Consider the following 288,358-nt stretch of genomic DNA (forward strand, 5'->3'; position numbering starts at 1 on the left):
TGAAAATCAATCAGTACTCCTAGAAATTAAACACACTCCGAAGTAATTCTTGGGGGAAAAAAAGGTACCAGTACTTGGAAAGTTGCCTTAGTAGTAATAATTAAGAAAGTTTATAGCATAAAACATGCTGGTTTTAAAAATGACAAAACCAGGGCTTCCCTGGTGGCACAGTGGTTGAGAATCTGCCTGCCAATGCAGGGGACACGGGTTCGAGCCCTGGTCTGGGAGGATCCCACATGCCGTGGAGCAACTGGGCCCGTGAGCCACAATTACTGAGCCTGTGCTCTGCAACAAGAGAGGCCGCAATAGTGAGAGGCCCGCGCACCGCGATGAGGAGTGGCCCCTACTCGCCGCAACTGGAGAAAGCCCTCTCACGGAAAGGAAGACCCAACACAACCATAAATAAATAAATTAAAAAAAAAAATGACAAAACCAAATTTCTGGCTCATTGAAAAGGCGAATACAATAAAAAGACAGCCTAGGGCAGTATTAAATAGCAGAACTGAAAAGGAGGCCTTAAGTACAGATACTGACAAGACGTTTTAAATTACAAGAAAACACTATGAATACAGCAGCTTGAAAGTTTGAGGACTATATATTTTTCATTTTAGAAAGTTAGAATTTTGTATCAGAGCTATGCTAACACACATTGCAAAAGAAAATCTCATTTTTGAACACAGATGATAAAAAGCTTTAAAGTATTGGCAAATGAAATTCAGCAGTGCTTAAAGAATCAGGTATTGCGACCAGACAGCATTCATCCAAGAAATCAAAGGTGATTCAACAACTGAAAATATACTAATGGGTAATTTATCATATTAACCAATTAAATGTGAAAAAACATCTTCTGAAAGGAAGCAGAAAAAGCAAAACACTCCTAATAAACACTCTTTGTAAGCTAAGAATAGAAGTAAACATTCCTTATCAAGTAATCCACAGAAAATAACATATAATGATGAAAAAGTCCCTTCAAGTCAAGAACCAGATGCATGCTGTTACCACTACTTTTTAAAACATTATTCTGAAGGTTCTAGACAATGCAAGATGACAAGAAAAAGCAGTATAAGATTTCAAAAGGAAAAGACAAACCTGTTATTACTTGTAAATGCTGTCTTTCTAAAAAAGCAAGAGAATCAAATAATCAACTATTAGAACTAGAGCATTTAGCAAGTTGGCTGGAATAAGGATCATTTGGAGAAAATCTATCTGCAGTGTTTAAGTTTTTCCAAGGAGAACATACTTCTATATTACATGTGTAATTAAAAGCCAATTTATTTTATTTTATTTATTTATTTATTTTTTTCCGGTACACAGGCGTCTCAACTGTTGTGGCCTCTTCCGTTGCGGAGCACAGGCTCAGTGGCCATGGCTCACAGGCCCAGCCGCTCCGCGGCACGTGGGATCTTCCCAGACCGGGGCACGAACCCATGTCCCCTGCATCGGCAGGCGAACTCTCAACCACTGCGCCACCAGGGAAGCCCAAGCCAATTTATTTTAAAAGAAAGAAAAAGGGTTGGCTGGGAAAAGATCACTTAAGGCTATCTTGTTAGGAATTCCCTCTGCCGCTACTGGGACCCCAAAAGGGTTGAACTCTTCACACCTTCACTAGAAAAGGTTAAGTTTCAAGGGCTGGGACCTAAAAATAGAAACAGTAAAGCCTTTGATATGTAAGCCCAGGGACCACAGTTTTGTGGGGGGGTTTTTAAGTCCAATTCAAATGGGACATCAAAACGTCAGCCCTGAACCAGACAAAAAGCCTACACTATGAAACGATTAAACTGCTGTTAATATAAAGGCAAGGGGTTCATGTAAATTCAGACATCACCTATCAGCACCTGCCAGGTGGGCATGTGACCCTGCTCTGATGTCACCTTCTGCCAAGGCAAAAGCAGTAATAGGAATGAAAATATCCCTTGAACGCAAATGACTGTCATACACAGTGCTCGGCACACAGGACTTTTTAACGTCTAACAGAACCATGGTGATGACCTTTCAAGTACTTTTCTTGCACCAGAAATCCTAAAGTTCTTAAAGCTAAGCAATACTTAAACCAAGGTAGCCTTGAATGTTTGCCTATAAAACATCACATTAAGGTATTTACTTTAAAAATAAAAACTGTGATAAAGTATTTGGATTTAAATCAGAGATCTACAAAGGCTTCTACCAAAAACCCAACTCCCAAACACGACCACCCAGGGGGATAATTGATTCCTAAATACTGTGGGGTAAGGAAATATCCGGCTCACCAAAAAAATATTCCAACTAAGCCTCTTTGCCATTTACGTACAAAAACTCCTGTTAAATAAATAACCAACATTACTTCTTGAAATATTCCTTTCAAAACGAGGTCTAAAAAAAACCCCTAAAACCAAGCAGCATAAGATCTACGCCTAAAAAAACAAAACTCCTCCAAGTTTCTTTGTTCTATATTGAGTTTAAGAATTCTACTCCTTTTTGCCCCCAAAGGGCAGAGTAAGACAAGCACTCAAGAAACACCCCACAATTAACCCTCCTAAGTAAAGGCTGAGAAGCCCCTCGAAAGGAATGCTGCCCAGTTCCCAGGCCCAGCTCACGTGGCCCCTCGAGACCAGGGCCGTTTGCACACTCAGCGCCCCCCCCCCCAACCAAGGGCAAACAGCTGGTTAATCAGTCACCTTGCAGTGTGGGGCCTTTCCAACTCCCACACGCAGATCCAGTCACCAAAACAAGTCACAAATGCCACTCAAGCCCCTTTTCAAACTAAGAATGAATCCATCTGGGACATCTTAGGAGAAAGATGTGTTTAAAGGTCCACCCTTTGTCTATCTTGAAATACCATCACGTCAGGGGTCCGAGTGACACTCTCATCACTGCCTTCTGTTGGGCATGACTGTCCCAGCAACGTTCTACTTAGCATCTGTTGTGGGAAAAGTGAGCTTCAAACAGGCCATCAAAAGTCTCCAGGTTCCTCTGTTCCTCCTCAGGGGAAAGGTGGCAGATGACACCAGCTCAGCAGCGCTCAACTAGGTCAGCAAAGTAAGTACTTACACTTGAAGAATTTTCAACATCCTCGTTAGGGGGGAAATCCGCTGCTACTGTGTCCCTAGGCAGCACCGTCTGCAGCCAGGCCCGCTCTTCTCCCTGGGTCAGGAGAGTGGGCAGGAGGGTTCTGGACAGGGCTGAAGGCAGACACGCAAAGGACCCCACGAGACAGGATGCTCCGCTGAGGGCAGGCCCCCTTTCAGCGCCCAGGAGACCCAGGCCTTCTTGGTAGCAGCTGGGAGGGGGGCAGCTGCTGCCCTTCTGCAGGCTCTCGGCTGGGGCCACGTGCCTTGGGGGCGTCTCCTCTCAGGGCCCCTGGGAAAGAAGTGAACTTTGAGGACACGAGGAGTGAGTCCTCTTCTCAACCAACTAGCTGCCCCACGGGCCCCATCATGCCTTGCTCTTACTCCGTAAGCCAAGGAAGAGGTGCCCCTCACATCACGCCTGGTATCAGGAAGCCCACCTCTACCAGTGCCTGAGAACCCAGGGCTCCAATGGGAATCATCCTCTGGCTGCCGCTGCTGTTCTAACTTTAAATTCATGAACAGCGGCCACAGGTGGGCCAGAGTGCTGCCCTACAATCATTCTCTGCGTCCTCACTCTGGTCCCCTTCTCTCTAGACAGTTACTAGTTCTCTTCCCTCCTCAACCTCCATGTCTCCCCATCCTCACTCTCAGCTGAGCAAACAAACGCTCGCAACTCCCACCGACTTCCACCGCCACGTCTACCCACCCACCTGTCCCCATGCCACAGCCTCTGCCTGCCTTCCAGTTACTCTGGGTCCACTTGCTCCGAGGCCCAGTCATCAATTTTCATCAATCAGAGTGTGTGCTCAGCACCATCTAATACACTTCGTGCTGTACTTATTTGCTGTCTCCCTCACTAGAATGGAAGCTCCACGAGGGCAGAGATCCTCTCTGTCCTGCCTCCTACTCTGTTCCCCGCACCTAGAATGGCACCTGGGATGTAGGAGGCACCCACTGAATGTCTCCTGCATGAACGAACAAACGACTGATTCCTTCCACTGATGCCCTAGAGCCTCCTTTGGCTGTGGCCCTGGGGCTCAGGACTCAGAACAGCACCCCAGCTCCCAAGTGCACGCAGGCGTCCCACTCACGGCTCTCGCAGTGCGGGCCGTCCCGGCCGTCGCGGCACTTGCAGCGGTAGCTCCCGTTGTACAGGACGCAGGTGCCCTCGCTCGTGCACGGGCTGGGTGTGCAGAGGTTCACTGGCCGCTTGGCTTCTGCAACGGAGCACGTGCCAGCAGACCCAGCCTGGGCTGGCCCCGAAGACCCCGCTCTAAGGAAGCCCAGTACAGAGTTGAGGCCTCCAGAGCAGCGTCTTACACATCTTAGTGGCACCATGGGCCTCTGAGCCACAGGTTAGTTGGGCCCCATACTGCATGGCCGGTCAAAGACCCGACTTCCACCCAGCTTTCCTACACGTGTACAGAGACTCCCTCTCTCGGACGGGCGGTACACACAGCAGTGCTTATTGTTATTATTATGGCCACATGCTTTTTAAAAAGTGGAAAGGATGTCACTGGCAAAAGGAAGGCTTGGAGTCCCGCTGTGCTGGCTGTGTCTGCCCCTACCAAGGTCAGTGCCAAGCCGGGGTCCTATGCATATCCTAATGACGTTTTCTTTTTAAGTGGGGTGCATACATTCTCAAGTTTGGGAAGAGGTGCCTGTGCTAAATTATCTGCACCTTAAATGTCAGGTGAGTGACATTCGTGTGAGTGTGGCACTCAGCATAAAGCCCGGCATGTGGAAAGTGCCCGGCAGTTGGGAGGAGTTGCTGTCCCTGTAATGATGTACATGAAGGCTCGGGCTGAGGTCCTCCCTTGGAAGCGGCCCTGAGGGTGTGGATCGCCCCCCACTCACCTCTGCATATCCACTCGATAAGCGTGTCCTGGTGGTGCCTCAGGTCTGTGTAGGCTGCCATGTGGATCAGGGAGTCCCGGGGACCTGTGAGCCTCCGCAGTGCCTCCCTCAGGACGGGCCCCACGCCCATCACCAAGACAGAGATGCCGTTGTCCCTCAGCTTCTGGGCAGGGACGGCCACGTCCTCTGGCCCCTCCCACCCGTGACCACCACCGCAGCCTTGGGGCACCAGGCCGGGCGCCCCTCCGGACCGTCATCACCTTGTCATAGGTGTGCAGCAAGGCCGTGCCTGCCGAGCCCACCCCACCCAGGTAGGGGGCCTGGCTCCTGGCCCGCAGCGCTGCAGCGCCGGTGAGGTGGGGGTCCAGCCCAAAGGCTGTCTGGACCTGGCCGCCATACACCACCAGGCCAATCTGTGTCACGTCAGGGTTCACGTCAAACCGGAGGGCACAGCTTCTCACGAAGCTCCGCATCTGGGCGAAGTCCTCGGGCCCCACAGAGGCCGAGGCATCCAACATGAAGACCAGGTCCAGCGACTGGGCCTGGCAGCCTGCAGAACAAGCAGAGTGGACCTCAGGGGGCAGCAAAGTGGGGACTGCTCTGGCGTGAGCAGAGCCCAGGTCAGCCGGTCTGCTGTCCACTGCAGTATCCGTCCTCCACCCTCTCCTAGAATGGTAGCAGGACATGTGAACGCTCAGCTAGACCACATTCCTAGCCTCCCTGGCAGCCGGGTGTGGCCACGTGACAAGTTCTATATAATGGGTTGTGATTGCAAGTAATTGTGCAATTTCCAAGTTATGTCCTCAGAAGGAAGCTGCTTGCCTTCCACTTCCCCTTTGCCCTCTTCTTTCTGTCTGAGAAACAGTGACCCTGGAGTTAGAGGTGGAACCACAAGATAACTGAGCCACCCTGCTGGCCCTGGCCACTCACCTCTGAACTGTCATGTGAGAGGAATAAACGTCCACTGTGCGTAAGCCATGGAGCTCCGGGGCCTCATCTATGCCATCACGGAGTGCCCTCCACGTGCCGTGCACTGTATACAAGGCACTAATTATACCATGTGGACCAAACTGCCAATGCCTGTCCTTGATCAGCTGACAAACATGAAACCAACAAAGAATTACAAACTATGTGAGCAGCCATGGGGGAAAGGAGCAGGGTGCTATGAGAGGGACCAGCAGGGGCGACATGGGTGGGTAAGGATGGGGTCGGGGCTCCTCTGAGGAGCGACATTTCAGCTAAAGACTGAAGATTCAGAACTCCTTAGCAACAATAAATAACAATAATAAATAGCAATACCTACAGTTCTGAGCATATACTCTGAGCTTACTGTGTACTAGTGTGTATGGTGCTTGCCTTACTTAATCCTCACAAAAGCCCCTCTGGAGGTACTAGGTACTACTATTAGTCCAATTTTACTGACCAGTAAACTGAGAAGTTACTCATCACAAGGTTAGCATACAGAACAGTCGGGCTGTGCTTGCGGCCCCCAGTACAGGCCCTGGTTAACTCGCTACCAAAGGGAGGAAGGGCCTGCCACTGGCCAGCCGGTGCCCGGGTCGGGCGAGGCCGGCCCGCAGCTGGCGCCGGTGCAGGACTGGTCCTTACCTGGGCGCTGCTGGCTGCACAGCTTTCCCCGCAGCTTCAGGATTTGGCCGCACAGGTCCTGCGGGCCGGCGTAGATCATGACGCACGCCAGGCTGCCCGTGACCTCCTCCAGGTCCGCCCGCACGGCCTCGCTGCCCACGCCCAGCAGGAGCAGCTCCCGGGCCCTGGCGAAAGGCGCCAGGCCGGCCACCTGGTCCTGAGAGCGCGCCTCGGTCATCAGGACCACGGCCCTGCGGGGCCGGTCCAGGCCCGTTCCGGCAGCGCTCCCGAAGCCGTGCTCCGCCGCCTGCCGCGGGGCCTGGCCTGTCAGGGTGGCGCCGCCACCGAAGGGCAGGTCGTCGAGGCTCCTGACCAGGTCCGTAGGTCCCGGTACTCGCCCACGGGCACGGCCATGGCCACGGCCAGCTCCACGCCGTAGCGGGCCACGCCCATGCGCGCCCGGGAGCCCTCGCTCAGCGCCGCCGGCACGAACCGCTTCCCAGAGGCCTTGGCCCGCAGGAAGCCCTCCGGGGTGGCAGCCGCCGAGCCGGCCAGCGGGAAGACGACGTCGGCTCTGCACTCCAGGCTCAGCTTCGGGGCTGCCAGGATCACAGCGGCCGTCACACTGTGGAGCACGCAGACCACTGTCCCACCCGGGACCCCCAGCCGCCACGTGGGGCCGGAGCCGCCTCCCTCCCAGGAGGGAGATGGGACACTGACACAGAAGCTTCAGGGCCTAGTGACCAGTGCAGGTCACAGGGTTAGACACGGCCGGACACAGAGCTCCCTGGCTCCTACCAAGTGTCTCCATCTCACCACTCTTTCAAAAGAAAATTTTTTTTCTCTTTTTCCCATTATGGTTAGTGCTTCTTGTGTCCTGTTGGAGAAATCTTTGTCTACCCCCAAGGTCATGATACGCTCCTATGTTTTCTTCCAGAAGCTTCACAACTTTGCCTTTTACATTTAAATCTATGATCCATCTGGACTTGATTTTTTGTGTAGCTTGTGAGGTAGGGAGTCAACATATATATATTTTTTCCCATATAAGTCTCCAATTGATCCAGCACTACAGTTTTTAAAAAGTGACTATTTAACAAGTCCCGTCCTATGTGTCGAGCATTGTGCTAAGAAGCTTATTTCAAACTCCCATAACCGTAGGGGGTAAAGCCAGTTATAATCTTCATTTCACAGTTTTAAAACCAAAAGGGGTTGAAGCTTCTCACTCCTCCTCTTCTTGGAAGAGGGGAGAAGAGACTCAGCCCAGAACCAGGACCCAGTTCGGCCAGCTCCAGCCTGCAGCTGGGCTCCATGATGCTCACAGATCAAGCAGTAGCCATTCTAAAGCTAAGAAGCCAGGAGCCGTGTCCTACCCAGAGCTCCACCACCTGAGTTACTTCTTCATGGAACCCTCAGTGTATCATTTGAGACATCAGATCAGTGGTGTACTAGAAAAGCAGGTGGCCCTAACTCCAGGGCTAGTTCCTACCTAGTAGCTAAAAGGGTGGCAGGTGAGAAGCAGGAACCCCGGCTCCACTGCTCCCCAACAGAGTCTGGGAAGTCCTGTGCACACGTACCGCAGTCAGCCTCCCCTCCAAAGGCTGGCGGGCAGAGGCAGTGGTACCTGTCCAGTCCTTCTGGAACACACGTGCCTCCATTCTGGCAGGGCTGTGAGTCACAGGGGCCTATCAGAGAGATGCCTGTTAACAGCCTGGTACATCAGCCCAGATATGTGAAGAGGTTTGGCTACCCTGCCCCACCAGGGCCCAGCCCCTTCCTTTCCCCAGATGCACTAGGAAATTAGTCTCAACACCTGTAGCGAAGAGGAAAGTAAATGAGGTACGTAAGGCGGGGTGAGGGTGTAGGTGGTACCAGACAATGGTGGGCTCAGTAAGGCCCTGTGTGAATTACAGGCTCACTTGGGGATCTGCCAGTGGGATCTGGCTCCTGGCTCTGATACTGGGAACACATGTTATGGACTGAATTTCTCCCCCCACCGCCCCGACCTCCAAATTTATATGTAGGAGTCCAAACCCCCAATACCTTAAAAATGTTAATCTACTACTTGGTGGTCACATGATTGTAATTAAAGTATACACTTCTGGAAGGTAGGAATTATCGAGGGTAACTCTGGGCTCCTAGGCCAGCAGTTCTGTCCGTTGGAGTTTCATGCAAACAACTGAGGGCTCATTAACAGCACCAACAGTGGCCTTTAACTGAGCAGCTACTATGGGCCAGGTATTGTGCTAAGCGCTACACATGTATGATCTCACTTCACTGATACAACTGGATGAAGCAGGTACTGTGAACCGCCACGTCACAGATGAGGAAGCTGAAACTTGACGAACAGAAGTCTCGTGCTGAAGCTCAGCTACTTGGAAAGTGGCAGAGCTGGGACTCGAACACAGGCCACTCTGGTTCCAAAACCGTAAGTCCTTGAGCTTTAATTTCTGAGCAGAAACAACCCCACTTTCAGTTCCTCCCATGTGTCAGAGACCAGCCAAGTTGGAACTTTAAAATAAGATGCCCGAAGGATCACCTAACCCCAGGCAGGAAGCACCATCCTGCCTGCACACAAAGCCTCTGGCTCTGCTTTCGAGGGACGGACTCCCAACCTCATCAGGAGTCGCATATCTACACAAGCACTGACGCCAAGACACTTCAGTGTGATTTCTGTGCTCCTGGGTCAGTGAGATGCACGAGACCCCGGCGTGAGGAGGAGTGAGGGCCCGTTGGGAAGCCAGGCTGCATGATCTTAATGATACTGAAAAGTCCTCCTGTTTGCTTGGGACTTGGTAGCTGATGAAGCACTTTAGTGGACATCACCTACTGAATCTTCCCCAGGATCCCCTGTATGGTACCCCCTATCATCCAGAGCAGGGAAATGGGGAGTCCAGACACGGGGCAAACATTGCCCCCATTTCACAGAGGAGGAAAGCGAGGCTCAGGTATCTTGCCCGAGTTTGGTGCTAGATGTGAGGCTTTCTGTCTGCACAGCTGGGGCTCAGGGCACGCCCTGCTCTACCTCTTGTCACCGCAAGGGGCCCTGGTTAAGGAAGTAATTCCAAAACCTTCACTCCCTTTCTCAGTGAAAATATACCACTGACCAAGGGAGGCGTGAGTATGGCATGAGCATGTTCCTCTGCCTCTGAAATGCCTGTCCCTGGGCCCTGGAGCTCAGTCCAACCCCACTTGCTGCCCCAGGAGTATAAATGCCCCTTTGGGAGCCAGCCTAGTCCCAGGGCCAGAAAGAAGAGGAGAATCCAAGAGGCAGACTGTATCTGGGCGGGTGGTCCTGTACCAGGTGGCAGGGTGGGTTAAGAACACTCTCTTCCAGCTACAACCCAAGGAAACAAATGGTAGAGATCAAAGTTTTAACAGGAGAGGGTATTTAAAACACTAAAAGCTGACACAAGATGCCAATGCAGACGCAAGTCAAGAAAGACTTGGTTCTTTTTTTTTGTCCTGATTCTACCCAATTTTTGTCTGCACATAGAGTAGGAAATGTTTCAAACTACTCAGACAATTAAAAAAAAAAAGATAATGGAAGCTGGCTATCATGTCAGAAATTAGAGATATCTGTGTTCCATACTCTGAACTACGGCAACAGCTTTCTATTACGAGTTACTTTCTGGGGCCAGCACAATGAGTCGGGGGTGGGAAATACTGGGATTAGGCGACTGGATTCTGGTTATGTGACCCCAGACAAGTTACTTTCCTTCTCTGGTCTTCCGTTCCCTCTTCTATATAGCAACTCTGTAGTTTTCAACTGTGTTCCTCAGAGCCTCAGTGGAGAGGGAAGGGGACTGTCCAGGGCTCCCCCAGTGCCCCTGCCCCACGCCCCCACGCCCCCACCCCAAATGTGCTTTTTCTGGTCTGCATAACAAGTGTCCATACAAGGCTCTGTAGCTCAGGAGGATTTGCAAACCACTGGCTGGTCTCAATGACCTCTGAGGTCGGTTTGAGTGACAACCTTCTGTGACAACACAAGGGCCACCATTCCTGTGCTGGCTTCCATGCCCCAGCCGTCCCCCATCGTTACTTCAAGTCCTCGGCTACTTGAAGAGACGGCAGTCTCCTCTTCCAGATGGGGAGATGGGTTCAGGGCTGAATAATGTTGCCCAAAGTCACACGGTTACCAGAACACAGCAGAGCTGAGATCTGAACTCCACCTCCCACTCCAAAGCCCATGCATCCTGCCCTCTGGGCCTCGCCCCCTGGCTCTCCTGAGTCTGTGGGGCGATGGGCCGACCACAGAGGAGTGGGTCCTCGTCCCTCAGGCAGAAAGCCCTCCTCTTGGCTGGCAGCAGCTCCCTGGATGGCCTCATCTAAGGAGATTCTCCTGGGGCCTTCGCGACAAAGTTCTCTAAAACTTGCCAAAGAGCACTTCTCCCGGGGAGATCCCACCCAGGGCTGCTCACCTAGTGGGCAGGCTAATTGGGCTCACCTCTAGGGCGGGGGCTTTCCTGAGGCAAAACATCCACTTGGGATAAAAGCCAAGTCAACTACGAACTCAAGGGGTTGCTGAAATCAAAACTGTGCCAAGCTGCCAGCTCATTAAAGAGAACTCTTCTCCCCCTCCATGTCTACTCCTCGTGCCCTCATAAAACCACCCGTCCTAGCCCAGAAAGCTCCACGGGCCCTGCCCTCCCTACCCAGGCCTACAGGAGCCAGCGTTGTTGAGCAGACACTATCCACAGGGCTTCGCCTGGGCCTGCACTCAGCTAGTCCCCCACCTCCCTCAGGTCTGGTCCCTGCCCACTCTAATTAAAACCGCAACCCTACCCTCTACTTACCCGTCCCGTCCCACCCCGCATCCTTTCCCCTACTGCACTTACCACCACCTAACAGTCATTTAGGTATTCACTTTGTTCACTGCTACCTCTTGCTCATGAGAGCAGATTTGTTTCCGAGACGCTCATGCTGATTCCCCAGGACCTGGGGCAGCGCTGGGAACTTAGGAGAGCCTCCGTGAGTATTTCTTCAATGAGGGGATTGATGAAAAGCCTCCTATATGCATTATGCTAGGAGCCTGCAATGTCAGTGCATTCTACGAATTACCTCGCTGCCTGCAATGTCACAGTGCATTCTACGAATTACCTCGCTGCGTGCTCCTGGCAATCCTCTGGGGGCAGGTCCCGTTATCACCCCCTTGCTGAATGTGGAAACAGACAGCGGGAGGTTCCCAGCTCACTAGTGGTGATGCCCCCAGAGTCTGAGCACATAGCCATGAAGTGTACTCTACCCACCAGCCTCTCCCAGGGCTCCCGGCTCTGGATTGCGTCTGTCCCCTGCTACCCAGTTCCCACATCTTTCGAGACTGCTCAAGCAACCCCTCCTCCACGATGTGTGGGGAGGACAGGCCCCATCCCAGCACTTGGGAGCCTCTCTCTGGACCACGAGCCTCTTGGGGCCGCGACTGTGCCTGCCTCCTCGCTGGACCCTGCCTGGCTCAGAGTGAGTCCTTAAACATGTTCACCAGGGAATGAAGAACTACCTCCTTTCACTCAAAAGTGCAGGTTCAGAAGAGAGCCTCTAGTGGCCTCTGACATGGCACGAGGCCCCACTTCCTTTGATCCACATGGGGGGCACCGCCCTTCCCTGCCGAGATGGCGTTTGGACTCTGCATCGACCCGACACGGCCCTCACGGCTTCTCAGCCGCTGCATCTCACTGCTGTGCGCGCGCTCTGATCTCATCGCTGAGGCCAGGCCAAGGGGCCAAGGTGCAGCTGGTTCAAACGCTACCCTGGCCCTCCAGAAAGGACTAGAGGGTGAGATCATGAGCTCCTGACGAGGTGCCATACTGAAGGTGGTCCAGATAAAGGGGGACGATCTGGGGGTCTGCGGGGCAGTGGCTGAGAGCCAGGCGGCGGGTGCTCTTGAATGCCTGAGCTCCGGTCCTGAAGAATCCAGCATTCTTCATGGCCTCCACATCCGGAATTCATCAAAGCATCTTAAGCCTCTTGCCTTGCTCAGCCCCCATACATATGGAAACTGGTGATCAGAGGGACCAAATTAGTAGACCACTACCCAAGTCCAGACCACTGCCCTGTCAGACCAGCTTTTGGCTGATTTACCAGCCTTCAGAATGGCTGTGACCCAGGCCCTGGGCTCCTGGGCGATGTGTCTAAAAGACTCTGACACTTGTATGGAAACACAAAAGACCCCAAATAGCCAAAGCAATCTTGAGAATGAAAGACGGAGCTGGAGGAATCAGGCTCCCTGACTTCAGACTATACTACAAAGCTACAGTCATCACGACAGTATGGTACTGGCACAAAAACAGAAAGATAGATCAATGGAACAGGATAGAAAGCCCAGAGATAAAACCCACGCACATATGGTCACCTTATCTTTGATAAAGGAGGCAGGAATGTACAGTGGAGAAAGGACAGCCTCTTCAATAAGTGGTGCTGGGAAAACTGGACAGGTACATGTAAAAGTTTGAGATTAGATCACTCCCTAACACCATACACAAAAATAAGCTCAAAATGGATTAAAGACCTAAATTTAAGGCCAGAAACTCTCAAACTCTTAGAGGAAAACGTAGGCAGAACACTCTATGACATAAATCACAGCAAGATCCCTTTTGACCCACCTCCTAGAGAAATGGAAATAAAACCAAAAATAAACAAATGGGACCTAATGAAACTTCAAAGCTTTTGCACAGCAAAGGAAACCATAAACAAGACCAAAAGACAACCCTCAGAATGGGAGAAAATACTTGCAAATAAAGCAACTGACAACGGATTAATCTCCAAAATTTATAAGCAGCTCATGCAGCTCAATAACAAAAAAACAAACAACCCAATCCAAAAATGGGCAGAAGACCTAAATAGACATTTCTCCACAGAAGATATACTGACTGCCAACAAACACATGAAAGGATGCTCAACATCTTTGCTCATTAGAGAAATGCAAATCAAAACTACAATGAGATATCATCTCACACCAGTCAGAATGGCCATCATCAAAAAATCTAGAAACAATAAATGCTGGAGAGGATGTGGAGAAAAGGGAACACTCTTGTACTGCTCGTGGGAATGTGAATTGGTACAGCCACTATGGAGAACAGTAGGGAGGTTCCTTAAAAAACTACAAATAGAACTACCATATGACCCAGCAATCCCACTACTGGGCATATACCCTGAGAAAACCATAATTCAAAAAGAGACATGTACCATAATGTTCATTGCAGCTCTATTCACAATAGCCCAGAGATGGAAACAACCTAAGTGTCCATCATCGGATGAATGGATAAAGAAGATGTGGCACATATATACAATGGAATAGTACTCAGCCATAAAAAGAAACCAAATTGAACTATCTGTAATGAGGTGGATGGAATTAGAGTCTGTCATACAGAGTGAAGTAAGTCAGAAAGAGAAAGACAAATACCGTATGCTAACACATATATATGGAATTTAAGGGAAAAAAACGTTATGAAGAACCTAGGGGTAAGACAGGAATAAAGACACAGACCTACTAGAGAATGGACTTGAGGATATGTGGGGGGGAGGGGTAAGCTGGGACAAAGTGAGAGAGAGGCATGGACATATATACACCACCAAACGTAAGGTAGATAGATAGTGGGAAGCAGCCGCAGAGCACAGGGAGATCAGCTCGGTGCTTTGTGACCACCTAGAGGGGTGGGATAGGGAGGGTGGGAGGGAGGGAGACGCAAGAGGGCGGAGATATGGGGACACATGTATTTGTATAACTGATTCACTTTGTTATAAAGCAGAAACTATCACACCATTGGGGAAAAAAATACAATGTTAAACACACACACACACACACAACTCTGACACTGAGTAGCTGGGCCGCTGCCTGGGTTCCCGGAGCTCTGTCCCTGCCTCCCTCCCAGGTCTTCTCCGATCCCTGTCACACACTCCACAGCCAAGGCCCTGGAGAGCCGTTCTCCCTGCAGCCCATGAGCACTTGGCCATCCCCGCCCAGGCCCTGCCCACAGGCTCTGACCCCACACCTTGTGGACGAACCTGGAAGAGGGACAGAGTGCAGCCAGCACGGCCTTGGTCCCCCGAGATCCCCTCCAGCACGGGGCCTGGCCGACAAGCTGCCTGACCATCTCTAGCGTCTTGCGCTCACAGGGGTGAGGCTGGACCTCGCAGTCTGTGTCCACCGTGCATACCCGAGGCAGGGAAGACAGGGTTACGCCTCCTTCCTCTGCCCGTGGGCCCACCACCGTCAGCCCTGGCTCTTTCCCGGCAGAGTACATGGGGGAGGGGCGGCCGGTCTCCGAGCATCTCCTCTGCACAAGCCCCGCCCCACACCGCTCTTCCATCCTGTGCACACGTGTACCTTTTTTTTTTTTTTTTTTTTACAATGTACTTCACTCTATCTCCCGGATGGAGCCTGACAAAGATGACCGGGAATACAGGGATCTCATCCCCAGATGAGGTCTCCCTGTGCTGACAGCAGGGGAGGGGACCCCACCGGATCTGAGCCTCTCTACCCCGTGTGACAAGTTCGGAATTCCCAGCCTAGAACCCCACAGGGCCTGACACAGGGCGGTAGGACAGAGCAGAGCGCCCCAGGGCCGAGGCTGTTGGGCTCCGTTTCTCTTCCCTCCCTCTCAGGGGGACCTCCGGCCTTGGGGAACCCTCCTCACCCCCATCCCACTTCCATATAGGCGAGGCCACTCCTTTCCACACGGAAAGGCCTTACTCACCCGGAGAGGCAATGGTGCACGTGGCAGAGCCGCCGAGGGTGCTGGAGAGGCCGTGGGCGGCGTCCTCCACCTGCTCGGCCATCAGCACAGGCTGCTCCCTGGCTCGCTGGCCAGTGTGCGCAGCCCCTCCCACCTGTGCCCCAAGCCCCTGGCCGAGAAGTTACAATGGCTCATCGCCCCGCCCTCACCCACCTCCTATCCACCCGTCTCCTAGACGCTGGGTTCCTTGTGGACAGCCCCGCCACCCACTGATGCAGGAGCCACAGAGCTGCAACCTCATCCACCTAGGATGCAGGTAAGGTCTAGAAGCGAAGCACAGAAGGACCTCGAGGATGCTCAGCCATGGGTCATAACGTGCACATGCTCCAGTCCCCGAACTTCCTCAGAGGAGAGCCTCGCACTCAAACCGTCAGCTCTTATTTGAGACAGGGTCCTAAGAGATTTAGTCGTCTGGTTTTGCAACCCATAGCTGATGAGAAAAATTTAACCCGAGGGCTTCCCTGGGGGCACCATGGTTAAGAATCCGCCTGCCAAGGCAGGGGACACGGGTTTGAGCCCTGGTCCAGGAAGACCCCACACGCCGCAGAGCAACTAAGCCCGTGCGCCACAACTACTGAGCCCGAGTGCCACAACTACTGAAGCCTGCGTGCCTAGAGCCCGTGCTCTGCAACAAGAGAAGCCACCCAATGGGAAGCCCGCACACTGCAACGAAGAGTAGCCCCTGCTTGCCGCAACTAGAGAAAAGCCCGCGTGCAGCAACGAAGACCCAACGCAGCCAAAAATGAAAAAAAAAAATTAACTAGAAAGGAAATGAAGGAAAGTGGTTCTAGGTGACAGCAAGAGAAGAACAAACGGCGACAGCTAGTAACAGAAAAAAAAAATCCTGCAGCATTATAAATAGTGGCAATAAGAACTCAAAGGCCAGCAACACGAGGCCGTGTAGAGGCAGGAGCTGGCATAGTTCGACAACCAGAGGGCACTGTTAGTGTCCAGAACAGATATGATGTGGGGGATGATGACCGTAGGGCATGAAGAAAGGGTTAAATTATGTTGAGAAACCTGTTTTTAAGAAGACAAGGCAGGGGCTTCCCTGGTGTTGCAGTGGTTGAAAATCCGCCTGCCGATGCAGGGGACACGGGTTCGTGCCCTGGCCCGGGAATATCCCACATGCCATGGAGCGGCTGGGCCCGTGAGCCATGGCCGCTGAGCCTGCGCGTCCGGAGCCTGTGCTCCGCAACGGGAGAGGCCACAGCAGTGAGAGGCCGCGTACTGCAAAAAAAAAAAAGGTAGTCAGTGACACATTTAGAATCCTGCCTATCAAAAATTCATCAAAATAGACCATGGGGCTTCCCTGGTGGCGCAGTGGTTGAGAGTCCGCCTGCCGATGCAGAGGACACGGGGTTCGTGCCCCGGTCCGGGAAAGTCCCACATGCCACGGAGCGGCTGGGCCCGTGTGCCATGGCCGCAGAGCCCGCGCGTCCGGAGCCTGTGCTCCGCAACGGGAGAGGCCACAACAGTCAGAGGCCCGCGTACCGCAAAAAAAAAAAAAAAAAAAAAAAAAATAGACCATGGCTTGGCAATACAGCAAAACCTTCATGTATGTCTAAACCTCCTAATGGAAAGCTCCCCATTCTCCTCTGAAGCCACAGAAACCAGACACTTTGCCCAGCACCTAGGACAGCGCCTGGCACACAGAGGGGCTTCTCAGTTCTGGACTCACATTAGCAGAGTGGGCAGCTCTGCCAGGCCACACCCTTAGCTCTCCCGGCCCCCAAACAGACCTTCTTAAAAGCTCCCTGGGTAATTCAGATGCTCAGCCAGAGTTGAGAACCATCAGAGAAGGGGCTCAATATACACTAAAAGGGGGAAAGAGTTTGAACAGGCAACAGTCTTTAGTCTGAACCACCTGCAGTGGTTCTCAGACTTTGGCAGCATCAGAATCACTGAGGGGCCAGAAAAGCCACAGATTGAGACTCCTTGCCCCAGAGTTTTGGATCCAATGCAGTGGGGCCTGAGTGTGTGCATTTCTAGCAAGCTCCCAGGTGATGCTGACACTGCTGGTCCAAGGAACACACCTGGAGAACCACTGGTCAACAGTGAGCTGGCCTCTTACTAGGAGTGGGGAGGGGTCAGGTAGGCCTGGAAGTCCAACAGGCTTTCTCAGAGGCTTCCTGTGTCTGCAGCTCAGGCCTTCATATCTGAGCTGTGCCCCCTCTTCTGAGCAATGGCTTCTTGATTTCCCTGCACTAGGGATGCTCAAAGTGTGGTCTGTGGGCCAATGAAGAGCCCCAAACTGTTTCACCCTGATTCAGAATCCGATAAGTATAGACACCAAGCATTTAGAAACTAATCACACAGCAACTTGACAGTCATTTTATGTCTGTTGGGTCAAATAATAAATATCTGAGTTTCTATTTTGTTTTTATTTCCTCTTTCTAGTAACTCATTTTTATTGTATTTTTTTAAAAGTATCAGTTTATGATGGATTAGGAAAAAGAAAAACAAACTGGACCTTCACCACAGATAGTTTGAGAAGTGCTACTCCAGCCAGCAGCCGGAGAAGAAAGCCCCAGAACGGGCCAGTATTTCTACCCATGGGAGATCCTATCCTCAGTGACAAACCTTTGGGCAAATACTACGTGCAAGGCACTCTATTCGGCCCTGTGCGGGGATGAGGGTGGGCAGGGAGCCATGAAGTAACGCCCACTCTCCTCTCTCAAAGGGTTTATACTCCTTATATCTGAGGACACAGAAAGAGCCAGCCATAAGGCAGCTTGTGTTTAATACCAACTTATTGGCAATGACGACAACCATCACGGTGGTGGTAGCTGTCATCACTGTCACCAGGACACAGCCCAATCGGGGCAGCCCCATGGTACCTACAACCTCAGTCCCCTTCTATCTTCCTCCTCTTTCTGCACTTGCTGGTCCCCTCGGCACTCAGCTCCAGGTGATCTTATTTAGGCTTTAAATACCATCCTCGGTTTCAATCTCGATGCCTGTCCTTTCTCCTATGCTCCAGACTCTCATATCCAACTCTCTACTCAGCTTCTCTACTTAGATGGCTAATACGCATCTCAAACTTGACTTGTCTGAAACAGAATTCAATTTCCTTTGTTCCTTTCCCACTCTTTCTCTTTTCAGTAAATAGCACCACCATTCACACTGGAGCTCAGGCCAAAATCTTTGATTCTTCTCTCACACACCCACGTCCAATACGCCAGTCACTCCATTGCTCTGTCTTCCAAACACATCCTAAATCCAGCCATCCCTCAGCAGGGTCACAGCTGCTTCCCTACTGCAAACCATCATTATCTTGCATGTGAGCTGCTCCAAAGGCCTCCTGACTAGATTCCCCACTGCCCCTATTATTGCTTCTCCCTCTGCCTCACCCACCAGTCTATTCTCTCTACCTTGCAGTCAGTGTGATTTATCTAAAAATGTAAGCCAATTCATGTAATTTTCCTGCTCAAACCCCCCACCCCAAAGACTTCTCAGACTACTCATTACAAACTTTATTCTCTACAATAACCCACAAAAGCTCTAGACCTAACTCCTGCCCACCTCTTCTACCTTATTTCTTATCATTCACCCCTTGCTTGCTGGGCTCCAGCCGCTCCTGGCTATCTCACTGTTTCTATCACACACCGAGCTAGCTACTGCCTCAGGGCCTTTGCACTTTCCATCTGCCTGCCTTGCCTGCTCTTTTCCCTGTTATTTGGAAGGCTTGTTCCTCACTCAAGTTTCTGCTCAAAAACCAGCTCTTCAAAGGAGCCTCGCCAGACCCCCCATCTAAAATAGCTGTCCACTCTATTCCCATCACTCTGTAACCTCTTCCCTACTTTATTTTTCTCCTTTGAATTTTATTTCCACCTGAAACTGTTACTTATTTATTCTCTCACTTTTTTTTTTTTTTTTTTTAAATCTAGTTCCTTTCCTAGAACAGAAGCTCCACCAGGGCAGGGACTTTGTATTGCTGTCTGTGCATCCTGAGAACCTAGAATAGTGTCTGGCATGAGGAAGACAACATATATTTATTGATTGAGAGAATAAATAATGTACAGTTGGTCCTCTATATCTGTGGGTTCCACATCCATGGATATGGGTGGCCAACTAAGGGACTTAAGCATCCATGGGTTTTGGTATCCACAGGGGTCCTAGAACCAACCCCCTGCAGATACCAAGGAACAACTATACTAAAATTAATAAAGAGATTTCTATGTATAGGCACAGTGCCCAGACAAGAGTCATTTCACTTGATACCCACAAATGACAACAGCCCCATTGAGGTCACCTCCATTTTCAGGGTTGAGAGCATTGAGGAACTGTGCCCCCCTCTCCTCTAGGAAGGCATATTCCTGCATCTGGCTCCTGACCCTGTTTACCCCGAGGGACCCCTGACCCACCCTGTGCAGTTGGATGAGTCCATGAATTTCCATTTCTGCCCAGATGAATTGGAGTCAAGTTCCTGACACTTGAAATCAAGTGTTCAGACTAAATTACAGACGATGCAAACTCTCAGACTTCCAAAGACTTGGCAGCCCCCTTGTGCCCGCAACAATACAGTAAAGTGAGGAAAAAATGGATCCAGAAAGGATCAGGATGGTTTTCCCAGCTCCCCTCTCTTCCCATGGCTGTGACATCCCCAGGCTGACCCAGAGGGCTGACCCCGCGTGACCAAATCTCTTACCCTGGGAAGCAGACCCCCACAGCAAACACAGGTGACGCCTCTTTGCTTCAGCTGCCTGGCTGGCAGGGCCACATGCCCTTGGGACCCCCTGTCGGTGACAATGATGAGGACCTGGGGCACAGAGGCATTTCTGCCCCCAGGGAATTCTTTATGCAGAAGGCATTTCAGAGCAAGGCCCGTCTCTGTATGTCCTCCTCTGAGCTCACCCAGAAGGAAAAAAACAAAGAAGAAAGAGTCAGCGGTCCAGAGGTGAAGTTGGAATGAGAGCCTGAAATCATGGCCACCTTCTTCCAGCAGAGACTCAAAGGGACAATTCCAGCATGAGATACACACTCTCTCACCATCTAAACCACAAGAATGATGAAGAGAAATGAACTTTCCCCCTGGACTTAACACTCCCCCTACACATCTCTGCTGTGTTAGGTAACAATGACATTCTTTGTGTATGTGTTTGCTGTCTCTCCCCATGGTGTCTCCGGGGCACAATTCTCCTCATTTGTCTAACACCCACCTCCCATCTCCCCATCCCCATCCCATTCCCTTCTTGTTACAGCTCAACATCTCCTTGGGGTGGGAAAGCAGATAAGTGAGCTTCGTAAGAATTTATGAGCGTCAAGGACGGGGCTTTGATGCAAGGGTCTGATGAGGCCTCTCATCAGAGGCTTTGATGCAAGGGTCCATGATCAGGCCTCTCTGTCCCACTTCCAAGTTCAGGGTTGGGCGCTGGAAGGCTGAACCGTCTGACTTTCAGATCAGGGCAGGTTACGGTGGTCCCATCTCATCAGGATGCTAAGATTCTCTAATCCTCACAGCCTAGTTACAGGGACTGTCGACTGAGCTTGGAGTCGCAGCGCAGAATCCCTACTAAAGCTTGCCATAGGAGGCTCGTGCAAACGTCCTCAGAGGGTGGACTGCCAGCTCTGTCAACTGGGAAGAAAATAATGACTCACTACAATAGATTTGGGGCAAAACCTTTCAGTGCATGGTAATAGATGAGGAATCCCCTGCTCAGAGACCAGGAATACTAACTTAATATTTACTGTGCACTTACCACATGCCAGGCACCACTGTGCTAAGAGAGAGAGAGAGAAAGAGAGAGAGAGAAAGAGAGAGAGAGAGAGTGTGTGTGTGTGTGTGTGTGTGTGTGTAAAGGTGCTTGGCTCATATAATTCTCACCACAGCTCTGAGACAGGGGAGTTCAGAGAAGAGAAGGGCCTTAGCTAAGATGACACAGCTCATGGGTGGTGGAGGTAGGACTTGAACCCTCCACTTCCAGAGCCCAAGTTCTTAACCATCAGGCTACACAGCCTGCCTCTCCCCAGCTAGTGGAGGTCAGAACTGCAGTTGAAACCCAGTCCAGCTAATTCCAAAGCCAATGGTCATTCCTCTGAAGACTTGGGCCTAATGGGCATGGAAAACGGGCGCCCATTCATTTATGTACTATCTAAGCAGAGACCACGCAGCCGGCAAAGCTTTAAAATATTTAATCCATGGCTCTTTGCTGAAAAGGTTTGCTGACCGCTACTCTGTACTGTTCTAAATGGTTTCAAAACACTTTTTGCCAAAAGCCAGGAGCTCCCTGTGCCTTCCCGCTGGCAGGGTTCCCCACAAGCCTCTGACTGTGGCCCTGCATCCTTAGCTTCTCAGCCAGACCTTGCTTTCTCTCCTCAAAACACCCCCGCACCCCTCGCCCATCTAATCATCACTTCTTTCCATATGGATTCAAAGCTTCAGGACCAGGAAAAAAAACGCTTGTTCTCCGCAGCTCTGTTCTTGTTTCTCATACAGGTCTACCCTCGGCCCCTCCAGAGTTAACCTCTGTTTTCCCTTTTCAATCCAGATTTTCTGAGTGGGTCTGGGCCCCCCTCCTCATAGCTACTAGCCTGTGGCTAGAGAGAAATTAAATTTCAAGGCCATGAGGGCCCAGACTACAACTCCACGGACCTGTGGGGTGTCCGCTTCCACATCGCTTAGCGCACAAATGCCCGTGCCCGCCACCCTCTCCACCTCTGCACCTGACCTGCTGGTTTCTGACCGACCGAGCACAGGTGAGATTCCTAACAGCATCTGAACCCAGGGAAATGAGAAGCAACCCTGCTACCTTCACTTTTCTTATTCCACGGAGTGTTTCTCACAAAGTCTGTTCTGAGCTCAGCGTTTGGCTCCAGACAGGAAGGTCTGAGGCCAGAATCTAAGGTTTTTCTAATTTCTCTCCAACGGGACTGAACTAGGTAGAAAGTGAAGGTTCACAGATGGACTGCTGTTTATGATAGAAACGCATGGACTGATTAAGAACAAGGGCGCAGATACTAGTCCCGTGAGATACTGGCCTGCTAAACTTGGCAACGTTACTTGGCCTGAGACTCCTGTTAAACCTGCTAAAGTAGAAAAAGTAACAGTATTGTTTGAGGATTAAATGCTGTATCCAGTGCCTGCTAGTACCTAGTAAGCACTCCATCAGTGGTCATTATAATGAACTACCTAGCAGCCTCTTCTAAGAAGTTTACCTTTTGAGTTAGTCTCAAATTCTAGTCAGCATTTAAGTCCCTTAGGAGATTTACTAATGTGGATTTTCAGATTCCATCCTCCCAGAGTCCAAACTGGTGGGTGTGTGACCAGGCCCGAGAATCTATCAATACATTTTAGACCCGCCTCCCCTTTCCCACCCCCAGTGATTCTGATGCAGGTAGTTCATGGAATAGACTTTGAAAAATAATTCATAAGAACACTCACTGTAGGTACAGGGATGTTGATTACAGGAGTTTTTGTTGCTGTTGGTTTCAGCAATGGACAAAAATCCTGGAATCAAGCTAAATGTGTCCTTTTAGGGGTCTGATTTACTATATTGTAAGAGCTCAATTCATTGATTACATAACCATTAAAAAGGATTAACATGAAAAATAAGGCAGCTTTATGCAAAAATACACACCAAATAATATTAAGTAAAAAAAAAAAAAAAAAAGAGCAAAGTGCTTTGTAAAGTATTCTAAAAACTATGTTTAAATGTTAATGCAGCTTGAAAGAGGCCAGAGCTGGCTATAAAAGGCTTTGTGCTAAAGAAAGGGGTCATTGCTATTTCTGCAGAGCTACTCAAACACAGTACAACTTTGATAAAGCTACAGATGGGGTCCAAAAAAAAAATCAATCACAGAAAATTCAGTCATGTTATGTGAAATTAATCAGATGATGGAACAGACGTGCACAGCCCCCTGGCCAGACTTCTAGGCATTCGGAAGCCAACTGCTGGCCGTGTTTTATCTGATTTTAGGTTATCATGGGGTACAACACTGTAAGGTTTGACTGTAGTATTTTTTAAACTTATTACAAAGTAGCAATAAGATGACTGTCACAGTGTCTTCTTAGTCATTTCAAAACATGCTTTTAGGGGACTGAATTGATCTGGAAAGGCAAGTGTTCTGGGTTTTGGGGAGAGCTGTGCTCTTCAGTCGAGAATTTAAAACTCCACTGAAGAAAAAGGGTGAAGAGCCCTGGGCAGGTCATCACTCCCATTCGGCCAATGTTCCTCTGTTCTGATTAGTAAGAGTGTCTTAGCGTTCAATGTCCTCAATGACCCTGCAACCGTGGCCAAAAAACCAGGAACTGCCTCCTTTTCTTGTTTGTTGTCTTACAGCCAACCTGGGATACACAAATGCTAACCATTCTCATCCCCAAAAGAAGAGCTGACCTTGTTCAGACACGTAAAGAGGCATCTTTCTCCACCCCCCAGTGTCCTCATCTGGTGCATCCTCAATGCATCTCCACATGTCATGGGTTATGAATAACAGCCCTTAGTTACGACTTTCAACACAGCTGACAAGAGGCTCCACTAATTACTTAGGGGGCAGGGGTGGAGGGGGAGGTCGGGGAGAGGTGGGAAAGGACAGCTCCATGGGGCCTACTGGACGTGCAGTGCGACCCTGTGGTCCCGACCAAGTCACCTGCTCCTTCTCAACCTCATATCCTCTTCCATAAAATAAGGGGTTGGAAGAGGTACTGGGTGAACTCTATAAAGTACCTTTTGGTACCAATTCACTTAAATTGGCTTAGTTTTTCACAAGAGAGCAGGGCTGAGTCATTTGAGTCAAAGTCCCCCAAACGTTTTTGACTTTCAGTCCTAAATTTAAAACATTAGGTTACGTTTTCTTCTGCAAATATTTGTGTGTATATAATGGGTACAAAAGTTTTTTTAACAATAAAATATTATATCAATAATGATACAATTCACATACCACAGAATTCACCATTTTAAAGTATAAATGTGGTTTTTAGTATAATTCAGAGTTGTACAACCATCACCACTACCTAAGTCCAAACTATTTTCATCACCCCAAAAAGAAGCTTTATACCTATTAGCAGTCATATCCTGCCTCCCCACATCCCCTGGAAATGACTAATCTACTTTCTGTCTCCACAGATTTGCCCATTTTAGACTATTTCATATAAATGAAATCATACAATACATGACCTTTTATGTCTGGCTTGTTTCACTTGGCATTTTAGTTAAGCATCTTGCCTCTTGGCCATTTTGATGTCCTCTTTGGAAAAATGTCTATTTAGTTCTTCTGCCTATTTTTTAACCAGATTGTTGGGTTTTTTGTTATTGCTTGTATGAGTTCTTTATATATTTTGGATAATAACACCTTACCTGATCTGTGGTTTGCAAAATTTTTCTCCAATTCTGTAGGCTGCCTTTTCATTTTGTTGTTTCTTTTGCTGTGCATAAGCTTTTGAGTTTTATGTAGTCCCATCTGTTCATTTTTGCTTTTATGAATAAATTACATTTTGTGTACCCATTCGCCCATTGGATTTTTGGCTATCATAAATAATACTGCTGTGAACATCACTGTACATGTTTTTGTGCAGGCATATGTCTTTGATTCTCTTGGAGTGGAATTCCTAGGACATGTGGTAACTCTATGTTTAACATTTTGAGGAACTGCTGTACTGTTTTCCAAAGTTGCTGCACCACTTTACAATCCTACCAGCAGCATATGAGGGCTCCAATTTCTCCACATCTCTGTCAACACTTATTATTGTCTGTCTTTCATTTTATCCCTCCTAGTGGGTGTGAAGTGGTATCTCATTATGATTTTGATTTGCATTTCCTTAATGACTAATGATTTTGAGCACCTTTTCATGTGCTTATTGGCCATTTATATATCTTTTCTGGAGAGAAGTCTATTTACAAGGTTTCTTATTCAGGTGATGAAAATATTCTAAAATTAGATGATGGTAATGGTTGGATAACCCTGAAAATATACTAAAAACCACTGAACTGTACACATTAAAGGTGTGAACTTTACAGTATTTTAATTAAATCTCAATAAAGCTGCTTTAAATAAATTAGTGTGTATAACACTCCTAGGCCAGGGGGCAGTGGGAAGAGACCTTTTAAAAGTGTCGATTCGAGGTATCACTGCCCAGAGTGATTTAGCAGGTCTGGAAACAGCCCAGGCACCTGCACTTTAACATACTGCCTAACCAATTCTGACTCAGACCATCTGACCAAAGACCTCACTTTGACAAGTACTGCTCAGTGTGTCTGGGCCCAAGATACAGAAGTGAGGATGCCACTGTTCTCTACGGGAACCATTCGTGGAGGCCCCAAGGGTAGAAGGCTCCAAGGGAACATGGAAAGGTCAATGTACACTAATATCACTTTTAAAAAACATATTAACGTGCTTTTTCCTTTGAACTTTCTTGTATTTGACTTGCTGCTCATTCTGCACCCAAGGTCAGAGGAAAGGGCTGGGATAAACAACCTAAGATGAAGTCACTGGGGGTGGGGGCAGTAACAAGATGGCTGGGTAGAAGGACGTGAGCTCACCCCCTCATGAAAACACCAAAATTACAACTAACTGCTGAACAACCATCGACAAAAAACTGCTGGAACTTACCGAAAAAGATATCCTACATGCAAAGACAAAGAAGAAGCCACAACAAGATGGTAGGAGGGGCACAACTGTGATAAAATCAAATCCCATACCCGCTGGGTGGGCAACCCACAAACTGGAAAATAATTATATCTCAGAGGTTCTCCTATAGGAGTGAAGGTTCTGAGCCCCACATCAGGCTCCCCGGCCTGCAGGTCTGGCATCAGGAGGAGGAGCTCCCAGAGCATCTGGCTTTGAAGGCCAGCAGGGTTTGATCACAGGAGCTCCACAGGACTGGGGTAACAGAAACTCCACTCTTGGAGGACACACACAAGGTCTTGTGCACACCAGGACCCAGGGGAAAAAGCAGTGACCTCATAAGAGCCTGGGCCAGACCTACCTGCTGGTATCGGAGGTGGGGGTAATTACCTTAAACATAAACAGATTAAATGCTCCAAACAAAAGACACAGACTGGCTGAAATGGATACAAAAACAAGACCCATGTATAGGCTGTCTACAACAGACCCACTTAAGATCTAGGGATACATACAGGCTGAAAGTGAGTAAATGGAAAAAGGTATTCCATGCAAATGGAAATCAAAAGACAGTTAGATTAGCAATACTCAGATCAGACAAAACAGTCTTTAAAATAGACTGTTACAAGAGATAAAGAAGGATACTACATAATGATCAAGGGATCAATCCAAGAAGAAGATATAACAATTGTAAATATATATGCACCCAACACAGGAGCACCTCAATATATAAGGCAAATACTAACAGCCATAAAAGGAGAAATCAACAGTAACACAATAATGGGGGGGGGCTTTAACACACCACTTTCATCAATGGGCAGATCATCCAGACAGAAAATCAATAAGGAGACACGGGCCTTAAATAACACATTAGACCAGACGGACTTAACTGATATTTATAGAGCATCCTGTCCAAAAGCAGCAGAATACACATTCGTTTCAAGTGCACATGGAACATTTTCCAGGGCTGATCACATGCTAGGCTACAAAGCAAACTTCGGTAAATTTAAGAAAACTGAAATCATGTCAAGCATCTTTTCCGACCACAACACGATGAGAATAGAAATAAACTACAAGAAAAAAACTGTAAAAAACACAAACACGTGGAGGTTAAACAATACGCTACTAAACAACCAATGGATCAATGAAGAGATCAAAGAGGAAATCCAAAAATACCTAGAGACAAATGAAAATGAAAGTATGATGATCCAAAACCTATGGGATGCAGCAAAAGCAGTTCTAAGAGGGAAGTTTATAGCAATACAATCTTACCTCAGGAAACAAGAAAAATCCCCAATAAATAACCTAACCTTACACCTAAAGCAATTAGAGAAAGAAGAACAAACAAAACCCAAAGTCATTAGAAGGAAAGAAATAATCATAAAGATTAGAGCAGAAATAAATGAAATTGAGACAAAGAAAGTGATAGAAAAGATCAATGAAACAAAATGCTGGTTCTTTGCAAAGATAAGCAAAATTGATAAACCTTTAGCCAGACTCATCAAGAAAAAAAGGGAGCAGGCTCAAATCAATAAAATTAGAAATGAAGAAGTTACAACTGACACCAAAGAAATACAAAGGATCATAAGAGACTACTACAAGCAACTCTATGCCAATAAAATGGACAACCTAGAAGAATTGGACAAATTTTAGAAAGATACAATCTCCCAAGACTGAACCAGGAAGAAATAAAAAATATGAACAGACCAATCACAAGTACTGAAATTGAAACTGTGATTAAAAAACTCCCAACAAACAAAAGTCCAGGACCAAACGGCTTCACAGGTGAATTCTATCAAACATTTAGAGAAGAGTTAACATCTATCCTTCTGAAACTCTTCCAAAAGATTGCAGAGGAAGGAACACTCCCAAACTCATTCTATGAGGCCACCATCACCTTGATACCAAAACCAGAGAAAGATACCACAAAAAAAGAAAATTACAGGCCAATATCACTGATGAACACAGACACAAAAATCCTCTACAAAATACTAGCAAACCGAATCCAACAATATACTAAAAGGATCATATACCATGATGCAAGGATTGTGGTATATCTCAGGGATGCAAGGTATATCCCAGAGATGCAAGGATTTTTCGATATCTGCAAATCAAGCACTGTGATATACCACATTAACAAACTGAAGAATAAAAACCATATGATCATCTAAATAGATGCAGAAAAAGCTTCTGACAAAATTCAATACCCATTTATGATGGAAACTCTCCAGAAAGTGGGCATAGAGGGAACTTAACTCAACATAATGAAGGCCATATATGACAAAACTACAGCCAACATCATACTCAATGGTGAAAATCTGAAAGCATTTCCTCTAAGATCAGGAACAAGACAAGGATGTCCACTCTCGCCACTTTTATTCAACATAGTTTTGGAAGTCCTAGCCATGGCAATCAGAGAAGAAGAAGAAATAAAATGAATTCAAATTGGAAAAGAAGTAAAACTGTCACCATTTTCAGATGACATGATACTATACATAGAAAATCCTAAAAGAAAACTACTAGAGCTCATCAATGAATTCAGTAAAGTTGCAGGATACAAAATTAATACACAGAAATCTGTTGTATTTCTATACACTAACAACAAAAGATCAGAAAGAGAAATTAAAGAAACAATCCCATTTATCATTGCATCAAAAAGAATAAAATACCTAGGTAAACCTACCTAAGGAGGCAAAAGACCTGTACTCCAAAAACTATGTGACGCTGATGAAAGAAATTGAAGCTGACACAAACAGATGGAAATATATACCATGTTCTTGGATTCGAAGAATCAATATTGTCAAAATGTCTGTACTATCACAAGCATGCTACAGATTCAATGCAATCCCTATCAAATTACCAATGGCATTTTTCACAGAACTAGAACAAAAAATATTTTTAATTTGTATGGACCCCAAATAGCCAAAGCAATCTTAAGAAACAAAAATGACACTGGACGAATCAGGTTCCCTGACTTCAGGCTATACTACAAAGCTACAGTAATTAAAACAGTGTGATACTGGCACAAAAACAGAGATATCGATCAATGGAACAGGATAGAAAGCCCAGAAATAAACCTATGGTCAATTAATCTATGACAAAGGAGGAAGACTATACAATGAAGAAAATACAGTCTCTTCAATAAATGGTGCTGGGAAAACTGGACAGCTACATGTAAAACAATGAAATTAGAACATTCTCTAACACCATACACAAAAATAAATTCAAAATGGATTACAGACCTAAATGTAAGACTGGATACTATAAAACTCTTAGAGGAAAACAAAGGCAGAACACCCTTTGACATGAATCACAGCAATACCTTTTTTGAGCCATCTCTTAGAGTAATGGAAATAAAAACAAAAATAAACAAATGGGACCTAATTAAACTCAAAAGCTTTTGTGCAGCAAAGGAAATCATAAACAAGGCGAAAATACAGCCCACAGAATGAGAGAAAATATTTGCAAATGATGCAAGCAACAAGGGATTAACCTTCAAAATTTACAAAAAGCTGACGCAGCTCAATATCAGAAAAACAAACAACCCAATCAAAAAATGGACAGAAGACCTAAATAGACATTTCTCCAAAGAAGACATACAGATGGCCAACAGGCACAAGAAAAGATGTTCAACATTGCCAATTATTAGAGAAATGCAAATCGAAAGTACAATGAGATATCACCTCACACCAGTCAGAATGGCCATCATCAAAAAGTCTACAAACAGAGGCTAAAAGCGTGGACCCCAGAGACGGGCATGAGACGCTAAGGCTGCTGCTGCCGCTACCAAGAAGCCTGTGTGCGAGCACAGGTCACTATCCACACCTCCCCTCCCGGAAGCCTGTGCAGCCCGCCACTGCCAGGGTCCCGGGATCCAGGGACAACTTCTCCGGGAGAGCGCACGGCGTGCCTCAGGCTGGTGCAACATAACGCTGGCCTCTGCCACCGCAGGCTCCCCCACACTCCGTACCCCTCCCCGGCCTGAGTGAGTCCGGGTCGCTGAAGCAGCTGCTCCTTTAACCCCATCCTGTCTGAGCAAAGAACAGACGCCCTCTAGCGACCTACACGCAGAGGTGGGGCCAAATCCAAAGCTGAGACCCGGGAGCTGTGAGAACAAAGAAGAGAAAGGGAAATCCCTCCCAGCAGCCTCAGAAGCAGGGGATTAAAGCTCCACAATCAACCAACTTGATGTACCCTGCATCTGTGAAATACATGAATAGACAACGAATCATCCCAAATTGAGGAGGTGGACTTTGAGAGCAAGATTTATGGTTTTTTTCCCTTTTCCTCTTTTTGTGAGTGTGTATGTGTATGCTTCTGTGTGAGTATTTGTCTGTATAGCTTTCCTTCCACCATTTGTCTTAGGGTTCTATCCATCCGTTTTTTTGTTTTTTGTTTTGTTTTTCTTTTTTAAAAATGTTTTTTCTTAATAATTATTTTTATTTTAATAACTTTATTTTATTTTATCTTACTTTATTTTACTTTATCTTCTTTCTTGCCTTCTTTCCTTCCTTCCTTCTTTCCTCCCTCCCTCCCTCCCTCCCTCTCTCTCTCTCTCTTTCTTTCTTTTTCTTTTATTCTGAGCCGTGTGCATGAAAGGCTCTTGGTGCTCCAGCCAGGAGTCAGTGCTGTGCCTCTGAGGTGGGAGAGCCAACTTCAAGCCACTGGTCCACAAGAGACCTCCCAGCTCCACATAATATCAAATGGCGAAAATCTCCCAGAGATCTCCATCTCAACACCAGCACCCAACTTCACTCAACGACCAGCAAGCTACAGTGCTGGACACCCTGTGCCAAACAACTAGCAAGACAGGAACACAACCCCACCCATTAGCAGAGAGGCTGCCTAAAATCATAATAAGTCCACAGACACCCCCAAACACACCACCAGACGTGGACCTACCCACCAGAAAGACAAGATCCAGCCTCATCCACCAGAACACAGGCACTAGTCCCCTACACCAGGAAGCCTACACAACCTACTGAACCAACTTTAGCCACTGGGGACAGACACCAAAAACGACGGAAACTACTAACCTGCAGCCTGCAAAAAGGAGACCCCAAACACAGTAATGTAAGCAAAATGAGAAAACAGAAAAACACATAGCAGATAAGCAAGATAAAAACCCACCAGACCTAACAAATGAAGAGGAAAAAGGCAGTCTACCTGAAAAAGAATTCAGAATAATGATAGTAAAGATGATCCAAAATCTTGGAAATAGAATAGACAAAATGCAAGAAACATTTAACAAGGAGCTAGAAGAACTAAAGATGAAACAAACAACGATGAATAACACAATAAATGAAATTTAAAATACTCTAGATGGGATCAATAGCAGAATAACTGAGGCAGAAGAACGGATAAGTGACATGGAAGAAAAAATAGTGGAAATAACTGCTGCAGAGCAAAATAAAGAAAAAAGAATGAAAAGAACTGATGACAGTCTCAGAGACCTCTGGGACAACACTAAATGCACCAACATTCGAATTAGAGGGGTTCCAGAAGAAGAAGAGAAAAAGAAAGGGACTGAGAAAATATTTGAAGAGATTATAGTTGAAAACTTCCTTAATATGGGAAAGGAAATAGTTAATCAAGTCCAGGAAGCACAGAGAGTCCCATACAGGATAAATCCAAGGAGAAATACGCCAAGACACATATTAATCAAACTGTCAAAAATTAAATACAAAGAAAACATATTAAAAGCAGCAAGGGAAAAACAACAAATAACACACAAGGGAATCCCCCCCATAAGGTTAACAGCTGATCTTTCAGCAGAAACTCTGCAAGCTAGAAGGGACTGGCAGGACATATTTAAAGTGATGAAGGAGAAAAACCTGCAACCAAGATTACTCTACCCAGCAAGGATCTCATTCAGATTTGATGGAGAAATTAAAACCTTTACAGACAAGCAAAAGCTGAGAGAGTTCAGCACCACCAAACCAGCTTTACGACAAATGCTAAAGGAACTTCTCTAGGCAAAAAACACAACAGAAGGAAAAGACCTACAATAACGAACCCAAAACAATTAAGAAAATGGGAATAGTAACATACATATCGATAATTACCTTAAATGTAAGTGGACTAAATGCTCCCACCAAAAGACACAGATTGGCTGAATGGATACAAAAACAAGACCCATATATATGCTGTCTACAAGAGACCCACTTCAGACCTAGAGACACATACAGACTGAAAGTAAGGGGATGGAAAAAGATATTCCATGCAAATGGAAACCAAAAGAAAGCTGGAGTAGCAATTCTCATATCAGACAAAATAGACTTTAAAATAAAGACTATTAGAAGAGACAAAGAAGGACACTACATAATGATCAAGGGGTCAATCCAAGAAGAAGATATAACAATTGTAAATATTTATGCACCCAACATAGGAGCACCTCAATACATAAGGCAAATACTAACAGCCATAAAAGGGGAAATCGACAGTAACACAATCATAGTAGGGGACTTTAACACCCCACTTTCACCAATGGACAGATCATCCAAAATGAAAATAAATAAGGAAACACAAGCTTTAAATAATACATTAAACAAGATGGACTTAATTGATATTATAGGACATTCCCTCCAAAAACAACAGAATACACATTTTTCTCAAGTACTCATGGAACATTATCCAGGATAGATCATATCTTGGGTCACAAATCAAGCCTTGGTAAATTTAAGAAAATTGAAATTGTATCAAGTATCTTTTCCGACCACAACACTATGAGACTAGATACCAATTACAGGAAAAGATCTGTAAAAAATACAAACACATGGAAGCTAAACAATACACTACTTAATAACGAAGTGATCACTGAAGAAATCAAAGAGGAAATAAAAAAATACCTAGAGGGCTTCCCTGGTGGCGCAGTGGTTGAGAGACCGCCTGCCGATGCAGGGGACACGGGTTCGTGCCCCGGTCTGGGAAGATCCCACATGCCGCGGAGCGGCTAGGCCCGTGAGCCATGGCTGCTGGGCCTGCGCGTCCAGAGCCTGTGCTCCGCAACGGGAGAGGCCACAGCAGTGAGAAGCCCACGTAATGCAAAAAAAAAAAAAAAAAAAAAAAAAAAAAAAAAAAAAACCTAGAAACAAATGACAATGGAGACACGACAACTCAAAACCTATGGGATGCAGCAAAAGCAGTTCTAAGAGGGAAGTTTATAGCATTACAATCCTACCTTAAGAAACAGGATACATCTCGAATAAACAACCTAACCTTGCACCTAAAGCAATTAGAGAAAGAAGAACAAAAAACCCCCAAAGTTAGCAGAAGGAAAGAAATCATAAAAATCAGATCAGAAATAATTGAAAAAGAAATGAAGGAAACGATAGCAAAGATCAATAAAACTAAAAGCTGGTTCTTTGAGAAGATAAACAAAATTTATAAACCATTAGCCAGACTCATCAAGAAAAAAAAGGAGAAGACTCAAATCAATAGAATTACAAATGAAAAAGGAGAAGTAACAACTGACACTGCAGAAATACAAAAGATCATGAGAGATTACTACAAGCAACTCTATGCCAATAAAATGGACAACCTGGAAGAAATGGACAAATTCTTAGAAATGCACAACCTGCCAAGACTGAATCAGGAAGAAATAGAAAATATGAATAGATCAATCACAAGCACTGAAATTGAAACTGTGATTAAAAATCTTCCAACAAACAAAAGCCCAGGACCAGATGGCTTCACAGGCGAATTCTATCAAACATTTAGAGAAGAGCTAACACCTATCCTTCTCAAACTCTTCCAAAATATAGCAGAGGGAGGAGCACTCCCAAACTCATTCTACGAGGCCACCATCACCTTGATACCAAAACCAGGCAAGGATGTCACAAAGAAAGAAAACTACAGGCCAATATCACTGATGAACATAGATGCAAAAATCCTCAACAAAATACTAGCAAACAGAATCCAACAGCACATTAAAAGGATCATACACCATGATCAAGTGGGGTTTATTCCAGGAATGCATGGATTCTTCAATATACGCAAATCAATCAACGTGATACACCATATTAACAAATTGAAGGAGAAAAACCATATGATCATCTCAATAGATGCAGAGAAAGCTTTCGACAAAATTCAACACCCATTTATGATAAAAACCCTGCAGAAAGTAGGCGTAGAGGGAACCTTCCTCAACATAATAAAGGCCATATATGACAAACCCACAGCCAACATCGTCCTCAGTGGTGAAAAACTGAAACCATTTCCACTAAGATCAGGAACAAGACAAGGATGCCCACTCTCACCACTCTTATTCAACATAGTTTTGCAAGTTTCAGCCACAGCAATCAGAGAAGAAAAGGAAATAAAAGGAATCCTAATCGGAAAAGAAGAAGTAAAGGTGTCACTGTTTGCAGATGACATGATACTATACATAGAGAATCCTAAAGATGCTACCAGAAAACTATTAGAGCTAATCAATGAATTTGGTAAAGTAGCAGGATACAAAATTAATGCACAGAAATCTCTGGCATTCCTATACACTAATGATGAAAAATCTGAAAGTGAAATCAAGAAAACACTCCCATTTACCACTGCAACAAGAAGAATAAAATATCTAGAAATAAACCTACCTAAGGAGACAAAAGAGCTGTATGCAGTAAATTATAAGACACTGATGAAAGAAATTAAACATGATACAAATAGATGGAGAGATATACCATGTTCTTGGATTGGAAGAATCAACATTGTGAAAATGATTCTACTACCCAAAGCAATCTACAGATTCAATGCAATCCCTATCAAACTACCACTGGCATTTTTCACAGAACTAGAACAAAAAATTTCACAATTTGTATGGAAACACAAAAGACCTCGAATAGCCAAAGCAATCTTGAGAACGAAAAACGGAGCTGGAGAAATCAGGCTCTTTGACTTCAGACTATACTACAAAGCTACAGTAATCAAGACAGTATGGTACTGGCACAAAACCAGAAATATAGATCAATGGAACAGGATAGAAAGCCCAGAGATAAACCCATGCACAGATGGACACCTTATCTTTGATAAAGGAGGCAGGAACGTACAGTGGAGAAAGGACAGCCTCTTCAATAAGTGGCGCTGGGAAAACTGGACAGCTACATGTAAAAGTATAAGATTAGATCACTCCCTAACACCATACACAAAAATAAGCTCAAAATGGATTAAAGACCTAAATGTAAGGCCAGAAACTCTCAAACTCTTAGAGGAAAACATAGGCAGAACACTCTATGACATAAATCACAGCAAGATCCTTTTGGACCCACCTCCTAGAGAAATGGAAATAAAAACAAAAATAAACAAATGGGACCTAATGAAACTTCAAAGCTTTTGCACAGCAAAGGAAACCATAAAGAAGACCAAAAGACAACCCTCAGAATGGGAGAAAACATTTGCAAATGAAGCAACTGACAAAGGATTAATCTCCAAAACTTATAAGCAGCTCATGCAGCTCAATAACAAAAAAACAACCCAATCCAAAAATGGGCAGAAGACCTAAATAGACATTTCTCCTAAGAAGATATACAGACTGCCAACAAACACATGAAAGAATGCTCAACATCATTAATCATTAGAGAAATGCAAATCAAAACTACAATGAGATATCATCTCACACCAGTCAGAACGGCCATCATCAAAAAATCTAGAAACAATAAATGCTGGAGAGGGTGTGGAGAAAAGGGAACACTCTTGCACTGCTCGTGGGAATGTGAATTGGTACAGCCACTGTGGAGAATAGTATGGAGGTTCCTTAAAAAACTACAAATAGAACTACCATATGACCCAGCAATCCCACTACTGGGCATATACCCTGAGAAAACCATAATTCAAAGAGTCATGTACCAAAATGTTCATTGCAGCTCTATTTACAATAGCCCGGAGATGGAAACAACCTAAGTGTCCACCATCGGATGAATGGATGAAGAAGATGTGACACATATATACAATGGAATATCACTCAGCCATAAAAAGAAATGAAATTGAGCTATTTGTAATGAGGTGGATGGACGTAGAGTCTGTCATACAGACTGAAGTAAGTCAGAAAGAGAAAGACAAATACCGTATGCTAACACATATATATGGAATTTAAGAAAAAAAAATGTCATGAAGAACCTAGGGGTAAGACAGGAATAAAGACACAGACCTACTAGAGAATGGACTTGAGGATATGGGGAGGGGAAAGGGTAAGCTGTGACAAAGCAAGAGAGTGGCATGGACATATATACACTATCAAACGTAAAACACATAGCCAGTGGGAAGCAGCCTCATAGCACAGGGAGATCAGCTCGGTGGTTTGTGACCACCTAGAGGGTGGGATAGGGAGGGTGGGAGGGAGGGAGACGCAAGAGGGAAGAGATATGGGAACATATGTATAACTGATTCACTTTGTTATAAAGCAGAAACTAACACACCATTGTAAAGCAATTATACTCCAATAAAGATGTAAAAAAAAAAAAGTCTACAAACAATAAATGTTGGAGTGTGGAGAAAAGGGAACCCTCCAACACTGTTGGTGGGAACGTAAATTGGTACAGCCACTAAGGAAAACAGAATGGAGGTTCCTTAAAAAAACTAAAAATAGAGCTCCCATATGATCCAGCAATGCCACTCCTGGGCATATTTCAGGAGAAAACCATGGTTCGAAAGGATACATGTTCCCCAATGTTCACTGCAGTGCTGTTTACAATAGCCAAGACATGGAAACAACCTAAATGTCCATTGACAGAGGAATGAATAAAGATGATATGATATGCACAATGGAATGTTACTCTGCCATAAAAGAATGAAATAGTGCCATCTGTAGCAACATGGATGGACTTAGAGATTATCATACTAAGTGAAGTAAGTCAGACAAAAAGAAATATATGATATCACTTATTTGGAAGTGGAAATGATGATATAAATGAACTTATGCATAAAACAGAAACAGACTCAGACGTGGAAAACAAACTTATGGTTACTAAAGGGGAAAGGTGGGGATAGGGATAAATTGGGAGTTTGGGATTGACATATACACACTACTTTATTTAAAATAGATAACCAACAAGGACCTACTGTATAGCATGGGAACTGTGCTCAGTATTCTGTAATAACCTAAATGAGAAAAGAATCTAAGGAAGAATAGATATATGTATATGTATAACTGAATCACTTTTCTGCACACCAGAAACTAACACAACACTTTAAATCAACTATGGTCCAATATAAAATAAAAATTTTAAGAAAAGTCACTGGGGGTCTCTGGGACCTGTAGGACACCCAGAGTTCCTGCTGTGTCCAGTGTGGGGATTCTGGCTTATTGTGAGCACTGGGGACCTACAGAGGCCCGAGGCCTATTAAAGGACCTCAGAGCCTTTGCAAGCGGAGGTGATGGCTGTACACGGCTGGGACCATGGACTTGAGTGGAACTTCAGGTCCGCTAGGGCAAGAGGCAGCAGGGGGCAAAGAAGATCCAGAGATCACAGTGGCAGGTGACAAATAAAGGCATTCCTCTGTGAGGGCTTATGAAGAACACTGTGTGTGTGTGTATGTACATGTATATACATGCATGTGTATAACACACATTTATATCCATGTAGCTGTATATATGTATATAATACACATATATAAATTATTTATACATAAAATATATGTATACACATACATGTATGTGCATATACACACATCAGCTGACTTGTGAGTAAAATTATGACTCATTACATATATATATATATTTATAGGATGTATATGTGTATGAGCACACAAACAGAAATTCATCATTTTTAAAGTGCTCTCAGTAACAGAGGACCACTTACTCTTTTTAGATCACAAAAATGAGGCTCCAAGAAGCATGGTGAGGGCTTCCCTGGTGGCGCAGTGGTTGAGAGTCCGCCTACCGATACAGAGGACACGGGTTCGTGCCCTGGACCGGGAGGATCCCACATGCTGCGGAGCAGCTGGGCCCATGAGCCATGGCCGCTGAGCCTGCGTGTCCGGAGCCTGTGCTCCGCAACAGGAGAGGCCACAACAGTGAGAGGCCCGCGTACTGCAAAAAAAAAAAAAAGAAGCATGGTGAATTCTCCCGGCTGTGTGGTCACCAGGGACAGAACTGGGAGAAGGACCCAGGGTTCTCCCTACCACCTCATGCTCTTAACCTGTCTCCACCATCACTAGCCCTTTCTCCCAGCTGACAACCACACACCGTAACAGCAAATCTTTTTTTTTTTTTTAACTTGCATTTAAGTTCCCACCTGGGACATTATCATGTAATAAGGGGCAGCTTTGAGAAGGGAATTCTTATCACCCGCTGCGCTCTGGCTGGGCTTTTGGAAGGCGGGCCACAGCCTCTCTCTGTCTGTGAGGTCAAGAGCAGGCCCAACCCTTCAAGGGACGATTCTGAGAGCAGCTAGCTTCATCCTAACCACGGCAGTATCTGATCGTACTAACTTGAAAACCATCCTCTTGATCCTTGCCTTCACTTCCTGTTGGGTTGAAGATGCATCCATGGGGAATTCCAGACGAGGGGCAGAACTAAACTGGACCGCTCCCACCCTGACCTGCAGTGGGAGACAGAGGGCCCAGGGGCCCGAGAGCAGGGTCAAGTCACAAACATCCCTATGAGGAAAGAAGGGACGAGAAAGGTTAATGACCCTGCCTCCTGCCCACTCACAAATACCAGTGCTGGCCTTTCTCTCATCTCCTTAAAAGAAGGTTCCAAAGACTGAGAGGACAAGCTAGAAGGAGACGGTCACATGTGCCCGTGCTCCACACTGGCCACCACCAATTCGACGCCCATTCCGACAGCTCTCTGGGCGGAGCTGTGAGCTTTAGCGTCCCTGCTCACACTTCCTGCCTCCCAGGTGTAAGCACTGTTTTAAGCCTTCTCAAGTCTTTATTACATTTAACCCACAGAGGTGCTATTCCCACCCACATTACTGCTGGAGAAACTAAAATAGAGGATACAGGTCTGGCCCAGGGCTCGTGAGACAGGAGCGCGGCCTTGGACTTGGTGCCTGTGATCTTCACTAAGCCCGTCATGCCGATCACCTTCTCAGCCAGCACACGACTTCAGCGAAACCCTCAACCAGGGGTGTCACAGAAGCTATCCACGGCCACCACACACCCATCCTTGGTTGGGGGGCCCGCTCTTCCAGGCCTCCTCCTGCCACGCTAGGGAAAGGCCAGATCTCCAAGCCAGAGTCAGACTGGGGGGACAAGCAGCTCCCTAATTGGAGACGAGCGCTATTGGAGCTGAAGTTCCTCTGTAGCGGAGGTTGTGAGAGCCACAGGTGAGTCCTGATTTGGCATCCTCATTCAGAAGGCCGTGGGAGAAAATCCAATGCGTTGCAAAACTGGAGAAGGGAAACCAAGTAAAGTCACTCCCTGGATCCTTAAGATTCGTGTGTGTCAAGTAGAGAAGGGTTTAAACATTTAAGCTTCCTCTTGAGGGCCTAACCCCTGCACCTAAGTCACTGGCTCTCTAAACTCCTGGAGAAACTACACTCTCAGTTACTATTCTCACAATTAACCCCGATTCTGGCCAAGATTGCAAATGGGCCAAGTGATTCATATTTAAACAACGACGCTGATTTTCTCCTGCTCTGTGAGTTCCTTCACTGCTGATCCCTTAACAGGCCTGGCGCTTGGGAGCCGATCAAAGCACTTGGCCACACCAGGCCGGCTGCACCTGCTCCCAGGGAGCACAGCCCATTGGAGCTTCCTCCCACAGGAAGTTCTGAGGAGGAGCTGTTGGGAATCTTAAGTGGGAAGAAATTTAAGTCTTGGGTGGGCATGTGAGGGAGAGGGACACCGGAAAGCAGAGTAGTAGAGAACCTCAGGAAGGAGTTTCTGAAAAGCGCCCCGTTTAAAATCTCCCCTGGATTTAGCATGGGATAAAGGGAGCATCTCAAACCATTGGGAAAAGATGGTACAGTCAGTAAGTGATATTGGGACAACTGGATAGCCATCTGCAAAATAATAAAGGATAAACTGCAAATGGATTCAAGATTTAAATGTCAAAAATATAACCATAAAAGTTCTAGAAAACTTGGGAGAATTCCTTCGTAACTTCAAAGTAGAAAAGACTTGCAATCCAGAAGTCGTAAAGGAAAACTGATAAATCTGAGTACATGAAGAAAACTTCTACAGGGCAAAACATATCATAACACAACCAAAGAATTAAGACAAAATGAAAAGTTATTTGCAACTCACGTCAGAGACAAAAGGTTAGTTTCCCCAATATATAGAGAGTGTCTAGGAATTGATATGTGTAAAGACCAACAATCCAACAGAAAAATGGGCCAAGACTATGAACAGAGATCACAGAACAGGAAATACAAAATGGCTCTTTAATAAGAAAAGATGCTTGATTGTGTTGCACTGAGATGTAGCAAAAAGCCAGATACAATGTTTGCAGGGGGAAACCAGTATTCTCAAACACTGCTATAAGAACATAAATGTGATGGCATCCATAGAGAGCAATTTGTCAATATTTATTGAAAATTACTAATGCACGGGGCTATCGGGAATTTATCCTACAGCTATATACTTCTACATGTGTGAAATGACATATTTACAAGCTCACAATATATTTGTAATAGTGGATGTCCATCAGTAAGGGCTGGTTAACTAAACCTTGGTAAATCCTTACAATGGAACGTTAATCAGCTATAAAAAATGATACCGTGTATATGCCTATATTAAGACCTATATTACCTGTCTACCTAGATATGGAAAGACTTCCAAGATAATGTGAAGAGAAAAAGGCAAGGGATAAAACTGTGTGTATAGCATGCTACCCTTTGTGTTAAAAGGGCAAAAATTAGAATATATATTCATATTGCTTATATTTGCATGAAGCGATTCTGTAAGGATGCTCAAGACAGCAGGGGGACGGGGCCGGGCAAATAGAAAATGTGTGACTGGGAGGGATATTTTTCATTGAATGTCTTCTTTTTTTTTGAACCATGTTAATGAATTAGTTTAAAAACTCCCTTGAGACCAACAGCTGGGTGTATTTATTTAAATTAAACAGGAAGGAGCCAACTTCAAAACAAAACAAGATGGAAACAGCTTGAGTCAGTAGTCAAGGCATTTAATTTAATTGGTGGTTTGGGAGCAAAATAGTTACCTTTTATCTTCAGTTTACTGTATGCTCAGAAGCAAGCCCGACCAGATTTCTCACCACACTGTAATCACTCTGCTGCAATCATTATATTAGAGCCAGGAAGTGAACTTCTCAGCTTAAGGGTTGAGAGAGAGACTTTTTAAAAAAACACCTTAAATCCACCTCAAAACAGAGCCTCCATAAAAAGCCTTAATTTATAGCTACTTAAAAATTTCTTCCTGGGGCTTCCCTGGTGGCGCAGTGGTTGAGCGTCCACCTGCCGATGCAGGGGACACGGGTTCGTGCCCCGGTCTGGGAGGATCCCACATGCCGCGGAGCGGCTGGGCCCGTGAGCCATGGCCGCTGAGCCTGCGCGTCCGGAGCCCATGCTCCGCAACGGGAGAGACCACAGCAGTGAGAGGCCCATGTACCAAAAAAAAAAAAAAAAAAAAAAATTTCTTCCTGGAAAGTAAAATTAGGTGCAAATCAAATCCCTTGTACATGGAGATAAGACGATGACACCAAAATGCAGCAGCAAACACACAAAACCTGAAGCCACAAGTCAGACTGAAGCATCTGAAATCACCCTAATGCAAAAACCCTTCGCTAGCAATTCCATCGAGTCTGAGCAGCTTGGAGGTTGAGGTTCTCCTTTGCTCGTGAAATAGACACCCAACTCCTTTGCTCAACAGGTCTTGCTGTGAGAAAGTTTTCTCAGGACAAGCCAAATACAGTTCCCTCAACACCCAGACTATGTCCTCTTAATAAAAGAGAGCCGCTAGGCACCCTCTTTCCCATGAAAATGATAATCAGGTTCCCTCACATGGAAGAGTCCAGGCCTCTCACTGTTCCGTCTTCTTGTTGTGGGCACCGTCTGGTTTGCCAATATCTAACCTAAAAAATGCCACATTCTAGACGTGGTTTGGCAACACTGAGATTAAATTCCCTGAAATCTGGGGATCTGTGTGTTGAGGTAGTTGCTCCCAACAGCACCACCCATCAAGTTTCTCTGTCATAGTTTTCTTACCCTCTCTTTGAGGATGCTGAATTCCATCAGCACCCACCACTTCCACATACACAGATACACATACACACAACACCATGTTGCCTGCTGTCCACGTGCTACGTGGTTGTGACAGCAGAATGTGAGGTCCTGGGCTGAGAGTCAAGAGCACCAGTTCTTCCAAGCTTAGCTCTCTTCTAAGATTGCTGTGTGACCCTAGGCAGTCACTTAGCCTCTCTGAGCCTGTTTCTTCAGTTGTAAAACATTCTCTAATAATCCATACAACTCTTCCCTTCCAACTTGCCATCCGCTGGGGTCTCCAGGCCACCCATTTCAGGACATACTATATCCATGCCAAGGTCAACAGTGTTTGATCTTTATGGCTCTTCCTCCATGAAAAAATTAGTGAAACTTCATAGAGAATCACTTCCTTTTAAAATCAGGGCTCTGTGTGTAGGAGGGTAGAGATTCAGCTGCCCTTGGCCCTGACCCTCTGAGGGTCTGTGATGGGTTGACTTCACGGTTGGAACTTCCAGGCTGTTCATGCCTCGAAGGAATGATGTCAGCTATAACCATGCAAGACGGCCTGAGGTCCACGGTAATGTGCTCACTCTCCGCAAACGACATGTCATTCTGGAGAAAATCTGGCCCTCGTTAAAAGCCATTATTTTGCTCCTAAATCCTAGAGCTTTTTCTAGGATTAACCCAGGAATGTCATCTTGGAAAACCACTTCCTCCCTCGACCTGTATGTGACTAGCCCCTAATTCAAGTAATTATAGCTTTCCAGACCAAAATGCCCTCCTTAAATTTACTTGATTTTTGAGTCAGTTCACGTGGTTCAAAATCCATAAAGTATAAAGACGTTTATACCAATGGGCCTCCCGCTGGACTTGTGCCCCATCTGCTCAGTTCCCACCCTCTCCCTCAATGGGAAACTGCTGCTCTTAGCCTCTTACAAATCCCTCCAGAGTTTCTTCATGCACATACAGACGAATACAAATATAGACTCTTTTCATCTTCATTTTTCATAAAAGGTAACACATTATACATACCATTTGCACCTTATTTTTTTATTTTTTATTTTTGCGGTACATGGGCCTCTCACTGTTGTGGCCTCTCCCATTGCGGAGCACAGGCTCCGGACGCGCAGGCTCAGCGGCCATGGCTCACGGGCCCAGCCGCTCTGCGGCATGTGGGATCTTCCCGGACCGGGGCACGAACCCGTGTCCCCTGCATCGGCAGGCAGACTCTCAACCACTGCGCCACCAGGGAAGCCCTGCACCTTATTTTTACACTCAATTTGTTTTGGTGTCTTTCCGCATCAGCGATTTTCCTCATTCACTTTCTAAAGCTGCCCTGTGTTTCATTATATGAAGACACCATAATAGATTTACCTGTCCCCTGTGAGCAGGCCTTTGGGTTACCTGAAATCTTCTACAATTACAAACAACACTGCAATGAATAACTTCGTATGTGCATTATTTTGCACCTGTGGGAGTATCTGTAGAATAAAATACTGAGTCAAAGGGTCCCAGCCTTTGTAATTTTGATAGACACTGTTATTACAGATTCCTCTATAGAGAGGTTGCACATTCCCACCAGCAGTGCATGAGCACACCGGTTTCCTACAGACTTGCCAATGGAGCATGACACCAAACTTTGGAGTTTTGCTAATCTAGTTAAGTGAAAAATGGTATATCGGTCAGAGATTTGCTATTACATTGAGTGAGGTTGGGCATCTTTTCCTATGTCAAAGGGCCATCTATGTTTCATTTTCTGGGAACTATCTGTGTTCATTGCCTGTTTTTCTGTTGAGTTGTTCCAAAATGCCCCTTTAGCAACAAGAGCCACAGCTAGCACACTGCTGACATTTAAGACTTGCTATTTGAAACAAGGAAGAACAAGAAATGAAGATACTGGGTGGATTGATTAGGCAGGAGCTGTTCCTTTCAAGTGAACAGAGAGGGTAGGAGCTGTGTTTCATATTATGACTCTAGTCTTCAGAGGCAGTTATAGTTTTTGTCTGCCAGCATACTTTCCCTTTCCCACTGTTCTGCCAACACAACCTCTCTTTCTAGTGGGAAATCCAAGTGTTCATCCCCACCGCAAGAATGAGGATAAGCACATGACTCAGGTTTGGCCAGACAAGCTCTTCCCTTTGACTTCTGTGATTGGTCAAGGGACTGTCATGTGACCTATGCCTGTCCAATCAGAGCCCTCCCCGGGACTTCTGCCAGCTCTACAGGGTAAGAAGTCTACTTTCTTTTTCCTGGGTGACTACCTTGAGGGACAATGTAGGGCAATTTTGCTATGTAAGGAAAACCTGCCTGGGAAGGAAGCCAACAGAGGGAAGCAAAATGGAGAGGAGGAGAAAAAGAGAGGGATTGAGTCCCTGGATCCCATCGTGCCTAGAACCAGGATTCACCTCCTCAGTCTTCCTGGTTCCACAAGCCAGTAAATGCCCTCTTTTGCTTAAGATAGAATTTCTGTCACTTGCAGCCAAAGACGCCCTCATACAAAGACAACGAGACTTGCACTCACCCTCCTGGGGTTGTTGTCCAGAGCATCACAGACCGTGATGGCAAAGTGCTTGGACCTTTCAAAGCTCCCTTTCCCAATGCTGTGAGAGCCATCGATCAGAAACAGGACGTCCGCCGCAGCCGAGCACCACATCACTAGGGGAGAGGGGGACAGAATGGGTGACAATCAGCTTCCCTACAGTCTGGTCCCCAAAAGATCTTACTCCCAAAGCAGAGTGGAGGCGGAAACAACCTTGTGGTGGGTCAAGCTCCTCTAAGCCCAATGGGGGAAATAACACTGGAGATATTCTGGGCCAGAGGCAGCCCTCCTCTGCAGCAGGGAGCACCCACCTACCATGAGCACAACTCATGAAAGTCTGTATAATAATGGAAGAGTCTAATTCAACAACACTAACTGAGCCGTATGAGAGGAGGGGCTACTGGGCCAGTGAGGGATACCCAAGAGCCTTGGTTCCTGCCCTCAGGGGTCACAATCTTGTCTGGGACACAGCCAGGAACCCTGGTTCGTAAGGCTGCATTACCCAAGAGTCTACGTAATGATAACCAGCACTGACTGCATCTTTCCTATATGCCAGGTGATGCTTTAAACACTTTATATGTACTAATTTATTTAATTCTCATAACCACCTTGATATACTATTTCTTTATTTTTCAACAGTTATATTGAGATAATATTCACATACCATACCAGTCACCCATTTCAAGTATATACTTCAATGGTTTTTAGTATATTCACAGATATATTTATCACCAGCACAATCAATTTTAGAACATTTTCCATCTCCTCAAAAGGAAACCCTGTACTCTTTAGCTATCAGCTCTCTAGCCCCCTACCCCCACCCCTAAACAGATTTACAATCTGCATTACCATTGGAGAGATAAGGAGAGCAGGGCACAGGGCAATTCAGGAATTTCCTAAGGGCAAAGTACCAGAAAGTGGTGGAGCCGGTAATCAAACTGAGGCTGTCCACAGGTGTGGCTCCAGAGTCCACACCCTATCACCTCACCAGGAAGATGCAAGAGAGCAGAACTCAGAGAAGCACCAGTGAGAAGGCGCCACCTAGTAGCAGCATGCAAGGGGGATTTCACCAGAGAGGGAGGGAAGGGACTGCAGGCTCCCTAGGAGTAGGCGGGTGTGGCTTGAGCACGTGGAGGGGAAGACGAGCAGGGAGGAAGAGAAGGAATATGGCAGCAGACGAGGCTGGTTGCGTAGATGGTGGTCACACAACAGAAGACCTTGAAGCATGGGCCAAGAAATTCGGCAACAGGGATCTTCCTAGGGTTTTTACCCAGGAGAGCAAATTGGTCAGGCCCCTGTTTGGGGAAAATGACTCTGGCCACAGCATGAAAGAAGACAGGAGTGGGGCAGAAACTGTCCAGAGTAACATGGCTTCTCTTGAGTCCATCCCACAGAGGCTGAAGTAGGTGTTTGGAGGGTTAAGTAAAACGTGGGCTTACTTTTGCTGGCAACTGAAATCTTCCCAATGGTCTCCTTGCTCACGTGGACTTCCTGAAGAGGGAGGGATGGGGGCACTAGGAGAGAAAACACCAGAAGCAGTCACTACAAGGCAGAGAGGGGAGGAGTCTTAGTCTCCGCGTTATATGACCAGAACAAACGCGTCACAAGAGAGAAGACAGGAATGTGAAAGAGTTTAATGATACTGTATCTTAAAAATTACCAGATGGATAACATAAATAATTCCCTCCGCCCCCACCAACAGCCGCACTTCTATCAGGTATCTTTGCATTTAAATTTGGGTATTTTGAAGAGAAAAATAAAAAATATAAATGGGGGGATATAGAGAGCCTGTGATTCTGATGAGTTTCGTCCCTGGGTAGGCATGATAACTGAGTGCCCTTCTGGGGTGTAGCATCTTGCCATAAACATTAACCTTGGACGTGAAGAGACAATTCATAGAAGAAAGAGAATTCACAGAAAAGCACAAGGAAATTTTTCAAACAGGTGACAAAACACTTTAACTCAAACAATGGAATACCCTTTTAAATGTGAAATTTAGATGATCAAGTTTTACATTTAAATGTAACTGGGGAAAGATTAAATCAGGAAAAGCTTTTCCAGTGGTGGCACTGTAAATTGGTCCAACCCTTTTGGAAAACAATTTAGCCAAATGAATTAAGAGTCATCAGAGTGCTTAGGCTCCATAGTATCGCACCTGGGAATTGATCCAAAGGAAAAACAACTTTAGAGAAGGGAAAATGTGCACCAAGACACTCCCTTCAATGTTACTTGTTTCAGAGGAATGATGGTGATAACAAATATCCAAAGAGATAGAACCCTCAGTAAACACTGATACATTCATTCAATGCAATTAATATGAACAAGGGCTAAAAAGTTTGGGGGTAGAAAGCTTGTGGATACATTTTTTTCCTTCTGTGTGATACCCAGTAAAATTGTACTAATGGCATATGAGAAGCCAACAACAATTTTCAAAATGAACTTTGAGGGCAGGTAACATGCCAGGTGCTGAACAGCAAGCCAACCCCGATGAGAATTCTGAAGACAGTGAGGTGCCACTTAGAGGGATTATTTGAAAAGCCAACTGTGCATGGCCACTGTCAGAAGAAGCAGACACGTAGATGCTTATAAACTTCCATGTGCGCTGGGTAAGCACCGTGGGCACAAAGTGAGGGTGGGCAAAGCCCAGGAGCCAGACAGGCCAGGAGCGGGGCAGATGAAGGAATGTGAGATGGGGTGGGGGGCACTGCCGAGGAAAGAGGTAAAGGAGAGGGAGCCAGGCGGGGGTGGGGGGTAGGGTAGGAATCACACAACACAGGGAAGTTGGGCTCAGGGGGATTTGCCCCCGCCAGTAAGGTGACCAGGAGGAGGACACCAAAAAATGATGTCAGGTTCTGGGGGGCATGCTTCTCGTTGGCAGCACCCCCTGGAGTTCATCAGGCCAGGGGTCCCCAACCCCCAGGCCATGGACCGGTACTGGTCCATGACCGGTTAGGAACCGGACTGCACAGCGGGAGGTGAGCGGGAGGTGAGCGGCAGGCAGGCAAGTGAGTGAAGCTTCATCTGTATTTAGAGCTGCTCCCCATTGCTCGCATTACCGCCCGAGCTCCGCCTCCTGTCGGCATTATGGTGAGTTGTACAATTATTTCATTATATATTACAATGTAATAATAATAGAAATAAGGTGCATAATAAATGTAACGCTCTTGAATCACCCTGAAACCATCCCCCTCCGTGCGGGTCCGTGGAAAAACTGTCTTCCACAAAACCAGTCTCTGGTGCCGAAAAGGTTGGGGACCGCTGCATTAAGCAACTACCCCCTTGGCTGGTCCCAGCTCCACCTTCTGTGGCTCCTCTACATTCACTAGTCCCTGAAAAACAAACTAAACCAGTGTCTACTTCTCCCCTGACCATATCTTTGAGTTCCTGCTCAACTGATATGCCCTCCCCTTAATCTCTACTCGAGTAGAAGATGGTTCTAGGCCAAAATGCTGAACCAGCCATTAGCTCCACAGTCAAAAGCTGTCAGACAAGTAAGTAGATGTCCTGAAGTCCAAGAAAGTCCGCCACGGCCATTTTGCCACCAGAGGCAGAAACAAGACATAAACTACAATACAGACAGTAGACTGAATTAAAGAAAAAAAAAATCCTGCACTTCCATAAAACACATGGCAGACGCCGGGACAGAAGCAGAGGCAACACTTACCCCCCAAAGTCCAAAAACAAAAGATCACAAAAATCACTCAGTAAGTCAGCAAATCGGTCCTCCAGAAAATGGAGGCTTTCTGTGTCAGTGCATTCGACATCATCAAGATCTTGTCAACTTGGGAGGTTCCTGCTGCAGCCCATCCCATGATGCGGTGCAGCTCCCGTGAGCCCTGCACCCCCGGAAGTTCTCCGAGGGCAGGAACACCTCCACCTGTCCTCCACAGAGCCCAGCCCAGCTCTCTGCACACAGTTTGGCCAAATGAATTAAGAACTATAAAAATGCTCACATCCTTTGACCCTGTAGTCAAAGCCAGTAGGCACTAAGCTTTCCTGAATGAGCCCATGAATTACTGGCAAAGGGTCCAGGAGCTAAGGAATCCCCCAAGGTCCTGTTCCTTTTTAAATGTCTTACCAGCAAATTCTCCAGCTGGAGACAGACGGGCCATCGCCCCGGATGGGAGGGAGGAGGCGCTCCGTGACCAGAGACCGCTCACCACAGATGTGGCTCAGCCAATGTAACTCTGCATCACGTGGCCAGCTGTCCTGGTGGGTGCCAGGCTTCAGGTGAGGCCTCCTTCAGGGGAGCGGGTACCAGGGTGATGTCCCCACTGTGCCCCTGTGAAGCTACCTCAGGACTCTGCAGAAGTCCCCCTTGGAACAGGGAGCTGATGAACGTGTGACTGTTGCTTCCTCTCTCAACCAAGTCAGCCCACACCTCTGAGGACCACATACCTGGGGAGGGCGGGGGTAATGGGTGGTGCTAAGGAGCTGGATGGGGACGGGGTGGAGTGGGTGGCGGGTTTTCATCTCAGCCCTGCTACTGACAGCTGTGAAGCCCCAGGCAAATCACAGAACCTCTCTGGGCCTCCCCTGCCTCATCTGTACAACCTAGGGGTGGTCAGATCAAGTGCTCTATAAACTGGACAGGCTACGGAGGGTAAAGTTCCACGACGAGCTAGAACAGAACCTTTACTGTGCCTGGGCCCCCAGGGACCGCATTCGGGCCCTGTCCCCAAACACATCTCATTTCTCCCCGATTCCTTGGCCATGCAGCTACTGTGTTACATTCAGCACCCACATGACTTCAAGAAAGGGGACAGGCAGGCTGGGCAAGCACACCCTTCTTCCAGCCTCTCTTCTCTCCCTGAGGCTCCGGAGAACAGGCAGGTGGCGACAGCAGCCAATGAGCAGAGAGTACCCCCACTCACAGAAACACAGGCCAGGGAGGAACTGGAAGAGAGCCTCAGAGACCGCGAGAGGACCCTGGGCTAGCCTCAGACAGCCACCCAGCCCACTGGTTCTTACTCGTTGGACGACAATCCACAAAACACACTACTCCTTTCTACCATCTCATATTTCAAAGGGGCTAGAACTTGGGAGGGCCAAAGTGGGAAGTAAACAGAAAATTGATTTGCTCCATTATTCATTCATTAATCTGCTTCTTGAGCACCAGCTATGTGCCAAGCTCAGTGCTAGGAGCCAAGATCACACAGTAAGTGGTGAATGAAGAATAGGCAGTCTCTTTCTCATGCAGCTTATGTCCAGTGGAGAAGATGGACATTATTTTTTAAAAATTCACACAGAAATAAACTCATATCCGTGTTAAGCGCTACACAGCAGAGGAACTCAACACTACAGGAGGTTTTAATAGGGGGATCTGACCTGATCTGGGGGTCCAGGAGGAACTGTGCTGGGTGCTGGAAGGTGAATAGGAGTTTACCAGAATAGCAGTGTTGGGGTGAGGCGATGATCCAGGCAGAGAGGCCACCATAACTGAGAACCCCTAGGGTGGGAAGGAGCAAGGGTGCCGGGCAGGCCTGGAAGGAATGTGGGCTGCAACACAAAGGGTGGACAGAGGGGGCTCCAGCGGGGACACCAGGTGGCACAGGATCAGATCAGGCAGGGCCTCATTTTTTTTTTTTAATTTCTTTTTTTGATGTGGACCATTTTTTGAAGTCTTTATTGAATTTGTTACAATATTGATTCCTTCTCTGTGTGTGTGTGTGTGTGTGTGTGTGTGGTATGCGGGCCTCTCACCGCTGTGGAGCACAGGCTCCGGACGCGCAGGCTCAGCAGCCACGGCTCATGGGCCCAGCCGCTCCGCGGCATGTGGGATCCTCCTGGACCGGGGCACGAACCCACGTCCCCCGCATCGGCAGGTGGACTCCCAACCACTGTGCCACCAGGGAAGCCCCCTTTTTTTTTATGTTTTTTTTTTTTGTCCCCAGGGCATGGGGGATCTTAGCTCCCCGATCAGGGATCGAACCCACACCCCCTGTATTGGAAGTTGAAGTCTTAACCACTGGACTGCCAGGGAAGTCCCAGGCAGGGCCTCTTAAGAGCAACAGGACATCACTTAAAAGTTTCAGGTAGGGGATGGGAGTGGAGAGGGGTCCAGACATGATTAGATTTGCATTTTGAAATGGCTGATGTGTGAAAAACAGGATGGACGGGAACCAGGTGAACCCAAAGAGACCAGTCAGGAGGCTACTGCAGTGGTCCAAGCACCAGATGATGGGGCTGAGAGTAGGCAGGTGGCCGTGGAGTGGAGAAACACAAATGCACTCGAGAACTTTAGAAGTTAAAATCAACAGGATGTGAGGCAAACCAAACCCCTCAACACCTTAACCCTTGCCTCACAACCAAGAAGACTTAGCTTCGGCAAATAGGAAAATGCAGATGGCTTCCAGCAACAGGCAAGAGGGCATGTTGATATAACTATAGGGCCAGGACAAGAAAATAAAGCATCGGCAATCAGCTCCGTGAGCTCCTCAAGTCACACCTCCAAACAACCGCTCGGCCTTTCCCAGGGCACAGATATGACCCTAGAGGCTGCTCCTTGCCATGACAACTACAGCAGCCTGGAGAAGACTCAAATCCCAAAAAGCCAGGGAAGACTACTCCAGTGACTCTGATTTTAAAGGACAGCCTAACATCTTCCCCAGACACCTAGCTCCAAAGCCCCCAGCTCCTTCACAGACTCTGGCAAGGTGCCCTGTGTCCAGAGTTAAGAGACCCGGGGCCCTGCTCAGCCTCGACCCTGACCAGCCATGTGACCCTGGGGAAAGCCCCTCCCTCTCAGCAGCTCCATTTCTTCACAAGGAGTTAGATTCTGATAGACTGAAGATCTGATTTCAAAGTCTTCATTTTCTGAAACCAAGCAAGGTCTCCCAGCCCGCACTTTCTAAATTACTTAAAAACAGTAACATGGCTGAGGAAGAAACAAAAGTATTTTTGTAAAGTTTTTTTGTTGCCTAATGCTTATAGTATGCATAAAATTCAGTTCCATGGAGCCTGATTACTTATCGATTTTTGAGGGAGATATTAAGGATGGAAAGTGAAGTGGGAGCTTTTCTTGAGAAACCACAGACCATAACTTTGATTCCATAAGGGCACATATCTGAGGTTTACTTCTAATTTTAGCTGTGAGGCCCGGAAATGCAATATTATCATTTCAATCACAAAGATATGATGCACAATTTAGACAGACTTATATTTTGGTAAGTATACATGTAGCATAAGAACTGAAAGGGATCATATAGATGAAATTTAGACTTTTTCCCCCAGCATAATTCAGCAGGGAAAAAAATCTAAAAATACCTTAACAATAGGTTCTAGAAATTCTATTTTTTGTCCTTTGGGATGCAATACATTCAAGATCTCACCCTACAGTTTTTCTGCATTAAACATAAATCACAGCAAGATCTTCTTTGATCCCCCTCCTAAAGTAATGAAAATAAAAACAAAAATAAACAAATGGGATCTAATTAAACTTAAAAGCTTTTGCACAGCAAAGGAAACCATAAACAAAACAAAAAGACAACCCTCAGAATGGGAGAAAATATTTGCCAACGAAGCAACTGACAAGGGATTAATCTCCAAAATATACAAACAGCCCATGTAGCTCAATATTAAAAAAACAAATAACCCAATCAAAAAATGGGCAAAGGGCCTCCCTGGCGGCGCAGTGGTTGAGAGTCCGCCTGCCGATGCAGGGGACACGGGTTCATGCCCCAGTCCGGGAAGATCCCACATGCTGCGGAGCAGCTAGGCCTGTGAGCCATGGCCGCTGAGCCTGCGCGTCCGGAGCCTGTGCTCCGCAACGGGAGAGGCCACAACAGTGAGAGGCCCGCGTACCGCAAAAAAAAAATGGGCAGAAGATCTAAATAGACATTTCTCCAAAGAAGACATATAGATGGCCAAAAAGCACAAGAAAAGATGCTCAACATCACTAATTATTAGAGAAATGCAAATCAAAACTACAATGAGGTATCACCTCACTCGGGTCAGAATGGCCATCATCAAAAAATCTACAAACAATAAATTCTGGAGAGGGTGTGGAGAAAAGGGAACCCTCTTGACTGTTGGTGGGAATGTAAACTGATACAGCCACTATGGAGAACAGTATGGAGGTTCCTTAAAAAATAAAAAATAGAGCTACCATATGACCCACCAATCCCACTCCTGGGAATATACCCGGAGAAAACCATGGTTCAAAAGGATACATGCACCCCAACGTTCACTGCAGCACTATTTACAATAGCCAGGACATGGAAGCAACCTAAATGTCCATCAACAGAGGAGCGGATAAAGAAGATGTGGTACATATATACAATGGAATATTACTCAGCCATTAAAAAAGAACAAAGTAATGCCATTTGCAGCAACATGGATGGATCTAGAGACTGTCATACTGAGTGAAGTCAGACACAGAAAGACAAATATATACCACTTATATGTGGAATCTAAAAAAAAAGGTACAAATGAACTTATTTACAAAACAGAAGTAGAGCCACAAATATAGAAAACAAACTTATGGTGACCAGGGGAGAAGGGGGGAGGGATAAATTGGGAGACTGGGACTGACATGTACACACTACTAGACATAAAATAGATAACTAATAAGGACCTGGTGTATAGCACAAGGAACTCTACTCTATACTATGTAATGGCCTACATGGGAAAAGAATCTAAAAAAAAGTGGATATATGTATGTGTACAACTAATTCACTTTGCTGTACACCTGAAACTAACACAACACTGTAAATCCACCATACTAGGAAGAGCCAGGCAATGCACATGTTTCTTTCCACTAAACAAATAACACAGATGCTCAATCAGGAGATAATTCCAAAGAGAAAATCCTAAGCAGAGATGTGGAAAGGGAAACACTGCAGGATTCCAGGAGAATCCCAGTCTATAGAGATGAGGGCAGAGAGAGAAGCGGTCAGTCTCTGCGGGGGCACAGAAGCATGCAACATGCAGCGGGGAAACTCACTTCAACCTGACACTCTCCAAAAGTCCCTTTAACATCCTCAGTAAGGGCCACTCTCCTGCATCTAAGAACGTGGAGAGCAAGGCAGAAGCCCCAAGTCTTCATTTATGGATCCTGGCCTTTCGGATCCCTCACCTCCACTAGGGACGCCAGTTCTCCAAAACACCTAGCAGGAGTCTCCTGGTCATCTTCGGTGACTCAGCCATGTGACTTTTGTCTCACCCGTCTGCTGCACCCCATCCACCTCTGCCTGGGCACTGAAAACACACCTGCCAGCTGCAGGAACACAACAGAACTCCACTCTGAATTCAGAGGATCTGCCGACCAGTCTGAGAGCAATGGCTGCCTTGAAAATCAAAGTCACCCAGGAAATGTATATTCTTGTGAACTGTAGAAGAGTTAAAAAGGACCCAACTCGGGGCTTCCCTGGTGGCGCAGTGGTTGAGAGTCCGCCTGCCGATGCAGGGGACAAGGGTTCGTGCCCCGGTCCGGGAAGATCCCGGATGCCGCGGAGCGGCTGGGCCTGTGAGCCATGGCCGCTGAGCCTGCGCGTCCAGAGCCTGCCTGTGCTCCGCCACGGGAGAGGCCGCAACAGTGAGAAAAAAAAAAAAAAAAGACCCAACTCGTGTTCATGAAGAGACCTCACTGGAATTGCAGGAAATATGAATAACCAGTGGTGGTGGGTGTGCTTTCCTGGCCCGTGCTTACCCCCTGGGCCTGCACTCCTACCCGCAGGTGGTGCGCTCTGGTGTCAAAAGTAAAAAGGAGACTCAGTGAATGAATGGACACACCCCAGAGATGACTGGAAGGCGTCACTGATGCTCAGAAGGGCAGGGGTCAGAAGGGAAGGGGTCCTGGGTTTTCACACAGCTCAAGTCTCTGGCTCCTAATCCAACAGGCTTTCCTCTAACCATGCTACTCCTGGAGCCGAAGTCAGCTCAGAGTCCTAGAGCCACAGCCCTGAACTCCATCCACACTGAGCTGGCACACTGTAAGTCACTCCCGGACAGGCAGGAGCCACGCCCACCGCATGGTGGTAGAGTCTGCATCCTGGATCCAGGGGCCCTACTTCTCACCCGATGCTGTGCGACCCTGAGAGGGGGCTACAGTTCCTCACCTGCAAAATGAGGAGGTTGGACCAGATGCTACCAAGGTGTCTTCTGGTTTAAAAAAAAAAAAATCTCTTTTTGATCTCCCCTCCATCGTGGACCTACGATGCTCGGACCTTACTCCCCTGTCTATTCAGCTTGCTGGATTTCAAAACATTTCTGAAGCAAACCAAATCGAATATCCTAACCAGCTGAGGGTCTCTGTGCTTCAAATAACTCAGAGGCTTCACATCCTCACCTAATCTAAGTGAAAATTGGACACGCAATACTGCAAGCGGGAGGAAGGCAGGAGCTTCCCAGACACAATCAAAGGGAGAAAGGTAGACCGAGAGGATACCGGCTCGTGGAGGGGCTGTCATGCCTCCTGCCCCGCTCATGCCAGCAAGACAGACTTTCCTTTTCCCCAAGGACCTGTTTTCTTTCCTCTTACTTCAGACAACAGCCACAGGACAAGTCCCCACCTGGCGCCTGGAAGCCAGGCAGGGGCGAGGCCTGGAGACAAGGGCCAGTGCAGGGCAGAGGGAAAGGGCTTCTCCACGCCGTCGAGTCCTGAGGTTCAGGATGATTTTCTGGGATCACAGCTTCTGACCTTGGGCGCGCGCGGGACTCTGAGGCTCAGGCCTGTTAATTTTTTTACAAAACTAGGATTCTAGCAGCCTCCGCAGGCTGCCGTGAGGACAAGGTAAAAGGGAGTGCAGAAGGTTCCCGACGCAGAGCAAGGCGTTCAGTGAACACGGGCCCCTCCCTCTACTAGGTGACAAACCTAAGCAGATCCGGGCTTCCCTGGTGGCGCAGTGGTTGAGAGTCTGCCTGCCAATGCAGGGGACACGGGTTTGAGCCCTGGTCTGGGAAGATCCCACATGCCGCGGAGCAACTAGCCCCGTGAACCACAACTACTGAGCCTGTGCGTCTGGAGCCTGTGCTCCGCAACAAGAGAGGCCGCGATAGTGAGAGGCCTGCGCACCGCGATGAAGAGTGGCCCCCGCTTGCCACAACTAGAGAAAGCCCTCACACAGAAACGAAGACTCAACACGGCCAAAAGTAAATTAAAAAAAAAAAAAAAAGGAATCTTAAAAAAAAACCAAAACCTAAACAGATCCATCGTGCTCTATCATGCGCCTCTGCTTGCCCAGATGAATGTCTTGCCAGAGCCTCCTAAGGCTCTGCTCATTAAAACAAAATTTGTGGTGGCAATCTGGAAACCAATATAAGAAATCAAACGCCTCCTCATTAAGTGCTCGGCTGAGATGGTGCTGACTCTGGGACCCCAGCAGCATCTCCCTCCCCTGTCCTCCCACACCCACTGCAATCCCCACTGTCACACAGCCCACACTGAGCCTGCCTGCTGGTATATCCGTCCTGCCTGCCAGATGGCAAATGGCTCAGGGACTAGGGATTGTGTCTCAGTCTCTGCTGGAGCCCCAGCAAGCTGCACGTGTCTGGCACATAGTAGGTGAGACACGTGCTTACTGAAACTCAGCACGGCAGGTCGGCTGGAAGGATACTTCCTGATGAATCTTTGTATTCTTTTTTATACCAAGATAAATGAAACTGTTATTTCGATGCTGGTGCAAGGTTAATAGCACTCTTTACTATCTATTCCCACCCAATCATCTCAAAAATTCAGTTCATTCCCCCCAACTCACGTAGCAAAACTTTCTTGCAATACTAATTCAACATTCTAAATGCAACCCTACATCTGAAAAATGTTTTAAAGGATGAATTCCACAGTAAAAACGAACAGCTGCTCCCACCTAGTGAGCTCTTAACTCACTAAAGCGCCCAGTACCAGGCTCCATACTTCTGTATCTTCTCTCTCCTAATCCTCCCAGCCAGCTCGTGACAGCGTGTTACCCCCATTTTACAGATGAGAAAACTGAGACATGGAGAAGTGAAGTGTTTCGCCCCAGGTTAGACAGCTAGTAAGTGCATCGGACTCCTTTCTGGCCTCCCGGGGATCTGTTCCATCTGTCACCTTCCTGGTTCTGGGGGATCAGGATAGAGGAACAGAAGCATAATTCAAAATCTGTCCCCCTGAATCCCACCCATTGGCAGTCTTCCATGAGCTAATACCTACCAGCAACTCCCACACTCGAGCACAAAACTTGAGAAGACTTCCAGAACTCTATGCATTCTTGTACAAAGCAGCTGGGAGTGGTCTGCAACCCAGGGGCAGAAACAGATCCTTCGTTCCCAGGTACAAGTTGTCAAACCTCTTCCATTACAAAATGCCCAACTCATCACATTTGTTCCTTTCTGTTCCATTCGTTACTCATGCTAATCCCACACATTATTCCTAGCTTCTGGGGTTCTCACGCTTGGACTTAGACACCCCCCCACACCCTGCCTTCTTATCTGATTCTTATTTTCCAACCCTGATTCCATGCAGCAGCAGCAGCACTTGGGACAGCGGGTGAGTGAGGGCTGCTGCAGGACGCTGCAAAACATCACACTCTGTGCTGCCCCGGGAATACATTTCCCATGAGACAGGAAGAAAGGAAGGCCAAACAAGGCTACTTTTGAAAGAGAAGGGCCAGACTGAGCAATAGCTAAAGGCAGTTTTGCAGGACAACGCCCGCCTTCTCCTCTATGATGGGAAATGAAATGAGGGCAGGGTGGAAAAGGAGAACACTCCACCTCCTTACAAAATGCAACTCCAACCCTGAATATTAGATTAGCCCTTGGCAGCCTCCTCTCCATCAGTAGGATGGAAATCTGAACGCTTTACAAAAACGGTCCACACCTGAACAGAAAGACTTTAAAATCGGAGGCAAAAGTCTCCAGCCTGGAAGCCCATGGTCTTCCACTGTAACATCTTCCTTGTTCATTTGGCAAAATACTTGGCTCAGACCCAGAAAGTCAAGGGAACTGGATGACACATTTCTAGTCTGATAAGGCAAGAAGAGCATTTTAAAAGTTGCTCTGGACCCGCCATGCTCCCTCTAACAAAATCACAATTTTCAGAACCTAACAGTCTGGCAACCAGAAATCAGCCCCAAGGGTCAAACAATGTGCCCTCTGGATCTCTGGATGGTTGGGGAGAATAGGCAGATTGGGCATAAATCACAGGTTTCCCACACTCACTGTACCCGCTAAGGGACATTTTTAGCCAAAAGAGATTTTGATATTTGTTTTGGTAGTATTTGAAAATCCTTTATTGAAACTGTACAGGACCCAAATTCACTGCCATGGGACTCTGGAAAGACACACACAGGACTGGAAGTCCAGGGATGAAATTCCAGACTAGTTCTGCTTCTAACCAGACGGGTGACTCTGCAAACAACTCCTCACACACCCCCGCCCCTGCCCACCTCAGTTCATTCATCTGTTTCATAAACTGACAGTGTTGTAAAGATCCAGGGGAATAGTGTGTGAAAGTCCCCCTAAGGGTAAAAGACTTTCTAAACGTATGATGTTAAGAGATTATCACTGCATTTAATATATTAACTTCATTTAACTACTCATACCCTATAGGGTAGACATGATCATTTCCACTTTTATACTTGTGGAAATGGTCTTGGAGAAGTTAGGGTCCAAGGTCAAAGAGCTGGTAAATCAGAAGTTTGGTGTCAGGCCCAGGTCTTCTGATGCTGGCAGCCTGGACATGCCAAGAAGCAGGCCATACACAGCTGGCGTGCAAAGAGCACCAGTCTGACATCAGGAGACCTGAGCGCTGACCTCTTAGGTAAATTCCTTCACTTCAGTCACTCAGTTTTCTTCTTTCAAAAATGGGGGTGACATTACCTGTCCTATTTACCTGGAAAGGTTGTTGCCAGCATCACATGAGACTACAGTGCAAAAGTCCTCTGGCAAGGGCAAAGGTGACTAATGGAGATCAGGGAAATCCAGTTAAGAGAAGGGACCCAGGATCAGGAAAGGAAGTGAGGGATGGAGGATCATAATCACATTCATGGAAACCCAGCAGGTAGTTTTCTGGGTGGAAGAGGAAGAGTAAGCAGGCTGGAGCTGTTTAGAAGATAAAAGCATGAACTAAAAGAAGGGCCTTCAAGTGTATTCAGCTGTCCCAGGTTGCTGGCTTGGGGAGACACTGAAGCAGGGGTGTTGCACAGGATAGACCCTCCCTTGTGCAGGGTTCCCAAGAGACCTCCAATAGCTTTGTAGATGATGGGAGGGATGTGTCTTTTTTTTTGTTTTTAATATCCTTGTGGGATAAAATTAAAAGTGAGCAATTCTGTTACAGCCCTTTCAATTAAAAGAGTTTTCTTTCTTTTTTTTTTTTTTTTTTTTTACTGATCTGTGAAGTACCCAAGTGTGAAGACCAGTCTTCATCACTTATTGTGGTGCTCACCCTTCCACTGATATAATTATATGAAATTTAAATTATTCAATAAAAACTAGTAAGCATCTGCCCTGTGCCCAGCACCCTCCCCAGGTGGTGGGGATGCAGTGAATATGCTCTGTAAGATGCGCGCCTGGTGGGCACATTCTTAACAAGGGGCTTTTACATTTTCACCAGTAGTTTATCCTCAATGTCATCACTTGCCAATTAGTGACTGTGATGCTCAAGAAGCTCATTTAAAACCCAGGAGTCAGGGTTCCTGGAAGGCTCTCCCATTCTCCCTCGGGCAGTCTTCCACCCTTTCTGGGTCTTAGTCTCCTCATCTGTAAAAACACGGGCATCTGACTATAATTCATTCCAAGAACTCGAGCCTATCGAGGGGGCGGGGAAAGAGCTACACTAAGCTCTGGACAATAGACCAAAAACCAGATTTAAAGAAAAAAATGTCAGACTTCCCTGGTGGCACAGTGGTTGACAATCCGCCTGCCAATGCAGGGGACACGGGTTCGAGCTCTGGTCTGGGAAGATCCCACATGCCTTGCAGCAACTAAGCCCGTGTGCCACAACTACTGAAACCTGTGCACCTAGAGCTCGTGAGCCACTACTACTGAAGCCCATGCGCCTAGAGCCCACGCTCTGCAACAAGAGAAGCCACCGCAGTGAGAAGCCCGCGCACCGCAATGAAGACCTAAAGCAGCCAATAGATAAATAATAAAATTAAAAAATAAAATTGTTTAAAAAAAATAAAGAAAAACGCCATTGATGGTTTTCAAAGACACAGGTATGATGAGTGAAGGAATCTCCATGACCCTCCGGGATTTGCCTGGGGACCCTGGCTGGGAAATTCTTATACATCAAGAGGTGGTTCTGAGCTGGATTTCTACAAAGCAGAGGAAGGGCGACATGTCCCATGCAAGGGACTATCTAGTCGAGCTTTTTGCCCCATCAGCCACAGGAAGAGAAGGGCTGCAGGCTACCGAAAGCCAGCAGCATTTACAAATGAACTTCCACGGCCTTTGCCAACTACAGTCGAACCTCCCTTGGTTTTCTGTTTCCTCTTTTCTGACTCTTCTCTCAATAACTGCACATTTCTTAATATAATGTCACACTGGAAGCAGAACAGACCTTCAATTTTTAGACCTCAATTTATAAAACACTTAGAGGTTCTAGGGGTTTTGTTTTTAAATTAAGGGACCGCATAGTTTGAAAACTGTACAGGTTCTAATCATTCAGTTCCAAGACACCAAACACACTGCATAGCGTCACCATGGAAAGGTCCCTCTCAGCGGGAAAGCCACTGATTCCACAATGAAAGGGCAGCAAGGTGCCCTCCTCCCTTCTCTTACGCCTGGGTGTCCACCCTGTTTTTAAATCCGTGCCCCCTGGCGAGTTTCTAAGGTGCAATTCTGAGACCCTCCCCTTTCCCACCCAGAAGGTGGCCAAGAGCCGGCCCTGAACTGGAGAAGTGCAGGAAGCAAGGCTGGTCCAGCTGGCCAGAGTGGGGTTGGGCGGGGGAGGGGGTCCCAGCAGGTGAAAACACCATGGAGGATAAATCCCTTGAACTTCCCACAGGCCAAGGGCGAGTCTCTCAGGGCAGCGGGCCCCTCTCAGGCTCTGCTTGCAGAGACCTCGCTGGGGCCACTGGGCTGCTTGGGAAAACCAAGCGGGCACCTGCATCAGTTCTGTAAAATGGAGTGCGGGGGAGGCTTGGGCTTGTCCCCAAAGCCTTTATTCGGAAGGCGAGCCAGGTTAGGGGGCTCCACGACCGCGCCAAGCCTGTCGGGTGTTATTATGAGGTTCCCTCCTCCACCCACATTCACCGAGCCCCCATCCCCTTACCTGCGGTCCGCGCCCCTCCGCTCGGTGCTCCGCTGCCGGGGACCCATGAGAGGGGCCGTTCCCGGGCCCGCCGCGCGCTGCCTCCCAAGAACCTCGCCGGCTCGCCCGGGGCCGAGAGCGGGGAGCCCGGAGGAGGCGCGCGCCAGGTGTGCTTTGCCCGGGACGCCGACTTCCCGGAGAGGCGCCCGGGCCCCACGGCCGCACTCTGGTGGAGCGCAGACATTGCCGAACAAAACCTGCCGCCCCGACGCCGCGTTCGCGCGGGGCCACGTCGTCTCGGCACTCCGGGTACATTCACCCGGGAGCCGGGCGTCTCCTCTCCTGCGAGCGCGAGGAAGGAAGCGGCGCTTCTCCGACGCCGCTAACCACGCCCCGGAGCACGGGCTCCGGCGGCGCGTAGACCACTCGGGCTGGGCTCTCCGCTACGAGCGCGGCGAGGAGCGCGCGCCGGGACACGCTCGGGCCAGGGGGCGCTGCAGGCCCGGGGAGGGCGCCCGGGTGGGAGCCACGTGGGACACCTGCGTTCCTCACGGAGGAGAGGCGCGGAGTACGGCGCCGGCCGAGCCCGCTCTCCCAAGGGCGGTGCATTGCGCTTCTGGGAACACGGCCCGCAGCGCCTCTCGCGTTTTTAAACAACGCGTTGGCCAAGGCTGGCAAATAAACAAAGGTACTTACTTCTGCTCTGGTCTCCCAGCCTCCGAGCGGTGCAGCAGGGAGCACTGTGTCATCTGCCTTCGACTCCGCAGGATTTATTGCTTCGACCCTTGCGAAAATGTTGACTTTGGCATCGTTTCTATTTGTCATGGCAATTGCCCTTTGTTTACCTGTCTGTCGCGTTCTTGCAGTTGGGCGGTAGTAAGCGGGCCTTTTGGCCAGTATCCTCGTTTAAGTCTAGTAGGTGCCTTGATTTTTTTAAAAGAATCAAACACCACAAAGCGAAAAGAGCCCAATGCCTGGCACAATGCCTTGTGCGTAGTAAGCACTCAAAAAAAAAAAAAAAAGCTATTACTGCATAATCTGTAGTTTTCATACTTCATCAAAAATAAGTGTCATTGCATAACGGGTGCTCATTACCAAAAAAAAAAAAAAAAAAAAAAAAAAGCAAAGCACACCTACCCCACCGCCCAGAGATAGTCACTGTTAACATTATGGTGTTCCTTCTTCCAGCATCATTCTACTCATATTAAATTTTATTGTTAGCTCATTCCACGCATAGTGTATCATAACCAGTTTTATGTCTTTTTGAACTTCTGTGGCTTTTCTTCACCTCCACTGCATTTTATTTTTCAAGTCAGTCACAAAATTGTCCAATTTCGAGGAAAGGGGAGAAGATTCTGAGGGGGGAGTAACAAGATTCTGTAAGATATGGTACCAGAACTTCTGCAGTGACTATTTTTGGAAACACACTGCCACAATTCTAGCAGTATTTTGGTAGATTCCTTACTATTGTCTAGATAAACATTCATGTTACCTGCAAGTGGAGATATTTTTTCATTAAAAAAATCTTTTTATTAAAAAAAAATTTTTAACATCTTTATTGGAGTATAATTGCTTTACAATGGTGTGTTAGTTTCTGTTTCTTTCTGTGGCTTTTAGCCACTTTTAATGTTCTAGTGTGCTTAACCAGTCCACTACTTTAATGTTAATCATTAGATATTTGTGCTTTTGCCCAGTTACTCCCTTCGAGTAAACTGCAAGATGGTAAAGTTCTAGGCTATAGGGTATATATACAATTTAAGGCTTTTGATGTGTATTATCAAGTTGCCCTCCAGGAAGACTGACCTGTTTCCTTTTTTCCAAGCCCCTCCCCCATTATTCTTATAAACGTCAATCTGATAGACTAATAACAATTCTGTTTTTACATCTTTCCTTTTCAAAAAATTCTAAAAATGTCACATTTCCCTCTGTGGTTCTCAGTTGGTTTCCAATCCTCCCAATATTGACAACCTCCAGTGAAAGTGGCCCATGGTAATGTTGACTGTTGCAAACTTCACTGAAGAGGGGGAAAAAAAGAGGCCTCATTTTTTCACCTCGTTTCATTCCTCCCAATAATATTTACTGAGCACCCAAATGTAAAAACAGTCAACCAGAGCAGCATAAGTAATGCCTAAGCACCTCTGCAGGAGAACTTGTCTGCGGGTCTAAATGCTCAGTGGGGGAGGCATGGTCTCTGCCCCTAGATGGGCACTGTCCCATAGAAATGCAATGCACACCACACAGGTGATTTCAAATGCTCTAGTAGCCATACTAAAGTGAAAAGGAGCAGGTGAACTTAATTTACTAACCCAGTAGATCCCAAATATTATCTCAACATGTAATCAGAGTGAGATATTTTAAGCTAAGTCTTTGAAATTCAGTTGTATTTTACACTTACAGCACATCTCCTTTTGGATTAGCTGTATTTTAAGTGTTCAATAGCCACAAGTGTCGAGTTGCCCATGCCGCTCTAGATAGAGCAGGGGTTTGAGGAGAGCAGACCAAGTCCTGGCCAAAGTGGGAATTTCACAGCTGACAACCCTCTCCCCAACCTGTTCTGATTGATTGTTGACAGTGAACCAGCACACCTTTGCCTAAGCAGGTTTACCTGAGAGAAGCTACATTTCAATTCTGGATGCTCCTGACAGTTTTACATCTGTAGGTGGGGGCATTTCACATTTTCATTCCATGATTAAGAAGTAAAAAGGCTGAAACTATAAATACTGGTGGAGATATTGAAACCGAGTAGGACCCTATACAGTCCTTGCCCCCCCCCACCATGTCCTCAGCCTGCCTTTTGTCTGTGAAAAAACCTTAGCCAAAGAATAAGTTTAATCAGAGAAGTGAGAGAGTGCAGAAACAGGAAGACAGTCCAACAAAATAATAATAGTTTAGTCATTAAGCAAATCAAGGACTTCTAGATCCTCTTCAAGGACTATAGATAATACTCGGAGCCACATCCTGCGAGCTGTCTTATAGATACTGAAACCCCCGCCAGGTGGAAGAAGTGAACTACATGATGACAAGACTGTAGCCACGACATAAGCTGCCACAATTCCGAGGGCTGGCCTCAAAGAAATGGGAACCAACCAACCCTGGAACTAAAGATTAACTGTACTTAAAACAGTCAAGGTGACACTGATCAGACCACCGCACGACCAAATTCAAGATGACAGAGCTGACTGTGCTGTTTCTGCATGTAGCCCCCTCCCTCCGCCTATAAAAGCTCTTGCCCTCTGACAGCTCATGGGAGTTGGCCTTTGGACAGGCGTCCGCCCTCCCCCCAGGTTGCCAGCCTCCAAAATAAAGCAAACTCTCCTTTCCACCAACCTTGCCTCTCTATTGGCTTTAGAGTGGCAAGTAGATGGACCCCTTCTTTTGGTAACAGCATTAGTTGCTTCAAACTCCCTCACATCAAAAGTTAATCACCTGTGCCTTTCTTCCACATATGCGTGGGCAGGGGAAGCAGATGGCCCAGGCTATGCCGTGTGCTGAGTGGCTGACTAGCAGCGGTAGAGGATTTTAATACAGGGAGAAGCTGGGCAACTACTTTTGTCATCCATGGCAACCCCTCCCTTGTGAAGATTTGTGGAAATTTAAAAAATAGGCACCAAGGGCCTCCCTGGTGGCGCAGTGGTTGAGAGTCCGCCTGCCGATGCAGGGGATACGGGTTCGTGCCCCGGTCCGGGAGGATCCCTCGTGCCGTGGAGCGGCTGGGCCCGTGAGCCTTGGCCGCTGGGCCTGCGCGTCCGGAGCCTGTGCTCCGCAGCGGGAGAGGCCACAACAGTGAGAGGCCCGCATACCGCAAAAAGAAAAAAAAAAAAAAAAAAAAAAAATAGGCACCATGAAGGCCCTTCATCCCAAAGGGCTTGTGAGCCCCTTGCTTCCAAGGACTTGCCATATTCATCTTTGTGGCCTCAATGCCCTGTAACTCTACATAATAAGTGCCCTTTTAGAATGTGAGTTAATTCATGAACTGCCCTATACAGCATGTGTCAGTTGTAAACACAAGGTATAGACAACTTTGAAATTCCATGAAGAGATAAAGGGGGACTTTAGCTCCCACCAATGTGCAGAGGCAGACACCCAGTGTAGTGGAATGACCACCGCTTTGGAGATGAGGTGGTTTGGGGTTCCCCACCCAGCTCTCTTCCCTACTGGCTTTCTGACAAGAGATAAGATGCTTAATTTTTGACTGTTCAGTTTGCTGGACTATAGAAGTTGATGGGTACAGTGGTTCCCAAACCTATGGAAGCCCAATTCAAATTCTTTGCATCCACTCCCCCACATGATAAAGGTGAAGCACATATTAAAAAACCCAGAGAAGTTTTCATAATAGAGCCACAAAAGTTGTAGTTTTCCCAGAACCCACAAGGCAGCCACTAACCAGAACCCTCTTGTTGAAAAATGAAAGAACAGGAAACAACGCATGTTTAACGGTGAAGAAACCACCCCAGAGGAAACAAAGGGCCTGGTTCTCAAGTACTCCACAGGCAACACATTAAGCCAGAGCAAAAACCGTGGCACTAACAGCAGCAAGAGAGAATAAAGGCGTGGCAGGGGGACATAAGGAACAGAAATACTGCCATCTTGAAGCTAAAGACCCTTAGGTTTGGGGCAGGCACCAATTGTTCTAAGGGTTAAAGCCTCTCAACTCCTTAAGACAGTGAGAAAAATTATGCACAAGGTTTTACTGGATTTGCTTTTAGGAAATGTGATGCTTTCTAGCTACATGAGTAAACATGGAATGTCTACAAAGGCAAAGGCTTGGGTAACATTGTCATTCAATCAACATCCAAAACCACGTAGGCACTAGACTTCAAACTGTCAGTACTTCCAAATTTTGTGTCTTTAGTTTTCACATATATGGCATGCCTTAATGTAAGTATTCATTGAGTGCATTTTGAGAGGAATCTGGGCGCACCCTTGGAGGCAGCGGACTAGGCTCTGCCTGACGTATGATCAACCTCCCAGTCGGGTCTCATTTCCTGGAAGGTTCACGTAACAGGGGGTGGGCACCTGATCATCAAAAGGTTATCGCAAGTCTTTAAATACGACATCACCTCAGGGTCTCAAGGTAAAAGGAAAGCATAGGAAAATGGCTGAGGCTGGGCAGCTAAAGCCTTAAATGAAACCAATGTTAGGTTATCTGAAAGCTACTGCCAAGATTTGAGAACCTTCCTAGGGAAGTTAGACTGCAGTGCCTGAACGGTAACTTGAACAATGTTCAGGCATAGAAGAAGTGTGAGCAGTTCCCAGGGTGAGCCTCCCACAACTCCTGCCCCAGGCAAATGGGCAGAAGTCTGAGCGTATCTGAACCTCTCTTTAATTTCAGCAAACAAAACCATCCTACGACTCCTAACTGCACGTTTGGAACCACAGGCTGCCCTCTAATTCATATGGAAAAACAGAGCAAACAACAAGCACCCTTGAGATTCTTCTGTTTAACAAGTAAAGCACTCCTTGGGTGCAAGTCTGGCTACAGAAACACCCACAGCATTGAGGAGCCCAGGTGTCACTCTTTGGCTAATCCCAGAAGAGCTCGATTTGCCAAATCCAGGCAGCAGCCATGTGGTGATGAGCCCACTCGTCACTCTATCGGTTTACTGCTCTGGTCTGGCAGCCTCAGGGTGGTGGGCATCACAATGACTTTATTCCTCACCTAGAATGTGGCCGTTTAAGGCCCTGCTGAGAAGGATCCTCAGGTTTTCTGGAGCAAGAGAGCTCGAGTTCAGACTATCACTCACCCTTGTTCACAATTTTGAAACTTTTTCATTTCTAGCGGCCCTAGCAAACAATATTCTACCAAAAGAAAAAGGCGTATCAAGTATGTCCTCTTCCCACACTGCCCCCCACCACCCCTGCTCACTGCTTAATCCATGGTTAAGAGTCTCTTCCCTTGCACAATGGATCTGATTTGTCTCAACATTTGCATGCCCTATGCCAAGGAATATAACTATTTGTTTGATTATATGGTCTCAGGTGTAAGTACTTATCTATGACTGAACTAGGTATTTTGAGGGAACCCCAAGACTGGGATTGGCAGGTGTTGATGGACCCCACATGGCCCTACTGAACAAAAAATACGTCACTTACCTCAGTGTCAGGCACACAGCTGGAGCTCAGTAAATATGTGAATGTGAAAGATCAAATATAAGATCTGGTGGTCCAGTACGAGAATATGAGAATATGCTGCATTAATCCAGAAGACATTTAACCCTTCTCTCTACTTGTGAGACTGGCATTAGAGATTACGTTCGTTTCTCTTTGGGAACAAGGCAAATAGCTCAACCACCAAATATTATTAAACTCCATTTAATTTAAACTGTTTCTATTCAAACTTCCAGTATGTACCATATGATAAAACCTTGGAAGCTGATGAACTTAGATTTTTTTTTAATGTGTTCCTTGACTTGCTTCCCTAATTTTCCTTAATAAAAAGGACAATTCTGCGATTCCAGTTTTCATTTGCATTTTCATTGTGATTGGAACTGAACAGAGTATGAACAAACTAAACGTCCAGTGCTCCTAGTATGTGCCAACAAGAAAAGGAAATTAGCAAAATGCTGCTGGCAATAAGAACACAAGGGAAATCTGGCTGTGAAGGAAAAGGATTTTACTGGGCAGCTTAAATTTTTATCTAATAGAAGCACATCAATGTTTGAACAACTTTTAACATGAGGAAAAACTCCACTTAATCTAAGCTGACACACATTACCAGGAAAAGAAAAAAAAAAAAGTCAAGTTTCTTCTTTGAGTCGGTGACAACATCTTCTTAGGCTGTCACAGTCTGATACTTAAATCATGGAAAAATTCCCAAATAGAGACTTACAGGCTGGCAGGAAAGTCAGCTGGCCCATAATTCTGCATATGTGAGTTTAGAGTTTAAGATGACTGTATGTGCTTCCAGAAAAATATATACTCTAACTTAGCTTCTTAACTTAAATTGTTAAATATATTTGTGCTTCAGAAAATGTAAATTCTATCTACATTAACAATCTAAGTGGCTACAGATTGGAAAAAGGTACCTATGGATGGCAGGAGCAGAGAGAGGAAGTGCCTTCCACCCACCTAGTGGGTGAGAGCCCAAGGGCAGACTGTGCCCAAAGGCTGAGGGAAACGTCATCTGAATCAAGATGGAGAGAAAGAAGCTGATAACCTCAGAGAGAACACGGTAAGAAGGGCAGAGACCCAAGCAACAACAAACCAAAGAACATTTATTACGTGGAAGAGGCAGATTGTGACAGGGAGAGCAGGGCGTATTTTACCATGAACTATATCAAACATACAGAAAAATCCAAAAAATAAAACTCTTGTGTCTATCAACTAAGTTGATCCAGTATTAACCCAGAGCCATATTTTCTTCAGTACCTTTAAGTAATAAAAAGTTATATACACACTAGACAGCCCCTATGTATCCCTTCCCATATTCCCACGCACTTGGTATGAATCTTTTATGCAAGACTTATTTGGGGGGAAGAAGTTCGAGGGAAAAAAATACAACTACCCCACCTCGACAGAAGAGTGGTAAGCAGACAAAAATTAAGGCATAAAATGTCATTAAAGAAAAAGTTTCCAAGAAACAAAAACACAAGATGCTGTACTTTCTCTCGTAAGTCTAGCCTTCGCTGTTTCCTTTCTCCTAAGTGTTGATCTCCAAGAGAGAGTGTTTCTGCAAGAGAAAAATCAACTATCATTATGCCTTATATAAAAACTCAATTACCATGGTTCTTAATTTCTAGCTTAAGTAAAAGTCAACCAAATATTCACTTTTAACTGAAATCACTTTAAGTCAAATCTGCCAGTTAAAAAAAATTCACCGCCACAGTAACAGTGCTTTATGTCCAATACAGCTGTCTGTAATCCCCTTCACAGATAAAATATATAGCTGTTTGCTCTCCTCCAAATATAAAAAATATTTTTATTAACTTGTATGCTGAAATACTTACCACTTTTGAATAATAGATTAGAGAGTTTTATGTTCTCATCACATCACTCCTAGTTTAGCAATTTTACAATAAAATTACTAACAAATTAAAACAAATTTCTCCAGAGATGATGAAACAGTGAAACTTTAAGCACATTTTATCTTTCTCTAAGAAGAATAATTTAAGCAATTATCCAACTATATTTTCACCACAATGAAGGAAGTATGCTTAAGGAAACATGTATGTAATTTTTTTCTAGTCATATAACCCCTTAGTTTCTTGCCCTCCAGAACTGATCTAATCTAACATGATATTGTAGCACAGCTACAGGTAAGCAGCAAACGGCGGTACGGAGAACTCAGCTTGCATCATAAGACCTACTTCCCAGTGTGTGTGTGTGGTTTTGGGGCAGCCATTTAACCTCCTGGAGCCTTCACCTCCTCATCTATAAAATGAGGCCTACCTTCTTTTAATCTTCTGGGCACTGTGAAGATTAAATATGTGCCTATTACACCACTGTAAAGCAATTATACTCCAATAAAGATGTAAAAAAAATGTGACTATTAAATAATGCACGACTCAAATATAAGGTATTACACTGTATTCAAAGGTAGACAAACTATGTATTTATTTCTGCAGTAGGGGTAAAGCCAGTTCAACCACTACGCTTTTAAATCAAGTGTTTTGGTTTTTTTAAAAGTAGTGTCTTCAATCTATTTAGAAACAATAGAAAATACAGGTTTCATCTGAAGTTGTGTACCCAAACACACTCAATATTCTTATGGGAAAAAAAAAGCTTATTGCACAGATACAAAGAATAAAGCACATACAGTTAATCAACTTGATTAGAAATATGATGATTTGGCACTAGGACTAAACTCCAGAAGTCCACATCACTGCATGCTCCTCAATCTATGAATTTAAATTATCATTAAATTTAAGATTTTAAACTCAAGTATGGTACACATAACAGCAGTCAGTATTAAAACTTAATGTATTAGAAAGGACTGAAAGTTGTAACTGCAAGTCAGCATTTATTAAAAATAACCCAGAACTTGTGAAGTAAAATAAATCATCTCAAAATAAATCATGAGAATCAAAACTCTTGATCTTGCATGAATGATATTTAGCTTAGAACTTAGCCACACTTTCTTAGAAACAGAAACAGAACAACTGTCCATTATCATGTGGAGAATAGGTTTGACCCCAGTAGGCACCTCCTTGAGAGGTGCTACACCCACAGAGCCCTAGAGAGCAGGAGGACCTCGGGAGCTACTTGCAAATGGTCAGATATAAACTGCATGTTAGCCAGCAAGAGTGCACATACTGAGTAAGTCAAAGATCCTTTGCTTTCAGCTAGAATTCTATCAATTCAAAGTGACGAGAAGGACAATTTCATTTTGATGAGAAGTTCTAATTGGCTACTGATCACAAAACAATTTCCAAGGGCCACCTTAGAACAAAGGATCTCAGGCAATATAAAAAAGCAGGGGAACCACTATTCAAAATCCACCAATGTAGTCTTTAACCACTAGAGTCACCGCAGCCAAAAATGGAAGAGTATGTTTTGTTTTGAAACAGCCCATTTTCTGTTCTTGGCCTCTTAGAACCTCTTCACAAAAAGTGCTAAATGTTTTTATAGAAGTACATACAAGGGAGGGTTAATTTCACTCTAGACACAATTTCAGGCTAAGCTTGCCCTCACGACAATTTTTACAAGTCCCTGCAAATATCATCAAGAGCTGTCTCTATGTCAAACACAGTATGGAAAGGACGCTGCAACCTGGACAGCCCTGGACTCAGTCCCACTAGCAGCGTCAAAGGGAGCTTACCAAACAAAACCTACAAAGACAGCAGAAACACTACAGCCAGACCTCAGATCATTAGACCACAGAATAAAGTACAGCCTCAAAACGGGTGTCACCCCATTAGCTCTGCCATGACAACATGACTGGAGATGTCCTACTGGGGGTTACACAAGTGCAAAAACATCAAATTTAACTTACTTAACTTTTAAACAATTTTTTCATTTCAGTAAGTTTGTTTTGATGGGTTGGATTGTTTAAGAGGAAGAGAAGAATCTGTTCATGTTTTTCAACCTAAGGGTGAGAAGAAATGGTGTTATTTCATTCCTAAAAATGCTGGGAGTATACTTTCACTTAAAGGAGATTTAACCCACTTGTTTCTGTAGCTCTGTGCAGCAGCAGTTCATCCTGTTCACCTTTTCTAAAAGCAAATGCAAAAAGCCATTAGACAACGAGCACTATAAATAACAGGAAAAACAAAACAAAACCAAACCTGCAGCCTGCACATGTACAGATCTGCCCCTCAGGGCAGATCCTTCCCAACTACAAAGGACTTGATCAATTAGTTTTTCACTTGGGCTTTATGTTATCTACTCCTGTCCTGGGTTTTACCAGATGAGTGCCCTTACCTCCGAGGTTTCAGGTCTTTTGCCTGTCACACACAGGATATCTCTTTTTGGTTGCGGGCAGGCCTGCCAAAGCATCATCTTATGAAATAACTAGTAAGATCCATTCTCAGATATGTGAGTTCTTCTCACTTTGATCAGGATCGAAAGGAAGTTGGAAGCTACTCTGAATGCTTGACATTTCTAAAGCTCTCAGCATCAATTCTATCAACAGTGTTGCTGAGCCTGCTCTAAGGAAAATCTGGACTGGGAGGCCTGCTTCCTTCCAGGTGGCTCCTCTGAGGTGGCAACGTGAGTCAGCACCCGGCCGCTGGATTTGCGGAGGATGAGGACAGAGGGAACGTGGCCACGGAGAATAAGGAAAGATCAGGTCAACTAAATTGAGGACATCTGTTCTTGGCTACACTTACACCTGCTACTAATTAAACTTGAAAAAAGTATCTTTATTTAAAGCACTCTGCTTTCTAGATGGGATGTTTTTCGCCAGACCATACATCACCAGCTTACCAGCTATATTGATAGTACCATTCTCAGAACACTTCTCAACCGACACCGTGTGGACATTCTTGATAAGTCCTTTTACAGAAAGCATTACATTCTGATTCAACATGAATTTTTTCAGTAGCTCTATTATTAATTGAGAACAGCTTCCATTCAATTCCATTGGTCCTGGAAAAAAATTGAATATTAGAGTTAATCTTCAAGTTCCTGAAAAATGATATCGAGATAAATTATCTAAGGATAATAAGCAAAAGGCTCACTGATTTTAGCTAGGTTTAGGTATGCTTTGATGTACTACCGCTGTTGCATTCAAAAAAATCAAACTTAATAAATATTCCTCAATCCCTACTATGTCAAGCACTAATTTAGGTCTAGAAGCCACAAAACAGACAAACGTCTGCCTTTGTGGACTTACATTCTAACGGTAGAAGCAAACAATAATAAAGATAATTTTCCAACTCTCTGAGTCAAAACCAAAGCAGACTGTGAGGAAATCAGTGCGTTGTTATCTACTGGGACCTCTGGGTAAAGAAATCAGGAGTAAGAATAAAACTCTACTTTAGCATTTTAGTTCCTTTTATTCAAACTCCAACTGAAGGGCTGAATAAATACACAGATACGGTATGAATAGGAAGGTAGCCCAAAATGGTGCCATTTAAATGTCTCTAGCCTCTGTGACAAAGCAGAAAGACCCCCGCACAAGAGGTCAGATGACTGACCCCAGTTCACCCTGGCCCTGCCACTTAACTAGCTTTGCAACCTGAGGCAAACCAGAATCTCTGAGCCTTGACTCTCCGAAACTAATCTGTAAAACAAAGATGGAACAAATGAACATAATTTCTATGAGAATGAAAGAATAATAAATGGTATGAGATTTTTTTGGTAAACTCTGCTTGATATTTAGAAATCTGGGCTGTTGCTTAAGATATGTTTTTTAAAAAATTTTAATTTTATTTTTGGCTGCGTTGGGTCTTCATCGCTGCGCACGGGCTTTCTCTAGTTGCGGTGAGCGGGGGCTACTCTTCGTTGTGGTGTGCGGGCTTCTCATTGCGGTGGCTTCTCTTGCTGTGGAGCAGGGGCTCTAGGTGTGCAGGCTTCAGTAGTTGTGGCACGTGGGTCCAGTAGTTGTGGCTCGCGGGCTCTAGAGCTCAGGCTCCGTAGTTGTGGCGCACGTGCTTAGGTGCTCCGCAGCATGTGGGATCTTCCCGGACCAGGGCTCGAACCTGTGTCCCCGGCACTGGCAGGCGGATTCTTAACCACCGCGCCACCAGGGAAGTCCTAAAACACCCATTTGTTTCAGACTTAGTGCTATAAAAGAAAGAAAAAAAATCCCACAGACACCCAAATTGGAAAGTGACTTAATTGTCTACCTTCAAGGGAACATTTAATAATTTGGAAAGGAAGCTCCAGGTGGCTGGCAGAGATTGGCTGCACTCTGCAAAGGGGCAGAGCTTCAATGTTTCCATAGTCTGCATAGAGCACTTTCACATCAGCGTCTGAAGTCTCCAGAACAACGGCACGGTACCAGAAATCATCACCTGAAAATACAGAGGGATCTCGGGTGAGACGTTACATTCAATGATGCCCTCCTCCTTTAAGGTGGTTACTCACAGTTACATTTACATCACTGAGAAAGTCACACCAAGATTTCTGACTTCACGCCAAGGGGTCTAGATTAAATACAAGCATCACATCTACTCCTTGCAGATTCTACTCCAAAGACAGGACTAAATAGAAAAAGGCCTAAAACCACGAGGATAGAGAACAAGAGGGAAGACAGTGTAATAGTGGGAGGTGGAAAGCAAATATGTGAGTGGAAATGATTTAGCAGAGCTCAACTGAAGCTGGGTGTAAAGAAGCCAAGAAGCATCTCAGTTTGCATCTCAAATCCCCAAGCAATCAAGGCTCAAAAACTGATGCCACTCATTCGAAAGTTGGAGCAAAGATGGAGATGACATGGGGATTGGATAACGGAAGCCGAGTTGCTTCCCCAAAGTTTATGTGAATAAACTTTAGTTTATAAACACATTGACATGTAATATCTATTTTAAAAGTTGCTAAAGAGAATGATCAGTTTGATGTTGACGTGTTTTAATAACGCTTAGAAAATTCCCCCTTTTCAGGTAACTGCTCCTAACCATGGGCAGAAGCCGAGTTTCCTCTCCAAAGAGGACGAACCAGAAAGACTACGGACTGGGGGACGTGAGGCGGACCAGAGGAGGGAGTTTACAAGAACCCTGTCAGGCAAGCTCTGCACTCCAGGCAGGAGACGACCATCTCCAAGCAAAAGCACTTCAAGACACAGGCATCAGGAGTTCCCAGTGAAACGGCAGAGCCAGGTCACCCTACAGGAAAGTCCACTAAGCAGACGAGCTCTGCCTGCGCACAAAGGAACTTCCAGTTAGCTTCTTAGTGCTTCACCTTACATAAACGAACAGCGAAGGATGACCAGATAGTAGAAAAAGTCTCTGACATGAAAGAGAAGACCAAAACAAACAGGAACTCAAGGAAACAGAGACCCAAAGACGGAGAAGACCATGAAAATTAAAAGAATGATATTAACATCCTCGGAGAAACGACCTTCCATCCTTGAAGCAAGTACAAGACAGTTATTAAAAACCACACACTTGAGAAACAAAAAAAGCTACTGAAACCAAAAATGTGATATTAAAAATGAAATACGGAAGGCTGGAAGAGAAAACTGAGGAAATCTCCTGGGAAAAAAAAACAACAGCAAAGGAAATTCAGCAGCAGACTTTAAGTCCAACATGAGAATACTTGGAGTTCGTAAAGGAGCAGAAAATAAAAGAAAGGAATAAAAAAATTCAGGAAAAATTTTCAAAACTGCAACTCATGAATTTCTAAAGGGCCCACCCACTGGGTGCTCAGTACAATGGTGAAAAGAAAACCAGTGCTGAGTCACATCATAAAATTCAAAACTTGGGATGAAGAGATTACCAAAAGTTCCAGAAAGGAGGAAAAAATTACGTACAAAGTTTGGAGAACCTGAATGACATCTACCTCTCCACCAGCAACATCCACAATGCCTTCAAAATTTTAAGAGAAAGATGATTTCCAACCTAGAATTTTATCTACAGGTAAGCTATCAAGTAACTATTAGGGTAGAATAAAGACTTTTTCAAACATGAAAGGTAACAAAATTTCTTACATGTACCTTTTCTCAGCTTCTAGAGGATGAGATAGATATACCAAAATATTAAATCAAAAGTAAAGGATCCAGAAAACAAGTTGAGACGAGGGAGGGAGAAATCTAGCCAACAAGGTGGGGTGGGAGAGAAATCCAAGAAACATAGGGGGTTTGTGCTGAAACAATCTCCAGCATGATGGTGAAAGGAAAATTTCAGGATGACAGCTCAGGTCTGGAGGACAAGCAGTCTGGATAGGAGTGTGTCAGAAGGCTGGAGCTGCCTACAATATGATAAAAGTTGATAAAGTACAGGCAGTATTCATGGAGAGAATTTATACCAATGCAGAGAACTGGAGATCATTAGTGAAAGTATATAGAACACTAGTAACAAAAAAGGCTGCAAAAGAAAAATGTAATTATAGTAACTACATGGGTAGGCTGTGAATACTGTTTATGCAAACCTAATAACATAATACAGAATACTTACCTAAACAAAAATTATGACACATTTCTACTGGGAAGAAAGAGAGGGAAATTGTAGACCTAGTTGTCATACAAAAGAAGAGGGAAACGAAATACATTTTTAAACTGTAAATCTAAATTTTAAAGTGAACACTGTTTGGGGAATAGAAAAGAATCTTACCTGTGTATCTGGCACAGCACACATCTCCAATTTTTGGTCTATAGGCCGATCGACTTTTCTGAGCACTGCAATCTTCTGACAATTTGGCTGTCAATACACACAGTTTTTCCTGATCTTCTAAAATATATATAGAAGATGTTTTGTGAAGAAATTTTCAATGCTACTATTTATAATAAAGTATTTATATAAAAAGGAAAGTCAAATCTAATCACTCAAAAAAGACCCCATATATATTAAAATATACATTTATATTTTAAAAATAGATAAAGCCAAAAAAAGATAAAACCACTACTGGTTACCTTGTGGGGAAGGGGTGCAAGACTGGGAGCGGGCAAGAAGGAAGCCACCGGGGGGCTAATTTCTTGATTAGGGTGGCTATTCTAGTGTGTTCATTCTACAAAAACTTGTTTTATTAAGTTGCAGTTTTACTACTGTTCAGTATACTTTTCAGTAAGTGTGTTATAGTTAATTAAATGAAGCAAAGTACTTCCAATCCATCATACCATATGTTATGGTCAGGATGCAATAATCCTAAGACCCTGCTTTCCACTACACAGTTTAAAGTTGATTATTCCTAATACTGGAGGATAAATTTAAGAGCAATTATTGTTATCACCACAATTCTTGGTTTGACCATTTGAAAAAAATTATTTTCATTTTTTTCAGCTTTCAAATACCTGCAAATTATTTTGAATAGCAAACTTGCACTAACTCAGCCTCTGATACTGCAAGAATAAACTTAAATACACTGGGGCTTCCTTGGTGGCGCAGGGGTTAAGAATCTGCCTGCCAATGCAGGGGACATGGGTTCGAGACCTGGTCCAGGAAGATCCCACATGCCATGGAACAACAAAGCCCGTGCACCACAACTACTGGGCCTGAGCTCTAGAGCCCGCGAGCCACAACTACTGAAGCCCGCAGGCCTAGAGCCTGTGCTCCGCAACAAGAGAAGCCACCGCAGTGAGAAGCCCGCGCACCGGAACGAAGAGTAGCCCCCGCTCACCTCAACTAGAGAAAGCCCACGTGCAGCCATGAAGACCCAATGCAGCCAAAAATAAGTAAATAAAATAAATGAATTAAAAAAAAACAAAACTAAAATACACTGAAGAGATGCCTTAATTGTAATCTTTCACGAAATAAAAAAGGAAAAAGAAAGTCAACATTTATATGCTACTTTTCTTCATGATTAGGGCCAGTGTAAAACATTTCTCTAAGCTTCTAAGATACAGTAACACTGTGATTATAGACTGATTAGGAAGTACTCTTCCAACGTATCTAAAACTGTTTTGGTTCAAATTCTCGTAATGCTTGTAGAAGGTTAGCTTAGTAAGTACAATTCAATGCAGACAGTACCTATTTTTAAACAAGAAATTATACAGTAATTAAGGACGTTGCTTTGTTATAAAAAGCTGTAGATGATCAAGACCAGGTGGAGTAGGTGCTGAATGCACGGCATGTTCACATTCATGTTTTTATAATTAAATTTTCCTTAAGTGTTATTATGATCAATTAAAACACTGAGTGAAACAGAAATCATCACCTTCTTCTCCCCATCACTTCCTAAGGAATTCAGGTAAGTTCATTCTACAGTTTAAAAGACCAGCATAGATGTGTCTCAAACTTTGTTTGGTTTCTTACCTGGCATTTCATTTGGTAGAGCATAAAACAAGTTTGGGTTTACGATTTCTAATATGCTTGCCTGTACAGTTTTATTAACTGGCAATTCTATTGTCCTCCACTGCTCAGCTGGAGAGCTGGCTGAAAACATACGAAATACAGGTCTCTCATGAAAAAGATAAAATTTAGTATTCTACTGAATACCAACATTCCCAAATTCCCAAAATGAAAATCTGTATTTTCATAAAACAATCTGTTTAATTTGAGGGATTTTGGTGTGCCTCACAAAAAAGTTCAATCTATAATAAGAATCGTGAAACTATTATGCTCCTATAGTATATTTCAGTAGTATATTTCCATTTCTGTAGTATATTTAATTCTTAAAAATTTACTCAAACTTTAAAGGATACATAGCTATATGATACACATCTGCCTGACAAGTAATTACATTAAAAATGAGTACAGTGTTTAATTAAAAAAACATGTTTCAATAAATATCAAACTAACTTTACCTATTACTAACCTATTTCCACAAAGCATATTTCTACAGGAAAATCATGTCACTTGGAATAGAAAAATTTTCATAGCCTATAAAAGCAAAGGATAACATAAATTTAAGTAGCAGTTTAAAAATGTTACCTTGAAGCCATGGGGCATCAATTTGAAGACCATGTTTATTAACAGGACTGTTTTTCACTAAGTCTTTACATGGTGAACTAGCTTTTAAAACCAGATGTTCATCAATCAGAACATCAGTAATTATCCTGGGATAAGAAGTGGTAAAATCGGTGAGTTCAATTCCCACTCCATTTTCAGTGATTTCAACCACTCGGGCTTGGAGTTTTATCCCTGTGACACACGTCTGAAATCTTGCTATGGCTTCTCTGGTCCAGTGTTTGTTTCTAGGCTGTATATCTAACAAATAAAACAGCATTAAGAAGAATTCTGCCCTCAATATGTTTTCTTTGTATTTAATTTTTGATAGTTTGATTAACATGTGCCTTGGTGTGTTTCTCCTTGGATTTATCCTGTATGGGACTCTCTGTGCTTCCTGGACTTGATTAACTATTTCCTTTCCCATATTAAGGAAATTTTCAACCATAATTCAAAAAGAGTCATGTACCAAAATGTTCATTGCAGCTCTATTTACAATAGCCAGGACATGGAAGCAACCTAAGTGTCCATCAACAGATGAATGGATAAAGAAGATGTGGCACATATATACAACAGAGTATTACTCAGCCATAAGAAGAAACGAAATTGAGTTATTTGTAGTGAGGTGGATGGACCCAGAGTCTGTCATACAGAGTGAAGTAAGTCAGAAAGAGAAAAACAAATACCGTATGGTAGCACATATATATGGACTCTAAGAAACAAAAAAGGTCATGAAGAACCTAAGGGTAAGACGGGAATAAAGACACAGACCTACTGGAGAATGGACTTAAGGATATGGGGAGGGGGAAGGGTAAGCTGTGACAAAGCGAGAGAGTGGCATGGACATATATATACACTACCAAACGTAAAACAGATAGCTAGTGGGAAGCAGCCGCATAGCACAGGGAGATCAGCTCGGTGCTTTGTGACCACCTAGAGGGGTGGGATAAGGGAGGGTGGGAAGGAGGGAGACGCAAGAGGGAAGAGATATGGGAACAGATGTATATGTATAATTGATTCACTTTGTTATAAGGCAGAAACTAACACACCATTGTAAAGCAATTATACTCCAATAAAGAGGTGGAGTATAAAAAATAATAAAAATAAATAAAGATGTGGAGTATAAAAAAAAAAAAGAATTCTGTGCCCCAAAGCTGCATTTTTTGCCTCAGTAATATCCAGGACTGGACTCTTCCCACGTTTACCATTCAGGTCAAGTGATTTTGAGTATCTTTGCTCAATAATCAATTATGTATCTACATCATCCTCAGTGCTGAGTTGCAGATAATGCACCTACAAATATACTACTGTTTTAGGAGGCTCAGGATCCGTCTTTACCTTCCTCACTAACTTATCTTCACCTGGCATTTTTCCCAATAGGCAAAAATAGAATTATTATTTCTTTTAGAAGCCACTATGGTTACATACACAATGATGAGTTATCAACTATTCTGGTAAAAGATGTTAAACATACACTTGCACCTTTGTGGACAGTTTTCCAATGATAATTTCAAAAAATCATTTTAAATTATTTAACCAAAAATTATCTTTCTGGGATAACTTTGGCTTATACCCTTACTTTCATAACAGTGGTTCTCAAATGTGAGTGTGCATCTGTATTACGTAGAGGGCTTGTGAAAACAGATTTGGGGGCCCCACCCGAGAGTTTCCAATTTAGTAGTAGGTCTTGGGTGGGGACTAAGAATCTGCATTTTTAACAAGTTCTCATGTTGATACTACTGGCTGTGGGGTGGAGGGATCATATTTTAAGAAACACTGACAGAAAACATGGTTATTAAAAACAATAATCCAAAGCATACTTAGTGTAAAATAAGTAGAAAGAAAACAGGCAAAAGGAAAAATAAAAAGCATCTAGTGCTTCTAGACATGACCACTATTAACATTTTGGTATCCAGCCTTTCATAATCTTTTATGTGCATATGGAAATACACACATGCACATATATACTCATAATTCTTTTATAAAGAAATTTTTATAATAATAAAAATAGTTACACTGTTAGGCACTATTCAGTGCTGTATGCCTGTATCTCTTGTCCTTCATGCCTTTTTGAGGAAGGTACCATTATTGTCCAGATGAGGAAAAGGAAGCACAGAGTTTAAACAGTTTACCTAAGGTCTCACAGCTAGTAGGCAGCAGAGCTGCTTCTAATCCGTCCTCTTAATCACAATGCCATCCTGCCATCTCTTTCATAACTTGCTTCCTTCACTTAAATCATGAATCAGTCTTCACATCAACACATGTTTAACATTTTAATGACTGTGTAATAAGAACTAACACTTAATAGAGCTTTGAGTGCCAGACCCTGATCTAAACATTCATTTAATCATCTGCACAACAAACCTATGAAATAGGTACTACCACTACCCATTATATGGATCCTCATTTAACCAAGCCTCTACTATTGGCTATTTAGGTTGTTTTGCTATTACTAACAGCAGTGTAATGAATTTCCATGTAGGTGAACTTTGTGAAATCACATGATCATTTCTTTAGGATGAATTATTAGAAGTAAACTTGCTAAGACAAAAGGTTAGAATATCTGAGGCTCTTAAGGAATCCTGCAAAATGTCTTCAAAAGAAAGTATCGGTTTTCACTCCTATCATAAGTATAGAAAAGTAGCTGCTTCCTTACTTTGACATCAACACTGAACATTTTGGCCAGTATCTTTAAATATGTTTCTAAATTTTATAATATGAAACAGAAAATAACTTACACAAAATATTAAAATTATAAATATATTAATACTGAGAAATTTATGTACTCTTAAGTATTAGAAGACAGTTGAGAAAATTTCTTACTCTGCACCATACCTACTAGCCAGCACTGTATCCCCTGAAATGGAAGTTTTAACAATTTGGATGGGATCATTTGGAGTTCATCTGCAGTAACTTCTTCCATGTTTCCATAATCCACAAACTGTACTTTAACGTTTCCATTTGGTAAGATTTCCTTGACTAAAGCACGATACCAATTACCATCACCTAGATTTAACACAAAATTTGTAACATGGAATATTTCCCTTCTATTAAGGTTTGAAATTTTTATCTTGAAAAAGACCATTCTTTGTCTAAAGTACCTAATAATATATTTCTCTTCCCAGATAACACCTTTAGTTTTTAATCAGAAATCCCTAGGAGGATAATTCTCAAAATTCATTCTTAGAATATCACCGAAGTTTTTATAGCATCACACTTTTACATCTACTATAAAGATTTCATTCATAACCTAACCAATAAGCAGAATATTAAGTGAAATAGACTTAATAAACTTGATATTTGTCAAACTGGAAGACTTATAATATTCTCACCGCTAATGAGATTGTTTCACTTGTTACTTGGTAAATAATAGAAAAAATAAACCGAAAAACATGCAATGAAATTAAGGTGTTTCATCAAACATATTTTCAAAATAAACATGCACAGGGTGACCAGAAGAAACAATGAATCTGCAGTGAACAGGTTTCCCATTCTCTAGCTTTTAATATTACCAGAAATTCTGGAAAGAAAAGCACTTGACAAAGTTAGGTAAGAATGTATCATTTGGAGGCTCCTTGTTACAAAGAGAGAAGAAAAAAAAATGGTATCTTAAGCATTCATTTAATTTTGATTATGAAAAATATCTGCTTAAACATCAGGAAGAAAATACACTAAAAATGAGGTTTGAATGTCAAGAAATAAAAGATTCTAATATAGTCAATATTGTGCCAACTGCAACTTACCTACAAAAAAAGCACAACAAGGTTGCCCTACCTCTGCCTTAAAATTATTAGGCAACTTCTGCTGGCAATATTCTGCTACCAATTTGTTCAAGTCACTGAGTTTCTTTAGAGCTGAAAACACAATACACATAGCGTTTAATATTTAAAAAACATGCAGAGTAACAGATTTTCACTTAAAGTTGGAAAGTGCTTTGATCATAAAAACCCAGGCACATCCCCAAGCAACTATAAAGTACACCAAATACCTTTCCCTTCTCCTTATTAAGAAATTGGGCAAATAAGTCATTATTTAGTTAATACTCTCAGTAAACCCCATACCAACAATTTACTGGGCACAGAGCCATGATGATGGCATTGTTGTCAGTATGCTACTAGAGCATGAGCTTTGCCTGTGGACCAGGAAACAGTGCACAAGCCTGCACAGAAAGGAAGTTACATATAAGCTGTCCTGAAGGAGTATATGTAATTACTAAATGGTTGGCACAGATAGTGTCTGCTAAGGACTTTCAGAGAGGTGAGCTCTGTGCACTAAAGGCTTCATAGAGAAATCTGAAGTATGACTTGTTTGCTAGAAAAGGAGAGGGTATTCCAGAAAAAGAAACGGCTCTGAGGCAAAGTCACCAAATTAAGCAGCCAAAAAACACTTGCTGGGAGAAGTCTGGCAGAGAAGAGGAATGGAAAGGTGAATCACTGAAGAAAAACACCAGAGATGTGCTTGGAAAGATACAGACCGTGGAGAGCTTTAAAATGCCAAGTAAAGGGATCTGAACACTATAGAAGTAAAAGAAAAATATCTTTTAAATATGTGGCAAAGACCCATTCACAGAAACGGAAATTAAGTTGTATCGAGTTAGAATTGTCACCTTTCAGATTAGTCAAAATAAGAAAGTTTAAGGACACACTGCAGGAAATGGTGTGGGAGAGGGCACTTTCATACACTGACGGTGGAAATCAGCCTGGATGACCTCTTGAGGGCAGTCTCTCAAGAGCACAAGCACACATATCCTTTGACTTAATAACTATTGTACCATTTTAGGAATCTGTCTCAAGGATATAGTCTCAGAATAAAATCACAGATTACAAAAATTGTTTTCAGTAATAAATGCTTGTACACAGGAATCCTTTAGCTATCCGTACCTAGGTTAACTAAACTGGGGTAAACCCACCCAGGGGAATACCATGTAACCATGAAAAGGAATGAGGACGTACAGTGATGTGGTACCCTGGAACAGAAAAAGGACATTACCAGAAATGGAAAAGACATCTAGCGAAACCCAGATAAAGTCTGGAGTAGTTCATAGATATTTACCAATGTGGGTCTCTTAAGTTGTAACAAATGTTAACATCTTACATAATTGTGGTACTACAGAGAAAACTAGGGGTATACAGGAACTCTCTGTACTATCTTGGCAACTTTTCTGTAAATCTAAAATTATTCCAAAATTAAAAGTATATTTTAAAAAGAATGGAGGAAACACTATGTGAACTGATATCCAAGACAGAGTGCGAGAAAAAGGCAAAGTGCAAATATTATTTATTTTACCATTTATGCCTACATAAAAAGGAATATATATATTCATACAAGCATATGTATAGAGTACGTTTGGAAAGATATTAAGAACATTGAGAAAAGGAACTGGAAGGATATTTAGAAATCTGAGAAGAGGAACTGGGAAACTTACTTTTCACTATATTCTCTTTTGTAACTTTAAAATTTGTACCATATGCTTGTACAATCACTTATGAAAATAAGAAAGTGGCAAATATTTTAAAATAGTAGCCTATCTACCAGATGATTCTGTATGAAGGGATGACAAATCTCACAAATTGGGAGACAGGCAGGAACTTCGTTATCTAAGGTAACATCCTTATCTGACAGAGAGAAAACCCAAAACCTAGAGAGGTTAAAATCAATGATGCTCACCAGAATGGCTCAAGGGAAAAAGACGGAAAATACAAAGTGTTTGTGAGGATGTGGAGCAACTAGAATTCTCAAACCAACAACTGCCATGATCACTTTGGAAACTTTTTAGCATTCATTGATCAGAGCTGAAAACACACATACCCTTTAAGATTTGGCCAGTAATTTCATTCCTAGGTACATGTTCAATGGAAATGCATGTGCATGTGCGTTAAATTTGTATGAGGATATTCTTACCAACATTTTATAGCTCAGAACTAGAAATAAGCCAAATGTCCAAGAGTAGAAAGGAACAGTAAATTGCAGTACATTCATACAACGGATCACTATGCAGCAACAAAAAACGAGCTACAGCCACACGTGAAAATGATGGTCCAAACTCACCAACGTGGAAAAAAAAAAGCAACAAGGCACAGAAGAGTACCTATTGTATGATTCCATTTATATAAAGTTCATAAATGGGAAAAACTAATCTATGCTATTATTAGAAGGCACGATCATATTTACTTCTGAAAGAAGTGGCAGTGATTGTCAGCAGACATGAAGGAAACTTCCGGGTTACTGGTAACCAGATGTTGGTTATACAAGGTTTTGACTTTGTGATAATTTGTTATGCTGCACTCGTATTTGTGCACTTATCTGTATGTATGTCGTACGTCAATGAGATCAACAATTAAAATTTTTCAAAAATGAATTTAGGAGACATTCTGTGAAATCTAAGCTGGTTTAAACAGAGACTATTGAAAACAGAAAATAATGTCTTACAGTGGAATAAAAGGCAACCAAGTAAACCCAAATCTTTCTTGGAAGTACAAATACCCACTTGGCCTTTACTGGAAAGAGAACAGTTTCACCACCCATTAACAAACTTATCTTGACCTATTATCTATGCCAGTGTACCGTAAAGAGAAATAAGTAAGAGTCAACTTACCATCCTCTGTAAGCACATGGCAGTAAAATTCTCCAGGGCTGTACATCATACAGACCACAACATCTACTGTCTGATCAACAGCAAGTTCAACCCACGTCCACTCCAACAGACTGATTTCTGCTTCTACACCCAAGGGAACTGTGAAAATAAATGGACGATTTGCAAAACAAATGGCCAGAGCAGGGAGTTGGAGGCAGGGCTGCTAAAGAGTCTGCTTTTGAAGAACTGAATGTCCAATGACTTTCTTAGTGACTTTGCAGGAAAGTTAATCAGTGTAAGAATTAACCATTACTACCTCACTGAATTCCAAATTTCAAATTCCCATTTCTGAACGATCTTCAGCTGCCGGTGACCCAAACACACTCTTTAGATGAATGCTTGATTTAAAAGGACAAAAGGTACTCAACATCAATTCTTGTTTAAAGTATGAGAACCCATACATTCACAAAGCCACCTGAATTCCAGCATGGACATTATCTGGTGGACAATTTACTTACCACTGGCTTCTTTCATGTCACCAGGCTTATCTGTCATTACCCCCTTGTCCCCCACGGCAAAGCCTGCATCGATGAGCACTTTGGTGACACTGATGTGGGGCATCACAGACCTATCCATAAGTTCCACCAGGGAACTGGTTTCCAACTTGTCCACCACTTTCACTGTGATCACTTTGTTCTGTACAATTTTCCTCATCAGACAAATAGCTTCTGAAGTCCAAATTCCTAATGATGGCTTTACTCCTAACAAAGAATTTTTAAAAGAATGTTAAAATATTTCTTATTGCAAGCCTTTACAAATTTAGCTCCTAATTTCCACAAACTTAAAAGGACTCTATGACAAACACTGGAACCAGAAAGTCCCATCTGAGAAGGATTTTCTAAACACGAAAATGAAGGCAAAATTATAAAGAAAAAGTCTGTAAAACGATTCTATATTTCTATGTAAACAAACCATCATAAATCTATTGATACGAAATGTCCAAAGAAGCAAATCTAGAAGACCGAAAGTAGATTAATGGTTGCCTATGAAGCTAGGATTAACTACTATATATAAATGGGCACAAGAGATCTCAGTGGGGTGATGGAAATATTCCAAAACTGGATTATGGTGATGGCTGTACAACTTGGTAAATTACTAAAAATCACTGAATTGTATACCTAAAACACTGATTTTTTTTTTTGGCTGTGCTGCACGGCTTGCAGGATCTTAGTTCCCCGACCAGGGATCAAACCCACGTCCTTGGCAGTGAAAGAGAGGAGTCTTAACCACTGGACTGCCAGAGAATTCCCTAAAACAGTGATTTTTATGGTATATAAATTGTATGTCAATAAGGTTGCTAAGAAAATCACAAACAGGGGCTCCCCTGGTGGCGCAGTGGTTGAGAGTCTGCCTGCCGATGCAGGGGACACCGGTTCGTGCCCCGGTCTGGGAAGATCCCACATGCCTTGGAGCGGCTGGGCCCGTGAGCCATGGCTGCTGAGCCTGCGCGTCCGGAGCCTGTGCTCCGCAACGGGAGAGGCCACACCAGTGAGAGGCCCGCGTACTGCAAAAAAAATAAATAAATAAAAAAAAAGAAAATCACAAACAAAAGTATAAAACAATCCAGGAAGAAACACCGGTCACGAATACTGACGTCTGAAACATCTGTAGCATTTACTGAAAGGGCACTTACAAATCAACAACCCCAATGTTATACCAAGTCATTTCATAAAATTAAGAGCCAAGTAACTTATGAAAAAACATCCAGTCTCACTGGTAATGAAGCAAATTAAAATGATTTAGTTTTTAGCTTATCAAAATTGGCCAAGATGAAATAATACAGAAATATCTATTGGGCAGGACAAAAGTACCTTCAGTTTTTTTAATAAAAGACATTTTTCATATTCACTTAAGACCTTTATTGAACAACATATTCACCCTTTTGTTCCACACCTTCTGTCATTTTTCAGGCAACTTCATAATTCCATCTTCCCAAAACTTTTTATCTTTTTGAGCAAAGAACTGTTCCAGGTACCTTTTACAGTCTTCCAGGGAATTGACATTTTTTCCATTAAGAGAATTTTGTAAAGACCAAAATAAATGGAAATCTGAAGGTGCAATATCTGGTGAATACAGCAGATGAATCAGAACTTCCCAGGCAAGCTGTAACAGTTTTTAACTGGTCATCAAAGAAACATGTGGTCTTGAGTTATCCTGATGGAAGATTATGCGTTTTCCGTTGAGTAATTCTGGATGCTTTTCATCGTGTGCTGCTTTCAGTTGGTCTAACTGGGAGCAGTACTTGTTGGAATTAATCATTTGGTTTTCCAGAAGGAGCTCCTGATAGAGGACTCCCTTCCAATCCCACCACATACACAACATCACCTCCTTTGGATGAAGACCGGCCTTTGGTGTGGTTAGTGGTGGTTCATTTCGCTTGCCCCATGATCTCTTCTGTTCCACATTATTGTACAGTATCCACTTTTCATCGCCCGTCACAATTTGTTTTAAAAACAGAACGTTTTCATTACATTTCAGTAAAGAATTGCACGTGGAAATATGGTCAAGAAGGTTTTTTTCGCTTAACTTATGTGGAACCCAAACACCAAAGCGATTCACATAACCAAGCTGGTGCAAATGATTTTCAGCTCTCAATTTGGGTATTTTGAGTATGTCAGCTCTCTCCCACATGGTATAACGTTGATTGTTCTCAATTATTGTTTTTTGATTTGACCACTATCAACTTCAACTGGTCTACCCAACCGTGGAGCATCGTCCAGAGAGAAATCTCCAGCACGAAACTTCACTAACCACTTTTGACACATTTAATCAGTCACAGCACCTTCTCCATAAATCTTTTTGTGCATTTCAGTTGCATTTTTACCTTTCTTGAAAGAATAAAGCATAGTATGCCAAAAATGTTGCTTTTCTTCCACCTTCAATATTAAAACGGCTACACAAAAATTCACCAATTTTGATAAGTCTTTTTTTAAAATGCATGCTGGTATGACAGCTGTCACATACAATCTAACAAAATTGCTTCGAGTGAAGTTAAAGACAACTAAGTGCTACTAGAGCCATCTTACGGAAAAAAACGAACGAACCTTTTGGCCCACCCAATATTTGGTACACCAATGTGTCAAGGAATTGACTCCCTACTACGTTTCTGGGAGGTGTGTAAACTAGTTCTACCTTTTCTAGGGAACAATCATAATATGTATCACAAACATGAAAAGCATACCCACTGACATCTCCATTCCACCTAAGGTGGTATTTTTGCAAATGTAAGTACGTTTTGCAACCTATCCCAAGGAAATGATCTTTTTTAAAAAATTAGTTTTCTAAAAAAGATCATTAATTTTTAATTGAAGTATATTTGATTTATGATACTGTATTAGTTTCAGGTGTACAACGCAGTGATTCAGTATTTTTATAGATTATAGATTATGCTCCACTTAAAGTTATTATAAAATATTGGTTATATTCCCTGTGCTGTACTATACATCCCTATAGCTTACTTATTTTATACACAGTAGTTTGTACCTCTTCCTAAGGAAATGATCTTGGATAGTTGAAAAAATGTAGTTAAAAGAACACTGCTAGTAGCAGAAACTTGGAAATATCCTTCTGATAACTGGATACTAGTTAAATTATGGTGCATGTGAAAGAAAAGTTGTAGAAGATAATCTTTTACGCTGGAAAGAAGCTCCTGCTACTAGCGGGACATGTTACATATACAGTGATTTCTAAGCATATGATCGTTAATGTTCCTGCTTTTAAAAGCAGTTTCCCCCTAATTCATGCAACTGACAGGCTTCTGTGATATGTATTGATAATGCAGGATCTATAAATAACAAAAAAGAAGACTCAATTTCATAAACACAGGTACATTCAACTTCATTTTACTACAGATAGCAAAATAGTCATCTGTATTTCCTAAATGTTCCATTAAGGATTGTTTCTGTACTGAGGTAAGTTATAGCTAAATACATTCCCTGATCTACTCACTATTTTAATTTCAATTCTAATGCTCTTAACTTTAGGTTTCAATATTTTAAGAATACAGGAACTATAAAAATTACATACCTGCCAGCACACACTTAATAGCTTGCATTGGCAATTCCAACAACTTCGGAGTTATGGGGCAAAGTCTTGTCAAACTAAGGATTTCAAAGTTTCCATAGTCTACATATCCGACCAGTACAGATTCCGTAGAAGCATAAGCCAAAACAGAGGCACGGTACCACTGGTCATCCTCTAAAAATAGAAGAGACTCAATTTGAAATGATTTTCCAATGTAGATATAAACAAAAATTTTTCCTCCTCAATTTAGATGGTCATCTGTAGATTCTACTTTCATGTAACATCAAGCTTTACTGAACTATGCATGCTTATTCACCATTCCTACTTTTCCTTATCAGAAGCTTTCAACTCCTGAAATGTCACCTTTATTCATCCCTTTCTAGGTAACTCATGTTGTATGCTTGTCATTATTTGTTTACATGCTTAATCCCTCTAGTGGACAGTTAACTCATTAGGACAAGGGAACATGTCCTGGTCATGTGAGTGAATCCATTAGGTCTTGATCAATTTTAGAATACCTGGCAGTATGAGTCAACCAGACTCCACTAACCAAGCCATAGATTTACCGGAGGCCCACCTGTCTCTCCCCTCCTGTGAGCAGAGAGCTGAACCTGGTAATCACAGGGTCATCATCTGTGCAGCTACAGAGGCCGGGCCACAACAGCTATGTGCCTCCAGACACTCTCGCTGTTCCAAAGAGAACTAGCCAAGACATGACCCTGGGAGGTTCCACATTCCCACACTGATATAAACAAATGTCTGTATCAGTCTCCAGAACTAAAGGGCTGATAAAATAAAAACCTCCATCACCCCCCCTCAAGCATTTACAGGTCCTCCTCCTCCCTTACACACTTTGATTCAGTTTAATTGGGTATACTTAAAAACATAATTGGTGCACTACTCAAACTTCAAATGCAGCCATCCAATGCAAAACGAAGATTGTTTCATTTCTTGGTACTTAATTGTAAGTAAAAAATTCAGTAATACTCTCTTTTCCTTACCAGAGAACTGAGCACAGCAGATATCACCAATGGTTGGATAAAAATCAGAGCATGGAGACACCTGACTGCAGTACGCGCTAAGTGACGCCTGAAGTTCAGCGAGCTTATCTGTGGATACAGATCACATCTTAAACTAAAGAAATACAAGTTTACACATTATCTGCATATCTGCACGCTAAGTCTCTTGATGTATGTTATATTGATAGCACAAATCAAGATTTACTTACACTCACTTTGTAGTTCTTGACAAAAGAAGTCTTCTGGAGTCTGAATGTGGACGACCACACCGCAAAACTCATCACCTACATTCAAAGTCAACACTTTGGGGATTAGGTCACTGCTGTCTACAACAATTTTGTTTTCAGCTGTGATTTTCCCGACATCTTCAAGATCACCTTATCAAAAAAGCAGAAATATAAGCCTTTTTGGTTTCATTAATCCAATTTTCCAGTTTTCCAGGCCTAACTGTGCTCTTTCACACTTCTAGGCCTTAATACATGCTGGTCTTTTTTCCCAGAACATACTCCCAAATCTCCCAGCAACTTGAGTATTTCTTGCTCAGTATGATGTCACTGTGAAAGGCTTTCCTCCAAATCTGGGTCAGGTGCCCTTCGCAGGGCCCCCACTGCACTCCGCGATTCTGCCACCAACTGTTTTATAATCTCTTCTCTATGGGGGCGTATACTGCCCACAGAATATGCTCCCTGAAGGCACCTCCACAGTGCCTTAGTGAAGCAGATACTGCTGGGGGGATTTTGTTCCTTCCACTGGACCCCTTTGCAGCATTTATTATTGCTGATGACTCCTTCCCAGAACATTTACTCTTCTGTTATTCTGGCAACATTTTCCCTGTTCTCTTTCCACCTCTCCCATCACAGCTTCTCCCTTGGTACTGTAAGCTCAGGTTCACTTCTCTCACTTTACACTCTCCCTAGGACTCCACCTTCATTTACAATTTCAACCGTGATAACTTTTAGACCAGTAAGTATTGAGTTTTCTCCTCCAGATGGCAAAAAAAAACTCCTGAGAACTGTTCAGCAGAGCTGTCTCACCCAAGATTGATGTTTCAGGGATTTCATATAGGCAGTACTCTAGGAATACAGACAAGAGACAATACTTCTTCAATAACTAAAATCACTACACCATTCAATATTAATCTGTATACTCACTTGAACCTGCACTTTGCTTCCTAGAATTTTGTCCCTTGGGTTTCAAGCCATATCCCATTTCTATGAGCACATGGTCTAAGAGTTTTCCTAAAAGTGATTAAGAGAACATATTTCCATTGAGATATTATACTAAGTATTAGAGGAAAAGAAAAAATACAAAAGAAATGAATCAATCACATGATTTAAAGATTATAGCTATTGGCACACTGGCATATTTTTTACTAGTTCAGTTTCTATGTACAAAATATAGTTTATTAATCTTCGGCTTTAAAAATTGAGTCAAGGGGCTTCCCCGGTGGTGCAGTGGTTTAGAATCTGCCTGCCAATGCAGGGGACACGGGTTCGTGCCCTGGTCCAGGAAGATCCCACATGCCGCGGAGCAACTAAGCCCATGCACCACAACTACTGAGCCTGCACTCTAGAGCCCTCGAGCCACAACTACTGAGCCCGTGTGCCACAACTACTGAAGCCCGTGCACCACAACTACTGAAGCCCGTGCACCTAGAGCCTGCGCTCTGCAATGAGAAGCCACCGCAATGAGAAGCCCATGCACTGCAACGAAGAGTAGCCCCCACTCGCTGCAACTACAGGAAGCCCGCCTGCAGCAACAAAGACCCAATGCAGCCAAAAATAAATAAAAATAAATAAATTTACTAGAAAAAACTTGAGTCAAAATCCCCATCATCACTTAACAAAAAATTTAATAAAAATATTTCACTTAAAAATTATGAATAACATGGAAGATTAGTTACCACCTCACTGGCATGCTTAGAATGACCACCATTTGTAAGAAAAAATAAATTTAAGACATAAGACTACTTCATCTCAGATATAAAGTATGGCTGAAACAAGTGTCAACCAGCAGCCACATAAACTTCAAGTTCCCTCAAACAGTATCCAAAAGCTCAAGTCATAACATGGAACATACATAGCAAAGAAACAAAACACAGAGATTTTATACTTAATTTCACAACAGGATTAACTGAATTTTCTACTAAGTAATCAACCAATGATGGGTCTCAAGCAACAGAGGAGTAATAATACCTTGGAAACCAAGAGGCAATTATAAGCACACTGTCAGAAGTCACTTTTTAAATAAGTACAAAGCCATAAAGAAAGAACAGGATTCCAAACTGCTTCTATTTCCACAACTTAAATATTATGTGCTTATGGGCTTAATGCTAACCAAATGCAGTTCTGTGAAGGTTGTTCAAAGAAAAAGCACTGATGGTAAATCACAGAAAAATTCCTGAATTTTCCCAGTAAATGAGTAGAAATCAGGGATATTATAATGGCTGTATTAAAAAGATAACTAGAGTTTTCCCATACTAAGTCTAGATCTAGCCTTTTAATGTACCCAATTCTATAAACCTGTGCCTTGTCTTTGATAAACTGCCAGCTGCAAGAGCAGAGCCAAGGCCATAGTTCCCGTCACAATCTGAATGACTCCAGAGTGGGGCTTACTTGGTCTCACTTCATGTTTCTATTTCTTTTCTGAGTAACAGGTGGGCACTCAATAACATATTAAGTGCTCCATTTAAAAAGAAAGATTCAGATCTTACCTGAACTTGTCAGCGTAACATCCACAGCAAAGGAAACCACTTCTTCTTTTAAGATGTCCACAATCTTTACAGAGCAGTACTGCTCCATTAACAGTGATTTAATAGTTTTGATACAGTCATTGCTCCAATGCCCCTCTGCTGGGATAACATTGGCTACAAAGCATTTTATGGCCTGAAAGATTTTACACAAGTTACTAAAAATTAGTATTTGAAAGTGACTTTTTTCTAATTAATTATGCAAATATTTTTAAGACAATATATTTCATGCTGAATATTCATCAAAAATCTTCAAGTACTAATCCGATAAACAATTTTATGAATAATTACTTGTCTCTCTTGATATTCTATCAACAATGCTTTTCCTTTTGGGACTTGAAGCTTGAGAAATTAATCAAAGGATGGTCATTATCCCTCAATTACACATAAATTCAAGTCGCTTCCAAATAATGTAATAAATATAAAAATGATTGTTTTTAAAGAGCAGATTGATAAGATGTCCCTAAAAATGCTAAGTTTCTTACCTGAGGCAGTACTTCTAAGTAATGCCTAATGAAATGGAGCCAAGAAAGTCCATGATTGTTTCCCTACATAGTAAAAGATACACCAATAGGTCCTTTCTCATAATAACCATGGCAACAAACACGCAAATATTGTGTCCATCAAAACATTAAAAACAGCTCCTCTGGGATGCTATTAGGAATTCAGAAAGTAAAAGAGACTTACACAAGGAGGAAACAAGTCCATTTTTCTGTTTAGTTGGTGAATTTCATTTACTGGAATTATTTCTTCATTTCCATAATCAATATATAAGACTTGTGTCTTCTTCTGCAGCACATCAACGTCTTGTATTATTACTCTGTTCCAGGTCTGAAAGTGAAATATAACGGTATTCTGCTTCAAAACAGCATTTCACAATCTTAGGTTTAAAAACTCTCAATCTACAGAACATGCAAAGGAAAAGTTACTGTTCTGTTCTGAGATACTCTATTAACAAGTTACCTTAATTTCCTAAGAATCTGGCTCAGAAATCCCCAAATTTGTCCATTTTAGATGCTTTAATATACACAACAATTCCCAGGTTACTCTAGCCCAGTGGACTCTGTGACACACTAATGCCTCAGCTACACTAATAAACACAAGCTCTAGGACTAGCAATCACTCTGTACCCAGCAACTGAGGAGCCTACATGCAGAGCTGGAGAGGCCTCAGGCAGGGAGGAAGTAAGCAAATAGACATGGACTCCTGACTGAGGAAGAGAAACAGCAGCGTGACCAGAGTCTCACCTCAAGCCATCTAATGCATCATTAAAAGCTCTGGTGTCAAGCTGATAGGACCAAAGTAAATTAAAATGTCTTGTTAAATATTTCATTAGGGGTTACCTGATCGCCAGTGTACTTGGCAACACAAACTTCCCCCTTTACAGGAATATAATCTTCTTCATGTGCCTTATTTGCATATGTTTCCTTTAAGCTCGCAGAGAGTTGGTTCATGTATTCTAAAACTTCTGAAGAATGTAACTGCACGTAAAAGTCACCTGGGTGTTTGAATTCAGTAACTATACCCTTTCAAAGACAAAAAAGATGCAATAATTCACTGAGAACAGAGCAAATCTTAATTTTGCAAAGCTTTATAACAAGATACAAAAAGTACTGTAGACAAGTTTTTGTAATCTTTATCAATTTCAGTTGTATTTTGGAGCTATCTTATAAACTCAAACACAGGAAACAAGGCGATAAAAATCTATAGTTCTTTGGATCTCTGTCTATGGAAATTAAACAACAAATACCTTTACTTCCATGGTTTTCCTGAGTTGTAGGCTTCTCAAATCAGAAAACATTATTGTATCAGCACAAATGGCTATTTCTTTAGTAACTCCAAGAGGACAGTCACTCTGGTTTGAAAAAACACATTAAGTGAGTTACTTACAAGCACATGTTTAAATGATACCATGGCCGGACTTCCCTGGTCGTGCAGTGGTTAAGAATCCGCCTGCCAATGCAGGGGACACAGGTTTGATCCCTGATCCGGGAAGATCCCACCTGCTGCAGAGCAACTAAGCTCATGGGCCACAACTACTGAGACCACGCTCTAGAGCCTGTGAGCCACAACTACTGAGCCCGTGCATCTAGAGCCCATGCTCTGCAACAAGAGAAGCCACTGCAATGAGAAGCCCGTGCACCACAACTAAGAGTAGCCCACAATCGCCGCAACTAGAGAAAGCCCACGTGTAGCAACGAAAAGCCAATGCAGTCAAAAATAAATAAATAAATAATAAATAATTTAAAATAAAATAAAATAAAATAAATGATACCATGGCCACTATTTGCTAGAACCGAGGTCAAAACAGCCTGACTCCCAGGTTTGAATGAGGGTGTAGAGAAATAACATACGTCTTCGAGAGTCACTAAAATGTACCGTCCATAGGCAGTGTGCATAGCACTGGGATCACCTGAGAATGAGGCCATGATGGTGATGGCAATGTTGAGTTTATTTTTTAAAAAAGGGGGAGGGGAGGTAGTGTTTTAAGTTTTCACTTGTTAACATTTTTATAGGAATGGGTTTTTTGTTTTCAAAGTAGAAGCTAGGACCAGCTAGAGAAAGCTAAAATTTACCTATAAAATATGAGTTGGACATCACTGATATTTTCCAGATTGCAAATGATTTATCCCATACAGTTATCTAAACCGAAGAAAGGTATAACAGGAAAAAGTGCTCCTTAGATAACAGGACCCAGTAGAATCCAGTACACAAAGCTAGAGAGCATATGCACGCAGGGACTACAAAGAGAGGACTTTCTCAGTAGTCCACCTACAGCGAGACACGGCCATCTCAAGTCTTCTTTAGAAAAAAGCTGGGCATAAACAGTTCTCATAGACCCCCAACGCTCACCAAATCCATCACTAGGGTGTACAGATTTATTCAAAAGGAATAAACAAACACTGGTGAAATGGAGAAATAAGTCATAAATATTTTATTTAGCTTAAGTCCTCTTATTCCAAAATAAAGGGAGTCATTAAAAATTTGCTCTAAAGGCAAAGAGAAAGTAAGTGTATCATACCTCTTTTTTCACTTCCATGTTCTTTGTTTCAAAAGGTGATTTATTATCTTCAAGTTTGTGGAAACTGAAATAAAGCAACCAATTATAATACTTACAGCACAGAACCAATTAAGAGTAAGGGCCACAATAATGTTAAATTCTCAACGAAATCCAGAAAGAGCAAAACAGCTTCTTCCAGAAAGAATCACAGTAGTAAAACAACCCCATGCTGGCTATGCAAGGGTCTGCCCTGTGCACAGGTGTGCTTCTTCCAAAAGCCACCTAATGAAAGGGAGATAGCCACAATCTCCAAGCCTCAGTTTCCCTATCTGCAAAATGGAGATAATACCTACATTACTTAAAACAGAGTTTTGGGGATCAAAAACTGTAGAGCTGTTCACTTCAGATTTGTATACTTTATGTTATACTTAAATAAAAAAGTAAAAAGCAGGAACTTTTACATACTTATGGCCTGCTTACCTGATTTGATGCTTATACTACCAAAAAAAAAACACCGTATTTTAAAATATTCTCTAATGAATGTAAAAAAAAATCACACTTACTTCTGCTGAACAGGTTTGCACACGATGCTGTGGGCTGCCCAGTCCCTTCTCTGGCACGCGACAGAGCAGTAGTATATCTGCTTGCACCGTGAGCACCTCAGAGACGCTACAGAACACAGCCCATGACACCACCAGTGTTTTATTGCAAATATTTGTTGGCAGGAACAAGAACGTTTCAAAGATGTCATTCTATTAATCATATCAAGGAGAGTATGTGAAGAGGATTATGCTGCTTATGATTAGGTGTTAAAACTGAATTTATAAAGCTCCCTTGAACTGCAGAGAAAGGGGAGTGCCAAGATGAAAAAGAGAAGGAGGACATGAGACAGGCTGGGACCTGGGCCCATTTGCCGCAGTGCTTGCACCTGGACACACCTCTCCTCGAGCCACAAAATACAAAGAAATTGTATGGGACTCAAGATAACTGCATGCATGTGCAGTTGGGGCAAATTCTGGACAAAAGATACCAAGAGGCCAGAAAAATCCAACTGCCACTTTTGAAGAGCCAGGAACAAAACCAGGAGGTTGGGAGGAAAAGCAGGGTACTGCGCATGCCCCCTGCACACCATACCATCTTAGGTGGGCAAACAGCCTAAAGGCACCCCGCCGGCCTCACCCCTGGACACACTCCTACCCTCACCCCATATAAGCAACAAGCTCACCACCCCCTCAGGGAATGAGCAAGCAAGAGAACCTGCTGTTTGTTCTCACTCCCCCCTGCTGCCCCAGTAAAGCCTTGCCTGAATTTCTTGTCTGGTCTCTGATCAATTTCTATTGATTGGGGAAGGCCAAGAACCCTGGTTGTTATCAGACAGACTGGAAACACAACTGACTTTCCTAAAGCAGAACCCAGAACACATGATATAAAAGGAACAATCAAAGGGAACAGAAAATCTGCGGTGGTGAAAACAGACGTGTGCAAGCAGAGTCTGATGAGGTTCACCTCAGGCCATTTAAAAATAACAAGACAAAAACCAACAAGGAGAATCACACCTAGAAAAACCCAGGAAGTTTTTGAAATGAAGTTAAAAAAAAATCCTATCAGTTTCCAGGCAGAGGAAAACAAGCTATCTGAAAAACAAAACAAAAAACACATAAAGAAACAACGAAATCAGGCTGGCCTCAAATACCTCCACTCTAAAAGAAATTGGAAAAAAGAAGCGAAATATCCAAATAGCCAGTGAGCACAGGAAAACTGCTCAAGATCACTGATCATGAGGGACATGCAAATTAAAACCACAGGGAGGGCTTCCCTGGTGGCACAGTGGTTGAGAGTCTGCCTGCCGATGCATGGGACACGGGTTCGTGCCCCGGTCCGGGAGGGTCCCACATGCCGCGGAGTGGCTGGGCCCGTGAGCCATGGCCACTCAGCCTGCGCATCCGGAGCCTGTGCTCCGCAACGGGAGAGGCCACAGCACTGAGAGGCCTGCGTACCGCAAAAAAAAAAACCAAAAAAACAAAAAGAGAGAGTAGAAAACCATAGGGAGACACCACTACACAGCCATGAGAAGGGCTAAAATTAAAAGGACTGAAAACACCGAATGTTGACAAAGATGTGGAGCAACCAGAACTCACTCCCAGTGGGAATACAAAATGGGACAACTACTTTGGAAAACGGTTTGGCTTTTTCTTATAAAGTTAAGCACATACTTACCTTTTGACTCAGCAATCCTACCCCAAGGTTTGTACCCAAAAGAAACAAGAACATATGTCCACACAAAGACTTATGCAAAAATGTGCAGAGAGCTCTACTCATAATAGCCAAAAGGTGGACACAAGCGAAATGTTCAACAGAACAGATGTACACATTGTGATATCATGCAATGAAATGCTACTCAGCAACAAACAAAAAAATTAATGCATGCAAAAACATGGATTAAACTCAGAAATATTTTCTGAACAGGGAAAGCTTCACACAGAGTCTATATTGTATGATTCCATTTACAAGAAATTCTGTAACTGGTAAAATTAATTTATGGTGAAACAACAACAGTGGTTGCCTCTGGGGGGTATAGTGACTGGGAAGGGACATGAGGGAACTTTCTGAGAAGATGGAAGTATTCTTCATCTTTTTTTTTTTTTTTTTTGTGGCACGCGGGCCAGCCTCTCACTGCCGCGGCCTCTCCCGCTGCGCAGCACAGGCTCCGGACGCGCAGGTCCAGCGGCCATGGCTCACGGGCCCAGCCACTCTGTGGCATGTGGGATCTTCCCGGACCAGGGCACGAACCCGTGTCCCCTGCATCGGCAGGTGGGCCCCCAACCACTGTGCCACCAGGGAAGCCCAGTATTCTTCATCTTGACTGGGCTATGAGTTTGTGCCTTTCAGTGCAAGTACGTCTTATCTCAAACAAAGTATAAAAAATAATCAAGTAAAGAAGCATGGACGAACAAGAATGGTAGGATGTTGGCAGCTGTTGAAGCTGGGAAATGGGTATTGATTTATATATACTCTTCTGTTTATACTTAATGTTTTACATAATAAAAATATTTTTCAAATGTGTAAAGGAAGAATCCAACAGGCATCTGAGAGCAATATGCTTACCAAACAGACCGCAGCAATGGCAAGTTGTCGACCGAAGAGGAGGTCCTAATGAGCTGAAGAGTGCTGGATTACTTATGGACAAGGGGCTCTCAACCAACTTGTGTACTTTTTTTGATTTTGCAGGAGACGCATTATTGCAAGTCTTCTATTAAGAAAAGAGAATAGCAATGTTAAAACTTGGTACTAATGTTTTGTTTGTTAAATATTAGATTGGGGATTTCCTCTGCTGAGAAGACAAGATAGATGTGCTTTCCCTTACTCCTACCATTCAGTACCACTAAAAACCTTGGACTTATATATGAAATAAACATACAGTGACACTGAAGGAAGGCAGCAGACAGGCTAGGAACTTGGCACCTGGAGAAGGACATGGCAGGGAGTCCCCAGAGTTTTTATTCTGCCTCATATATCCCAGATGCGGTGCTGGAGAAGTCAGAAACGCCCGAAGGCACAGACAATAAAAGCCCCAACAAAAAGCCTGCTCGCTTGCTCTCTCCAGCCAGAAGACCAGGAGAGGGATGGCCCAGCAGGACAGAAAAACGTTACCAGTAACCACTCTACTCCAGACAGTTGCCGCAGAGAAAACTGTGGCCCCATCCCACCAGCCAAGGTAGATTGGGGAGCCTAGACCTCCACCTTCACCAGGCTACACTGAGGTGCCCCTCTCTCCCACTTGGGTGGTATCAGAGAAGGCCAACAGAGTAGGGAGCCAGCACTTCATCCTTGTGGGGTCTCCCTGTGGACACTGCATGGGGAGCATGGACTTCTGCCTGGCAGTAAAGAGTGCCCCCCATGCCCCCCAACTACCAGCACCATTGGGGTGGTGTTAAGAGGAAACCTAGTGGACAGTCAGGATTTTCCACCACCATTCAATAGTAATGAGTGGAGTGTCTCCAAACGCTTCCACCTCCAATCCTCCCTCCACCTCGTGTTAAGTAGAGAGGATATGGCGGGGGTGGGGGGGAGCAGTAATGATGCTGGGAAGATGAACTCCCACCCTTGTCCAGCCAAGAACATCCTGGGCCATAGAACAAACTTCAACCAATTTAAAAGAACTTAAATCATACAGATGGTGTTATTCAACCACAGTGGACTTACACTAGAAATCAGTAACAGAACGAGAACAGATAATCTCCAAACATTTGGAAACTAGACAATACACTTCTAAATAACGTATGAGTCAAAGAGGATGTCTCAGGGAAATGTTTTAAAAATACACTGAACTAAAAGAAAATAAAAATACAACATATCACATTTGTGGGACACAAAGTGTCGCCAAGACAGAAATTTATAGCTCTAAAGTCACATACTAGAAAAGAGGAAAAGTCTCAAATTAATAATGTAAGTTCTCATCTCAAAAACCTAAACAATAAGAACAAAACATGCCCAAGGCAAGCAGAGGAAGGAAACGATAGAGATAAAAGCAGAAATCAATGAAATTAAAAATAAAAACTTGGAGGAAAAAAATCAGTGAAACAAGACCTGGTCCTTTGAAAAGATGAGCAAAATTGATAAATCTCTAGCAAGACTAACAATGAAGTAATCAGAGGAGGCAGAAATGACCGATATCAGGAATGAAATAAGAGATATATTACTACAGACCATGAAGATATAAAAATGATAATGGAATACTTCGAACAACTCTATGTAGACTTCACAATGTAAGCAAAATGGACCAATTCCTGAAAAATCATGAATTATCACATTAGGAAATAATTTGAATAGCCTTATAAATATTAAGGAAACTGAATCATAATTTTAAAACTCCCAAAAAATAAATCCCCAAGCCCATATGCTTTTTACCACCAGAGAGTACTACCAAATGTTTAAAGAAGAATTATTTAACACCGACTCTATACAATCTCTATTCCAGAAAACTAATATTACCTTGATACCTAAACTATACAAAGACAATAAAAAAGAGAAAATCACAGACCAAGCTCTCTCATGAAAATGGATGTAAAAAATCCTCATCAAAACAATATCAGATATAATTCAGCAACTTATAAAAAATAATTATACACCATGACCAAGTGGGGCTTATTCCAGGGATGCAAGACTGGTTAAATTTAAAAAAATATATCAATGCAATCCACCAAACTAACAGGCTAAAGGAGGAAAAAAAATCACAACAATATCAATGGATGAAGAAAAAGCATCTCAAAGATTTCAATACCTACTCATGATATAAAGTCTCAGAAAAAAAGTAGGAATAGAGAAAACTTCATCGACTTGATAAAGATTGTCTGCAAAAATTCTATAGCTAACATTATACTCAACAGTGAAAAGACTCAGTGCTTTCCCCCTAGGTTTGGAAACAAATATATCCACTGTCACCACTCTTAACATAATGCTAGAAGTTCTAGTCAGTGCAATAAAGCAAGAAAGGGAAATTAAAACCATATATTTTTAAAAGGAAGAAATAAAACTGTCTTTTATTGGCAGATGATAAAATTGTCTATGTAGAAAACTGCAAGCAGTCTACAAAAAAATTCATAGAATAAATGACTCCTGGAAGGTCACAGGATACAAGATAAACATGTGAAATCAACCATATTTTTATATATTAGCAATGAACGTGAGGACACATGGAAATAAAATATATAACAGCATTTACAATCACTCAAAAAACAATACTTAGGTGTAAATCTAACAAAACGTGCACAGCTGGTAATCTGCAAACCACAAAGTGAAAGAAATAAAAGAATATCTAAATAAATTGGGAGACAGATTGTGTTAATTGGAAGAGTCACCACAGCAAAGATGTCAACAATTTTCAAATTGATATACAGGCTTAATGCAATTCCTATCAAAATTCCAGCAAGATTTTTTGTAGATACAAACAAGATTGTTCTAAAATGTATACTGGAAAGGAAGGAAACTAGATTAAATGATTTTGAAAAAAGAAACGGAAAGTGGGAGGAATCGCTGTACCCAACTTCAAGACTGACCATCATAGCTCCAGTACTGTGTGGTATTGGTGAAGGGAAAGACCCATAGATCAGTGGAAAAGAAAAGAGAATCCAGACTAGACCCACACGAATTAGCGCAGCTAACTTCTGACAAAAGTGCAAAAGCAATTCAGTGGAGGAAAGATAGCATTTTCAACAAATGGTCCTGGAGCAATTGGACATCCCTAGCCAAAAAAAAAATTAACCTCAACCTAAGTCTCACAACTTACAGTGGACCACAAATTTAAATATAAAACTACAAACTTTTGGGGGAAAAAACCCCAAAACTTTCTGCATCTATAGCAGCAAAAAGTGCTTGGACTTGACACCAAAAGTATAATATATGAAAGGAAAAATTGACCAGGACCTAGCTAAAAACTTTTGCCCTGCTAAACATCTTGTTAAGAGAATAAAAAGACAAGCCAGGTCTTCCCTGGCAGGGAAGGTTGAGAGTCCGCCTGCCAATGCAGGGGACATGGGTTCGTGCCCCGGTCCGGAAAGATCCCACATGCTGCGGAGCGGCTGGGCCCGCAAGCCATGGCTGCTGAGCCTGCGCGTCCAGAGCCTGTGCTCTGCAACGGGAGAGGCCACAACAGTGAGAGGCCTGCGTATAGCAAAAAAAAAAAAAAAAAGACAAGCCGGAAACTGGGAGGAAATATTTGTAAATCACATATTTGACAAAGCACTAGAATCTGTACTATATAAAGAACTTTCAAAACTTGGCAGTAAAAAAATAAACATCCAAATTAGAAAATGGACAAAGACATGGAGAACATTTCACCGAAAAGGATACACAGATGGCAAATAAGCACATGAAAAGATGTTTATCATTAGCCACTAGTCAAACAAAACCACAATGAACTATCACTACACAAATGTGACAATAGGGAAACTAAAAATACTACTACCACCAAATGCTGGTGAGGATGCTGGGTGCAGAGAATCTGGATCACTCATACATTCTCTATGGGAATGTAAAACGGTATAGCCACTCTGGAAAACACTTTGGCAGCTTCTTAAAAAACTAAATATGCAACTACTATATGACCCCAAAATGCACTCCTGGGCATTTATCCTAGAGCAAAAACAAAAACCTCATGTTCACATAAAACCTTACACATGAATGTTTATAGCAGTTTTAGTTATAATAGCCAGAAACTGGGAAAAATCCAGATGTATTTCAATGGGAGAATGTTTAAATAAGCCACAGAATACTACTCAGCAGTAAAAAGCATTGAACTATTGATACATACAGCAGTCTAGGTGAATCTCCAGAGAATTACGCTGAATGAAAAAAATCCAATCCCAAAAGGTACATACTCTATGATTTCATTTATATAACATCCTTGAAATGACAACATTTTGGAAATATGGATTAGATTAATGGTTGCCAGGGGTTAAGAAGGGGGTAGGGGCAGGAGGGAAGTGGATGTGACCATAAAAAGGTGCAGAAGGGATCCTTCGAGTGATGGAAATGTTCTGTATCTTGCCTGTATTATGTCAAATAGCCTGATTGTAATATTATACTATAGCTCTTCAGCTTGTTACCACAGGAAACAACTGGGTAAAGGCTACAAAGAATCTCTATTATTTCTTCCAACTGTATGTCAATCTATTATTACCTAAATAGAAAAAGTTGAATTTTATTTTTAAAAATATACTAGGCTAGAGATAAGACAGTCTTACCTTGAACAATACCTGCAAATTGAGTAATTCTTCATTAACACAATATAAAAACATGTTTAGAATCTTTTATCCAAAAACACAAAATAGAAAAAATAAATAACTTACACTATTTACTTCTTTGGGTGGTGAATGATTTCCAACATTTAATGGTGACACAGAGTTACCTGGGATGTAAAACATAATGCCTAATAAAAGTCAAATATTACTTTATTCCTGAAAATGTACAGTAACATCATTAGGTAACATTCAGATAATAAAGCTATACCATAATAACCTTAAAGCTACACTATAAATAAGTAACATCCTACTTTTCCTAATGAAGAAAAAGGATTTGTTTGAAATTTCCTTGACTACTGTACACCTCACTGTGAACTTTTCTCCATTCACAAAGGCAACAGTTACCAAGCTTTTTGAACTCCAGACTCATCTACACGCTTAGAAATTACTGAGGACCTCAAAGAGTTTTTGTTTACATGGCTTGTAACTATCAATATTTAGCATTATTAGAAATTAAAACTAAGTATTAGAAATTTCAAATACTAGTATTTGAAATTAAAACTAAACATTTAAATATATTTACTTAAAAATAATAAGTGCATTACATGTTGACATGGTTTTTTAAAAACTATTTTCCAAAGTAAAAAAAAAAAAAATTGTGTGAAGAGTGGCACTGTTTTACATTTTTGCACATCTCTTTAATGTTTGGCTTAACCAATGATAGTTGGATTCTCATATCTGCTTTTGAATCCAATTTGTTATGATATGTTGTTTTAATTGTGAAGTAAATCTGGCCTCACACACATACGTGGTTGCAAATAGGAGTAGTATTTTATGGCCTTCTCGGGTAACTGTGGATATTCTCTTTAATTCACACCAAAACTCAAGTGGTAGTTTAAGGGTTAGCTGCAATGTGGAATCTAAAACCGTTATCAATAAACTTTTCATACTGTTATATTAGAATCCATTGATTTATCTTGCACTTTAAATGGATTTTTACCCATGCAGGACTATAGAGCATCATGCATTGGTCTTCAGGAAAAGACTGAGAAACTCCTGAGTTATGCAGATCTTCCAAATGTTGACACATTTCATAAGATAGTACCAAAAACCTTATGTGTTAATATCACCATGCATCTCACCAGAAAAGTCTTTTAAGTATTGGGAAGCTGTCAAGCTCAGACTGGCAGATACACATTTCCTGAAATTCTCATTTTTGCTTGAAAGCTTGTACTTTTTCATTATCAACAAAATACTATCAGCTGTTTTCTTTGACGTGACAGGCTCACTTTATCCATTTTTGAGAAAATGACTGCCAGATACCTAAGCCCGAATGACCCGTGTGTCATTCTTTTCAATTAAAAATGATGTTCCAAGAAAAAAAGTTTCCATTCAGCTCAAACTCAATCACACACATGCTTTTCATACTTCAGTAAGCAGCAAAAGTTAGGAGTAATTCCCATTTTGTTAAACAAAATACTAAAAATACCTGTACACAAGGCTCAAGACTTATTAATAAATTTGTACTGCTTTATCAAGGGCATTCTTAAGTAAAACTGACACTTCTGGCTTGTTTTGTCTTAACTGCAAGGGCATGAAAATGAAAAACAATGACCATTAGCCCAGGCTGGTACCCCTGCTAAAGGCAAGTTAACGAGGTGCCAGAGTCTACTCACCTTTGCTTTTGCACCACCAGCATAAAGTCAGCAGAATGAAAAAGAGCAAATAATGTTTTAATAGTATTAGGAAAATAGTTGTGACTCCAGAGGCCCAAGGGCCATACTGTGAGAACTACATCACCATAATATTAAAAGATCATATCTCAAACACATTCACAGAGGGTAAATTCCACCAGGCCCCAGTCTCCTTAAAAAGCAGATTTTTAGAATTAAGATGAAAGGAATGATTTTTTTAAAAATCAAATGAAACAAGTTAATGTCTTAGACATACCTTTGTGAGCTATTACATGCATAAAATCTGCACAGTATTTTTAGAATATGGCCAATCTTTAGAACATCCATAAAAAGCCAGTGTTTCCTTTCTACATTCCCAGTATGTCTCTGGATTGGGGCGGGTGGGGAGGAGGGAGGCTTGTCTGTAGACACTTTCTCCTCAGGAATCCTTCTGTGATGAATGTAGCCAAAGGTAGCTACTTGGCATCTGGTTTTTCCTTCTAAACTAATATGTATATGCAAATCCTGTAAGTTAGCCATTTGGCTGTTAATAGCGCACTGGTGTACAGTTACACATACTTTCGATAAGTCGAAGAAACCATCAGAATCAAGTAGTAATAAGCCTACAGGTTTTACTCACCTGTTGGCAGCATCTTCCTGTCTCCTTTGGATCCAGCCACTTCTCCACTGATGCCGTCAGAGTTTGAAGATACTGAATTGTCTTCGTCACTAGCCAGATACTGTTTGATTTGCTCACAAAGCAAAAAATTTTTCTTTCCAGTCTCTGGGCTTTTCAACCTGAAATTAGGATGGTTAGGATGTCCTCCGGGACTTCTTAAAGACTCATGCGGTGGAAGCTTGCTTTCACTTTTCGCAAAATTAAATGGCTCTGTCATTTTACAGCTAGATGCCTCCAAATTATTTCTTGACATCATATTAAGTGGCAATTTAACATTCACAGAAGTCTAAGGGAAGAAATGTATTTAAAAGGCAACTTTTAATTCCAAAAGTAGAAGCACTGCAGGGCCAGGTGATTTCTCTTTATGTAACAGCTCTTTCCCATCAATGATTCCAAAGCAGATGTAACTGTAACCATGATATCAAAGCCTGTTCTACAGGCACAAGAAAAGAACCCTTCTTTAAGTACAACCTCCAAGTTTAATAGAATTCGACAATGGGCAAATCAAGAGACATCAAAAGAGTCATCTCTGGATTCAACACTATTCCTTCCTTTAAAAAGCTTCTGGAAACAACATGAATAGAAAAGGACCATCAAGTTTTAAGCGAAGTATTTCCGACCTAAAGCCTACAACTTAATGGTGACATACAACAGTGGGTAGTGTTTAGATCAGGTCATCCCCTACCTGTCTAGCCTCTCAGAATCCCTCTATCCTCCCCTACCTGTTGCTCTGCTACGTCTCTGACTGTGCTGAACCGGGTCCCCAGAACGTCCTCGCTCTCTCATCCACCCGGTCAACCCTTCCCTTCCTAGTCATCCTGCACAATTTGCCTCAGCTGATTCCGGGTTGGTCTGTTTTTCCCAAGTCCTGTGCTTCATCATCTCCAGCTGGGCTTCCATAAATTGTAACTTGTATCTACTGCTTTTAAGGACTTATCTGTGTGTGCCCTTCACTGAAAATAAGGTACACATACTGTTGCAAAGCGCCTCTGAGAAACCTCTAATCAGACATTATGCGGGCTTGTTGTTTTCCTATTACTCCTTGAAAATACTGTTTGCGCAGGGGAAGTAATATAAGTGGACAAACAACTCTTATTTTTAAGTAGTGACCTATAGCTTTGTCTTTAGCCTGAAGACAAAACTTCTGCCTATCTTCCCAAAACAGCTCAGGAAAAAAAAAAAGGCAACAGATAGCCGAAACTGGTATGAGTAATAGCTAAATATTATTTGACCTTATTTTAAATAGAAGATAAAGAAAGAGCAGAAAAATCCTCCCTCGTGGTGTCCTAAAACTTCTATCTCTGCTCTAAATCGGGCCCAGCCTAATTCAATGACAGTACAGAAAAGATAATGAAATTTTTAAAAAGAAAGAAAAGAAATACACAAGCAGACTTACAGGTGGGGAACTCTCAGGGGACCAGATCCTGGGAAGATCCCTAATAGAAGGCCGGCAGATGGGCAGCTGTGGTGGGAGATACTGTAGCTGTCAGGGAAAGCATATCTGTAGCAGGTATGTTCAGGTATACCTAAACTGAAGGATCAGATTGAGAACTACTATGAAGGATGCAGTAAGACAGAAATACTGTGAAATTACAAAAGGAAAATAACTTCCAGGGGATGCTGGGTGGGGACGTGAATATTGAGTAACGCTAGACTCTGTACAAGAAATATAAAGAACATGCATTTAAATTATTAGGGCAGGCTTCCCTGGTGGCACAGTGGTTGAGAATCCACCTGCCAATGCAGGGGACATGGGTTCGATCCCTGGTCCGGGAGGATCCCACATGCCGTGGAGCAACTAAGCCCGTGTGTCACATCTACTGAGCCTGTGCTCTAAAGCCCACGTGCCCCAACTGCTGAAGCCCGCACGCCTAGAGCCCGTGCTCTGCAACGAGAGGCCACCGCAGTGAGGGGCCCACGCACTGCAATGAAGAGTGGCCCCCGCTCGTTGAAACTAGGGAAAGGCCACATGCAGCAACGAGGACCCAACGAAGCCATAAATAAATACATACATAAAATTAAAAAATAATTATTAGGGCAACTACCTCAAGGACAAAAACAAAGCATAACTTTAAAATCACAATCCAACAGGGAAAAAAAAAATTCAAGTATGGTAAACAGAAAACATCAAATAAGATGACAGACCCAAGCCCAGGTAATCTAAATATCAATGATTCAGTCTCAAAATAGAAAAAGAGATGGACCCAGGGAGAAAAATATTCAGATACATACTGTGCACAAAAGGCACATATTAAACAAAATACACGGTAAGCTTGAAAATAAAAGGACTAAAATATGTGCTATGCAAATAACCAAAATAAAGTTGGGCTGCTAATATTAACACCATTAATAGCAGATAAAATAGAACTCAAGATAGAAAATATTGGTATAAAGAGAGGTATTTTACATTGGTAAAAAAAAAACCTCCCAGGAGAGAGAGCGGCCAGAAATCTCTGACTCACAATGACATCGCCTTGAGATGTATAAAGTAAAAACTGATTAGAAGAGAAATTCAGTCACCATAAGGACACACCTGCTTTAGACACGTACTAGTCAACAGTTAGAAAACAAGCAGTGATATATATTTTACTAACACAATAAACTTGATCTAATAGGGACCAATACAGCCAAGAACATTCATTTTTCCAACACTGAGACATAATGGACTATGAAGTCCACTTCAACTAACTCCAAAAGAAACTAGTACCAAACAGGCCATGTTCACTCATCACACTACACAAACCTCCATCTCAGATTTTGCTTCCCAGAGAATCAGTCTGTAACACCCACACTGGAGGATAAGGAGTTTGGGTTTTATTTATTTTTTTATTTTGGGGGATCTTAGTTCCCCAACCAGGGATCAAACCCGTGCCCCTTGCATTGGGAGCTCCAAGCCTTAACCACTGGACCACCAGGGAAGTCCCTGTTTTAAAGTGGTAAAATACCATAAGCGAAATGATAGCAAACATGATTAAATGAACAAAAAACAGCAAAGAGGTCGGAAAATAAGTACTAACACAAAGATGACACATTTGATACCTTTTAAAAAGTGGAATAGTAAAAACATCCAGACACTGCAGCACACACTGTGGGTAACCGACCCAAACATCACCTTCTACTTCTGATTTGCCAGCTTGAGTTAGAGACAATACTGGCCATAATCAGAGTTCTGAGTGGAGCTTCTCAGAAAGCTCTGTCCTTTCCTGATGGACAGGGACAGATTTGGCTAGCAGGGTCTTTCACTTCTTTCTTCCTGCAACACGGACCTGAGGCCTGAAGATATATCACCCACAATGCAATGAGAAAGCAATAAGCATGAGAAAGCAGCACATCCTCAGGACAGTGGAGAGGAGAAGGCAGAGTCTGGTGTCCCTGGCAGAAGCCCTGACTCCAGCCCTGATCTGCCTAGGCACAGACTTGCTGTGGCATCAGAAAAATACACCTTTGGGTTTTCTGTTATTTGCAGCCCAATGGACACAGATACGGATTAAAAAAAATGAGCAAAAGGCATGAAAGGATACACAGAGGATGAAGAGTCACTGATAAACATAAGGGGGAAAACATTCAATCTCATTTGTAACAAAAAAATTCAAATTGAAATAACTATATATTATTTTCTATACAGCATAGGTGCAAGTAAAACACTCATTACTGAAGGGAATATAAATTAATATGTTCTGCCTGAGAAATAAGTTGGAGATTTATATATGTACATGTGTATTATACATAATATAGTTATATAATATATATGTGCATATTATACATATATAACATATAATATATATTCTTAAAAATATCCATAGCCACTCACAAGTCTATTCTAGAAATCATCCCACTGAAATAATCTTAAATATCAAAAAATATGGCATGTACAGATATCCATTTAAAATAGAAAAAAAAGGAAAAAAGAAAGTTAACAGTGATGCTTCTACTACATAGAATATTACACTACCATTTAAAATCATAGTTTTCAAAAACGTTGTAAAATGTCTATTAGAATGGCAAATGAAAAGTCAGAAAAACACTGTATGTTCAGTATAATAACTGCAAAATAAAAAAGAACAAAACTCCATGTACAAAAAGGTGACTGAGATACATTAAATTTTAAATAACAGTGTTCTGGGGTAGGTAAGTTGAGGAAATCTTTTTCACTGTCTTTTTCATTTTCCAAATTATATTTAAGGATGAATTACTTTTATATAAAAAAGCATGTTAAAGATTAAAATATCACTGCATGTTCAATCAAACTTTTTTTCATAAACTGTGGTTAAATTTAAACCAAGTAAAAGATCACAGTAATATTTAAACCACAAAACCAGGGTACAGACACTGTCTCAAGACACCATTGGGACCCTCAATACACAGCCTTTAACTCCTGAAATAGCTTTCCTAACTTTGTCCTTATTAATAAGGCTGACAGTCAATCCGTAACTCCTTACTACCCTGTAGAGTTACCTATAGACAATTATTTTAAGTTGCTTGAGTGCAGGAACCATGTCTTACTAAAACAATTAAAAAACCCTCTGATTTCCCACAGTGCCTACCATGGCTTCTGGTACAAAGTGGCATTCAAAAGATACTCGTATGATAAAACTATCTAAAATGTACTATTGCACTGTTTTCCTGACAACCTGGACAGGGAAAGTTAAATTCACTGTCTGAAATTTCATCTAGCAATCTTAAAGGAAGAATTACACTATGCTATGAGGTTTACTGAAATTTAATAGCAATACTTCATGTCTTACCTCAACTCTTCCAAAGTCCAAAAATTAATAAAGTTATTTGACTTTAGGAAGGATAACAGAATCAGTTTTAGACCCAATGTAAAGTGTAAGCAGCAAACAAAAAGGATTTAAGCTTAAAAGAAGCTCCACCTATGGTGGAATATTTAAGTTAGAATTTAGGTTATCTCACTTGCCTCACCCAATTTAGGAATTTTCATTACAACGCCCAGGGCAAATAGACATCTAGCCCTGTCCTATAACTAGAAGCTTCTAACTTCCTTTCATTTTGGACGGCCAATTGTACTGCATGCTTCTTTATAAAGTGGTTCTCTTTCCAACTGATTCCTGTTGCTGCCCCGTGACCCCAACCGTTCAAACATCTGAAATGGCCACCATGTCCACTTTCCTCCAGGTCCTTAGCCTTCTAGACTTCTCACAATTCAGCACCTTCTCTAGTTCATCCGAAACCCTCATACAGACAGGACTCTCCTAACAGCACAGGATTCTAGATGTGGGCCGACAAAGGGTCAAAAGGAGAATCACACTATCCCTGACTCTGAAAGTTACTTCCGCCTATGCACTAGCTTTTGGAGGGAAGCCTGGACTACTGTGAGTACCCATAAAACTTGCAGTCATCTAAAATCTTTTGGAATTTAATTTTTTTTAAATGTGTAATTATCATACCATGCAATTGTCTTTTTTCTTTTGATTTATAGTTCTGTGAATTTTAACACATATATAGATTTATGTAACCACCACAATTGGGATACAAAATACACTGTTAAAGCTGAATTTGAATATTAAAAAAAACTAAGAATGTGCGTTTATCCTTACTTGGCTTCATCGTGTGTCAATCACTGGGGCATATTTGAATCTGGAGAGGGCAGGCCTTATACCATAGTTCTGTGTTTCCCACCCTTGGGTTGCAAACTTCTGGAATATACAGATACAGAGGTGTGACAGATACTGCTTTGGGGGTCATACCTTGAGGACAGGCTAACCTCACACAGTTTTAAAATAAGCAGTTCCCCCATATACAATCCACTATTTTTTACACGCTACTAGTGATGAATGAAATATATTTATGATCATCCTCAAATCTATAGTAATTAGTTTTGTGTTTCCTTAGCCAACAGTAAAGATTAATTAGAAGGGTTCACAAATTTCTTTAAGGAATCATTGATGCAATGAAAGAGCAGTGGAATGAAAGTAACTAACTTCTGCAGTTCTACAGGCAAAAATAAGGCCTTGGTTTTGTGTTGTCCTTTTGTTCTGTACTTCATGAATTGATCTCAGTAAGACTTGATGCTCCCCAAGGGGAAAAACCTTTCTTTTACTCCCTTGGAATCCAGCTACCCTTCCCCTATGAAGCCCAGAGCATCCAGGATACACTGTAAACAGGGACATAAGGCCTCTCCTGTCTTTCCAAGAGACCACAACCTAGAGGCCAGAGTAAACCCACAGTGAGTTAATTCCTTTAATACCAAAAGTGCATGCAGCAGAACCAAAAGTGCATGCAGCAGATACTTAACTAATACTTTTTCTTCTCTGTTTGCTTTTGTCCTCCTGGTAACCCCCTGCATTCAGAGAGAATGGCTATTCAAAGGACACAGTCAGTTTTAAAGCTATGAAACTCAATGGTTCCACAGAACATGAGCTTTAAAGTCAGTCAGACCCAAGTCTGAGCAGTCTCATCTTCCTCATTTAGCTATGCTACCTCAGGCAAATCACTTCATCTTTCTAGGATTCAGTGGCTGTGAAGTGTGGCCAGCAGTAGTAACTTCCTCACAACACCTAATCATGAGGATAAAATGTGACACTGCATGTAAACTACCCAGCACAGTGGCAGGTCCTTACTAAATCCTTAAAAGGCAGCCATTATTTTTACTTTACTTCTATACCACTCCCACACACAAAGAATTTCTTCCACTCAGGTGGAATTAGTTTGCACACTGAAGACGAAAATAATTTGAGGATTAAAGTATTCCTATTTCTTTATTCCTACAGACAAGGAAGGGAGACCTGAGAAGGTTTAGTAATTTGCCAAACCCACGAGGACCAGCGCCCTTACACAGCTAAGATGAACACTCAGGTCACATTACTAGGCCATGCAATTGCGCATTCAATAACCGGACGGCTCAATAAGGGAACCAGAGGCCACAGCAGACATGCTATAAATACGTGTTAAATGAACCAGTGTTGCCTCACCTACATGTAAGCGAATGCTGCGACATATCTTCCTTTCTACAGTAGATAAGTAGGGGGAAAAAGTCTAAAAAGTACTGTCTGCACTGTAGCTTTGAGTTAAATGAAGACATTGAATCCATGAACCAAAATTGTTTTAGAGTGAAGGGGAAAGAGGTCCTCCAATAGGATGCAAGTGGATGTTCACACTTAGAGGAGAATCATGCCTGCAAGTACTATTTTTCAAATCTGCTGCAAGGTCCCCATTTGCCCAAAGCTCAACTCCCACGTCTCAACTCCCACGTCTCTCGCCCCTCCTCCCAGTACAGGATCCTCCCCACCAAAACCTCCCACCCAAGACCTGCCTTCCCAGCCAAAGCTCCCAGGGCTTCTCCAACCTTCCGTACTCTCTCCACTTCCAGGCCCCTGGTACCCGCTCAACGTACGACCTCAACGCCCGACCTCAACGTTCAGTGCCCAACATCCGGCCCCCAACGACTGAAGCTCCATAACCCTCAGGCAGTCCCTTTCGCTTCCCCATGCACCTGGGAATCCTGACCTGGAAAGAGGCAAAAGGGCCACTGACCCAGACCAGTCTCTGAAGCCTGGCGGTGGTGGCACCTGCCCGTGTCCCGGAGCCCAGCCGCCAGGTGCGCTCCCTGCGGCTGCCTCGCTCTGGACGCCCAGCCCGCTCTCCCGCGGCAGCGGGCGCCTGCGCAGTCCGCATCCACGTGCTGCCGCTGCGCCTACGTGCTGCCGCTGCGCCCACGTGAGCTCTCTGCGCGTTGGGAGGTGCGCGCTGAGCCCGGGGCCGCCATCTCTATGCTCTAGCGTCGGTACAAAAGCTTCAGGGTCAGAGGGAGGTGCACTGCGGAAACTTAGGGTAGTCGTTCTTGCTTCTTCTAGAAAGGAGTCCCTGGAATCTCCAAGGGCAAAAATGCAGACCTTGTCTCCGCAAGGGTCACCTGAGTTATATTAATCACTTAAAGTCTTAAAAAGTTTTCTCAAATCAATTCACTGCTTCTGCCTGCACGCGGAAACCAGGTACATGTGATCACACTGTTTGCTCTGAGAGCACGTCATTATAGGTTGATGTTGCTCAAAGAAAAAATATTTTAAACTATTTTTTAACTATGACCTTTAAAAAATTCAGAAGAAAAAGGGTACCCTTATGTAACCATCACCCAGTTCAATATTATCAATTTACGGTCAATCTTGTCTGCAGCTGTACCCCACATACTCTCCATCCATTGTTTTGAGGCAAATTCCGACTTGTATATTGTTTTCTTTTTAATAGATAATATTTTTAGAACAGTTTTAGAAATAAATATAGATTGAGAAGACAGTATGGAGAATTCCCACATAAGCCACACCCAGTTTCCCTTATTAGTAACATATTAGTAGGATAAGTCAGTTACAATTAAGGAACCAATATTGATACATTATTACTGAAGTCCATATTTTATTTAGATTTTCGTAGTGTTTACCTATTGTCCTTCTTCTGAGCCAGGATCCCATTCAGGATAACACACTTATTTAGTTGTCATGTCTCCTTAGGCTCTCGGCTGTGGCAGTTTTTCAGACTATCCATGTTTTGATGGCCTTCCCGGCTTCCAGGAGTAATGGTGAGGCATTTTTGTACGATGCCCCATTGATGGAATTTGTCTGATGTTTTTCTCATGTTAAGAGAGTAGTTATGGCTTATTAGGAGGAAGACTACAGAGGTAAAGTGTCATTCCTATAGCATCATATGAAGGGTACATTCTATGAGCATGATTTATGACAGTTGATATTTTCCATGATACCTGGCTAGTACTTGTCAGGTTTCCCCACTATACAGTTACTTTTTTCCCCTCCCTTTACATACTATACACTTTGGAAGAAGTCATTATGTGCAGCCTACACCTAAGGAAAGGGGGTTATGCTTCACTTCCTTAAGGGCAGAGTACTTACAGAAATTATTTAGAATTTTTTTAATATAAATTTATTTATTTTATTTATTTTTGGCTGCACTGGGTCTGCATTGCTGCGCATGGGCTTTCTCTAGTTGCGCCGAGCAGGGGCTACTCTTCGTTGTGGTGTGTGGGCTTCTCATTGTGGTGGCTTCTCTTGTTGCAGAGCACAGGCTCTAGGCATGCGGGCTTCAGTAGTTGTGACACATGGGCTCAGTAGTTGTGGCTCGCGGGCTCTCAAGCGCAGGCTCAGTAGTTGGGGTGCACGGGCTTAGTTGTTCTGCGGCATGTGGGATGTTCCCAGAGCAGGGCTCGAACCCATGTCCCCTGCATTGGCAGGTGAATTCTCAACCACTGTACCACCAGGGAAGTCCCTATTTAAACTTCTTTTGCATGGGAGATTTGTCTCTCCTCTTCTATTTATTAATATATTCAATCATCTCTCTCTCTATCAGTAGGAACTCATAGATATTTATTTTATACTTTGAGTTATAATCCAATACTACTTTATTTCCTTGCTCAAATTCCAACTTTGGCCATTGGGAGCTCCTTCAGTTCTTTTTTTATAAATTTATTTATTTTATTTATTTATTTTGGGCTGCATTGGGTCTTTGTGCCGCGCATGGGCTTTCTCTAGTTGCGGCGAGCGGGGGCTACTCTTTGTTGTGGTGCACGGGCTTCTCATTGCGGTGGCTTCTCTTGTTGCGGAGCCCCGGCTCTAGGCGCTTGGGCTTCAGTAGTTGTGGTGTGCAGGCTCAGTAGTTGTGGCTCGTGGGCTCTAGAGAGCAGGCTCAGGAGTTGTGGCCCATGGGCTTAGTTGCTCCGTGGCATGTGGGATCTTCCTAGCCCAGGGATCGAACCCGTGTCCGCTGAGCTGGCAGGTGGATTCTTAACCACTGTGCCACCAGGGAAGTCCCTTCAGTTCTTTTTTTTTTTTTTTGCCGTACGCGGGCCTCTCACTGTTGTGGCCTCTCCCGTTGCGGAGCACAGGCTCCCGATGCACAGGCTCAGCAGCCATGGCTCACGGGCCCAGCTGCTCCGCGGCATGTGGGATCTTCCCGGACCGGGGCACGAACCCGCGTCCCCTGCATCGGCAGGCGGACTCTCAACCACTGCGCCACCAGGGAAGCCCCCTTCAGTTCTTTTTTGTTCTCCTTTGACATACTCCCATCAATATGGGGTTGTTTTTATTTTTTTGAGCACGTTCTTGCTTTCTGGGATATTGAATCTTTACATCCATATATATTTAAGGATGTATTTTTAAAAGATTATGACTGTTAAAAAACATCACCAAAATGTATCACACCTTTAAAAATAATTTCCTAATGTCATCAAATTAGTATTGAAAATTTCCAGATAGTCTCAAATGATTTTTAACAGTTGGTATGGTCAAATCAGATCCTACATTTGCATTCAGTGATGTATTTTAAAAAGAGATTTCTCGCAGCTTATGTATTGAAGTAACTGCAGTTTTTCTCACAATTTTCTTGATTACATCCTCTCTAGCAAGAATACTTCACAGGTGGTGTTGTGTTCCTCTATTGCTCCACATCAGAAGACACTTAATATCTAGTCCTTTCTCTTTGGGGGATATTAAAATTAACTTAGCAGGTTCTAATGTTGTCAGATCTATCCATGCACTGTAAAGTTTCCCGTCAGCTTTTCATCTAATGATTCTGGATTCACTGATGATCATTACCTGGATACGTTATTTCACTAGGGTTTCCAAAATGGTGATAGTCTATCTGTTCCTCTGCATTTGTCACGTGAAATTCTATAAAGAACTTTCTCACATCAACTACTTGACTGAGATTCAGTTTGTAACAGAAAAGGTAGGATGCTTTATTCTTTTATCAGTTTTCAGAATGTGATGATTCCTTGGCATCCTCCAAAGGTGACTAATGACATTTAAAAAAATCAACACTCAGGGCTTCCCTGGTGGCGCAGTGGTTGGGAGTCCGCCTGCCGATGCAGGGGGCGCGGGTTCGTGCCCCGGTCTGGGAGGATCCCTCGTGCTGCGGAGCGGCTGGGCCCGTGGGCCATGGCCGCTGGGCCTGCGCGTCTGGAGCCTGTGCTCCGCGACGGGAGAGGCCGCAGCGGTGAGAGGCCCGCGTACCGCAAAAAAAAGAAAAAAAAATCAACACTCATTGATTTTTAACCTGGTAGATGTATCTCTATTGCTGTTATTTTTGAATGCTAAAATTGTCCTATCTTTGACCAGTGGGAACACCTTTGAATTGGCTCCTGAATCTTTTTGACACAACTCCTATGATCTTTGCTTTCTTCTTTGCTTTCTGATACAACCAAAATGTCCTGGGTTTTCTTGTACATTTCTTGCCCCAGATGTAGGTTTAGCCCTTGAGCTCTGAGGATCCCAGGTGACTTTTAGTGGGAAATTATATTTAGAGATGATAGGAGGATAGGGGTGTGCATTGGGTTGATCATTGTTCTAGGCCTTTCCAGTGGACAGCATTTTTTTTAATGGAAATGAAATGTGCCATGAGTTCACACTGATATTTCTAAATTCAAATTTAGGGTTGAAGTGTTTTTACTTAATTTCTTTGATTTTTATATGTGTATTTCCTTTCTCCAATACTGAAAATCTTGGTTCCCAAGGATCACATATACGCTTTATACTAACATATTTCAGAAATAACAGTATGAATGTTATTACTGACAATATGCACACTGAAAAAGCTTAAAGTTTCTTTTTTTACTTTTCCCCCTTGGAATAACATCTCAGTAGGAATATTTGGTCAATTTATTGTTTAAAAGTCAAATCATTTCTTGGGACTTCCCTGGTGGCACAGTGGTTAAGAATCCCCCTGCCAATGCAGGGGACACGGGTTCGAGCCCTGGTCCAGGAAGATCCCACATAGCCCATGTGCTGCAACCACTGAGCCTGTGCTCTAGAGCCCGTGAGCCACAACTACTGAGCCCACGTGCCACAACTACTGAAGCCTGCACGCCTAGAGACTGTGCTCCACAAGAGAAGCCACCATAATGAGAAGTCCACGTGCGGCAAGGAAGAGCAGCCCCCTCTCTCAGCAACTAGAGAAAACCCACGCGCAGCAACAAAGACCCAACACAGCCAACAACAACAAAAAAAGCCAAATAATTTCTTTACTGTCACACTTTCACTGCATAATGTGCTTTAATCAGTATCTTCTTTTAAGGTGAGAGGTGCCATTTCCTGTTGAAAGGAAAGAGGAACAGAGTTACAAAATGTTGAATTTTTTAAAGTGGGGTTTGTTTTTTGGTTTTGTTTTTTGGGTTTTTTTGTTTTTGGGGTGTGTGTGTGTGTGTGTGTGTGTGTGTGTGTTTGCCAGCAGTTAGTATCAAAGAAGTTTAACTGAAAAAGAAGTTTTGCTTTATAAACTCTTGAATTGACTTGTCAGAATCAACTATATTCACTCAGTTGTACATAAGATATCTTAAAGAACAGCACTTAGCCGGACAGAGTAGGTTTGCAAACCCTCCAGACTGAAACTGCTCACCTTACTTCTCAGGACGCGATTAGGCAACTATATTGAATACACAACCTCCACCCAGCCACCCACCCCCGCCCCCAGTACACTTTTTAAAGTTTTTTGCTAATTATTGAGCAGCTCCAGCATGTCAACCCCCACGCTGCGTGCTGGGATGAGGACACTTCCAGCGCTCAAGGCTCACAGTGCAGTACAGGAGACGAGGCACCAACAGTTTATTATTAAACAATGGCAGTAGGGGCCACGTGGTGTTCTGGAAACCCCCAGAACCTCTCCCAGAGATGAACTGTCTGACGGGCAGGTAGGCTGCTCCTGCTGACGCCGCCCACGTCAGGTGCAAGAATTACACATCAAAGCTTGTAAGTCACAATTTTGAATTCTCATTTTTATAACTTTATGTCCCTGACTATGATAAGGGCCAAAGGGTTCAGAGGGATCATGTCCAAGGAGCGCGTTCTACAGGAAGCAATAATCTGCTTGGGCCGGGAAGGGGCGTGAGGAAGGACGGGACTAGAGGCGGGAGAGCCGGTTCGCCGGGTCGGCCGGGGATTGGGAGGGGGCTGCCCAGCAAGCCTAACTGTCCTGCCAGGCGCTCCCGGGGTAGGAGACAGCGCTGCGCCGGCCCCGCCCACTGCAGACAGGTTACCCAAGCACCAAGAGGCGTTGCGTCACGCCGCCCGCGCCGCGCTGATTGGCTCCTCCAGGTAGCCCCGCCCCCTCAGCTGTAGCGGGGCCGGCTTCAGGGTCGCCGCCATCTTTGTTGATGTGTCAGCTCCGCGGGGGCTTGGGGAAGTCGCGGCGGAGGGAGCGTGGTGTCGGCCCTGTTCCTCACCGCTGCCCCCCTCCCCCCCCCCACTTCCTGTTCTGCTGGACCCCGTTATGGAGAAGTTGGCCCCTACGCGGGAATTCCAATGGCCTCTTTAGGGGTGTGGCCTAAGGCTCGAAGAAGTGGGGTAAGTGCGTGAGGGATGCCAGGGGCGGGCCGGGGAGTCGCGGTGGCGGCGCGGCGGTTGCCCACCTTCCGCGCAGTCCTGCAGGTCCCGGGGCGGCTCCCTGCCTGGCTTCTCGAGGGGGCGAGGCGAGCGCTGGGGGAAGGAGTTCGGAATCCCCTCCTCTCCCTGCCTCCCTCCCTCAGTCCCGAGCGCCGGGGCAGGAGGCGACCGAGGGGTCGCCGGGGGCCGTGAGGGCCGCGCCTCCAGAGCGGTGCCTAAAGAGCGGCGGAACTTGGGCCGCTTGCCCCGTCTCCTAATGCGAACTGTAGCTAAGCCCTACCTGCTCGGCCATCCCTCATAGACTCAGTCGCCTATTTCTCCTTTCCTCTCCAAGTTCACTGTGTTCGTGTTTTATGTTGACTGTTAGCGACTTTTTAAACTCTCTTCCAAACACTTCCATTACTGTGATTTTAAGTAATTTAGAGACGACTCTTTGGGATTGTGGATATGAGAGAAATCGTTCTTGGTGTTTATGTTGCCTTTTTTCCAAGGACATCAAGGCATTTGATAAACCTTGGTTGGTAAGGATCATGTTTCAAATTTGAGCCTCTGTCAAACTTGTAAAATGGTAAAATCCCCTTCTACATGTTCCCTAGTAGCAGTCTTGGGGAACAGGTGTAATTATTGCTTGGCTGTTAACAGTTTAATAACTTGAGCTAATATTTACATTTTGATATTGTTTAGAGGAAAGAGGCCTGGATTTGGAACATTTGGATTACCTTTGACATGATAATCTTGTTACCTAGGAGCGTTGTTTAGAAGGCCATGCAGCCCCAGGCATTTGGCAGTTTTCTCCGTGTATGCGTGTGTAACGAACGTACTTTTGATGCCTAGCTTTGTTATTTCTTCCGAAATGATAGGTTGGGAGTTTTTCTAAGGAAATTGTGCGGCAAATCAGTGGAAGTGCTTCAAGAGGTGTGTTGGTAGTCACTCAAAAAGAAAAATCTATTAAGTGTTTAGGTATGGTAGTAGGTAGTAGTGGGTGTAGCCTTCCCAACTACTAACTACACCGTCATATTTGCAGTATGTGGAAAAGGTTAAGGTTCCAGAGATTATTGATAGTAAAACTGAACTATCTGCTTGTGTATAAAGTCTGCTCGTCTCTGTACAGCTACTTTCCAATTCTTTATCCATCATTACAGAAATAGAAAACAGTGATGATTGGCCTCGTTCTTTTTTTTTTTTTTCTTTTTGGTCTTTTCCTTTTATTTTAAATTCAGTGACAGTATTGAGTGATTAACAAATCTTGCAGTATAAAGAATTAAAACTCCATATTACATTGTAATAGGCAAGCATGCATAATTACTGAAGATTCTACCTGGAAATGCCTGGATTGTGTTTATATTGGTTTTATTCTTTTTAAGACCTTGTCTAATTCCTAATACCTGGATATAAACTCAGGTTTCCTTAAACAGTGGAGATTCCTTATAGTTTCATTGGTATTTCAGAGTCTTGTTTGTTGCTCACAGGAAAGGAGTGGTGTAGCACAGTAACCACTCTTTAACCTTTTAGTTCCTTCAACCATAAACTAAAGAGTTGTTCTTTGATGCTGTACAGTAACAGCATAGCTGATAATGATTACTTATTATATTCATTTTAAAACCATCTATTTACAGCTACATGCTGACATCCTGGAATGAAGGTAAAACAGTGAAGTATACTTACTCTTTAGGAAGAGATGATAGGTTGAAGCAGCCTTTATTAAGAGATGTAGAAAAATCATCTTTCCCTTTGAAGGGAATCATCTTTCCCTAATTTGTGCTAGTTTTTCAAATTCATTTAACAGTTTCATGTTAAATTAAGACTCCTTAACCTGAAGTTCTGTTTCTTTTCTTTCAGTAAAATTTAAGTCTTTCTTTTATCCCTTATCTCTAGCTTTAAATAATTAAAGCTGATTCTTGAATTTCTCATAAACATGTCACATGGCTTGCAGTGTTGGGAATGTTATGCTCAGTGTCGTTTCAGGGCAACCTTGGGAGCATAGATAATTTAAATTTGCAAATTAACCCTGTAATCTTATCATATTATTGCAAATGTCACCTTTGAACTTTATTTCTCAGCTACTGAGATTTTAAAAATCTATTTGGGCTAAGAAGTAAACAAAAGAAAAAGTATTGGCATGCAGGGGCAATAGACACAAAGTGGAAATCAAACCCAGCAAAGTATTGATTGGATTGTGAGTATAGTTGTCATTCATTAAGGCACATGAACTGTTAGTCTACTTCAGGGATGATTATGTCGTAGCTGATGAGTAATTTAATTTTTTGGTAAACTACACTGTACCAAATTAAGCAAGCCCATGAACTGTTAGTCTACTTCAGGGATGATTATGTAATAGCTGATGAATAATTTAATTTTTTGGTAAACTGCATTGTACCAAATTAACCAAGCCCAGGCCAAAGGTGGCTTCAAAATTTAAACACTAACCAGAACTTCTTAATATAAGGCAGACTTAAAACTTAATTTTTTTTTAAGTTATTAGCCTTCCTTTTTGAAAAGGGAGCTATAGGTCAATTACCCCCCCCCTTTTTTTTTAGCTTTCAGATTTGGGGGGGAAATTAGCTGAAAATACTTTTCATATTTTCTTAGACTCATTAAAGTTCATTTGGTGAGCTCTGTACAAGTAGCTTCAAACTGAGATTTCTGTATTAAAAGTTTTTCTGTCTTTAAACTTACTATTAGAGATATATAAAATTGCATGGATCTAAGTTGCCAAACTGGTAATATGACATATACTTGATAATGTGATGTATGATGTGGCTACTTATTCTCTTTTTCCTGGAATCCTGATGGACTGTAATGTCTTCTGTTTTCGTGTCACAGGATTTAGTACTATTTGGAGTGGGGGTGGGGTATCCTGCTGCATCTATTGCCCTGAGTCTTTTCAACATCTTTTTTTTTTTTTTTTTTGGTGATATAGTGTACACACTGTAAAATTCACAATGCCCTAACCCTTGGTTGCAAAACTAAACAAATCCCTACAGGGATAATTGACCTTGGCCTCATATAATATACTTTTTAACCTAGTGGACTGAAGACAACTTTTAAGAGCAAGTAATAATGTTTCACATAAAGGAAACTCGGTATATTAAATTTTACCCAAAAGCTTAGTTACAATGTGACTACTTTACAAATATATCTTCCTTTTGATAAAACTAGAGTTCTTTGAAATAACCAGCTCAGTTTTTAATTGCTTCTGATTTTAATTGCCATTTTAGAACCTTGTTACAACTGGTCAGAAAGATAGGTCATTATTTTGTTTATGCTGCTTTCAGAGTGTATTCGGGGAGTGTGTAAAAGACCTTTGGATGTACTTACTTTTCCTTCAAAGGACAGTCAACCATTATATTGAAGAACAGGAGTGCCCTCACAGGCTCAACTTGCTTATCTTAATGGACATTATTTGAGAAGCTATAGCTGGTATTATTTGAGACTTGGTACAGTTTGTAAGTTTAAAATTTGTAGTTTGTTGTAAGTAACATGCTGAACTGAGTCACATGTTTCTGTTGGGCTTAAACACTCATGCATATCTTATATAGCTTCTGATGGAACGCTGACAGACCTTCAAATTAAAATACTGTAAACACAAGAGCAAAAGATTTAACATAGATTTTATATGTTGGTCCACTGCACCAGAGAGATATCTCCAGAAGAGATATCTGTTTTATTCACTGCTGTGTTCCCAACACATAGAACAGTGCCTGAACATAATACATGCTCAATACATATTTGGTGAATGAATGAATTAATATCTAGTTTAGAAATGTATTTCTGGCTTGGTACTTTTGTATGAGGCTTGTATGTTTCTATTACCAAGTATCTGTGGATTGGATTCATTTGTATGTGCATTTATTGAATAAGCTTAAGTTATTTTGTTGTTGTTTTTTATACTGCTATTTACTGAGAAACAAGAAATAGTACTAAAAGCTGTTAAAGACAGTGTTTTCATTTATAAAGCTTTTGCTTGGAAATAATTTTGTAGAATTGCTAGTTCTTTGATTAAGAATAAAATCCAAGGTGGATAATGGTTGGCTTAAAGGCAAATAAATGTTTCTCGATCAGTTGCCTACAGCTGACGAGCTCCAGGAAGAGCGAAACCACTTCTCACTCCACTGAAACAATTTTGAAGTGTGAATTGGTCCTGTAGTACTGTGTCAGAAACAGAAACAACTCTCGGGGGGAACAAAGTGCTTGAATTAAAAGGAATTTTGTGACTGCTAAATTTAAATACAGTATTTTCCCCTAATGAGTAAGAGTTGCTAAAAAGTCAAATAACCTGTGTTACTTCTTACCTCAAAAAAGCAACAGATATTGTACTCTATAATTGTAGTCTCTATATCTATATACATGGGTGTGAATTTGATTTTAAGCACTTCTTAATTAAAACAATCTTGTAAACAAATGTCTAGTTTTACGTCCTACCCCTTTAATCAACTTCTAGGCTATTCCATCCTCAGTAGCTTTAATGATAACTACCCCCTTTACCCCCACCCCCAAGAAAAAACTTGGACAGCAGCCAAATTGGCCTACATCACCATTGCCAACTGGAGGCCCACAAGAGGAGTCAGCTGACTCTTTTTTCCCCTGGTTAATCGTGGAGAATCAAGCTCATCATGGCTCCCCTCCCCGCACCATTCTTGTACAGTTATTTACTCTTTAGTGATGGCTTTTTACATATATACACATAAATCTTCTTTAACTTCTCTCCTTTTCCTTTTGCCTCCAATCAGTATTCGTTTGAGCATCAGAAAACTATGTTTGCAAGTTAAGTGATTCTCAGATACGAGTTCATCTGAAGAGTTTTTTCAAAGGTCATGGGCATATTACTGAGCAACAGTATAGAAAGTGCTTGTCTTTTGAGGTTGAACTAAGCCTTCTTTAATTTACAGGAGGATAATACGTAAAACAGTCGAAGCTGAGGTAATTATAAAAACAGTTTTGTTTTTTTTTACCTAGATGAATATCCAGCAGAATGAGACCTTTTTGTTGTTCTGTACTGTCTTACACATGACAAGTCTTCTTACAACCTGGTTCCCACCCTCTAAATGCCCTTCAACACCCCCCCACCCCAGCTCCTTGTGTAAACCCAGTCCCACCCTCACCGAGAACCACTGAACACCCTTTGCAAGAATGACTGTAAAGGTAGTAGAGAATATATTTGTTAGATTTATTTATCTATTTATTATTACTGTTATATTGCTTGAGATTTAAGAAGTTTGATTCAGTTCAGAGTGTGGTTCCTCTTCTTTGCAAGAGATCATTTAAAGGGCTGTTCAGAAATGTCACAAGGAAAAACAAAAACAAAACAAAACCAAAAAACAGACAAAAAAAAAGAAATGTCACAAGGAAGGCTGCCACTATGTACCTGATGAGTATAAATGAAGTATGTTTTCATTTACATGAGATATTATTTTTGTACTTCCCATGAGGGAAAATTTGAAGGAAGATGTGGCCTTAGAATATGTCCTTCAAATATAATTAGGCTCTGGATAGACTGAAGGGAAGAACGTTCTAGATTAGAGCAAAGCCATGGAAATGTTAATGTGCACATTGTTTGGAGGAATCTTGAGTAGACTGGTCAGGGCCTGGCGAAGTGTAATACTATAGCTAAGTACTAGGATTTTAGGAATGTGTTGAGAGAGAAGATTGGAAAAATACTACAACTGGTTTATTGAGGAATTGCAACTCTGAGGTATAAACATGAAATGCTCACATCCCCTCCACTTCCCTCTGAGGTGCAATCCTTCAACAATGTCTTGGTTTGATGTCATAACTCTTCTGCTGCCACTTTTGATAACCAGAAAAAACTTATTCCAGAAATTAAGACAGGTTTCAATCGCTTACAAAACACAAGCAACAAAAAATGTTAATCATAAACTCTATCATCTCCCTAAAGAAGTGTTGAAGCTGTTAGTTCCCAGCTGCTTGGATTAAAGAAGAAGAGGTGTAATTTGGCTCTAAAATATGTTCCCTCTCCTTTCTCTAACTAGCCCTTTTGGAGTTGGGGGACGAAAACCAGCCAGTGGAGGCAGAGTTCTCACTCTCTGAAACTTTAAAGAGGGAAGAGATAGGTCTGCCCTTACTCTGGTCCATCTGGTTGTATTTGATGGTGGTCTCTGGAGGTGGTATATGTGGATTTGGTGGGGGGCAGTGTTGTAGCTCCCTGGACCCTTGTGCCATTGAGGACTTGCTTCATAGGGCAGCTCCTGTTCCCCTTTGGCAGAGCCAATGTGGTATACTCTTCAACCCCTTCTCTGGGTTGGGTGACACAGGAGGGAGGAATGGAGTGAGACTGAGAAACCAACAATTCAGTGTTCCAGGTAGGAAGTTATCAGGCCTGGGTTGGGTTGCAGGCTGGGGACAGTGACAGTAGAAAGGAGGGTATAATTGCAGGAGACATGAAATTAGTAAAAGAATATGAGGCTAAAGGAAAGGAAGGAGTCATGACTAAGAAAAATGATAACCATTGACAGAAATAAAAAAAGATTATCTGGGGGTACTCAATTTTAGGAGCTATTGTTATGATTTTGGATTTAGCCATTTTTGAGTTGAGCCATTGGAAGTGCTTGTATTCATTTGAGATTTTATTTTATGTAGAGATAGAGTGAAGACAGAGATAATTCATTATCTGTAACTCAAGAGCACAGGAATGAAAATAATTAAAGTGGGCATCAACTATGAGTTTTTGGTTTAAGTTATCAAAGTGGATGAATTCTGGGAAGGAAAATAAAATTGAGGACTGAACCCTGGGGAATATGAAAGCTGGATGAGAAGATAACTATTGTTCGCGTAATGCTTTTCTGTTGGCAAAGCATGGTACACAGGCAAGAGCCTTAAGAGTTCTCAAATGAGAGGTTTTTTTTTTCACTTGCTATCTATGCTGGAGAGTCACAATGCCTTGTAGACTCATTCTCTTTTAAATAGATTCTTTATCTGCTTTCCATTACATTTGGTCAGCTCTGAATTTGACTTCAGTAGATATCACATAGCATTGACTAGTTATGATGTTTCTAAATTAAGATTTCAAATTCAGCAGCAACACATTCACAAGTTGTATCTTAAAATTAGTTACTTTGAGGAAGGTAACGTAGGCAGCTAATGTCCCTGTTTGAGAATTATTTTATTTTGTCCTAGATTTGGAATACAGCAGACTCACAAGGCTTTTTGTTACTGCTTTTATTTGTATTGCCTAAACCAAACCTTTATTGCTAGTGTGGACTTTGTCTTAGTATGCAATATATGCAGCAAGATAATAATGATAATTTGATTGTTTGGAAATATGTTTTACAGGTAGGTAATTTATAGTATTAAGGCCAACGTCTGTATTAGTCGATGCCAGAGTATTTAACAAACAAGCTGGTCTTCTTTTCCTTTCTTAGAATTATTCTTCCCATTTTTTGCGTTCCTAGTCCTCAAATACTGCTTTTCTCATATTACTTCTTTGCTTTAATTCCACAAATATTTGAAAACCTAGTAAGTGCTAGAAATTCTATAGTATAATCAGGTATACAAGTCTGTCATGATTTATCGTCCTTCTTAACAACCTTCACTCCTGCATATCATTCTGAGGATTCTACCTGACCATCTTCTCTAACCCTTTTTCACCATCCTCTGACCACCACCTCCACCACAGACCAACGTAAACATGTATCTTTCTTTTATTCAAATATCAATCTTTCTGTTTTCCATTTACACCTTACATCTGGAAGTATTTCTTCCCTAGTTTCTTTCAAAACTGTGATCTGCCCACTTTTTTATCCAACCTCACGTGACTCCAGTACATGCTTGGTTGATGTCTGACAAAAGAAGTTGACAATTCTTCTTCATCAAGATTGCTGGAATGTTTTATATTTTTCTGTCTCAGGATAATTTTTAAAGTTGACTAATTTTCAGAAAATGGCTAGATTAGTAACCCTCATAAATGGCATAAAATATATTTTAACATTGTTGAATTAGTTTTGTAAATGTTTCTTTTATGACCTAAGCAATGCATATGAGGTCCATTTGAGTTGTACTGAACATCGTGTGTTCTTGATGAGAATGTTTGGAAATCGCCATGATACTTCCTGCATCCCTGGGTGAAAAATGAATTCCTGTCAGGGATCCTTTACACCCTGACTTCTTTCAGCACAGCTCTAGGTGTCTGGGCTATAGGTAGCTGTGTTTTGTTATTGTTTAGTTTTCCTTTTGAAGTAAATATTTATCATTGTTAATGTACATTGTTTTATTATCTTGATTTGTAATTCCTTGCCTAGTGTTTTCATTGCTATCTTATTTCCCCAATAGTTTCTTACAAATTCTTTAGATAGTCTTTTTCCCTTTGTGGGGCTGAAGGAATTCTAAACAATTCTTGGGCACTAATCTTCCTGTTATTAGTATCATTCCATACCCAATGTCTTATGGGGGTGATTGGAGAATGCCAAACTGCAGCTGAAGTGAAGTTGTAGGACTGGACTGAAGGAGGAAAGAGAATGAGCCTTTGTAGCACCTGACTGGTTGTGGCTCACGTGGGTCAGCTGTTTTGTTCTTTCCCCCCCTCACCCAAGGAAAGAATTTTTAAAGAATTATTAGTGGTAAAATGTGCAGCCTTAGTTTTTCCACATCATGGAATGTGTGCAAATATGTATGGGGTCTTGGTTTAAAAAAACTTTTTAAAAAAAAGTTTGTTTTGACTTTCTCAGATGTAAAACGAAGATCAGGAACAGCTTTGAAGAGGTGCAAAGTGAATTGGTGCCAGTCAGCATGTCAGAAACAGAGCACATAGCCTCCATTTCCTCTGATCAAAATATTGAGAAAACATCTGAAATAAAGGAAGACTCATGCAATTCGTTTTCTGGTGATGAAAACAGCAGCTTAGAAAATGAGTCCAAACTGTTGTCATTAAACTTTGATAAAACTTTATGTCAGCCTAGTGAACACAATAATCAAATTGAAACACAGGAAAATTATATTCCAGATCATGGTGGAGGTGAGGATTCTTGTGCTAAAACAGACATATGCCCAGAAAATTCTGAACAAATAGCTAATTTTCCTGGTGGAGATTTTACAAAGCAAGTTTTGAAAACAAATGAAGCAGAACAAACAGTAACACAAATATTGGCAGAATTAAGGTCATCTACATTTACAGAAGCAGCTAATCAAAAGACTTATTCAGAAAGTCCTTATGATACAGACTGCACCAAGAAACTTATTTCAAAAATGAAGAATGTTTCAACATCAGAGGATTTGTTGGAAGAAATAGAATCTGAGCTCTTATCTACTGAGTTTGCAAAAGAACACCGACTACCAAATGGAATGAATAAGGGAGAAAATGCATTAGTTGTGTTTGAAAAGTGTGTGCAAGACAAACATTTGCAGCAGGAGCATACCATAAAGAAGTAAGTGTTTTATTCTTTCAGGATATTTTTTTTCCACAGGGATTAAAGATTGAATTCTTTAAAGGAAGGTATCATTTTATCTACTTTTATTTCCACAATAGAGCCATGCACGTGGTAGTTGAGCAGATGTCAAGTTTGCCTAGTTATTTAATATATAACTGTATTTTCTTAGAATGTGGTATTTCATTTTCATTATTTTAGAAATAATAGGTAAACAGCGTTTTATGAGAGTTATATATAACATACCTATGTCAAGTACGTTAGCATATATAGAAACATGTATGTGTGTATAAAGGCACTGTTTTGAATATGATTCAAAATTTCTATTTTACATGTCTTAGTGTATAAGTTTAAAAGAATAAATGTTTTATTAAAGTAAGTTTATTAAAGATCTAGAAAGATTTATAAAGACAAATTTATATTCTTTCGAATTTTTCAGTTTTGAAAGAATGTAAAGCATAATGTCAGAACTAAGATACATTCAAAAGGAATGACAGGTTATAAAATTCAAAAAATTTTCTTAAAATTCCCACTGTAAATTCATTGGTTTAAAAAATTAAAATTAGGAGAACAGAAGAATTGGTTTAGTGTCATTCAGTAGATAAGAACATAATTATTTTTAGACTTCTCTTGGATTTATGGAGTTAATTTCTATTTTAATAACAGTTTAATTTCATTTTATCTTTTCCTAATAATGTTATATATATATAATATATATATAATATATTATATATATAATATATCACCTTTTGTTTTAAATTTATATATGTGAGTGATGCATATGTTTAGGTATTCCTATAACTTTTAATAAAGGAAAATAAAACTTGCTAGCCTTCACTAAAATACAGACGGATTCTCTTTTTAAAAAAGTGATACTTTAAAAAAATTTTTGGAATGGTAAAAAAATTTTTGGAGTGCGAGGGGTGTGTGTAGAGAAAGGGGAGGAGGAAATCTACACACTAGAGGAGGATGACAGAGGAAAATATACCATAATCCAAATATTGCTTGATATGCAATTGGCTTTTAATGATCTCCTTGCTTCTAGTATTTACTCTCCCAGATTTTCAGTAGATCAGTCTTCCCCAAGCCAGCTCACCCTTCATTAGTTTACCCAATGAATTTTAATCTCAGCATCCAGAGCCCTTCTTTTTTCTATTTTTTTATTTTTCAATTGTGATAAAATACACATAACATAAAATTTACCATCTTAACCATTTTTAAATGTGTGCAGTTTGGTAGTGTTAAGTATATTCACATTATTGTACAACTGATCTCCATAGCTTTTTCATCTTACAAATCTGAAATTCTGTACCTATTAAACAACAACTCCCTGTTTCCCCCTGCCCCAGCCCCTGGTAACCACCATTCTACTTTGTTTCTAAGAGTTTAACTGCTTTTGATACTATTTGCCGTTTTGTGACTGGCTTATTTCACTTAGCAGATGTCCTCAAGGTTCATCCATATTGCAGCCTGTGTCAGAGCTTCCTTCCTCTTTAGGGTTGAATAATATTCCATTGTATGTATACATACCACATTTTGTTATCTGTTCATCCATCAGTGGACATTTGGGTTGCTTCTACCTTTTGGCTAGTGTGAATAATGCTGCTGTTAACATGAGTGTACAAATATCTCTTGAGAATCCAATACCTTTCTTAATACTATCCAAAAACCAATGTCAGCTACTCCTGCTCATACCTTTACTGGAATGCTGCTGTTATTGAAAAAACTGATTTTATACTTGAACCATCAGTATTTCTGCCATTCTTGCTTTTTAGGGTAACTTCCTCATTTTCCTGCTATCTGTACTTACCTCTTAGACCTGCCCTTTGAGATCATCCTTGATGCCTCTTTCTACCTCCTTAGATTTGGAGACTTAACCACTTTCAAGCTTCTCTTGTAAATTATAAAATGTTACAGATTTAGGGCTTCCCTGGTGGTGCAGTGGTTGAGAATCTGCCTGCCATTGCAGGGGACATGGGTTCGAGCCCTGGTCTGGGAAGATCCCACATGCCACGGAGCGGCTGGCCCCGTGAGCCACAATTACTGAGCCTGTGCGTCTGGAGCCTGTGCTCTGCAACAAGAGAGGCTGCGATAATGAGAGGCCCGCACACCGCGATGAGGAGTGGCCCCCACTTGCCGCAACTAGAGAAAGCCCTTGCACAGAAACGAAGACCCAACACAGACATAAATAAATAAATAAAATTTAAAAAAAACCACTCTTAAAAACAAACAAACAAAAAAAGATGTTACAGATTTAATAGTAGTAGCAGGAACACTTAAATGCTGTTAATTATGTGCCTGGCACTTTACATGTATTAACTCATGGAATCCTCACAACAACCTTATGTGGTATGAACTATTATTATTCCCATTTTACAGATGAGATACTTGAAGCACAGAGAGGTTAAGTAACTTGCTTCAGGACACATGCTAGTAAATGGCAAAGTTAAAATCTGAACCCAATTAGTCTGGCTTCAGTGGATTTTTTTAATGTGGTTATCTGAAATGAACAAGTTACATGTTATTAAATTTATCTAAAAACATTAGGAATACAGTAGAAAATTAATTCCTCTTGTTCTGTCATGTCAGAACAGTGGCCACATGGTAGACTCGGGTAAGCACAGTTCTGGTCAGAAGCCCAGAGTTGGAAGATTCCCACTGCCACTTGCACGCTCTGTTTCCTTAGTTAAATCAACCTCTCCAAGACGAAGATTTTTTCATCTTTATGAGGGGACAATACTTACCTGATGGGATTGTTTTGAGGACATTAAAGCATTATAAAAATGTCAAATACTATTTTAAATTTAAGTTAATTTTTTGTTATACATGTAATATTTTATTTTATTATTATTATTATTTTTTGGCGGTACGCGGGCCTCTCACTGTTGTGGCCTCTTCCATTGCGGAGCACAGGCTCCAGACGCGCAGGCTCAGTGGCCATGGCTCACGGGCCCAGCCGCTCTGCGGCACATGGGATCTTCCCGGACCGGGGCACGAAGCCGTGTCCCCTGCATTGGCAGGCGGACTCTCAATCACTGCGCCACCAGGAAAGCCCATACATGTAATATTTTAAATTTCAAATAAAATGCTTTGTGATTAAGGTTAGCTCTAAAACAACTCATTTTTTTTCTTTCGCCTTCATTTAATTTTCTGTAAAGAAAACTAACTTTCAGTTCCTTTGGCTTTAAATTTTCATGGATGCATCTATTTCCAAATGGCTTTGTTTACACATCCATTCCTCTATTTTCTAACATCAATATTATTGTCCAGGGTCCCAACCAGAATTTTTTTTTTTTTTTTTTTTTTTGCGGTACGTGGGCCTCTCACCATTGTGGCCTCTCCCGTTGTGGAGTACAGGCTCCAGACGCGCAGGCTCAGCGGCCATGGCTCACGGGCCCAGCCGCTCTGCGGCATGTGGGATCTTCCCAGACCGGGGAACGAGCCGTGTCCCCTGCATCGGCAGGCGGACTCTCAACCACTGGACCACCAGGGAATCCCTCAACCAGAATTCTTAATTAAGAACAGTTATTTGTGTATAGGATGTGCATTTGGCATGTACGAATAACAATTTCAGGGCTTGCTGTTCTTCACTTCTCCCTCCCTAAATTGTTTACTTTCGAGGTATAGTCAGGATTCTTGTGTTTCAGGTTGTTTTTTGCAACAAATTGAGTGTACACCTTAATCATGTACATAATCAAAGTTAAACCCCTGTGCCATAAAAGGCTTGAAGAAACTTGCATGCTACACATTTTTCTCTTTTCCCAAACATTTTCATGACTTTCCTCCTCACTGCATTCCTGTCCTCCTCAGAGGGGTCTGTCCTGATTACCTTATGTACAATCACAGCTAAAGTCACTCTCCCTGTCCTCTTGCCCTCCTTTAGTTTTCTTAATAGAACTTAATCACAACTTGGTATTTCATTATATATCTATTTATTGTTTAGTTTCTTTGTTAGATTGTAAGCATCATGAGGGCAGGGACAGTTTGCTGATGTATGCCCAACATATAGACTAATATAGGTACATAGTAGGTACCCAGTGAGCATTTGTTGAGTAAATGAGGGATCTTCAAAGGAGAAGATGGGGGCTTCCCTGGTGGCGCAGTGGTTGAGAGTCCGCCTGCCGATGCAGGGGACACGGGTTCGTGCCCTGGTCTGGGAAGATCCCACATGCCGCGGAGCGGCTGGGCCCGTGAGCCATGGCCGCTGAGCCTGCGCGTCTGGAGCCTGTACTCCGCAACGGGAGAGGCCACAACAGTGAGAGGCCCGCGTACCGCAAAAAAAAAAAAAAAAAAAAAAAAAGGAGAAGATGGCAAGGAATTAGACCTGGGTCCAAATTTCAGTTCAACCGCTTACTAGCTATATAACCTGGAATAAGTTCTAGGCTTCAGTTTTGGTTTGTTTTCAAATTCATAAAGCATAATACTAATAATTTCATAGACTTATTAATTTATAGACCTGAGTGTTAAATAATGCATTTAAAGCTAAACTTAGTAAATAGTAATTGTACAATAAATGTCAAATAATAGCTGTTGCTAGTAATCCTAAAATATTAGCTGTTAACCCTCTTAGGTATCTTACTTTATAGTTCTGAGTACTTTTACAGGTAATTTTTAAGGTTTTATTTATATTTTTCTAGGGAACTCAAAATGAAATTTCTGCTTAAACTTTATTATTTTACATTGACTACTTTTGTAACTATAAGAATATCATTAAAATATTTTAAAAATCTAAAGCAAGATTTCTCAACCACAGCACTATTGATATATGGGGGCAGACATTTTTTGTTGATGCTGGGGCTATCCTGTGCATTTTAGGATGTTTAGCAGCATCCCTGCCTCTGTGCACAAGAAGGCAGTAGCAACCCTCACCACTGTAGTGGCTACCAAAAAATTTCTCCAGACAGATGCCTGGAGGGGAAAAATTGCCCCTGGTTGCCACTGACTGACCTGAAGGGATTCCAGTGCTGAAGGGATGAACTACATAATTCATATGCCTGTAGACATAAACTTAAAAGTGTGTGGTTTTCTTTATCTGATTATATTTCTCTTAATTTGAAATATACAAATTTCTAGGAAAAAGTTAATAGCCTGACTGGCCAGGAATGTTTTGTAAAGTATAATATATCATTACGAAAGGACTACTTGGGAATTTTCATTTCTTAATCATAGGTATCTACACCCTAGTCTGCAAACAGATTATATTACACATTGTCATTTTTAATTATGTTTTACTGATACTGCCCTTTTTATATTTAGGTTAATTAAAGAAAATAAGAAGCATCAGGAACTTATCTTAGACATTTGTTCAGAAAAAGACAATTTAAGAGAAGAACTAAAAAAAAGAACAGAAACAGAGAAGCAGCATATGAACACAATTAAACAGGTAAAAAGACAAAAATCTTTAAAGTCTGTTCTTCAATATATGAAATAAATACATTCCTGAATATTTGTTTGTAAATTGAAGTTCTGTAAGTTAAATCATACTTTAAATGCAGAAGATTGCTTGGTATGTGAAGCATTCTCTTTTATGAACTGGGAATCATAGTCTGATCTTTTTGTTTTATATAAATTAATATTTCTCTGTGATATGTGTGACTGTATTCTATATATAATAGAAATCTGAGTGGGAAAGACTGTTTGTTTGGCAGTCAAATAGATGATTTGGAAGAAGCAGTATATACTTAAAAGTTTATATCTGGCATTAGAATGTTTTCAAGCTTATAGTTTAATATGTTTCCATTCTCAGTATTTTGTGAACTATACTGAAGACTGGCTCTCTTCAGATTTTATCTGGTGAGCTGGCTTCCCCAGCCTTTCGTTTTCTTTCTTTGTTTCTTTTTTTTTTTTTTTTTTCTTTTTTTAATGTACTGTGATGCTTGGACTGACAAAGTTCATCTTTGTTTTCTTTGTTTCTTTTTTTTCTTTCTCTGTTTCTTTCTTTCTTTCTTTTTTTAAATGTACTGTGATGCTTGGATTGACAAAGTTCATATTCAAGACTGGTAGCAAAACTCAGCTGCTCTTTATCTTTCTGAGCTGCTTTTTCTTCTGTGGGAAGGATTAGAAACATTGTAGCCTTAAAAGTCTTTCTTTTTGCCTCATCTTTCACAGAAAGCTATATAATGAAAATAAAAGTAAACAGCTGATAGTAATATAATAAAAAACCAAGTTTCACTTACCTATGCCTTGATATACTTAATGAACCTTTACATAGTTGGAAGGTGACCATATTTGTAAAATTTTACATATTTAATCCTGATTTTTCTGTGGAAAGGGCTACTACATGCAGACCAAACTTAGAATTTTAAAGTGTGAGGGTGCCTTAATAGTAGCCTGAATCTGTATTTTGGTAGGCAAGTCACTGCTCATGACCAGAAACTTCAGACTAAATAGATGGAGGTGAACCAGAGCTGTTCTTTTCATGAGCTTGTTAGTGGTTGTGCCTTTTTAAAAGAGAAAATTTGATTCACCATTCTCTTGCTAGCCAGTATAGCAGAGTTTTCTTTCCTAATTTTATCTCTGAATCTGCACCACTTAATATGGCAGCCCCTAGCCATAGTGCTATTGAGCACTAAAAGGTGGCTAGTCCAAATTAAGAGGTGATGTAAGTGTGAAATACACACTTAATTTCAAAGACTTAGTACAAAAAAAGATAAAATGGCTCAGTTTTTCATGTTGATTACATGTTGAAATGATATTTATAGGGTTTAATAAAACATTTATTTCACCTGTTTCTTTTTGCTTTTTAAAATGTGCCTACTAAAAAATTGTGGCTTATATTTCTATTGGACAGTGTTGCTCTAAATAATTTTGTCATAAGGAAAATTAGTACACATGTACTATATGTAAACTAATATTTAGGGTTTTTTATAACAGCTTTATTGAGATATAATTCACGTACCATATAATTCACTTATTTCAGTATACAGTTCAGTGGTTTTTAGTTGTGCAGGGTTTGTCACAATTTTAGAAAATTTTATCATACAAAAAACTCTGAACCAATTAGTAGTCACTCCTCATTTCCCTCCAACCCGTCTCAGCTATCTCCCCCCAGCCCTAGGGAACAACTAATCTACTTTCTGTCTCTCTATATATTTGCCAATTCTGAACATTTCATATAAATGGAATCCTATAATATGTGTCCTTTTCCTTCATATAAATGGAGTCATATAATATCTGGCTTCTTTCACTTAGTGTAATGTTTTCAAGGTTTCAATCAAATTGTAGCTTGTATCAGTACTTAAATTAATGGTCAAGTGATATTCTGTTGTATAGGTATACAACATTTTATTTATCCTTTCATCATCTGATGGATATTTGGGTTGTTTGCACTTTCTGGCTCTTATTAATAATGCTGCAATGTAGAAGTTTTTGTGTGGACATATGCTTTCATTTCTTTTGGATGTCTACCTAGGAGTGGAATTGTTGGGTCAAATGATAACTCTATGTTTAACTTACTGAGGAGCTGGCAGACTGTTTTCCAAAGTGGCTGCACCATTTTATATTCCTACCAGCAGTGTATGAGGGTTTCATTTTCTCCACATCCTTGCCAATGCTTGTTATTATTGGACTTCTTTATTATAGCCATCCTAATGGTTGTGAAATTGTATCTCGTGATTTTGATATGCATTTCCTTAATCACCAATGAAATTACACATATTTTCCTGTGCTTCTTGGCCATTTGTATATCTTAAATAGATACTTCTAGGGAAGTATTTTCTCTACCCATTTTTAAACTTTTTTATTGTTGAGTAGTGACAGTTCTTTTTATATTCTGGATTATAAACCTTTATCAGATACATGATTTGCAAATATTTGCTCCCATTCTGTGGATTTGTTTTCACTTTCTTGATAGTGTACTTAGAAGGACAAAAGTTTTAAATTTTGATGATGTCCAGTTTTATCTATTTTTCTTTTAGTTGCTTGTGCAGTTGGTGTCATATTAAGACTCCATTGCCAAATCCACGATCATGAAGATTTACTCCTATGTTTTCCTGTAAGAGTTTTATAATTAGGCTTTTATATTTAGGTCTTGATTCTTTCTGAATTAATTTTTTTTATATTGTATGATATACAACTTCATTCTTTTGTATATGGCTATCCAGTTGTCCCAGAACCATTTATTAAAAAGACTATTCTTCCTCTATTGAATGGTCTTGGCATCCCTGTTGAAAACCAATTGATACATCAACTTATTTCTAGACTCTCAGTTCTGTTTTATTGATCTATTTGTCTTTCATTATGCTAATACCACACTATCTTGATTTCTTTTGTTTTGCAGTAAGTTTTGACATTGGGAAGTGTGAGTTCTCAAATTTTATTCTTCTTTTCCAAGATAGTCTCTTCTCAGTTTCTTGTATTTCCATATGAATCTTACTATCAACTTGTCATTCTACAGTGAAGCCAACTGGGTTTGTTAGGGATTGCATTGAATCTGTAGACTTCATTTGGAGAGTATTGCCATTTTAACAATAGTATGTTTTTTAATTCACAAACAAGGGATATCCTCCCATTTATTTAGATCTTTAATTTCTTTCTAAAGTGTTCTGTAGTTTTTGGAGTAAATTTTGCAATTCCTTCATTAAATTTATTCCTAGGTAGTTTATTCTTTTTGATGCTATTGTAAATGGAGTTGCTTTCTTAATTTCATTTTCAGATTGTTAATTACAAGTGTATAGAAACCTTTTATTTATTTATTTATTTTGCTGCATTGAGTCTTCATTGCTGCACTCAGGCTTTCTCTAGTTGTGGCAGGCGGGGGGGGCTACTCTTCGTTGTGGTGCATGGGCTTCTCATTGCGGTGGCTTCTCGTTGTGGAGCATGGGCTCTAGGTGTGCAGGCTTCAGTAGTTGTGGGTCGTGGGCTCTAGAGCACAGGCTCAGAAGTTGTGGCGCATGGGCTTAGTTGTTCCGCAGCATGTGGGATCTTCCCGGATCAGGGCTTGAACCCGTGTCCCCTGCATTGGCAGGTGGATTCTTAACCACTTCACCACCAGGGAAGTCCCAACAATTTTTTTATATTATATTCTGTAACTTGGCTGCACTTGTTTATTAGTTCTAAAATTTTTTGGCAAATTTCTTAGGATTTTCCATATATAAAATCATGTCATCTGCATGTAGAGAGTTTTACTTCTTCCTTTCTCATCTGAGTGCTTTTTATTTCATCTCCTGCCTGATTGCCCTGGCTGGACCCTCCAATACAGTGTTGAGTAGAAGTGGCAAGAGTGGATATCCTTCTCTCATTTCTGAAGCATTGTCTTTCACCACTAAGTACGGTGTTAGCTGTTGGCTTTTCACAGATGCTATCAGGTTGAAGAAGTTCCTTTTTATTCCTAGTCCTAGTTTGTGAGTATTTTTATCATGAAAGAGTGTTGAATTCTACCAAATGCTTTTTCTACATCTGTTGAGATGATTATGTGTTTTTTGTTCTGTTGGTATGGTGTATTACATTAATTGATTTTTGGATATTAAACCAACCTAGCTTTACTGTGATAAATCCCTTTTGGTCATGGAGTATAATTCTTCTTATATATTGCAGAATTCTTTTGCTAGTATTTTGTTGAGAATTTTTCTACCTATATTCATAAGAGCTGTTGCTCTTGTAGCTTTCTTTTCTTGTGATGTCTTTGTTTGGTTTTGGTGCAGCGTAGTACCGACTTCATAGATTGAGTTGGGAAGTGTTCCTTTTTTTGTGGGGGGGACAATTTGTGAAGAATTAGTATTAATTATTTAATATTTGGTAGAATATACCTATGTAGTCACCTGGACCTGAATTTTTTTTTGTGGGTAGTTAAAATTTTTTTGTTGTTACTCATTTAATCTCTTATTACAGGCATGCCTTTTTTTAAATTGCACTTCACTTTATTGCACTTCATAAGATATTGTGGTTTTTACAAATTGAAGATTTGTGGCAACCTGTGTTGTCAGATGGTGGTTAGCATTTTTTAGCAATAAAGTATTTTTTAATTAAGGTATGTGCAGTTTTTTTTAGACATAATGCTATTGCACACTTAAAAGACTACAATATAGTGTATACATAACTTTAATATGCACTGGGAAACCAAAAAATTTGTGTGACTTGCTTTATTGCAGTACTTGCTTTATTACAGTGGTTTGGACTGAACCTGCAACATCTCTTGAGATATGCCTGTGTAGGTCTATACAGATTTTCTGTTTCTTCTTGAGCCAGTTTTGGTAGTTTGTGTCTTTCTAGGAATTGTGCATTTAATCTAAGTTAAATTGTTCATAACATTCATTCATAATTCTTTTTATTTCTGTAAGGTCAGTATGTCCCTCTTTCATTTTGATTCTTGTGATCAATCTAGCTAAAGGTTTGTCAGTTCTGTTGATTGTTTCAAAGAAACATTTTTTGTTTTGTTGATTTTTCTCCATTTTCCTATTCTCTATTTCATTACTTTCCTCTCTAATCTTCATTATTTCCTTTTTCTTACTGGCTTTAGATTTAGTTTGCTCTTTTTTTTTCCCCAGTGTCTTAAGATGAAAGTTTAGTTTTGATTTGAGACCTTTCTTGTTTTTCAATATTAATGTTTATAACTACAAATTTCCCTCTAAACACTGCTTTAGCTGCATTCCATAAATATGTTGTATCTTTGTTTTTATTTGTCACCTTATTTTCTAATTTCTCTTTGATTTCTCTCTTGGTTATTTAGATGTTGTTTAATTTTTACATGTTTATGAATTATCAAGTTTCTCTCTGTGTTACTGAGTTCTAATTTCATTCCATTATGGTTGTCAAAGGAAGATACTTTGTACGATTTCAGTGTTTTAAATTTATTGAGATTTGCTTTAAGACCTAGCATAGGTTCTGTCCTGAAGAATATTTCATGTGCACTTGAGGAGTAGGTGTATTCTGCTGTTGCTGAATGGAATGTTGTATAGATGTGTTAGATTTAGTTGTTATATAGTTGTGTTCAAGTCTCCTATTTCGTTGTTAATCTTCTTTCTAGTTCTGTTCATTACTAAAAGTGAGGTATTGAAGTCTCCAACTATTATTATTGAATTGTCCACTTCCTTCTTCATTTCTGTCAGTTATTGATTCATGTATTTTGGTGCTATATTACTAGGTGCATGTATATTTATAATTATCATACCTTTCTGCTGGATTGACCCTTTTATCATTATGAGATGAATCTAAAGTACCTTTTTTTTTTTTTGTCTGTGCCATGTGACTTGTGGGATCTTAGTTCTTCAACCAGGGATTGAACCCGTGCCCTTGGCAGTGAAAGCACAGAGTCCTAACCACTGGACTGCCAGGGAATTCCCTAAAGTACCTTTGTAAACAGCATTTTGTTTTTTATTCCAGTCTGAAAATCTCTGCCTTTTGATATGATTATTTACTCTCATTTAATGTTACTGTTGACAGTTGGATTTTTGTCTACCATTTTTTAATTTTCTATGTATCTGTATTTTCTGTATGTCTTTCTGTATGTTTCTGTTTTGTTTCCCTGTGTCTCATTTACTGCTTTATTTTGCATTAAGTAAATATGTAACATTAAAATTTTTTCATGATATTTTCTGAGTTATTTCATTGGTAATTACTCTAGAGCTTATCATCCATCTTATCAGAATCTGCTTCAGATTTATTCTGACTTAATCCTATTGATATATCAGAACATTGCTAACATTTACTTTTGATTTCTATGGCTGAAGTATATTCATTGCCATCTTTATGCTTGTTTACATTGTTTATATTTATTTGAAATATTGGTGGTCTGTTTGTTATAACTATAAAAATAATCTGGAAATAATTTTCTTTACAGTTAGAATCAAGAATAGAGGAACTTAATAAAGAAGTTCAAGCTTCCAAAGATAAAGTACTAGCTCAAGACATTGCAACTAAAAATGCAATTCAGCAATTACACAAAGAGATGGCCCATCGGATGGAACAGGTATTTTTCAAGTCATTATTATTATTAACTTTCTGATGATTCTTTGTTTATTAAGTAACCGTTTTAGACAATTTTGGACATTAGTGTGTATTAGGATTAGGATTTTAAAAATGCTAAAGCAATACATAAATGCATGCTAACTACAAAAAACTTCAACCTTTATTCCTGTGATTCTTTACGATATGCTGACCCTGAGCATTAGGAATGTTATATATTTAAAACTTACACTATCAGTTCTCAAACCTTTTATACTAATTAAAGAGAAATGTAGAAGATAAGACATTAAGAAGTTGTTGGTTTTAGTGGACCCAAGCATAGCTTCATTAGAATAACTTAGTGAGCTTTAAAAATATATATATTCTTGGGGACTTCCCTGGTGGCACAGTGATTAAGAATCCGCCTGCCAACGCAGGGGACACGGGTTCGATCCCTGGTCCGGGAAGATCCCCCATGCCGCAGAGCAAATAAGCCCATACACCACAACTACTGAGCCTGCGCTCTAGGGCCTCGGAGCCACAACTACTGAAGCCTGTGCACCCAGATCCTGTGCTCTGCAACAAGAGAAGCCACCACAATGAGAAGCCCAGGCACTGCAACAAAGAGTAGCCCCCACTCTCTGCAACTAGAGAAAAGCCCGCACACAGCAACGAAGATCCAGTGCAGCCAAAAATAAATAAATAAATAAATAAAATTTATAAGAGAAAAAATGTGTGTGTGTGTATATGTGTGTGTGTGTGTGTGTGTGTGTGTGTGTGTGTGTGTGTGTGTGTATTCATATTCTTGGGGACTTCCCTGGTGGCACAGTGGTTAAGAATCCACTTGCCAATGCAGGAGACACAGGTTCGAGCCCTGGTCCGGGAAGATCCCACATGCCACAGAGCAACTAAGCCCATGCGCCACAACTACTGAGCCTGTGCTCTAGAGCCCATGAGCCACAACTACTGAGCCCATGTGCCACAACTACTGAAGCCTGCACACCTAGAGCCCATGCTCCACAACAAGAGAAGCCACCGCAATGAGAAGCCTGCGCACCGCAACGAAGAGTAGCCCCCGTTCGTCGCGTCTAAAGTCCGCACGCAACAACAAAGACCCAACGCAGCCATAAATAAATAAATAAATTTAAATACTTATATATATTCTTTGGAATTATATTTTAAAATAGAAACAAAGTGATAGTAAAATGTGCACAATAACAATTAAAACAGTAAAACATGTCTTCTTCCAAACTTTTTCTCCCACTCCGTGACCTTCCCAGAGGCAACCATTGATGCCAGTTTCCTGTATATCCTTCTCAGAATATTTGTTCCATGGGCAAGCATGTATATATTTCCTTTCTTCCTCCCATCCTCCCCCCTGTTTTTAAACAAATGGCAACATACTACACTCAGTACTCTGTATCTATTTCCTCTCTAATGATGAGTGTAGGTGAGGTTAATAATAGTAGCTGAAAACGGTTTACAAGTATTCACTTATTTAATATTCAGGATAACCCTAGAGGTGGGTATTATTATGTAGATTTTGGAGATTGTTCCATTCAGTTGTTTCTAGATTGGCTTCATTCCTTTTCTCCCCTAACTTTTCCTCTCAACTTTTTTTTTTTTTTTTCTCGGTACGCGGGCCTCTCACTGTTGTGGCCTCTCCCGTTGCAGAGCACAGGCTCCGGACACGCAGGCTCAGTGGCCATGGCTCACGGGCCCAGCTGCTCTGTGGCATGTGAGATCTTCCCGGACTGGGGCATGAACCCGTGTCCCCTGCATCAGCAGGTGGACTCTCAACCACTGTGCCACCAGGGAAGCCCTCCTCTCAACTTTTTGATTTGAGAATTTTTAAGCCTGTAGAAAAGGTAAAAGAATAGTAAAATGAACACTTGTTTACCCTTCACCTAGAGTCACCAAACCTGGTGAGTTTTATTTAGAAATAGCTTCCTAGCATGAGTGTGCACATGTGTACACTCCCCAGTTTAATTTTCCAGTTTGAGGTTTCTCCATTTCTCAGAACAGATATGTAGAATGTATCTGAACCTCAAATTTACAGGAGGGTAGAGTTAGTTATAAATTCTTAGGGACTTTATAGCATGTCTCCCTCAGCCCCACATGACCTCATATTGGTACGTATTCAGCCTTAATGAAGTATTCTAGATTCCTGCTGCTGCTTAGATTTTTTGGCCCTGAAATTTCCCATACTTTCTTTTTTTTGCAGTATGTGGGCCTCTCACTGTTGTGGCTTCTCCCGTTGTGGAGCACAGGCTCCAGACGCACAGGCTCAGCAGCCATGGCTCACAGGCCCAGCCACTCTGCGGCATGTGGGATCCTCCCAGACCAGGGCACAAACCCGCGTCCCCTGCATCGGCAGGTGGACTCTCAACCACTGCGCCACCAGGGAAGCGCTCCCATACTTTCTTGTGAGCTCAACTGTGCATTAAAAAAACATTTGTTGTATTTCATATAAATTTTTGGTGTTTTGAATGGGGAGGGTTCATCTTCCATACTTGGAGAAGCAGAACTACTTCTACAGTTTATCTTAATTTTAGTTGACTATTGAATCCTATCAATTATGTTACTCATATCTTCATCCAAGTCAGTGATAAACATCTTAAACTAGTCAAATCCGAAGACTTTTACTGACTCCTCTTTCTCTATCTGTGCCATAATGGACTGACTTTCAGTAGAAGCTTAAAGAGTAGTCAGTTATCTCATTTAATACTCCCAACAATCTATGAAGTAGGTGCTGCCATTATTTGGGGTGGGATATAGAAATGTGAACTTTTAGCACCCCAGGTTATTATTATTTTTAAATAAATCCATTTGTTTTATTTATTTATTTAAATTAAAATTAATTTATTTATTTTTGGCTCTGTTGTGTCTTAGTTGCGACACCCGGGCTCTTCATTGCACTGTGTGGGCTCCTCTCTAGTTGTGGTACACAGGCTTCTCTAGTTGTGGCACGAGGGCTCCAGAGTGCATGGGCTGTGTAGTTTGCGGCACGCGGGCTCTCTAGTTGAGGTAAGCGGGCTCAGTAGTTGTGGCGCACGGGCTTAGTTGCCCTGCGGCATGTGGGATCTTAGTTCCCCAACCAGGGATCGAACCTGCGTCACCTGCATTGGAAGGCAGATTCTTTACCACTGGATCACCAGGGAACTCCCACCCCAGGTTATTCTTTTGCACCTGATTCAGGGATGACTGAGTAACAGGACATTCTGGTGCACATTCCCTGCTGTAGTTAAAAACCTTATAATATGTTATCTCATGTATTATAATTATCTTTTTTCTGCTTCTTATCTCTTAACTTCAATGAAGTTTCCATGTTGCTACCAGGTATCTTTTTTTTTTTTTTTTTTTTCTTTTTGCGGTATGTGGGCCTCTCACTGCTGTGGCCTCTCCCGTTGCGGAGCACAGGCTCCGGACGCGCAGGCCCAGCGGCCATGGCTCACGGGCCCAGCCGCTCCGCGGCATGTGGGATCCTCCCAGACCGGGGCACGAACCCGCATCCCCTGCATCGGCAGGCGGACTCTCAACCACTGCGCCACCAGGGAGGCCCCAGGTATCTTTTTAAAACACAATTTAACTTAATAAAATTTAAAACACCTTTTACTAAATCCTTCTTTGGCTTCTCTTTGCCTGTAGGATAAAATCTCAAATCATTAGCATGACAAGAAGAGAAGTCCTTCTTCCTTTCAGGATCTGATCTCTACCTCTTTTTCTGTTTTATAACTACTTCCTCTCCACTGTAATCAACACACCAAATTTAATCACTACAGAATAATTTAATGTCCTCTAAATATATCATGCTATTTTATACTTTTAGACATTTGCGCATGATAACCACTCTAGCTTGAATTCCTTTCCTTGACTGATCCCTTTACTGAATCCTTCAGTGTCTAGCTCAAGTATAGCACCTAGTTCAAGTACAAATAGCATCTTTCACCCTTCATGCCAACCCTTCCCAGGGACTGTTAGTATTTTTGTATTTTCAAAGAACTTTGTACATTCATCCACTAGAAATTATTTGTTTTGTAATCTTCGTTTATGTGTTGTTCTTACTAGGTAGTGAGCTCTTCTAGGACTTACCATGGCTTATTCATTGTGTTCCCAAAAGCTAATCCATTATCTACGCATTAAGTTATCATGGAACTGGACTTATTTTAAAGTTGATATTACCATTAATTGACTTTTTCTAAGTACAGTTATTCAGTTATCTAAAAATCTAGCTAATTCTGTCAGCCAATACCGTCACGGTTTTGTCAATCATTTGTCCACAAGCACATCATCAAATCCTCAGGGATCTCTGCCATCCCTATTCCGGTGTTTTCTTTAATTTCTCTTGAAAATTAGTAGGCTATTTCAATGGGGAAAAAAATCCCAATTGGATGATTTTTTAAAGTACTTATATGTGTAGTATTTTGAGTGGTTACTAAATGTGCTTATCAGCTGTAGCAGAACTTCATGAAACATTTTTTGTCAGTCACTTTCATCAGAGCATAGGAGGTTTCCCCACATTATCTTAACACTAAACCTACTTCAATTCAGTTATAGTATTAGTTGGAGTTTACCACTAGATGCCATTGAAGATCCTTAAAGTTTAAGGATCCATCTTCTGTAAAATAAGTATGTGAATTTACTTAAATGAAGGGCTATCTGTAGAAGTTTTCATTGTATGAAATTTCACAGTATGGAGTACCAGCTTATAGTTACAGAGAATTTTAAGTTAGTATATAGATAGATGTCACACCTAATCCAATTAGGTATTTCTTATTAAAATGCCGAATACTTTTCATACAGAGGAACTCAGCAATCACTAATTAGCATATTACTTACTTTTTTGTGAGGGAGCTACGATTATAGATTTTAGAAATTGTCAGCCATAGAGTCAGGATCCTGACAGAAAACAGAAACTGGTGATTTTGGGAGAATTTCATAAAAGGACTCTTTACAAAGGTATGGGTGAGATTTAGGGAGTCCAACCTGGGAAAATGCAGGATCCTGGGGCTGCTGGAGGAGCCATTATCACTCTTCGGGCTAAAGGAATAAGGAGATGGTGCAGGTAGTACAACCCAGAGAAGGTAGTTGCATAGAGAGGTCACCTGACAGGAACAGTGTATGATTCTGGAGGAGCCAGATCTCATTCTCTGCCTACCCTCCTAATCTTCTGCTTAGTGCCTCGTGTTGGCCAAACCCAACTGGAAGTATGAGGGCAAAGAAACTTGTTGATATGGTCCCTGATGGTCACTTTCCCAGAGCACAGGGTGGGCTAGGAAAGAGTGGAAAAGTGATCTGAAGGAGTAAACGGAAAATAGCAACCATATTAGCTAAAGGAAAAGGAATAGGAAAGGGAAGAAGCAAATATTAGTGATACTAATTTCTTTATTGTATCATTTCTCTTTTTTAAAATTTCATGACACAGGTCCTGAAAATCTTGTGTAAAAGACCAAAAAATACATTGGTGATATTATAGGAAAATATTATTTGTTTTAATTAATTTTTATTTGAAAAATATGTTTTATTAATGCTAGATATTTTTTTCAAGGCCAACAAGAAATGTGAAGAGGCACGCCAGGAAAAAGAAGCAATGGTAATGAAGTATGTAAGAGGCGAGAAGGAATCTTTAGACCTTCGAAAGGAAAAAGAGATACTTGAAAAAAAACTTAGAGATGCAAATAAAGAATATGAGAAAAACACTAACAAAATTAAGCAACTTTCTCAGGAGAAAGGACGGCTGCACCAGCTGTACGAAACAAAGGTATAACTTTTGATATTGTATCTTATTTGAAACTTATTTTCTTTGCTTTTCCTTATTTAATCAAATAATCATAACTTAACATGGTTAAACCACTGTTAAACATAAAGTTGTTTTTCTTAGTTTACCTTCAAAGAATGTGAATGCTTTAATAATTCCAATATCTTGTTACTTAGCTGCAAAAAGTTTTTCCTATGAAAAGATGAGAAACTGACACGTTGTTTATTAGACAGATCTTTTTAAAAACTTGCTTTTAAAATCTGCATGTTGAAGAAATGACTTTGTGCTTCAAAGGAAGATTTTATTTTGGTAAAAGATATACATGGTTGTCAAAATGTGAGTAGTTTTTGAGCCAGAAGTATACTTTGACCAGAATCTTAATGTAACACTTACACATCATAGAATAGAATTTATATTTCACTTGTAGAAAAACATGTTATTACATGCTGTCCAAGGAGATCTAATTACTGTGCTATTTAGAGTCCTTGCTATTAACTAGCATCCTCATGGCATGGTCTTGTGTCCAGTAGGTTTTCATTTCTTGGTAATCAATGTTATTTTTTATTAATTAACTTTTAGTTCAGGAATGTTGTCATTGTTCTCAAGAATTCTGGCAAAACCAATTTAATTCATATTTCACCTTAAAGTCAGCCAGTTGAGAAGAATCAGAAAGGTATGCTTATACTCACAGCGTACTAGTTGGTTAAAATATAAATGTTAATCATCTTACGTCTGTTAATTGGTTTTAGGCTTTTACTGTCCTCTTATGATTTGAACTTTAAGTCAGTTTATAGGCCGTAATGTGCTAGCCCTGAATTATAGTGTTATTGCATTGATTATCTTGAGATATAAAAGATACGCAAATGATTGGTTGGTTGTTTAAATGAAGAATATGACCTAGTGATATTATTTTAGGAAGGTGAAACTACTAGACTCGTCAGAGAAATAGACAAATTAAAGGAAGATATCAACTCTCACATCATTAAAGTAAAATGGGCACAAAACAAATTAAAAGCAGAAATGGATTCACACAAGGTGAGTACTGTAGTACAGTGGAAAAATTATTAGAATCAGTTTTAAGAGCACATGCAGTAATAGTTATTAATGAGGCATAAAGCTTAGTGACTCCTGTAGGATAGCTTGGGCCTGAATATTTGGTAATTGTAAAAAGACATCTCCTTGCATGATTTACATATTAAATTGGATAGAATGTTGTTTTATCATTCATTGTTTTTAACCCCCCAATGACTTTATTCTTTAAGCATTTTTAGTGTTCTATATTTTATATTAAACATTGCCAGGTTCGGGGGAAGAGGAGAATATGTAGGTTATCAAAATTGAAAGTAAACTCTGGAAATTCTTAAAAAAATGTTAGTGATGATACAATTCTTATAATCAAGAAATATGAATTTTTATTTAAATATAAACATAATAAAGAAAAGTTTCCTTATCTGTTTATTATGAATATAATTCTATTGGTATTGTGTATAATGAATATCATATTGTTAAACAATATAATAAAAAGTGGTGATAAAGGCTGGTACCTGATGCCACAATTTTAAGCACTAACTGAACTGGTATAAGCAGTAATAAAAATCTGAAGATGATAGAGTATGAAGTAAAAAAAAAACTTTGAAATATGATTTAAACAAAAGAGCCATATTATTTATAACAGTTACCACATTTTCAAAAATAGGCTTAATGATACTGTTTAGATTATCACTGGCATCTCTTTAAATAATCCTAAGTTGGTAGAACTGTTAACCTTTGGATATTTGTATACTATAATATCAGAGAAAACTGTAGGGAGAGGTGTCTGTGTTGACAGTGGTCAAAGATAGGTTAGAGAATGGTAGGTTTCTGAGCTAATTGCTGATCAGCAAATGAGTGTTAGGAAACTATATGGGCAGAGAAAGAACTGCCAGAAGGAGTAGGAGCAACAATCCTTAGGGCTCACACAGGGCTACAAACCATTTAAAATTGTATTTGACACAGGAATCTCTCAATTGGTATGTTTTGAATAAATGAAGTGAGTACCTACTGTGTATCAGGCTCTGTTTTAGTTATTGATGATATATAAGTGGGGGGGAAAACAGATAAAGTTCTGTTCTCTATCTCTCTCTCCTTCTTGTTGAGCTAATATTCTTATATTTTAAAAAACAATATCTGAAAAAGCCTTCAAATATTTAAATTTTAAAAGTAACACAGTTTTAGTATGTCAAATTATTTTTAAAAGACCTGCAACCGAAAGTATGTAAGTAGGCACTTAATTGTATGGTAGGTTTATCCAAAAACAAAATGATGTATAAGAAGCGGTGTGTGAAGGATAGATGCAATTTACATTAAGAGATGGCAGGAAAGGCATTCCAAGTGGAGGAACAGCAAGATAAGGGAGAAAAGGGAGATGAATATTTGGTGTTTGAGAAAACCAACCTAACTAGAACAGAAGGTTTATGTTAGGTATTCCTTCGTTAATTCAACATTTATTACGTGAACAATTAATATGTGGCAACTACTGAGCTAGGTGTTATCCAGAAGCGGTATCCTCAGTGGGGGAAGCATGTAAGCTGCTGTACGATGTATCAAGTGTTACAATCTAGGGATTCCCTGGATTCTATCTATGGGAAGGCAGAATAGCAGCTTCTACCCCTTTCTGAAGGGAAGCTACTAGGAGGAGATGATACCTAAACTCTCATTTGAAATCCACATGATAGCCCAAATTATGGGACTGGATGGGTACTCTGAAGGAGAACATTGGAGCTACAGGGTAGGGCTGTACTGGGACAGTCACCACAGGAAGTCTAGCTAGTCAAGGACACAGCAAAGGCAATGATGAAGTGGGCAAAAACAGGAGTATGTTGTCTTGTAAACAGAGGAAGGCTATTCAGAGTCAGGAGTGATCAGAACTGGAACAGGTAAGTCAAGAATAAGAAATGAGAAAAAGCAATTGGATTTGATGAGAAAGTAGTCCCTGCAGACCTTCGGAATTGTTATTTTAGGAGAGTAGTCAGGAACAGAAACCAAATTGCAGCATGAATCTGTAAAAAAGTTTTGGATACCTTGGCCATAAACCAAAGAATTGTCTTTTATGTGGGTCTACAAAGAACTACTTAAACACTTTGCTCTTTTTGTCTTTTCAGGTTAGTAACTTCTAGTGATTTGATGAAAACTCTATCAAATTTAACTTTATTTAATGACTATCAATTAACTGTTCAGGCCACATTTAGTTTTTTGTCAGAAGCATAAAATGTCATTACTAGAATAGTATCTGACTCCAGTGGCAGTGCTAAGACAAGAACTTTTTCTGCTGTCTGGTCATTGTTCTCTCATCATTCATCACATCACTATGCCAACCTTGTTGCTGTCTGTAAAGGAAAAACCCAGTTTTCCTTCAGTGAAGGGAAAAATCCAGTTCTCCCTACTGTGGGTTTCTTCCCTTTGTGTGTCTTTTACACAGAACACTTCACTTCTGTCACTTCTGGTTACCCATGTGTGAAGGCTTTTCCCCACAACAAGCAATTCTCTGTGATACCAGCTGAGTGGCCTACAACTTAACTCAGTTTTGACACTATCGATCCAGAGATAGTGTCAGATCCCACAGGTTAAAGGCTCAGTCCCACAAGACCTCCCCCACCTCCCACTTCAGGCACCAGTCCCAAGCCCAGGTTATCACCTGTTCTTCTGATCAACTGGCTATAGATTAGAGGTTCTAACAACCCCCCCCACCTTGGGTTCAAAAATTTGCTACGGTACCACACAGAACTTGGGGAATGAGTACAGTTACGTACCTTACCAGTTTATTGAAGGACATTATAAAGGGTCAGATGAACAGTCAGATAAAGAGATACATAAGGTGAGGTCTGGGAAGGTCCCAAGTGCAGGAGCTTCTGTCCCGCTGGAGTTAGGGTGTGTCACCTTCCCGATATTGGATGTGTGCACCATCTGGAAGCTCCCCAAGCCTCATACTTTTGGTTTTTTGTGGAGGCTGCATCACATAAGCTTGAGATTGATCATTAACTCCATTTTTACCCTTCTGCCTTCTCAGGGGAATGGGGGACAGGGTTGAAAATTCCAAGCTTCTAACCATGGCTTGCTCTTTCTGGGAACCAGCTGTCATCCAGAAGTCCAATCAGAGTCACCTCATTAGAACAAAACACACTCCTATCACTTGGGAAATTATGAGGATTCCAGGAGCTCTGTGACAGGAACAGAGGTTCAAGACCAGTATTAGAACAAGAGATGCTCCTAATGGTTTTATCACTTAAAAAATTACAAGGGTTTTAGGAGCTCTGTGCCAGGAACTGGGGACAGAGACCAATATATATTTTCTATCATCTCACATTGTCTTTTTGTCAATGCAGGAAACCAAAGATAAACTCAAAGAGACAACAACAAAGTTAACTCAAGCAAAGGAAGAAGCAGATCAAATTCGGAAAAATTGTCAGGATATGATAAAAACATATCAGGTATACTTAAATTTTTGAATAAATTAGTAACAAATTATGCCAGATATCAGTACTCTTGTTTCATAAATTTTTGTATCTACGATATTCGAAGTGTGGAATAGATTTGGTAGGGCAGCTAAATTAAATACAGGCTATTTCCTATGTTAAAGTACTTGCAGCTTAAATAGAGATCTTACTAGAGAAGTTTTTAACCAAATAAAAACTAGAAAACATTAGAAGAATGAAGAGTACAAGAAAATGTATAACTTTAAAAAAAAAAGCCCACTCTATTATGTTATATATATTAAGTATGCTCTTCTAGTTGGTGCAAAATTGATGTATTTAAAATCTTTGAATACAGTCATCAATTTTACATACATGAGCTATGTATTTCATGATGAGGAAACTTAATTGCAAAAGCCTTCTTCACATTTCAAAGCATAAAACTTTAAAAATTGTCATACTTTTGTCATTTCTTTCCCATTAGGAATCAGAAGAAATTAAATCAAATGAGCTTGATGCCAAGCTTAGAGTGACAAAAGGAGAACTTGAAAAACAAATGCAAGAAAAATCTGACCAGCTAGAAGTGAGTAGCTTTGTTCTTTGTATACCTTGGATGGTATAATATAGAGGAGAGAAACAACAAGTACTTATTGCCAGCTACTTTTAAGGCCTTCTGGAAGGAGCAGGTAATAAATTTTAGATCTGGTTTAGCATATAATGATTTGTGGTTTCTTTTAAACTTTCTTAAAGATGCATCATGCCAAAATAAAGGAACTAGAAGATCTGAAGAGGACATTTAAGGAGGGCATGGATGAGCTACGAACACTGAGAACAAAGGTAATTCAGTCTTTAATCATGACTCCAGAGGAAGGGTAAATATCTTTAATTTTGTACTTATTCTGATTTTTAAATCTTGGGGAAAGGATATTTATATAGAAATATTCCAGAATCAAATAGTAGCATGTCAATTCCCTAGCAACAAAATTGACTCTTAGAGAAATAAAAGTGTCTTCCATTTCAGTCCCTTTAAAGTGTTTTCCAAACATTCCTGTTTCACAGCACATTTGCTTTATCTGTAAGTTATCCTTGGTCCTCTGTTACATGGGCTTTAGAGCTGTGTCAGAAAATAATAGAAAGGGACTGCCCTGGTGGCGCAGCGGTTAAGAATCTGCCTGCCAATGCAGGGGACACAGATTCGAGCCCTGGACTGGGAAGATCCCACATGCCACGGAGCAACTAAGCCCGTGCGCCACAACTGCTGAGCCTGTGCTCTAGAGCCCATGAGCCACAACTACTGAGCCTGTGTGCCTAGAGCCTGTGCTCTGCAACAAAGAGAAGCCACCACAATGAGAAGCCTGCATACCGCAACGAAGAGTAACCCCACTTGCTGCAACTAGAGAAAGTAGAGAAAGCCTGCACGCAGCAATGAAGACCCAATGCAGCCAAAAATAAATAAATAAATTAATTAATTAATTAACGAAAAAAGAAAAGAAGAAAGAAAATAATAGAAAACCTTTACATTTCTCCTAGGTATATTTAATAGTCTTGTATACAGTTTTTTAAAAAAATGTTTGCTTGCTTGCTTGCTCATTTATTTATTTATTTATTTGACTGCGTTGGGTCTTAGTTGCGGCACACAGGATCTTCGTTGCATCATGCGGGATCTTTCGTTGTGGCATGTGGGCTCTTCATTGCGGCGTGCAGGCGTCTCTCTAGTTGTGGCACACGGGCTCAGTAGTTGCAGCATGCGGGCTCCCTTAGTTGCGGGCTCTCACGTGGGCACGCAGGCTAAGTAGTTGCGGTGTACGGGCTTAGTTGCCCTGCGGCATGGGGGACCTTAGTTTCCCGACCAGGGATCGAACCCACATCCCCTGCATTTGAAGGCGGATTCTTAACCACTGGACCACCAAGGAAGTCCCTCGTATACAGTTTTAATTTCTAACAACCTCTTAAATCTTTTCCAGTGTTATGGTTCTCATTGTAAGAATATTTGCCCTTTTAATATAAGTGTGAAATATGTTATCATTATATATCTTTCATTTATTTAGAAATAGGCTTTTAGGTAACCACCTTGAATTTGCGATCACTTAATAATTTTTAAAGTGTCTTTCATGTACCTTTCTATTTGTTCGTCATGCCAGTACTTTGAGGCAGATAGGGAAGGTACATCCTCTTTTCAGATGAGAAAATGGAGATTCAGCCAGAATGAAGTGGCATGTTAAAAATCCCATGACTAAATCATGAGAAATCTGAGACTGAAACCCAAGACTGTTAACTTCCTATTATATTTTCTTCATGTTAATTAATATTGCTTCAGAATTTAGCTTAGATTATTAATATATAACCATTGTCTGAAATAGCTAATAAAGAACAAGAAAATATTGTTTGTAGTTTAACTCGATTATGATTATTTGATAGGTAAAATGTCTAGAAGATGAACGATTGAGAACAGAAGATGAATTATCAAAATATAAAGAAATTATTAATCGCCAAAAAGCTGAAATTCAGAATTTATTGGACAAAGTGAAAATTGCAGGTCAGATACAGGAGCAGCATCAAAGGTATAAAATGAGCAACTTCTGTTTATGCTAATCAACAGGCTTTTTGATTCTATCTCGTTTCTGCTTTTAAGTGCAATTGTTGCACTAAATAAGAGTAATTTTATATTTTACTAGATAAAAAAAATTTTTAAATCCTGTCTTCATTTGAACTTATTTTGGGTTATCTTTGTAGTTCCCATATCACGGCTTCTAAAAATCAAAGTTTATATTCCCTAAACATTGGCAGTAGTTTTTTTTTTTTTTTTTTTGGCAGTAGTTATTTATAAGACAGAATGGCACGGGTTCATGCCCCAGTCCGGGAAGATCCCACATGCCGTGGAGCGGCTGGGCCCGTGAGCCATGGCCACTGAGCCTGCGCATCCGGAGCCTGCACATCCGGAGCCTGTGCTCCGCAATGGGAGAGGCCACAACAGTGAGAGGCCCGCGTACCACAGAAAAAAAAAAAAAAAGCAAAGACAGAATGGATTGTAGTTTTTTATCCGTTCCTTAGCTTTCAAATTCTATTACTTATACACAGTAGTTTTTCTTCTAAAAGGTAGATATGTATCTATGTCTATATCTTTGCATGTATGTAGCTCAAGGTCAGGAGGTAACATTATTCCTTGGCTTCTTTTCTTTTTTTTTTATAAATTTATTTTATTTATTTTTGGGGGGCTGCTTTGGGTCTTTGTTGCTACGCACGGGCTTTCTCTAGCTGCGGTGAGCGGGAGCTACTCTTTGTTGCGGTGCGCATGCTTCTCATTGTGGTGGCTTCTCTTGTTGCAGAGCACAGGCTCTAGGCACGTGGACTTCAGTAGTTGTGGTGCAGGGACTCAGTGGTTGTGGCTCGTGGGCTCTAGAGTGCAAGCTCAGTAGTTGTGGTGCACGGGCTTAGTTGCTCCGTGGCATGTGGGATCTTCCTGGAGCAGGGCTTGAACCTGTGTCCCCTGCATTGGCAGGTAGATTCTTAACCACTGTGCCACCAGGGAAGTCCTTTTCCTTGGCTTCTTATAAAACCATTTAGCTAAATTCTACTTACGACATTACCTGAGAGAGCCTGGATTCAGGCTGGATCCAGATACCTTCTTTTTTATACCCTACCAGCACCCAGGCTGCTGAGTGTTGCTGAAGAAATCCTCAAGATCATCCAGATTGATGCTGCTATAAATTCATGGTTAGCAACCTCAACTGGGAATACTAATGCACCTCCAGTCCTACCATATGTCCTTAGTCAGAGCCTTCTCCCCATCCTCTTAGCATTATTCCAAACCTTACTGCTTTCTTCACACTTCTGATCTTCCCTCTCACCTTGCTCTTTACTCTTGTCAGGCGATTACCTCTTACTTCACAGAAAAAAAGAGAGCTGTCAGGTGACAGTTCTCTCAACCTCTTGCTATCAGTCCTATGAACTTGCCTGCATCTGCAGTCATTTTTCTTTTCCTTCTGTTTTTATGGAAGAAATGTTCCTATTCTTTCTGAATCAAATTGTGGTCCCTACTCCTACTGTGGATCCCATGCTCTTCTGCCTTCTCAGGGTCTTTCTTGATTATTCCTTCTTTATCCTTTATCTCTTACCTCCCTTTTTTTTTTTTACTGACTTTTCTTCTTTCTACATTTAAATATTATATCTTAAAAACATCAAAACTCCTATGATCTCCTTTCTCCCTTTCTTCACAACCATAACTGTCTTTATAGAATCATCTGTGCTTGTTCTCCATTTCTTCACATGCTTTGTTCTGTTCCTCTCCATTTATTCTAATTCCCCAGCATTCCATTACAAACTGCTAATGCATCCTTAAATATAGTAGATACTTCCCAGATTAAGCCTTGCTTGAATTTTTAGTATGGACACACTAAGCCCATTACCTTTCTTGACATGCTCCGTTCTTTTGGCTTCATTTCCTTGTACTTTCCTGGTGTTCCTCCCCACTTTCTGGCCAATCTTTTCTGTCTCCTTGGCAGCCTTCTCTTTATGTCATAAAGCTGTTTTTTGTTCTTATTTTATTATAACCCTGGGTGATCCTAACTCTTCCAGTAGTGTGCTGCAGGACCTTCAAATTAATTATCATCAACCCTTTTTGCTGAGCTCCAGATACACAAGTATCAAAGACACCTCAAACTTATAATATGTACAATACTGATTCATATATCTTGCCCACAGATATGCTTCTCTGATGTTCCTGAGATGAATGATGAGTGTGACATCCACATGATTTTCCAATCCAGGAACCTGGGGGTTACCCTTGGCTCTTCTTTCCTTTCCCTCACACATGTAACCAGTCACAAAATATTTGTGATGCTAACTCTTCAGTATCTTTCAAGGCCATTTACTGTTTACATCCCCACTGCTGCTACCATTGTCCAAGCCATTATCAGCTCTCACCTGGCAAACTGCCACGGCTTCTAAACTGTTTTGTTTTGCTTTTTTGCTTACTTCCCTTTTAGTCTGTTTCCTACACTGTGGTTAGCATAATCTTTTTTACAAAGGAAATCTCAAACCTCTGAATGATTTCCCATTGCCTCAAGGATTGCCTAGTGAGTTCAGATGGCTTAACATGGCTTGGAAGGTCGTTAGTAACCTTGCTTCTCCCTCTGTGCCTTCTTCTTTATTCTGTATTTCAGCAATAGTCGGTTAACAAATGTTAATTAATTGTCTCCTAGGTGCCGAGCCCTGTGTTAAGTGCTAGGATATAGTACTGTCCTTATCCTCATCAGTATTGAACGTCTGTTTGTTAGTACCAACAAGAAGTCATTCTCTTGTTCCCTTCCCAGCTTTGCACATACTGTTTCCTCTACCTGGAACATACTTTGTTTTCCCACTCACTGTTACTTTCCCTCTAGCTCAGGAATTAGCAAACTATGGCCCAGAAGCCAAATCCAGCTCACTGCCTCTTTTGTCAATAAACTTTTTTGGGGGAACACAGTCACTCTCATTCCTTTATGTATTATGTGTGGCTGCTTTCACACTACAGTGGCAGAGTTAAACAGTTGTAACAAAGGCCATATGCTCCAGAAGCCTACATTGTTTACTGTGTGGGCCTTTTATAGGAAAAGTTTGCTAACTCTTTAAATATTAGTTTACTCATCACTTACACTAGATTAGGTGACCCACTCTGTGCTTTCATCATCAAAAATGTTTTTTCACACTACTTGACTAAAAGCTCTTTGAAAACAGGGGCCATGTCGGTCTTGCTTATGTATATTCCCAGCTCTTAGTTCCTAGCATATATTAGGCATTCATAGTAATCCAAATAAATATTTGGATGAATGAGTAAAAGTACGTTCATAAAGAATGTCATTTGATGAAAATTCTCAAACCATTAATGTCTTTTAATAGTTTAATTTTTTTCTTAAATATAAACTTTGTTTTTTAGAGGTAAACAAGAAATTGAAAATTTGAAGGAAGAAGTGGAAAGTCTTAATTCTTTGATTAATGACCTACAAAAAGACATCGAAGGCAGTAGGAAAAGAGAATCTGAGCTACTACTGTTTACAGAAAAGCTCACTAGTAAGAATGCACAACTTCAATCTGAATCCAATTCTTTGCAGTCACAGTTTGATAAACTTTCTTGTAGTGAAAGTCAGTTACAAAGCCAGTGTGAACACATGAAACAGACAAATATTAATTTGGTAAGTATAAGTGTACATTTAACTTTTAAAGCAACATAGCAAGTAGCACAAATTAAATTTCCCTAAAAGCATAAACTTAATGGTAGTTGATTGAACTTTTTGTTTTTTGGCACTGACTTTCTGATCATTTCAAATGCTATGAGAAATGTCAATTTTTCCTTTCAACTTATGTAGTTTATAATAAAAATTTTTCCCTAACATCATTAGGAAGAAATATTTCACTTTTGAAAGTAAGAAAACCAGGGTTTTTGTCATTCCTAACTGGATTTATTATATATTTCTTAAAAGGACTTTAAATTTCTATATTTTTATAGCTTAAAAATGGTTTAATATTTCCAGGTAGTGAGAGTATCTTCAGGTTACTCATAAAAATAATCTGAGACTTTAAACCAGAAACAGAGACCTGAAAAAAAAATACAGAGACCTGTATCACATGTTGTTTTACATGTATAGAATGCCATATGCATTAATGTAGCCCCCTGCATTACTGTATAAAGAATTTGAGGAGCTCAGTAAACAAAACCTGATAATGAGTGATGACAGAAGAATTTACTGTGAAAGACCTTGTATTTTTAAGGTTTTAAACTGTGAGCAGTAATTGAAACAGATATTAAAGTTGGTATTTTTTATCTTATTTAATATTTAGGAAAGTAGATGGTTAAAAGAAGAAGAACTGCGAAAAGAGGAAGTCCAGACTCTGCAAGCTGAACTCACTTGTAGACAAACTGAAGTTAAAGCATTGAGTACCCAGGTCGAAGAATTAAAAGATGAATTAGTAACTCACAGACGTAAACATGCCTCTAGTGTCAAGGATCTTACCAAACAACTTCAGCAAGGTACAAAATTCTTCTACACTTAGACCTTGAATGTTTTTGTTTCTTTTCATTGTTAAGGATTTATAGAAAAAACATATTTTACATCAGTTTCTCCCACATTGATTAGAGCTGTTTGTTCTTTTTAATGTATTAATGTTAATAAACCACATGGCTGACCTTCTTGTAGTTCCATGAGTAGTTTATAGCATGTTCTATGTTAAAAGACATTTATTCACAGAACCACAAAATGTAAGAATTGAGAAAGTACCTTACCAAGGCAGTAGTGTCTAGACTTTGTTGATCACATACTGCTGTCAGTAAAAAAGTATTTAAGTATTTGTTCTCCAATTTGTATCTAGTTATTTGTAAATTTTAAACATGTATTACTCTAGTTTATGCACATTAGAAAAACATGAAAAATACAAATTTAAAAAGATTAGATTAAATATAAGTATAAATAGAGTTCTGATATTTTCTCCCTACCCTTGTCTGTGAGTTGTTTTGTGCAGCATCTAGGGTACCTGCCCCCACCTTGTAGACCTCTCACTTAGAGATCATTGAACCCTAACCCTTAATCTTAGGGGAAACTGAGACCCAGAAAGGTTATAAATTACCTGGACACAACAATTAACATCTAGAACTGGAACCCAGATTTCTTACATTTAAAAATTCATACAAATTGGGAGTCTGTGCTATGTGATTGGTTACAAACATGAATAAGAGATGTATTCTGACATCCTATTCTCTACTATTCCCCACTGCTTTATTTGTATTAAAATAGGGTGAAATATAGTAATATGGTAAAAGAGACTTAACATTTACTTAATATAAATATATTCAGATACTTGCCGTAAGAATTTAGTTTGTTTTCATAGATGTGATTGAAGGGAAATTTGGGAGAAATTTGTGGTACTGTAGAGCTCTTCGAAATCTTTCAGGACTCCAAAAGTTAGGTTCTGTGTACCTAAGTGATGCCAGTATCAGTTGTTATCATAATGTTTCCATATATTTTGTATATGACCTGTACATTTCTAGATGTCATTTTATATGAATGACCCTACAGCCCTCCTTTTGAAAGTACATATTCAAGAAATTTCTCTTGCTGTTTATGCCATTTTGGCCTAAGTGATTTTAGCGATTAAAATCAGAGATAGTGGGGACCAATGGTCATGACAGTTGTCACAAGTAATCCATTTCTTTTTCCTGCAGCACGAAGAAAGTTAGATCAGGTTGAGAATGGAAGCTATGATAAAGAAGTCAGCAGCATGGGAAGTCGTTCTAGTTCATCAGGTGAAAAACTAATGGTTTTACAGTTGTTTTTTTAGTGATTGATTATAAAAAGAAATAACATTTTTCGGGAATTCCCTGGTGGTCCAGTGCTTAGGGCTCTGTGCTTTCACTACCGGGGGTGCGGGTTCAATCCCTGGTCAGGGAACTAAGATCCCATGAGCTGCGGCACGGCCAAAAAAAGGAAAAGAAATAGGATTTTTTTGTTTAAAAAATATCGATATGCTTTTCTTTAATTTTGAATTATAAAAAGCAGTAGTTGTACATAATTATGTTGTAAAACATATTTCCAGTTAAATGTTTAAGTTTAATCATTAGACAGGGTTTCAAGTTTGTCATGGGGTTCTATACCATCTGTCTCCTTACCTCCTTTTCCTTACCTGCTTCTTTATTCTGTGCAACAGTTTACTCTTAAATTTTTAAATTCAGATTTATATCCATCTATAGAGAGATTTGGTGTAGTATGTTCTTTCTTTTTCTTTTAATTTTATATTACTTTTAACACCTGAGAGCTAATGAAATGGTCATCATTATATATCAGATTTTATAGATATATATATATGTGTGTGTGTGTATATTTTTAAATCTTTTTGCTCTTCTCATGGTAAATATACCTATAGTCTAAAACAAAAATTAAGTCTGTAAAATTATGATCAGTATCACTGTGAAAATGATAATTGGCAAAATATCAGCATATTTACCATTTTTGGAATGCCAGGAACCATGCTAAATGTTCTTAACGTATCATTTACTCACAGAACAGCCATGTGAAATAAGTGTTGTATTCCCATTTTACAGATGGGGAAACTTAAGATTCATAGTGGTTGCATGACTTTCCCAAAATCCACAGTAACAGAACTCTCAGGCTCTGGAGTCTGCATGCCACTACATACACTGCCTGCACATTAGGGGAAAAAAACATCATCAACTGTTACAATAGTGGGAAAATTGTGTAGTAGAAAGAACATGGGTTTGAGATTACACATTGGGTATTTAGATCCCAGCTCTACCATTTATTTGTGCATGACTTTGGATAAGATATATTACTTGTCTTAAATCTACATAATAGGGTTGGGAAAAAAATGTGTCTTTGTAGGATAAAAAGGATTAGAAATTCTTCTCAAATGATATTGGTAAAAATAATAGCTAACATTTACTTAGTGCATACTATATATGCTGTTCATGCACTTCAGACATGTTAACTAATATAAATGAGGATAACAGTCCTACGAGGCAAATCATATTATTCACATTTTGAGATGAAGTGACCTTGATACAGAGAGTTAACTTGTCCAAAGTCACACAGCTAGAAAGTGGAGAAGTAAGATTTGAACCTAGGAAGACTGGCTCCAGAGCTTAACCCACTGGCTATATTCTGTCTTCTGTCTTTATCTGTGTCTGTCTCAGTTTAATTTTGGTGTCACTTCAGACTTGTTTTTCTGACTTTTCTGGAGTTTCTCATTTCTCTATTGCACTTACTCATTCTGTTCCTGAAAGACATACTAGACCCTTCTTCCTTCCTTCCTTCCTCCCTCCCTCCCTCCCTCCCTCCCTTCCTTATTTATGGCTGCATTGGGTCTTCATTGCTGTGCACAGGCTTTCTCTAGTTGTGGTGAGTAGGGGCTACTCATTGTTGCGGTGCATGGGCTTCTCATTGTGGTGTCTTCTCTTGTTGCGGAGCACAGTTTCTAGGCGTGTGGGCTTCAGTAGTTTTGGCGCATGGGCTTAGTTGCTCCGTGGCATGTGGGATCTTCCCGGACCAGGGATTGAACCCATGTCCCCTGCATTGGCAGGCAGATTCTTAACCACTGTGCCACCAGGGAAGCCCTAGAGCCTTTTTTCTATCATCAATGTATTCAGAAACAAGAACTCAGGTCAAGTATGACTTGTGCTCTGTACCCAACTCTGTTAAATTGAATATGTGAAAATGATACTAGAAGAAATAATATATGAGATTAGAGTTGACTCCAGACTAAGTACAATAAGTGGATTTTTTTGTCTTCAGGGTCCCTCAATGCTCGAAGCAGTGCAGAAGATCGATCTCCAGAAAATACTGGGTCGTCAGTAGCTGTGGATCACTTTCCAGAAGTAGACAAGGCCATGCTGATTGAGAGGATAGTAAGGCTGCAGAAGGCACATGCTCGGAAAAATGAAAAGATAGAATTTATGGAGGATCACATCAAACAATTGGTGGAAGAAATTAGGAAAAAAACAAAGTATGTATTATTATGGTACTGTAATCTGTGGTCAAAATACCATTATTCACATGGTAAAGTTATTGTGTTCAAAATTAATCATATCAAGAGCTTTTCTTCCAAAAAATAGTTCTTAAAACTATAGTCACTCAGTTCCTAATCTTTTACTGATCACTTATTTACGTTCTAGGTTTTGGGACTACAGACATGAAAGAAAACACAGGTCTTTAAGGTGATACAGAGTTCAGGAGACACTAATTTTTTAAGATACTAAAATACCTTTGGACTTAAAAACAGATAGCGCTCTACTTAGCTTTTTATTTTCAAGACGGTGGTTTTAAGAGATACCGGGGTTGTGGATTATCATTCCTGTTGGGCAGGACATAGTGAGATATTATTGTGCATCTACTAAATATAGTAGAGAAATATAAATATAAGGCACTGTGCCTGTAACTTAACAGTATCTCATTGATTTCTTAAAACTACCCAGGGAGAGAATGAGTCCTCTAGTTCAGGGGTCCCCAACTCCCGGCAATGCAAGCTCCCCATCGCTCGCATTACTGCCTGAAGTAGCCCACCCCACACCTCAGGCCGTGGAAGAATTGTCTTCCACGAAACTGGTCCCTGGTGCCAGAAAGGTTGGAGACCACTGTGTCTAATTTGACAGGTTAATTAACTGGGGCTCAGGTCAAATTACTAAATGTTCCAGAGTCACCACTCATCCTGTAAGTGACAGACCGAGAGTTGGAAATCCAAACCCAGCTCTGACTGGCTCCAGAGCCTGTGCTGGGCCAAATTCCTCTCACAGATACCATATTCATTGAAGTAATATTGTGGGTCTTTACCCATGACTTAAAATTTTTTATTTTGAAATAATTTTAGACTTAGAGAAAAATTTGCCCATGACTTTTAAACAAAAAAGAGTAAAACACAGTTTTAAGTTTAATGACAGGAAAATAGAAAATATTAACTGAAACTGGAACAATAAATTGCTTACATATTTTGATTTAAAGTAATAAGGAAAAAAATAGAAAAGCAATGTTTATGTATCTTTAATCTAAATACCGTGTTAGAACAAAATGGGATTGTTTAAGAAACCATCTGAATAAGGAAAACCCCTTTATTTTCTAATATAGTTCTGTTATTAACAGATAATTATTTTGTGCTAATCATCTTTAAGCTTATGATTAGTCGACTCTTGCAAATTACAGTGTTTGTAATTCTGCAAGGCCATAACTGATAGTGTCGTTTTATTTTGCAGAATAATTCAGAGTTACGTTTTACGAGAAGAATCAGGCACACTTTCTTCAGAGGCATCTGATTTTAACAAAGTCCATTTGAGTAGACGGGGTGGCATCATGGCATCTTTATACACATCCCATCCAGCTGATAGTGGATTAACATTGGAACTCTCTTTGGAGATCAACCGAAAACTACAGGCTGTTTTGGAGGATACGTTATTGAAAAATATTACTTTGAAGGTATTTGTGTTTCTCATTCACTTACCAACCAATAAACATGACAAAAATGGTGCCTCTTTCATAGATCGATCCAACACATGGATGGACAATTTCTGTAATGCAGGGTAGCCATTTTTTCCATAGATAAAATTTTGTGTTTTTCTCTTTTTGAAAAGTACAGTTTTTAAAATTAGCAGGAAAGAAAGAAATAGCAAAAAAATCAGTTTAGCTGTTGGATAGACGCTAAGATGAGTCATTTACTGAGTCATTTACTTTGCAATGGGTGGCCTTTGACATATATTACAATTAGTTATAATTGATTACTGAGACTTTAAGATTGAGGCATTTATTTTCTAATGTATTCCAGCTTTATTTTATTTTTTGCAGCTGTTATCTGACCCAGCTATTCTATCTGTGCTGTTTGGGCCTTGATGGTTAGTAATGGATTTTAAAAATAATTCTTTTAATCTGGTAATATTTTTAGGCACTAAAATTTGCTATAGCTTCAGTAAAAAGAGTGTCTGACTCTGAAGTGTACAGGATTACTTTACTGAAAACAGCCGTGTGCCTAGTTTATCTCACATGGCATTTAAGACTGTCACTGTTTCAGTTCAGAATTTAGGCAAAAATAGTTCAAACTGAAATCTTTTTACTTATTATACTTAGTAGTTCTGTTTTCTTTTCCCTCTTTTTCCAATTGTTAAAGGAAAATCTGCAAACACTTGGAACAGAAATAGAACGTCTTATTAAACACCAGCATGACCTAGAACAGAGGACGAAGAAAACCTAACACAAAGTTCTTCCTCAGTAAACAGACAAAAGCTACACAAGGAGCAGGTGCCATTGCCCAGTATTGTTGGAAACTTTTCCCTGCTTTGTGTGTCAGCCAATAAAAAATTTGTTTTGCTTCATCTGTATAAAAAAGTACCTTTTTACAATACAAATGCATTGCTGTGTATACTGTAAGAATGTAAGCTTTGATGAAACTTGTTTTTATGTGGTGACAGCCTGTCATTGAATCAGAACAACTTATTTAATTTGCTGATAGTCATATGAAGTGCTGAACATTATGACAAGGGCTTTTGAAAACCCCTTCTCCATTTTTCTTCCCTTTAAAATATATAATGTCAAAAATGATTTCACTTTTTAAAATTATGCATGAAAGGACAGGTGTTAATCATTCAGTAATATGATATTTCTCCAACATGAAGAAAACTAAAGAAGTGATAAAAACTTGTTTTGACATTCTAATATAACATTTGCTTGTGTGTTAGGGATGCCAGTGAGTTCTTAAACCATTTGATTTTAATGGAAGCTAATAGGAAAGCTGGCTTTTGGTAACTAGCAATGATCAGGCATTGTATGCCCCTGTCAGGTTTCCTTATTTGTGCTAGGTACATTTTTTTCAGATTCGAATTGAGTTAATAGTTGAGTTTTTTAAATCTCCAGTTACATAAAATATGATTTAAATAATCTGCTTATTTAGAGAATTCCTATGGACTTCAGGTATATTTTAAAATGTAAAATGGATTAGTCTCATTAGAACAGAGAAATGAATAATGAATTCTTTGAAACTGAAGTACTTTAGTTTTACTGACATCAAGTATAAAGATAAATTTAAGATATTTATAAAGAACCAGTTCCGAAGAAAATCCAGCATATGGCACTATTAACCATTTTATCTGTGTACCATTCTTTACTGTTAGTATAATTATATATTATAGTGGGGTGATCTTACAGTGCCCAGATATGATGTGTTTGGTATATTTATTTAAAATACAAAATAATTACATCTCTGTAACCAAAAGAATTTTAGAACCAAATTTATGTATCCTGTTGGATTTTTACAATATTTATGATGTACACTTAAATGTTGACAGTCATAGTATCAGTATTTCTGTCATTGAATTTTTTTCTCACCTCTTGTAATTTCTCACTTATTTTAATTTTTGTGTGTGGTTTTTCACATTTCATTATATTCAGATAATTTCTGTAGTAGATACCTTGGCACATACACAGATGTTGCAGCAAGCCTCATTTTCGTTTTGGATTTTCGCCAACTGCTTTCTCCCCTTAAGAAAGTAAGCTTTGCGGTGGATTAAAAGCCTTTAAAGAATTGTGTGGCTTTAACAGTTGGGCTGGGCTTATGGTGGCAATTTCCCTTTAATGTGTTTTAAGTTTTTTTTTAAATCAACATTGCTTAAAAAGATCAGTTACTAAGGATTAGATAATTCAATGCAGCATTTTTTCTGTATATTGAGTTACATGTTGTCATCCAAAAACAACATCTTTTCACTTCAGAATGGAAATACAAGTTCAGAAACATTTTATATTTGACATAGCTATAAACGTTTTAGCCTTGCCGTAATGTATCTTGTTCTTTTTACCAGTAATAATTCATCAAAATAAAGAAAGAAGAGGGTAAGTGCAACCACATCTGAATTACTTTCCTAGTTGTTTCTGACAATACTGTCGATCCTCTCAAAGACTATTTAGAGCAGTCAACAGAACTAAACTTTTACCGCTTCTTATGTGATATAGATTCATACACTACAATACTTGTTTTTTTCCTCCCAAGACATAAAATGTATTAATGGAGACCAAATAGTGGTCAGAACCATAGTATTCTGTCTATACACCTTAAAAATATATATACATTTTTTTGCATACATATATTACATATGAAAATGAAACCTTCCAATATTAACATTTGTGCCAGCCTTCACTTAGAGAAGTTTAATGGTTAAACAGTTTTAGAAGAATGTAATTATAAACCATATTTTGACTTATTATTACTTTTCCCACCCATAAATGTACGGAACTGTGGAAAACTTGAAGAAAATGCTTTATTTTCCTTTTGCTCCTTAGTTTCTACTATATCCTTTTGTATATGGATCAGGACTGAGCAAAGTGTGTACAAAAATGTGCATTTATCAGCTCCCTGTCTCTAAACTGATGCACAAACAGATTCTGATGTAAGCATTTAGAGGGCCTTCTACCCTTACTGTACTTACTGAATATATGGAGAGAAGAATGGGGTGTCTAGAATAGGAAAATGGTCTGGATAAACTTGAGATCTTGGAGAAATTTTGTTTTATGTGTTTATTAATTGAACACATCAAATGCTGTTTTTGTTAGCAGTATTTTGGTTTCTTTGAGCAGCAAATGATTTTTGTGTGTGTGTATATATATGTATACACTTCCCTAGGTTTAATTTTAAAGTGAATACTTGCTGTGACTCCCTTTTTCCCATACCACTTCAAACGTTAGCCTGATAAGTTTTAAGGATTGAAAATGGTGGGTTTGGACAGAAGAATGAGTTTAAACTTTAGTGGGTTTTTTTTTTAAACTTTCTATCCATAACCATTTAAAGCAGATTATCTTGAAATTAAATTTTGTCAGGCTACCACCATGTTATTTATTCATGTAATAAACACAGTTATTAGAAACCTCTTATTGCCAGGCACCATACAGGGTATCATCATTATACTGGTAGACAGACCAGACAGGGCAATTCCTGTCCTTACGGAACTTACGGTCTAGTGAAGACAGCTGGGAGGCAGCAGGAGCAGCTCTTTAAGCCTCTGCAGCTCACAACCAGCCCCTGTTGGAAGAGGGTTAATTCACTTGTGCAAGTAGGTGACCCAGAAGTCTCACTCTGGCGTGAAGCTTTGGGAAATGACTCCTTGCTGAGGTACACTGAGAGCAGATTGCTGTTTTCATGGTGGTTCTGCACATTCCTAAGTTGTTTTCACAGTTAATAGTTGAGTTTTTTTAATTGTTTAAAAATTCTTTAATTATGTTTAATTATTCTTTAAGAAGAAGGAAAAAAATCCAAAGACTATAAAATGGTATTTGATTTTTGCCATTTTAGTAAATTATTAATGTCTACTTGATGCTTATAAAGATGAATCTAATCACATTGTCATGCATATTTCCAAACTTTGTTTTGCAGTATACTCTAAAGACTTTTACATATAATTTTAGACCCAAGATTTACCAGTAGAAGGAAAAAAGCACTAGAAACCATTAATATTGTAAATGTTATATATGCTACCGTGGTGAAAATATTTTTATCAATCATGTTATTCCCTATCATTAATTTGCCTTATGGATGCTGAGTCCAGTGGTCTATCTTCCAGTAACCTTTTTAAAACAAAACAATTCTTTTTTGACACTAAGATTGTTAATTTTTAACACCAGTTGGTGGCACTAGAAACCTGAAATTTTCAAGGCTGAACAAGAGAAGATAATCCAAACAAAGAATTTTCAGGAAAATAAATGAAAAATATAATTGTATATTAAAGATGTATTTTTCTTCTGGAATGAAATTCTTTTTTAAAATGCATATGGCTGTCCATTTTGACTATGATGAAACTTGTTTACCTTCCAAAGTTCATATATATATATGTGTGCATTGTACAGATAATCTTTAGTTTGATTACACTGTTCATTTTGTAAATATGTTTCTGTATAAAATGAAGCTTTTCAAGAGAATTTTATGTATATATTGTACTTATTAAATAGGTAATGCCTATTTACCAAGTTGTATTTTACTGGCATCTTTGATTATTTATTTACGCACACCACTTGCTAACAGACTGATTCTCCAACCTGATTCAGATTGCTTGAATTTTCTTTTTTAAACCAGATTAAGAATTTTTGCTTTCCATTTTTGTCTTTACTGATTACCATTAAAAGTCAGTGAACAATAGTAAGCAAATTGAATGGCACGTATATTTTAAATTTTTGTTTAAATTATTGATAGCAAAATTTGGCCTTTTATAAAAGGCCTTTTATACATGCCTATGTGAAAATTCCTCATTGAACTTGACAAGCCAGTAATAAATTCAGATTTTCCACAAAATTATGGAATTTACTTGCCCAAATTATCCAGCTTTAACAATAAAGAACTAATACGTTCAATAAAAAGATATTGAAATGGCATTAATTTCATGAAGGTAACGTGCATGGTGGATATTTCACATCACAATGTGTTGTTTTCCATTTCTCTTAACAGTTCAAGTACACAGATTATGCAACATTCCTTAAAGAGTTTACTATTGGAAAGAATCCCCTGAAATCAGGATCCTTGGAATAAAGGTAAAATTAATAGAATAGAGGAAGCTTTCCTGACATTCTTAATAGTCTGCGTTTGGCAACTTGTAGATTTGTTTGCAAGAGAAAGGAATATGTAAAAGAAGAGGGTGAGTTATTGGAAGAGTATCGGCTTATGGTTCTTAACTTCAGTGTGACCCGCAGTCGTAAAAGACCGTTCCAACAAACTGAAATCCAAGTCTGTTTTTTCTTAATAAAGTCTGCTTCAATCAATGAGTGTAGAATGAATGCACAGTTCTTCAGGACCAGCAACTTGGGAGAATGCCTCTGGCTGACCAATGCTAATGCTGTTTTAATGATTCTGAGAACAGTGTGACCAGACTTGATGTCCCTGCCCCTGCAGAGATGCACCATTAATTCCTAAGTTACATTTAAGAGACTCGATTCTTATTTTTTAAAAGAAGCATCCACTTAAGTAGTTTTCTATTTCTGAGGAATTTTCAGCCTTTATATTTTCCAAAGGCCATGCTTCTTGCCAGTCAGAAGACTTGCCAGTCTGCCCCCTAATTGTACTTCAAAAAAAAGGATAGGATGTTAGACCCGAGAGGAAAATCTCTACCATTTAACCCAGTGCAAAAAGAGTTCTATTGAAAGTTTAGGATTCACTGAAATAAGAAAACTTAACTTGCTGATAGTCAACTTCTAGTTACATTTACTTGGGAACTATATTAAATACTAGAATGGCTTTCCACATCATCCACTTCACTGTGTAGTTTTTGCTTTTAATAACTAATTAAAGGCCCAAGGGCAGGAAATTGTGTGTATGTGTTTTCAGCATCCTTATGCTTTATGTGTCCCAAGAAATAGCAGTTAAACCTGCCACAGTAGCTATTGTTTCTTCGGCAGTTTCTTCTTTATGAAGTCTGACCAGGGAAGATACCCCCAGATGCCCACTACTTCTGATGCCCTTGATCTAGTCTGCCTGCCCACATGAAACACTTTCAGCTCTATTCCCACCAGAGCCCCCATAGATCCCATCTCCCCCCAAAAAACAGGTCCCTAGGAGTCCATGCTAAAGGAGGCTGTTGCTTTGGGCTCTGAACTGGCTTCTTCCTGGATTTTGTGTTTTGTTTTTGGGTTAATTTGGGGCAAGCCTGGAGGGATTGGAGGGAGACCCTGGTGGGACTTGCCGGCCAGGAAGAGTCTGTTCCTGGCTTTCCTAATTGAAATTCAGAACCCACTTTCTTATAGAAATCGTAGTTTGAAACAGTGACTGACTAAGTCTTATCAAAATTTATGAGTAAAAAGACTTTGTGTGCTTGCCTGTAACATTTATTACCTTTTTTCTTTATGTGGTTAAATGCCTTCTAAGCTCCAAGGCACCAACTTTCAAAAAAAGTTAAAGCAGAGGCTTGGAAGCATAACTTCATGGTAGAATGGTGCTCCACATGCTCAAGCCCCCAGGTGCCTTCTGAGAGATTGGATGATACAATATCACAGTCTCACAAAGGTGTTCTGAAGTTTAAGCAGTCTATCTGAGTAACTTGTTTGCAAAGTGCATACTCTGAAGCACAAATGTTGCTGATGGTTTTTAAAGATCACAATCTACCTGCAGGCATGACGTCGTTCCATTTCAGTAACAGCTTTGGGATAAAGCGGAAGAGGACCCTTCCTTTTGTCTTTGCCCACACCCGCTGCCTCCCCCATCACACAACTTATCACACCTAAAACAACAACCAGAACTCTACCTGTGCAGAGCTGGTTTGGCTGTCTCTGAGTTTCCAGCCTTCATCAATTCCTTCAGCATCCTGCTTGGATGGGCTTTTATTTACCAAGTCAGTCAAGTGAGAGATTAAAGGGAAAAGAGAAAGTCCAGCGACATTCCTTGTCACGTTCAGTGCCTTGTCAAATTACTATTTCGCTGGTGGAAGTGCTCCATGTCACAGACGGGCTTGCCTGTTCTGTGGACGATATACCGCAGGAGGCAAGACCCATGTAACGTGGCTGTTTAGAGAGGATGTTCCATGGTGATTCCTGATCTCACTTTGTACCTTTTTGAAATTGTAAGTCGAACTAGAGATGTACCAGCTTAGCATATGTCTATGTATTTTTTGTTTTTGAAGGAGGAGATGCCAGAGAGTTAAACACTGAAGTCCTAGTAGAAATTAACCTTGTGTGATTGTGTGTTGGCATGGAGTAGGGGTGCAGGGTTAAAGGACTGTTTCAGTTTTTAAAAGAATGTATTCATATATTATGTAATTTAAAGTTGACTTCTATTAAAGCTTCCAAGAAAAGAAAAAAAGCCAGTCAATCCTAGGAAACAGAGTATACTGAAATGTTTTTCTAGATTAACCTCTGTCTTAAATGCTCATTAACAGGTAAACAGGTGTCATATTGTATTGCAGCCTGTGGAGATGAGAGGCAGAGACCTTAGCAGGTTTGGGGGGATGGGTAGAGTTGGGGTAAGGACCAAGTTCAAGTAAAGGTGAGGTCTGTGGTGATGGCCTGAGGGCCATGGAGCTCATGGTCTGATACAGCCGGCTACATGATCCATCCTCCAATGAAGTTAAAAGGCCCTCTGATTGGTTCTGGACACTTGTCAGTATAAGAAAAGTAGCTACATATATGAACATGGTTTGTCCTTTGAGGTGCTCTAATGTGTTTTAGGAGTTTACCCAATGCTGTATTTACTTAACGCAGTAGCATTTAGAACCTAGTCTCTCTGGTCAGAACTAAATCAAATACAATGTACTGTGTTGCTTTTGCATTTTAAGAATGTTTTCCCTTTGAAATGATAAGGAACACAGTTAAAGGACAAACATATCAAGGCAGGGGCAGGGAACAAATACTAATGAACTGCTTTGAGGGAGGCTCTGACAACCGTATGAGGTAGGAAACAGGTGCACAGTAGTTCTGAGGATCTTCTTGCTAGGGATCTGTTGAGCTGGAATTTGAACCTGGTTTTGGGTTCAAATTTGCCTTTCACTATCCTCTGTTGCCTCCCAAAAGTCAAAAGTACTAATACTTCAGTGAGTGGGTTGAAGTCATTTAGATTCTTTGTCTTTGCACTAATATGGTTTAAACAAAAGACCAATAATCTATTAAAGAAGATGGATGTACAAGTTTGTGTGATTTAGCAGACTCTTAGTTGGAGACTTGGTGCCCCTCTTTTCTTCCTCTTTCTGATTGTCTTTTGACTAAGCTCTTCCTCTAACTGCAGTCAGAGAAGAACAGAAATAAAATCAGTCATTTTGTTCCCTTTTAAACTCAGTAAAGATTTGCACGGTACTCACAGTTCATAGATGATATTATAATTTTCTTGACAGTCTGGGCAATGAATAGGTGTTCCTTAAGCTTCTGAATTACCTATGGGTATACCTTTTCATGCTGCCCTGTTGGTGACTGTAACGGAGCCTCCCTTTCCTGCCCCATCTCCATCTAAGGAACCGGAGAATGCTGAGAGCTGTAAAATGATCCGGACATGGACTTGGACAACCCTGCCTCGCCACTGATTGTGAAACCTTAAACATGTCACTTTACCACTTCGAGCTTCAGTTTTCTCACCTGTAAAATGGGGATGATAAAACCTATTTTTCTGAGGACTAAATAGGATACTGAATGTGGAAGAACTTTGTAAACTGCAAAGCTCTGAGATGTGGACATATAAGCTAAGTCTTTAAAAATAAAGGGGTAATTCCTGTTTTTTTAAAAAAAACTATTCAAAATGTTGAAGGATGCATATATATGTATATTATAAAATTTGTTGCTTTAATAGAATAACCTTTACAACAAAGTGAAAAAATACTGTTATATATAAACTATGTCTATATGTAAAGGAGAAGTCCTGACTGGATACATAGACTCAACAGTGGCTTCCCCTGAGGAGTGGTATACTTTCATATTTCACTTTAAATTCTTGTTTCCAAAATATTTTTCAATGAGTATGTACTCTTTTTTGCTATAGTTGACTTTTAAAAGTGTATTCTAAGAATCATATCACATGCTGGTACCATAGGAGTGCATAGTAAGAGAAAGGGAGGAGGGAGGGGTGGAGATTATACACACACACACACACACATAGTTACTATCTGGAAAGATCCTATTGTTCAATTTTCTTATTCTCTTGAAAAAGATTGAGTTTGGAAAGAGGTAGGGGAAGGTGATGTATTGCCAATGTTCATTTGAGCAGCATTCCCTGAGAAGATCTATAATTCAATTCTTGCTTCAGACCTTTGTGCAACCTAGAGACACCTGCAGCCTGATGCCATTTCTGAAGGTGGGACGGCGGGTTCGGCGGCTGCATGATGAAAATAAGTAACGAGAAGAATGCAAGTTACTCATTTTCGAGCCAACCCCATCCTCTTGTGCACAGCCACTGAGGTGTCAGCAGGGGGAGTGTTTAGATGGCTGGAGCTTTAAAATTAATACTTGTTTGACATTGTCACATAGACTTTGTCCTGAGGGCCTGATTCTACTGTGAACATACTGTGGGTGTTTCACCCTTTTGTAGGAAGGAGGAAGGAAAGGGGGAAATAGCACTATGGGGCTTAGAATTTTACTAATACCAGCCAAAGGGAGGTGTTCACATGACTTGCCTCCTGTAGCCCCTGGAGGTCAGGAGGTCTAACCCGGGTTCCAATTCCAGCCACCCCCTAGCTAACACACAAGCACTGGTGGGCTGTTGAAGATAGGAAGGCAGACGGTTAGCTGGCACCTAACCACGTGCCACCCCTGCCACGTGGTTGTCACTCATTTTCTTAGTTTAAGAAAGCTCCATTGTCAGTATTTCGTTTAGGTTCTGTGGTGCTTTCAAAGCAATATAGATAACTCAAGCACTGCCCCTGACTCAATGTGTGTTTTGATAGAACTCAGGCTCTGTTTGCTGCCACTAAGACTCAGTCATTATGCTAAGCAAGATACACATGTAAAATAAATTTTCCATCCTTTTCTAGAATTTCTGCCTGCTTTTGGATTAATTCATTTGTATGATTCAATTATATCTCCAGTACTGGCTTAGGAGTTAACCCTTTTTAAAAAAATGTCTTGGTGGTTGCCCTGGGGTTTACAAAATATCTTAAAAATATGAAATGCTTCACTTATTAGTGAGTCATCACTGTGCAGGGGCCATGTGAATGGATGCACATGGATCTCTGTGATGGATGCAAATTATTGATGAGTCATCACTGTGCAGGGGCCATGTGAATGGATGCACATGGATCTCTGTGATGGATGCAAATTTACAACATGTGCTGCTGAAGCAAGCACCTCTTCTAGATTTTCTTCTGCCTGCTTTAGAGTTGGATGATGAGAAACAAAGACCACAGGGCTCTGTGGAACCGCAGGTCTGAGAGATGAAAGAAGGCTCGAGAGAGAGCATCCAGGCCCAAGTGACCAGACTTCCAGGTCCTACAGGCTAGTAAAATTTCAAAAACAAAATTCTGAGCTTGTGGACTTTTATTTTGCTAATTGAGAATCAAAAAGAACTGCAATTTATCACCATAATTTCATGAAAGACAGGATGTTTTCACACTTCTCAAAAAAGGCTGAAGGATTCCACTTTTCAACTGCATGAGTTTAGTTCTGCAAAATGCTCTGTTTGTTTTCTTCCTTCAGTGGAGCCTGGTATTTGAAAACCACTGATTCACTTCAGTCATTCATTATAAGATGAGGGGAAAGGCTCATAGGAGGAAGTGATCTGCCTGAGGTCACACCTCATCAGGCTTTTCTTTGCTCCAGAGGCACTGATGACCCTGATAGTGCCCGAAACAGTTAATACCAATACGTTATGGTTCTACAGGTCCTTGGAACCAAATGAGTTAAGGAAGCTCTGAAGATGGAAGTTGTGTGGGTTATTGACTTATTGCCTCTCAGGTCCAAATGCACTCCGAAATATCTGCCCCATGATCAACAAGAGAATTCCTTTAACCATCTCTCCTTTAACCTTCCTCAGCAGAGAGCAATAGAAGCAAATTACAGGAGGAAGAAGTTTCTGGAAGTTGCTGGCAGGGGCCGGGTGTCAGCCTTGTGCATGAGAGGACATTCAGTGGAGCCTGCCCCAGGCATCCCTCTGCAACTTTGCAGCACTTTATGGTAACCTTTCCATGGCCTTCTCAACATGGAAACCAAAGCCCCTGCATGGCTACACAAAGTTACATGTGGTCCAGAGAGTTACACACAAAATAGCCCGTGCAGGTCCACACCACTGGTTGCTGACCACCTGCTCCCCAGCTGGCACTCCTACCTATTGTTTGCCAAGAAGCTCCAGACCAGCTCCATCCTGGCCAAACCTGCTAACACCTCTGCTACCCAACTGGCTGAACCACACCTTCTCCAGTGCAGTCTGAACCCCTTCCAACTTTGTGCTTCCTTGGGTTCTCTCCCTCAGCCAAAGGTATCGTATAGAATTTCCTTATATCTTATAGTAACTCTTTATCACAGTAATTCTTTGTATTAAGCTTTTGCTTAGCATACTGTATTGTTTCTGTGTCTTGACTGGACCCAGGCTGCTACTGAAAGTGAGAGTGAAATACATTGTATGACCTTCTGAAAAGGATTTCCTTCTTTTTTAAGGCTGAATAATATCCCGTTGAATATATATATATACTACATTTTCTTTATCCATTCGTCTATTGATGGATATTTAGGTTATTTCCATATCTTGGCTTTGTGAATAATGATGCATTGAACGTGGGATGCCGATTTCATTTCCTTTGGATATATACTCAGAAATGGGATTGCTGGATTCTATGGTAGGTCTATTTTTAATTTTCTGAGGAACCTCCATACTGTTTTCCATAGTAGCTGCACCAACTTACATTCCCACCAACAGTGCACAAGTGTTCCCCTTCATCCAATCCTTGATAATACTTTTGTCCTTTTATTTTTAAAAATTTTTTTAAAGATTTATTTATTATTTTACTTTATTTTTTATTTTTGGCTGCATCGGGTCTTGTTGTGGCACCCGGGATCTTCGTTGAGTCATGCGGGATCTTTTTGTTGTGGCGTGCGGGCTCTTCGTTGTGGTGCCCGGGCTTCTCTCTAGTTGTGGAACGTGGGTTTTCTCTCTCTAGTTGTGGCTCGCAGGCTCCAGAGCACGTGGACTCTGTAGTTTGCGGCACGCAGGCTCTCTATTGAGGCATGTGAGCTCAGTAGTTGTGGCGCGAGGGCTTAGTTGCCCCACAGCATGGGATCTTAGTTCCCTGACCAGGGATCGAACCCGGTCCCCTGCATTGTAAAGTGGATTCTTTACCACTGGACCAGCAGGGAAGTCCCTTTTGTCCTTTTAATAAAAGCCATTCTAACAAGTGTGAGTTGATAGCTCATTGTGGTTTTGATTTGCATTTCCCTGGTGATCAGTGATGTTGAGCACCTTTTCACGTACCCATTGGCCTTTGGCATGGCTTCTCAAAGCCCATGATCTTTCAGCACACCTGGTTCCTAAAAGTCTGAGGAGGTACCTAACACACTACATACGTATGCTTTAGCTAATAAACATTTCAGCTGGGAAAATAAGTCTGGAAATTGTTATAAATTACTTTAGAGGAAACTGGTGGTATTCAGAAGGCAGTGTGGCACCTCTGCAAGGACTCTGGAGTCCATTTATTCACCCATCAAACAAATATTTCCCCAGTGCCCATGAATGCCTGGCCTGATCTAGACACAGGGATAGTACAATGAAAGAGCAGGTTTTGTCTGCCGATGCGTAGATCTTACAAACTACTTGTGAGTAGGAGTGAGGAAGAAAGAGGGCAGAAAGTAAATAAGGGAACGAGATGATTTCCAAATATGCAAAAATTTTGAATTCAGAGCTGGGTTCAAATTCTTAACATTGTGACTTTGGGTTTTGGACCTATATCTATATCTGCTCTCTCTGAGCCTCAGTTTTTATACCTGTAAGAACACTTACAACATACATTTGTTGTGAGGATGAAAGGGGTTTATTTTATAAAGCATATAACATGGGCCTTTTAGAATAAGTAATAAGGTGTTATTACTATGAAAAAATCTTACACATTTCTTGCAAAATATCCATAGAAATCTACACACCTCTTTTTGTTCAGACTCTATTTCTAGGATATGATTATTCAGCCCTATAGAGAGGAAATATTAGCTAAATTAGTTACTGTGTATAAATCACTTATAATAGTGCCTGGCAAATACCAAGTACCATGTATATTTATTAAATGAATAAATGAATAAATTCTACTCTGGATATAGTTCACTGAATCTTCTTCATATCATGAGACCCATCATATAATTTTCCAAACAATCTTATATTGATAATCATGCCTGTCGTACTTCAATCCATTCAGCAAAATTTACAAAGCACATGTCCAGTGCTGTTTTAGGTGCTGAGGATACCAGCAGTAAACATTTTTAGTACAGATTAAAATATTAGCAAAAAAGCAAGTAACTTCAGATTAAGGGTACCTTCAAAACAGTTTGAGAAATTATTTCAAAATATTATGCCCTGAAGAGAGGAGCTTTTTTCTTTTAAATTTAGTTGGCAAACTAGTTGTCATCCTAAGTCAAGTGGAGTGCTTCCTTGAGCTGCTTTCAGTTGCTAATGGCAGTACCAAGAAACTGTGAGCTGTAAATACTCAGTGCTTTTCTACAATTTAAGTGGCACATAGTTGGAAGTGGGGATGAGGAAAAACGAGGACAGAATATAAATAAACTAACAAACAAGATGACAACAAATTGGCCCCAGCCTGTGCTCCAGGGACCTACAGAGCGGTAAGATACTCACCAGGGCCTGGTTAGCACATCCAAACTCTTCTGGCAATCTCTCTGAGCATCATTTGGTCTCATAGTTTTCTCAAAACCATGAGAGCCAATTATGAGAATTCAGGTAATTCCAGGAAGCAAGCAAGTTAATTGGAGACCTGTTTTGAGAGATTACGGTGGTGAGCAATTGCTGTGTCTCAAAGACACTGCAAGGAGTGGGGGTAAGAGGACAAGGAGCATTTCATGGCTTTTTTTTTTTTTTTTTTTTTTTTAGCATTTTGGGAACACAAGAGCTTTAATTGTTCTGCTTTGTGTTTGTGGGAGAGGATTTGAATATTTATTCATTTATTTATTTATTTGGCTGCGCCGGGTCTTAGTTGTGGCAGCATGTGGGATCTTCGTTGTGGCGGCATGTGGGATCTTCATTGCAGCATGCGGGCTCTTTAGTTGCGACGTGCGGGATCTAGTTCCCTGACCAGGGATCGAACCTGGGCCCCCTGCATTGGCAGCATGGAGTCTTAACCACTGGACCACCAGGGAAGTGGTGGTCCTTCATGGCATTTTGAGAAGACACCTATTATATCAGGCAGAGCAAACAATGGTCGATTCAATGGATGCATCACCCCAGGGCACATGGACTATTCTGAGATCAGAGTTTCAGTGGTATTGATTGTGGCCTTGAGCAGGTAAATTTTAATAAAATCAATAAATCTGACAACACTAGCAAACAAATGCCTCTCTGACAAGGACTGGGAGCAACTTCACACCTAACTTTTCTGGAATGCCTCCTCTCTGCCTGTGCTAATCCATTGCTGTGTTAATGAAAATGGCAGATGCCTACTATAAACCAGGTAGTGTTTTGTTAACTCGTTTGATTCTTGCCAAAAAATCAATTTTAGAGATGAATAAGATAAGTAAGTTTAAGCAGCATGCTTGAGGTCACCTGGCTAGTAAGTAGCTGAGTCAGAATCTGCACCCAGGCCAGCTGACTGTAGAGCTTTTGCTCTCAGCAAGGACACCAAATTCCTAGTCACCCGAATCCTCAGCTCTAGCATAGTCCAGCACCTAGAGAATGCACAATCACCACTCATCAAATAAGTGAATGAATTATAGATTATTCAGTGTTCTCTTAACTACTATTTACCTAAGCAGTTGCAAGACCAAATTATACAATGCCAAGGAAAAATTAACACAGGCATATAAACAATATCACAATAGATCTCTGTACTGGTCACATTTTTCCTGGGTAATTCAGATTAATTTGTACAGCCCAAGGTACAATTTGCTGTGCAGGTCATTGAAAAAGAATATACCATTCCTGGATTATTACAGTATACAAAAATGGCATGTATTTCTTGCTAGAGAAATGGTAGAGTCTCTAGGAAAGATTCTTGCTTTTTGCTGGTTTTTGCTCTAGCAGGATATGGGAGAAGACATTGACTTCAACAAACACAAAGAGCTGTCCAGGCAGTGGACTGCCCTTTGGTATCTGGGCACATTTTAGTTGAAAGGAAACAGAGCTTTGTCATTGCATTTTTTTTAACTACATTTCTTTTTTTTAATATTTATTTATTTGGTTGCACATGGTCTTAGTTGCAGCAGGCGGGCTCTTTATTTGTGGCTCACCGACTCCTTAGTTGTGGCATGCGAACTCTTAGTTGCGGCATGCATGTGGGATCTGGTTCCCTGACCAGGGATCGAACCTGGGCCCCCTGCTTTGGGAGCACGGAGTCTTCTCCACTGCGCCACCAGGGAAGTCCCTGTCATTGCATTTTAATGTGTAATGGAAAACAATATTATTTTAGGACCGCTTCAAATTATATTTTAAAACATATCTTCTATTTACAAATGTATTTTTATATTTTAAAAATATTTGTTTTCTGTACTGAAAAGCTCCTTTGGCAGACATTTTGCTAACAATCCAACAATATATTAAAATTTTTTTGTATTAACTACGTTGGTTGATTGATTTGCCAACAGCCAAGGTAAAAGCTCTTTGAGCTTCAACATTTATTGGATGGGAAAGGATTACAACATGTAAAATTCCATCACATATTGTAAAATAAAGATATGGCCCAGATAGACCCAAGATTTCAAGGCCAAGTACAGTTAGTTTGCCAGTCGCTGACTTATTGACATTTCTTATTCTGATCTAATTAATCGACATGAATCAAACGTCTATTGTAAAAGATATGGAGAAGATAGAAATATTCAAGTAGAGATCTATAGAATTAATCATATGGGTGCAATCAATTACTGTCTTGTACATCATTATTAAAAAGGAAAATTGAAAAAGAAACTTTAAGCAACCTCAAATGACATGAGTATAAGTTTTTATGGAGTATGTTCCCTTTAATATTATTAATTTTGACCATTCTCATTACTCTATCCTCAGCAGAATGTCCTTTCTCTGAATGAAAACTAATTTTAAATGATTTAGGAGCACCCTGAGGTGACAAGAACATCTAACAGAGTTAGCAACACTCGGCCTTAAAACCTCAAGTGGCTTTAAAAATTGAAAGGCACAAAACTGAATGATTTTATTCATGTCAAAGCACTAAAAGACCATGTTATGTTTGCCTGAAAATGTGTAAATTGGAGTATTTTTATGCTGTCACATTTTGCTTAAGATTTTAAATTTCAATGTTTATTTTACTTTTTAGCTTTGTTGAAAGAATGATTTTTAGCGATTAATAAAATTAGTTTCCCAATTCATGTGACTGCATATGAGGGGCTCAGGTGCCTGACTTTGGATCTGGGCTCATTTCACTCCTTCACACCATCTATAAGTTCTTCCTTTGGAATGGTTCTGGGAAATACTCACTGAGATTTGCTAGTCTGAAATATGCTACAAATCTTTCACATGTGTAATTCACTTCCAGGCCTCTGCTTCTGTGCTAAGAAGTCCTCGACATAATGTGACATGCAATGCCAATATGACATCCACCTCCTGGAATAAGACTGGGTTTTTTATGCTGAGAGACCTTATATTTGTGCGTAGTGATGAGCTTGGACTATTAATCAAGCAATTTGATCAGCTTGAAAAATTTGATAAGTTTCATACCATCAAAAAGTCCAATAGTGGGGATATGATATGAACTTGAAGGAAGCTGTGGCAAAATAGCTAAAGAGTATACATTCTGGAATCTGACCACCTGGGTCTGATCACTTGATCAAACCTTTTTGTGCTTCAGTTTCTTCGTAGGTACAATGATGATGAGAGTAGGTACCTTGCTCATAGTATTGTCTTGAGATTCAAATGAGATAACAAGCCTATACCATCTACTCTTTCATGCAGTGTGAGCACTGAATAAAAACAAGCTGTTGTGGTAGAGTTCAGAACACCAGCACTGAACATGGCTCTTCCAGGCAAGGAAGAACAGTGCAAGGTCATAGATACCAGGCAAAAGACTACAGTCATGCAAATTGGCATGATGTCATTAAAGACTGGCCTTATCCTTATAAAAGAATCCCCAAAGCGGTACATACAGTAGAGGCCAGTCAGGGAGTTATGGTGGAACTCCTTGTGTCTAGTGATAAAGAGAGCAAGGAGTGTGTGTGTGTGTGTGTGTGTGTGTGTGTGTGTGTGTGTAGTTTTTGTGCTGTGACCTGCTACAAGTTCTTAGGCAAAGTGTCCCTGTAAAGTGGTCATCACCCCACACCAGCATAGACCCGAAGTCAGTTTTCATTGATCTCTCTGGTGAACCTCAGGAAGGGTGTTTTGAAAAGCGTTTGTGTAAAACATAAAGTTAATTCTTAAAAGTCTTGTAGATAATCCTCCCTGACATAGGAACTCCTAGAAGGTTCCTTGGGACTTACGTGTAGGCTCTAGCTGCCACTAGGTGGCAGAGGAACGTTATGAAACCAGCCAATCCTCACACATTAGGAAGCATGCATCTCCCTTTCTTTGTCATCACCTGGCGGGAGCCCAGTCTGAAGGATCCTGAGAGATCTTTCCTGTAACTTGGGCTTTTAGTCCCTGTCTTTGGGTATACTCAGCCCCCAGAGAAGTCTGTGACCCTGGATGGCTGGTACTAGCATAACCTAGTGTGTGGTTCTACTGTTGCCCAAATCCCTAAACAGAAAATATCAAAAGCTTTCCAACCTTTGAAGAATTTTCAGGTCTCCTAGAGCTGGACATTTGGAAGAAAGGCAACATTCCTGCAGCACTTTGCAGATGTTTGTTAGAGAGAATGAGCCCAATGCGCTGTCCTGCCGAGCCATCTCGTTTCCGGCTGGTGGATCCACTTCTCAAACTGCCCACTCCCAGGAGGGGCCAACAACACTACTGTTATCTAAATCTTTAACTTCTTAATCTCAGAAATCATTCTTTTTGGATATTGAGCATAGTTTCTAACACTCCAAAGTTTGGGAGGCTAATTTGGATTAAACTTGAGCGACTTAATCAATGGGTCTTACTTTTCTTTCTTTCTTTCTTTCTTTCCTTTCTCTCAAGATAAGTTTCCAAGTCTGAGCTAGAAAGCACTATTTTTATTTCTGAGCTCTGTCTCAGCTATCTGGAGAGAGTTCAGGATGGGGTTGATCAAGCAGCATTGCAAGCAGAGAGGAAATGCCCTCCAGGAAAAAGAGCTGCTTTAATGTCATATCACCACCACATGAAGAAGAAATCCAGCAGGCTCTGCTTAATGACTCTGAATTTTATTACATTCACTATAGATTGCTAAAAATAACAAAACTTTCTCCTATCGTTTATAACCATCCAATTAATTGTTCCAATTTCTGGAGAAAAACTAAAGGTAGCTAACTGAGGCCCTTGGTTTAAGAATCAAGTCCTCCTCTTCTATTTCCACATGACAGATGTGACTGAGGATTGGAACAGGGCCGGCTGGGATGACAGCAAGGCATGCAATTCATATAAAAAGGATGAGGACCTTACAGTCTGAAAAGACACCTTATCGAGGTGACAGGAAGCTGGCTTCAGAGCAGGCAACTGCGCGTGTGTCCTCTGGTGCAGTCCCCTCTCTCCTACCAGTGCCCTAAGCCACTGTCAGTTAAAGCCTCAGTGTGTCTGGGATCTGTTCACGGCCTCCATCTCCGGCATAGGCAGTGCTCTCTTACTGATGAGCTACTAGCCTTTGGTGTCAACTGAGCTGTTGCCAGACCATTTTTCTGCCCATCCAGCCCTCCCTTCTGCAAGTGACAGTGGCCATATGCTCCCTCTGGGGCTGGAGCTTTCCAGCAAAGGATCTGTTTCTCAGGTTAGGAAGAAAGTGGGAGAGAAAATCCAGCTTTCAAATTAAGGGCACATGAAATTCGGGGCTTCCAAATTAAGTCAACACAATCATTTCCTTCTTTGAAGGAACCCTAGGCCCACGCAAGCCTGGGCTGGAGGTTCAGCCCCTCCTGCTTCCTATAGGGTTGTTGGAAGCCATCTATGAATCAAAGGAAGCCTGCGAGCGGCCGCCTGCCCGCGATCGGGGGCGGGGCGGAGGCGGACAGGAAGGCAGACGAGGAGCTGAACCCGCCTTTCTGAGTCCGGCTCATCTCTTTGTCCAGGTGTCTAGGCAGGGCTTTGAAAGGCGCCCTGGGAGTGGGGAGCGAGCTGGGAACAGCTCCCCTTAGGAGCTTCCAGCCACTTTACCCGACCCGCGGCTGTGAGTCCCTTTTCACTTCCTAAATCATCTCTTGAGGATTTCCCACGGCTTGAACCACGGCTCTGCCCTTCTTTTCCTTCTAGAGCCTCACCTCCATCTGCGCCCCTGCCGTCCCCCGCCTCCCTGGGTGTAGAGCCCCGTCTCAACTCCTCCTTTGGCCCAGGGCCCCTCTCAGCCCACGGGGACACTGATCAGGCTTCCCTGCCGGAAACCTCGTCTCCTCTAAGTGGTTTTCTCTCTGGAAAGGAAAACCTCACTCATTTCTGTCTTTCTCATTCTAGACGGTTTAACCCTGGCTTGACATGTAGGGAATTTTTCTCAGGGAGCCGTTTCCATTTACTGTAGGATAATATTTGCTTTAGTAGCTGGGTATGTTGCTGGAGCTTTGGTAATAAAACTGAGGTGTATCTAGAAATTTGCAAACTTGCTTTAGTGGGGAGTGAAAAATATGGTTTTCCTTAATAAAATCTTTGATAAAGGACTTGTGCTGCATTGGGAATGCACCAGTAGTGCATCCTCTGTGGTGGCTGTTTAGATGGGCAATCAGCCACTGCCCCAGGGTCCTTACACCTCATTTTATGATGCTTGGGGATCAGCAGACTTAAATTTGCCTTTACTTCAAAGGCCACTGGAAGAGAGGGAAAAGCTGCATCACTTAGAGCTTAACATGTCTAAGATTCACACATCTCCCAAGCCCCCATATCACCCCCATGTCACAGTCTGGGTGGGATGACAACTTCCCCAGTCCGCATGAAGAATAGAGATTTTGAGATTGTTCTTTATTGGCATGATTGGAATCTTTGCCAGGTGTGCATATATTGATAAGAATCTAATGATCATCCTGAAAACTGCAAAGATGATGATAATGAAGACACAGAGGCATGTTTTTAAGGAATCCAGTTAAAGTACAGTACTTACATTAGTAGACAGGAATGCAAATTCCCAAAACGCTTAGGTTTTGGTCCTGGAGCTGGGCAGGGTACAGAATCACCCAGGTTGGTCTTCAGCCAGAGCATGGCTGGAGAACCCCGATTGTGACTGCTGCACGCATGGCTTATGTCGCTGTCACTTTCAGCAGTTACTATTTTAACCAGGTCAGTGCCTGATCTCTGCCTGCTGGGAAAGTCAGCTGTGTCCTTCCTCCAGCCTCCCTCCCACCCCAGTGGTAACCAAGGCATCTCTAGCCGTTTCAGCAGGGGGCGTGCTCTGCGCAGAATACAGCTTGGCTCCTAGGCCGCCTGTTCCGGAGCTGTCTTTGGGACTGAGGGGCCTTCTCTCTGCTTCAAAAAGGCAGACCCCAGGCATCAGGCCCACCTGGGACTTAGTGAACGTCCCTGGGGAAGCAGAGAGGAAAAGGGGAAATGGGCTCATAATGCAAATCATTGCTCACGCCCCCAAGTTTCAGTCCGGCCTCGGAATGCAAATGAGCTCTGCCGCCACCTCCCAGACAGTAAACTGGCAGGGGAAGCCTAGACTTAGAAGTAAAACGGTGACCCCTTTGCAGTGCCTGGTCACTTTTGGCCTGAGCAGGGGAGGAGTGCACTTCAGTTTTCCCCAAAGGAGACAAGTCAGGATCCAAGGGCTGTTTTAATTGGAATTATGTCTACCTGAAGAAGTCTAAATTTTTCTCAGGATCTTTGTCATTCTCTGCATGTTGCTCAAATAAGAAATGTGAGTATTAGACAAATAAGGGCAGATGAGAAGGGCCGTTTTAGCTTTTCTTTGGGGGAATAGCGGGTGTGGACCCTGAATTATTTTCCAGTGCTGCCCTGCCTAGGATCAAATGAACATTTTGCTCTAAATACTAATTGAACTAAAAGTCACCTGAACTGAAAGGAACGTTGGAATTTGTGTTTGTGTGTGTATAAGCCCTAGGGCAATTAAACAGTGAGGAAGCAATAAGTAAATCAGAGATCCATTACAAGGTAACAGCCACAAGGCAGGGCGTTTTCACCTAAGTCAATTGTTTTATTTGATAAAGAAGTTTCCAACTGGGGCATGAGGACTAAAGTTCACTCTATTTCTTACAGGGTGTTAACATCTTTGAGCCTGTGCTAGGCTGTTAGGGCCGCCATAGCAAAAGACCACAGACTGGGTGGCTTAAACAACAGACATTTCTTTTCTCACATTTCTGGAGGCTAGAAGTCAGAGATCAAGGTGTTGGTAGGGTTTTTGTTTTGTTTTGTTTTGCTTTTTTCCTGAGGCCTCTCTCCTGGGCTTGCAGAGGGCTGCCTCCTTGCTGTGTTCTCCCTTGGTCATCTCTCTGTGCTCCCACAGATGATGTTCTGATGTCCGCTCTGTGTCCTAATATCCTTTTCTTATAAGGACACCAATCTCATTGGCTTAGGGCCACCCTAATGACCCCATTTTAGCCTAATTACCTCTTTAATGACACTGTCTCCAATAGAGTCACATTCTGAGGACCTGGGGGGTAAGGCTTCCACACATGAATTTGGGGGGATGCAATTCAGCCCATAACACAGCCCCAGTTTCCTCACTGGGAAAACTGGAATAAAACTTCCTATCCTTTCTTATGTTTAGGCTCAAATGAGATAGGGGTGGGATAGGCAGCTGAGGACAATGTGTCTTATGGGCCAATGTGAAAGTTGCATCCTCAGTATACACCCCAGGTTTGGAGGCCAAGTTTGCCATGAAAAGATGAATTTGCCAAGGTGCTACTAAATATCACGCTTTCTTAGCTATTTGAGCTTAAATGCAAATCATGTTTTCATTTATTTATTCATCACCATTGATTTCAGACCTACTCTGCTGGGCACTGGGTCAGTGTAATCCATTATCTACAGATGATGCAGAATGGTGAGTTGGCTGGATGAATTTTGTAGGAAATTTCATTAAGCAGGAGAAGACTTCTAATTTGTCTTCCTGTGCAGCTTATGGGGAGCTTCACAGAAAATATCTCTTGCCTTCAACAACTTCCCCTGACTCTTCCTTCCTCAATCACAGGAGGCTACTCAGGATCTGGAGATTCAGAAGAGCTCGGAGGTCACCCTGGGTTGGGGGCTGGAACCACACAGGTTAAATTCCGGGTGGAAAAATTCAGATTCTGTCACTCTTAGAGACTGAATATCTGATATAGTGAGGCAAAGCTGGGTTCTATGAAAAACAAGGGTCAGTTACACACACATACACACACACACACACACACACACGGAGGAGTGTACAGAGGCCAGAAGAGTTTGCATGTGTCCTTGAGTAAAGTACGTAGCACTGGTATTTTCAACGGTTAGGGAGTCCCAAGCTGTGCTGAAGTGTGCCCCAAGTTCACAGAGGGTAAAATGACATCATCATGCACCCTCGATCTCTCTCTCAAATTTTGAAACTTCAAAGCTGAATGAGGAGCATAAAATCCAAGCTCTGATGTCAGCTCGGGAACTCCTTCTCTGTTGGGTTCTAGTCACATGACAGGGTGTGGGCAAGATGGGAAGTTTAGCCACACTGTCCTTGGGAATCCAAGGGCAAAGTGGTGACACCTTGATTTCTTTCTGGTGCCCAGTCCTGAGTCTGAAGCCTCACGGTCCAGGAGGAGTCCCAAGAAGAGATAAGAAGTCCACAGCCCCGAAATAGATTCTGCGATAACGGAGGCAGAAACGAGCCTGCAGTGAGTACTAAGGAGGAAGGAACTGAAGAGTATTGGAAAGTCCACTTGCTACACGACAAAAGCAACCTCGAGAAAATGGGAAGAAGAGGGACCTCAGGAATTTAACTTTTTACCTTGGGCCAACAGACCACTTTGTAGTTCTGAAACTCCCCTGGACTTCAATATTGCCTTATTTCCAAAATGGGACTGGAAATGGGAATGACAAAGCCAAAAATATCAAACAGCCTTGGATCCTTGGTAAAAAAAAAAAAAGACTAGCAGCAACACATGGCAGAGCTCACCTCCCCCATGCTGCACATTTCATTGTAGGAGGAAAACCACAAGCTGAACCCTGCAAAGGCTATCGTAATTAACTCACAAGTCCTCCTGTGCTTCCTAGTGGTTTTTGAGTCTCTGAGGTGCAGAAGTAATGTGAGATGGGGTTACTTAACATGTGTTATGGGAGGAGGAAACAAAAGCGCATTTTTAGTCTTGTTTGCTGAAAGAGTCCATTATGTCCATTTAATTTACTGTTCCCAGGGTCAAGGGAATCATCTCCACGTGACATTTATCTACGTTAATTTGGGATAAGAGGTGCTAACGTGTGGCAATCAAGGTTTTAATGGCAAATAACAGAGACCAAGTCTGGACCCTTGAAGCAGAAAAAACATTGATTTAAGTGTATCAGATGCTGTCCTAGAACCCAGGAGGTTGGAGAATAAAGCTTGGAGTCTGTATAATCAGCCACAATCCCTGACGTCAATTCTGAGGCTGTCCTAAGTGACACTTCACTGCCTTTGCTTCGGGCAAGAGACTACAGCTTGGACCACGTCTCACATTGAACAAACTTCTGGGTCCTCTATAAACTGGCTGTAGTGGCCACCATCCCAGCACACCCCCAAATCCTAAGCAAGGTTCTCCTGGTCCTCGCTCTCCAATGATCTTTATGAGGCTCTCCCCCACCTCTTTTGGGAAACCCAACCTGAGCCGATGGAAGGGGGCTCATGCTCTTGAATTATGCCTCCCCCTTGCGGTACCCCCATTGCTTTTGCTCAGGTTGGAGTTGTTCTGTCTGGAGTGACACTTGGGGCTTCAGCTTGATGGTCAGTGATGTTTGAAGAGGTGGTCCAGACCCCTTGGTAACTGAGCCCTCTAGGCTGGGTCCCCTTGTTCTGCTGTGGGCATGGTAGGCACTCCTGATTCTTTGAGTACTTGGTCTGTTAGAGCAGGCTCATGCATGTCTGAAGGAGGGACAAGTATGAAGCCTCAAGGGGCAGTGTAATCTAGACTCATATCAGGAAAGAAAATTCTCACATACACTGCAAGGCTCTTTTCCTGCAGGGACAGCCAGATTTATTTTTTATGCAGAGTGGTCACCTTGGGGGCCCACCAGATAGTAAAGGACCCCCATACTACCCTCTAGTGGCTGCTCCTGTTGGCATTCTCCACAAGTGCTCCTGGCTGACCATTTATGGAAAGGACTCTTCCATCCTTTTGTTCTTCTCCGTCCCCCTCTGGGGGGTGGAGGGTGGTACAGGGCCTGGTGCTACTTCTTCCCATGACAGGGTTATGTGTCACCCTCTACAGGTTGGTGGTACGAGGCCATATGTTGAACATTTAACGTGGTGAAATAACCAGCTTGAGAATTAACTATGCCTATTTTTTTCTCAGCTGTACGCTCATCAGGAAAGAATGAGAGGTATTTTTTCCTTCTTCTTCCAAAAGAGGAGCCAGGTTCTGTGTCCTGGATGTCTGGACGTCTCCTGTCTCAGGCGAGCTTTAGATGCCTGTGTTTTCAACAGTCTAGGTTCCTGCAGGAGATAGGACTTAACCCACTGGAAGGACAAGGGCTCTGTGGGTTGAAGGGGAGGAGCCCCAAGGCTGGCCAGATGCAAGGAGTGAGACTCTGAAATGGTGAAGACCCACCTTAGCTTGCAGGCAATACCTTGTGAAAGGGGACACCTTGGACAAGGGCTGGTTACCTGCAGGCCAGTGAAGGATCAGGTACTGATCCCTGAGGCTCTAACAGCCAAGGCACGTGTCCCCTGATACCCAGCCTGGCAGGTGAGGAGTGGAGCCCTCACCATTAACTGCCTGCCAGCACCTGGGCCAGGCTGGCCTGGGCTCACGGAGCTAGTGAGGCTGGCATCCGATGGATCCACAGCACCGAACAGGTGGCCGTGGACTGCACCCATAAGGGGATGTAAGGTGAACCAGCTGAGCACTGATCCCATGCTTAGAGGGGCTCTACTATGGCCCTACTAAGTTCCCAGGGTTCCTTATAGCCCAAGACTGGAGGTGGGAGCCCCAAAGAATCAAATGGATACTGGACTTCTCCCTGACCCTTAAGAAACCTGATTTTGGAAAAATTTAAATTTACAGAAATGTTACAGAGATAGTACAGAGAGTTCATGTCTACTGCTCACTCAATTTGCCCCAAACTGAGGCAAATTGAGTGAGGGGTAGACATTGGGAACAAGTTACTTTTCCATGGTATGTTGTCAAAACTCAGAAACCATCATTGGTACACTATATTAACTAAACCCCAACTTTATTTTGATGTAACTAGTTTTTCCACTAATGTCCTCTTTCTGTTCTAGGGTCTAATCCAGGGTACCGTGTTGTATTTAATCACCATGTCTCCTGAGTCTCCTCTGATCTGTGACAGTTTCTCAGTCTTCTCCTGTTTCTCATGACCTTGACAGTCTTAAGGAGGGCTGGCCAGCTATCCTGTAGAATGTCTCCCAGATTGGGTTTGTCAGATATTTTTCTCATATTAGACTGGAGCTATGAGAGCTGGGGACTTGCCCTTCTCATCACATCACGTCACATCAGAGGGTACGTGCATGACACCCACATGACATCACTGATCGGGTCAGCCCTCGTCACTCGGTGAAGGAGGTATCTGCAAGGTTTCGCTGCTGTTAAGTCACTATTTCCAATTCCCTATTCCTATTCTTTATAAGCCATCTGACCCTGTTTTATTTGCAATAGAAAAATAAAGAAATGAGATGCTCCGTGCAACTGAGTACTGTGGAACAATTCTTGCCTGGTATATGTATATTTGAACAAGGGTTTTCTTGAAGCCCTCTGCCTCAACCAAAAGTAGCAACTCTAATGGTAGGAATTTCAGGCTCTGTGACAGTTGGGTGTGGGCGTGTGGGCTTGGGTGATAAATGTAAGCAGCATTCTCAATCCTACCACTCAGGCAGTACCCTGCTCCTCTGTCTATATATAGAGCCAGAGCATGGAGTATCCTGTTCATAAAATCTTAGTACAGATTTGAAAACTTAACACACCTACATACGTATCAGGGACCATCCTTCCACTTATTTTCTAACACAGGGTGTGAGCACAGATTTAGAAGGGGTGATGATTGTTTACCCAAGACAAATGAAGCATCTTTGGTTGAGGATGTAATTAGAGAGGAACATGGCTCCCCTTCTATTTCTAGCCCAAAGTGTTCCCAATGAGACAGTCATTCCATTTCAAAAGCAAGACCTTCCCTACATCTTTGAAACTGGAAGGTACATAAGGATGAAGACAAGTATACAACCCTCATCTGTGTTCCCGTTCATCAAGTAGAAAGATGCTGCTTTCAAAGTCTTGTTGTGGCCACTTTCAGCTCCAGGTATCACTTTCAGCACCTCTTATTTTCCCAACTGTTCTGATGACCCTGAGAGTTATGGATTTTCAGGTTTAATGCTTTAGACAGAAAGTACTTCTGTGGTTGGAATCAGCAGGAAGACTCTATGAATCATTCAGAATATCCGAAACGACAGTCAAAGTAGTTATTGGAACATTGCAGAAGTTGTTTATTGGGCTTCTGACTCGTAGAGAAGCAAGGAATTTAGCAACAGATTTAGAGCAATAAAGCATGGTAATGTTTATTCACACTTTGTGCTGCCAACATTAAAATTCAGCTCCATAAGTCTCTGACTTGGGTCCTGAGCCGAAATCATCTCATAATATCCCTCCGACGTGGGTTGTGTGGCAGCATTTCTGCAGAAGGTTGGAGTGGGGCATAGATTTCAGAGAAGCCTTTTGAAGAGACTGGAGATCAGGAAGGGCCTGGAGGCGGTTCTGAGATCAGGAAGACCCAGCTGAGCATCCTGAGGCCTCCTCAAGATCGAGGCTGAAGCTCACCTCACACATTCACCCCTACCCGGCTCTTATTTCGAGCTTTCCTTTTATTTAACACCTTTTGCCGGAAGCTGGACTGCTGGGCAGAGGAAGAGAGCAAGATTCTGCCTCTGTTCCTAAGCAGCTCACAGTTTAGTGGGGGTGGAGACAGGGGGAGGGTGACATGAGACAGACAGATGAACAGCTGGGCAGTTAAACCAGTGGCCAGAGTTACCCAGGTGACGAGGTGGGGTGGGGGACGGGGAAGGGGTTCTCGGCAAAGACAGAGCAAGGCTGCGAGAGCTGCGCGTAACTAACCCAGCCAACCTCCATGGAAACAATATGTTGTTGCTCTTTTAAGAAATGACATGGTGGGCTTCCCTGGTGGCCAGTGGTTAAGAATCCGCCTGCCAATGCAGGGGACACGGGTTCGAGCCCTGGTCCGGGAAGATCCCACATGCCGCGGAGCAACTAAGCCCATGCGCCACAACTACTGAGCTTCCGCTCTAGAGCCCGCGAGCCACAGCTACTGAGCCCGAGCACCACAGCGACTGAAACCCACGTACCTAGAGCCTGTGCTCTGCAACAAGAGAAGCCACTGCCATGAGAAGCCAGTGCACCGCAACCAAGAGTAACCCCCACTCGCTGAAACTAGAGAAAGCCTGCGTGCAGCAACGAGGACCCAACACAGCCAAAAATAAATAAATAAACAAACAAATAAATAAATAAATTTATTAAAAAATAATGACATGGTGATTAAACTTTGTTTGGAAAAATAAACATACCAGCAGAGTTAAGAACGTTTTGAGAAAGCATAATGAGGAGAGGAGGAGCCTTAAATATTAAAGGAGATGTGAAAGCTACTTTGAAACACTGCGCTCTGGGCATAAGAATTGATAAGTGGCTAGACAGACAGAACAGTCAACCTAAGAGAGACCCCAAACATTTAAATACTTAGTAGATCATAAAGGAACCAACGGAGAAAGATTGGGATTATTCAAACAATGATGGAAAATTTAGTTATTTGTAAAAGATGAAAATTACAGCCTCACCTGATAGATTAAAGTACATTACAGTGGATTAGCATAAAAGTAAAACATGAAGCCTTTTAAAATCAGAAGAAAATATCAAAATTGAGCACTTTCTAAGGGCCACATCAATACAATTAATTATTATGAAAAAGAATGAGATTTTCCAACAAAATAAAGGAAGTTCTTAAGTGTCTAAAGAAACAATAAGCACCCAAAAACGCAAATGACAAACTGGCAAAAATATTTTAACACTGTGATAAAGGGTTAATGTCCTTATTTTACAAGCAAGCCTTACAAAATATTAAGAAAAAAACTGCACCAGAAAAATAGACAAAGGATATGAACAGAAGTGCAGATACCCAATAAACATGAAAGAATGTTGAATCTTAGAGATAAAGAAAGAATGCACAATAAAATTAAAAGATAGCATATTTTCGGCTATCAAAATAGCAAAGATTTTAAAATAAGGGACTTAGGCAATAGGTACCATGAGCCTCGAGAATATGTTTATTACCTTTGACCCTAAATTCCACCTTTAGGAATCTGTCTGAAAACTTGAATTTTGAAAATAACCGTCCCGTATTTTAACTTAATTGTTTTATTTTTTTAAATTTTTATATTTTTAGTCATATTAATAATGTAAGTTCACATGTATATTTTATTTGTTTTATTAGGTCCTATTTGTCAAGATGGAAAGCTATAATATATTTTAGTTAATAGGTTAACACTGATTTATAACTTTAAGTAGCTGGACATTACTAATTAGCTATGTTATTTATGAAATAGCTTTTCAATATTATCACATTAAATATTATATTTGCTATGCAAAGGAAGCACAAGGTAATCCCTTTGGAAAATGTTTAACTCATCAAGTATTGTAGAAGTAACCCCATTTTTAAAAAAGCAAACTCTCCTTCCATAAACGTATGCTAACTGTGGCCAAAACCCACAAAATTATATCTGATTAGTCTCCTCTTTTACGTCATTTTACAACATTGTAAAGACAAAGGGTTTGCAGTCAACTTGTTGAGTTGCTAATACTGTGACAACAGGCAAGTCATTTAACCTCTGTGAAACTCAGTTTCTTTTTTTAAACTTAAAAATTTTTTTTAAGTTTTAATTTCTTAATTTTAATTAAAAATTTTTTAAATTTTATATTGGAGTATAGTTGATTAACAATGTTGTGTTAATTTCAGGTGTACAGCAGAGTGATAAGTTAGACATATACATGTATCTATTCTTTTTCAAATTCTTCTCCCATTTAGGTTATCACAGAGTACTGAGCAGGGTTTCCTACGCTATGCAGTAGAACCTCAGTTTCTTAATCTTTAAAATGGGATTTTGCTGTTAGTTAATTCCCTAAAGTATCAGAGGGCAAATAATAATTGCTCAGTAAATGGTAGTGTTATGGTTTCCATGTTTCCATGAGATCATTCTGTTCCAACTCCTCAACATGTGTTTGCTGATTTGATTTGAATTAACAGGCAAACCACCATTCTGTGTTTAGGAATCTGGTAGAGAATAGGAATCTGGTAGACAGAAGGAAAGCATTTTGGAAACTTCTAAGGATCTTGGTGTTTGCAGATGAAAAGCCGGTGGGCACCATACAGAATAAATTAGTCCAAGCGCTCAGATGGAAGAAGGAAGCAGGGGCTCGTGGGAAATGGTGAAGTGTCGATCAGCCTAGACAAAAAATTAAAAAAAAAAAAAAAAAAAGGCAAGCAGTTGGCCACACCAGTTTTCAGGACATATCTATCCTGAAGGAAGTCACCAAAAATATTGCTCCACTTGAGCTTGAAAAAAACCGTCCTGAGGTTTTAGGATGTACCTGTCGTAGATACATGTCTTCCTGTGAGAGACACTCATCATTTGTGTCAAGATAAACTTGCCCACTGGTGCTTCTGCGTGATGCAGGAGACTTAAAACTGGTGCGGAGACTCGGTTAACAGGACAGCTTCTGGGTGAGATGACCTCTAGCTGGCTCCCAGATTCCCACTAAAGAAAGGGGAACAGCCTGTCTTAGAGCTGGAAACTAAGGGTGACTGACTGACACGTGACAGGAACAGGGAGGGATTTCTGTCATCTACAGCTTAAACCCGACCTGATTCAAGGAAGGTGTGATCTAATCTGGAACTGACTCTGTAATGCAGACATCAAGCAAACTCCCTGCCCCCAGAGACCACAGCTCGTAAAACTTCAAAGCCCGACCCACCATATCTGTGAATTCCTGGGGCTTATATTCTCGTGATCCCTTCTGCCTCTGGCCCCTCTGTTCCTCATGCAGCCCCTGCTTGACCTTCTATCAGCCTGGCCAGGAACTCAAACCCTTCAACACTTTCCACAAAGAATTCACTCAGCCCAGGCACTTCATGGGTTTAGTTGTCTTAACTCAGTTGTTCTCCACTGGGGGCAATTTTGCCCCCCCGGGTGACATTTGGTAGTGTCCAGAGACATCTCTGGCTGTCACCTCTGGGGGATGTGTGCTAGTGGCATCTACTGGGTAGAGGCCAGGGATGCTACAGGGCATAGGAAAGCCCCCATGACAAAGAATTATCAAGCCCCCAATGTCAATAATGTGACATTGAGAAAGTCTACCTTAACTGAAGGTGTGAAGGTCGTGGGGCTGGTGGCCTCTCACAGTGCATGTGTTTCTGCCATCTCTATGACTTCCTTTTCTCATTTTCCTCTCTCTCCCTCTTTCTCTCTCTCTCTCTGTTGCTTCTCAGGAGCAAAACCAATTCCTCTCCCTGTCTCATGGTCTGCAATTCAGCAATCATCTTTAGTAGTAAAAATATGCCTTTGGAGTCTCATCCCCTCTACCAAGCAGCTGGTCAAGTTATTTCTTCCAAATACCACACTCTCCTTAAGAGGAATTCTGGTAAATACGATTCCACTATCTTATTAAATACACATGTAAAGGGACTACTTACCTGGGAAGTGGAAGAGGCTTCGACCCTCACCAATATCCACCAAATTTGAGGGTGAGGGCTGTGTGGGACAGCGGGGACAGGGAAGGGAGGGAGAGAAACACCAAGCTTCAGCCAGCCCTTTAGAATCTTTGGGGAGCAGTCAAGTCCAGCCCCAGCTCTTGGAATGGACAGCGGGTCTCAGGCAGAGTCAGGGGACGCGGTGCCGCTGGCTCAGAGCACAGCTGCATCAGGCAGAGTGTGTATGTCGCTGTGAACGCGAGCAGGGGTCTCTGGCATGTAGGTGAAACCCACTGCCCAAGGACCTATGGAGCTGCCTTTCTTCCTTCTTCTCTCCCAGCCCCCTCCATGCTCTCTGACGAAGCTGCTGGACCTTCGACCTAGCAAAGTGAAACTAGAGTCAATCTCTTTACTTGCGTAAAAAATTCAAACAGGTGACCCAATCATTTTGAATGATTGCACCTCAGCTCCCAACCCTCCTCTCTCTCTGGAAGGCTCAACTCAGACAGAATGCATGAAACACAGTGGGACTCCACACTTCTAAAGAAGGGGACCCATCCCAGGAATCAAGCAAATATGCAAAATAAACTATGAAATCAACTCAGTGCAAAAAAAAAAAAAAAAGCTAATTTGCATTCTCAGTAAGATCCAGGAGGACATGGCTGCTGGGAAAACATTCAAAGCAAATTCGAGGAGGAGATATCTGAGAGCAGAAGAGGCAGCCTGGAGATGAAAACTGTGATTTTGCCATATTACAAACCCCAGTGGAGGCACTGGGTACCACAGAAATGTAAACCAGGGCAGCAGAAGATAAGGTTAGGAAAGTCTCCCAGAGCCCAGAGGAAGAATAAAAAAGAGATTATGGGGCAAGTTTAAGAGCAATAAATATTATTTCAAAAAATGATTGGGGGGCTTCCCTGGTGGCGCAGTGGTTGAGAATCTGCCTGCCAATGCAGGGGACACGGGTTCGAGCCCTGGTCTGGGAGGATCCCACATGACGCAGAGCAACTAGGCCCGTGAGCCAGAATTACCGAGCCTGCGTGTCTGGAGCCTGTGCTCCGCAACAAAAGAGGCTGCAACAGTGAGAGGCCCACGCGCCGCGATGAAGAGTGGCCCCCACTTGCCGCAACTAGAGAAAGCCCTTGCACAGAAATGAAGACCCAACACAACCATAAATAAATACAACTTAAAAAAAAATTTATAAAAAAAAAAGATTGGGGAATAGAAGAAGGTGGAATGGAAGCAAAAGGCGGGGAAGGATACTCTGAAAAGAGGGGACCAGAGAGAACGAAGATCTTAGAAAGAGTGAATACAGATCTTACGAGGAAATACGACGTATCCCGAGAACAGGCAGAGGTAAGCCTTCTAAAAGCAAGATTCAGTGAAGAGTGAGACTTGTCTGGGCCCTGCCCACCCTGGCCACCAGCATCTTGACAGCAATATTTAGACAGTGTCTGCACAGCCCACACATTCTCCTCTAACCTACAAGATTTGTCTAATCTGGAGCTTTAGGTAGGCAATAAAAAAGATCTGATAAGAAGAACTAGAAACCACTTATTAAATGAGAATTGCAGTTTACTGCGATTAACTGAAGAATAATTTATATTGTGCATAAGCATTTCATGGACATATGTAACCTGCTCTTCTGATGTAGATGATTCGTGTATTAATTCCCTGGGTGTGGGGGGTTGGTAAAAAACCTGGGAAGGGGTGGCTGAGAAAACAGTGCTTATTTTTTTCTGGTCTGGGTTCCTCTTCTGCCTGTGTCCAGGCACTGCTGCTCCCTTGCTAGTCTGAGAACCCGGGTTGTCATTACTAGTCTTGTTTCGCCGATGCTTTTGTTCACCATTTTTTTTTCTGTTTTTTTAAGTACAGTCTTCTCACCAAGGCCGGTGCTGAGTCTGCCCGCCTGTTCTTGCTGCCTCTCACCCGTGTGTGATCTCGGCTCTCTGTCCCTTGTCTGCCTGCTATAAGGTGCAATGTTGAGCTCTTTAGAGTGTGCGTACACTATGCCAGTGGAAGGGGCTAACTGCTTTATTTGATGGGCAAAATCCACTCGTAATTGGAATGTGAGATGAAGACGTACCCACAGAGAGCTGGACTCCGTGACACACCCCATGTAACACCTTGAAACACCCTCCAGGCTGCTGCTCAGGGTTTCCCACCAAGTAACTCGTGCCTGCTCTCATCTGGGCACAGGAGCATCGCTCAGTGCTGTACCAGCATCCAAGGTTTGTCACCAGCCCCTGGAGAATAAGCTCCAGGGTAGTGGAGGTGACCCCTAGCTCAACAGCTCTGAAGTTAACAAAGGGGAACTTAACAGCCAATCGGGAGAAATTGACCAGGAGATTGCATATCCTCTGCGGAGGCTGAAAAACCCACTCAATTCCTGCCCACTTTGGCGGACCCAGAAAATTCCTGTGGCTTTGAAGTCATGAGTGGGAAATGAAATGGACTTGGGAGTCAAATAGTGCTGGAATGCCTTCAGAAGAACAATCGAGAAGAATAGATTATGGAGATAGGGTTGAAGGACTCCTACTTTTCATTTTTATTCTTATGTACTATTTAGTTTATTTTACCAGGTACATATTTTATTTTTACTATATATTTAAGTGAGTTAAAACAAAACAAAATAAAACAAAGAGGAATTGCTGGCCAGGATGGAAGTGGTGGCAGGCTCAAAGCCTAGGAGACGGGGTCTCTAAGTCATGTAGATTCCTGAGTCCACCGAAGCCTGACGTGGATGGTACGTTAACCAGGAAGTAGGAGCTAGCCTGGAGCCTTGAGAAGCCCAAGAAGCCTTGACTGTGGTTTTGATGTCAACGCGTACAGCCCATGTCCTTACAAGACCGAGTGTGGTAGATTATCATGGCAGGTGTCCTTAGTGAATTCCACCTCCACACCCTTGGGAGACTCCTCCCACAGTGATTCTGGCTTTGGCCAAATGACTTGCTTTGGCCAATGGGATATCTGCAAACATGGTATGGGATGCTTAAAAGTTTTTATTGAGGTTTGCCTTATCAGAATGTTGCCTGCCTGTTAGAGACACGTGACCCAGTTGACAGCCAACACCAACCTCCAGACATGTGTGTGAGGCCATATTAGACCCCCCAGCCCCAGGTGAGTTGCCAGATAGATGACTTCAATTGCACAAGGGCCTCTAGACAAGACCGGCACAAGAACCACTAGCTAAGACCAGACCAGACTGCTGACCCACAGAATAAATAGAACGGTTGTTGTTTTAAGCCTCTAAGTTGTGGGTGGTTTGTTATGCGTTAGTATTTAACTGATATACCTGTGAAATGTCTCCTTAGTTTGCACCTAGTACCTTGCTCTACGCATACTATATGATCAATAAATGAATCCTCCTACGGCTTTTATTTAAGGGGGTACAGAATGAGAGAATGAAAAATAGTATAGAATAGTGAGGCTTGGGCCTCTCATCTCCTGGTGACTCCAATTTATCTCTAGATTAGAGATCTTGTCTTATCTCACTAGGTTTAGGTAAAAATAGATGATATTGATGAGTTCTGTTTTTCCTCTAATTGTATTAGGAGGTTAGAAATGTGTTTTCAACAATCGAAGGAGAGAAGTTTACCTGTTCCCTACCTGCATTCTCCCCTCCAATAAGATGGTCTGAGGGCTTTGGAGAGAAGCCTGGGTAAAGGATCCATGGCACAGGATCCCCCAGACTACTGGGCTGAGTCCCTCCTTGGGAACCCAGCAGGCAGTGCTGGCATGAGGCACTGAGCAAAGCACATGCCTAGATGCCACTGACGAACTGGCAGTGCTTTCCTCCCTTTCCAAGGAGAGGGAAGGAGGAAGATCACGCTTACTGCACGGCACTGCAACTGAATTTCATGAGGAAAAACATGGCTTTGTCATTTCAAAGTAGAATCTTTGGTACTCCCAAACAAGTAGCTTGTCTTTTGTCCTCGTGTTTGCATGGCCAATTATTTAAATAATTTGTTAATGATTACGTTTATAATGATTGCTAAGTATAATTGGAAAATGAAACAAGCAGACTCTATGTTAACTAGAGCCTTTTTTCTCAGAATGATTTATTTAATGAATCATATCTTTCTTATCTCTTCTGTATGGAGAGGCCAACCTGGCTGCAATTCAGCTTTCTCAAATATGGTTGCCCTATTTGCCCCCAAAGAAATGCAATGCATGCACAGATCTGTCTTAACCTCTGAGGAAGGTTAACCTGTTCTTCTTTCCTGCCTTGCCCACAGCGGAAGAAGCAGCAGTCACGTGAGGAAGTTTACTGTGCAGGTGCTACTTCTAAAAATCTTTCAATAGCCGCTACGACATCAGGGACAAACCCCAGGACAGTTTTTGCCCACGTTACCATTGAATGGCATCCCAGATGGAGTACTTTCCTTTGGGGCATCCTAGGGCTGCCATCTGGGTTTATGTCCTTGGTTAGCTTGAGACTTTTTGGGGCACATCACACTTTGCTATGATTGGACATCAAAGACTTGAGCTTACAGGACCTTTGGATGTTCAGCTGAAAACCTCCTTAATAATGGGTATCTCTGATCGTTACACACAATTTCCAACTTTTTACTTATTCAGTAGTGAATCAATCAAAAAACAACAGCCCCTTTTGAATGATCCAGTTTGCTAGGTGTAGTAAGCTACCAAAGAAAAGTAAAGTTTCCAGTCAAGCACACAAGTGTTCTACATATTAGAAACATAAAGTCGAACCAAGAAAGGTAAGAGGAAAAAAACCCAAACTGAATGCAATTAGAAACAAATGAGCTCCACTGTACTGCAGAGGAATAACACAACCATGCTGAATAGGCATGGGAGAGGGGAGAACAAATCCGGGTGATTTTGAACATAGTGACTGTGTACCCTCAGTCCGGGAGGAACAAGACCTGCCAATAGATCTTGAACTCCCTTCAGTAGGTTTGTTTTGTGAAGTGACATGGGTGTGGCAACAAGTGTCATAGAATTGAGCAAATGAGTAAATGTGCCAATATTGGGGGATCTGGAGTCCTTACTGTGGAGGAAGGGATGTGCAAATATCAAATGGAGGAAAGCAAGGAAACACCGTATGAGACTGGTCTGGAATCAGGTGCCAATGAAACTCATGATTTCTACTCTTCACTCCTGAGCTTGTTTTGAGTCTTTGATCTCTTGCCTCTGTATCTCGGTCGATCCCATTCCCATCACAGAGAACTTCCTTCCTATCACTGCAATGTATTCAAACCATTCCTCTTCTCCACCATGTCTTCTATCTTCTCTCTCCCTGGATGGGAGCAATTTCTTCTTCTCTGAACTTCCATGGTTCCATAACTGAAATTCATGAAAAAGCACATTCATGTCTGTCTACCTTAGAATAAATTATTTGTGGGTGTATAATCTTACCTACTCTAAGCACTTTTTGATGAAGGACCAATGTCTGATTCTTTTTTGCTTCTCACAGGTGCCAAGGAATTCAATAATGACTTCCTCCATGAAAGAAGAAAGGAATTATTTTAAGGAGAATAAATGCAACGTTCTGCAACAATCTGAAAATCTAATTGCACTTGGACTAGAGAGGGAAGATGTGCTCTGATGATAAACCTTGTTTTTAACAAGCTCATCTTGGGTCCACAGTGTGATACAGCATTCAGAAAGCTAGTGAGGTTACAGGACCCAATGGCAGAGGCGTAGGTTTAGAACAAGGGAGGTGATTGGGCCAGTAGCAGACTATGTTCTGACGTTGGATTGTGTGGTGTTGTGTTCAAATATGTTTTAATCATAATTTAAGAGCACTGTGAACAGCATGGTCAAAGCCATGTCACGGGCAGAATAGGATGAATAAATTGTTTGGACTGGGAGGGGGCCAAGGAAAGGGAAGAGGCATGAAAATTGTCTTTAAATATCTGAAAAGAAGCTCTATGGCAGAGGGATTCAATTTATTTTGGGTCATCCCGGGGAACAGCTATAAGGTCAATTTTGGTGGAGATTGGTGTGAGGGAGATTTTTGTCTTGGCAAAAGGAAGGACTTTCTGACAAATAGGGTTATCTAACTAGGAATGGGCAGGTTGGGTCAGGTATTAATTTTCCCCCTCTTGGCAGTGGTTTGGGAGAGCTAGACAGCAATGGGGTACAGGTTGGGGTCAAACTGGATGACTTGTAGATACCGTCCACCTCTAATTTCCTATGACTCTATGATGCTAATGAAGAAGAAACCCAAGAAACACTGAAGGAACAAGACAGTATGTGACTGAATGCTCAAACACAATGTATAGCCAGCCAATGAATAGGAGAGGAACCAGGAAAGGAGCAGTACGGTCCTCGGGCTGGGTGTCATGGAGAAATTTTGTGGAGTATAGGGAAGAAGCGGTGGGACCTTCTGGCTGAAGGTCTGGCAGAAACAAAGGGGGAGGGCTGTGCACAGTGGTGAGGTGGAGCTGGGGACTTGGGGTCAAGAAGTGACGTTCTATTGGAATGTGGGGTCGAACTGTACTTTGAACGTTTATCAGAGGAATTAAGGCAAAAAAAAAAAAAAAAAAAGAAAGAAAAAGAAAAAATACAACCATGCCTTGGATTTGGAGCTCTAGCTTCTTATTTCTGTCCATTACTAGCTGAGCAACCATGAGTCAGTCACCTTCTCTGGACCCTCACTTCATCACTTTGCAAATAAGGTTGAGTCCAGATGAAATGGCTGAGATTCCTTCTGCTCTACAAGGTAGTGACTCTGAGATACATTATTGGCTGCCATTGTAGATTCATGACTAAAGGAGGGCTGTGAGAGGAGTATTTTAGGAAGATTAATGTAATATGCAGGAGAGATGGAAGGCGGAAGAGACTGAGGTGGAAAGAACAGCTGAGAGGCAAATCCAGTCACTGTTTCTCAAAATAATATCATTCAACTTTAATATTGTTTACTCAGTTTTATGTCAAAATGCCAGGAAGCACGAAGTTTGGTTCCTCTATATGACCTGACAACATGGTTTCTGGGTCAAATTAATTTCCTGTCCTCCTGAGTAATTAAAAAAAAAATGCAGTGCTGGTACAATGCCTCTAAACACTGCATCAGGGACCTGAAAATTCTGCGAGTATCTCTTTTTCCTATTCTTTCAAGAGCACGGTTTCAACAATGGCTCACTTAGCAGAGTGTTTCTCTGTTACCACATCCTGCAAAATATTCAGCACCATCCACAAAAGTATTGAGGCAGACAGAGGAATTTTAGCACGTCATTTTTTCTCAGCAGTTCAGCAGAGATGGCCTAATCCAAACCTGGCTGGCCATCAAGCTAAGAATACTGAATTCTTCTCCCTGTCCTTTTTCCAGCAGGCACTTTGTTTGGGGATGAAGTTTCATCCTGAGTTATTGAAGAGTTATGGTCATGACACTTCGCTCTGGTTCTTAAAATAAAATGCTTTCCACAGGGAGCTGAATGCCCGGGGCTGCTCACTGGAGATGGAGATTCCTCTCAGGGTCGCTGGCTTGCAGTTGGACAGACTGAGAGGGAAGGAAAGTCACGGCCACCTTACAGTGACTGTGGCTGGCAGGGGGCGTGGGTGGGATAGAAGGGGAGGAGAAGAGTCTTTGATTGCTGTGACTGGACGCTTCAGTGAGCTAGAAACACTAATGAGAGAACCATTAGGTTGTAGGTCAGTGGCTGGAATGTCTTCACAGCGGGGCCTGACCATGATGTTACATGATGGGTGCCGCCCAGGGACTCACCAGGGAGGTGTGGGAAGCCCAAGGTGACCTAATGAGCTGAAGAGGAGAGCATGGGGGTGGGGCGCTGGGAACACCCTCTGTCAACCACTCTGGATGGGGAGCAGCCACTCCAGTCTCACATCTGCCTTTCTTCCTTTTCCATCTTGGTTTCTTCCCCCATCCAATGCTTGAACGGAAAACAGATTTGGGAGAAGGAGGATTTGGGAAACAAAGTCAAGTCCGGGTGGGGTTTGAGGTCTTTCTGATTGTTTCAATTTCTTACTTGCATCAAGCCCCAGACTTGGTGGGTGAAATCAGAGTGAATTGTGGGTTCATGCACTGTTATCACTTTAGGCACAAAGTATCCTCTTTTTTATTTTTCTCTTATTGACGAAGTGTGGTCCATGGACCAGTGCTGATCTGTGGGTGTTTTTGATTTTTGTTTGTTATTTTACTACTCTACAATGAGATAACCACAGAAATTAGGATAAAGCTTCTAGAAATGTATACGAGAATTTGGCATTGCTATGACATCTACACACACTTTTATTGTGTTCTACCAATGCATTGGCCACCAATGGATTGGAAATTTTAAAAAAGGTCCTCTACCGCAGATAATGTGAGAAGCACTGCTTGCTGCTCTATTACTTCATCAATAAAATGTTTCCTGAGGGCCTATTACATGCAGGTGTCAGTTCTAGGGGCACAAACCCCCAAGAAGTTCACAGTCCTGGCTTTGTATGGCTGGCTAATGATTTGAGGGTGATGGTCTAGTCCTTCCCTGTGTCAAGGTACATTCTGGAAGGAAATGTGCCACATCTTGATCTTCTTTGGTGTCTACCTAAGTCTCTGGCACAGTGCTGAGAACAGAGTAGACACACACATGTACTTGTTGAATGAAGTTATTGCTCTGCGTTAGTGGGAAGAAAAATGAGATGAAAATTTCAGAGCAGTATTTGGCTACAGCAGGTAGGTGATCTCTTGCCTTTCTGCCTCCCTGCTCTTTCTTTTTTCTCTTTTATTTAAAAAAATTTTTTTGGTTGCTCTGCGCACCTTGCGCAGCTTGCACGATCTTCGTCCCCTGACCAGGTATCGAACCCAGGGCCCAGGCAGTGAGAGCGCTCAGTCCTAACCACTGGACCGTCAGGGAATTCTCACCTCCCTGTTCTTGCTACACCCATTCTAAGATAAACTTCAGGGCACACAAACATGGACTGGAAATGGCTCTACTGCTGACCTGAAATAAAAACCCAAATCTAAAAATGACTGGAATCTATAACGAATCATCAAAGGAAGTTAAACTCTTGCTAGGCAAATCATATAGTCTTGTTTACCTGTTAATTATTTAAAAAATTTTTGGGGGCTGACTGGAGGCAAGGGTTCCTAAATAGATATGTACACCTTTGGTGCCAAGAAATGGTACCTGGGTGATTTCATTGTGCTGCTGAATGGCAGGAGCACCCAACAGTCTCGATAGGAATCAAAGCACAGGAGAGCCTTAAAGAGGCCTTGGCAGTCAGCTGCCCCTCTGATTCTCTTATTTCATAGAAGAGGAACAGAGATGCTGAGAGAGTAAGTGGCTTGCCTTTTGGCAATAAATTGTTACTACTTTCAAGGATTTATGAGGCAAACGTAACTTACTCTGAGCTAAAGTTTGATAATACAGAGTCTCACCATTAAAAGGAACTCAGACGCAAAGGAAAACCTCAATGATTTGACATTTATTTAGGTCAGAAGAAGGCCAAATACGTAAGTTAGCAAAAGTGTGCGTGTAAACTTGAGAGAGAACTTATCATGGGAAGTATCAAGCTGAGAGCATGAAGCTATGAACCCTAGGGCAGACTGAAAAAAAAAGGGTTTAAGATCTACTGGAAATTGTTTCCTAAGTCCATTTTTATCAGTGTAAATGTAATATAGCATGAAGAGCTCCCCTAATCTTCAGGGTGACCCATGTTTGAATCTTTCTGACAACACTCTAGTGCAGAGTTTCTCAGCCTTGGCACCACTGACATTTTGGGATGGATGACTCTTTGTTGTGGGTACAGTCTTGTGCATTGAAGGATGTTGAGCAGCATCCCTGGCCTCTACCCAGAAAATGCTACTAGCACTCTCCCGTTGGGACAACTGAAAACGTCTCCAGACATTACCAAATGTCCCCCGGGTGACAAAATTGCCCCCGGTTGAGAACCACTGCCTAGTGGTGTGGTTACTTATAGTTGTGGTAGAATTAAAACCTTTCCAGTGTGTTGTTGCTCAGCATCATTAGTCATTAGGGAAATGCAAGCTAAAGCTACAGTGAGGTATCACCCCATACCCATAAGAATGACTATGTTTAACAAAAAAGACAATACCAAGGACTGGCAAAGGGGCAGGAAAACTGGAAGTCCTATACACTGCCCGTGGGAATGCAAAATAGTGCAACCACTTTGGAAAACAGTTTGGCTGTTTCTTATAAAACTAAATATACTAAAAACAAATAAAACTAAAAAGAAAAAAAAACTAGAGAAGAACTAAAGAGAAACATTGAGAAGTAAATGCTGAGCTGTTGTTATCACTTATTGTGTAACTTTACTGGCAAGAGCAAAAGAGCTCTTTAGCTATTCCCCCCCCCCGCCCCAAACAATGTTAAATTATATAAAAATATATGTGAAAAGGTCAAGGGAACATAAGTTTGTGAACCTGTACTTTTCAGATTTTTTTACCTACACACTCAATGTTCCTATGAGGCTTTGCTTAATGACAACAACAAAAAGACCTAAACATACACTTATTATGTGAGCCAGAGGTCCCACTCTGAAGTATTTATGCAAGTAAAGTGAAAACTTACATTCACACAAAAACCTGTAAGTAACTGTTGATAGCAGCTTTATTTGTAATTGTCAAAAAAATAGAAACAACTTGAATGTCCTTCAACTTCTGTATGGATAAGCACTCTGGAACATCTATACAGTGGAATACTACTCAGCAACAAAAAATAACAAACTACTGACATATACAACAACATGGGTGAATCACAAATACATTATGTGAAATGAAAGAAGCTACAGCATGTGTGATTCCATTTATAGACATCCTGGGAAAGGCAAAACTGTAGGGACAGAAAATAGATCGTGGTCACCAGAAGCTGGAGGTGAGGGAGAGGGTTGCCTACAAAGGGCCCAGGGAAATTCTTTTGGGTGATGGAACTCTTTGATATCTTTTTAAAATTATTTTTTAAATTATTTTTTATTTTTGGCTGTGTTGGGTCTTCGTTTCTGTGAGAGGGCTTTCTCTAGTTGTGGCAAGCGGGGGCCACTCTTCATCGCGGTACGCGGGCCTCTCACTATCGGGGCCTCTCGTGTTGCGGGGCACAGGCGCCAGACGTGCAGGCTCAGTAATTGTGGCTCATGGGCCTAGTTGCTCCGCGGCACGTGGGATCCTCCCAGACAAGGGCTCGAACCCGTGTCCCCTGCATTGGCAGGCAGATTCTCAACCACTGCCCCACCAGGGAAGCCCTCTCTTTGATATCTTGATTGTCGTTGTGGTTACCTGGCTGCATGTGTTTGTCAAAACTCGCAGGACTATCTACTAAAAATTACATGGAGGACTATCAGTTTCCTCCATGTAATTCATACATTCTACTCTATGTGTTAATTTTAAAGCATGAAAAAATGTGCCAGGGTTAAGAGAATTAAGTAAGCTAAAACACATACAGTTCTCAATCTTTTCTAAGCTGAAAACTCATACTATTCTTAGTAAACTAAGTAGAACACAAACAGCAAAATGTTGTTTCCATAGCAAAGGCCCAGACATTGTGCTGTAACATTCCCCAGGTACACCAAATGGCCTGGACAGTATGTGGCTCACATAGGAAAGAGGCAGTCCCTGTCCTACAGGTAAAACAATCCTACCGTACCAAGCTCTGGCCCATTAACTGGCCTCAGGCAGGTCTGGCTCCTTTCTGTTTTTGTTTTATGTCTGTTCACACATTTCTCCTTGGAAGAAAAGAATGCCCTTTTCTCTCATAATCTCAATACTGTATTTCCCAAGTCCCACCTCTTTACTGAGATCATTTTTTAAAATATCATAGGCTGTATCTTCTCTCCCTTTCCTGAACTCCTGCAGTATTTATTGCCTGCATGGTTGAGCAGACACTTCTCATATCATTTTCCTTAAACCTATTTATTTTTCCATTCTGTGCAAATATATGCATGTCCTGTATTCACATGTTGTTAGAGGGGGTCCTGAGCAAGTGTCTAGTAAGTGTTTCACGATGACAATGATGATGATGATGATGGTGGTATCAAAGCAATGGATGGCCTGGTTCTTTTCCGGTTTAAGGATATACGTCTGCTTACATTGGGGTTTTTTTTAAAGGCCAGATTTGGCTGGGAGAAGCAGTGGAAAGTGGATCTAGAGAGACAGAAGGAGAATAGCCAGCATTCCTCTTAATTACCTCAGTGTGAGAAAGTTATGCAGATGAGAAATCATGAATCTTAATTGGGGGCTGCCCTGGTGGCGCAGTGGTTGAGAGTCCGCCTGCCGATGTAGGGGAGATGGATTCGTGCCCCGGTCCGCGAAGATCCCACATGCCGCGGAGCGGCTGGGCCCGTGAGCCATGGCTGCTGAGCCTGCGCGTCCGGAGCCTGTGCTCCGCAACGGGAGAGGCCACATCAGTGAGAGGCCCGCGTACCGCAAAAAAAAAAAAAAAAAAAAAAAGAATCTTAATTGGTAAATGTACTCATCTTGAGATTAGAGTGTATGTTTCCAGCCCCGCTAGGCCAACTTTAGGGCCGGGGTTACAGTTCCCCAGAGAGAATATTTTCGCCTGTACCCACACTGAGCTGCCAAGAATAATGATTTTAGGTGTAAGACTAAAAAGTTCTCCCAGAAAGCTGTCTTCAAGGTCAAGGGGCCCATCTGGAGCTGAAATGAGAGACGCACTGACAGTCCGGGAAGGGCTGGGTGAGGTGGAGCTCACTGGGCGTCTGGCCCCCCGGTTTGAAACTCTTCCCCTTATCCTTACTGTTCTCCATTTAGTCTCTTAAAGATGAAAATGCAAAGAAAACATCAGGAAAACAAACTGCAATAAGAGAAGCTATAATAAAAGACAATGTACTAAAAAATAATTTCAGGGCTTCCCTGGTGGCGCAGTGGTTGAGAGTCCGCCTGCCGATGCAGGGGACACGGGTTCGTGCCCCGGTCTGGGAAGATCCCACATGCCGCAGAGCGGCTAGGCCCGTGATCCATGGCTGCTGAGCCTGCGCATCCGGAGCCTGTGCTCTGCAAGGGGAGAGGCCACAACAGTGAGAGGCCCGCCTACCGCAAAAAAAAATAAAAATAAAAATAAAAAATAATTTCAATACAGTAAAAAATGAAAGTCCATAAAGGTCAAGACTTCCGTCGTACTGGAAAGTCTAGAAGATACAAATCAGTGACCTAGGTTGTTGAAGCAAAAAATCCAAAAGGATTCTTCTTGGGTGAAACTTACAGAGTGCCAGGTAAAAGGTCCAGTCACGGCCCAGCAGAGGGCTTGGTCCAAAGGGTCTCTGATTATCCTTGTTCTTCGGTTTCAGCCACAGGTGGGCATCTGAGGCTGGAAACACCCACAAGGTTGTGTTCAGGTGTGTATGCTCAGGCCACTCAAGATGGCTGTTCTCGGGCATCCCTGGTGGCGCAGTGGTTGGGAGTCCGCCTGCCGATGCAGGGGACACGGGTTTGTGCCCCGGTCCGGGAAGATCCCACATGCCGCGGAGTGGCTGGGCCCGTGAGCCATGGCCGCTGAGCCTGTGCGTCTGGAGCCCGTGCTCCGCAACGGGAGAGGCCACGTACCGCAAAAAAAAAAAAAAAAAAAAAAGATGGCTGTTCTCTTGCTCTCTGTCCATCCCCTGCTCGACCAGTCCCTGCTTCACTCACATGACTATCCAATGCTCTTAATTATAGGGCTTAATTAGTCCCGGTACCTGATGAGCCCACCTGACATCAATTCCCCTATAAATGGGAGCCTCCTTCTCTCCCCACCCCCTCACTGTAGTAAAGACTGTTACCATGTCCTGCCCGTTGTTTGCTGCGCGTGGTGGGGTGTCGCTCCAGGACGCTTTGTGTAAGATCCCCCGTCCAATAAATGATTGATCTCTGTCGCTTTCTGTGGGTTCTTTCTTTGGTCTCATGGCTGGGCAACTACAAGTCTTATAGGCCTGTGCTCTATAGCCTAGCAAGGTGTTTTCCCCAGAAAGCCAAAGATCAGCCAAACTACTGAAGCTGTGATTTGGCCTCTCCCTCTCTCTCTAAGCGGCTCTATCCCAAACCAGGGTAGATTAAGCCCACGTGAAACCTCTCACACATAGGACATAACCCTTTGGATTTCCAACAGGCAGAGTGTTGTCTTTGCTGACTTCCACTGAAACTCCCATGGCCTTGGTCAGAAGTTTGCGGGCAAAATAAAAAGTGGATCATAGAAGGAATTGCAGAATGTTACCTAGAAGGATGAGTTTAAATGCCTACAAATATTTATTCTATTTCAGGTCCCTCTGGTATAATTCCACAGAGGTCAAGTTTATCAAAACTCAGGAGTCTTCTTCCCTCCAAAGTGGATGACACGCTGAAGATGTTTTCTTGAAACAAGAAGGGGTAAGTCTGTCCTTTGAGTTCCAACTCTCATGAAATTTGAAAATGATAAAGTGACACACTGGAATTCAAGCTTGCAGATACCACATTTACTAGTTACTAACAGATAATAATGCTGGAAGGATTGTGGCTTCAAAGAACATGTTTGGAAATTATGTAAGTATTTATACAATGGATTATGAAAACCTTTTAAAAACAAACTTGGGTATTTACATCACAGACCTTCAGACTCCAAAACAGTTGTTATGCTCTGTATGTCAATTGCCATTCGCTGGCATGAAGTCTTTTAAAAAATATTGCCCTGCAATGAAATAATGAGAGAAAACCACAAGAAAAATAAGGTTCATGGGCCCTCCCTCCAGACCACTGCTCTGCATAATTTAAGGGGTAGAAAAAGAATATCTATCAGTGTAGGGAAATTACAAACTGTGACAAGAAATAAGGACAGAAAATGGAAGCAAGCCCTAACATAAGTAAACTGAAACTTCATAAAAAGGGAAGAATGTATTTACTTTTTCCCACTTTAATAAACTTTGTGGGACAAGAGATGAAATGATTTAATTCTGGGAGGAAAAACATGCACTTTTCATCTTCAAAGCACTCTCATTTGAATAAAATAGCTCCATGAAATTTAAAAAGTATCTAGTTTGATTAGCACTCATTGTAATTTTTAAAAAATGTTGTGCTTTTTAAGTTGATAGATCAGAGACCCTCATGATACACTTGGAGGTTCAATTAAGTGCTTTTAATGTCTTTTGTCCATAATAATCATCACTTTAATCTTTCATTATCTAATAGGAACATTTGCCTATGGGAATCATTCTTTTTTCTTTTCTATTTAAAAAAAAAATAGTTCTCTAAACTAGTGGTTACTGGGACTCTGTAAGATGTAGAATGCTGGATCTCAAAACAGATTGGCTGGAAAATAGCAGGTTGTAGATTAATACCAATAATATAATGCCTATAACATTTAAAAAGTAACAAGACAATATTCTATCATGTATCTATGCATGGTATAGGCACAAAATCTTGGGAAAAGATGTTTATTAGATTCATGATAGAAGTTGCCTCTGGGGAGGGAGAGGGGAGAACGGTGCTGGGCTGGAAATCAAGGGGCTTCAACTTTATTTATTTTTTTTAAAAGCTCTTGAAACATGGTCCAGTGTTAATATTAATACATTCTAGTAGCTAGTGCCAATTATCTTTACTTTTCCATTTTCTTTATCCTCCTGTTTAATAAAACATTAAATTTTAAGGAAATGGAAAAAGCCCAGTTGAGTTCAGTTGAACTCTATTATGGATTTGCCAACCATACATGAAGCAACTGTTTTGGGGAGGGAAGCAAACATAAACTCCAATAATAGAAAAATCAAATCTGACCCTTTGTATAAGGTCCTTCTGTTTCATTCTTGGATGAGAATGAGTCTGACTCCCCCAAAAAGAACCCTCCAGGGCTGCTGTCAGTAACAGCACTTTCTGTTGGTTGCACCTCCATGGACCCAGTTTTCCCTTTCGTTGCTCTTGTACCCCTTTCCCCTTCCTGGAATCCCCTATCCATGTGTTTGTTGGCATAATCAACATAACAGTTCGTAGTAAAAAAATTTTTTTACTGCACTACCATATAAGGTTTGGGAATATAGGCTAAACACATCAAGGTAATTATAAGTAAGATTCTACCCCATTTAGTCAACTTATCTTTATTCAGTTGAACTTGCTAATCAGGCCTTTATTGTAACATCAGATTTCTTTCTCCTACTCCAGTCTATAGTTCAAGCCAGGACTCTCTTAATTCTCTTGGCCACTGGGCAGGTGAGAGCTTCCTGTCTGGCAAGACCCTATACCAAACGGTTATCAGGCACTCTGGTGTCCTACTCCCCACAATCCACTTGATTTAGCTGCCCTTGTTTTCTGAGCATGTGTCTGCTAGGACACTCTCTCAGCTACTGCCATTGGCTTTTCATCCTGTTGTACCTCTGCCAGTTCATGTATTTATTCCGTTCTGGTCGGTTTTCTAGGCCTTCAGTTTGGAAACTACTCATCCTGTTTCATGGGTGACTGGTAGAAGGATTTTTCAAACCTGTGTATATTTAGGGGAGATTTATAATAAAATGACAAATATGCTGGAATTTTCAGAAGTATAGACATTTCTATAGAGAAAAGAAAAATAGAAATACAGAGGAATACCTTAGCCATAGGGGTGAGCAAAAAAATCTATTTCTAGTTTAACCTATTAGCAATCCATTTTAAACCTATTCCTTAGAATCTATCCACACCACGCAGGGAAATAATCACCAGTGAGATGATGTTCATATTCAACTGCCCTTATGGGACAGGGACATGCAAAACATCTGACTCTGGGACTTCAGCTCAGCTGCTCTGGAAAACAGACTTTAGAGGTGAACAAATCCAACATGAGATTGATGTTTAGACTGGATGACTGTTAGGGTCCTCTCAACTCTGGGATCCCACGACTCTATGAACATAACTTTTTTTCTAGAAAGAAATTAACTTGTCAAGTTATATTTGCACCCATTTATACAGAGTCACCAGACTTGACAGAAGTTCCAGTTAGTTTACCGACTTATTAAAAAAAAAAAAAACAGGTCTTGCAGCAGCAGGGGTTGGACTGCTTCATGGAAAAACTTATCTGCAGCACTACAAACTGAAAAAGGAATTTAGAAGGCCTCTGTGTACGGTCCTCTCCCAGCCGTGCTTGTCTTCTCTTCTTCAAAGTCTGATGTTGGCTGTAAAGTTTATCAAGTATTTTTTCTAGAAGAGCTTGAGAATCCTTTCTGTGGCATCAGGGTTCCCAGCAGATGAATTTCAGGGGATGGAAGGGGAGGGGGTCATCGTTATTTGGATTCCAAAAGTAAAATCGTAAGAAAAGTATTGTCCTAGAGAATACATTTTCAAAATGACATCTAAGGGGCAAGTAGGTAATGAGAAAATAATTTTGATTTGCAACAAAAAGCCCTGTTGTGGCTATACTGACTGCATTTCTTATTGAATAATTCAAGGATATTAAAATGAGGTTCAAATAAGAGGAAAACCTAAACGCCAGGAAGAAAATGCTGACGGATGTCTTTAGCCTGATGTCATAGCTTCCCATAGAAAATTGTGGACTTTTGTTTGATTTCTAACCAAGAAAATGGTAGCTCGCTTTATATTGTAGATGTGTATCTGAAATGTGATTATACAATAAACTTTGATCAATTGAATCACCTTCTGCACACTTTAACACTAGATGACTCATCACATTTTCATCTAATTATTCTTTTGAGTGCAATCAGAAGGTAAGTTCTTTGGAAATGTTTTTGTATGTTAGTATTCAGCCCAGGCAGATAGATAGGCTTCAATAAACATTTAACAATTTGCATTTCCGAGATGCTTTGTATTAATTTCTAAGTGATTGTCAATTAGCCAGGACTTTATTGCCCTCCATAACCCGCCCTGCCCCCGCAGTGGTTGTTGATGACATGTAATGCAATGTACTAGGGACTGCTATTTAAAGGTCTTCTGCTCAATTGAATTCAATAGTCTACTCCATCCTAGGATTCTGTGGATGTGGAAGTTTGAATTTTCATAAATCAGGGGAAATGGTGGAAAAATACTGTGAGGGGTAAGACCATGAACGTGAGTTCGGTAGGGTACGCTCAGAAAGAAAAACACATATTCCATCGTTCACGAGAACAGAAAAAAGTCACGGCCTGAAAAAGGAAATTGGGTGAAACAAAAGAAGCTACTAATATTAAAAAAACGTGATCTTTAATCAACAAACGCAGATTTGTCCTTGGATCTTGCACCTTTGGACGCCTTGAGTATCTGCGATTACCCAGGACATCATGGTACCATGTGGAGTTAGGGAGAATGAGGCCATGGAATAAACCCCAACCTGGGCTCCCCAACTCAAGCTGGGGTTTGGAGAGTCACTCTCTTGCCTGAAACCCAAGCTGCCACCCACCAGACAAATCATGGCGTGAAGCAGAGAGCCCAGTGGGAGGGGGCTGGGGAGGCGGAGTGCCCATTTCAGTATCCATAAAAGGGCATTTTGGTGTCCTAGGTAGAACAGTCATGTGAGGAAGAGAGGGCGGGCTCTGGAGGAAAGTACTTGCGTCCCCAGAGCTCTGACAGCCACTTCCCAGCTCTGGAATCTTAAGCAGGTCATTCGCCCCACCAAGCCTCAGTTTCTTCATCAGTAAAATGTGCTGGTACAGGACTTGTCTCACAGTGTTCTCTCAGATCGAGCGATGTGATCCATAAGAGCGTTTAGTGCAGTGCTAAGTAAAATAAGAAACACTAAAAAAAAAAATTAGCTATCATTTCAAAGCATTTTCCAAAGTTATGCATTGTTCCTGAGCTATTACCCCATTTTCCAACTCCTACTCTAAGACAGACCCCTCTCCCCCAGTGCATAGCTATAGTTATTAATATGAACAGGATGTCCACAGGGATGTAGTTTCTCAGGGGCCAGTAGAACTGCTTCTGTTAAGGGCCATAACCCTCCATTTCCTTATGATTTGCCTCTGACTGTGGCCCTCTCTTCCCCAACTGAGGTGTAGTAATGAATTCAGATAATTAACATCTCTTGCTGTCACTGGCTTTTCCTATTGTTTATGGTTTTCTGTTGTCTAATGACTACATGTCTGGAACTCCTATTTTTAACAAACATTTAAAACCTGACAGATGACAGCTCTTGGGTTATAACTGTTCATTAAAAATAAGATTCTCAGGCTTCCCTGGTGGCGCAGTGGTTGAGAGTCTGCCTGCCGATGCAGGGGACATGGGTTCGTGCCCCGGTCCGGGAGGATCCCACATGCTGTGGAGCGGCTGGGCCCATGAGCCATGGCCGCTGAGCCTGCGCATCCGGAGCCTGTGCTCTGCAATGGGAGAGGCCACAACAGTGAGAGGCCCGCGTACCGCAAAAAAAAAAAAAAAAAAAAGATTCTCAACAGGTAGCTGTTAAAACAGAAGGGAGACTGACTTCTTAGGGAAGGTCACCTGATAACAGTGATTATTTTGACACAGCTGGAAAAACTGTATAAGAGGGAGGAACAGAAAATACCCGGTCAACACCAGTGCTCTCAATCAAGGGAACTAAGAGCCATAAGTTCTGCAACCGACTGATGCAGCGGTGGCAATGCCAGGACTCTGCTTCAATCTGCCTGCACCCTGTTCTGAAGCTGGGTGACCTTCTTGGAAGTGGGTGAATTGACCCAGCTATTTCTGGCAACAGTTCCGGTTCTCAGGCTCTTTATTCTAACAGTGCCACTTCTAAAGTAAGAAATATGTTGTCTGCCTGATACCAAGTCCTCGGGGCCAAACACATTCTTTCAATGATGGAGGGGAAAGTCTTGCATACATTGGACAACAAACTAAAATATAAAGAAGCAAATATAACTTTTTCCTAGCTATTCTTGGGCAACTCACCTGGCTTGAAGCTGATGCACCATCTTTTCCCAGAATGAGGAAGGACACACACACACACACACACACAAATGCAAAACACACATTTGTATGCATATGTATATTAAAAAATTCTAGAACCTATACTTTTCTTACCTATTATTATATAATGTTGGAATTGGCTATAAAGAAGAAGTGTTTATCTGTGAAGATATAAGAAATAAGTCTAAGGAAAACTGTAGACATTATTTGTTCCTTACCTACCATTATTTTCTTACTTGTTTTGTTGTATTTTTGTTAGTAGTATTAGAAAGTTTTCACTTTTAACTTCTTTCCAGAGGTGTGCCAACAATTCCTACATCTCTGCATCATGCCATACCCTGAAACCCATATCTCTTTTCTCAGCTGCTTGGTGGACTTCTCACCCTGTGTGTCCACGTCAAACTCAAGAACCTCCAACCACACATCTGACTCTGTTTCCTTGAACTTCCCCCACCCCAACCCCCAACAAGACATGCTACTGGCCTTGCCTTCCTTTCTGTGATTTATGACCTTCTCGCATCGTCTTGACTCACTTAACCCATCTCCCCTTTTCCAGTTCTACTCACCTGTCCACCCCTCCTGTTCTTGTCAAGTACGTGTGATGGAACTCAAATCTGACTCGAGAATTCATTTACTTAAAACCTTCCATGACTCTCTTTGCCCTTCAGAATGAACTCCCAAATTCCTGGTAAGATCTATAAACTCCTTCCTGGTCTAGCCTTTTCCTGTTTATTGGGAGTCTTTTCCCGCTGCACTAGCCTTGGCAGGCTTACACTCCAGCCATGCAAATGTCCTTGCTGTCTTCGGAATCCAGCCTATTCTTTCTTGCCTCCCTGCCTTTGGAAAGTTCTCTCCTCTGCTTGGAATGCCCTTTTCATCTTGGCAAAAACTACAAAATCAACCAAGTTCCAGCTCACTTGATACTTTGTAGGAGATGCTCTTCCTAATTATCCAAGCCTGTTTTAGAATCTGTTCCCTTTTTGGGGGTCTCATGGTAAACCTTGCATAATTCAATTAGGGACTTGCATTGGCTGCTTCCTCCAGCAGGCTATGAGCTCCTTGGGGGCCAGGATTGGCAACTGTGTGTTTCCATGACCTAAGATGGTACCTGGCTTCTAGTTGGAGTGCAAAAAATGTTTCTGGACAGAAAAATATTAATTAACCCGTTAATTTTGATCTCTTAAAAAACCCATTAGAAAGTTACTGGGTTTGCCTTCTAGGAGAGTGTGAACTTTCAGGAAAACACCCTTGGTTAAAAGTAGGTAGTTAACAGCTCATTGGAGCTAGGAAAAGATCTTAGCTGTTGCCCTGTTCAACCAGCAGCCTTTTTCAAATTCAACATTGTGGTGAAGAGATATAAAATTATTCCCCCAAACTTACTGGGAGCAGAGGGTATTAGGACCCATGCAGGTCCCTATACCTAGTTTGGGGGCCTTTTTTTCTGATGCTTCCATTGGAAGTGTCCAGGATAGGAATTATTTGCAATAGTCTCCTGTCATAGATTTAACCTGCCATATAGATGTGGGTAATTCTACAGGTCAGACAAACTGCTAGTTTATATAAATAAATACTGAAACAAAAACTGTTGTACTTGAGCCCTAGGCAGTAGATCAGGTTGAAAGGGAGTAGCTAAAAATGTCAACGGCTCTGCCCATGAAGGATGCTGGAAGTCATAGGATAGGAGAAAAAGCAAGTAGTCAGACAGAGAATTTAGGCTTGATGAGGTTCAGATTACCAGACTTTGGGGCTGCCTATTTAAATAATGTGAACCTTTTTGGTTTAAACTCTGTGGGTCCCTCATGTCCCAGGGGATTTTATGTCCTTCCTCTGAGCAGGAAAGCTCCGGATGCCATTGGAAAGGCTGCTTTCTCAGCATCCCGAGAGCCACACCCAGGTCCTCTCTGAAGATAAGGAACAAGTGCAAAACAAAACAAAAATCCATCTTTGTCAAGCCTGAGAAAAGGAATTGAAATTAGAATTTGGGAGCATGGATCTATTAATTTAAAAGATTAGGTGAGTTATGTACTGAGTGTTAAGCATGGCCATCCTTGTTTTATAGATGAGGAAGTGAGGCTTGAAGAGGCAAATAATTGGCCTAGGGTCAGATTCAGTGACAGAAAACCTAAGACCCAGGTCTGTTGGCATCACAACCATTTTGCTCTGCTGCTGCTTCATTCAGTGTGGCAAAAATACTTGGGGCTTTTTACTGTGGCTGAATTCATTTGCCTGTGCCAGGAGAAGTGGAACCCAACCCAATCATTGAAAGGGTTCTAGAAAGCAAGGCAGAAGACTTGGTTCTAGTTCTGGCTGAGATTCACCATCTAGGAGCAAGTGTTTAGTGGGAATGCTGGTGAGATTTGGGGAGAAAATAAAGGATTTGTTGGGTGTAGGCAATGGTTATGTGCTTGACATATAACCATAGCACCTCTGAGGCCTCCTACATCACACGTGACAGAACTCTTAGGGCCTGGAACTGAGACTACCCATGTCAACTGACTTGCTTGTTTGTTCCAGGAACCCTTCCCTCAGGAACGATAAGATTGTAAACCAATAATAACTGCACAGTTTGCCCCAGGAAATTCCTGCAGATCAGTTTATCCAAAGCAACAGGTAAATAGCTGGCTATTCAAACAACAGTTAGTTAGTCAAGACTTGCTTCAAACCCCTCGCCCTGTTGTTTCCACTGATCCTATGATGCTATGAAATCTGCCCAATCTCAGTCAGCTCCACCTTGAAAGACCTGCTGTAAGTCACATGAGACCAGATCCTAAAACCCTATAAATATCCATTTTGACTTTCTCTTCTGAGAAATTCAGACTTTGTCAAGACGGCATTCTCCCTTACTGCACCAAGTTCTGATAAATTTAGCTTTGCTGTTATCAACAACTGGTCTGGTGACCTTTTGCAGACTTCCAGGCCCATTTTATTGATGTGGAAACTGAGATTCAGAGAGACTGAGTAAATGCATTCAAGTCACACAGGCAGTAATGTAGACTAGTGGTAGGCCAGAATCTGGCAGAACCAGATTCAAATCTGGATGTCTGCTCTCAAGACCAGGTTACCACGAAAGCCTTCACTTCTTAGCTGTAAGATGAGAGAATTGCGTTGGCTCCTGAAGACTGAGATTCTCCCTTGCTTGCTTTCAACTTTGATAAAAACAAATTGAACTATTTTCAAAGCTAGAATAAATTTTCTCCCCTTCTGTCTTTTGTTGAAATATTTTCTCCAATTTTTGTCTTATATGTTTTTGTCTACAGAAATAAAAATGCAAGCCTAGTAGAAAAGGACCCTATCACATTTCTTTTTATTGTGGTAAAAAACAAATACTGTAAAATTCACCACTTTAACCATTTGAAAGCTCACAATTCAGTGGCATTTAGTACATGTAAAAAGGGGCAATCATCATCCCTCTCCAATTCCAGAACATTTTCATCACCCAAAGGGAATGGTGCACCCATTAAACATTCTCCATGACCCCCTACCCCGGCCTCTGGTGACCATTTATCCACATGCTGTCTTTATCGATTGGCCTATTCTGGACATTTCATATAAATGGAATAATGTAACTTATGGCTTTTGTGTCTGATTCTCACTTAGCATAAAGCTTTCAAGATCCCATCAGATTTTGTCTTTTGTAATATTCATGGTATATCTTTGACACTGAATGGTAGCAAAGGAACAAGCCAAACACATGAATTATTATGATTGAGAGTTTTTCTCCTACAGGGAGAGGCAAAGAAGTGGTCCTCAAGGGCAACAATGGGAAGGGAAACCGTTCACATCCCTTGGCCACTTGACCTAAGGATTGCTCTCCATCACTTTCTCTGGGCCCTGGGCTGAGCCTGATGATGAGACTACATGCAGGAAGGACAAGGAGCCCATCATCTGACTTGGCCGTGATTTTGTTGACCTGCCTGGTCTTTTCCTTGCACAGTCCTTATATGGACATGAGGACAGTGCAGCAAGCTATTGGAAGGTGCCTAGTAACAGGGTGAGATTTCAGCTGGGCTCTAGCTGGCCCTTAGGACAGTTTATGTTCAAGTTCACTAACTGGAAAGAGGCTGAAGGACAGTTTTTCTGTCCGTGCCTAGCAGGAACCATTGTTCTCTTAATTTCTTACACAAAGAGAAATCAGTCTTTTTGACATGATTGTGGAGTTCAGGTACTCCTTCTTCGGGTGTGCCAAGGTGCTGGTGTTGGTGAGTCAGTCTCTTGGAGATGCTTAGATTGAGAAGGATGGTCTTGATGAACCGTTCGGATAAGTGCATAGAAGGAAGTTTCTACTGCAGCACACGCAGAATCCTCTCCTATCAGACGCCTAAAAATGTCAAAGAAAGGAAATGGTGTGCCTAATACTGACAAATCTACATCATGATGTGATGCCAGAGACTAATATAAGTCTTTTCTCCCGTGACAGCTCCACACTTAGAAAACTTACTCCATCATTTCCTATTCCAGTTAATGTCAAATTGAAAATTGTTGCTTGATAAATTATTAGCAGGAAATTTTATGTTTTTTCCTTAGAGGATTTCTTTTTCTTTCTTTCCCCCGTCTGAGTTATGTGTGATGTGGGATGTAAAAATACAAAAAGAAAAGCCAAAAAATGTCATTATGTTTCCTCTTTTCAATCTTTATGGTAAAGACAAAGGGTCACAGTGAGTTCCAAAATATTTATCTTATAAATATTGCATAGAAAATCATAAGTTGAGATAAATGTCACAGAAGCCATTGAAACATATGACCACAGTCAATTTGTGAGCAACTTAAAATATAGAAGCTCTCCAGGGTACTAAGATTGCTGTGAAATTATAAAACATTAGCTTTCTTTTCAAATATGGCAAGCATCTAGGCAGGAATTCTGAACTCGGGGTCAGTAGATCCCTTGGAAAGGATTGTGACACTTATCATGTATGTGCATCTTTCTGGGGTGAAGATCATAACCTTTTTTCCCTTTTCTTTTTTTCTTTTGTAACTTTAAGGGATTGTTGACCTAAGGATAAGAAGATTCTTTGCTCTAAGAGGTGGTTGGACTACAGTGATTTTAAAGTGATTCCAATCCTGAGATTCTTTGAAATCAGCCTTGAATTAATCAAGGATATTTTCATAGCTGATATGTTGCCTCTAACAAGCAGTGGGTTGGCTGTATAACATATTGGCTCTTGTTGATTGTTTGCAAATAAGTTGCCCACCAATAACTATCGAGCCTTTGGCCATTCTTTTATTTTTCTTAAATATGCACTTATTTATTTATTTGGCTGTGCTGGGTCTTAGTTGCGCCATGCATGTGGGATCTAGTTCCCTGACTGGGGATCAAACCCAAGCCCCCAGCATTGGGAGTGTGGAGTCTTAACCGCTGGACCACCAGGGAAGTCCCCAAGCCTTTGGCCATTCTTTTTTTTTTTTTTTTTTTTGCAGTACGCGGGCCTCTCACTGTTGTGGCCTCTCCCGTTGCAGAGCACAGGCTCCGGACGCGCAGGCTCAGCGGCCATGGCTCACGGGCCCAGCCGCTCCGCAGCATGTGGGATCTTCCCAGACCGGGGCACAAACCCATGTCCCCTGCATTGGCAGGCGGACTCTCAGCCACTGCACCACCAGGGAAGCCCTCGGCCATTCTTAATGTCTGCTAACAGGATGTAGCCTATTATATCAAATCTCCCTGTAATTGTCACTGTTTAAATAACTGGTTTTATTCCTCATTGGACAAGTATTTATTGAATAATATTATTTGTAAATTAATTGATTTAACATATTTGGTAGGTTTAAATATGTGTCATTGCCTTCCCTAAAGAGTAGATGACATTCTATGAAGGAATATTTCATAATACAGGTCCACAGTTTCTCACTCTCAATTCCCAAATCTAGAAAGCTCTGAAGATAGAGTTTTTTCCATAACTCACTTGAGAGTAAATGCAACCTGAATTGAACTCATTTGGCAGTAAGATCTGACCTGAACTGGCGTGAGGCTTTTTATAGTCATTATTTATCTACTCAGTATGAACCATCATACATTTCGCTGCAAAGACATTAATGTTTGATTATGGAATGCTGACCTGGGACCCTGCTTAAGATGTTCTGTAATATGTAATCTGTGTACCGTATTGTCTTCCTAGAATCCCCCAAATCCTGAATTCTAAAACATATCTGCCCCTACAGCCTCTCAGGTAAGAGTTTGTGGACCTAGACCATGTATTTTTGCCTGAGAAGCTTTTGTAATTCTGTGTGTATGTGTCTATGTGGTCACGTTTAAAAGAAGAACAAAGCACCTTTCTCATCTCTCCAAACTGGACTGACACACAATAAATTATTTCTGACCTTTGAGAAATGAACTTTAAAAAGCACTTGGGCTTCCCTGGTGGCGCAGTGGTTGAGAGTCCTCCTGCCGATGCAGGGGACGCGGGTTCGTGCCCCGGTCCGGGAGGATCCCACATGCCACGGAGCGGCTGGGCCCGTGAGCCATGGCTGCTGAGCCTGCGCATCCGGAGCCTGTGCTCCGCAACGGGAGAGGCCACAGCAGTGAGAGGCCCGCGTACCGCAAAAAAAAAAAAAAGCACTTGTTTACAATTACGCCAATAGGCAGAGCACGGACTCTGCCCTGCAAGGCGCTGTCTATCACGGCGTGAACCAAACAGACGAAATGCTGCACACGGATCACAGAGCCAACCCTGAAGGCCCATGGCCTTCCCGTGGTACACGCCAGCCCCCATATGGTCCTTCTGCCCCCGTGCCCCCCATGACAAGGCCCCCTCCACCCAACTACCATCTCCCACCAAGCATGCAGAATCACATTCCTCAGGTATCCAGCCCTGCTCCCCTGCCCCGGCCAATGGAGAACCGCACCTCTCCTAGCAAGTCTCCATTCCTGCACTCTGGGATGAAGATGCAGAAGCCAGGTCCCCCAGTACCTGCCTCACACATAGCACCTGCCCCTGTGCAGCCCCCTATGATCCGGCGGCACGTCACCTTCCCACCTGGCTCCGTTGAAGCCACACAGCCTGTGTTGAAGCAGAGGAGCCGGCTCATGACGAAAGACATCGGAGCCCTGGAGGCATGGCAGGTAATCACGGCCCTCAAGTCTGGGCTGCTGGCAGAGAGCACGTGGGCATTAGGCACCACGAACATCCTGCTGTATGATGACAACAGCATCGTGACTTTCAACCTCAGGCAGCTCCCAGGGTTGCTAGGGCTCCTTGTGGAATATTTCTGACGTTGCCTGATTGAGATCTTTGGCATTTTAAAGGAGTATGAGGTGGGTGACCCAGGACAGAGAACACTACTGGACCCTGGGAGATTCAGCAAAGCGTCTAGTCCAGCTCCTGTGGAGGGGGAGGAGGAGGAAGACCTTCTAGGTCCTAAACTAGAGGAGGAGGAAGCTGAGGAAGTAACTGAAAATGATGAGGAGATGGCCTTTGCGGGCAAGGACAAAGCCGCCTCAGAGAATAGTGAGGAGAAACTGATTAGTAAGTTTGACAGGCTTCCAGTAAAGCTCATGCAAAAGAACGACCCGTTTGTGGTGGACGGCTCAGATAAGCCTGGGCGCATGCAGGAGTTTGACAGTGGCTTGCTGCACTGGCGGATTGGTGGCGGGGGACACCACTGAGCATATCCAGACCCACTTTGAGAGCAAAACAGAGCTGCTGCCTTCCCGGCCTCATGTACCCTGCCCACCAGTCACTCGGAAGTATGTCACAGCAGTAGAGGGTACACCAGGGACAACAAAGCAGGAAGGCCCCCCGACCGATGGCCCTCCAGGAAAATGGATCACAGCCACTATGGATGACATGTTGTCCACCTGGTATAGCACATTGACCGAGGAGGGAGCTAAGAGTGTAGAGGCCACCAAGGAAAGCAGCAAGTTTCCATTTGGCATCAGCCCAGCACAGAGCCATCAGAACATCAGATCCTAGAAGATGGACCCCACGGTAAAGATGAGACCCCACTGTGTACCCTTCTGGGCTGGTAGGATTCCCTAACCAAACGCTGCGTCTGTGTCTCCAGTACCATCCGAAGTCTGTCATTTGTGCTGGGCAGCGACTTTGAGATGTCCAAGCACCCGGGGCTGCTGCTGATCCTGGGCAAGCTGACCTTTCTGCACCACAAGCACCCAGAACGGAAGCAGGTGCCACTGACTTATGAGAAGGAGGGGAAGCAGGACCAAGGGGTGAGCTGCAACAAAGTGGAGTGGAGTGGACTGCTTGGAGATGCTTCGGGAAAACCCCTTGGTCACGCTCGCCAACATTCCGGGGCAGTTGGACCTCTCCCCATACCCCGAGGGCATCTGCTTGCCTGTCCTGGATGGACTCCTACACTGGGCAGTCTGCCCTTCAGCTGAGCCCAGGACCCCTTCTCCACCCTGTGCCCCAACGCCGTCCTCTCCCCCCCAGAGACTGGTCTTGGAAACCCTCAGCAAACTCAGCATCCAGGACAGCAATGTGGACCTGATCCTGGCCACACCCCCCTTCAGCCGCCTGGAGAAGTTGTACAGCACCATGGTGCACTTCCTCAGTGACCGGAAGAACCTGGTGTGCCGGGAGATGGCTGTAGTACTGCTAGCCAACCTGGCACGGGGTGACAGCGTGGCAGCCCATGCCACTGCAGTGCAGAAAGGCAGCATCGGCGACCTCCTGGGCTTCCTGGAGGATAGCCTTGCTGCCACACGGTTCCAGCAGAGCCAGGCCAGCCTGCTCCACACGCAGAACCCGCCCTCTGAGCCAGCTAGTGTGGGCATGATGCGGCAGGCTGCCCGTGCGCTGCTGGCCCTGGCCAAGGTGGACGAGAACCACTCGGAGTTCATGCTGTATGAGTCACGGCTGTTGGACATCTTGGTATCACCGTGGATGAACTCTCTGGTTTCACAAGTCATTTGCGATGTTCTGTTTTTGATTGGCCAGTCATGACAGCCGTGGGACGCCTCCCTCCCTGTGTGCGCGTGCGCACGCGTGGAGAACTTAGAAACTGACTGTTGCCCTTTATTTATGCAAAACCACCTCAGAGTCCAGTGTACCCTGTGCTGTCCAGCTTCTCCCTTGGAAAAAAAGGTCTCTCCTAGTTCTCGTTCCTCCTCCTTCTCGCCGCTTCTTCCTCCCGATCTTTCTATTCCCTGTCCTCACTTTACTCCCCTCAGGACCCTGCCCTATTTGAAAAGACAAAGCTCTGCCTACATAGGAGACTTTTTTAAATTTTAACCAAAGTTACTGTCGTTTACAGTGAGTTTGGGGGAAAAAAAAACAAATAAAAATGGCTTTCCCAGTCCTTGCATCAAGGGGATGCCACATTTCATAATGTTTTTAATGGTTAAAAAAAACAAAAAAAACCCTGAAGGACAAAAATGGTGACTGCTGAACTGTGTGTGGTTTATTGTTGTACATTCACAATCTTGCAGGAACCGAGAAGTTTGCAGTTGTGGACAAACCCTGTTCACTGGAGAGGCCTGTGCAGTAGAGTGTAGACTCTTTCATGTACTGTACTGTACACCTGATACTGTAAACATACTGTAATAATAATGTCTCACATGGAAACAAGAGAAAACGCTGGGTCAGCAGCAAGCTGTAGTTTTTTTTTTTTTTTTCGGTACACGGGCCTCTCACTGCTGTGGCCTCTCCCTCTGCGGAGCACAGGCTCCGGACGCGCAGGCTCAGCGGCCACGGCTCACGGACCCGGCCGCTCTGCGGCATGTGGGATCCTCCCGAACCGGGACACGAACCCGTGTCCCCTGCATCGGCAGGCGGACTCTCAACCACTGCGCCACCAGGGAAGCCCAAGATGTAGTTTTAAAAAATGCTTTTAGTTAAATGTTGAAGGGAAAAAAAGGCTTTTCCTCCGAAGTATCATGTGTGAACCTACAACATCCTGACCTCTTTCTCTCCTCCTTGATTGTACGAATAACCCTGAGATGACCTCTTAGAACTGGTTTTAACCTTTAGAGGCAGTGGCTGCGCTGCCACGTGTATATATATATATGTCGTTGTACATTGCACATACCCTTGGATCCCCACAGTTTGGTCCCCCACCCAGTTAACAAGTTGGTGACCTGCAAAAAGCGAGACACAGCTATTTAATCTCTTGCCAGACATCTGTAAGTTAGTGAGACAGAATCTGATTCTCTTAGCTATGTTAACTGTTGGGGGGTCTAGGGAGAAAACCTGGGGGTGGGGAAAGGGACTTTTTCCCTTGTAAAGTCCAGTAAGAAAAATGGCTACAAATCTTCCAGTTACAAAAGAGAGACCCCCATTAAAAATAGAATACAATAAGTGACAAATAAATCAAGTATTTTACACATTGATAACTGAACCTGGAGCCTAGAACATGTAGTTCTGACTTAACAATTTTAGAGAAATGCCTATTTTTAAAGAATAATGATGTACATTTTCATACAGTGTATACTCATTGAATATATGTTGCTAAAATACATTCCAGCAATCTAGGTGCCATTTCTAGAAATAAATCCATTTCTTAGAAATATTTGGGAAATAATCTCATTGTTTCCTGTGACACTAGCAAAGAATGTCCCATATACGTTGCAATTTGAGGCTTAGCACCTTTCTTAGAGAAACTATTATTTATGTCTGATAGTGAAAATCTGAATTTCAAAGGAAATAGAGGGTTACATCACATCTTCTTGCAGTGCACTGCTCTAGTGAGGCCTGTTATCACTCTGTGCTTGGATTGTTGCAGAAGCCAGAGAACTTGGTTCTCTGGCTCCAGTGGAATTCAGTCAATGAAAATTTAGAGTTCATACCTTGTGCCAGGCAGTGTGTTGGAGCTTCCAGTCTTGTGGGGAACAGACAAGCAGTTTGGTGACAGGAGTAAGAGATGGACTTAGGAGCCAGGCACCTAGACTTGATCAAGACTGCTTACCTGTTGTCTTGAACAAATCACCTGAGCTCTTATGCCTTACCTCCAAGGGGGCAGAACCTTCCGTCATTAGCCAGGCTGTCAGCATTATGCACTCAGAAACCTGGGTCGGCTTCTCTGGGCTGCATTTCTCTGGGTCGGCTCCTGGGGTTGATATATGAGAACCAGAAAGCCAGTTTAATAATGAACTCATATTTATTATATGAGATTATATAAATATTAGTCTTTTGATTTATAAAATATGATTATTGAATTTACTTAACTCAGAATTATTTGGAAGATCAAGATGTGATATCCACCTGTCATGCCTCTGATGCCAGGTTAATCTTTCTAAAACACTGCTTTTCTCATAACACTCTTGCTCGTCAATCTCCAGGCTTCCGGGAAGGTTAGAGTTCAACACTTTTGCATTAACCTTCTGATCTCTTCCCGAACTACTTGTCCAGTTTCATCTTCTAATTACTCCATCAACATGAACCGTCTGTAACTGGCTATTCATTGTCTAAAAATTCATCTCAACTACCTGTATCCCTATGCTTTTGTTCATGCGGTTTTCTTCCCCCTGCAACTTCTCATGGAATGGCCTTTCACACAGGTTTATCGCCTTATCCAAGATCTACTACATCACCAAGCCTCTAGATTATGCCACCCCATCCATCCACTCCCTCCTCTGAACTCTAGAGTTGAAGTGTCAGGACAGTAGCCACCAGTCGTATGTGTCTGTTGAACACTTGAAATGTGGTCTCAATTGAGATGGCTGTAAGTGTAAGATGTACATCAGATTTCAAAGATTTAGTATTAAAAAAGCATCTCCTTCATACAGTTTTACATCAATTCTATGTTGAAATGATAACACTAGCTTCACCTGTTTTTTACTTTAAAAAATCATAGCTACTAGAACATGTAAAATTAAATATACAGCTTGCATTGTATTTCTACTAGATAGAGCTGGTCTAGAGCCCTTACTTTTGGCCACGTGTCTGGCATGCAGCCACACCTGCCTCATTCTTTGTCACTTTTCACTTGTGGATGTCTGATCTCTCCAGCCAGAGTGTGGGTGCCTTGGGGACAGGCCCAGTGTTTTCAGCTGGTTGTATCCCATACAGCACACTCACTCAGGACACAATACCCTCAATCTTTCAGGAACAGGTAAACATATGAATCACAACTCAAAAACTAATCACAGAAATCCTCCAAAAAGTTAAGCTCCCCAGGTGTCTTCTGAGCATCTCTAATGTGAAAAAAATATTTATCTGTATATTAACACTCAAAAGGTTTGAAGAGACTTGTAAACATTTGCCGCTTGAAGAGGGAGTTCTGTGGGTTGCCTGTTTTGAGTAAAATTTATATTGTCCTGTGCTTGCAAGAATGCTTTTTGCAGTACTGTAAGGACTTACAATTTTCATGTTACCTTTGTCACTTGGTACAGTATTTTTTCAGATCCTCGGAATTTTGTGACTCGGAGATGTTTGAAAACATTAGCAACACAGTTACAGGAAACATGGCATGTTGATGCCACCAGGCCTGGTGCCACACTGAACACTGCACAGTGCTGTATTTCATTCCAGTCTCCAGCCAGGAAAAATCCCTGTAACTGGGATGTAATGGGACCCCCACTGGAACAACAGAAAGAATGAAAGGATTTGAAATGAAATGAAAGTTGTTTATAAGAGGAAATGGAATTAGCACATAGAAAGCTGAGGGGGAGGGCACTGTTTTTCATATGTATCACTGGAAGGATTTTAATACAGAAAATAGTGGCTCAGTCATTAGTTTTCAGATTCCATTGAGATTAATCATGAGTCAAAACAGTAAGAGGGATTTGGGTTGCTACAAAGGAAACATTTGCTGATAGAACTGGCAATTAAATGATGGGTCAGGTCTTTACATCTCAGATTATGTCTCCTCAGTCTTGGTGGTCTGTACTGATCTAGTTATACCCTTGCTTGAGTATAGTGGTGTTTTTGTTTTTGTCCATTTCCTTTATTTATTTTTTAAATTTAATTTAATTTTTATTTCATATTGAAGTAGAGTTGATTTACAATGCTGTGTTAGTTTCAGGTATACAGCAAAGTGATTCAGTTATACACATATATACAAACCATTCTTTTTCAGATTCTTTGCCCATATAGGTTATTACAGAATACTGAGTAGAGTTCCTTGTGCTATACAGTAGGTCCTTGTTGATTATCTGTCTTATCTAGAGTAGGGGTGTCATTTACTAGACATACCTAGGTCCTTCCCATGCCGAAAATTCTGCAGTTTTTCTGGGTGACTCAGTTTTACTTAGGTATGCCTATGTTAAGGGAAAAAAAAAACCACACATTATTTCAGGACTGATCATTGAATCATTTAAACACACGGAATTCTTTAAAAAGAGCATCTTACTAAACTGTTACCTTTAATGGCTTTAGAAAAAAATCACTGCAGAAAATGTCATTGGAACATCTATTAATGTTTATTCTTTAAAAGCATTTTTAACTAGGACCTCAAGATCACAGGTGAGTTTCTTTAGTTAACATAATAGATATTTTAAGTCAGTGAAGTTCCTGTAGATTTGTCTCTGTTCATTAAGTTGGGAACAAAGAAACACAATGCCCTGCAAGCCACAAAAAAGAGGTAAGCAAAAATACAAACTGCCATGCTCTCAGCACTTTTCATCTCTGAATTTCTATTCCAGGAAAAGGAGAACAATCTAGAGAGTTGCTTTTAGTGTTTACACCTCAATGCAAAATCGCAGAGTTGAGTTACCTTCCAAATTGACTTACTTTTCTCAAAGTGGCCGTGGGTTCAGAATCATTAAACAACCACTTTTGCTTAGCACAGAGCAAACAGGTTTTTTATCTGATGTTTGGGAAGAAGACTATTTTATTCAGTTGTGGTTTTTGTGGAATTTTTTGTGTGTATGGAATTTTAAGTATAACAATAAGTGAAGGGTTGTTGGGATGCATGGGGTATTTTATATAAATATATATATATATATATTTGCTATTCTTAGTTCTTTTCACTTAAAAAAAAAACAGGGATTTTGTGGGTGGAGTTGCAAAGAAAGGGAAGAGAAAGTCAGGAGGAAGTATTCGAAATGATAGACTGTGCAAAGCTATAAACTCCTTCTATCAGAGCATCTCAGAGGGATTTACAAACAAAGGCTACTGATCAGGATTTGTGGGAAGTGAACCCGAGTAGCAGGGAAACCAACGGACTCCTCCAAGCTCACTGGGCACAGCAGCAAATACAGAGGAGCCAGAGCAGCCAGTCTTTGAACTGTCTGCTTGAACAAGTTTTCTGCTCTCCTAGAGTGAAAGTTTACCCACAATTCCCACAAATCAGCTAGCCTAATGATTAGGAAAACTAATTTACAAATAGTTGAAGGTGTAACAGCTCATGTTATCCTTTGCAATCAGGATGCTGAAAAACAGAGAAGGTCATACAGTTAAGAACTGAAAAATAAAGAAAAACAGGAAAATAAAGCCTGTTAAGAAAGCCCCACACCACAAATATTAAACTCAACATGAAGACTTTTTATAGGAAAAGTACAGAGTTTAAATTTTTTTTCTACTCATAATTATGAGCAATACTGAAATTCTCAGGAAGAAATCCAAAGACATTTAAAATGCATCATTGGTAATTTCTGTCATAAATAGGAAGAAAACAGTGTGATCTTGCTAATACTAATTAATAGCTATGAGCCAGGGGACGTGGAGAGAGAAGAAAACAAGAAATCCTAAGTATTGAGAGATGTTGAAAATCAGAGCTTTAGGAAACTGTTCATGAGAAGTTAATGCTGCTAGGAAGACAATTTATCTAGAACTAGATGTTCTAGATGGTTCTAGTTCATTCAAGAGGAAATGAAGATGTGCTCAAGAGAAGGGCTGGTGAGTATAGGGTATGTCCAAGGCAAGAACTGGCTTCAGGTACCAGGAAGGTAGAGATGCGCTCAGAGTAAAAGCAACATGTAAGTGAAGACAAAGGTTTAAAGGGTGTAGACAGTTACTTTCCATGCTTTCTTGGGTGCTGCTAAGATGACTGCCAAGATCACGCTCTAATGTTGTCAGCATAGTGTCAGCTTCTCCTTCGGGCTGCTGTTTTTCAGTCTGTCATTAGATCGATTGGATCTGGAAGCCTATTAACTGCTCCATCAAATGACCAAGTCTTATTGATTCAGAAACTATCTCCCACAAAAGGTAAAAAGACTATTAGGAGGTAAATTAATCCACAAAGTATCTATTTATAGTATTAATACTTCTTTGATGACATTATATGGACTATTTAGTAGAGACTCTTTAAATGAGAGCAGGGTAAAAGTTGGAATTGTAGGAGAGGTGTATTTCTCAGAAAGTAGTTTGATAGAATTTGCTTTTTTTTCCTTTTTTTAAAACATCTTTATTGGAGTATGATTGCTTTACAATGGTGTGTTAGTTTCTGCTGTATAACACAGTGATTCAGCTATACATATACATATATCCCCGTATCTCCTCCCTCTTGCGTCTCCCTCCCACCCTCCCTATCCCACCCCTAGAATTTGCTTTAAAATAATTGCAATGTAGCAGTGCACTTTGGGACACATTGAATCACAAATTATGAGATTCAGAAGCAATATTCTAGATGGAAGTTTAAATAATGTGGAGGGTGTGTGTGAAGGAGAAGAAAGATAAATTAATTCCATTTGCTGATGTGACTGAAGTACAACTATTTTTAGGTATAATCCAAACAGTGCGTATCTTCTCCATTTTGATTAGTAGCAAATTGGCAGGGAGTCAAAAGAATTAGTATTCCTCAGCACATTATGCCAGAAATGTACAAATAAAACTAAATTATCTGTGCCAATGTGTTTAATTTGAATTACGGCTAAGGTTTTAAATTTTTGTCCTTTCAAAGAACTGATGGGTCCTGATTTGTTAAAAAAATTTTTTAAGCCTTTCACAAATGGCAGTAAAACGTAATAATTTTCCTTTTGACCCTTGCTTAGAAGCTCTTGCTAAAAACTTGAATGCTAATATCATCCTGAGACTTCGAGTGCAGAATTTCCGTCTGGCAATTTTACATATTGCCAGAGGAAGTCAGCATGCTCAACAAAATGCGAAATTAGGAAAATGTGCTTAACAAGGAAAGGTTTCACAATAGCCACTTAGAGGTTATTAATAATTCCAGTTCCAAAGAGAGCCTGGATAGAAAAAATGAGCTCTATTTACAAAGTTTTACATTGCCAAGTTCACCAAGGGATGAAGCTATCTTCTATACCAATTATAGATTCCTACACTGGAGGGAGAATTATAGATGCTGGAATATCTTGTTACACATAGAGAACTTTACAGTGTGCAACTGAACCATAATTTCAAATGTAGCAAATAAGTGAATCTTGGTCATATGTTCACTGTTTTAATTTTAAGGTTTATGCCTTTGGTACTGTTACACACAAACCCATGGGGTAAGGTTGAGTTTCTGCATATTCACTGTCCTCCTCCTGTCACTTCTACTGCGCATTATCTCACCAGATTAAACAGGACTGGCAGTTTTCTCCTCCCACTGATGTAGCTATTGGGATTGGCAGCTCGGATTCCTACATTTCTATTATAGATCCATGTCTTCTTCAAAACAACGAAAAGCAGTTTTCGTGGGTAGTAGGAATCACTGACAAGGTCTGTTTCTGAATCCCCGTAACCCTCAGTTAGAGAACTCAAGAGATCACAGAAAACTCTTTTTTTCTGTTTCCTACAAATACATATAAACTGGCCCCAAGATTATAGTGGTTTCCTCTAATTCACTAAAGAGTTCAGACCTGTCTACTAAGCAGTTAAATTACATATATTTGTTATTAAAGTTTATAGGACTTTCATGATTTTGAGACCTAAGGTTTGATGGGTCTATATGTAAGTTTGGGTCTGGGAAAATTTCTGTTTTTTAAATGTAAAGACTTATCTAGACAAAATAGGAAAGTGAAGCATTACCTGGTACTTGAGTGCTCTTCAGATGAAACTGTAGACATTAAGTCTATTAATTTTCTAGTATGATTTAAAAACAAAGAGGAACAAAACCCCTAACAAAATGCAACTTACATATTCAGGCGGGGGAAGGGAGGATAGAAATGGACTGTATTTGTTCCCAGGGGAACGGATAGTGAGATTTCATCCTGGAATTTTTACATTCTCCAAAATGAGTTTCTTTAGGTATGTATCTGTATTTTTAAGTAACTTTTGCTATCTCCTGCCTCTCCACTTTTTTCTTTGCTGGACAAAGGGATTAAACTTCACAGCAGCTTTTGTTGAAACTGCTACTGTTCATGCAACCTTCTGCTGGTCTCTAAAACATCGGCAACATTCATCTTTCTCAGAAGACTCTCGTCTTGCCTGGTTTTTAGGATATCGCCTCGCCAAAAAAAAAAAAAAAAAAAAAAAAGAACGGATAATCGGTCTTGACTTTCCTTGGTAGCGAAGAGTTTGTTCATGTTCAATCTCGGTATAAGCCAAAACTTTACACTCTTCACTTTGGTTTATTACTGTACCATCATGAAATGAAAAGCTTATTTAAAAATACAAAGAAAGAGAAATACTTAAACTTATTTTGGAGAATGTAGAATTAATCCCAAGATAGAATTTCACTATATTTTCCTTAGGAACTAATTTTAGGAAAACTATCCTATCCATTGGGGGGTGTCATAATCTTGTTAGGAAATTTTAAAACTTCACATTTACTTTTACCTGTTACCTGTTCACCCAGAACTTCTGCTGAAATGGTCTACTTAATTACACAAGAGAAAAAAAATACTTACTTAAATGCTCTTTTATAAATTTTTACTTAACCATGAAAGCATTTTGCTTTCTCAACAGCCACTGGAGAAATCTGCACACACTGTGATTTTGATTTTCTGTTGGAAAACAAAAACCAGCCGTGTTTGCCACTTACCGAATTCCAAGTAGGCAATGATGGTTCCACGACTTAGTCTTCTTTCCTGCATTTCTGTGCTAAGTTGCAGCTGAGTTACCTGACTCAATCATTTTTTCTTAGAAGATGCACAATACCAAATATTACTTCTTAAGGCAAGTACAGCAGATGGGATCTTGAAAACACCTACAAGTAGTCTAGAATACTCTGAATCTGGCTGTGAAAATTTAGGGCAAGCCTGCAGCTCTCAGTAGGTGCACGCCTTATTTGGTCTAGAGGCATTTTGCTATGCTATTGAGTCATGAAAAGCTATTAAAAGAGCTCTATGGGAAATCCAGCCTATATTTTGAACAAAACAAACTGTCTTTTCCATTATCACTGAGCTCTTACAGACACACAGTACATAATCTTTTTTGTGCTTTATTGGTATTTATTGCACATGGATCAATTCCTCACATAGTAGTTAGTTGCACCAGAGTATAAATACTTGGTAAAACACAGAGAGGAAATAGTATTTACACACAAGTGCTAAATTTTACCAGCAGATTCACGTGGGCCCTTGGACATAAAAAAATAATTAAAAAATCCTTAAGATAATTATATTTATAATATGGATACAGTTACAGTACCATGATAAAAGAGTATAAAAAGGTATTTTCCAATAAATCATTAGCTCAGTAACATAACAGACAACAGAAGCAGAGTTTGAGTTTTACTTTAGTTTTTAAGATCTGCCCCTACCTCACCCCACCCCCGTTAAAAAATATTTAATTTCTTTTTGTGCAAGTAACATCTTCAGCGGACTTTACAGTTCCTAATACTGTGCAAAAATGCCACTTTGAATCACGCCTTTGTTTTGTTCTGTTTTTTGTTTTTACCCACATGTGCAGTAATCTGAACTGTTTCCTTTTTCTGTTCTTTTTCGGTCCTGTCTTCAATGGACAGAGTCACACGTCACAGAGGCTCAGCGCCTGGTCCTTCCAACTAATATTGATACATAAATAAGCTGTTTAATATAAACAAGTCTTTCTATCTTGCTGTGCAATGTGCACAGTGTGAGGTAGGAACCCCTCAGCCTGACCACCGAGGCTCTCGGGGACAGCCGGCTTGCCCTACAAAAGGAAAGCAAGGTGAGGCTTGTTCCAAGAATAGCTTAAAATTTCCTGAAACGCGGTTTTTGCATTCATCCTTTCCCTCTGCTTTAAGAACAGGAGAAATAACTACTCAGCAATTAAAATGAAATTTCAACGGAAAGCAAAGGAAACACGTCCTGATCAACTGTCATCCTCTCCTCTTTCTCCGGTTGACCGCTCCTGTTCCCGAGAACGGGATAGAAGCCAAGTCAGAGACTTATCTCCTAACGCTTCTCCCTTCCCTTCCCGGTCATCACAGAGAGTGTTAAAAACCACCTGGGGCGGGGGAGGGGGTTGAATCTAAAGACGTATCACACGCACCCACAAAAGAAGGCCGGACCACAAAGAGAAATAAGAACCCAACAAAAATCAGCGAGCCACTCTCCCACCCCTCCCCAAACCTTCCTTTCTGTGCAACGGTCTGTGGCTTTTCTGTTTGCCTTGGATGATGCAGACGAGGTTTGCGGGCTTCGAATTCACCTGCTTTCGGTCTTGAGTAAACACAGATCTCCTCTTCCCCCAGGAAGCCATTCAGGGACGCCCGGGTTCTCTTCCTCCCGGGGCGCAGAGCCCGCGCCCGGGCTGGGGAGGCGGGGAGGCGGGGAGGGGCGCCCGGCCCTACACCTTGGATTCCGAGGCACAGCCCGGGTGGCTCGGCTCGTCCAGGCTCGAGTCGCTGTCGGCTGCCGCCCCACCGTTGTAGCCGGCCCAGGGCCCCAGCAGGCGCGCGGGCGGCGAGGCCCCGACGTCGTCGTCGTCGTCGTCTGAGGCGGCCCCGAGCGACGGCGGCGGCCCGGCCACCGCCAGGCAGCCCGAGGCGCGCGGCGGGTCCCCGGCGGCCGCGTGGCTCCCGCGGGCGGCCCGGCGCGCGCAGCAGAGCAGGCGCTGGAAGGCATTGCGGAAGTCGGGGCTGCGGCAGTAGATGATGGGGTTGAAGGCCGAGTTGGCGTAGCCCAGCCAGTTGAAGAAGACGAAGAGGCGGTCGGGCACCAGGTCGCGGTGGAAGGCCTTCACCACGTTGGCCAGGAAGAAGGGCAGCCAGCAGAGCGTGAACACGCCCATGATGATGCCCAGCGTCTTGAGCGCCTTCTGCTCGCGCAGGGCCACGAGGCGCGAGGGCCGCCGCTTGCTGACGCGCCCGTTGGCCACCGGGGAGGCGGCGGCGGCCGGGAGCGGGGGCGCGGGCGAGTGCGCGGGCGAGGGCGGCCGCGTGGGGCCGCTGAGGAAGCGGCGCTCGCAGCTGTCGATCTTCTTCACCTGCTTCTGGGCCTCGCGGAACACCCGCAAGTACACGAAGGCCATGATGCACAGGGGCACGTAGAAGGAAACGACGGACGAGGCTATGGCGTAGGCCCGGTTGGTGACGAAATCGCAGCACTTGGGGTCGTTGTAGCAGCGGCGCGCCTCGTCGCCCTCGGCCCGCCACCAGTGCATGAGGATGGGCAGGAAGGACACCAGGGCCGAGATGGCCCACACGGTGCACACGAGGGCCCGCGCCCGCGCGCGGGTCAGCAGGCTCTGGTAGCGGAAGGGCGATGTGATGGCGAGATAGCGGTCCAGGGCGATGACACACAGGGTCTCGATGCTGGCCGTCACGCACAGCACGTCCACCGAGGTCCAGAGCTCGCAGAAGAAGGAGCCGTACTCCCAGCGGCCCCACACCACGATGGTGGCCCCGAACGGCACCACCAGCAGCCCCATGACCAGGTCAGCGCTGGCAAGGGACATGATGAAGAGGTTGGTGAGCGTCTGCAGCCGCGGCGTCTTGGCGATGGACACGATCACCAGCACGTTGCCCGCCACGATGAGCAGCACGATGAGCGCCATCAGCAGGCCCATGCCGGCCGTCCACTGCTGCGACAGCGGCGCGGATCCCTCGCTGGCGGGGGTCAGCAGCGAGACGGGCGGCGACGCGGGCACTAGCAGCCGCGCCGCCGTGGCCGCGCCGTCGGAGAGCGGCGCGGCGGTTGACAGGTTGCAGGGCTCGGAGGCGCCCAGGGCGAGCGCCCCCGCGCCCATGCCGAGCTGCGGAGGCCGGGGGAGGGGGGTGTGGCGGAGTTGGGCCGCGGTTGGGGAACCCCCCAAAGGCCCGGGCGGCGGGGCGCGCGGAGGGAGGTCGCGGCCAGGTCAGGACAGCCGCGGCGCTGGGCCGGAGGCATGGGCACCGGGCGCCTTCCCCGCCGGAGCCGTGCGCTGTCGCCGCCGCCGCCGCCGCCGCTGCTGCTGGAGCCGCTGTCGCTGCTGGAACAGCTGCCGGGACCTCAGCATGTTTCTGAGCGCGCGGAGCCCGCAGCCCCGGCACCCAGCACCCAACCCACCCCAATCCCACTCCCCCGAGCCAACCCCCGGGGCCTCGCGTCAGGCTCCTGCAGCCAATCCGGGCGAAGGCACGCCCCTGTCTGGTTCCCCCCAGCAACTCCCCGCAGCCCCCCCCTCCTACCGGCGGTTCCGCGGCTCCGAGGAGTGAGGCAGAGGGCCAAGCGAGCGTCTTCTCGGCGCCCGCGGGTTCCTGCGCGCGCGCGCCTTCCTGAGCCCGCTGGTTCCAGCGCCCAGTTCCCCTTGGCTCCCTACGGCGCCCGGCTCCCACCCTGCCCCCTCCCGCGGACCCCAGTCTCTCCTCTCCGGCGCCCCGTTTGCCTCCGGCGTTTGGCTCCTTCCTGCGCTCGGGCTCAACTCGCTACCCGTCTACCTCCGGTGCCCAGGTTTCCTGCGGAGCAGAGCGCGCGCTTCCATTAGCGGGGAGGGGACCTCGGTGTTCTCGAAGCACCAGAGCGCCTTGGACGGTCTGTTCACTGGGGTTGGAGGAGTCTGGCTGCAAGATTGTTTCTCGTGTTGGGCAGCCTAGGAGAGTGCGTGTAAAACCCAGCCAGCCTGCGTCCTGCCAGCTCAGGGGATCGGAGGCGGGTGTTAGCGGTTAGAGGAAACTTTCCAGCAAGAGCCTTGCTCGAGCAAACCGCGCATCTGTCAGCAACGCTCTCTGGGAGCTATTCTTGCACGAAGCTTCTGTTGTTCCAGGACAGCAGATGCAGAAAGGAAGGGAAGGTTTGTGCATCTGACAGCTAATGCTGAGGACCAGTTGGAAAAACACACACTCCCCAGTCCCAGCTGATGGATGTGTGAGTATGATGCAACAGTGTGTGTCGATACTATGAAGAGAGAGGCTTAAGGAAACACAAATGTTAACGTGGAGTAAGTGACACCGCCACGAAGACAGCACGTTTAGTTACATTTCAGACTTTTCACATTCAGTTATAACACCAGGATTTTGTGTTTTATTACTCACGTGATTTTACAGTTTGAGCTGGGTCAGTGCAGACAAAAAGGTGCATTAGTTTTGGTTGACATAGTGAATTGAGATTTCAGATTTCTTGGTCTGCCCTGGTTGTTTTCTCCTTTGCCCAAGTTCCCAGATTCTCAAAACTCTAGGATTAGTTTTGGAGGGATGAGAGAAGAAAATATGTAAATACTCCAGAAGATTAAAATCCGATAGCATTTAAAGTTCTATCAGAGACCCCTGAGTTGGCAGCTGAATGGGTTTAAAATTAGTGAGTCAGCCCTGCAGTCGGTGTGCTTATATGTGGGGACCCACCTACAGGATGGGCACCATGAGCACACAATGCAGCAGAAGGTGTTCAGGCCCCCTGTCTAATTCCACCACAGTAAGGTCCTCAGCTCAGCCTTGAAAATAAAAAGACTTGAATCGAATCCTTGAGAACAAGGATGGGCAAACAGCTTCTAATTACCCATGTAAGGGTGCATGAAAATGTTATATAATGCTCACACATCTTTCTAGCATTGGAATAAAAAGCAAAGCATCTGAAAGGAACAAACTCATATTCTTACCCTGTAGAGAAAGACTGACTTCCACAGCTACCCAAGTCAGAGCTAAAAGCAATGTTTATTCAGTTTATAAAGCCCAGCAGTGTAAACCACCTTCTCTATATCCAAACATATAAATTTGCTTTAGGCCCAAACTTGATAATCAGTGCTACAAGGCCGGTGGGTGTGGATGTGGGTGATTTATTTGTTTATTACCCCTGCCCTAGGACTTGTCAGCCTAGTTCTGCCAACTTGGGAAGCTTGAGAAGGGGGAGCAAGGAAAGGAGAGGGCTAGAAAGAGGGGGGCTTGGAGGCCTGCACCCTGAGTTCAGTGTAGGCTCCCAGAGAGCCCTAGGTACCCAAGTCACTGCAAACCTGTCTCCCCTTCCGACTTTTTTCTGTTCCCACCCTCAAGGGGAAGTCTCAAAATAGCCAAGAGGTTGGAAAGAGTTGGATTTGACGCTGCAGGATTCTGAGTGCTGGGCTGTGCAGTGAGGTGTAGGGAATGTGGGGAGGAGGCTTGCTGTTGGGCGCCATCTTTCTGTCAAGTGGTGTTACCGGGAATATTGTGTGCCAAGCTTAAGGGCCCCTGAAGGGCAAAGGGATTGCATTTCTGTGAGCGATAAGGCCTGAACTTGGTTGTACAGATTCAGTGCAGAAGCCTGGATGCCAATAGCATTACCATATGTGCAAATACGTATGTATTTGTATACATTTTGTATACATCCATGTATTGGTATACGTATGCATATGTATGAACACAGCAAAAATACCAGGACGCAAGATTTGAATTGTTGAAAAACTCTCCTGAAACTTTTTTCCCCTGCTCATTCAGAGATAAATCAAGTTTCCCTGAATTTCTGGATAATAAATACTTTAAATCACAAATATCCAAAACCAGAAGGTTATTATTATTATTATTTTTTTGCGGTACGCGGGCCTCTCACTGCTGTGGCCTCTCCCATCGCAGAGCACAGGCTCCGGAGGTGCAGGCCCAGGGGCCCAGCCCCTCCACGGCATGTGGGATCCTCCCGGACCAGGGCACGAACCCGTGTCACCAGGGAAGCCCCAGAAGGTTATTTTGATAGGAGTTCCAACGTAGGGCTGCAGGCTTAAAGGGATTCCTGGAATTCTTGGGGCTGTCCTTCAGTTGTACTGATGGAAAAGTTTGGAGTAGTTCATATTCAACTAGAGTTCACTTTCTTTTAAGATAAAACGTTCTCGGATTTCCTTTAATCCCTACACTTCATGACACTTTTTAAAAAAAAATATATTTTTGAGCTACATTTTTTTGTCCTGAGTTAAGGATACAAAATGAAGAAGAAAACCTGTCCACTTATACAGGTATGAGATGTTGCAAGTTCAAAACGAGTAACTCCTCCATTTCCCCATTCCCCACTCCCAACTGTTAAAATGAATCAGTTCTTGGGGACCCACAGACTTGACAGTCCTTCAGAAAGGAACAGAAAGCTCCAACAATACATGCTCATCAGCACATTGAAAACGAGTGGGCTTCCTCCTCAGTATTTCCTGCTCCCACCTCTACCTTTCCCATCCCACTACCTTTATCCCACACCTGAACATGCTATGGGTTCTCTTTGAGCTCCTGGCCTCTAGTCCTTCCCGATCCATTTAATCTGGCATACCATAGCCAAATTAATATTTCTAAAATGCTGCATTGACCAAAATGCTTTTCTGTTCAGAAACCTCAACTCCTCAACGTGGCCTTCAAAGCCCTCCACAGTCCAGTTCCCAATAGACTTTCCAGCACTATCCCGTACTAGAACTCTCCATGTCACCCTAACTTGCAGTTCTGTAAGTTAGTTTTTGGATCTATACCCTTTTCCCTTTTTCTGCATCTGTACTCTTTCTCATTGGGGTCCTTCCACCAAGAATTCCCTCCTCCATCTCTGTCTCATTGAGTTCAGCTTTCAAGATCTAGTTGATATATTTTTTACTTTATGGTCATCCCTGCCCACTGTTTCTGGAAATGATCTCTCCTTCCCTTACCTAGAGTAGGTACTTTGCTCATTGCATTTCATGTGTCAAGGAACAATATGTTGCCTTTCGACGTCTCTTATATTGTGATATAATTTTTAATTTTTCTCTTTTCTTCTCATATGGATTATAAGGCCACTGAGAGCCAGGACCATCCTATACATTTTTATATTTCCCATGTTTACTAAAATTACCTAACATTAATTAACATTAAGCTTTGATTCATAAATATTTAATATTTAATTTATTAAAATATTCTCATATTTACTAGTATGAGAAATAATCGAGTGCTTTTGTAGTTATGATCTTTCCTCATGCTTCAAGTTTAGAGTAATAATTCATGTCCCTATAGCCTAGTCAATACTTTCATATAAGCATTTCAAAATATAAGCTTTACAAATACAAGGTAGGCTCATGAGATAAATAAATTTATATCATACCTACTCAGTAATAAATAACGTGGGGCAGACTTAGGTAAGAGTTTTTCCAAAGGTACAATGAAAGTCCACATAATAAAAAATACTACCTAATCTTCATAAATATTCAGGGTGAATTACCTTTTTCCTTCCTTTATGATACTATATATCTATCCAGGCATTTCTGCCCTGGGAGAATGGCTGATGACTTGAATCTGGCTTCAAATTCTAGATCAAATTAAAAGTCTGTACGGCAGTGACTAATGGGCGTCCAACCCACCCATAGTTGTAAGCCATGAACTTGATGACCTTTCCATTCTTCAGTTGACTTTGTTGGCAAATGAGATTAAAATAATAGTGAGTAGCCTAACTGGACAGCTGCTGGAAGGTTGGCCAGAGGAAGTCTGGGGAAGATTTCTAAGTAAAGCGCCAAGAAAAGTATCAAATCAGTAAGTTAGCATAATTTGCCTTGAGGCTGGTAAGAGGTGGCAGAATTCATTGATCAGAGCTCTAGTGGCTGTTTCTGAGGAAAGATATACAACTTTTCACATAAAGTAATGTAACTGCTAAAACAGTCACTCAGCGCTAAACTAAGCAAAGAACAGTTTGCACCTGTGGCTGGCTTAAGGTCATATACTGGTTTTGAAGACAGTTTACACAGGGACAAGCAATTGCATCCACTGTGATAAGAAGAAGCAAAGAAGACAGTGGTGTAATCATAACAAAGCATGGACTACTTGGGCAATTCAGAAGCTCTCCTCTCTCCCACTTCCTTCCTCTTTGCCTTCTCCTCCTCTTCCTGGTATGTCTAAAGAGTACTTTGAACAATGCAAGAGCCAGTAATAATATTTTTCAAAATTTGGATATATTGGAAAGTGTTCAGACCTGGTAGGCGGAAGATCCAGGTTTGTGTCCTGGCATCACTTTTGCGTTTGACCTTCAGCAGTGGCTTCATCCTTAAAATGGACTCACCGTTTGCTCCCTTGCAGGGTTACACATGGATTAAATGAGATGATGTATGTGACAGCTTCTTGAAATCTCATATAGCACCGTATGCTTGAAATGCATCAAATGCGGTCTCATCCAATCATTATGACATTTCAAACCATGAAATGTGTCAGGATTTGCTTGTATGAGAAGAGTCAGTTCACTTACATAAGCTTCACTTTATCAGGTGACTCTTTCTCACACTGGATATTAGTACGACTCAGAGGCTGGATAACAGTGAACAATTTTTAAATGCCTTTACCTTTGGCCAATCACATTTAAAAAACAATTTTCCCCCATCTTTGTGCCCTTCCTTAGTAGGTACCCTACTCTTTTTTTTTTTAATGTTCATTTATGTGATTCTCTGACATAAGTTCCTTTAAGGTATTTCAGTGGTGAAATATTAGCAGCAGAGAAAGGATTTTTTTCTCAAGTATTGAGTGCCATAACTAGTAACTTAAAAAAAAATGGAAGGTAGTGCAACATAAAATTTAGCCAACTTTCATAAGTTCTGTTCTTATTCAGGTGTATAATGAATAAAAATTGAGTGTTCGTCAGCTGAGATCTTGCCTTAAAGTGCTGGCAGCAATGGGAGTGTTGTCAGTACACATGAAAAGTACTTGGCTAAGAGTTGTCCTTCAATCTGACCAAGTCTAGAGCTTGTAATGACAACAAGCTGTGCTAATTATTGAAAACTCTAGGTTTTATTTTTAACAGGTTTTATTTTATTGTGCTCCTGATAAAACGATTATGTTGTAAAAAGCTGAGAAGTTTGTAGCAACAAGAATCCCCCAAGCCCTTATTTTAAGTTTCTAACGGGTAGAAATGATACCTTTTAAACGTTTTAGCTCCCATTTATTTTGGTCATGTAGTTGGTACTTTGCAAATTCCTGTGGAATAGAGGAACCATTTAAAAGCTTACGTGCACTCTCTAAAACAAAAGAAGATGTGTTTTCTATTCACCTATGGAAGATGGGTCTGGGCCATCCAACTGAATGGCATTGCCAAAGGGAACCAGTGGAAGAAGCAAGTTGTCTTGCCTCTGGGGGGCAGACCAGATCATTTACATTGCTTCTTTTCACTCACTACTCTGAGTAGACCAAACAGGTGTCTTCTTTCATATGTTTTTCCACTTCTTTGTTTTGGATATATATATATTTTCATAGGTAACTTACGTACTGTATAAATGCTCATCCAGACCCACTCAATAAATAGAGGCGTGGCAAGTCCTTTGCCTTGGAAGGGCAGAGTCCCACACTAGTGGGACACTATTGCTGCTACTTTGGTTTTGATAACCACTGTGGTTAGGCTTCTTGCATTGAAAATAAATATCAAACCTTTGACATGACATATTTTCCGCAGTGTCTCAGCTTTGCAGCTCCTTGAATAGAACCCGTTAGAAATCTTTATCCTATGATAGCTTTCTGTTTCCAGAGCATTATCACTTAATTAAATGTTAAAGGGGCAATGACCTTCTTTGCAGACCTCTTCTAAATATAAATGACTTTTCACACTGGTGGAGAAATGGTTGGGTTTTTTCCTTCCTGTTTTCATATGGAGACACTGAAGCATAAGGAGAGAGGCGTGCTTAAGGTTTCAAGGAAAGGGAAAGGGAGTTCTTCACTTTCCTGCCTATTGAGCTAATCTTTAATCACCAGAGCCTGCATCCTTAACAGATTTGGACCCACCTCTTAACTGCTTGTCAGCATAATTAAATTGCATGATATATTTTGGGGCCTGGAGCAAGTCATGGAGTCATTTTTTAAAATAAATAGCTCTGAATGAGTGAAGAGATTCTATCACGCAATGATTATTTGTATTTTTCAATTGGTTTAAATATAATAGATCTAGAAGAATAATCATATTTATCCACACAAATAAAAGTCTCTTTGTTAGTACATTTCAATGTGAATTTCCAGAAGTGCCACATGAATACTAACTCTGAAGACAAAAACAAAAAACCCAAACAGCAAAGAAAAGAAAAGCAATTAAGTAATTTGGTTTTTTGTTTTGTTTTTAAATCTGTAACTAGAAAAAAATTTCACAAAAGACTCTTACTGAGAATCAAAGGCCCAAAAGCTGTGACAACCTTGGGGCTTTGTTTAAAAGTCAAAATGAAGCTGTTTGGGAGTTTGGAACAGAAAATTAAAAAGCAAGCTCTACTTGCTTGGTCATTTCCTCACCCTAATAACCTTTCCAAACCAGGTAGCTATGTCAGGGGCATGTTGAACTTTGAGGCTCTCTGAAAAGCCTGGAAGATGCACTGAAATGGTATTGACACAGTCCTGAAAATATTGTTTTTTCTTATTCTGAAAATATCTAAAGTGACGATTTTACTCCAGCTTGTCACCATTTCCATCCCACTCCTTACCTTTCCTCGCTTCTGCTGCCAGACACTCTGCAGGCATTTTGACATCTCCCGCATTACTAATAGAGATTATTTGCATTTTCATAGCTCTCTCTTGAGGATAATGATCTTGGTTTAAAAAATTCCCACACGTACACATTCATGTGTATAGTTTTCATAAGTTCTTATCTGAGGGTTGACTTAGACTAAAAGTAATTTATTAAGCAAGTTAAAAACCCATACTTAACCTCGCAAAAAATAATCAGTGTTTTATAGCATAACCAGTCTTGAAGGGAGATTTTTGAGAATATCCCTGGCTTATGCATTTTTGTTTTAGATGCTTTTTAGTACATAATTTCAAATTATGGCATTTTAGTAAGATGACACTAATTTTAGTAATTAGTTTTGACATTTACCTCTCTCTGTATACCATCATGATTAAGGATGCAGATTCTGGAGTCACACTGCCTGGGTTACAATCCAGGTTTTGCCAGTTAGTAGCTGGATGACTCAACAACAAGTTATTTGAACATCTCAGGGCTCTGTTTCATCATCTGTTAAGTGGGGCTAATAATAAGCGTACCTACCTCTGAGGTGTTTGGAGGATTCGATAAGACACACAAAGCATTTGGCATAGTGCCTGGCTCATCGTTAAGTACTTAATAAACATTATCTTTTCTTTTTTGCATTTTCCCCCCCCAACTGCCACCACCACAAAAAGGATCATGGCAGAAAAATCCTCATTCTGCACAAAATCACGGGTGGCAGAGGAGGCAACCTCTAGTCAGTGGAAATTGAATAATTGCATTTTCTTTTCAAGTGAGAGGAGGTTGTAAAGAATCTAATTTGGTAAGTACTCTTTTGCTTTCAAAGGCAAGTTTATTCCTTTGTGGTCATTTAATCTGATTATCATTCTGTTTGGGGAATTAGAATTTCTCAAACTAATTTTACATCATGGAAAGGTCATTGTAGAGAGTTCCACCCTATGGTATAAACCACATTCAAAATATATGAAACAACAACAATTACCAAACAAAGCCCCACTGGGCTCTTAATAGAGCAGCTTATTTCCCGAGCTCTAATTGATCCAAGCTGCTTCTTTTTACGGTGTATATTCATAAGATCTCGAGGGGACCAGAAGGTTCTCTTGTGACTTGCTTTGTGTCAACGGAGGACACTTCAGTTGTCCTGAGTACAAGGGGTCTGACCACCCCACCTCCTGAGAACAGAGAGTAAAGAAGCAGGCGACAAAAGAAGTTTTCCCAAGTCCATGCGGTGTAAACCCTAGGAGAGTCTTTCAGACTCTGACTTGGAACAATTAATTTTATTTCCAAAACAGTTTCAGTATCTTGTTCGGTCTCTGTTCTTTCATAACAGATTAGGAGAAACAAGTTGGAGTGAAGGCACGAGGACGGTGCAGGGAGCAGAGGGACGCTTCTGGGAACTTCACATTAGAGAAGAAAACCGGGAAACCGGTGATGCCATTTACTGCAGAGACCAATAGTCTTCTGTGTTCTGCACTCCGCAGTCACCGATAGTCCTGGCTCACTAAGAAAGTTTTAGATTAGGTTCAACCGTCCTCAGTTTAAGAATATGGAGTGTGCGTTTTATAAACATTTTTATTGAAAAACGGTGGTATGAAAATTTGGGAACTTCTTATTTTCTGGAACGCATGGGTTATCTAGAAAGTGAATTGATGTGGGCTGTTTTTATCCACCAGTGGTGCCAGATCAGTGAGGTGTGAATTAGTTTGCTACGAGTCCAAAATCAAGGTGCTGGCAGAGTTGGCTCCTTCTGAGGGCTATGAGCAAGGGATCTGTTCCAAGCCTCTCTCCTCGGCTTGGAGATGGCTGTCTGACCCTCCATACCTGTCTGTCTCTGTGTCCAAATTTCTCCTTTTTATAAAGACACCGTCATATTAGATTAGGATCCACCTTAATGACCTCATTTTATCTTGATTACTTCTATCACCTGTATCTCATACATGCTATATTGGTTAAGTGTTCTAGGACAGAGGGCAAGTATAATGTCTTCTCGAATCTCATACTAAAGATGGCTCTGCAAATAAATAGTACCCAGACCCTGATGAGAGCAGTCAAGGTTGTTTCAGAGTCGCAGGCTGTCACAAAGTCATGAATGCCACAGGCTGATGGTGATCAGATCAAATTCCCAAGTTTGCTGAGTAAGTAGCCTGGGTCTTAGATGGAGGGGTGTGGGGAGAGGGCAGGGGAAGGGGAAGGCACATACCCTGTTAGGTATGTGCTTAAGGTAGGAAAGGGTAGATGCACTGCTCATTTATAGCTCTCATTACAAACCAAGAAACTCTACTGCTTTCTTGCAAATGGAGTAGAATAATTCAAGTTCACTTTAGTAATTCAAATTCAAGGATTAAAACCAGCCAATCCACTTGGTTGTTGTGTAGACCACTTTCAGCAGGTTGTTTTGACGTTGTGTAGACACACTCAGAGTTGCTCTCCATAGCTGCAACATGCCTGTTACTTTTCCTGAGCTAGAATTAGTGTAATAACTGGGTAGGAGAGATATAACAAACCTTTATAAGTGAAAAACAAAGCTGGCCTTTGAAGCAAGATAAATCAGGCACTCGCTCATATGGAATCCATTGAGAAACAGGATTTTTATCACCTTGAAGTAATGATTTTGATTGAGAGAATGATTCAGATCTTACAGTATTGGCTAGCAGAGGTTTGACTAAGAAATAACTTCCTTAAGTATGTCAATTTAGATTTATTATGGAATCTGAAGTTCACAAACAGCCTGATTTTATGTGGCCCTAAGTTGTACATCTAATTGGCCTTTGTTGATACTGATGATCAAGCTAATAATATCTTAACCTGTGCATGGCCACGGACCAAATCAACTTGACCTTAATGCCAAAAAACAAAAACCAAAACCCCACCTGATTAAGATCCAAGAACTCAGTCTGATAACTTGTCTTGCCATTTGATATTGAGAATGGCTCCCAGCTGTCCTGAATGCCTCTGCTACCAGAGCCGAATGAGAACTGGGTGCCCAAGCAGGAAATTCTGAGGATCTTTATAACATAGTACTGCATCCTATGGGCAATGATGCCAACTCCTCCTTACAGATATATCTGTTACGTGTGTGCTATGTAAACAGCATGGATTTGGATGTATATGCAACTGTATTTTTTTAAATGTCACATCTAAGTTTGTTTAATGGCGAGGTTAGTTCAGTAGAACAAGCTTATATAAGATAGTATGTAAAGAAAAACTCAGTTCTGTGGGTCTGAGTATTATTTAGTCATCTGTCTGTGCAACTGTATTTTTTTTTTTTTTTTGGCGGTACTCGGGCCTCTCACTGCTGAGGCCTCTCCTGTTGCGGAGCACAGGCTCCGGACGCGCAGGCTCAGTGGCCATGGCTCACACCGGCCCAGCTGCTCCGTGGCATGTGGGATCTTCCCGGACCGGGGCACAAACCCGTGTCCCCTGCATCAGCAGGCGGACTCTCTACCACTGCACCACCAGCAAAGCCCTGTGCAACTGTATTTTTAACTTGATTTATGATGAGCAGATAGTTTTTCTGAACTCCCAAGCCATGTTTCCATACTTCAGTTTGGTTTACTTTCCTCTCAATTTCCTTCAGAACACATTACAGAGAACTCTCTTTGGAAACTTCATAATGCTTCCATGAAAGTAAGCAGCATCCATCAGAAAGAACGAGACCAAATGATGAAAATTAAAGACTTGAAATAGAATCATAGGATATATGCATTCTTTCCAATGCAGTGTAATAGAAACATAGATGTATGTCACATTCTCTTTCTTTTATCCTTTTTCCTGTTTCTCTTTATTTTTATTGAAAACATTATCTGTGGCCATGTAAAACTTCTGCAAACACTTCTGACTGACAAAGAATCTTGAAAATTTTGTTAATTGAAGTACCATTATTGTCATAGAATTAATAGTAATATCCAGCTGTAAAAATCCACTTGCTATGGAATATAGAATAGTAAGTCTATATGAAAGATTTGGACCCAGTCCTCAAGAAGTTTACCTTTGGAGTTTCTTTCTTTCTTTTCTTAACTTCATTGAGGAATAATTGACAAATATAATTGTATGTATTTAAAGTGTACAATGTGATGATTTGATAGAATGATCACCAAGATCAAGATAAGTAATATATCCATCACCTCCAATAGTTAGCATAGCTGACTGTGTGTGTGTGGGGGGGTAGGGATGCTAGATCTACTCTCAGCAACTTTCAAGTCTGCAGTACCATATCACTAACTATAATCACCATGCTGTACATTAGATCCTCAGAACTTATTCTTCTCACAACTGAAAATTTGTATCCTCTCACCTATACCACCCCATTTCTGTCTCCCCCCGTCCCTGACAACCACTGTTCTATTCTGTGTTTCTGTGAAATCAGGTTTTTTTTACATCTTTATTGGAGTATAATTGCTTTACAATGGTGTGTTAGTTTCTGCTTTATAACAAAGTGAATCAGTTATACATATACATATGTTCCCATATCTCTTCCCTCTTGCGTCTCCCTCCCTCCCACCCTCCCTATCCCACCCCTCTAGGTGCTCACAAACCACCAAGCTGATCTCCCTGTGCTATGCGGCTGCTTCCCACTAGCTATCTATTTTACGTTTGGTAGTGTATATATGTCCATGCCACTCTCTCGAAATCAGTTTTGTTTGTTTATTTGTTTTGATTCCACATGTAAGTGACACCATACAGTATTTGTCTTTCTCTGTCTGGCTTATTTCACTTAGCATAATGGCCTCCAGATTTATTCATGTTGCTGCAAACAACAGAGTTTCCTTTTTTTAATGGCTGAATAATGTTCCATTGTACATATATATATATATATAGAGAGAGAGAGAGAGAGAGAGAGAGAGAGAGACATATATGTCTATATATGTATATAATTTTCTTATTCATTCATTTGGACATTTAGGTTATTTCCATATCTTGGCTAATGTGAATAATACTGCAGAGAACATGGTTGTGCAGATATCTCTTTGAGATACAGATTTCAATTCCTTCAGATATGTACCCAGGAGTGGGATTGCTAGGTCGTATGGTAGTTCAATTTTTAATTTTTTGGGGTACCACCATACTGTTTTCCATAGTGGCTGCACCATTTTACATTCCCATCAACAGTGCACAAGGATTCCCTTGTCTCCACATCCTCGCCAACCCTTCGTATCTCTTGTCTTTTTTTATAATAGCCATCTAACAGTTGTCAGGTGATAGCTCACTGTGGTTTTGATTTGCATTTCCCTGATTAGTGATGGATGTCACATTCTCTCTCAAAACCAATGACTAAACACCAGATACTTTGTTAAGGGTATCATTTATAATATCTCATTTACTTTTTGTAATAGTCTTGTCAGGTATTACTTTTCCCTCTAAAGGAGTAAATTGAGGCTTAGAGAAGTTGAGTGATTTGCACAAAGTTTCACAACTACTAAATAGCAGAGCAGGACTTCCAACCCAGGTCTATGGGACTCCAAAGGCAGCCCTCTTTACATCTCTAAAATAAGGCCACATTTTATTTTTCTCCTATTTTGAAACAGCTTATTATTTTGAAACTAAGATCCAAATTCAACTGATATCAGAAATCTTAAGTGAATGCTACACGATGTCTTATGAATTTTTTTCTGTGCTTATCTTTTGTAAAAACTTCGTTTGTAAGGATGTTTTCCATGAATGCTCAGGGCTAGTCCTCCATGACTTACTGAATTCTGCCTGTTAGGACTTTCTTCTCTTCTGCTGTTACCATGTCAAGTCTGCCTCCCAACTTCCCACACAAATCAACAATTACATCCTTTTAATGCCTTCAAGATCTTGTTCCAACTTTCTGTGACCACTAGGGAGAGAGTGACCACTAACTGGGGGGGGTCACACCATCAGGAACAGCATTGGTGAGAGTTGACCTTGGTCCCCGGGGACCTCCCTTTCCTCACTTGGGGCCCAGGCAGGAAGCCAACCTCTCACCTTTAGAGTTTTTCAAGCATGAGTCAGGTGTGAATCCTGTGTCTCCCCAGTTCCATAAGGCACAGGCCAGACTCTCCGAAAGTTTCTCTGAAATTCCCCTGCTTGGTTTGAGGGGGTTGGGAAGGAGCCACAGTACCCCCTCAACTCTGCAAAAAACCCAGGACCAACACTCAAGCCTCCACTGAAGACCCTCACCATGAGGCGTGGTCCCTGTGTGGTGTTTTGGGTCACCCTCCCAGGGTCTGCGTGGATGGTCTAGCCCTTCTCTTTAGAAGGCATGGGTGCCTTACAATCCTCACTCTCAGCTTTGGGGTCTCAGCCCAGAGGGGGGCATCAGAAGAGTCCTATTTTAATATCTGGTTCCATGTACATTTGGGAGTTTTCAGCATACAGTTGTAATTAGAATTCTGATGGAGGAAGAGATAGAAGGGAAGGGCTGCCTTAGAAGGGTATGCAGAGGAGGGAGGCTGCCGAAGATGGGGAGCCCTACCATTTTTAAAGAGGTACCAAGGGGAAAAGTAACCCACGCACAGAAGGAAAAAAATCCCAAAACGCTGAGACGAGATCCTGGGAGGCGAGAGAAGACCTAGGAGAGAGTACTGTTGTGGAAACAAATAGAAGAGAGTTTCAAGAAAGGGGATACTATAAAGGACCAAACTCTGTGATAGTTAATGAGCTCCTAGAAATCAAGAATAAAAGACTCACAGGGCTTCCCTGGTGGCGCAGTGGTTGAGAGTCCTCCTGCCGACGCAGGGGACACGGGTTCATGCCCCAGTCCGGGAAGATCCCACATGCCGCGGAGCGGCTAGGCCCGTGAGCCATGGCTGCTGAGCCTGTGCTCCGCAACGGGAGAGGCCACAACAGTGATAGGCCCACGTACCACAAAAAAAAAAAAAAAAAAAAAAAGACTCACAGCTCAACAGAAAAATGGGCAGAGACCTTGAACAGATAGCTCTCCAGAAAGCAAGACAAATGGCCCTTGAACATTTGGCAAAATGCTCAACCTCATTCTCAATATGGGAATCACAAGTGAAAACTACCCCGAGATCCAATTCTCACCTTCCAGACTGGCAAACATTTTGACAACACGCTGTGTTGGCAAGACTGGGGAAAAGAGAACATCGATGCCGTGCTGATCACGGTGCAAAATGGCTCCACTCCGGTGTAGGCGAATCTGGCAACCTCTACCCAAACTGCATTCCTTGATACAGATGGCCACTATACTCTCTGGAAACATTTTCTCTTTTGGGTTCTAGACAGCAACTCCCATAGTTTTCCTCCTATATCACAGTTTGCTCATTTTGAATCTTCATTATTGGCTATCCTCCTCTGCTTGGCTTCTAAATATTGGTGTGCTCCAGGGCTCACTCTGTAATCCTCATCTCTATCAAAACCCTCTCCTTAGATTGTCTCGTCCAATCCCATTGCCTGTTTTTTTTTTTTTTTTTGAGTGTGGTAAAATACCGTTAATATACATTTTACCATTTCAAAGTATACAATTTAGTGGCATTTAGTATATTCACATTGTTGTGTAACCACCACCTCTATCTAGTTCCAGAACATTTCCATCACCCCAAAAGAAAACTCCATACCCATCAAGCAGTCACTGCCCATTTCCCCCCTCCCTCCAGCCCCTGGCAACCACGAATCTGCTTTATGTCTCTGTGTATCTGCTTATTCTGGATGTTCCAAAGAAATGGAATCGCTCACTTAACACAATATTTTCGAGGTTCATCCATGTAGCACATATCAGTACTTCATTACTTTTTATGGCTGAATAATATTCCATGGTGTGGTTATTCCAGTTAGTTTGTTCATCTGTTCATCTGTTGATGGACATTTGAGTTTGTTCTACCATTTGGCTATTTTAAATAGTGCTGCTATGAATATTTGTGTACAAGGTTTTGTTTGAACACCTGTTTTCAATTCTTTGGGGTCTATACCTTGAGTGGAATTGCTGGGTCATATGGTAATTTTATGTTTAACTAATCTGACTTTTTTTTTTTTAATCTATATGCTGATAACTCCAATCTGTATCACTGGCCTGACTTCTCCCAGCTGTCTACTTCAGATCTCATCTGGCATCTCAAAGTTAACTTGTCCAGTACTCTCAACTCCCCCCAAACTCCTCCCCCAGTCTTCCCATCTCAGGAAATAGCACCACCATTCAGCTAAGGGTCTCGGGCCAAGGTGCTAGGACTCATCCTCAGTTCCCCTCTGTCCAGCTCTCCCCACAGCCAGTCCATCAGCAAATTCTATCAACTCTGCACACACCAGATTCTCACCTCCTCCACTGCTGCTACCTTGGTGGCAGCACTTCCCATCTGGACCCCCGTGCAGACGCCAGTGACTTCCACTCCTCCCCCTCGAGTTCATTTTCCACTCTGTAGCCAAGGTCATCTTTTAAAAATACATACATGATCACTTAGCCTTCCTGCTTCAACCCTCCCAGTGGTTTCACACTGCAATTAGAATTAAACCCAAATTTACTTCTGTGGCCTCAAGTGTACGGTGGTCTGTTTGCTGCCTCCCCTCTTTCCCCCTCCCCTGCTTCCTGTGTTTTACCACACTGGCCCTTTTGTCCCTTAAACTGGTACCTGCCACAGGGCCTCTGAACTCTCTGTCCCCTGAGCTGCATGGCCAGTTCCTTCTCACTGTTGAGGTGTTCACTCAAATGTCACCTCCTTAGGGAAGCCCTATCTGACCACCCCTTCCCCCAAACTCAGCCAACCTCTATCTTATTACACCCATCTCTTTTGTCATTGCTATATCATTGACATTTTCACATCGCTATATAAAATTACCTTATTCATATTTATTGTGTTTATTTTTATACCTGGTGAGTCTATCTACCCTGCCCCCTTCCTATTCCCTCCCCCAAACATAAGTTGCTGAGGACAGGAATTTTGTTGGTTGTAATCATGGCTGTATCTCTGGGGTCTAGGACAGTGCCTGGCACAAGACAAGGAACAGAAACATGTTTGAATGCTATTGAAAAAGAAAGGTTCCTGTCTCATCTGGCCTTAAACAAATCCTTCCCATCCCGCCACCACTTCTCATCTCTCTCCTCCTCTTGTCAACATACTTCTAGAAGGAATAGATCATACCTAACGTATTTATTTCGTTATTGTTCCCTCCCTCTGTAATTCTGAGCAATCCAGTTTTGCTGCCACTACCATTCAAAAGTGCTTCCTCAGAGATTCCCGGTAACTCCATGAAACCAGTTGCCCTGTGCACTGTGCCCCTTCTGTAGCATTTGGCACTGTTAACTCTATTCACACGCATGAATCTTCCTTTGAAATGTTATCCTTTCTTGACATGAGGCCTGGATCTACCAGAGGCATGGGAATCCTGGGAATACATCCTAGAGTCTCAGGAATGTGCTGGGGGTCCCTTCCACTCACACCAGGTAAGCAGGTTGGCTCCTAGGTGGATGGTCCAGACCACCTGTTGGAATGGGTCAGTGGCACAGACTCCTAATGAAAAGTGCAAAGGGAGATGCTCAAAGCACCTGAAGTGATCCTGAACTCATTCGGGTGGCACCTTGGCAGTATCGTGCCATGCTGCATTCCCTAGGGCAAGGGAAGCTATACCTGCTCTGTGTGGCCGTCTCTGGGCTGCAGGTTGGTCTTTTATCAATAAAGTGAGTTGGATCATTGTCCTGAGCCTATAGAATCTTTTGATCCACTCCACTCCAGCAGGGTCAAAGTCACACCTGCTGCAGCTAGACTCTCTCTCTCTTTATTTTTTTAATGTTTTCTTAAATTTATTTTTGGCTGTGTTGGGTCTTCGTTGCTGCGTGCGGGCTTTCTCTAGTTGCGGCGAGTGGGGGCTACTCGTCACTGCGGTGCACGGGCTTCTCATTGCGGTGGCTTCTCTTGTTGTGGAGCATGGGCTCTAGGCGTGCAGGCTTCCATAGTTGTGTCATGTGGGCTCAGTAGCTGTGGCACACGGGCTTAGTTGCTCCATGGGATCTTCCCAGAGCAGGGCTCGAACCCGTGTCCCCTGCATTGACAGGCAGATTCTTAACCAATGCACCACCAGGGAAGTCCTGCAGCTAGACTCTTGATGTTCTTTCTTTTTTATTGAAGTATAGTGGATTTACAGTGTTGTGTTAATTTCCGCTGTGTCTATATATATCCATTCTTTTTTCATATTCTTTTCCATTATGGTTTATCATAGAACATTGAATATAGTCCCTGTGCTGCACAGTAGGACCTTGTTGTTATCCATTCTATGTATAACAGCTTATACCAGCTAGCCCAACCTCCCACTCCATCCCTCCTCCAACCCCCTCCCCCTCAGCAACCACCAGTCTGTTCCCTATGTCCATGTAGACTCTTTTTTTTTTTTTAAATTTATTTATTGATTTTTGGCTGCTTTGGGTCTTTGTTGCTGCACGTGGGCTCAGTAGTTGTGGCTCGCAGGCTCTAGAGCGCAAGCTCAGTAGTTGTGGGCATGGGCTTAGTTGCCCTGCAGCATGTGGGATCTTCCCGGCCCAGGGCTCGAACCCGTGTCCCCTGCATTGGCAGGCGGATTCTTTTTTTTTTTTTTTTTAAAGAAGATGTTGGGGGTAGGAGTTTATTAATTAATTTATTTATTTTTGATGTGTTGGGTCTTCGTTTCTGTGTGAGGGCTTTCTCTAGTTGTGGCAAGCGGGGGCCACTCTTCATGGTGGTGTGCGGGCCTCTCACTATTGTGGCCTCTCTCGTTGTGGAGCACAGGCTCCAGATGTGCAGGCTCAGTAGCTGTGGCTCACGAGCCTAGTTGCTCCACGGCATGTGGGATCCTCCCAGACCAGGGCTCGAACCTGTGTCCCCTGCATTAGCAGGCAGATTCTCAACCACTACGCCACCAGGGAAGCCCTCCACATAGACTCTTGATGTTCTAAATCACAGTCCTGTCTTGTCCCACTCAATTCCCCCTTGATATGAGGGGCGTGGGGTTTTGGGGTGCCCACCTCACCCACGTACTAGCTGCATGAACTTGGGCGAGTTAACTGCACACCTTAAATCCTCCTGCTCTGCATCTGAAAATTGAGCAGAACCACTGCCGTCTCACAGGATTGCTGTGAGGATGGAAGGAGGCCATGCCCAGAACATTCAACCATCAATGGCTCCCCATTACCCTCCTGATTAGGTCTGGTATTCAGACCTCCACCCCACGTTCCTCCCTAGTTTCTCAGGCTCCCCCACAGGTCCTGCTGTCCAGCCCCCCATGTCAGGTCCTGCACCTCTGCTCAAGCCCCCCACTGCTTATGCAAGGTCATTTTTTCTTGGGTTTTTCTTTGTTTTCTGTATTAATATATATATATATTCATTAATTTTATAATCAGGAACAAAACTTCACTATTAATGTTCTTTTGAACATCCACCCTTATTTCAAAACCCATGTCTCCATAAACTTTTTCTTGATCGCCCATCATCTGTGGTTGCTCGGGCCTTTGAATCACCACCGGATTTTTTAAACCTTTCCTAGAGTTGATAGTATTGAGCCCTTAAAGTATACAAACTCAAGTATGTATGGCGATATTATACAAATATACAACAAATTGTTATAGAAATCAAAATCGAAAATACTCTGAGGGCAGATCCTTTTTTTTTTACTCATTGGGTATTTCCACTGCAGTGACCGGTGGCTATCAGATTGCCTTGTCCATGGTTTCAATAAATATTTGTTTAATGGAATTGTTAACTAATGCATGTAAAAACAAGCAGGACCTACATGCCTTGTCTCTTATGAATAGAATAAAAATAACTGATGTAATTATCAGATTAACTGATAGGAGGTTTTGTTCTTTTGCCTAGAGAGAGGGCTGTTCAGAGAAGCTTTTCTTTTCCAAATCCAGCAGTTTCATGCCACTTGAATGGATGACTAACAGCAGCAGTTACAATGATATATCAGTTCATATCTATCTTTTGCCTTCCCCCCAACTCCCCGAGGGTGTCCCACGAGGGAATGGGTGTCACCTTCATTCCCTGCCTTGCAGGACAGTAATTGCAAAGAGATGTTTACCCCGCCTCACACTCTTCACTCTGAGGGTTGCAGTCGTTCACTGCTATGGGGGATTTCAGTTTTCCTGCCTCTTACCTTATTTTGTGGGAGCAGTTTCATCAGGAGGGGATGGACCCTTTTCTTACAGATTTTCAATTCCTCTGTGTGGTTAATACATGAGAGCTAAGACTTGTTGTTTTAATCTTACTGATTTGAACGGAAAGCTGAATAAGACAAATCATCCACTGTTTACTCGATCATCTGTTTAAATGTTCCGTTTTCTTTAGATGTGAGCCAAAAATTCTTGTTACATTTTTAGTGATAGTGATCATCATTAAACAGCCTCTCTGAGCACCTTCCTGTTGTGAAGTCTGTACAAATTAGGTTAGTTCCAATACAAAAGGAACTTGTAATCTAGAAGAGCATAAAGGCTAGTGTTTCTCAACCAGGGAAAATTTTGCCTTCCTGGAGGATATGTGGCAATGTATAGAGATAGTTTTGGGTGTTGTAACTTTGGAGGGGGTGCTACTGGCATCTAGTGGGTTGGCCAGGGCTGTTGTTAACCATCCTATTTTGTATAAATAGCCCCGCAATAAAGAGTGATCTGGCCCAAAATTTCAATAGTGCTGAGGTTCAGAAACCCTGATATAAACATATGGACTTAAATGCACAAATAATTTAAAAATAGTGATGGATTAAGAAATGTCTACGTGCAGACTTCCCTGGTGGTGCAGTAGTTAAGAATCCGCCTGCCAATGCAGGGGACATGGGTTCGAACCCTGGTCCGGGACGGTCCCACATGCCACGGAGCAACTAGCCCTATGCGCCACAACTACTGAGCCTGCGCTCTAGAGCCCACAAGCCACAACTACTGAGCACACACGCTGCAACTACTGAAGCCCACGTGCCTAGAGCCTGTGCTCCACAACAAGAGAAGCCACTGCAATGAGAAGCCCGCGCACCGCAACAAAGAGTAGCCCCCTGCTCGATGCAACTAGAGAAAGCCTGCGCGCAGCAATGAAGACCCCACGCAGCCAAAAATTAAAAAAAGAAGAAATGTCTGCGTGCTATACGGGAGGTGTAGGCAAGAGACTGGAGGGGCAGCAGACAACTTGATGCCTATTGAAATAGCCCCAGGTGGCCGTTCTATTGTAGAGGCTTTGGGAAAGGAATAAAGAGGGCGCAGGACATCTTTGGGGAGCCGAGAGATCTTCGTGAGAGTGTGTGATGACTTGAAGTCATTCTCGGTATTAACACTGAGGTCTACGTCGGAGAAAAATGCCAGTCATTTAGGAAACCATCACTACCAGTCAACCCTTTAAATTGGAAGACGTGGACTTCATCCTGGGATTACAAAATTAACTCACGAAAGCCAGAAACAACTTAAAGCTCAGAATCGTATTAATTCAAAGACCAAAAAACAGGAACCATTCAGCCAGCTCAAAGAAATTATTGCCTCATTTCCTTGTGTGTGGTTCAGGTTAAAAATAACCTTTAATCCTCATCAAGAGTAAACTGTCTTGTCAAAGAGAATTAGGAAATTACCTCAGAGCAAGCTTACAGGGCGGGGGAGAGAAAGAGCAATTCATCAAGGAAGAAATTACTTGCCATATCTTAAGATGAAAATGTCTCCCTCCTCTTCAGCAGCTGATTCATTGTACTGTACAGCAGAAACTAACACAACATTGTAAAGCAACTATACTCCAATAAAAATTAATGTAAAAAATACAAAAAAAATAGATGGAAATTTTTGACATGGCTGAAGAAGTGTGGGACTAAGGGGATGTGGTCTGTGATGGGAGAAGGAGCAGAAAGAAGGGTTTGTGTGTTTGTGTGTGGAGTGCTTGGGAGGCACAGGAACACTGGGGCAGAGGTGGCTGGCTACGGTGTCTTGAACTCTTGGGCAGCCGGGTGTCCTTTTGTTCTCAGTCTTGGGCCGTCTGCCTTGGCCTTGAGTGCTCCCATAGATAGAGGGTGAACCACAAGCTCGGTGCCTATTGGGCCATGAAGTGAAACATGGGAAAGGCTGACCTTAGACTGAGCCCCAAAGCCATCTCAGCACCCCCGCGTCACCACAACATGCCGGGGACAAGAGTAGACGTGGCCCTTGCAGGGTCACCACTGCTGCCTAGACTATAACAGAATGAGGTGGGGTGGCACAGGTCAAACAAAGGAGGCTTTTTTTTTTTTTTTTTTGTGGTACGTGGGCCTCTCACTGTTGTGGCCTCTCCCGTTGCGGAGCACAGGCTCTGGACGCGCAGGCTCAGCGGCCATGGCTCACGGGCCCAGCCGCTCCGCGGCATGTGGGATCTTCCCAGACCGGGGCACGAACCTGTGTCCTCTGCATCGGCAGGCGGACTCTCAACCACTGCGCCACCAGGGAAGCCCCAAAGGAGGCTTTCTGACCTTTTAGATTAACTGTAGATTTCAGCCAGCTGGCAGTCACCTCCTATTTGCTACTGTGTTAAAAACTCCGTAAAGCAAAAACCAAGCGGAGGTGCTGTAAATGTGTCCTGAATTCTCAGTACGGGCACTCATATATAGGCAAAGATTATCAAAGGTTGCAATGTCCTCTCTCACTGTCCCTCCAGCCTTGTAATTTGGGACAAGCCTTATCGCTCTGGAGGTAATCAACCAGACTCATTCTACCCAATCCATTGCAGAGTACGCATGAATATGCATATTGTGGAAGTCCGTATTTGAAAGATTAAGCGGTTTTCTTTTTTTTTTTTTTTGAGGTCACACTATAGTGAAGTCAAAGGAAATCTACACATCTGATCTTGTGGGTTTTTTTTAAAAATAACCAAACCACAATAACCCTGAACATGGTTTTTAGTACATGAGCAGTTCCACGATGTCCTGTGTAATAAGCGAAAGAAATGTGTTTTTCTTAGAACTACAGTATCTAACCGAGGTGGTGGAGTAAAGAACACAGGCTGATCTAGGTTTAAGTCTTACTTCACCACCAATTTTATGTCTTTGAGCAGTACCTTTTGTATTTTTTGAGGTTCACGTATTTCACCAGCAGAATCAGAATAATATTCCTTATTTCCTAGGACTCTAGTGTGAAATGACTAAGCTAATACATGTAAGAGCCCTATGTAGTGGGTGCTTAATAAATAGTATTTATTATTTGTTTTCATAATTTTTGTGTTAGAAATACAGGGTCTCTAAGAGACATCTTTTCATCAGTGATTAAATGACACATTGTATAATATGCCAGAAAACCATACCATCACTGACAGTGCATTGAACAAATACCAACACATTTTTCATTAGCTTTATCACCAAAACCCTCCATGAAGCAGTCAGCATGTAGAATTAAAACTTGCTTACCTGATTGCAATTTCTGTAAATAGTGGGAAATCAAAGATAATGTGTGCATACGTAGACGTAAGTCAACTGTTAGAAAAATGCACAGTAAAGAATATGACAGGGCTTCCCTGGTGGCGCAGTAGTTGAGAGTCTGCCTGCCGATGCAGGGGACACGGGTTCATGCCCCGGTCCGGGAAGATCCCACATGCCACGGAGCAGCTAGGCCCGTGAGCCATGGCCACTGAGCCTGCATGTCCGGAGCCTGTGCTCTTCAACGGGAGGGGCCACAACAGTGAGAGGCCCGTGTACCGCAAAAAAAAAAAAATGACATCATTTGGTCTGACGGTTAAGGAGGCTTGGTCGACAGGAGCATGCAAAACTCCAGGGAGATGCCGGGACTCCAGCCAGTAACTTCTGACCTACAGAGAAGAGACTCTGGGAACTGAAACGTCGCTTATCACATTTTAACTCAAAAAATAAAATCTTACACTATAGAGTCAGAATCTATAAATGGAATAAGATACCAGGAAGAGTAGTCTTCAGGTGATAAATAGTGCATTTGGCAAAGAGCTTGCCGCATGTGGCATCAGTGAAGCATGGAACTCTTTTTCTGTCTATTCCCACCATGCTTATCCTCAAAACAGATGAATGTCTGGACTTCAATGATAATACCGTGCATTTATTTAGCAGTTGAAATACGGGGGCAGCTTGACGTATAGGACCTTGAAACTGGGGACATTTATTGACTGATTGGTCTGTTTGTTCATCCATCCATCCATCCATCAACCCATCTATCCATCCACCTACCCACCCACATACCTACCCACCCACCCATCCATCCATTTCTATCCCATTCACCCATCCATCCATTCAACCAACATTAATTGATTGCACAGTCTTTGCCAGGCCCTGGGCTGGAGGCCAAGGCTACAAACACGGAAAGGCTCAGTTCTACTCCTCAAAAATCTTTCAAAGCACCGAGAGTCAGGCACAGTCAAAAAGCAGAAATGTTCAAAATTCAGTGAGTTACCCATGAGTTGGGCACAGAGCAGACTTTCAGTAGATACGGAATGAAAACAATAGAAATGAACCACAGGTTCTCTCTGCCATATTTAATTTGAGAATAAGGGATATTGAGCCTGGCAATTTGGCTGGAGTAACTGTACCAAGTAGGTGGCTCTTGCCTCTCTTTCGCGTTCACATTCTTCCTCTCCCGAGAGAGTGACTGCTGAGGCTTGAAGCCTTTAATAGAGCCAGGTCTCCCCCATGGGGAGGGCTATTTGCTGTGTGCTTCACCACTGACGATCCCAGTGGAGAGAACCCAGGAATCACAGTCACTTTTAGCCTTTGAGTGTGCTGGACTGGAGCCACCTGTGTTACTCTCCCTTTATCTAACATGTGTGTAAGGGGGAAGCCAGGAATGCATTTTTAAAAGAAATACTCAGAAAAGTTTAAAAAATGGCACAAAATGACATTCCTAGTTCAGTATCAAGTTATGATTTATTGTTCATTTTAGTTTCTATTTTGTGTGTTTTGCCAAGGGCTTAGCCATGTATACTTTGGCTTTTTTGAATTAGAATTTCCAACCACATGGAAACTCTGGTTTTAAACAAACAAACAAAAATTGAGTGCCACACTTCTCTGTTTTAAACACTAGCAATACTGAAATTGATTTTCATATAATTGTGCATTATAATGACTTTCACCTACTTGGGTTTGGTTTGCAGTTTTGGCATGAACTGGTGAGAGCTAAAATAATGTTAAGCTTTAAAAAAAAACTTCTGGTTTGGATTTGAGAGCTGCTGGAGGTTTGAGATTTGAAAGTAATCATTGCAAAACATATGATCATCAGTCAAATTACTGAGACGGTGTACATGGTGTTCCATTCCAGCTGGTAGAAATCATCCCATCAATTCTATGTAGCCATTGTCACAGGGGTAGACAAAGAATCAATCAAATCAACAAGTATTTATCTGGGACTTGTTAAACACTTAGCACAGTTCCAGGGTACCATTTGCAAGAGGAGCAGGAGGATGTGGAAGATGAATAAGATGCATTCCTTCATTATGTGAACAAGTGAGGAGGAAAATGGCAATTGTTTCCTCAAAGCACTGTCTGCCTTGATCGTTAGCTTTGAAAAGCTGTATGATTTTAGGTTACGAGGTTGAAAATATTATAACTGCTTTGCACTTTCAATGTGAGTTGACTTATCTGGGGAGGAAAAAGCCCGCAAACTCAGTATACTGGTCTGTTTTTTCTCTTTACAATTGCTGCTGATTTTGGCAATGTAGAAAGGACCCTACATCCTGTCTGCTGCAAAGCACCACAGTATAGGAAGGGCTTCAAGGGAATTCTTCCCTCCCTGGCATCCTCACTGTTGCGTGAGTGGGCATGGGACCAGCAAGGCCCTGCTTACCCATTGGTATTGTGGTGTCTCAAAGGCCCACAAACAGCAGGCAGATAGACACTGATTTTCTGTCCATATTCCTTGAAAAGGGGGATTTGGCCAGGTTATGTAATAGTCTGACTTTAAGAAATGTCCACACCCTTTTCTAATAAAGAAAGCCACAACTGAGAAGTATAAGGGAGAATTTCTCCTGTACCACCCAGCCAGAGAAGCGTTTCAAAACACCTATGATTTTTCTAACAGCTTCATAAGGTATAATTTACATAGTATAATTCACCCATTGGAAGTGCACAACTCAACGAGTCCCAATAAATGTATACAGTTGTGCAACCAACACTAGAACCCAGTTTTAGAACACGTCCAACACCCCCTCAGGCCCATTTGCCATCAAATTCTGCTCCCACCCTCAGGCCCAGGCAACGCCTGATCTGCTTTTTGTCTAGAAATTTCGTATAAATGGAATCATACCATAAGCTGTCTTTGGTGTCTGGCTTCTTTCACTTAGCATAATGTTTTTAAGGTTTGTTCATGTTGTTTCGTGTGTCCGTAGTTTATTCCTTTTTATTTCTGAGTAGTGTTACACTATGGAGAGGCCATTTTGTTAGAGGTCTCCATCCACTTATGAACATTTAGATCTTTTTTAGGTTTTGCTGTGATATCACTCGGTCACTGATCATTTTAAGTGAGACATGATACTAATGTTGAAGTGGCACTTTGGTCTAGTTCTGATTTTGAGTTATTCATGTCACAGCGCCAGTTCTGAAGTGTTCTTATATTAGGTCCACACAGTATCAAGCACATTGGAAAGTAGGAAGTTATCAGATGGATATATTGTCCAACTAAGACTCCAGTTAAAAAAAAAAGACTTCAGTTATTCCACATGAACCAGATCCTAGCAGCTTGAAATGAGCCAGTTCTTCCCCAAAAGCAAGAGAACTTTGCCCCCAAACCCTCTTACATTTTTTCTCTTATCTGGTTTCTCACCCTTCAAGTACTTCCTCATTCTAGCCACGCTGCACTTCATTATTCAAACATGCACTGATTCATTCCCCCACAAATGCTTAGTGAATATCCCCTCTGTGTTAGGGCACGGTGCTGGGTGCTAGAGGATATGAACAGGAATGAAACATGAAGATAATAACCAGTTCTGCACAGTTACTCAAGTCAGGTTTTTGAACACTTTTGACTGAGACCCACAGTAAGAAGTACATCTAACTTATATATACATACCTGACACAAAAGTTTCATAAAATGATACTTAACTTTACCATGTGTGATGCACTATGTTATTTCCTGTTTAACTTTTAAAAAATAGTTGATGGCAACCCATGGAACTGATTTTACCAACACTAATGGGTTGCATCTTGCAAATTTAAAAAGCTTCACCGAAATATTAACTCTTTAGGATGAAGAAGAAGAGGACAGTGCTTGCCACAGAGGAGGAAGAGGCGATGGGAGAATTGTCTGGAAGCTGATGGATGGTAGGGGGGAGGGTGAATAGCATATAGAGGGAGAGCACAAGGGGCCTTCTCAGTGACATAACACCGCTTGGAGCACTTGTCACTCTAGTTTCCACCACAAGCATCCCAGCAGTGAATCCTGGGTAATGGAGAAGCTAGGCCTCTGTGGCTTAGCAGAGGCGGGTAGTGAGGAGATGACAGAGAGAGGGATTTTTCTTCCTTCCCGGCTGATAGAACTTCATAAAGCAAATGTGCCCTCACTTATTCTAAATTTACTGCCCTTGGACTTGGTAACACTTCTCTCAGAGAAGCTAAAACTCATATAAGAACTGAAGAGACTTGATGATCTCCCTGGATGATGGAACACTTCGGCTGTATTTCCCTCTCTTTCTGAATCAATAATTATCTTTGGCTTGTTTTTCTTTCCTCTTGGTTCAGTACTTTAAAAATTCCTTCTCCAGCCTGTTTTCTCTCAGCTGTCTCTCTTATGAACTAACTAAAACTGGGCACTGTAACAAAACAGCTCCTTTTAATAAATGCCACCCAAATCCTTTATCTGGTGGTACTTCTCTCCTTCCCTAAGGCTGGAGGGTGACAGGCACTGTGGCATAGGTGGTTGTCAGATATGCAGCAGAGGCCTGCCTGTCTAAAGAGCATTTATTGGGAGTTTATTATTGACAAAAAAAATTTTTAGAAAGCATTTATTGAGAGTTCATTATTAACTACATTTTTTTTTTTTTTTTTTGCGGTATGCGGGCCTCTTACTGTTGGGGCCTCTCCCGTTGCAGAGCACAGGCTCCAGACGTGCAGGCTCAGCGGCCATGGCTCACGGGCCCAGCCACTCTGTGGCATGTGGGATCTTCCTGGAACGGGGCACGAACCCGTGTCCCCTGCATCGGCAGGCGGACTCTCAACCACTGCGCCACCAGGGAAGCCCTAACTAAAATTTTTTTAAAAGCATTTATTGAGAGTTTATTATTGACTAAGCATTTTACATACTTTGTTCCATTTAATTCTCAAAAAGAACCAATGAAATAGACACCCTGACCCTCATTGGCCAACATTGAAAATGCGACTCAGAGAGGTTAGTTAACTCACCCAAGCCATTAAGTGGTGGAAACAAAATTCCAGCTCAGGTTTTCTGACTCGAAAGCACGTGCACTTGGCAGTGCTGATCCAGCAAACATTAATGGAGAATCTGTCAGGTACAGACATAATCCCTCTCCTGAGAAAGTCATGACATTGTAGTCATGACCTGGAGACAGACTGACCTGGCAGCCGTGGGAAGTTGGTTGGGGAGATCAACGTGGGGGGCTAAGCTGAGGAGTTGGAGGCTTGTTCTGTAGGAGGTTTCTGAGCAGGGGGGTCACTTGGCAGATGTGAACTCCATCTGGCAGCAGGCGAGAGGTGATGGGCTTCTGGCCCAGAAAGGCAGCCTTGGGAGGCAGAGGAGAACACTGCGAACGTGGAAGGGAGATGAGCAGAACTGATGGCTGATTCTGTCCAGGCGTCGAAGCATCACCAGCCACCGTGGCTGACCGGAGTGACCCCCTGCCTGAGCCATCCAAGATAACCCTTCCGGAAAAGGCCCTGAGCCCTGCTGCTCCTGACTTCTGCCTTTGGGAGAGGCCCTGTTGCTTCTTGCCTCTGGCTGCTGCCGCGTTTGGCTGGAGGTCTATTTCCTTGGGTATCCTGAGCTCATTAGCATGTGTGACAAGTTTAACTGCTCTTGACCACAACAAATTATTTCACGTTTTCTCCAGTTGCATTCGAGCGATTTGGGAGCCTGTGATTTTCCTTGCCTTGGTCCAAGTTCCATGGTGCCGGCAGTTGTGCAGCCCCATTCCTGCAATGTGTTCCCCCCATCTGCCACTGTTTCCCACAGTATTTAACTTTAAAAATCTTGAGTAAAGCCTTCCACATTGGTGGATTCCCATTTTCAACATTTTCCTCCAGCCTCATAGTTTCCTCCACCCAAGAAAGAATCTCACAGGGCTCAGACTGGGACTGCCCACCACTTTGACCTTGGACATTTCGGTCTCTCCCTGAGATCTCTTGGTCTAGGGGAAAGAGGTGAAATGGTCAAAGCACCCCATAATTAGGAAGTGTTGGGATCTAACTTTTTTTTTTTTTTTTTTTTTTTGCGGTACGCGGGCCTCTCACTGTTGTGGCCCTCTCCCGTTGCGGAGCACAGGCTCCGGACGCGCAGGCTCAGCGGCCATGGCTCACGGGCCCAGCTGCTCCGCAGCATGTGGGATCTTCCCGGACTGGTGCATGAACCCATGTCCCCTGCATCGGCAGGCGGACTCTCAACTACTGCGCCACCAGAGAAGCCCCTAACATTTTTAAAATTAGGAAACAGCTCTAGCAATCTGGGCCAGTTCTGCCTCTGAGAAATGGCAAAATGTGGAGAACCCTGTATTTTCTAACCACTACAGCAACTGGGGTTGGTGAGTCTGAATGGGGTTCGCTGGGTGTGCGACCCAGAGAAGCTGGCTTAACAGTCTCTGGACCACAGGTTCCTTGACTACAGAAACGGGAACCGCATCCTAGAGTTGGGTGCCATAGTTGAATGAACTGACATTTGCACCTGGTAAGGCCGGGCAAACCCTTCCTTTCTTGTCCCTTATTTGTATTCATGTCTTTGGTTTCTTAGCCCCTTACCTCCTCTAGGGCAGAATAGCAAGTGGTCAAGAATGTGGCCTCTGGGGTCAGACCATCTGGGTTTGGATCCCGGCCCTGCTTACCACCAGCCATGTGTGACTTGGGGCAAGTTGACTTCAAAGTGCCTGTGCCTCAGTCTGCCTGTAGGGAAAATGGGGCTGTTGTGAACATCAAGTGAGCTGATCTTTACAACTCCTTGAATCTTGGGAGCCACCAGTTGGTCAAGGAAGCAGACCTTTGCTCATCTTTCCTTGGCTTCCAGTTGCTTATTCCTTCTCTCTGATAAAACATCTAACACAACTTGGAATTTAGTGACAGTGAGATCTGCCCTCAGTCTTAGATTCTACATGGGACTTCTGAGAAAGCCACAGAGCAATAGTCTCCAGCTTAAGCTGCTCCCCTCCTGGACACATTTCCTATGGCAGTTAAGCTTTTTGAACAGGCAGGTTCCCTTAGAAGAAGAAAAGTTAGGCAACTTCATTTTTTCCCATTTAAAAAAATTGTGGTAAAATATATATAACAAATTTTGCCATTTTAACCATATTTAAGTGGACAGTTCAATGGCATTAAATACATTCACAGTTTTATGCAACCATCACTACCATCCATTTCCAGAACTTTGTCATCTTGCAAAACTGAAACTCTGTCCCCATTAAGCACAACTCCACTTCCCCTCCCCCAGCCTCTAGCAGCCACCATCCAGTCCCTGAACCTGACGACTCTAGGCACCTCATAGAAGTGGAGTCACACAGTGTCTGTCCTTTTGTGTCTTGTTTCTTTCACTAGGCTTAATGTTTTTCAGGTTCATTCACTTTGTAGCATATGTCATAATTTCATTCCTTTTTAAGGCTGAATGATTATGCCATCATATAGCTATACCACATTTTGTTTATCCATTCACGTGTCGATGGTCATTTGGGCTCTTTCCACCTTCCGGCAATTATGAATAATGTTGCTCTGAACATTGGTATACAAATATCTGCTCGAGTTCCTTAGGTAACTTCATTTTAAAGAATTATGGTAAAAAACACAAAGCTGTATTGTCTTAACCACTTTTAAGTGTATAGTTCAGTAGTGGTAAGTATATTCAAATTGCTGTGAAACAGCTCCAGAACTTTTTCATCTTGCAAATCTGAACTTTTATACCTACTAAACAATAAGTCTCCTTTCCCCCCTTCCCTAGCCCCTAGTAATCTCTATTTTACTTTCTATTTCTATGAATTTGTCTACCTTAGACACCTCATATAAGTGGAATCATACTGTATTTGTCTTTTTGTGACCGACTTATTTCACTTATCATAGTGTCCTCAAGGTTCATCCATGTTGTAGCATGTGACAGGATTTCCTCCCTTTTTAAGGCAGAATAATATTCCATTGTATGTATATACCATATTTTGTTTACCTACTCATCTGTTGGTAGACATTTGGGTTGCTTCCATACCTTGGCTATTGTGAATAGTGCTGCTATGAACATAGGTGTGCAAATATCTTTTTGAGACCTACTTTCAATTCTTTTAGGTATATACCCAGAAGTAGAAATGCTGGATCATATGGTGGTTCTATTTTTAATTTTTTGAGCAATTTCCATACTATATTCCATAGCAGTTGCATCATTTTGGAATCCCACCAATAGTGCACAAGTGTTCCAGTTTCTCAACATTCTTGCCAACAATTGTTTGTTTTTATTTGTTTTTTTTTACATCTTTATTGGAGTATAATTGCTTTACAATGGTGCATTAGTTTCTGCTTTATAACAAAGTGAATCAGTTATACATATACATATGTTCCCATATCTCTTCCCTCAACAATTGTTATTTTCTTGTTTTTTGATAGTAGTCATCCTAGTGAGTGTGAGGTGATATCTCATTGTGGTTTTAATTTTCATTTCTCTGATGATTAGTGATGTTGAGCCTCTTCTCGTATGTTCGTTGACCATTTGTATATTCTCTCTGGAGAAGTGTTTATTCAAGTTCTTTGCTCATTTTTAAATCAGGTTGTTTGATTTTATGTTGTTAAGATGTAGGAATTCTTTATATATTCTGGATATTATCTCCTTATCAGATATATATGATTCGTAAATATTCTCTCCCATTCTTAGGTTGCCTTTTCACTCTATTGATTGTGGCCTTTGATGCACACAAGTTTTTTTTTTTTAACATCTTTATTGGAGTACAATTGCTTTACAATGGTGTGTTAGTTTCTGCTTTATAACAAAGTGAATCAGTTATACATATACATATGTTCCCATATCTCTTCCCTCTTGCATCTCCCTCCCTCCCACCCTCCCTATCCCACCCCTCTAGGTGGTCACAAACCACCGAGCTGATCTCCCTGTGCTATGAGGCTGCTTCCCACTAGCTATCTATTTTACGTTTGGTAGTGTATATATGTCCATGCCACTTTTATTCCCGTCTTACCCCTAGGTTTTTCATGACCTTTTTTTCTTTTCTTCTTAGATTCCATATATATGTGTTAGCATACGGTATTTGTTTTTCTCTTTCTGACTTACTTCACTCTGTATGACAGACTCTAGGTCCATCCACCTCGCTACAAATAACTCAATTTCGTTTCATTTTATGGCTGAGTACTATTCCATTGTATATATGTGCCACATCTTCTTTATCCATTCATCCGATGATGGACACTTAGGTTGTTTCCATTTCCGGGCTATTGTAAATAGAGCTGCAATGAACATTTTGGTACATGACTCTTTTTTTTTTTTTTTTGCCTTACGCGGGCCTCTCACTGTTGTGGCCTCTCCCGTTGCGGAGCACAGGCTCCGGACGCGCAGGCTCAGTGGCCAGGGCTCACGGGCCTAGCCGCTCCGTGGCATGTGGGATCTTCCCGGACCAGGGCATGAACCCGTGTCCCCTGCATCGGCAGGCGGACTCTCAACAACTGCGCCACCAGGGAAGCCCCCATGACTCTTTTTGAATTATGGTTTTCTCAGGGTATATGCCCAGTAGTGGAATTGCTGGGTCGTATGGTAGTTCTATTTTTAGTTTTTTAAGGAACCTCCATACTGTTCTCCATAGTGGCTGTATCAATTTACATTCCCACCAACAGTGCAAGAGTTTTCCCTTTTCTCCACACCCTCTCCAGCATTTATTGTTTCTAGATTTTTTGATGATGCCATTCTGACTGGTGTGAGATGATATCTCATTGTACTTTTGATTTACATTTCTCTAATGATTAATGATGTTGAGCATCCTTTCACGTGTTTGTTGGCAATCTGTATATCTTCTTTAGAGAAATGTCTGTTTAGGTCTTCTGCCCATTTTTGGATTGGGTTGTTTGTTTTTTTGTTATTGAGCTGCATGAGCTGCTTGTAAATTTTGGAGATTAATCCTTTGTCAGTTGCTTCATTTGCAAATATTTTCTCCCATTCTGAGGGTTGTCTTTTGGTCTTGTTTGTGGTTTCCTTTGCTGTGCAAAAGCTTTGAAGTTTCATTAGGTCCCATTTGTTTATTTTTGTTTTTATTTCCATTTCTCTAGGAGGTGGGTCAAAAACGATCTTGCTGTGATTTATGTCATAGAGTGTTCTGCCTATGTTTTCCTCTAAGAGTTTGATAGTGTCTGGACTTACATTTGGGTCTTTAATCCATTTTGAGTTTATTTTTGTGTATGGTGTTAGGAAGTGTTCTAATTTCATACATTTATGAAATTTCATACAGCTACATTTTACATGTAGCTGTCCAGTTTTCCCAGCACCACTTATTGAAGAGGCTGCCTTTTCTCCACTGTATATTCTTGCCTCCTTTATCAAAGATAACGTGACCATATGTGCATGGGTTTATCTCTGGGCTTTCTACCCTGTTCCATTGATCTATATTTCTGTTTTTGTGCCAGTACCATACTGTCTTGATTACTGTAGCTTTGTAGTATAGCCTGAAGTCCGGGAGCCTGATTCCTCCAGCTCCGTTTTTCATTCTCAAGATTGCTTTGGCTATTTGGGGTCTTTTGTGTTTCCATACACATTGTGAAATTTTTTGTTCTAGTTTTGTGAAAAATGCCAGTGGTAGTTTGATAGGGATTGCATTGAATCTGTAGATTGCTTTGGGTAGTAGAGTCATCTTCACAATGTTGATTCTTCCAATCCAGGAGCATGGTACACCTCTCCATCTATTTGTATCATCTTTAATTTCTTTCATCAGTGTCTTATAGTTTTCTGCATACAGGTCTTTTGTCTCCTTAGGTAGGTTTATTCCTAGATATTTTATTCTTTTTGTTGCAATGGTAAATGGGAGTGTTTCCTTGATTTCACTTTCAGATTTTTCATCATTAGTATATAGGAATGCCAGAGATTTCTGTGCATTAATTTTGTATCCTGCTACTTTACCAAATTCATTGATTAGCTCTAGTAGTTTTCTGGTAACATCTTTAGGATTCTTTATGTATAGTATCATGTCATCTGGAAACAGTGACAGTCTTACTTCTTCTTTTCCGATTTGGATTCCTTTTATTTCTTTTTCTTCTCTGATTGATGCACAAAAGTTTTAAAGTTTTACATAGTCCCATTTGTCTACTTTTGCTAAGTAACTTCGTTTTAAAACAAAAAGAAGTGTGGTTATTTTTTCCAATGTACATGTTATATTCTAAAGAAACTTTTAGATTTTAAGACCAATGAAGCAAATCTGTGATAATAGTAGTAAGTTATAACATCTGCGTATCTTTTCATTTGGTTCAAGAGGAAAAATCGTCCTAATGTTAATTTTAGAACGGTCAGAAATGGGGGCCAGGAGTGCAGGCGTTAAGTGTAGTCACTATAGTCTGTCCAGGTCCTAGGCCCAGTCCTACTCCCTCCAAGTGGTGTAACCTGAATAGCTTAACCAATTTGCTAAGCCTTAATTCCTCATCTTTAAAATGGGATAATAATGGCTTCTATGTTATTATGAGAAGTAGGTGAGCTCACGTTTGTACAGTGCTTGAGAGAGTACCCAGCACAAAGTAAGGATGTGCTCAAAAACTGAGACCATTGCTCTTCTAATCCCATCCTGACCAGTGTGCCTGACTGTTCCAGAAATTTTCATTAAAAAGCATAGTGGCAAAACCAGAGATAGTAAAATGATCAGTGGTTGCCAGTGTTTCAAGGAGGGGACAGGAGTGAATAGATGGAGTACAGGGGATTTTTAGGTCAATGAAATTATTCTGTATGATAATGGTGGATACGTGACATTTTCACATATGTTAAAACCCATGGAATGTACAACACAAAGAGTGAACCCTAATGTAAACTAGGGACTTCTGTTAATAATATTGGTTAATCAGTTTTGGCTCATCAGTTGTAGCACATGTACCACACTGATGCTGGATGGAAATAACAGGAGATTCTTTGTGTGAGGGGAGAGGGGATATGGGGATTCTCTGTACTATCTGCTCCACTTTTCTGCCAACCTAAAACTGCTCTAAAAAATAATGTCTATTACATTTTTTAAAGACACGGTAATAAAAAATACAGTATGCCAGTCCACCTTACTTCCCCCCATCCTGGGGGAAACGTCCTCCAAGTGTACCTGCCAATAGGTGTTTTCTTGAATTTCTCTGTCTCTGATTGCCCACCTGACCCATTTTACCCTTCACAAGGTTTCCCTCCTAAGGCACCATCTAATGGGAAAAAGGTTTTGATTGGATCTGTCATCATCTGACAAAGAAAAGCAGGACTGTCCTCTCCTTTGGGAAATTTCTCCCTTTCACAGAGGCTAATAAGGACAGCCTTTAATCAGATGCCTCATCCAAAGACAGAGGGGCTGGGACAAACAGTGAGAACACTCACCACTTACCCTTGGTTTACATTTCAAACAGACGAAGTCATCTGTAAAAAGATCTTGTTCTAATTACAAGACATCATCTCTTATTAGCTGCACTACTGGTCAGCAGTGACTTGTAAATAATGATTAAAACCTCACTTTTCACCAGGGCTTTGGGTCCCAGCTGGGCTGACTCCAGAGCCTGCTCTTACATGCTGCCCTCTTCGGCTTCTGCATGTTCTAACTACTCTCAAGTAATACAATTGCCATTTCCCCTTTCGAACCTAAAGAAAAGATGGGGAGAGAACATAGCTTGCATTTAACACCAGGGAGACCAGCTGACAGCAAGCACATTCATATAGAAATATTCTGGATCAAGCAAGTTTGCCTTGCTGAGATCAACATTCAGCCTCTGGAACTGAAATGCAGCCACCGGTTATTAACTGTTCTCAGCATTGGACCTGCTGCCGTCACACCAACACTGAAGGGTGCCTTTGGAACATTACAGCTGTGCTCCCTGAAAGGCCAGTACGTTAAGTCGAAGACAAAGAGTATCAAGTGTAGAATACTCTTGGGTGCTTAAGAAATGGGCATAATAAATAATGTGTATTCGTTGTGAACAGCTTTGAAACATTCCTCTGGGTGCTAAGTGCAGCCATTGCTGCCACCCCCATATGCCCTTCCTTGGAGTTGCTTTCTATCCACAGCCCTCCATGAAGACAGGGGCCAATTTGACAGTGTTTGCCACAGCTGATTGGGCCACAGGGACTCCTGACCTCAGAGGAGAAATGCTGACTGAGGGAACAGAGAAGCTGGAGTCTACTGGGGGCCCCTGGAGCTCTAAGGTCAGTGAAGATGAGGCTTGGGCATGTGTCCTGGGAAACCAGACACTGAGGATGGGAAGCAGAGGTTAAGTGCCTCACACAGGGAGGAGAGGATGAGCAGGGAGGGACAGAGATGGGACTACACTGTCCCCAGAGAGGGACAGGGACAGGGTAGCCATCTGATGCCTTTCCAGGTCCCGGAGGCCCACTGAACGTCCTGCACCAGGATCCCAAGAGGGGCCCCCTTTGCCTCATAGTAACCCTCTTCTTAATGGTGCTTTTTTGAGAATCCATATCTGTTCCTTGCCACCAAATGCTCTGTGTGGAAAGCACTCTGATGCTGAGTGTCTTGTCTGTCCCAGCAAAAGCAGATTCCTCCAGAGATCCATTTCAAAAATGGGCAAAAGACTTGAAGAGACATTTCTCCAAAGAAGATATACAAGTGACCAATGAGCACATGAAAAGATGCCCAATGTCATTGGTCATTAAGGAAATGCAAATCAAAACTACCTTATACCCATTAGGATGGCTAAAAAACGAAAACCAAAAAACAGAAGGAAAATAACAAGTGTCAATGAAGATGTAGAGAAATGGGAACCCTCTTGTGTTGCTGGTAAGAATGGTGCAATGCTGTGGAAAACAGTTTGGTGGTTCCTTAAAAAATTAAACATAGACTTACCAATATGACCCAGCAATTCCACTCCTAGGTATACACCCAAAAGGAATGAAAGCAAAGTCTCAAGCAGACACTTGCACATGAATGTACAATCATGTGAAAAATTGCAGCATTATTCATAATTGTCAAAAGGTGGAAACAACCTAAATGTCCATCAACATTTTTTTTTTTTTTTTGCGGTACGCGGGCCTCTCACTGCTGTGGCCTCTCCCGTTGCAGAGCACAGGCTCCGGATGCGCAGGCTCAGCGGCCATGGCTCACCGGCCCAGCCGCTCCGCGGCATGTGGGACCTTCCCGGACCGGGGCACGAACCCGTGTCCCCTGCATCGGCAGGCGGACTCTCAACCACTGCGCCACAAGGGAAGCCCCATAAACATTTTTTGTATGAATAAGCAAAATGTGGTGTACCCATACAATGGCATAAAATTCTGACATATGGTACTACATGGATGAGCCTTGAAAACATTACGCCTAGTGAAAGGAGCCAGACACCAAAGGACAAATACTGTCTGATTCCATTGATATGAGGTGCTTAGAGCAGGTGCCAGCATCTGGGAGGAGAGGGAAATGGGAAGCTATTGTTTAACGGGTGCAGAGTTTAAGTTTTGCAGGGCAAAAAATTTCTGGAAAAGAATAATTATGGTTGCACAACAGTGTGAATCTACGTAATGCCACTCGATTGTACACTTAAAAATGGTTAAAACGGTAAATTTTGTGTTATGTATGTTTTTCCACAGCAAAAACAAACAGATAAATAAATAAAAGACAGTGGAGAGCAGACTCCTTTCCCTCCTTTGCCATTTTGTCATGGTCACTGAGCATTTGGCAAATGCTACCCGGCGCTTCCTCATCAGAAAGTTATTGCTGCTGCTTGTGTGCAAGACTTGGCCACCTGATAAGAGGGATATAGTTGTTGACTGAAAAACACTGTGTTGCATCCACAGCGTTTTTCAAGAGCAAGTGGAATCTCAAGTCCTAAAATGATGAGCAAATGAGGGATGATTTTGTGTGTATTTCACAGAACTGCTCCCTCAGGAGCACAGAGGTCAAAATCTTTGATGGACCGTCTTTTGAAACGTCTTTCAAGTTATGTAGTATCATATTTCTTCTTGCTGTGTTAGTAATTCTACCCACGCAAGACACAAAGGTTCCCCCTAGGTTGTTAAAAAATAAGTTAGGAGGAGTGTTCGTTACAGAACGATTTATAATAATGAAAAGTTGAAAACGATCTAAATGTCTAAGGTAGGGATATAGTTAATTCTGCTGTATCCATGTGATAGAATATTAAGCAGCCATTAAAAATCATGTTTCTAAGGCTATTGAATGATGTGAGGAAACGCTCACAATATAATGCTAAGTGAAAAAGCAAGTACAAAACTGGATATTCATCATGGTTCCAATGTTGTTATGACCTATGACCATATCTGTGTAGGAAACCATTTTAAGGAAAAACACTAAAATGTTAACAGTGATTATTTCAGAGCAGAATGATTATAGGTAATTTGATTATTTTCTTTACAGTTTTCTGGGTTTTTTTCTATAAGGCATAATTTATTTATTTATTTATTTATTTATTTTATTTTGCTGTACGCGGGCCTCTCACTGTTGTGGCCTCTCCTGTTGCGGAGCACAGGCTCCGGACGCGCAGGCTCAGCGGCCATGGCTCACGGGCCCAGCCGCTCCGCGGCACGTGGGATCTTCCCGGACCGGGGCACGAACCTGCGTCCCCTGCATCGGCAGGCGGACTCTCAACCACTGCGCCACCAGGGAAGCCCAATTTAGTTATTTTTATATTAGGAAAGTTAAATATTATTAATTTTTTAAAAAGAAAGTGAGATGGCTTCGTCTTGGTGCCTAGAGGGAGTCCAGTAAAGCACTCCCAGGACAGTTTTAAAGGCCCCCAGACACTTGACCACACTTGACCCCTGGCCTTTGACCCTCAGCCTGGGTCTGCAGCTGTCATGTGTGTTAGGAGAATTGATGAAAAGTGGTTTTTAACCCATTATTCCTCCCAGAGACCTCAGCTTGGTGCATCATTTTATTTGTCAATGATCGGAGGTGGAAACACAGCCACCTGCTTCTTCTGCTAGTATTTGTGTCTGAGTTTAACCACTCACTGTCCTATTGACACTTTTCCTCTTTCTGACGCTTTCACTACCTGTCCACTGCATGGCACCCAGAGCTGCACAGCCCTGCCTTCTGCTCCAGAGTTCACAGTGGTCCCCATTCTCCAGGGCTTTAGAGTTCCTGATCACTTACTCAAAGAGATGAGTGATTCATGCTTGGAATTCCAGTTCTTGTTTATAATCTACAGAGCAGTTATTTGGGGGAACTTTGAATTCATCTCGCTTTGAGTTTTGCGGAAAGGAATAGATTACTCTTCTTCCCCAATAAAATATGTTCCCAGCTTGCTATTGTATGGAATACATAAACTACCAACAAAACAAAAGCTAGTGACATACTTCCTGGTGTTAGCATCACAGGCTTTATTACAATTAAGGAAAGGAAAATTAAGTCAGTAATTCAATCCAAGTGGCATTTTTATACCACTTATTACTGCCATTTTTTGATGGGGCCAGTACTTACGATTCTATGGGAATTAATACATTTGTGTTTCATAAGTACTGTAAACCCTGTCATTGGCCTAAGCATCTTCTCTTTTGGAATATTTAAAACATTTAGGGGCTTCCCTGGTGGCGCAGTGGTTGAGAATCTGCCTGCTAATGCAGGGGACACGGGTTCGAGCCCTGGGCTGGGAGGATCCCACATGCCGCGGAGCAACTAGGCCCGTGAGCCACAACTACTGAGCCTGCGCGTTTGGAGCCTGTGCTCCGCAACGAGAGGCCGCGATAGTGAAAGGCCCGCGCACTGCGATGAAGAGTGGCCCCCGCTTGCCACAGCTAGAGAAAGCCCTCGCACAGAAACGAAGACCCAACACAGCAAAAATAAATAAATTAATAAACTCCTACCCCCAACATCAAAAAAAAAATTAAAAAAAAACATTTAATATGATTTGTGTGTCTTTTTCACTACATGGATCAACATGGGATTGTGTAATAATAATTTTACTCATAGTTAATAAAATCTATAACCGTGAAGTGAAATACACACTTGCAATGACTCTAAGGAACGTTGTGGTTTTGTTTTGTTTTATTTTAAAATAATAACAGCAGTATATTCTTTGACCTTCTTTTAAAAAGCCACCATGTCTAGGCAAAAGCACCCTACTCTTTGAAGTCTTTAGAAACAAATCACTTTCCTTAGCCCAAATAGAAGCAACCAGGCCATTAAAATGATTATCTACTTTGAAAACAGAGACTCTAGAAGATTGTAGAAGATACTCCTACACTTAAAAGAGAAAAACCTCAAAATAAAAACTAATCTAGAACACTTGCCAGAAAGAGCAGCCAACGTCATCAAATTCAGTTACACCAGCACAATGCACCCCTGAGAGTCTTGTTTGACATTGTTGAATATTAAGACTGTTTGGACACAATTATGGCTATTGTTGGTCACAACTCTGGCATGACATTAACAACATACTGGGGCTGTCATTGTCTCAAGATCAAGTTCAGACCATACCAGAGAGCTTAGAGCTACAGCTGAGAGGGTGACAAGAAGCAAGTACAAGATCAAGAACATTTGCTATGGTGATTGAACACCACCATAGTAAGAACATAATTTTTAATCAAAGTGACATGTTATCTATAAGTGGGGAATAAACCTAAATATTAAAAAACTTAAAAGAAAAGGATACACAGTGGGGAGAGACTGTGAAATACCTCTAACAAGTGGTGCCCTGTCTTCTGAAGGGCACAGCCAGGGAAAACCCCAAAGGCACAGAAAATGTTTAGCCTTGAAATGGCAAACTCCTTAACTAATGTTAAAAGTCCATCCTAGAGTCTGGCCAATGCATGTAATTACAAAAGAACATATGAACAAAAGTCTTTGGAGTGTAATCCACCAGGTTACAAGCATCAACTATTTAGTCAGCTTTTATTAACTGATTTTCATGTTGTTAAAAAAGTCTAGGGCTTCCCTGGTGGTGCAGTGGTTGAGAATCTGCCTGCTATTGCAGGGGACACGGGTTCGAGCCCTGGTCTGGGAGGATCCCACATGCCGCAGAGCAACTAGGCCCATGAGCCACATCTACTGAGCCTGCGCGTCTGGAGCCTGTACTCCGCAACAAGAGAGGCCACGATAGTGAGAGGCCCGTGCACCGCAATGAAGAGTGGCCCCTGCTCACCGCAACTAGAGAAAGCCCTTGCACAGAAACGAAGACGCAGCACAGCAAAAATAAATAAATTAATTAATAAACTCCTACCCCCAACATCTTCTTTTAAAAAAAAAAAAGTCTAAATATATGATGGCATTTAACAAGACAGTATTGATTTATTGATTCTAATTTAACATGCTGAATCCTCCTCTTAAAATGGGAAGAAAAAATGATTTAGGGAAAATAGCATATGATTATTGCTTTTAACAACTTTACGGAGATATAATTCACATATCATCCAATTCATCAATTTAAAATGTGCAATTCAATGACTTTTAACATATTCACAGTTGTGCAACCATCACCACAGTCAATTATAGAATATTTTCATCACTCCCAAAAGAAACATTTTATCCCTTAGCCATCAGTCCCTAATTTCCCCCTACCCCCATCATCTTCAACCTTAAGCAGCCACCAATCTATTTCTATCTCTATAGATTTTCTTATTCTGTATATTTTATATAAATAGAAATAATGCAATATATGATGCTTTGTTATTGGCTTCTTGAATTTGGCATAATATTTTCAAGTTTCATCCATGTTATAGCATGTATCAGTACTTCATTTCTTTTTATGCCAAAACATTCCATGATATGAATATATCACATTTTATTTATCCATTTATTAGTTGATGGGCATGTGGGCCTTTTGATGGACATGTTTCCACTTTTTGACTATTATGAATAATGCTGCTATGGATATTTACATACAAATCTGAAGGTTTGTTTTCAGTTCTCTTGGTATACACCTAGGAGTGGAATTGCTAGGTCATATGTTAACTCTATGTTTAATTTTTTGAGTAATAGTAACTTATAATTATGGCATTAGATTTTCTGAAATATTTGATCCAGCATATTTTTTTATAACTCAAGCAGACAACACTAAGAATCCCCATAGCTATAGTTCACCCTATTAAGGCAATTGATTCAGACACTCCTAGGACATGCACATCTCCCATTGCTCCAAGTGAATATAGTACTGAAATTTTCTATACTTCAGTATAGATTTGGATTTACGTATGTGACACCTCTCTTCAAAATAACATAGTATAACATCTTGGAAATTATCTTGCTAAATGTCAATTATCCAACCTGAGGGGAGGAGAGACAAAGTTAGAGACACTAAGATGTTGAGCTGCTTGTAAAAAAATCACAGTAAGTTTGTGGTAGCCTGAAATAAGATCTTGGACAACTTGATCACCATGCCAATACCTAAAAGATTCAGTACATGATTGTCTTCTAACTTTGGAGAAAGAGCTTTCTCTTTATGAGCCCACATCCCTCTCATTTTTCCTTCCTAGGAATATTGACAGTGTTTTCAGTTGTGTGTGTGTGTGTGTGTGTGTGTGTGTACAAATTAACTTGCAAATAGGTATGAATTCTCTCCTTAGGTAGGGCAGTGTGAATACTTTTTCTTTTTTTAACATCTTTATTGGAGTATAATTGCTTTACAATGGTGTGTTAGTTTCTGCTTTATAACAAAGTGAATCAGTTATACATATACATATGTTCCCATATCTCTTCCCTCTTGCATCTCCCTCCCTCCCACCCCCCCATCCCACCCCTCTAGGTGGTCACAAACCACCGAGCTGATCTCCCTGTGCTATGCGGCTGCTTCCCACTAGCTATCTACCTTACGTTTGGTAGTGTATATATGTCCATGCCACTCTGTCACATTGTCACAGCTTACCCTTCCCCTCCCCATATCCTCAAGTCCATTCTCTAGTAAGTCTGTGTCTTTATTCCCGTCTTGCCCCTAGGTTCTTCATGAATACTTTTTCAAACAAGGAGTTCTGCAATTTTCAGGAATGGGTATGTGTGTCACACAAGCACCTTTGAGGAAATTTTAAACAAATACTTTTCATTAGTTCCAGGATTATGCTCTTATTTTTAAAGGCATTTTTTCCTGGAAGAGCCTTTTATTCTTCTAAAAATTTTTACCTGAAAATCTTGTATCAAGATTTACTTTCCTATAAGTCTTGGCATTTCATTCATTCATTCATTCAAAGCCATTCATTTACTGGGCTTCCCTGGTGGTGCAGCGGTTGAGAGTCCGCCTGCTGATGCAGGGGACACGGGTTTGTGTCCTGGTCTGGGAAGATCCCACATGCCGCGGAGCGGCTAGGCCCGTGAGCCATGGCCGCTGAGCCTGTGTGTCCAGAGCCTGTGCTCCACAACAGGAGAGGCCAGAACAGTGAGAGGCCCGCGTACCGAAAAAAAAAAAAGCCATTCACTTATTGAAAGCCAACGGAGGTTTCAAGGTAGTAGAGGAGAGATCCAGGGAGAGACATCTGATGGGATTGGAGAGGCGGGCGGAGATGGGTCTGGCGGGGCTCAGTAGGTTTGATGTTATTTATACTATGGGGATTCTCTTTCAGTTAACCAAGGAGAAAGCCTCAGTGTGGTGCCAGTCCACCTAAAGTGCTTCTCTAACTGCTGTTAATGTCCCTTTTTAATCAAGAGAGAGCAGGCTACAGACCTGGAGCTTTCCATCTGAAATTATATCAAGCAGAAATTGAATCACACTGCTTTGCTTTCATTGTACTTAATGTTTTATGATTGTTATAGTTCTGTCAAGTGCTACCGGTTTTCCATTTATGTTGGTGATAGGCAATGTCCTTTGAAAATAGAATGGAGTTTTAAAAGTGAGCCAATATCGAGAAAAATCTGTGGTAAATGATATCAACAGCATAGGAAGTATGGGACGTGACCAAGGCAGTGGCATAGGAAAGACAGAATTGGGAAACGTTGCATCCCCTCATGTTGCCTGACCTGATTTTCATTAGAGTGTGAGTTAGCTTCATCCACTCCTGTAAGTTCACGTCAAAGAGATGAGTCTCGAAGTCCTGGAGGTGGGCTGGGCAGCACTGTGTGATGGGAACCATGCAAATCAATTACTAGCCCCACATCCCAGGAACCACCACACGGCCCAATCTAATGCCAAGAGTTCTTGAGTTAGCAGGGTGGTTGGAAACCCCAGGGCAGAGGAGCAGATGGTGCACTGCAGAGCGCCGTGCTGTCCCCCTCCTGCTGCAGAGTCCCTCCTTTCTGCCATCAGTACCCACCGCCCCCCTCCCCCCGTATTATCATTCTGCTTCAGGACTGTTCTTACAGCATTTAGTGTCAGCTGCCTGCACTGCTAGGTAAGAAAGAACACAAGGGAAGTCGAGGACACATTATTTCCAACCAGTCTAACTTCAGCATTGGCCCTTGGCCTTTGTGAGGGCATGGGCATGAACGTTGGATGAATCAGAGATTCTGGAATTTTCCCAATCAGTGGAGCCTTAAAGGAACATATCGTTTCCTAAATTGAGAGTATGGCCTTCCTGGTAGAAGGAGGAAAAAAGTCCCTTTTCTTTGTTCTCTTCTGGATTTCCAGCCATATATGTAGACTTGCTTCTAACAGAACAGTATCCTGTAGGGTGACCAACTCTGCCCAGTTTGCCTGAGACTGTCCTGATATTAAAACCGAAAGTCCCATATACCAGGAATTCCCTCAGTCTCTGGAAAACTGGGGTGGTTGGTCACCCTGATCTTAGGTCCGGAGACAACTGTACACTCGTAGGGTGGTGTTTCTCTTGGACACTAAAGAGTATTTGAATGGTTGTGTCCAGAAAATTGTGGTTTGACAAAGTCAAATGGTATTAAGTGATTTCATCATTCAGATTTAGACTACAGTGAAAATATTAAAACTATGGTGTTTTTGTTAATACTTGTTACGTAACGCATTAAGAGAAGGGTTTGTTGCATCAGCAGTGGCTTTAATTGGGCTGAGCCAGGAAAACCTGAAAAGAACCATTCTTCAAGTCATGTTTATAAAACCTGTTGTGTTCAGAGTGACACATAAACCCCAAACAGTTTCTTACAGTTGGCATTGATCCCACAGTGTGCCTTTCTGCAAAACAGGCTGTGCTTACCCAAATTATTTGGGATTTGCATTGTGTGTTTGCTTAGAGTAATGCTAGCTGCTATGAAAAACAACCCCCAAATGTATAATTATTCAACACAATAGAAGTTAATTGCTCATTCATATAAAGTCCAAAACAGATGTTCCTGATTGGCTGGTAATTCTCCTCCACGTGGTGATTCAGGGACCCAGTCTCCTTCCATTGTGTGGTATATACAACATATGGCTTTCAAGGTTGTCTTGATTATCTGCATCAAGCCAATGGAAGGGTAAAAAACATGGAATAACATGCATAGGGGGTTTGGGGGAGGGCAATCTTGGATGTGGCACACATCATCCACTCACATTCCATTGGCTAGACCTTGGTCAGAGGCCACACCCAACTGCAAGGATGGTCTGGGAAATGCTGTCTAGTTAGTGCCCAGGAAGAAGAGAAAATGGGTTTGGTGAAAGCTACCAGCCTTTGTCACAGATGAGTGTCTTGCATCTCTCTCACTATAAACCAGAGGCAGATTTAATCTTGAAGGCAAGAAACCTGGGAGTGCAGGCACAGTGCGATTGAATTCTGCTGGTTTTCTTCTTTCTAAACATACTCCGTCTTCACACGTAAGCCGTCACACTTTTTTTTTTTCCTCTAAAACCATAGCTCATTTGGGTCAAATAAAAATAGAGTCTGTTTCTTAATATGCCATCTCAAACTCTTTAGGAATAAAGGTGAGGTCATGATTATAAACAAATACACTTGAAACGTGAATAATGATTCTGGTTGAACAGAGCTGGAAATGTCCCCTCTCCCTAAGGGTAACTTTGTCAGACCCATGGAAGTCTGTACTAGTTTCCTATTTCTGCAGTAAATTACAGCATTAGGAAACTAGTAATTAATAAATTACCACAAACTTAAAACAACACAAATTTATTATCCTAGGGTTCTGAGGGTCAGAAGTCCAGAATCAGTCTCAGTGGGTTAAAAATCAAGGTGTCAGCAGAGCTGCTTTCCTTCTGGAGGCCCTAGGGGAGAATCTGTTTCCCTGATTCCACCAGCTTCTAGAGGCTGCACACATTCCTTGGCTCATGGTTTCATATCATGCTGACTTCTGCATCCATCAACACATTGCCATTTCTCTGACTCTCCTGCCTCCCCTTTATAAGGGAAAATACAATCTTTAGAGTATCCTTCTTCTGTACAGATTAGGAAACTTTGGTACAAGCAAATTCCATGACTCAACAAGGTGATATTCCCAATAAGGGGTAGAACCAGGATTCAAATTCATGGCTGCCTGGATCCAAAATCCATTTATGAGTTCATGAGAGCCAAGGACAGGGAAAGTTTTGCAGTGAAAACACACAATCTAGACTTTAAGGAAGCAGATTTCCCAAAGGTCAGAGGAGAGATAGGCCAGATGTCATGGTCAGAGACGTTCAAATGACTCATGTCTCAGGAGGGTTGGGACACTCTCAGAAATGTCACTCTGAATCTGCAATTGCAAGTGATCCTCTTGCAGGAGGAAAGGGAAGGGAGCTAGTAAAAGCAGAGGCTGCACAGGACATCCTTTGATGCTCTCGGACTTTAAAAGAGCAGGAACAAAAATGGGAAGGAAGAGCACTTAGCCAAGTACAAATAGAAACCAGTGGCGGAGAATTGTAGGAATAGCAGCAGGAAGCGTTACACCCCAAATGGTTTCAGGGAGAATGTTTGGGAAAACAAGGCAGGGCAACACTTGCTTCTTTGGGTCACCAGCGTAACATTTATGGGTCAGAAAAGGAAGGAACTCTTCCAAGACAATGACCTTGAAACTAAAACAACCTCTGAGACACAGGAGATGATCAATCCATATTGGTTCAATGCATGAATGAACAAGCAAATATGTTTAGGCCGGGAATGAAGTTATGCCAGGATTGGCCACAGGAAGAAAGAACCAAGTTCTTTTACATGGAGCTTTGGTGCAGAAGATCTATAGCCATGTGAGATGCTAAGAGTAGAGGTGATAAAGGAAAGAAAAGTAAGATGAGCAAACATCAGTCTAATGTCTAGAAGGAATAATCAATGACAATTAAAATGGGGTACTTGGCAAAAGTTAGAACCACTATTCCGTTGAAGAATTGGCAAAAGAAGTTTTCACTCAGAAGTATCTTTGGCTTTAAATGGTTAAAATTTAAAATATAGACATTTGTTTTAAAGGATTGTCTTATTTTAAGATACTGTAATTTTAAAAATCTATTTCTGTATTTTTTTGCTAGGGAGAAACTTTTAGTTCAATTTCTTGCTAGAGAGGTACCAAACTTTAATTTTTACTCAGACCCCTAGGTTTAAGCATAATTTACTAACAAAACACATTGTTTTGTAACTATTTCAGTATTTAGTTCTCAAAAAAACAGGGGATTTTTTTGGTGAATTGGATACTATGATACAATCAAAGGTTTTTTTTGGTTTGGTTGTGCTTTTAAAATGTGTCAATAAAAGTAATTTGACTAATGTAATCAATAAGTGCTTTGTCTTTTCCTTTATAGACTTTATGAATAAATGCTAGCTTTTTCCCATTAAGCCCTTGTGAGATTTGCATTCAAAACTCCTGCAGTTGAAACCATTTTAGTGTATTTGGGTATTCAGAAATCTGTTGATAGACACCAAAAATAAAAGACATCAAATATATTTATTCAATCATTATTATTTTTTTTAATTCCTACCATGTGCAGTCAAATATATTTATTCAATCATTATTTTTTTTTAATTCCTACCATGTGCAGTCTGGGTTCTAGGCACTGGAGATAAAGCAATGAATAGGATGAGCCCTGGTAAGCAAGTAATCAAATAAATTAAAAAAAAATAAGCTCAAAGAGTAATATATGCCATAAACAAACAAACAGGTGAGGTGATATGAAGTGACTGTAGAAACTTCTGTTTTAGATATTTAGGTAAGGTTTTTTTTATAAGATGGTGACATATGAGCATAGATTAGAAGATAAGGAGCCAGCCACTATGTACACAATCAGTATAGTAAAAATATATTATCCTTATAATAAATCCTATTAAAAAACTTCCTTAGTTAGTTGGTTCATTCATTCGTTATTTAGGGACTTAGCCTCACAGCGCCGTGGCAGCTGGTAACTAGCTGATGTGAGGTTGTTGCTCCTGTATGCTGTGCTCCAATCCTGAAGTCAGCAACGCAGGCAGTTGGGAATGATGTGGTGTGATGTGAGGGAAGGAGGGATGAGTGGCGAGCTGCAAGGGTGAGCTGGAACCTGATTGGTCTCTCAATGCCTTCATGCCTCCATCCTCGGTGTCCTTGGTCACAGGGCTAAGCGTGCACCTGGCCAGGAGCTGGAGTCGCTGAACAAAGAGATCCTGTGGGAACCAAAGGAGCTATGGCTTGGCCACTGGCTGACAAAACAAAGCCAGCAGGGAAGCATCCATCAACGTGAGCGAGCTGCACCTGCACCTGGTACCCTGCACCACCTTCCCAGCAAAAAGGAATAATGCTGCGGCTTCGTTTCTGCCTTCCAAACTTCATGCACAACTGTGGGCCGTGCTAACCTGGAACTATGCGTGGAACTAGGCTATTCTAAGCAACAGATGTCCAGCTTGGCTGAGTTGACACAATACAAGCCCAGCCCAGTCCGTTCTAGGCACAGCAAGAAGACCGTGGGTGGCTCACTTCCTCATCTTAGCTCAGGTCCTGCCCCCTCAGTGAGGACCTACCTAACACTGCAGCCGGCTCTCGCTGGGCCAGGCTCACCCCTTCCAATTCCCCTCTAACGTCTCTTTACTTTCCGTAGCACTCATCACCTTCTTATATGCTCTGTTATTAATTATTACCACGTTTACTGCTCACTGTTTGTTTCCCATCAGTAGAACAGAAGCTCCACAAGAACATAAATATTTTTCCATTTTGTGCCATGATGTGTCCCAAACGCCCTGAACAGCCCTGTCCCTGAGCAGGCACTTAGTACCTGCTGTTGAAGGAAAGAGAGTAATTGGGAGAGTGTTGGAGATGAGTCTGGAAAAGTCAGCAGTGGCCGGGTCAGGTAGCATGGATTTTATTTTAAATATGGTGAGAAGCCTTTGGGAAGTTCTCAGCGGAGGAGTCATGTGTTCTGTTTGACTTTTTTTTTTTTTTTTTTTTTTTTGCAGTACGCGGGCCTCTCACTGCTGTGGCCTCTCCCGTTGCGGAGCACAGGCTCCGGACGCGCAGGCTCAGCGGCCATGGCTCACGGGCCCAGCTGCTCCACGGCATGTGGGATATTCCCGGACCGGGGCACGAACCCGTGTCCCCTACATCGGCAGGCGGACTCTCAACCACTGCGCCACCAGGGAAGCCCTGTTTGACATTTTTAAAAGATCACTCTGACAATGTGTGTGTGTGAAAGGGACGGCTGTGGGAGAGCCTGGAAGCGGGAAGACCAGGTAGGAAGTGATGGCTGTTGTCCAGCTGAGAATGGTTTGGACTATGGTGTTTGCAGAGAAGCAGAGGCAAGTCGTCGGATTCAAGATATATTTTCATGGTCAAGCTGTTGGCACTTGCTAGTAGAAGATAAGGGCGGGTCAGAAGTTTACCCTGAAACACTGAGTGAAATGGTGGGCCCATCGGCAGAAGTGGAGGCTGGGAGAAGAGCAGGTTTGAGGACAGAGACCAAGATTTTCATTTATTTATTCAACAAGTATTTACTGAGCCCCTACTATGTGCCGGGTGCTGTGCTGAGTCTTAGGGATACAACACCGAACAAACTGAACTAAAATCCTTGCCCTCGGGGAGCTGACATTCTAGTGGGAGGAAAAGCAATAAACAGGAAAGTCAGTAAGATACAGTGTGTTGAGAGGTGATAGGAGGTGGGGTTGGGGAGGGCGTAGGGCGTGTGAAGGATGTAATTCAAAGTAAGGTGGTCAAGGGAGGCCTGTTTAATAAGGGGCCTTTTGCAAAGACTTGAGGAGGTGAGGGAGGAAGCCATGTGGACACCCGGTGGAAGAACGTTCCAGGCAGATGCAATAGCAAGTTCTCCTAAAGGGAAGCCTGTCTGCCATGTTTCAGAAATAGCAAAGAGACCAGCATGACAGTGGAGAGAGCAGTGAGAGAGGAGGACAGGGAAGTGATGGGCTGGGGACGTAGATCAGACCATTTTAGGGATTTGTATTTGGCATGAGATGAGAAGACACCGGAAGCAGAGGAGTGACATGAGCCAGTGTAACCTTTTGAAAGGTTTGAGACACCCGTTGGACATCCTAGGGGAGATGTCAAGGAGGAAGTTGGATATGAGTCTGGAGCTCAGGGGAGAAATCACAGCTGGGTTTGGGTGTTACCAGTGTGCAACAGTATCTAATGCCATGGATGCCATGGGACGAGATAAGGTCGACCAGGAAAATATTACAGAGAAGAGCAAATAAAAGGCAGTGAAAATCTGAGAAGAAAGGGTCATGCACAGAGACTCAGGCCATCTGTAGTTATTCTGGTTCTGCTTCTTTTACACTGGGGGACCACTGTTAGGGACTGTGGTTGATCTAATTCATAGGCAGTGCTCTGGGCACCCATAATAATGGAAATTTACAAATTCAAAATGCAGATTATCCATGTGTGCATATTGCAATCCTTTGTAAGAAAAGCTGTGACTCTAAGTGGTTTCAGGTGGGCAGAGGTAGCTAACAAGACCCAGAAGTGACCAAGATCCTCAGCTACCGGTAATGGCCAACCTTTGGTCCGGGGACCATAGGCTGCTCGTGGCAGAGGCTGGTGCTTTGCACAATAAGGCCTGTCGAGGTCACAGTCATCTTGAAACTTTTGCTCAAAACTTGCTCTAGTCTGTGCACAGATGCTCAGATGTTAGCAGTCGTGTTCTGGTAAACCAGCTCTCCTACATGAGACAGGATGGGAGGAACCTGATTTGCAGTGTTCGCTGATTTCCATAGTGTATCTATTCTTACCACAGCTGATCTCAAGGTACCAATGATTTGACAACTGGCTCTCAAAATTCCTGCAATTTTCCTGAATATGTAACAGCTGGCTCTGTGGTACCAACCTTTTTCCTCCCCGTAACCCATGGCTAGGCTATACTTCTAAAGCCGCAATTCCTGTGGCTTCTCAGATTTTTCCCCACTCCCTGTATCCATGCCTATGGTTCACACTGAAGATGGCCAAGTGGCCAGCACAATGGCATTTACCTCTGGAATTAGGAGCTCCTTTTCTGCGCCAGTCGCTTTTGGCCATGACCCCAGGGAGACATCAGCAAGTGTTTTCTTAATTGAACTGCTGTCCTTGTCATTTCCTACTGCAAGATACTTGTCCTCACTTGGGATGGGCCATATATCCATACATAAATGGATCTTTCTGCATTATTAAATTATTTTGAGACCTTCTGTAGGGAGGGCCCTCAACTTGATGCTGGGGATACAATAGGCTCAAATCTGCCCTCCAGGGCCTTATTGGAGATTCGAGAAAAATGCAAAGAATATCTAGGAAGGTTATTATTATTATTATTATTGTAGTTAGCAAACATTCCATGCAAAATGAGGGAATACAGCTGGTGGATGCTGCAGGAGTTCACAGCGGGCAAACTCAGGCAAGCGTTCACGGAGGCTGTGGGGCTGGCATCTGAGCATCAAGGAAAGCTTGGGACTAGGAATCCATTTGCTTTTCACATTTTCAGTTACCATTTTGCATCAAAGAAAACACCATTCCCCAAAGTGCTTTAATGATCAGCCAAATGCCATGGACCTCAGGATTGTACATTGGAACAAAGACAGACAATATATATAAATACACACACACACACACACACACATTTTTAATTTAATTCGATGCACTGCTCTCCCCACCCCCACCCAAAATTCCATCCCATTTCTAAAAGTCATGCATGAATGGAAAGTTAAACAGCCTTTGGGACTCAGTGCTACTTAGGAGTGGGAAAGGGGCTCTATACTAAGCCGATTCACCACCTTGAGAGCCCAGTGACTTTTTTCTCATGGGCATATTATTTGGAGAAATGATTCAAGCTCAGTTAGCCAGTCAGCCAGGTCCCCACTGGTCACACTTTTTGCATGCTCATCAGCAGACATGGCATGAAGCATCTCAGGTGGGTCATGCAGCTGGGAGAAGGGAGACACAGCCACCCCAAAGTGCCACCATGTCCAGGTCTCCAGGACAGGAGGCATTTTGTGATCAGTGGAAGACACAAATGTCTCCCAACACCTTTTTTGTGTATGTGATGGTGAAAATGGGGGAAAAGGCACAAATTAGAAGACATCCAGACAATGGGCTGTTCTCACTGACGACATTTGTGCCACATTCTTCCTCGCCCAAGGAGTGCATTGCGACACTCAGACTGGGGACTCTGGGAGCCAAGCGGCTGATTGGGAACCCCAGGAGGCAGCAAATACAAATTAATCTTCAGGCCCATCAGTTCCCCTGAAACATACCGCTTGCTAAACTGTGAATTTCAAGCCAAGAGCAGCAATTTTTCACAGCTCGAGTCTGGAAAAGGCTATGGAACCACATGGGTCAGAAAATCAAAGTTGGTTTTATGCTATTTTGCATGGAACACCAGAGGGACAATTCCAGAATTCCAGATGTGCAGCAGTGGAGAAAAGTCCGTGTCCACACATCTGCATAGCAGCTTCAGAAAGGCAACTGCTGGCAGCTTCTAAAAGCAGACCACTGACCTCCTTCTTTCTCTGTCTGAACCTCTGGACTTACTTGTTTGGAAAGAAGGAAAAAGAAAAAAAAACTGGCGCTCAGTGTTTTGTTTTCTCACTTTTCTTGTCAACTGACTCATGACAAAAGAATGTCAATTTCAATCAATTTTGATTCCACCGGACAGAAAAGTAGAGAATTTATAGGCAACTATTGGAAACAAAGGAACCATCTGTTTTTTTAAACATAATGTTTCTCTGAAACAGCTCTCTCCAAGTACCAGGATCGTTTATTTTTCCTCACTGCACCACTGTGAATAGTCCAATTTCTCCAGAGAACCACAGAGCTCTACCCAGGTGGGTTTCTCTGAAAAGACCCCTCCTCCCCAGAGTGGGTGGGCTTCTGGAGCAGAAGGTCAGTGGGGGTAATGGAGACATCTGTCTCTTATGTGAGGAAGGCTTCGTTATCATGGCAAGCAGCCCGGGCGACTGGTGGAGGTCATTCAACCCTGGTTATTCTGATTCATTTGTCATTTTATAGTGACATTTGTCACTTTCGTCCAGGAATCTCCAGGGACATTTTACAACATTGTGACTAAAATTCAGTCATGTGCTGGTAGCTTCCATTGACTAAAGACTTACTTGCCCAAAAGCCAGAGGTGGCTCCGTAAATGGGGATAAGTCTTATGTAACCCATGTGATGGCAACACGTTGTCTCTAAATCTTCCAGCATTTGGGGTCCGTCCTTCCTTCCTTTTAATACCATGCTCGCTGGCTTGCAGTCCCTTCCCACATTCAGGAAACATCCTGCATCCACTCCAAGGTCACTGGAGTTTCCTGATGGAGCCTTGCACTCTGCTCACCAGCCTGTGCCTCAGAGACTTCCCCTGCTCAGCAGCTTGCCTTCCCGGACCTTCTCTTCTCTCTGCCTCTCTCTCTTTCATCCACCTGAAGGTTGAATGCAGCTCCCTTTCCACAAGACACACTATCACAAGATTGTGGCACTTGGCCGACTTTCCTGCAGGCTCGGGAGTGGGGGATGGAGTTCCAATAGAATATTACACAATCTTGACCTTCGCCCGACTTTCCTTTTCAGGCCCTTGGTCTCCTGCTCTGCTGCTGGGTCCTCTTTTGTTCCCCAGAACTGGTCTTATCACTCACAGCTTCTCTCCCATGTCTCCTGTTCCCCGCCCATCCTATTCCTCCCCAGGCTGCCCTGAAGTCTTCACATTCTACCCACTTCATTTTGCCTCAGTACTTTCTAAACCCACCCTTTCCAGGAAGACTATACCCAGGGGGCCTCTCCTCCCGTGACCAAAAGGCCCATCAAACCCATGAGGATATTTCCATCCTCAAGGATGAAAGAAACAACAGTGGACAGCAGAGAGGAATTTGGGGGCTCTCCTATAAGGCCATGACCAGTCATTTGGGTATTAGCTTATTTCTCACTAAACTCAGATTGCACTGTTAAGACCATGCAGGCTCTTTGCTGCACTTTGATTCAGGTTCAAATACATATCAGGTGCCCATTATGTGTCAGACGTTCCAGTGAGCACTACATATACAAGAGCAGCCAAGAACAGCGTGTTCCCTGAATGCACACAGCTGATGAAGAAAGCCGCGCGAGGGCTGCAGAGAACCCCAGAGTGTGTTTAGGCCCCTCACTCTGGCAACATTCTATTTCACCTCTGGGAATTCAAGGGAGACTCCCAGGTTAGGCCTGGAGAAGAGCTTGTGCCTCACGAGCTGGGAGACCCCTTGCTCAGAGCATCCTTGTGGACTCTGGAGCCCCAGAAGTCAAGGTAAAGTACTGGAGTCACCACCCAATGTTCACTCCAGCTCTGGCTCGGGCTCTGGCCGGGGGCTGGTGGCCAAAGCTGGAGATATACATTCACAGGGTGATGGCTGGAGAAGGGGGGAGGGAAGATCTGGGGCCCAGAGGGAGGTCAAGACTGGGGCCACAGAACACCTACAGAAGCAGCAGATGCCAGTTTCTGTTTTGTGACCAAATCTATGGTCACAGTGTGATCCCCCAGAGTTAGGTGTGGGAGGAGCCACAAAAGCCAAGGATGGTGTGATTGTGGCTCTCAGCGGTTGTGTCCTCATTACTGTGGTCAGGCAGAGAGGCTGGGAACATGAGAGATGAATGATCTTGTGGTGCCAGCTCAGTGCCAAGGGCAGAGAAGCAGGTTGAGGTGGCCTCAGGAAGGAGAACCAGGCCCTTCCCTGGCTCCCATGGAATTGGCTGCAGGGGAAACCACTGGTCTTTATTCTACACTTTAAAATTCCATATTCCTTTTTTTTTCATTTCTTCTAGACCTGTCTGCTGGGGTTTCATTTCTGTTTTAAAAAGGCATGAAAATAAAACCACTGGTTAGTGACAAAGAAGCCTCCTAAATCTTCAGTTCTGACCAACGTGTGGTCGGAAATAAACTTCTCAAACTTTGACATACACACGCATCCCCTGGGAATCTTGTTAAACTGCAAATTCTGATTC

The 288,358-nt window shown here is 42.2% G+C and overlaps 4 protein-coding genes across 9 annotated transcripts; 1 reads left to right on the forward strand and 3 right to left on the reverse strand.

Annotated features, from left to right (window-relative positions):
• Window positions 1-3,220: 3,220 nt before the first annotated feature.
• Window positions 3,221-60,855, reverse strand: VWA2 (von Willebrand factor A domain containing 2; the record flags this gene model as incomplete). Its single annotated transcript, XM_081246388.1, is given in 19 exon segments — window positions 3,221-3,336; window positions 4,139-4,264; window positions 4,905-5,093; window positions 5,096-5,131; window positions 5,134-5,454; window positions 6,513-6,872; window positions 6,875-7,090; window positions 8,066-8,173; window positions 9,770-9,825; window positions 14,490-14,622; window positions 15,182-15,280; window positions 15,283-15,314; window positions 19,872-19,900; window positions 19,902-20,067; window positions 38,198-38,307; window positions 44,402-44,535; window positions 45,859-45,933; window positions 50,742-50,803; window positions 60,609-60,855. Coding segments are annotated over 19 exon segments (2,415 nt in total). The 5' UTR covers window positions 60,656-60,855.
• Window positions 60,856-70,518: 9,663 nt separating this feature from the next.
• On the reverse strand, window positions 70,519-105,303 carry TDRD1 (tudor domain containing 1; the record flags this gene model as incomplete). Of its 6 annotated transcripts, none has more annotated exons than XM_081235365.1 (24): window positions 104,985-105,303; window positions 102,780-102,838; window positions 98,038-98,182; window positions 95,496-95,601; window positions 94,954-95,017; window positions 93,682-93,786; window positions 93,275-93,457; window positions 92,619-92,762; window positions 91,896-92,067; window positions 90,334-90,420; window positions 89,392-89,559; window positions 89,165-89,272; window positions 88,167-88,337; window positions 84,599-84,841; window positions 84,102-84,239; window positions 81,250-81,360; window positions 80,342-80,512; window positions 77,492-77,767; window positions 76,874-76,993; window positions 75,236-75,352; window positions 72,815-72,982; window positions 71,372-71,612; window positions 70,692-70,725; window positions 70,519-70,611 (listed from the first exon to the last, which is right to left on the reverse strand). In XM_081235365.1, the coding sequence occupies exons 1-24, from the start codon at window positions 105,277-105,279 to the stop codon at window positions 70,519-70,521; spliced, it is 3,519 nt and encodes a 1,172-aa protein (XP_081091491.1). In that variant the 5' UTR covers window positions 105,280-105,303. The 6 variants fall into 6 exon arrangements, with proteins under 6 accessions (XP_081091491.1, XP_081091492.1, XP_081091493.1 ...); XM_081235366.1 differs by having other exon boundaries at window positions 76,874-76,981; window positions 104,985-105,291; XM_081235367.1 differs by lacking the exon at window positions 88,167-88,337 and having other exon boundaries at window positions 104,985-105,291.
• Window positions 105,304-118,167: 12,864 nt separating this feature from the next.
• On the forward strand, window positions 118,168-166,745 carry CCDC186 (coiled-coil domain containing 186). The gene is made up of 16 exons (XM_081240214.1): window positions 118,168-118,324; window positions 127,045-127,740; window positions 132,997-133,123; window positions 139,517-139,645; window positions 145,169-145,381; window positions 146,294-146,413; window positions 149,740-149,844; window positions 150,311-150,409; window positions 150,577-150,663; window positions 152,245-152,387; window positions 155,741-155,996; window positions 156,643-156,832; window positions 158,021-158,101; window positions 160,104-160,314; window positions 161,555-161,774; window positions 162,460-166,745. The coding sequence occupies exons 2-16, from the start codon at window positions 127,106-127,108 to the stop codon at window positions 162,541-162,543; spliced, it is 2,700 nt and encodes an 899-aa protein (XP_081096340.1). The 5' UTR covers window positions 118,168-118,324; window positions 127,045-127,105; the 3' UTR covers window positions 162,544-166,745.
• Window positions 166,746-232,035: 65,290 nt separating this feature from the next.
• Window positions 232,036-233,572, reverse strand: ADRB1 (adrenoceptor beta 1; the record flags this gene model as incomplete). The annotated part of the gene is made up of 1 exon (XM_081233105.1): window positions 232,036-233,572. Exon 1 carries the CDS (start codon window positions 233,434-233,436, stop codon window positions 232,036-232,038), a length of 1,401 nt encoding a protein of 466 aa, XP_081089231.1. The 5' UTR covers window positions 233,437-233,572.
• Between the last annotated feature and the right edge of the window lie 54,786 nt (window positions 233,573-288,358).

Source organism: Mesoplodon bidens, assembly GCF_964165515.1.
Source record: "Mesoplodon bidens genome assembly, chromosome: 1".
Taxonomy (NCBI): domain Eukaryota; kingdom Metazoa; phylum Chordata; class Mammalia; order Artiodactyla; family Ziphiidae; genus Mesoplodon; species Mesoplodon bidens.

Bases quoted from the DNA above. Each gene is read 5' to 3' on its own strand.
- CCDC186 (XM_081240214.1), top strand. From the start codon at position 127,106: ATGTCAGAAACAGAGCACATAGCCTCCATTTCCTCTGATCAAAATATT. The intron at 152,388-155,740 runs GTATAAAATGAG...TTTGTTTTTTAG, and splicing joins ATACAGGAGCAGCATCAAAG to AGGTAAACAAGAAATTGAAA. The intron at 156,833-158,020 runs GTACAAAATTCT...TTTTTCCTGCAG, and splicing joins TACCAAACAACTTCAGCAAG to CACGAAGAAAGTTAGATCAG.